We start from the raw sequence: 221,849 nt of genomic DNA on the forward strand, positions 1-221,849 counted from the left end.
TCACAGCCTTGGACCAGAACTACATGGAGATATTGCCTGTTGACAAATGCTTTAGGTGAGTGAATAAGAAAAATATGAACTTCAGATGGAGAAAAGTGTAGGCTAGCCTTACAGGAATTACAGCTGCAACTTAACTTTAGTAAAGGCAGTTGTACTTGTCTATGCCAGCAGTGAACTTTTCTATACTAGCAGCTTTAGATCAAGTTTTGGGTTAGAGAAAATACACTCACTTTATGAAATACTTCACTTGTTTCCATGGAGCTTAGTACAAATTTTGAGCTTAGTACAAGAATCAATATAGGGCTCAGTGGGATAGATGGCTATAAAACTATTAGAATAAACTCTAAAAGGTTGAGTATATCCAACAGTTTTATTAAAAAGGGAAGCAGGTTTTTGGAAAGAAAATAAATACAAGACAAACTTTTTTGCTATTTTTTATAGCAACAATGAAAACAAACTGGTACAGAGGAGTCCCTGTCCATTACCACCACAACAAAAGGCTTGAAGAGCAAAGTGTGTTCCCCAGGGAAGGCTTAAGATTTCAGTCTCTATTTGGAGTTAGTGTGCAGTCCTGGAACCGGATGCAAGTTTGGATAGCACAGTCTGTGCTCTAACCAGATTTGAAGAGGAGAATAGCAACTTGGCCAAGGTAGAAATAGATGAAGTGCTTAGTCTCATGAGTCACATAGCTGCCAAAGTTCCTTCCCACAATGCAGTGCCAAGTGGGGTTGTACTTCTTGTCAAACTCCTGGAAGAAAAAAACCCAAAATGCACATTACCACCATAGCAGAACTGCCTTTCTTAGACACACAAAAGTTGCAGATTTTTTGAACTGCTGTATTCTCACCTACATCTTTATATTAAGTGTTCAAACACTGAGGCGTGTGGCAGGGTAAGAACAGCATATCCTTTGCTCTGCACTAAGAGTGCAGCTTTGATAATAAGGGAGAGCTGGAATCGCTGACTTACCTTTATTATCCAATTGCTGGTTATTATATCATGAGACAGCAGAAGTCACTGTTTTACTAGGTAGCTGCAGGAGTACAGATAGTATTTTACTGCTGTGATAGTTTATACCCTTATATTCACCCCTTTCATAAGGCTATTAAGTTTTGTACAAAGCATACTACGTAAGGCAGGAGTCGACAACCTTTCAGAAGTGGTGTGCCAAGTCTTTATTTATTCACTCTAATTTAAGGTTTCATGTGCCAGTAATACATTTGAACTTTTTAGAAGGCCTCTTTCTATAAGTCTATAATATATAACTAAACTATTGTTGTAGGTAAAGTAAATAAGGTTTTTAAAATGTTTAAGATGCTTCATTTAAAATTAAAATGCAGAGTCCCCTGGACCTGGGCACTGAGTGCCACTGACAAAATCAGCTCACATGCCGCCTTCAGCACACATGCCATAGGTTGCCTACCCCGGATGTATAATTTGAAAACTCATGATTTCCTGATTGTCCTGGTAAAAGGTGTGGCAAGACTGTAAAAGAAAATTTCACCATACGATATTACCAAAGACATGTTCCGGAAGGCAGTCACAAACAAGTTCTCCAGAGATAAAAGGCTAGCCAATGCCACAGCTAGGTGTCAACTAGCTCAAATAGATCACCAACCTGATTAAGTGGCCACTCTTCTGTGTGCGAGGGGGGAAATATATTTTGATAAGGTAGTAGTAGGTGGCCAGAAACCTTACATCAGCTGGAGATGACACTTGCAGAAGAGAAAGGGCTGTAAGAAGAAGGCAGACATCCCAAATCATCACTCTCTACCCACAGCATCAACCCCTGAAGATGGAAGGAAGCACCACTGGACTGGGGGCTGGAAATCCTGACGAAGAGGTTCAGCCAGGAAGACTGCTGGAACTTGTGGTGAGAGACCCCTTTGCTTTGTATTCACTTAGCTTAAGTTAGGTGTAGTTGTGTTTTACCTTTTATTTCCATGTAACCAATCCTGACTTATACTTGTCACTTAATCTATTTTTCCTAAACCAGTGGGTTTGGATTGAAGTATTTGGGAAACTCCATTTGGGATAACAAGATTTGTGCATATTTTCTATTAATAAATGACAGACTTGATACATATTTTTTTCATCCAGGAGGGTGCTGGGCAGTACAACAAACATTTCTGGGCAGAAAGTCTGGGACTGGGAGTTGGCTGGTGTTGTCCTGCAGTGTAGTTCATCAGTGGCTGCCTATAGCACTCATACAGTATGGCTGGGAGTGATTTACATGCTGGAAGCTGACAGAGAGCAGATCAGGAGTGGTTGCTCTCACAGCGAAGCAGCGTTTACAAAAGGCACCCCAGGTTAGGGAACTGAGGGGACAGAACTGTCCATCAGTCCAGATTGTACTATGGTTAATGTTACAGCTGCCCAACTGCCACGTCTTGCAGAAATCAAGCCTGTTTACTAGGTGTAAGCATTCTCTCTTTGCATCCAAGAATCTAGCAAATCCTAATAGATCCTTAGCATAATAGCTTTCAAGCTATGGTTTCTCAACCAGCAATAGGGCAAAGCCCTTGCTAGTGATCTGCAAAAAGAATTTTGAAAGTCAAGCAGTAGAAGGAATGCATATGGAGGAGGAGTGACACAGGATCTCACAAACAGGCGCACACAATGAAAGTGCAGAGTGCTTAGGAGGCATTCCAGTGAATCCATTATGCTAGTTTGCATCATCCTAGTTCATAAGATCAGAAATGAAGATAGTGAGTTGATCCACAGAGGTAAAGATCAGACCATAAGCAGCCCTAATACTCTATTCTTAAAAGAAAACTAGCTTCATTTAATAGACCAAATTTATTCACAAATGAGTAGTATTTTACAGTTAGACACTTTAGTCTGACTCCAAGTTTTGCTAGCCAATGTGATGACCACAAAGAGTCAGACTTGTTAAGAAGTGCTTTATACAAATCTATGCCCAGCAGTCCTGAAATTTAGGGCTTTGGGACAAGCAAAGGTATCCAGCTGTTTTGTATTTGATTATTATATTAAGCCTCTTGGCTAATTGTTTCTATTTCCAATGTGTCTGTCATCACATCCCCTCCCTCTCCACGGCCATTGGGAAGTTGTACTGAAGTTTCACAATGAGATATAGAATTGTTTTGTAGTAAATTAAACTGATGTTTCTGCTTCAGTGATTTTTAAGTGGTGCATTCCCTATAGGAAAGAAAATCTATACTTGTTTCTACATCTCAAGCAGGAGTGGGTTTTTTTTTTTTAAATAAGTTTGCTATTCTCACTGGAAATTGCTAGCAATAAAACTCAAAAAACAGTTTAAGGAGAGCACTTGGCTGACTTAGGTTTTATACGTTGTCAATGACTGCTGTTTATATGTCTGTTCCACTCAATGTAGTCTCAATTCAATTTCAACCTTCCCACTCTTATGGCAGGCCAGTGTCTTCCATTAGCACTGCCAATTCAGCAAACTGCAGAAGTACGAAAAATGGTAAACTACAGTTTCCTCTCCGAACTGGGCTCAGTTGGCAACATCCATCTGCAGCTTCTCCCAACAGCTCCCCTGCTGTTAGAACAAGTATATAGCTAGGATATGAAAAAAACCCAAAGGAAAGAAAAAGAACAGTTACCAAACCCAGGAACAGTTATGTATGACAGATCTTCAGAAGAGTTATACAACATAAAATTACTTGGCAAATGAAGGCCTTTGTATACAACTTCAGTTGAGCTGAGCACTTAGTAAAGCTTTCTTTTCTTCTAGAGTTCCCTTCTGGCAGTACTCCTGTCATACTAGGTTCTAAAACATGCATATCCAGCAACAGAGGGAAAAGGCTATTACAACAGGGATTTACCTTCTTTATATGAGCTGCAATATCCTTCTCAATGTTGTATTTCTCCAGGGCCTGAGTGGCACACTCCACTGAATCTTGCTGCATCTCTTCAGACATATCCGCATTCTTGATCACAGCCTTTCGATCACACATGGTTACCTAGGGAGCACGCATGCGCGAACAAAATAATTTGACATGGCAGTAGGAGCATCCACCACCCAAAACTCCCACAGACAATCTGTTTAACAGGCTTGGTCTTGTACAATGCACGATTTTTATGATCACTATCTAGTAGCTTAAGAACACTGGCCCAGCCTTAATGCAAAACACATCTCAAAGCATGCGGACATCAGCTTTACAGCCAGTGACATAAGTTATACAGACAGTGAAGTAAACTGGATGTAATTTTTCAGCTGTAGTACTTTCCTCCCTCTGTTTCAGCTGAAGTAACTGGTTTGAAAGCATAGTTAAGAGCATATTCAGTTTCACTGATCATGATCTCTTTCCCAAGAGAGAATCTGTAGAATCACTTTTTGGCTTTTCAGCTAAACTAAAGCTTATCAGTTTAAACTGATAGTCTATATAGCCCAGTGGTTCTCAAACTTTTGTACTGGGGACCCCTTTTACACAGCAAGCCTCTGAACACAACCACCTGTATAAATTAAAAATACTTTTATATATTTAACACAATTATAAATACCGTAGGCAAAGCAGGGTTTGGGGTGGAAGCTGACAACTCGTGACTCCCTTGTAATAACCTCGTGACCCCCGAGGGGTCCCAACCTCGTGTTTGAGAACCCCTGGTATAGTCAGTACCCTCATGAGGTGGACGACTCCTAGTAGCCCTTAGTCATAATTTGAGTGCAAATAGAGACCCTGAGCAATTTAAAATACTATATACATTTTCAGGAAATTAAATTCAGAGCTTGGACTACTTTGTGAAGAAAGAGATGCTAGAAAATTCTATGTAATTTCCCTGGCACAGATAAGCTATCGAGTAGCATTCCCCGATATGCTGGCTCTTTGGGAGTGTCCATTGACAGTCCTGCCATGCGTCCTCGTTCTCATTTTGCCAGACAAATCTTAGTATCGGGGGGCGGGGGGTTAAAGCACTGAAGAAGCCACAATACTTCCATCGCACCCCCTCTTGCCCAATGGGTGGTCTTCTCCCCACGCCCCCCCAGCCCAGCCAGGGCGCCCTCCCCCCCATCACCTTCCCCACGCCCCCCCAGCCAGGGCGCCCTCCCCCCCCCATCACCTTCCCCACGCCCCCCCAGCCAGGGCGCCCTCCCCCCCCCCATCACCTTCCCCACGCCCCCCCAGCCAGGGCGCCCTCCCCCCCCCATCACCTTCCCCACGCCCCCCCAGCCAGGGCGCCCTCCCCCCGACGCCCCCCCAGCCAGGGCGCCCTCCCCCCCCCCATCACCTCCCCCACGCCCCCCCAGCCAGGGCGCCCTCCCCCCCCCATCACCTTCCCCCCCCCGCCCACCCAGCCAGGGCGCCCTCCCCCCCTCGCTGGTTCCCCCCCCCGTACCCTCGCTCAATTGGTACTTCCACCGCCCACCCCCTGATACACACAGACTCACAGCAGCCTCCCCCCGCCGGGGCTCACAAGAACCCACGCCCCCGGGGCGCCCTCCTCTTATCCGCTCCTTCTCCCTCCGCCCGCGGGATGAGCAGAGGCCTCTGACCGGCTCGAGGGTCCTGCCCCGGTCGGGAACTCACCGTGTGCTGGGCGGCTCCGAGCGCGGAGGGAAGGGATGGGGCGGGCAGGCAGCTTCTCAACCAGCGCTCGCTCAGCCAGCTCTCCGATGTGACTGAAAGCGCGCGGCGCCACCCCCGTAGCCTAATGCTTCTAGCCACGCCCCTCCGCCTGAGACGCGCCCGCGTGCACCAATCATTGGCCTGTGCAACAATCTCAGGCGCACGTCATTGGCCGACAGCTACCGCTTACCGCAGCTTCTTACTGTTGCGTTTTGTTTCAGCCCGGCATGCATCGCGCTGGCGTCCGTTCCCATAGCGACAGGATGCGTGCTGCTGGGGCCCCAGCTCGAGGCCTGCGCCCGGGAGTGAGGAGCTTGCGGAAGCACCAAGTTTCGAGGATCCCTCCCGTAGCGTCTCATCCGATAAAAGGGAGGGGGGATCCCCCCAGGAGCAGCGGTGAGGGCGGCTCCCATTGACGGGGCTATGGAGACCGTTGCTGAGGACAGGATCCCCACCCCACCCCGTTCTCAGAGGCATGGAGAGGCCTAGGCTCAAATCCCCGCAGGGATACAAGGGCCTGGGAATACAGAAGCCTCCTCTGGAGACTGGCATGTGACGCTCCATCTCCCCAGAAACAGGCATCCAAGGTTGTGGCCCCTTCCTTGGAGAAAAGGTGCCGCTGATCAAGAGCGGTATTTATATTTAGGAGCACCTAGAGACCCCATCTGAAATTGTGCACACGCAAAGTGAGAAAGAGTCCCTGGCCCAAAGAGCTTAGAGACTAAGTAGACAAGATATACAAAGAGCGGGAATGGAAACAGATGCTGCAGGGACTTCATCATCTTGTGCAATTGTGGGGGGAATCAGATCTCTCTCTTTTGGACAGACCCAACAGTGTTCAGGGACCAGTTACCTTCCTCCAGAAGTCACTAGAGAATGAGAACTGAATTTGCAGCAGGAATGAAGCTCAGTAGGTAGTAGACAAGCATAGACCATGGAATGCTTTTAAGCTTTAGCTCATTCTCTGATCTGAAGGTGGTTAATGGCATCTGCTGAAATCCCTATGGGAATTTAAAGAATGAGAAAATACCCAGAAACGAACGTGAGGAATTTCTGTAATATTGTTATGAAAAACTATGCGTGACTCAGTTTCTCTACTCACTTTGTATTGTTACCCACTGGATATGAGCCGATTAATTTATTTATTGGAACAGGAATCTGGGTGAGATTCATGTACAGTTGGCATATCTAGGTTGGTATGAATTCATTAGCATACCACATATGTATTAAGTTGCCTTGAAGATACAATAGAAGACCAAGGACCAAATATTAATTTCTAATACCTGTCAATCAAGTTCACTCAGAACATATGAAAACAGTGTGACTGCAGCTTGAAACAAATGCAGGAGATAAGAGCAGAAAGAGGCATTATGATTAGTTTGACCTTGGGCATAATATAGGCCAAAGAAACCCATCCAGTAATCTCTGCATCAAGACCATAACATCTGTTTGAACTATAGCATATCTTTTTAGAAAGATATCCAGTCCTGAGGTAAAGATTTCAAGCTATGGAGAATCCACCATATCCCTCAGTAAGTTGTTCCAATGGTTAATTACCCTCAGTGCTACCTATTTGCACCTTATTTCTAATCTCAATTTGTCTAATTTCATCTTCCAACCATTTAATCTCATGCATTTTTGTGATAAAGAGCCATCTACTATCAGAAATCTTTTTCCCCAAGTTGGTATTTGTAGCTTGTGACCAAGTCACCTCTTAACCTTCTCTTTGGTAAACAAAATAGATCAAGCTGAAGTTTATCACTATAAGGCATGTTTTCCAGACCACAAATAATTGCAGCTCTTTCCTCTACCCTTTCCAATTTTTCAACACTTTTTTTATAAATGTGGGCACCAGACTTGGACTCAGTATTCCAGTAATGGTCTCACTAAAGCTGTGTACAGATATAATACTATCTCCAAGGCCGTGGCTACACTTGCAGATTTAGAGCGCTTTGGGTTAAACCAGCCTTCAGAGAGCGCACCAGGGAAAGCGCTCCAGTCTGTCCACACTGACAGCTGCAAGCCCACTGGCGTGGCCACATTCACAGCACTTGAAGTGATATTTGGAGTGGTGCATTATGGGCAGCTATCCCACAGAGCACCTCTTCCCATTCTGGTGCTGTGGCTTGTGGGAAGGGGGCATGGGGTGTGGGGCATTCTGGATCCTGTCCCAATGCCCTATGATGCATCGCTTCACATCCCAGCAATCCCTATGTTTCTGTCTACATTTGGCATCATCTTTCAACGGTTTCTGTGCAGAGCACACTTTATCTTCCCTTTCAGTCTGCGAGTATGGAGCCCGAACTGCTGCGGAACATGCTGACGAGTCTCGCCAGCACGTCTTGTTTGGCAGTTGAGTTACTGCTTAAGATGCCAAAGTGACAGTCTTCTTTGCTTGTATGCGGCCTCTTCCTGAGTCTTCTCAGTCTATCAGACAGTAATAAGAATGACAGCTGAGCTCTCAAGGTTGCACCTATACAGGGAAAATGCAACACTTAACAGAGGCAGCATTGTACACACGAGACAGAGCAATGATTCCCCCGTACTTAAGGAGGGCAATCACAAAAAACATACTTTGCCTGTCCCAAAGTGAGTGCACATAATCCACGAGAGCCCCAGAAATGGTGAGTAAGCACAGGGTCCATGGGGACTGATTGTTTCATGGCTGTAGTGTCCTCTGGGTTTCTGTGCCTTGGGGAGAGCCAACAGCTGCAGGGGGCACCTACACTGAACAGTGTCCTAACACAGGGCCACCCAGAGGATTCCGGGGGCCCGGGGTCTTCGGCGGCGGGGGGGGCCCTTCCGTTCCGGGACCCGCCGCCGAAGTGCCCCGAAGACCCGCAGTGGGAGCCCCCCGCCGCCAAATTACCGCCGAAGCGGGACCCGCCGCTGAAGTGCAGCCCGGTCTTTGGCGGTAATTCGGCGGGGGGGGAGTCCCCACTCCGGGTCTTCGGGGCACTTCGGTGGCGGGTCCCGGAACGGAAGGGGCCCCCCGCCGCCGAAGACCGGGCTGCGCTTCGGCGGCGGGTCCCGCTTCCGCCCCGGCCCCAGCCTCTTACCCCCGGCTCCCTCCTCACCCGGAGCCTCAGCGCCTCGCCGGAACAGCCGCAGCGTGTGGCCGGCGGGGCCTGAGCTCCGTCCCGCTCAGAGCCGCATGGTGAGGGGGCGGGGCTGGGAGCTCCACGCCGAGCGGAGGCAGCTGAGCTCAGCCCAGAGCTCCCAGCCCCGCCCCCTCCCCACGCGGCTCTGAGCGGGGCGGGGCTCAGGGGCCCTGGCGGAGACTCGGCGCTTGATGCGCTAGGGCTCCAGGAGAGGGGCGGAGGCGGGAGCCTCCGCTGTTCTCTTGGGGGCCCCTGCGGAGCCCGGGGCAAATTGCCCCCTTTGCCCCCCCCTCTGGGCGGCCCTGTCCTAACATTCTCCACAGGAGTTCATCCTGGAAGATATCTCGCTGCTGAGGGTGACCAGGGAAGCAAGGGAGGGTCTTCTCCTACAATGCGGCTTCTGCCCTGGCCCATACGCAGCTTGCCTGTGTGCAGCAATGGTCCCCCATCCTCGCCCAAAGAGCCCGTACCTAAAAACTTCCTTCCTGAAAAGAAAGCCACTTACTAGAAACCTCCTCTGTTGTTTGTCCTTCCCGAAGCACCAGATGCCACGACTGGTTGCCTTCCTTCTGGCTTGAGAAGAGCTCCTGGCTGCATGCATCTGGGGATTCCAGGGTGTCTCCCCGCAACCTCAGCACCATTGCTCGTGCTTTCCTCCTCTTCCTCCCCCCCTTGCTGTGCTGGGCTCGGAAGTATCCATGGTGGTCATTGCAGTGGAGGTGGGATCATCCCCAAGTATTGCATCCAGCTCTTTATAGAATTTGCAGGTTGTGGGGGCAGCACCGGAGCAGCTATTAGCCTTGCGGGCTTTGCGTTAGGCATTCCGCAGCTCCTTTACTTTAACCCGACACTGCACCGCATCCCGGTCATGGCCCGTGTCCATCATGGCCCTTGATATGTGCCCTAAAGTATCGTAATTCCTACGGCTGGAGCGCAGCTGGGATTGCACAGATTCCTCCCAACAAACACTGATGAGGTCCAGCACCTCGCCATTGCTCCATACTGGGGATCACCTGGCGCTTGGAGTTATGGCCACCTGGAAAGATGCGCTGATAGCACTCCACGCCTGGCTGAGCAAACAGGAAGGGGATTTTCAAAATTCCCAGGGAATTTAAAGGGCGGGTCTGAGACTTGGTCACCTGAGGACAGGGCAGCAGAGTTCAAAAGTGATGACCAGAGTGGCTAGAACAGCATTGTAGGACACTTCTGGAGGCCAATCAGAGCGCATTAGGCATCCACACTGGCACCATGGTGCTCCAGCGAGAGTGCAACAAGCGTTATTCCTCTTGGGGAGGTGGAGTACCAGGAGCGCTCCAGCTGCGGAGTCAGAGCGCTCTAAGTGTCTTGCCAATGTGGACGGGGAGTGAGGTAGAGTGCTCTTGGCAGCTTTATTGCGCTATAACACACAAGTGTAGCCAAGGCCTGAGTCATATTTGATCTTCTCTTGATTATACATCCAAAGATACCATTCGCCCTCTGAGCCACAGCATCACACTGGGAGCTCATGTTCAGTTGGTTATCTACCATGACTCCTAAGCCCTTTCCATTGTCACTGCATTCTAGGATACACTTCTCCATTTTGCAATTGTGACCTCCATTTTTTGTTCCTAGATGTATGACCTTGTATTAGATTTTATTAAAATGCATGTTGTTCAAATGAACTCTCCTTACCAAGAAATTTAAATCAACCTATATAAGTGACCTGTCTCTATCATTATTTACCACTGCACCAATTTGTGTGTCATCCTCAACTTTCACCAGGAATTATTTTATGTATTCTTCTAAATTATTGATAAAGACATTGAATATCTTTGGGCATAGAACAAATTACTGCAGGACCCCACTAGAAATACTCACACTGGATTACAATTCTTAATTTACAATTGCTTTTTTGCAATCTTCATATTAATCAATTTTAACCCTTTTAATATGGGCTACCTTGATTTTGTATAATGCTATTTTTTTTATTAGAATGTCATACAGAACTAAGTCAAAGGCCTTACAGAAGTCTATTATGTGAGCAGTTATCTTTATCAACCAAATTTGTAATCTACATTAAACTTATAACAGGTTTGTTTGACAAAGGACTATTTTAAATAAAAATTCTATGTCCTTTAATTCTTTACTGATTGGGTCCCAAATCAGCCTTTCCATGATTTTGCCTGGGATTGATGTCAGCCTATTACCTGGGTCAATGTGTTAACCCCTGTTAAATACTGATATTACTTTAGCTTTTTTTCTAGTCCTTTGGAACTTCAGTGTCTCAAGATTTGTTAAAAATCAACAACAGTGTTTCAGAATGCTCCTTGGTCAATTCTTTTAATACTCTTGGGTGCAAGTTATCTGGTCAAGCAGACATAAAAATATTTAACTGTAATAGTTGCTGTTTAACATTCTCCCTATTTACTGATAGAATAGAAAGTATTTAACATTGGAAGATATTAGTACATCATCCTACTTTTTTCTAAATACAGAACAGAAATATTTATTGAATACTCATGTCTTTTCTATATCATAATTGACACTTTTACCATGTATCAGAGGGGTAGCCATGTTAGTCTGGATCTGTAAAAAGCGACCAAGAGTCCTGTGGCACCTTATAGACTACATCTACCAATACGTCTGTTAGTCTGTAAGGCGCCACAGGACTCTTTGCTGCTTTTTACTTTTACCATGCTTATCTATATGCTGTTGGATATATGGGGTTATTAGGATTTAATTTGTTCCTGATATGCTTAAATAATTTCTTCTTATTGGCCTTAATCCTAGTGGCCATTGGTTTTTCATTTACACCTTTAGTCTGCCTTATTAATTGTCTGCATTTCCTAACTGTTAATTTGTTGTCCTTACCATCAGCTTTCACATGTTTCCATTTGTTATATCTTGATTTTTGTTAATTATTGCTGCTTGTGACAATCAGGCTCCAGACACCCTCAGCAGAGAACAGTGGGTCTGAATCCCAAAGAATAACCAATTGAATCAACTTATTGTACACAGTGTTATTGTGTAGAAATATATATGCCCAGTAAAGTCTTTGTGAAAGCTTTAATTGTTCTGAACTTGATGGTCATTAGGAGACAGGGCCGGTGCAAGGATATTTTGAGCCCTAGGCGAAACTTCCACCTTGCCCTCCCCCTCCCTCCCACCCCCCAACCTCCGAAAACTAGTAAACGTAGCATTATAAACAGCCTTTAAGGGGTTTAAATTGTTTTCCATTGCCTCTAATTGAGTCTTCCATTGCATCACCAGCCAGGTTAGGCAGGGTGACAAATCCTCCTAGACCCAAAGGGCCATTATCCCCTGGTAACTAATTTCTACTCCAAGCCTATGAAGCAGACTTTTAAGGTAAATCCATTATTCCTTTAATATTACCCATGCACAAATCTCACAAAGATTCTCACTCTTGAAAGTTACCAGCCTTGTATAGATCCCTTCCACGTTCCTCTTTGTGGGTAAGTGCCCTGTAAGACACATGTGGGGTGCAGTGAGTTTGTCAGGCCTGCGGTGACAACTGTTTGTGAAGATCAGGGTGCCCTTTGCCAAGGGGTGCTGGTGTCACAGTGAGCTTGGGGTGGCTGACAGTGTGGGGCAGGGCGCTGAGGTTGGTGGGGCAGGTAATACTCACTGGGCTGGGGGGAGGCGGTGCCGGGATGGGGCAGAGGCAGGTACCTGTCAGTCTTCAGCGCTTGGTCCGCCCCAGCAGCCTCTTCACCTCAGAGTCTCCCCCGCTTGCCCAAGGGCCACTCCTCCTCTCAAGCTCCCTGGCTGCTGCCACTGCGGCCACTCGGGAGGAAGCGGATGGGAGGCGCCGCCGCGGAGGAGACACAAGGGGTTGGGCTCGGCTGGGGCCCGCACCTGCCGGCCGAGAGCAGCAGGAACCGGGCGCCACTTGGGAGGAGCTGGGCGGCCCGAACCCAGCATGGCAGCAGCCTCTGCAGCAGCAGGGACAGGCGGGGAGCATAGCCCGCCATGGGGTAGGAGAGGCTGCGGTGCTGCTGCTGTTTCCCACCTACACCCATCCTTCTCCTGGCTAGAATCTGACAACCTAGTGCTGATCCACAGGGGGTTAGGTTGGCTTAACTATGCTGCTCAGGGGGGTGGATTTTTCATACCCCTGAGTAAAGTCGTTAAGATGACTTAATTTTCTAGTGTAGACCAGGCCCCAGTCTTGGAAAACTAAGGCTTGGTCTACACTAGAAAATTGTCAGCTTAACTGCGCCGCTCAGGGGTGTGAAAAATCATAGCCCCCAAGAGGCATAGTTACGTCGGTCTAACCCCAGTGTGGACAGCACTAGGTTGATGGAAGTTCATTGACTTCGCTACCCCCCTCTCGGGGAGGTGAATTAACTACAGCAACAGGAGAACCCCTCCTATCAGCATAGGTAATGTCTACACTGAAACACAGAAGTGGGAGAAGGGGTTAATTTTTCAAAGTTATTTTTATTCAGGTCATCCATTCAGCAGATCAGCTGCAGATTAGAACATGTTTAATTCACACTAATGACAGAGAAATTAATTGAAAATTACTGAATGCTGTGAATTAGCAGGTACTTACATAAATAATAATAAAGGATGACATATCACAAAATGTGCTTAGTTAATTTATTTTGACAATGGCAGTTTGGTTTTAATTATGTACATCATAATGCTCTAGTAAATGTTCTGTTGTGTGGTTTGTAAAACAAGTTAAATCTTAGCAATGTGGCAGCTCATGACACTCTCTGCATTTAAATCTTTTCTGAGAGGTGGAGAAAAATGGACTGGTTTTTTTTTGGCAATTCAGCAAAGTGCAGATTAGTGAGATTCAACCATTGTTACATTTGTTATCTTTTGAATTGGCTGATACATGTGCATTTGGGAAAGAGCTACCGAACTGAACACAGGCAATGATTGCTGGTTGGAATGTTATCAGTTTACAACAGATACATCACAAGATTTAACAATGTCTTTCCTCCTGGAATCAGAAGTGCTGGGAGTCAGAGTTTTCCAGACCATATTTGCAGACTCAATGGGCCTGATTCTCCAATCACATTGTTTGTAGCTTTCTACACCCACCCACTTTGCGCACATTGTGCCAGATCCACACCTGGAGTAGCATGGAGCTACACTAGGGATGGATTTGTCCCAGTGAGTGCAAAGTGAATATAAAATGTTATCACTGGGATGAGTGGAGAATTCTGATTTGGTAGCATTTTACCCCTCTTTGCACACGTGTTCATGTAGTCAATATAGGATAAGGTTCCAGATAAGCCGCTGCACATTTGGAAGCTTATCTGACACAGGCCTGAAGTTCACCTATTTGTAGTGGGAGTTCATGCAAAGCTGCATAAGGGCTTCTCCTTCCTGTCTGATCTCTTGGCACATGTCTAGTCCCATCTTTGCTGTTGCAACATGAAGGAAGTATCTCTGCCAGGCCCAAGGCTTTCTGTGTTACCTTGTTCCACTCTCTGCTTAAGCGCCCAACAACAGCTAGTGTTGCTGGTGAGAGTCCCATGATTAGGAATCTCTTTGTTCCCAGATCTGAGCCCTTCCCTACCCCGGCTCCCCTGTGTCTGACCAAAATAGCAACTAGCATAGGGGGCAGCATGTGAGCGAGCCCTTCAAAAAGTTGTTTGATGGGAAGTTCTCTGCAGAAATTAAAAGCTACATAAAGAGTTTCAAGAGTATTGATCCACCTCACTCTGAAATACAAATATTTGTTCATGCTAATCAAATCCAGATATAGGCTCAGTGTCACCATAAGCAACATAACTGCTTACAACTCCATGCTCTTGTGAGCTGTAGGGTGAAGGTAACCTCAGCAAAGCATGGCTATTCTCATGACAGAAAAAGGAAAAGGATTGCAGAGGTTACTTTAGAGTCTCTCAAAAGCAACTTATAGCTTGATCTCCCTTCACTTCCACTAGCAGCTTGGGGCTCTGCAAATCATAAGGTCAACTAAGGAATTCTGCCTAACAAAGAATGTGATGTAATGGAACAGTTAAAGGGTCAAGAAAGACTTTTTTTGCTTGTAACTTTAAAAAGCAAAATATGCTTCCCAGACCCACAACAAACCCATTGAAACAGGAACTGACTCTCTCTCTATTCACTATTGCCCCATCCAGGGAGATAGTGCAACATGGGAGGGTTGTAGGTCAGTGAGGATCTTGTCTGGGTCCTATCTGCTCTTGATCAATTTTGAACCATGGCATGAATTCCTCAATGTATCATCACAATTCTTGGGCAGCTGGAGATTGCTTTGGACCCCAGTGCCAGTTAGGGCAGCTCTGAGGTGCCATGACCCTAGGGATATTGAAGCAGTGGGGGATAGCCAAGCATAGGGGATGCCTGGCCACATCCCCTAGCTCTGGGCTCTCACAGCAAGCGGGGGTTCTGTACCTACCAGGAAGAACCTCTCTTTGCTACGGATAGCCTTGGGGTGTGCACTGGGGAGGTGTGGCATCTGCAGTGTAGTCAGTGCCTCTTCCAACAGTAGACAGAATCCTGGAATTGTAGAAATAAACCATTCAGCATCCTGCAGTTTGATCAGCACATACTGCTATCTTTAGAAATGCCCATAAATAAGTGGTGACAGGGAGAGGTTGAACTTGCTGGCTGCAGCAAATTTCTAAGCATTCCTTAAACAATGGTGAGCTGGAAAAAAAGGGCTTTGATGATGACTGCGGGAAACACCAATGTATAGGAGATACAAGGGCTTTAAACAAAAACATGAAAGCATTGCTTGTTAATCAACAACATCAAAGTATACCTCACCCTCAGCAGAGAGCTGCAGGGAAAGGTGAATATGATAGCTAGAGTAAGGTAGGTGTCATCAAAGAAAATTGTGTAGTGAGGTGTCATGGGATTCAAACCATACATGGAATTTATTTAAATTGTAAGATCTTTGGGACAAAGGCTGATTTTTGCTATATGTCTGTCCTGTGCCACACACACTGGGGCCTGATCTGTGCTGGGTCCTTGTGGTGCTACTATTCATAGATTCTAAGGCCAGAAGAGACCATGGTGATCTAGTCCAGTGGTTCTCAACCTTTTTGGCCTCAGGACCCATTTGTAAATGTTTATGGCCTGTCACAACCCACAAATAGTCTGTGGGTGGAGGCCCTGGATTGGTTTCAGTCAGATTCTGCCCCCCTGGGGGATTGGGTCAGGGCCATCCCTAGACATTTTAGTGCCCTACTCAGCCCCCCGCACGGTCCCCAAGCCTCCGCAGCGGGGGGGGGGCATCCCCAGGCCTCTGCAGGGGGGCAGAAGCAGGCTTGGTGGGCAGAGGGGAAACCGCCCCCCAGCACGAGCCAGTGCAGTGGAGCAGGTTGGGGCCAGGTCGCTCCACTTCCTGCCACCCAGTGATTGCAGGGCAGGTCCAACCCCACACTCCCGGGGTGGCAGTGACCCGACCCCAGACCGCTCCTCTCTGTTCCCTTGGCTCCCAGCCTCGGGACTTGGGGGGGCAGAGGGGAACCGCCCCCCAGCACTCACTGGCGGTGCAGCTGGGAGCCGGCAGAGTGGAGCGGGCTGGGGACAGGTCACTCCGCTTCCTGCTGCCTGGTGAGTGCAATCCCCTGGGACGTAGCTCAGGGGAAGGGGTGGAATGGGGGTGGGGTTGGGGCGGAGCAGGGGTGGGGGTGTTGGGGAAAGGGTGGAGTGGGGGCGGGGCTGAGGCGGAGCAGGGGTGGGAAGAGGTGGGGCAGGGCTGGGGGCTTTGGGGAAGGGGTGGAGGAGGTGCAGGGGCAGCTTTCCTGGCTGGCTCAGCTGGCCGGAGGATCAGTTGGCCGCTGGAGCAGCATGCAGCTGTGTATGGCACCGGGAGATTTGGTGCCCTAAATTTCCTGGTGCCCTACACAGCTGCGTAGTTTGCATATGGGTAAGGACAGACCTGGTTTGGGTCATGTCTGGCACTCACCCCACAGTGATGGCTCCTGCAGCTCCTGTGGTCTGGGCTTGGCTCTCTGCTCTGGGGGTTGCAACCTCTGGGGTTGCATTGCCAACCACACCTCTGACTGGACCAAATTTGCGTGAGTGGAGTTGTCACCTGGCTCATGGGGTTGCAGTGCCACTCACTCAGATTTGGCCTACCTTGGACTCCCATCATCATGACAGCTGGGCCAAACCTGAGTGGTGCTGGGACCCCAGAGGTTGCAGTGTCTGGATCAGGAAAGCAAGCCCAGCCAGTCCCATGGGATAGGAGCTAACTGCCACACGACCCTTTGAAACATTCTGGCACTCCAATTTTGTGTCCTGAGTCCTGACCCATGTGTTGAGAAACCCTGATCTAGTCTGACCTCCTGTTTATCAAAGGCCATAGAACTTCTGCAAAATAATTAATAGAACATATCTTTAAACAAAATCCAATTTTGATTTAAAAATTGTCAGTGATGGAGAATCCACCCCAAGCCTTGGTAAATTGTTCCAGTGAGTAATTACTCTCACCATTAAAAATTTATGCCTTATTTCTAGTCTGAATTTGTCTAGCTTCAGCTTCCAGCCATTGAATTGTCTTATATCTTTCTCTGCTAGATTGAAGAGCCCATTGTTAAATAATTGTTCCCTAGGTAGTTACTTATAGATTGTAATAAAGACACCGCTTAGCTTTCTCTTTGTTACATTAAATAAATTGAGCTCCTTGAGTCTGTCACTATAAGGCATGTTTTCTAATTGTTTAATCATTCTCATGACTCTTCTCTGAACCCTCTCCCATTTATCAACATGCTTCTTGAATTATTGGCACCAGAACTAGACAGAGTATTCCAGCAGTTATTAATATAATCTATTGTTAGTATTAATCATTAGTATATTATAATAGTAAAGAATTATTACATAGAATTTAATGATCCCTTTTGAGAATTTGTAGGAAATCCAGGACATACACATTACAACTGCTAGGAAAATTTTGTGAGCCTACAACTTTTCTGCACAATTTGAGGAGATTCTCTGCTGGTTTAAATCAGTGTAGTTCCACTGACTTCTGTATAACTATGTCAATATATATCAGCTGAGACTATGACCCATAATCTTTAAGTAACAAGCCAACAAGCGTATTTTGCTTTTTTGTTGTGAGTGCTCACCACTGAAAAAAAGATCTTGCTTACTGTAACCATGTTTTTCTTCTGCTTAGTCATTCCACCGGCAAACACTGTGTTTGCTCTGATGAGCTTAACAAGAGTAAAAAAGCAGTAAAAAAACATTTTTGTCACTAAAGGAAGTAGATATGACTCTGAACATACAGAAGGTTGAAATCTGTGGAGAAAGACAGTACCATTTTACATATATTTTTTTTACAGATTAGAGATACACTTAGCCATCTGTCTAGGTTTTTATACTCTGCTTATCACTAGTATCTAAACACTTTAAGAGTCAGATTTTCAAGAGATTAGCACCCAACTTTTCCCATTTAGACTCCTAGACGAAGTATCAACATTTTAACAGGTTTCAGAGTAGCAGCTGTGTTAGTAATTTTAACAGGAGCTGCTGTGTGCTGCTGAGCACTTCTGAAAATTTTGCCACTTCAGACATGGGAACTGAGCTTTTATGAAGCTCTGGTCCCAGTTGTGGCTTCTGAATATTTTTGCAAATCTTTTCTGAAGAATGAGATGGTACCCTACCTCTACTACCCTTTTTAACCCATCCAGTTAGCCAAAAATTCAGGGTCTTGTGGGTTCTTCTAGATAGGAGGAAACATTGGTGATGGAGTCAGGTGTTTCTTTGATGCATTCCTGTTTATTTACAAACAGCAGGAATCAAGCAAGAGACAGTGTCTGCTCACAGTTCTAACCCCTTTTCCAGTCAGCACCAGTTAGTCTAAAAGCTCTCTCTCTTTGCTTTTCTCAGGGCTATGATCCCAGTCTTGGTCTGACTATGTGTGCTTGGCTTTTTTGCCCTTGCTCTCTGGTGTTTTCTCCTACTTCTCTCAAAAACACAGGCACACACAGCTCCATCAATCAATGCCCTAGCTCCTCCTGTGTTTGCTATATCATTCTCTGAATCCCCAGAAAACCCCTCAGCCTACATGGCGACGATTCTGCTCAGCCTTGCCATGGAGGTCTGTGGGGGTAGGGGTGTCTATTTTTATTACTAAACAAAGGGGAATTTAACTGCTCCCTCCTTTAGTCTGATGGGAGGGGCAGATCATGCTCACCAGTTTAAATGGGGGTTTAACCCAATCCATAACAATACAATGAAGTTGAGTAAATAGAGTGAAGATGGTATTGTGGCCCCGACTCTACCCTTTCCCTGCCCCCATTCCAATCCCTTCCCTAAAGTCCCCGCCCCAACTCCACCACCTCCCTGCCCCTATTGGACCTCTTCCCCAAATCCCCACCCTGGCCCTGACTCTTCCCTGAGCGCACTGCATTTCCCCTCCTCCCTGCTCCCTCCCAGCCGCACAAAACAGCTGTTTTGCAGCGCAGGTGCTGGGAGCTAGGGGGAAAAAGCAGGCATGCAGCGCGCTCAGGGGAGGAGGCGAAGGCAGAGCAGAGGCGGAGGTGAGCTGGGCGGGGAGCTGCCGGTTGGTGCACCCACCAATTTTTCCCTGTGGGTGCTCCAACCCCAGAGCATCCACGGAGTCGGTGCCAATGGTGCAGCTCACCACCGACCAGAAAACTGTCTTTTGGAAGTTTTAGCAATGCATGGTAGGGCCACAGAATGAGTTGCGCAGGAGTGACTGGGAGTATGGGGTCAATTTCCCAGTTTCTAACTGTCTCCATACCATAATGTTATCTGTGGCCCATAATTTTCATGCCTTTTAAAAAAATCTCATAAACCTATGTGTCCCTCCTTGCTGTCCCCCATATCTGAGAGAAGCATGGAGTCTGCACAGCTTAGCACTGTTGTCATGAGCATTGGAAGCACAGGGCACACAATCCTGAAGTATTTGCAGAGCCACAAGAAGAACCAAATGAGTGGGGAACCAGATGATGCCTTGGAGGACAGATTACTGTGGGACATAGCCAGAAACAATTCAAAGTTGCTGGTGGCATTCACGGAACAGTTGCGGATGGTGGAACACTGCTTTTGGGACTAAGAAATAAGCCTTGGCTGGTGAGATTGCATCATAATGCAGGTTTGGGATGAAGACCAGTGTCTGCAGAACTTTCAGATGTGCAAAGACACATTCTTCAATCTGTGGCTGAGCTTGCCTCAGCTTTCCAGTGCAGGGACACCAACATGAGAGCTGCACTGACAGTGGAGAAGCAAGTGGCGATCACACTGTGGAAACTTGCAAAGTCAGTTTTCTACCTGTCAGTCAGGAATAAATCTGGAGTCAGGAAACCCACTGTCGGGGACGTTGCAATGCAAGTGTGCAGGGCCATTAATTGCCTGGACTGTGACTCTCAGTAATGTGCAGGACATAGTGGATAGATTTCCAGTAATGGGATTTCCCGAACAGTGGTGGAGCAACAGATGGCATGCATATCCTTTCCAGGGAGGTGGATTACCTATGCTGACTGGAGAAACCCTCCCATGAGCATAAGTAATGTCTTCACTCTGCTGCAGCCTTTCAAGTGTAGATAAGCCCTGAGTATGCAGTAGAGCTGGGAGCTGGAAAAGAATTCAGGAGTACCGACGATCTCAAACTGTGAATTACAATTTTTGCAAAACTAATAGTTTTAAAATCACTTTCCTGTCTGATATTTGTTAAAATTGAAAGGTAACATTTTAAACTGAAAAAGGGAAATATTTGTTTTCACATAATGCACAAGACCTCGACCGGATTAAAAAAAGAAAAAAGATAGGACATTTATATAGATAATGAAAATATCCAAAGTCACAATCATAGGATTTTATTCAAAAAGTTTGGAATGGATGTAAACTCTAATTTTGTTAGGACAGAAAACAGCCTCTATGTGATGGGATTAGGAAGAAACTTTCCTTTTGTAAATGTTATTTAATAGCTAACTATACTAAGGTTTCTTGCACCTTGCTTCACTAAAGCATATGGTACTGGCCACTGCTGGAGACAGGGTACTAGTCTAGAGGGACCAATGATCTGATCTGCAATAGGATTTACATACATGCGGTAGAACCTTAGAGTTACAAACACCTTGGGAATGAAGGTTGTTCGTAACTCTGAAATGTTCGTAACTCTGAACAGGGCATTATGGTTGTTATTTCAAAAGTTTACAACTGAACATTGACTTAATACAGTTTTGAAATTTTACTATACAGAAGAAAAATACTGCTTTCCCTTTATGTTTTTAGTAGTTTAAATTTAACACAATACTGTACTGTATTTGCTTTTTTCCCCTCTCTCTCTGCTGTTGCCTGATTGTGTACTTCTGGTTCCAAATGAGGTGTAGGGTTGACTGGTTAGTTCATAACTCTGGTATCAGAGGGGTAGCCGTGTTAGTCTGGATCTTTGCTGCTTTCATAACTCTGGTGTTGCTAATTCTGAGGTTCTACTGTAAAATGTTATAAGCACATAAATACAGGATGAGGGCCTGGGATTATGGAAAAAGTGTATTTCTATTTTTGTTTGTTTGCTCCCTTAATTTGTTTGTCAGTATTTTGTGTTGAGTCAGTTTCCCTGTAGTCTTTCCCTTTTTTGTCTTTCATAGAACAGCAGGGGAGGGGAGAGAAAATACTTTTATTACATGGTATTGGAAAAATCACAAACATTTAAGCTTTGAATTGCTTCTATCACTTTAAGCAAAAAGGGAAATGAAATGAAAGGAGAAGGTTGCACGTGTGCAAGAGAAAGGCCTGCAACTATCACAGCCCAGGGTGACTGAAACTCGCGCCTGCGCCCTCAGGGCGAGTGGCTCTGTCCGCCTGAACTGGAAGCTTGCGCAATCGCAGTAAAATAGGCGAACTGCGAGCATGCGCAGTGCTGGGGCGCAGAGCACAACGCATGCGTAACGAAAGCTGTGTGCGGTTGCTGGCGCCTCCTCCCCTTTAAGCGCGTTGTTTAGTGTCCTCCGTCAGGAGGTAGGGACAGCTCGGCGGTTCCTAGCCGCTGTGTGCACGGGCGGTGCGGCGAGAATGTCTGGCTGGGACCGGGAGATGGGCTTCGGGCCCGGGGGCTCGGGTCGGGGCGGCGCGGGGGACGGGCGGATCTACGTGGGGAATCTGCCGGCGGACGTGCGGGAGAAGGACCTGGAGGAGCTTTTCTACAAGTACGGCCGCATCCGCGACATCGAGCTCAAGAGCAAGCGCGGCCTGGTGCCCTTCGCCTTCGTGCGCTTCGAGGACCCGCGGTGAGCGGGACGGGGGAGCGGGCCCCCGGGAGAGCCGGCCCGGCCCGGCCCGGCCCGGCCTGAGGCTGGTGGAATCCCTCCGCCGGGTCACGGAGCCCTGGAGACGGCCCGCCCGGGCCCTCGACGGGAAACTCCTCTGCACCAGAGCCCGGGCGCGCACCCCCGGTCCCCAGGGGAGGACCTGCTGCACCTCCCCACGCTCGGCCCCGGCTGGCCGGGCGCCCCTCCCCCGGAGAAGGAGCCTATCGGCCTGTTCTCTCCTAGCGGGCAAAGCCCTCACGCACCCTTCCTGCCCCCACGCATCACTCCGCGCCTGGTGTGACCCCCGCTCCCGGACAGCCTCCATCTGTATCAGGGGCATCGCCCACTTCCCCCCCCCAGCAATCTGCCCTAGGAATAACGGACAGTGACGCGCGCAGCAAATCTGTGAATGGGGACCTGCTCTCCCCCTTCCGAGCTGACGGGACTCTGCCTAAGTGACACCGGTACATCATCTCTTAAAAGAACACCCAGAAACGGCCCTATCAGTCTGTTCTGGTACTTCCCAAGTCGTTTAGTTTCCCCTTTTGTATGAATTAAAATGTGTAGATTTTCCACTTCTAAGCAGTGTATAATATCACAATTTTGTCTGCATGGGAGCAATTGTAATATTACAGGCACCAAGGTTTGAGCTTGCAGGAGAAATGAATTGATTCACTTTGGCCATGTAAATTATTGTGTGTGTGAGAACACAGATTGGGTTTGAAAACTTTAAACCCAGTATGGCTGTAGTCCTCAGCAAGGTAGATACTGCTTTGCATAACACAGCTAATAAATAATGGGCAAGTATGAGGGAGGAATACATGCTCATTGATTGTCCTCTTTAATGAGTTAAGCTGATTGCAGTGGTCTAGATAACTGTCTTCTGAATTCTCCATATTTTACCTTTTTCAGGTAGCATCAAAGGGGCTTTGGCAAGCCTGGGGAATGTTTTCACAAGGTTCTAGTACCAGCAGTTACAAACAATTCGTAATGTACACATAGTCCCAGACTCTGAATTTCTGTTCATCTGACTATAAACATAAAGGTGTTATCTTCTTTGTTTCTTAACTTTAAAAAAAAATAATTCTAGTTGATACTTAAGCACAACTCAGAAACTCAAACAGATGGTTTCCTGCAGCAATTGTAACTATTCACCTCCACCCCTATGTACCATGCAGGTATATGGTTTTGTCTCTAATATGAGCAGACTGTGGCTAAGTACAGTTATTACTGGTGAAATGCATCTGAATTTCCTAATATTGTGTTTAAAATATCATCCACGACAGTGAATAACATATCTGCATTCATTATTTTTGAATCAGGGTTTATGGACATATTGTAGATGCGTCCCCAGACATTACAGAGACCATTTTTGGCTTAGCAGAGACACTACATCACAGATTGCCCATGACAGGGAAAACAGCATCCCTTTGTCAGTTACAACATTTATTTTCGGGGAGAAGAAAACATTTAACTGAGAAAACAATGTGAGGTGGGTTTTTTTGGCTCCTTTAATGTAGATTAACATTTTTGGGGGTGGGACTGGCATAAGAGTCAGAACTATGTGACCAGCCATTTCTCCATGGACCATGAGCCCGTGTGTTAAGGACCACTGGTGGATCAGACCCAGTTTGGGAACCACACTTCTAAAGTAAGCCCATGCAACACTCAGGCAATCTAAGAGGAAGGGGTGTTCTTTATCTAGGTTATTGGGTAGATTGTTTTGTTCACAGATATTTTGTTGATGGTTCACAGGAGTTTAAATCTGTAGTCCCTCCTGCCTTTTTAAAAACAAACAAACACATAAATAACCCTCTCTCCCATCCCCTGTGACACTCTAAAGAGAAAGCCACACCTTGATAAGGGTGACGACAATGAGGTCCTGGTCCATGACTAGGGCTCTTAGGCCTATGGTAATACTAATAACAATAGATGCTAAACTTCTCAGGATTGGGATGCTCTGTTAATGCACTGTGTTCTCACTTATGATCTTCCAGTGTTATTTCTACCTTCCGCAATGCTTTTTGAAATTAATTTTAGAGAGAGTTTGCACACTTGTAAAGTTCAGCTTGCAAGGACTGAATTTTGAAAAGATTTATGTTTAAATGAACAGTTATTCTGTGGTTATATATAACTTTGCAACTACTTTCAATCTTTAGTTTTCAGTTCATGCCCTTCTGCATGCGTTAGCATAGACTTGCTGGGATGGAAAGTGAGATTAGGTCTAGGCTTTAATACAACATCAGAACGGTTTCAGGAAAACAAATATCCCTTGTATATAATTATGCAAGCCAAAACACCATAATGAGGCAGTTTCTAATAAGTGGCTTGTTAGTGAAGGTAAAGTATTCACCCTCACTGCCTGCCAGATTATGAAAGAGCTTTGTTCCATGCGGATCAGAGTTCAGTCAGAATGCAGCCTTTCTGAGAAATGGCCCCTGCTTCTAAGCATAGTGGATAGGCAGAACCTGTCGGTGAATGCAAGATAAATAATGTGATTCTCCTGTGTTCTTTGCAGTGGATGTGGCTGTAACCTGAAATAGATGGTGCACAGGAATGTAAGAGCTTGGAAAAAGCTTTTAACAATTTACAGATGTGATACACTGTTAGCTGATGAATCCATTTCAAACTCAGTCCAAAATATCCTCAAATATTTTTGCAGCTACTTTAAAACTGCAATATTTCTAACATGCTTGATGGCCCACTGAGATGTTGGGAATCACTGACTGAGCATCATTAATCACTGATTCATGTTATTTGTTTGCAGAGATGCAGAAGATGCAGTTTATGGGAGAAATGGTTATGATTATGGTCAATGCCGACTGCGTGTTGAGTTCCCCAGATCCTCCCGAGGTCGGGGTGGAGGTTTTGGTGGGGGGCTGCGTGGGAGGAATGGCCCTCCGTCACGACGTTCTGAATTTCGAGTCCTTGTTTCAGGTATGTTACCTTCCACACTTCAATTTGGCTAGGACTCATCCTAATGCTGTGCCTCATTGTATTGTGTCCTTGTCTCGCGAAAAAGGAGCTTTTCATATCACTGAAATAGTTTAAGGTTTTTTTTGTAACATGAAACCTCTTCCTGTAAAGGAGTATCCCGGTGCAGTTCCCTTTCCAGTTTGACTTGAGGAGGAGTCTTGTTGCTTTTTGGAGCACATCTTGATGAATGGTGAGCAGAAATGTCTTCATAGGGGCCAGATGTGAACTCAGCCGTGGATTCTGAAATGTACCAGCGTTGTGTGAGTGGGCAGATGCATAGAAGGAGGGAGAACTTGGGCACCATTCTTGCACGATGAAAACAGTTGGGCACTAGATGGAATGGTACCTAACATTTCATCATAATTAGAAAGGATTTGTTAGAGATCTCCTATGATGTAACATGCTCTGATAGGTGTTGACATTTTGTTCATTTAAAAAAAACAACCAAACACGTGATCTGTGCCTCAGCAACTCCACATGATCTACTCATAGCTGCATGATCTACTCACTATGGGAAAGAATGACTAAGGCACCATGGAAGGGAGCCCCCCTCAAGCAACCAGTGGATTCCTGAGGTGGGACTTCATACAAAAAAACAAAGAAACAAACTGAAAAGGCCATTCAAGTAGTGAGTTGACATTAGGAAATAGGGGTGGAGGGGGCCCTTTATGGGAGAGAAATGAAAGTATGTTTGGAAGTTCTGCAATGCATATGAAATCCCAGGAGGAGATTCATTACTCCCTGACAGCGGATGCTTGGGACAGTCCATAAAAAAACATACCTGTATGTCTCTCCCGAAAACATGTTTATCTCCATGCATCACCTTAAAATACCCACATCGCCATTTCTCTGCATGCTCTTGTGACTTTATGGCTAAAAAAAATAAAACGTTCCCTGTAAGGAAGCCACTCTACTGTAGCAATAAAATATCGTCAGCATTGCAGCAGGATCTGAACGCTATCCAGTGAAACCAGGAGTACATCTCCTCTTCAGGAGCCTGGGAGGGCTGGGGGAGAATAACTGAAAACCATCTGATTTTTTTTGACATGAGCACGAAAACCTACTTTGGTAAAGGGTATTGTGAAGCCTTCTTGAAAATTGCCAGGACCAGCAGTACATTAGAGTCTCCAGCGTGCTGTGGGCAGGGAAACTCAACTCTGTGCCTTCCTTTAGGTAAACATGCTGATAATTACCAGCTAAACGCATGTGGTTTTGCTCACTACCAGAGGATGAACTGCTGGAATCTCAGGACCCAAATTAATACAACTGATATGAATGGGACAAGCCAATCTTGGATGGGGAGCTGAGCTTGAGGAACCTTAAGGGAAAAAAAATGTCCTGCTTTGAGAGCAAAATCTTCATTACAGATGTACAGGGTTTGAGGGGTGGTTCTGAATTACTTTGCAACAGCACAAATAGCAGATTCCTCTGAAATCTCAGCACGTTGAATTCCAGAGAGACCCAGGGACTATCTTACAGGCAGGAGGCCCACATTTTGTACCTTCCACGGAGGGCTCAGCTGCTGGTTTTCTGGAATGGAACTTAGTGCTATTTTTTTGGATCCCTCCATTCTTATTGCAGTTCTGATCCTATGGAAAAGTCACAAGGCACATTGAAGTGATGAAGCCCTTGGCCTGGCAGAGTCAGCATCCCTGGGACAGCCTGAGTAGATGGCCTTTTTGTTTATATGGTGTCTTATGTTTTGTGTTCTCCATGCTCAGGGCTTCCTCCGTCAGGCAGCTGGCAGGACCTGAAGGATCATATGCGTGAAGCTGGTGATGTTTGTTATGCAGATGTACAGAAAGATGGAATGGGTGTAGTTGAGTTTCTTCGCAAGGAAGATATGGAATACGCATTGCGTAAACTGGATGACACCAAATTCCGCTCTCATGAGGTGGGTTCGTGCCTTCAGGGGAAGAACATGTGTGTGCAGTCATGGAGGAGCATACACTTTTTTTCCTTGTCATGCTGGTCTCAGGAGGCATAAGAACAGAACCTAGTGATAACGTTGGAGTTGGTGGTTAATAGTGACCTGTTACAATAATATAAAGGGTCCTTCCTATCTTTTGTGACACACATCCCATTGTGGCTTGGCATGTTAGGGTCTTGGCTCAGTGCGTGAAGTAACTAATATTGAATGTTTTAAAAATATAACATTTGGAAGGGGCGGGGCTCAGACAAGCCCGTTTGACATAGCTGAGAGCTGTACTGTTGGCTGCACCCTTCATTACCTGGAAGCCAAGAATTTGGACTGCTTGCCTCTGACTTCTACAGGGTAAGCTAGCTTGTTGTGGCATTCTCCCTTTGGCCACAGTAGCTCACAGCCTTCTCCTTTCAACTAAGCCAACTCATGTTGCCTCTGCCAGCTGGGTGCTTTGTCAGCAAACTACATTACTCTCCCAAAGAACAAGCTGGTGAACAGCTATGTTGGTTTCTATAGCTGTTTTTCCCATGCCCCAGCATGGAGCCTCTTCTTCTGGTGGTCTCCTGGTGTGTGAGCCAGTAAACCACTGCTTTTTCATTCTTGGAGCTGTGCTACTTCATTGCAACCACCTTCCAGTGGCTGAGCTGTTCTGCTCCAACCATCCTCTCAGCTGAAGGCTGAGTGTGCTTGCTGTGGAGATTTCCTTACAGAACTTGAGGTGCTTATAACATGATCATGACCTGAGAGTTCGGCCTTTCCTTACTGTGCTGAAGGACTGTACTAGTATCTATAGCTATTTCCCTCCAGCAGTTAAGGATGGAGTCAGACCATTGGGACCTTCACCCTCTGGCTGTACTGGTTGCCACAGCCTCTTCCTTTGTGGTTGGATGTGGGAGGCACTTGTCCATGGTCCTCTTCTGGCTGCTGAGCCTCTGCCCTTGCAGATGATGATGGCTAGCAAGGTATTTCTCACTAGTACATGCACAATACTGTTTTGTAACGAACCTCTTCGAGGCATCAGGTGCCAGCGCAGAGTTTGACCCAAGCAGCAGTAGATGGATTTATACTGCCCTCTTTGTGGAAACTCCAGTCTTTGGTTATTTATGCTTTGGTCTTAAACTCCATTTGGTGTTATTCATATTAGTGGAGGACTGTTAATCAGGATGCAATGTAAATGTTTGGGTTTTCTTCTTTGTTTAAATTTCAGGGTGAAACTTCCTATATCAGAGTCTGTCCCGAAAGAAGTACCAGCTATGGCTACTCGCGGTCCCGTTCTGGTTCAAGGGGTCGCGATTCTCCATACCAAAGCAGGGGATCACCACGCTACTCATCCCCCTTCAGGCCATACTGATTGCATCCAACAGGGACTTTTTAAAAATGTGAACTGAGCCTCTTTTTTTTGCTCGGAATTTACATTCCAAAACTGATGGATATAGTCTTTCGTAGGAGCTCTTTGTTTTTCCCTTTTATTAAATAAAAATCTTTTTTTTAATGACTTACAGTTTTTACTAGGGAAATGTTGGTAATGAAATATTTTGAATCTCTGCAGTTCAGTTTTGTTTTTGGTTTGAAAAATGTCAAGTGTACTTTTTTCCCTCCTAACTGAGGAAAAATAAGCTTGAGATTTAGCACAATAACTATTGGTGGCTTGTCTGCAGGACAGTGATAAAAAGCAATGGAGTGACTGTATGACTCAGCCTGTTGTGTAGAAATATATTTAAATGTTTTAGTAACTCACAAGCAGTGGTTGTCTTTTGTACAATTAGAGGAAGATCATTGCATTAAGAGGAGGTGGGAGCAGGTGCAAGCAACTCTGAGGTTGTGAGCTGCTAGGTACCTAAATATGTACGGCAAGTGGTTCTCCCTTGCAGCATCAGAACAGTGCACTCTAGAATGGCAGGTGGAGGAGGGCTGAACTGCCTGAGGGCATTTTCACATGGGATGGTATCACTGTTAATGAGCTGGCTTTCTCCCCTTTACAATAACCTAGTGAGCAAAAAAAGGGAAAATAAAATTGTGCTATAGCACCTTTTTCAGTTGGAGATCTCAAAGTGCTTTATGCATTTATCAAGCATCTCTATGCTTATGCAAAAGTACTGCTTGTTTTACAAATGCCTAAAATTACAATGCAGCCAGAATGATTTATATGAAGTCACGGAGTCAATGATAGGACAAATAATGAAGTCCAGGAGCGATGGCTGTTCTACTAAAATGTCCTCTAAATAATAATACTTAAGAGTACTTTTCATCCATAGATCTCAAAGTGCTTTACATAAGAGGCTGGTATCATTATCCCCATTTTACAGATAGCATATGTGAGGCACAGAAGTGAAGTGACTTGCTAAGGGTCATCCAGGAGGGTAGTAGTAGAGCTGGGAATAGAACCTAGGGCTAATAAATCCCAGTCCATGGCTCTAACCACAGAGCACACTGCTTCTAGTGGAGGCTCACAGTGTCTACCTGGGCTACAGAAGCTTGATAGACTGCTTAATTTTCTAAAATCTGCTCTGATGTGTGACCAAAAAAGTTGTTGTGCATCTTTATTTCACACCTGACTGCACGTGATGTCTAGCTTCCACGTAGTGGAGTTATTTAAAATAAATGACAGTTTTGCTGCCTCAGCCTGTGATAGGAAGGCTTAGCTATGTTGGAGAATTTCAACAGTGCAAGCAATTGCAATGCTTAACACCTTTTGTATCCCGTAGAAGTGCTTTTAGTGGTGGACAGACACTGGCAGCATTACTGCAATTACACTCGCTCTGAGCAAAGCCCACAATGGTTGCATCCTGCACCAGCTCACCACGCTATCAATGTGGACAGAAAATAGTGGGACTTCATTTCTAACAGGGCAACTGGTCTTTTGAATACACTTTCATAATGGCCCTAGAATCTTTTCAGTTTTCTGTCTGAGCAAGGCTCTCCAGCCCAAAGCCATTATTTCACTTAAGAAACAAGCACGTTTCCTATACAACCTAAATACAATTTTAGGTAACTAATTTACAAGCACAAAATTGGACAAAGCACTGGATAGAGTGCAGTGTATATAGATGTGGAACAAGATGCAGTGTTGACATGGAGGTACTTGGTAGAAGCAAAAAAGTTCATAAAAATTGCAGCATCTAATAAATCAAGTGCTTTCTTAGTCTACAGGGAAAAGTAAAGTAGGGGCAAAAAGCAGTTTTATGTAGCATTCTCCTATGTGGGACTTTGGGTAAGTATCAGATCACTGAGTGACAAGATGGGAGAAGCTCCAAATGAATCTAAGTACTGGAACATTCTACTCATTCTGCTTAAGTAATTTGACAGTAAAATAGTACCAGTTTCCCTCCCCCAATCAGCAGGGTTGATGTAGGCAGCTGTTGTGTCTAGAGTACTAACTGTGCATGATATTTTCAAGGTTGACATTTGGAAAGCTTCACCAAATACAGACTAATCAGAGGCACTGAGGCCAAATTTCTAGACTTGTAAATGGCCCATAGCCTTCCACCTTTGTATATACTGGAAAAATACACCAAACCTTTAATTTCAATGTAATCTTACAGAAGAAAGGAAGGAAGAAAAATCAAATAATTAGGTGAGGGTATTATTCTTGGGCTTAGACACTTGCATCAAGATACTCCACAGCCATGGTTGCATATATGCCAATTGTCACAGATGACTTAAAAGCCGAAGTGGCATTCCAGACCTTGACTTTCACTCGGAGACTTGCAGAAAAGTATCTCGCTCCTCTAGCTTTGGTAAAGGGATGTTACCTATTAGCAAACAAAACAAATGATAGCATGAGACAAACTGCTCGTTATTTAGTCATTCCTACTATGAAACATATACTTGCCCATGTGGCTCACTTTAAAAACTTACAGCTGACTAGCTTTTTCCCTGCAAAGAAGCTCCACTTTAATTTACAGACAGTTATCTCTTAGAATAGTTCCAAATGTGTGCAATAACATTAGGGTAGGATAAAACCCTTTACTTGCTACACGACTACTAGCCAAGTAAGAGAGCTAGACACCAGTGTTTCTCCATGGGTAGCCAAAGCTATCATTGCCCTATTTCAGTATCTTCCTGCTACTGGCCAGTGCATTCAACTGTGGCAGGTTACATCTCTCAGATCAGCTCAAGCCATCTACCTGGGCTTTATCAAGTCCAAATGAGTTGTATATCAAAAGATGGTACCTGGTGGGGCTACGAAATATTCCTCAACTGTTTCTCTGGCATTTTGCAGCAGCTCCTCAGTGCAGTTGCCTTCTGTGATGTTATCTTCTCTGAGATACAGACATCTGAGGAGCACAGGAGACTACTAGCAATTTCTGAGACTACTTTCTTTGCCAACTAAGTACAGGAGCATCTGGTACTGGATATAAAATCATGCCCCTAGAGCCAGGAGGAGATTGCCTGGCTCTAAAACAATTAACATTAATCTTCTAAACTTGTTCCAGTTCAAAATGCTATTAGCATATCTTACATAGTTCTTGCTTAGAGCCACTGGCAGGTGGGTGAGCAACCTCAACTTCCCTCCTGCCTGTCCTATAGCTCAGTTAGCTGGTCAGGCTCCACATACAACCATACAAAAGATCTATTGTAAACTACAGTGAAACCTTGGGAAATTTCCCAATGTCCTCAAATCAGCAGGACCTTCAGCACTGAGCTGTACATGGACACAAGCACAGAAGCGCTGCATTGGACTTACTGCTCAAGATTATTGGCACTATGTAAAAAGCTGAGTGAGACAAACCCTACATGAAAGTGTACAGTCAAGCTGACTTCTTGACCAACTAAAGCAGCAGAAGAAGTGACAGCAATACAAAGTAGGCAGCCTGTGTATCAAGAGCAGCAGGGATAAACACATTTTGAAGTGACTGAGGATCTTGTTCCAGGGCATTTGGGGGACAGCATTTTGTGACATGAAGAATCCGTGCAAGATACATTAAGGAATTGGAGTACATCTTTGTTATGCTTCTGTGCCTAGTTCAGGGACACTACACAGACACTTTTCCTACACAGAACCACATTGACGTAAAACACTAGATAAAGTTTTTGTGGAAAAGGGACCAGTTTCATAGCTAGGATGATTAGTGAAAACAGTTTTTCTGTTGAGACTATGGGTGTAAACAACTTGGTAAGTTAACAGATAAGCAGGTTACTAGCCATGATTTGTTACCTGTCCTCTAGTACTGAATCCATTGGTTCTACCCCTTCTGTGTTAACAGCATGAAGTTGATCAGCAAATTGGATTGCTTTCTCCAGCCGTTGTACACCCTCCCAGTTGCGGAAGTCAACTAGTGCCAGACGTTCCAGGTGATCAAGCACCTCCACAGTTACTTTTTTCTGCAAAAAGAAGGAAACAATCACAGATCTAGGTCCTAGAAGGAGACTGCCACATACTGATGAGTTGGTGTGGGCAGAGATGAGTAAACTATAAATATTGCTGCTAAAATTCTTTAGAGTAAAAGCATTTCTTGTTCAAGAAATAACTATTTTATTATACACCCCTACCTCGATATAACAGTGTCCTCGGGAGCCAAAAAATCTTACCGCATTACAGGTGAAACCGCGTTATATCGAACTTGCTTTGATCCACTGGAGTGTGACCCCCCCCCCCTCCGGAACCACTGCTTTACCGCGTTATATCCAAATTCGTGTTATATCGGGCCGCATTATATCGGGGTAGAGGTGTATTTGAGCATCTTGATATTTTGCTGTATTTTATATTTCCTCATCTTTTTAGTGAAACCAGATTAGAAGCTCCTAAAAAGAACACTGCCGAATGGATACAACAATGTAGCACAAGTGCCCAGCTGTTTGTATGAACCAGCATCCCCACTATCTTTCCCCTCCTCATTTGGTGTCTAGCAGAGGTAAGTCAAAAGAGCAGTTACTCTTATAACCAATACACACAACTCCACAAGGTAGCTGGCTAGAGCAGTGACTCTCAACCTTTCCAGACTACTGTACCCCTTTCAGGAGTCTGATTTGTCTTGAATCCCCCCAAAATTCACCTCACTTAAAAACTACTTGCCTACAAAATCAGTCGTAAAAATACAAAAGTGTCACACCACACTATTACTGAAAGATTGCTTACTTTCTCATTTTTACCTTATTATAAAATCGATTGGAATATAAATATTGTACTTACATTTTAGTGTATAGTATATAGAGCAATACAAACAAGTCATTGTCTGTGTGACATTTTAGTTTGTGCTAACTTTGACAGTGCTTTTTATGTAGCCTGTTGTAAAACTAGGCAAATAACTAGTTTTTTATTTGTTATTTGATGTACCCCCTGGAAGACCTCTACATACCCCTGGTTGAGAACCACTGGGCTAGAGGAGCCAAAGAATGCACTACCACAGCCATTGATCTTCTCTCCATAGATCTAGCAATGTGGGGCAGATCCTTAACTTGGGTAAACTGTCATTGTTCTGTTGCCCTCAGTGGAGCCTGACAATTTATAGCAGCTGAGATCTGCCTCTGTAAGTTTGAGTGACCTATGAACTTTAATGCTATCACAAGAACACTTGATTTAAACAAATGCTCCCCCAGAACACCAGAGGGTTAGTTTAATTATTTCAGTTTCATTTGAAAATTAATGACAACTTATTTTGTGTAGCTCTGTCTTCCAAGTTCTAGTCTGAACTAACATGGCAACACTGTTGGGTATAGGGTTTAGAAAACTGTCCTGAGTTTTGATTTGGAGGGATGTAATTAATTTTACCATTATTTCCTCTCAAATTTGCAGTTACTAGCTAACAGAGGAAAGTTATATTGACCAGGTCTGTTTAAATGTTTTGCTGAATTCACCATACCTCAGGGCGTGGTCTCTGTTCCACATGCTGCCATGTTGGATTCTGGTAGACCTAAAGTGGAAGAGGTGGGCAGTGATAAGTATGCAACAGCAGTTTGAATATTTAGGATGAATAATCTCAGATCATAGACACATTGTCTAAAATACTTGTAAATTGATTCTATTTTGTAGGGGAAATTAGCCCCAGAGAGGAGAATGAAACCAAACCCACATGTACTGAGAAATAAAGTTGAAAGATTGGCGGTAGTGATGAATCAGTTGATGCAAAACAAAATATACTTTGCACTTTTGCACCTCAGGGCATGTCAGAATGCTTAAAGGGCAGGGAAGCCTACTGAAATTGTGTTTTGCTAAAGGGACAAATAAGATTGTGGTACAGAATCCAGGAGTCTAACTCCTAGTCTTATACTTTAAACATTAAACAATATCTGCTGCCTGAAACTTGCTAGCTGATTTATTACTCATGTTCCTCTTACTCCTGATTAAATTAATGTAAAAAGTGGATTATATTTTGTAATCTATTGTTTTGCAGCTTTTAATTTGACTAATAAAAATTTTGAAAATCAGATGCATTATAAACTGTCTTCTAGCTACAGTCTCCTTGCTGTATTTGTATGTGACAGTACACTAAGTGTAGCCCGTTGAATGGACCCTGATTCCTGTATGTAGCTTTGGGATTTGCTCCGGTCCACAGACACATCCAATGTTATGTATTCTGCTGTCATAATGCGAGGCTCTGGCTTGTAACTGTCACCCATTGACCATTACTCTTCCAAGGCGTCTCTTTGCTACTGTCACCGGCTGGGTGGAGGTTGGATGGGGGCAGTCGATTAAACATCCCCTTCATGACAGGATCCCCGATTCTCCTTCCCTCCTGGGGCGAGTGGCTGATGTCCCCCCGTGTCTTGCTATAAATCCTGCACTGGATGCGCGACACCCATCGGATATCATGGGAGCGAACCGAGGCCGCTCCGCGGTCTCACCCGGCCCCTCCGCCGGGGGTCCCCCGCAGCTTCCTCCCGGCCGTCACTCCCTCCCGAAGCAGCCTGCGTGAAGCGGCTTCCTGGGGAAAGGCCGCCCCAGTACGAGGCTCCTCCCGAGGGAGCGCCCCTGAGGGAGCGGCCGCACCGCAGAATCCACATTCTCCCACCCCCGGACTTCCGCATCCGGGGACGCAGGCTCAGGCAGCTGAGCGGATGTGCGTCATCGCGCTGCGCTTACCAGCGTCCCAAGAACGGGAAACACGTCACTTAGGAACGCCGCCCTTAGCAGCAGCGGGGGTGGGGGTCTTCGTTCTGGGGCAGGGCGGCGCGAGGCCCGGTCGCTACCCTGGGCCCGCGGCTGCGCCATGAACAGCGTGGGGGAGGCCTGCACGGAGCTGAAGCGCGAGTATGACCAGTGCTTCAACCGCTGGTTCGCCGAGAAGTTCCTCAAGGGGGAGAACGCGGGGGACCCCTGCGGGCAGCTCTTCAAGCGCTACCAGCTCTGCGTGCAGGTGCGGGGCAGCGGGCCGGGCCCGGCGCGGCAGGGGGGAGAGGGCGAGCTGCCGAGGGGAGTGAGCGAGCGTGGGGAAGGTCCCGTCGAAGGGCAGCGCGGGGGTGGGGTGTCCGCGGGTTTCCTCTTCCATCGCTGGGGAAAGGCCTCCCCGCCCCCGCACAAACCCTGCCCCGTTAGTTGTCTTTTTTCCAAGCTGAAAAGTCCCAGTCTTATTGTCTCTTCTTACGGCAGCTGTTCCATACCCCTAATCATTTTTGTTGCCCTTTTCCAATTCAGTACATCTTTTTTGAGATGGGGCGATCACACCTGCATGCAGTATTCAAGACATGGGCGTACCATGGATTTATAGAGAGGCAATATGATATTTTCTTATTATCTATCCCTTTCTTAATGATTCCCAACGTTCTGTTTGCTTTTTTGACTGCCGCTGCCCACTGAGTGAATGTTTTCAGAGAACTATTCACAAAAACTCCAGGATCTTTTTCTTGAGTGGTAACAGCTAATTTAGACCCCATAATTTTATATGTGTAGTTGGGATTATGTTTTCCAATGTGCATTACTTTGCTTTTATCAACATTGACTTTCATCTGCCATTTTGTTGCCCAGTCACCCAGTTTTGAGAGATCCTTTTGTAGCTCTTTGCAGTCTGCCTAGGACTTAACTACACCTCTACCTCGATATAACAGGACCCAGTATAACACAAATTCAGATATAACGCAGTAAAGCACTACTTGGGGGCAGGGCTGTGCACTCTGCTGGATCAAAGCAAGTTCGATATAATGCGGTTTCACCTATAACGCGGTAAGATTTTTTGGCTCCCGAGGACAGTGTTATATCGAGGTAGAGGTGTATCTGGAGTAGTTTTGTATCATCTTCAAATTTTGCCACCTCACTGTTTCCCTTTTTTTTTCCAGATCATTTATGAATATGTTGAATAGGACTGGGCCCAGTACAGACCCTTGGGGGACACCACTATTTACCTCTCTCCATTCTGAAAACTGACCATTTATTCCTATGCTTTGTTTCCTATCTTTTAACCAGTTACCAATCCATGAGAGGACCTTCCCTCTTATCCCATGATTGCTTATTTTGCTTAATAGCCTTTGGTAAGTAAGGGACCTTGTCAAAGGCTTTCTGAAAATCTAAATACACTATAGCCACTGGATTCCCCCTTATCCACATGCTTGTTCACCCCCTCAAAGAATTCTAGTAGATTGGTGAGGCATGATTTCCCTTTACAAAAACCATGTTGACTATTCCCCAACAAATTATGTTAATCTGTGTTTCTGACAATTTCGTTCTTTACTATCGTTTCAACCAGTTTGCCCGGTACTGAAGTCAAGCTTACTGGCCTGTAATTGCCAGGGTCACTTCTGGAGCCCTCTTTAGAGGTCCCTTAGTATGCCATATTCTGTAGTCTCTGCATCATTTACTTGTCTTTCTCTGTATATTCTCCAGTGTTCTGTTTTTCATTAACAAGAAGAGGAAACATCCTAGTTTCACTGAGGTTTTTCTTCATAGAAATATAATGAGGATATCTTTACTGGAAGTGCAGTGATGTTGAAAAGCTGCTACAATTTGTGTGCCCTATGTAACTAAGTATAGTAGGTTATTTTGAGTGCTAGGTATGTCTAGGATTGTGGGGATGGTGTGGGGTTGAATGGCTGAAATTTCATAAAACAATGGACTTAGAAGGGCTGTCCAAAGAGGCATTATTACTTTATTTTTTCTTACTTTGCTCATCTCACTATTGGCTCATGTACAGGGCCTAGATCCTACATGCTGCTGCAAGTGGGTGAATCCCTGTGCTATGAGCCTCATTAATTTCATTGGGGCTCCATGCAGGCATAGAGGTCTGACCACATGATCAGGGCCTAATTTTGTTTCCCCCTGATTTGGGTTCAGGCCTAATTTGTTGCCCCCTAGATCTTCATTCTTGAAATTGAAGTCTAATTGGTTGATATATTTCAGGGTCTCCTTTGTTTAAATATTGTGACAATATTTGGCTTTTTTGTTCAGTTGAAAATTATTCCATCTGTATTCCAAATAATCAAAAATTACAGCTGATGGTACTTGCTGCTTCTGTTCATTTAAAATCTTTTGATGCCCTCTTTTGGCCTTGTTTTTTGAGACATTTACTATTACCAAACATTGATTCCAGTTGAGTTTTTGTTTTGCTGTCCTCTTACATTTGTTCATAATATGCATTCTTTTCTTCCTTATGGTTAAACACTGTATTGGTTGCTTTATATTTAATATTTCTGTTTTTCATCCTAACTGTGATTCATCCTTCAGATGTATGTGGACCAAGTATCTTACGTTCTTTTACTCTCCTGGTTAGCATGATCTTATGCTCTTTTTTTGTTTAAAGTTATCTTTTTTTCTTAAGGTGTGTACCTTAATTTGATTCATTCCTTTATTTTCTTCTCTAAACTCATTTAAGTTGTGGTCCCTTGCCTTTGCTTTTACATCTGTTAGCCTTTGAGTATTAGGAAAGGCAAGGCTATCTGTCACCTTGTTGCATTCACAGTGTTCTGAAACAAATGATCTTGAACAAAGTTGAAAGAAAGATACTCTTCTTCTTCTATTCTAAAATTGATTCTGTGTGTTTCACCAATAGGTATATCACTTGAGTAGCTAAAATTGCTGACTGGCTATTTTCTTGCTGCTCTTCTAGTTAAGAAATGCTTTTCCTACTTTCATTGACTTGCAGTATATGTATTACACACACGTGTTCTGAGGTCTAAAAGAAAATGGGAGTCAGATCACTTGAGAATCTCTGGGTAAAGAAAAAAGGTGTAAAAATAAATAAGTAAGGGAGATGACATGGTAGAGGTCTACTATAGTCCTCCAAATCAGGAAGAGCAGGTGGATAAGACATTTATAAATGAAGCAGACATCTCTGTATCCAAAAGACCTAGTAGTATCATGGGACTTTAACTATGTGGACATCTGTTGTAAAAGTAATATGGCAAAATACAAAACTTCCAGTTAGTTACTGGAAAGTATTGGGGACAACTTTTTTCCCAGAAAGTAGAGGAAGTAAGCAGGACAACAGCCATTTTAGATTTGATTCTGATTTAATGGGGAGGAATTGGTAGTGAAAGTGATCATGAAATGATAGATTTCATGATTCTAAGGCAAGGAAGGAGTGAGAGCAGCAGAATAAGGAAAAAGGACTTTTTTAAAAAAGCAGACTTTAACAAACTCAAAAAACTGGTAGGTAAGGTCCCATGGGAAGAAAATCTAAAGTGTGTGTGGTGGAGGGAATAGTTCAGGAGTGCTGGCAGTATCTCCAGGAGACAAACTATCCCCATGTGTAGGAAAGATAAGAATAGTAAGAGGCCAATATGGCTTCATCGGGAAGAGTGTAACAAAAATGATAAAATACTTAGAAAATCTGACCTATGAGGAAAGGTTAAAAAAACTGTACATGTGTCTTCTTGAGAGAGGACTTTTTCTGTCAGGGCAGTTAAACTGTGGAAGAGGCTTCAAAGGGCGATTATAGAATCCACATTACTGACGATTTTTTTAAGAACAGGTCAGACAAACACTTGTTAGGGATGTTGTAGGTTTACTTGGTCCTGGCGCAGCGCAACGCTCTGGACTTCACGACATCTCATAGTTCCTTCCAGTCGTACATTTCTGTGATATAAAACTATGTATGTTCTTTAATCTCGCCTATAAAGCTTAATTGCAGTCACCTTTACTTATGTTTTTTCTTCATATATACACATTTTTAACATGTAATAGTTCTTTCCTCCCTTTCTTCCATGTCCCTCCTACATGAAGCTTTATTATTGACGTTCCAGTTGGAAGAACAGGCAGTCAGTGCTTTTGTAACAGTCATCCTGTCAATTTCTTTCACGCTGCATTACTCCATGAAAACTTGATCTGTTGCCTTGGTGGTTCTGCTCAGAGCACTGAGACGTCATCTTTAGGTCCCATTAGCTTCTCTTTCACTCACCGCACCAGGTGTAATTCCTCCAATATATGGATGAGAAGTGTTTTGGTCTAGGGCTTGAATAAATTTATCTGATGGAGTCTTGGCTACAATTCATACTATGTTCGCAATATCTCTTTGAGCATGTCTGATGGTATGGTTTGATGGAAACCTTAACAGCAACCTTGATTGGCCTTAAATTATATCAGGCAGGGAACATGTCTTCATGTAGAACCACAAAACATTATTAAAACAAATTTGCCTTTTTTTTTTTTTCCCCCTTCCCTCCTAGAAAGCTATTAAGGAGAAAGACATACCCATTGAAGGGCTGGAATTCATGGGTCCCAGTAAAGGAAAAGCTGAAAATGCCTCCTGACCTTGTTTGGGCATATTGTGCCATTACAATGACATTTTGGACTTGGAAAAAGAACCTCACAAAGACTAGAAGATTGCCTTGGATTAGCTGCTGTTTCTGCCTGGCTTTTTAAGAAGCAAGAAGTCTTTTCTGCACTTTCTTTCAGCTAGGTTGTGTGGCAATTACTGCTTCATCTTAAATGAATGTTGTTGGTGGTCTGGCATCATGTGGTGTGTGAAAAGCCTTTTTATCAATCTATGATCATCAGTGAATGTACTCTCAACAGGGGAATATTTATTGAAAGGGGTTTAGATATTAGCTGGTTTATAATCAGTTGCTTTATTTATATTAGCATTTAAAATTGTCTAAAATTAATGTGAAAGGGGTTAATTTACTTTTAGGGGAGTGTGCTGCTGGATTTTTATTGGGATAGAGTTGGCTTCAGTTTTCCTGAAAACTGATGTGCTACAGCTTTGCTTCATATTGTGCAACTTTAGTGGTGTCATAGAAGTACTACTGCTAGAGTTGCAATTATTTTTGTTTGAACACACAAGGTGTTATTTTAATATAGAATACACATCTGTTAAGTAAAGTTATGCTTGACTAAATGAGACAACTGTCCAATTAAACCTGCGTGTGCCCTTTAAGATGGAAAGGGGACAGCCTGTCCCAGAAGTGAACAAGAGCAACTGCTTTCAGAAGGTACTTTCAACAGCCTCAGGCACTCTGTGCAGAGTTGAAAGGCACTGATGCAACCTTGAATTTAACTCTATGCTACTGAATGGCTGTTGCCCCATCAATAAAGCTTCAACAGCAATTCAATTACACTTCAGTTGTCCTCCTCCAACAGGCACCCCCTACGTGCCCAAAAACACTCCACAGATTAGCCTCAAAATCATGAAGTTAGATGTCAGCTTAAGTTAGATACTTGAATTAGACAAGGGATTCCTGCCTTATGACACCCTAAAACAGTACCCAGCTGCCAGTTGGAAATTTGTCTTCCTGCTTTGTAATAAGAAATCTGAAAGGAGAGGGAGAAATTCAACTTTATAATATATCTCTGCATGAAAACTAATGTCCTAAACCAAAATTTAGCTGGCTGAAATCTGATTTCAAGAGTTATTGAAATTTTGATTTAGTAATATCAGGAACTGTTGAATGGTGATCTTAGTGTAGCATGTAAAGGATTAGTCAAGAACTAAGCTTGTTTTCCAAATTTCTTTAGAGACTTTTGTTTAGCCCTCTTCCTTACAGCAATGCACCTTGCCCTCTAGCCTTCTTACTGAAAAAGACTTTTCCGTAGGGAGGCTCTGGATAGTGGGTTTTTTTTTAACTCAAGTCAACCTGAAGTCTATGAAAAACAAAGCTTCCTGCTCCTGCCCCAGCCCTTCCTCCCTAAATCCCTCTGGAGATCTTCAAGAATGGATTTTTTTTCTGCAGACCTTAATGTAACTGGAGAAAGCAAGAGGTGTGGGGGACTCAGAACAGCAATTAGTTTCCCCCTTCTCTGAGCCTAAGGTTTGCAAAAGGAGAAAGTCCCTCCGCCCCCAGAGCCTTATGAAAGAGTTGAGGGAGGGAGTTTCCTCCCCATTCACCCATCATGAGCACAGGGAGCAGCTGAAGGAGTGAGAAAAGGAGTCTCCTCTATTGATATTGCTTCTCCTCTCCACTGGATGTGTTAAAAACCATTGCCATTCTTTTGGACCATAGGAGGGTTTCAGTCCTTTGGAAATGAGTGAGTTAATAGGACAGGAGCTCTCTTCCTAGGCTCTAAACATGGGGGAAAAACATTTCTTAATGAGACTTTTTGTAAGAAGTGGAGCTGCTTTATTACAGACCAGAGGAGAACTGCAGCTACAGTACTCTGGTACAAAGGATGATTCATGAGACTTTTGACCAACCAATGAAAGCAGACTTATTTCTTGGACTTTCTGGAGGCTGCAGTGTGCCTACTGTTGTAGGTCACTAGAGTTTGCAGAAACTGAGTTTTTGTTTACTAGTCCTCATAACAATTTTTAAAAACTCATTAAAGAAATTTCCATAACTTCAGTAAGATGGAATTAATATTTCAGCTATTTAATTGCTGTAAGTACATACTACCATTAAAAAACCTCCAGAAAATACAGTTAAGGTTGTAGTTCTCAAACAAGGTCCCTGATCTATCTTAACTGCCCCTAGTGATGCTCTGATCATAGTGAACTGTAATATTATGGTCATTGAGCTAATGAAACTTCTGAATACATAACATTTAGAATACCTTAAGGGGCTGTATGGCCATATATAACACCCCAACAAAATTAAGAATAGCACATGGGAGCCAGTTGTTCCCACTGTCTTCAGGATGGGCCTGATTCTGGTAGCTGTTGAGGGCATTCAGCTTCCTACAGCAAAAACTTAGATGGAATCATTTTGATCCTGTAAGGGGCTAGCACCCTGTTCAAGTATTATTAGAAACAGCACTAGCTTATATTTCAGCTTCATACAGCCAGACAGAGCTAATATGAAAAAAACCAGTATGGTAAAAGTCACCAATAAATATCAGGCATTTATATATGAAACAAGCTATAAAGCGTTTTCTTTGGAGCATTCCATGCAGAGAAAGGGAGATGGTAGGATGGCATCATTTGAGGCAGAATTAATGTCAGTTGGGAATGCTGTTTGAGATACCTCTACCTCGATATAACGCTGTTCTTGGGAGCCAAAAAATCTTACCGCGTTATAGGTGAAAATGCATTATATTGAACTTGCTTTGATCCACTGGAGTGCGGAGCCCCAGTCCCCTCCGGAGCACTGCTTTACCGCATTGTATCTGAATTCGTGTTCTATCGGGTCACGTTCTATCAAGGTAGAGGTGTATAACTTTCCACATTCTTTAAGGATAACGTGCACTCTAGTCCCTGGCTGCAGCTTGCACTTCACCTCAGTGAAGTGTTTTGGGTAGGAGGAAAGAGGCAATCATGCTAGTGTTAGAGTATTACTATCCCAACTCTGGAAAACGTTTCATCAGGTAATTCAATTAAGCCAGAAAGTGCCTTACACTGAGCTTTAACATAGGGGGAAGCTTGCTTTAGCAACCACATGTATTCTGTGAAGATGCTGTAATAATGGGGATGAAATAAATATTGTGAAATGGGGGGAAATAGTGTCTTGTTCACTGTAGAATTTTTCTTGTATTGGCTGATCATTTGCAATTCTCCCTCCAGCTAGAAGATAGGTAGGAATAGAATAGCTGAAGCTCATTAGAGAAGGGGGTGATACTGATCCCTGAACAGTATAAATTATATTCCCCCAAATCAGTAAAGGGAAAAGCTATGCTTACTTCTATAACTTATTTTTATAAGGGTTAGTTTACTCATGATGAGGACAAAGTCTTCAGTCCCTGCAGAATTTAGGGGTTTCTGGCCTATATTATGTTCTATATGTAGTCAGACAGTTGTCTTTCAAATTCTGCAGCTAGAATACTCCTGAGCTGCTCTAGCTTTTAATGTTCTAAAGGAGCAGTAGTGGAATAAGACTCTACTAAAGTGACTGGTAAGTACAGAAATGTAGTAGAAAACAAGCTGTTGCTCCATTGCAGCATCTATGTAGTACCACCATTCATTTGTGAATTAAGCTTGTTTTGTTTTAAAGTTTGCCACAATGAATGGTTGCGACCTATTCATGGAAAGTGCAGGGCCAAGAAGGATTCAGCTTTGGCTAAACTGAATTGTCTGTGTTACAGCATAGATTTGTTAATTAGTACTATGAAGTCATAACTAAAGAGCTCACTCCTATTCAAAAAGTTCTAGCTTCTTAATTGCTGTAGGATAACACTTTGTATTTATGGTAGAATATGAAAATGCTGCTGCTTTAAAACAGACCAGTTACAATTAAAAGGAAGCTTCTTGCACAGGTGTGTTGCTTTGTTGTCCATGATGGACAGCTTAGTTTTTATAAATTTGCACAGCACCTCACTCCTAATTGCACACATTAGGCCCTAATTTATGTAGTAACATATGTATGAAGCCATATTAGATTATAAAGCCATTTGGCAAAATTGCACAGGGAAAACAAGGCATGAGAAGTACTGTCGGGTGTGGAACAGTGCAAATTCTTCAGGTTGCTACAATAGTAGAACTTTGCTCTGTCACAGTATAGGAGCACTCCAGCTGGGAAAGACAGTGATGTCTACTAGAGTATCTCTCTTATGGAGATGAGGTTTGCTTATGCATGCATTAGTGTTCTAGAGTTATCCAGTGTAGGATTTCTTGCATCTTCCTTTAAAAGCAGTAGTTAGTGGCAGACTACTGACTATATTAGACCACTGCTCTGATAGGGTATGACAGTTCCCATTAAACAACTTCAGTAGCTTTCAAGAATTTTATCTAGCACTTATGCTTCTTTCAACATGATTAATGGCTTAGGGAGAAAATCAATTACAGTTTAGATCCAATTCTGTTGCTTGCATAAGAGTTTGGTTTTCTAGTATGCATTCTTACCACTAGTCTGTTATAGGCCATAAAGCAGTAACCATTTCTACCTCTCATGGCTGCTTAGAGATAAGCAGAAATTAAATCTCACTACACTATTGCCTACAACACCCTTTCCAGCCACCCAAGAAGAGTTTGTTAGCCATAAAATTCTCTGTAAACAGTAATGGGAAAAGACTAGATCAAGGATTTCCAGTTCTTTACAAAGGTCAACACACAAATGGTAGGTTAAGATTTATTTATGTTAAATGACCTCCACTTCAAGTACAGGGCTAAAGGTCAGAACGCCATTTATAACTTGACAGTACAAGGAATGCAGAATATTGTTTAGATTGAGGGTCCCATACAGTGTTCTGGTCCAAATAGAGCAATGGTCCAAATTGCTGCTGTGGTCCAAGTGTTCAGTGATCCTCTTCATAGCCAGTTGGGAGAGGATTAGTATGAGGGTTGTGAAACAGAGTTTTGTTCCCATCTCCCCATGGGAAGGGCTGTTGAAAGAAGTAATTGATAAGATTGCTTGGTAACTACTTGACAAATATGCTAAGGCACAAGAAGTCAACTCCTATAACAATGTTTGAGTCTGTACATATTACAGAATTTGGAAGCCTGAAGTAAGTTGAAGCTGAGTTTACACCCACTAGGTAACACAGCAGAACTTTCTTGAATGCTTGGCTATCACATCTTTAGAATTGTAAGATTTAATCTAGTCAGTACTGCACCTCTTGCAATGTGTACAAGCAACTGTGGTAAAAAGACAGTTAAGTGTAGAAATGAATTTGATTTACCAGTATCCCAAGACAAAACCTAAACCATGGTACTTTGAATATTAGAGGCAGCTTATTATAAATTCATTCTACTTAAAAAAATAAGTAGCAGTAAATTCAAGAACCATAAAGAGCCTGCCACTACTTCCACCCCATTAGGGTTCTTTTATCAATAGCTTCGGCTAGGGATGCCAGTTATTTGACATTACTTCAAGGATTCTTAATAGTTTTCATAGCAAGTCCTCCTCTCCCAAATTGCAGTTAGCAATTTGGGAAAGACAGGGTGATCTCAACCTGACACCTGTGTGTGACCCCTTGACTGAGAACCCATGCTCCAGTCCCTTCTACCCTCTCATTCATGACAATGCCACCCTTTGATCTGCGTGAATGTAAGTTAAGGGAGAAAACTATTTATGACCAAAACCTTGATGTTTCTTATACATGCCTGAGTGTAAGAAACTTTAAGATGGAAGGAGAACTCAACATCTACATATAAACACCACAGCTGACAGCCTAAAAGCTCTCCCCCGCCTCAACAGAAATGAGCTCTTGATTCATTACATTACAAATGCAGATATTTTCCCATCAGTCAATTCTATTTCCCATCACTTATACCTGCTGCTGCAAAAAAAAACAAACAAGCTGTAGTAATCTTGGAATAAATAATTCAGTGATTGGAGAAGATAAGAACGTCTTTAAAAGCATTGTTGCATATACCTTGGTCCTGATGCGGAGGTGAGCATAAGGAACAAACTCTCCTCTTTCATGTTCATGCTGCATCTTTAAGTAGCAATTCAGCATGCATACACCAACACCAGGAAGAGCAACCACAAAAGACAGGATCTTCCATGTCCGAGCTAATTAAGGAAATAAAATACTGTGAAGATGATCAACAGTACAGCTAGTCAAACAATGAGAATTTCAATGTGGTCCTGCATTTCAAAATCTGTTTTGAATTAGAATGAAAACAAGTTTTCATAATCTCTCTAAATTCTGAAAATATTTTGGTTTTGGATAAATTGAGATTTGTTTGAACACAATTTTTCAAAATTATTTTCAATTTTTATATGAAAGCAGTAGGGACATGATATAGCATCTGGTATTACATACAAAATGACAAATTAAATACTATATTCAAAAATTCTATTTAAAAATTTTTCCAAAACAAATTATGTTGAAAACATTTTGAAGGGAAGTTTCAGTCTTCAGTTTTGTGAAAAAAAAAGTTTGTTTAGTCAACCATGTTTTGGCAGAAGACTTGTAATTAATATCTTCTGATCAGCTCTAGTTAACAGTAGTTTCTGAGACAATAGCAAGGTTCTTATACTGCACTAACTCCCTGAATATTTCCTACATCTGTGCTGCACTAATTCAGCAGACAAGCACCCTGGACAGACAGCTTCCAATGCAAGAGTTTTCAAACTGGACTACCCGTGTTCTAGAAACACTTTCCTCATCAGCAAATTGATGCACTTAGAGAACTATACAGACTGTGGCTAAGGAGGACTGGATTTGGTTGTATGGTGCATTGCATTCTCAGTGTCACTGCACAAAACAGTTACTCCATAAGGGTTAGGATCTCTTGTGAAGTAGCCCCTTGACTCCCTTTTTCTATCCCCACGAGTATACACAGCACCTTATAAACACATGCTACAACCCCAAAAGTGCACGTACAGTACGGCCTATCTGCGTAAGGATAATTACACCAGAGGGATTACACCAATCAGGGCAAACCCTTGCAGCAGGGAAGACTTCTCTGTGCATTAGGGCTTTGCAGCAATGTAAGCGCATCATTGCAGAGTCCCTAATGGCGGCGGGCCCTCGGACCAAGGAGGAATAATACCCTTGTGATTTCTTTACACAAGGGGCATTCAGAGACACCCACCCCCTCCAGCCCAGCGGGAGGGAGACGCACAGACTCGGGGCGGAGCAGGGAAGTCCACGGGGAAATGCCCCCGGCCCAAGGACGGGCTCGAACGGCGGCTCACGGCCTCAAGCCCGTTCCCGTCTCCCTTGGCCCGCGGGCGCTTCGCTCAGCGCAAGGTCAGCGGGTCATCGCCAGCCCCGCCCGGTCGCGGCTCCCCCGTTACCTGCCCCGGCCTCCCCGTGAGCCACTGCCGACATGAGCCGCCCCAACGGGGCCCGGGGAGCGCCGGCGAGAAGCAGCCGGGAGACTCTTGCGAGCGCCGCCATCTCTACCGCTCAGGCTCGTCTGTGGGTGGGGCAGCTTCACGAATTACCGGAACAGGCAATAACCAGGCAGGAAATGGGCGGGAAGACGGCGGCCTGCCTGGGACACACCAGCACACCATGCGCATGTGCCTCCAATCCGGGCGCCAATCTACTACATCCGGACCCACGTGAGGAGTGCCCCTAGACTCGTACTGAGCATGCGCCTGCTCCGAACGGGTTCTACCGCCAGGCTGACATTGAGAACTGCACTCTGCTGTGGTCAAAGGCCTCCTTACCGCGCATGCGCTAATGGAAGGTCTCTCAGTCACGTGGTTCCTTTGGCTCGTCTCCTTGCTGACAGACGTTTTGGACGTCGAGCTGTCCCCGGCACCGGCTGAGAGGGACGTGCGCTGCGCGGTGTACTCAGCTAGCCGGACAGCGCCCCCGCGGGGTAGAGCCGCCGAGCGCCAGGGCTGGAACCGGAGAGGATCGAGGAGCGCGGGGGCGGGGGCTCTAGGCAGCATTGGGGGGTGGGAGGTTCTAGAGCAGCAGGGCTTGGGGCGGAAGGTGCTGTGGGCAGTGAAAGGGGCTGCTAGGGACGGGACTGGGGGTGTTCTGGAGCAGCGTGGGGGAGAGCAGTCAGGCGGGTTTCTTGAGAGGCGGGAGATGGTTCCAGAAGAGCACTGCGGGGTTCTAGGGGAGCAGGAGCTGAGGGAGAACGTGACTCTTGGACCTACAGGTATCAGTAGGCGGTGACGGATGGAGCCAGGTCCCCTGACTAGATGCTGTGCAGGGCTGCTAGAAAGTCAGCATGAGCTCTCACCGAGAAGGGAGTGGGGTGGGGGGTGGCAATTCAAAACCTCTTCTCTGCTAGGTGTGGCCAGAAAGTGGGAACGTTTCCTTGAAAGCCCCAGTGACCAGAGAAACAGTGGTGTTACTTAGAGCAAGGCGTTGCACGCGGAGTGACATGATTTTCAGGAAACTGAATAGCTGCCTGGAAGTGAGGTAGAAAATGAAAGTATGATGAGCTGTTTCCCTTTGGGCTGCAGGGGAAACCTTGCAATCAAGGTGGACCTTTGGTCTGTTCAAGCACTCTGGAAGAGTAGAAGAAAATCCTGGTGCCCTGGTTCTAGCCCAGTAAAAGAGCTCACAATGTCCACAGCTCTGTGTGAGCCACTTCTGAGTGCAGAATAGCTGCTGCATTTGCCTCTGTAGCCGCTGCTCTGCTAGGCCCTAACTCATCACTTTGGGATGTGAAGACTGCTCTGACTATGGCAGTAAAAGTACATTTTCTTAACGAACATACTCTTACAGACCTCACTGATTTATTTCTAATATATCGGTTCATGTACTGGTTCTAAGGTATATTTTATTACATTAATAGAATAAATTTACAGTCTAAAAGAAGAACAGGAGTACTTGTGGCACTTTAAAGACTAACAAATTTATTTTAGCATGAGCTTTCGTGAGCTGCAGCTCACTTCTTCTTCTCACGAAAGCTCATGCTAAAATAAATTTGTTAGTCTTTAAGGTGCCACAAGTACTCCTGTTCTTTTTGCGGATACAGACTAACACGGCTGCTACTCTGAAACCAGTCTAAAAGAAGTATGCAATCTTTTGCCCCTTTTACAACTAGACAGAAGTAAATAAGTGATTCTCATCTTTGGAGTGGACATGGATCATGAAACTTTTCTGTTTTTTTGTTTTTGTTTTATTTTCTACATCCTGTGTTTTAATTTTAAAAAAATTCTAGGCCCTGTGGTTGCAAAGAAAACATACTGAATGCAAATAGCTGCAGAACTTTAAGTCTAATAAATATATAGGGCTGGGACATGTGTATTTGATGACATTTTCCTAAAGAATATATAATTTATACATTCTGATACTATTTGTACAATATGAAATCATCAGCTGTATATATTTTGGCCTAAAGACTGCATTCTGCGACATGGAGGTAAATCCTAAGGAATTGCATTGAAGTCAGTGGAGTTACTTCAGGCTTACACTGATGTAAACAAGAATAGAATTTGAACCATGGAATGTAAATGTCTACATAGGCCTTGTAACCTGTCCAGCCGTCTTCCCTGTGCCCCTTTGTGGTCTAGGATCATGCTAGAGGCAGTCCAACTCAGTTTCTCCTCTTGGACTATTCAAATAAACTTAACTTGAGGCTTTTTCTTGGTCAGAATACCCCTCCTTGGGGACTGGGTTTATTATTATCAAATAAACTGTAAATAAACCCCTTGAACAAAGTCCATTCATAAATCCACACAGCCCAATGTGTTTCTTCCTCCTCCCAGGCTTTCCTGTGTGGGACCTTTGCAGTCACTTTCCTACTTGGTCAGATTTTCTCCCAGCCCATCCTGCCTAGAGAGCTTTCTTCACTCTGTAGTTTCTACCACAACTTCCTGAGCACCTTCTATCCCCTTTCAACTCAAACATCATAGTTCTTGTATACTGGAATCACCAGATTCCTCTCAGGTGGGGCTCATCCTGTAATAAGGGTTTACTTAGCCCCAGGCTCTCCAGCCCATACATCAAGTCACCCTATTACAGGCCCTATATGGCACAATTTTTTTTAAGTATAGCATTTGGGGTTTGTTCATTTATTGACTGAAAATGCAAAAGATTTTGGGATAGAAGATCACAAGAGAAAAAAGTCACAAACACTGCCTTCTACCTTACTAGCTGCTATTTTAGAACTAAATTTAAAAGAGAAAACCCATTCTTCTCTGTCCACCGTTGAATGAATCACTAATCCATTGTACTAAATTTCAAGGGCCAAATTTAGCCCTGCTGTAAGTGAATTCAGCTTCCACTGAAGTCAAAGGCTGTTGTGCCTGCTTACCAGTGTCTGAATTTGGCCCCGACACAGTTTTATGTGCTTAACCAGCACAGTTCCTCAGTTCTCTTCTGGGAGTGCCATTTAGTGGAGTCTGATGCCCATGTGACCTCAGGGAGAAGCCATGTAAACAGAGCAGGTACAGTTTCAAAGACTCATCAACACTGCAGTAAATTGAGAGGATTCCTGTTCTTGGTAGTACAGGTAGCAACAGAGAATAGGGAAAGTAGAGAAGCTGGGGAGTTCAAACTAAGGATAGCTGCAAGGTTTGATCTGTGTGTGAATGATGGAGAAGGAACCAGATTTTCCATCCATCCTGACAGTTCAAATGGAAAAAAAGGGATGACCACTTCCTAAGAGAAAAAGAGGTGCTGGTGTCTGCTGAAAAAAAGTCTGAGAGAAGTGATGGGGCACAGAAAGAAAGAACAGTGAGGACCCAAATACACAGGTAAATTTTGTCAAGATTATTTTATTACACCGTAGTTCACTGGCTGTGTTGTAAGACCCTGTCCATTATGCTTCAAAGTACGTTGCATGCCCCTGATTAATACACATTTGTACACTGAGGACTCGGGCCCTGATTCAGCAAAGCATTTATACACATGCTTAAGTCTTTGCTGAATCGGGATAGGATTAATACTCTCTTAAACTCTTTGCGGATTTGGGGCCTGGATATTACAGCTCCTCCAAATACCATACAGAACTCCCATTTGATTTCATATGGAGTTCAGCATGTGTCAGGCTTGCAGGATCAGGTTCTAATAAGAGGTTTTGAAATTAATATTTTTATGAACAAAAGGTACATATTTTATAGTGTTTAAATGACTAGATCAAGATTAAGTGCTTTATTATAGTTATAAAACAAAATACCATTTGTGTAGCAAGTTCCATATAGACAATACATTCCTATATTTACAGCCAGAGAAGAGGAAGGTAAAGAAGTAACAGACATCTACCCTTTCAAACCAGACCTGGCTAACATCAGTGCTGGCCATACAAATGGAACCAGTCGAGAAAAGAAAAAGGAGAGAAACCAGAAAAGGTGAATTAGCTAAACCAACAGCAAGCTGCTCCACCATGATCAGAGGAGAAGCATAAAATGGGAGTATTCAAAGTAGCTATATGAGCCAAAGTTTGAAGATCTTAGTGCTCTGGGTAGAGTCCTAGGCCATTTCATCACAAATTCAAGGACAAATGTGCTCAGGTTTCAGTAATGTATGTTGAATCCTGATTAGATTGACATCTAGAGTGGATGTCATACCTCCCCACTTTTAAGAAACACTTGAATGCTTTTCTGTTTCAAAGCTGGGTTTTTTTGTGTGTATCATGGGCACTTTTGACCTTAGGGGTAGAACCTTCCTTTTTCCTTCCATCTCAGACCACTCCCAATGTTTGGTTTTAGGGGTTTTAGTTTAGAGAGTTTTTTAAATGTAATTATGCTTTCTAATTTCTTTATTGATGTACAGCAATCCCTGGCAAGGGGAGAGTGGCACTTTGTTAATAGAATGTAATTAGCCATTGTTCATTTTTACTGATATCTTCCTCCATTAATCACATTTTTTACCAGACTTTGGGGTTCACATTTTCTTTAGGTGGCAGTTTCAATCACTTGGCATTATCTGAGTTGAATAACTCAAATAATTGCTTGTGGAATAAGAACTCTTTCACTTCCACATCAGTGGTTCATACATGGCCCACATTTGTAATAACCACAAATTGTTACCATATGATAACTGTTGGGTGGCTTGCGTGACGTGTTTGATGGGTTTCAGTTAATTATCTAGTGAACAGGTATTGACACCACAAAAACTAACCTGCTCTTGGCACTGATAGTACTTGGCACCTTTATTAATCTAGCAGATTAAGAGTCTCAAGGGACAAGGAAACTGATCTCCTCTCTAATGCTGGAAGTAATCTATCCAGTCCAGAACATAAAATGGAAGGGTAGATGTGTGCTCCATCTAGTGGTTAGAGAACAGACGTAAGAGTTTGCGGTTCTAAAGTGGCTGCCTCTACCACTGATTCTGTGTTATTTTGGGCAGGTCATTCTGGGCCAAATTGGTATCAGCTCCCTTTTCTATTTGGGATTGTCATCTCTGATATAGGCTAGTATAGCCCTAGGATACCAAATATGAATCTCAAGTATCAGAGGGGTAGCCGTGTTAGTCTGGATCTGTAAAAGCAGCAAAGAGTCCTGTGGCACTTTATAGACTAATGAGCTCATGCTCCAATACGTCTGTTAGTCTATAAGGTGCCACAGGACTCTTTGCTGCTTTTACAAATATGAATCTGGCCTTCTGTGGCTTAGCTATCCTGAATCTGATTCACTACCATATGTTCCTCCGCATTGTGCTGGTTTGACTCCATTGAAATCTGTGTATTACATTGATTTAAAATTGAAGTACTGTAGAGGTGAATCATCACTCCTGTCTGTATAAATGAGGATGATAGTTCTTATCCATATTTGTTAGGGATGTTGGGAGACTTAAAGGCCTGATTCCTTTGTCACTTACGGTCAGTGGGATATATCACGAGAAACTTCACTGATTCATAGATTCCAAGGCCAGAAGAGACCAGTGTGATCATCTAGTCTGACCTCCTGCATAAAACTTCCCCGAAATAATTCCTTTTGAACTAGAGTGTATCTTTCAAAAAATCCAATCTTGATTTAAAAATTGCCAGGAATGGAGAATCCACCATGACCCCTGGTAGATTGTTCCAGTGGTTAACAGCCCTAACTATTAAAAATGTACACCTTATTTCTAGTCTGAATTTGTCTAATTTCAACTTCCAGCCCTTGAATCTTAGTATACATTTGTCTACTAGACTGAAGAGCCCATTATCAAATACTTGTTCCCAATGTAGGTACTTACAGATTGTGATCAGATGTGGTGGGGTATACAAATCCACAATCCCACACTGTAGAAGGAGAGTTATGAACCTGCTCTGGGCCCAGGCAGCCCCTCCCCACCATACCTGTAAAGCCTGCGCAAGGTAGGGGAAGAGCTTAAAAAGGGAAGCAGAGTAGCTTGCTGTAAGGGAGAGATGGGAGGTAAGATGACCTGTACTCCTGGGAAGGAGCACCATAGGAGCTCTTCTTGTTTGAGGTCTGGTAGTGGTGACTCAAACAAACCTGTAGCTGCAAAGGAGGTGACTTTTGAAGGTCAGAAACATTATTTTTGTGTTCAGTTTTTATTTTACTTTGTGGGAAGAGGGGCACTGGTAGGAAATGCTCCTGGGAGGCAGCTGCATAGCACCCTAAGGCTTAGCTGCCTATCATTGGGCCCTTGATCAGAACCTTGTGGAGAGAGTGGATCTGGACTCCCCTATCAACCTCTAAAGAGGGGACAATGACAGAAGTCTATACCTTGACAGGGAACCAAGTTGGGGAATACCCTGAAGGTGCAAGGGTCCAGGCCCCAAGATCCCGAACCAAGGGGAAAGCCCTGAATCCCTTGCTGACTTCTGAGGACTTCCACATTATTGAACTCTTTATGTGTATCCTGAAGGGTGGACTTGGATGTGTCACCTGGCCAGAGAATGAAGTCACTAAAATGACAGCCTACCACCGAGTGGAGTTACAGTGAGAAAGGGGAATGTCTGGGAGGAAGACAACTTGCCATAGCCCTGCCTGATCACTAGGCAGCACTGATGGTGAGTACAGTAACTCCTCACTTAAAGTCGTCCCGGTTAACGTTGTTTTGTTGCTGATCAATTAGGGAACATGCTTGTTAAAAGTTGTGTAATGCTCCCTTCTAATGTCGTTTGGCAGCTGCCTGCTTTGTCTACTGCTTGCAGGAAGAGCAGCCCCTTGCAGCTAGCTGGGGGGGGGCTTGGAACCAGGATGGACCGGCAGCCCCCTATCAGCTCCCCGCTCCCCTAAGTTCCCTGTGCAGCAGCTGCCTGCAGTTCAGCTGTGTCCCTCTCCCCACTGCCATGTTCTGCTCCTGCCCTCTGCCTTGGAGCTGCTCCCGAGACTCCTGCTTGCTGTGCCGGGGGGGGGGGGGGAGGGAAGGGAAGGAAGAGGGTGGCTAATGTCAGGGTGTCCCCCTCCCCCCTGCTCCTGCACCCCGCTTACCCCATCTTCCATAGCGGTCTCAGCAAGCTGATCTAATTAACAAGGCAGTGTACTTAAGGGAAATGCGCATATCTCTCTCCATTCCTGCTGCCTTGCAGAGTGAGAGAGTTAACCCTTGAGGGCTCAGCCAATTGCTAGTTCATCATTTAGCAGTAAAGGAAATATCCCACCCTCTGACTCTTCCACCTCAACCAAGCTTCACAATCATCATCACTGTATACCAGTATTAAATTGTTTGTTTAAAACTTATACTCTTGTATGTGTGTATATATATATATAATATAGTCTTTTGTCTGGTGAAAAACAATTCCCTGGAACCCAACCCCCTCCTTTACATTAATTCTTATGGGAAAATTGGATTCGCTTAACATCGTTTCGTTTAAAGTCGCATTTTTCAGGAACATAACTACAACGTTAACTGAGGAGTTACTGTATTCCCAGGTAATCATCTCCTTGCTAAGCTAAATTGAACTCTTGAGGCTATTACAGTACGGCATGTTTTCTGATTCTTTAATCATTCTTGTGGCTCTTTTCTGAAGTCACTGGAAACCTGTCAGTGTAAAACCCCCTGTAAGTGAGAGCTTAGAAAAGAGAGACAACTAAGTGAGTCTATAAAATCATGAATGGTGTGGAAAAAGTGAATAAGGAAGCATTATTTACCCTTTCACATAACAAAAGAACCAGAAGTCATATAATGAAATTAATAGGCAACGGGTTTAAAACTAACATAAGGAAGTACTTCTTCACACAACACACAGTCAATCTGTGGAACTTGTTGCCAGCGGATATTGTGAAAGTCAAAAGTATAATTGGATTTAAAAAAGAACTAGATAAATTGATGGAGGATACAGTAGGTCTATCAATGGCCATTAGCCAAGATAGTCAGGGACACAACCCCGTGATCTGGGTGTCCCTAAACCTAACGCTCTGTAATTGCCTTGTTCTGTTAATTCTCTCTGACGCATTTGGCACTTGCCACTGTTGGAAGACAGGATGCTGAGCTAGATGGACCATTGGTCTGACTCTGGCCGGCCATTCTTCTGTTATGTAGCATCTTTGGACCTAAATTCCTGAATTTGGAAAAGCATTTTGAGCATTGGATAAAAGGTGCTATAGTTGTGTAAGGTATTATTATTAGCATCATCATGACTGTGCCTCATATTGCATGAGTTCCTCAAAGGCACAGGGCAGAGAATCAATGGACAAGGGGTTCCAGCTCTGCCACTGACTCACTAGGCTCTTCTATCTTAGAGAAACGTGGCGTGTGAATCGCCATTTGGATTCCCTAGCACACTGCGTGACCTTGCAGAAGACACTTAGGCCAGTATTCTCAAAAGTGGACTGCTTTTGGGTGCTTCCATTTTTGGGCATCCATTTTTGGGCATCCAAAATGAGATCTTGGGTCTGATGTGGAAGCTACTGGTGAGCTTCTCATCACCTTTTCAGAAGGACCAACCTTTCCAGAAGGGCTCGCTACTCATAAATTGGGCTAGTGTTTCAAAAAATCCCACAATTCAGATGAATGTTGGGTACTGAGCTCTTAAAAGTCTGACCATAAGTATCACCATGGGAGGTTCTGGGTGCTGAGCATGCTTGAAAATTTGGTCCCAGTTGTGGATACTGAGTACTGGAAAATATGCCCATGAGCTCTTCCGATAATCTGGCTTCAAATGTCTTTAATTTGTCATCCAAACATTGAGTAACTCTGAATCAAAGAAAAACAACAAGGAGTCTGGTGGCTTATGCCCAAATAAATCTGTTAATCTATTAGTCTTTAAGGTGCCACTGAACTCCTTGTTTTTGTGGATATAGACTGATACAGCTACTCCCTGATACTATCCGAATCAAAGATCACCTTTTACAGTGTTGGCTTTGATCTTTCTGGGTCTTATTTTCCCTACCTGTAAGTGGGGATAATGATGCTCCCATACCTCACTGCTGTAATGTGAGAATAAATTAATATTCCAAAACCACTTTGAAAATCCTCAGATGGAAGGCACTATACATGTACAAAGTAGTATTATCAGGGTGTAGTACGTCTGTGTTCCACATGGTGGCAAGCTATGCATTCAGTGGGGATTTTGGAACTCCAAGGCCACTCACAAATGGCACAGTGGGATTTTCAAAGTGGCAAACTCAGTTTTGGAGAGAAATGATCAGACTTCCACAAAAGCAACCCTGTCAGCTATGGGAAGGGGTACTGACCTGACCAGTGCAGAGACCATACTACAATGATTGTGAAGTTTGACGTTTAGCCACAGAGTTTCAGGGAGCACTTCATCTCCCTACAGCTCAGAAAAATGACTAATCAGAAATAAATATTCAGTCATCCCCAAATTCTTTGTCTGTCTCATTACCAGACCATTGTCAGCTTTGTATGGTAAGGCAGGAGAGGAAAATGGGGAAGGCAGAAAGCCATTGTCCCTTCTCTCAGGAATGATCTGGAAGTACTATGCAAATCTTCATTTGAAGACCCTGGGAAGTGGGGGAGGAGTTTAGCTGCAAACTCTGGAGGAGGGAGAGCTCTGCATCTCTGGTCACACAACACACACTCCTGCCCAGTGCAAGTAGCTAAGAAGTGGGCTGTTGTTTTTCACTGGCTGAAGAAACATTTTATGCATTGTGCATGGATGGGAGGGTTTGTTCTCATTCCCATGTGTAACTGTCCTGTGTGTTTCTCTGCTTGCTGCCTGTTGTTCTTGCAAGAGAAACTGGGGGAGTCTAAGAGGCATATGTAAAAGTTGTTAAATCTGTACACTTCAGTGTCCCCTCCCCAGTCTCCCTTCTCTCACCTTGTCTATATTGAACTTTACCTGAAAATCTCCCACCATTTGTTAACAGTGGTGCAACTCCTCTGATGTGAGCAGCTGTGGGAGTGCTAGTGTAGACAGCTGTTGGCATTTCTGTACCACTTCATAGACAGTGTCAGTAAGCAAATGGTTAAGCTGTTCAGGAGCAATGGGGTAAAACAGTTCTATACTTCTCAAACTATCACTCTGTAGCCAGCTTCTTAAAAGCTCTCCCTTATCAGGGACAATGACAGAGTCCAATACCTGCTTTATGAATCCCTACAGTCTGCTCTGCCCTGGCTTGGCTCAGGGCTCTGTGTCACCTGTTTTGTATTAAGACAGGGTCACACTAGCTGCCAGTTTTCTGGAAACTGTGTTGGGTCCTTCTCAGGCTTCAAGTGAAGGGAAATATCCAAGACATGGAGACACATGGGTGAGCGGGGGTATCGGGGATGGAGAGTGGAGATTCAAATTGTGCATTTTCACACAAAGAAGTCCACATCAAGAGATCCATGGACACCCTTTTCTGCCTGACTTTCTGATGCTCATTTTCCCTTCTAGAAGTGGCAACAGCTGCGCTGTTTGTTTTGTGAACTTTTTTTTTATCAACAAACTGTAAAAATGGCCTTCAAACGAGGACAAATTAGTAAATCCCAGCACCATTTGCTCACTCCTGGATCTCAGGAGGAGATTGTGCTTTTTTTAAACGACACACATATTCACTTACTCTCACACATGACTAATCAGAAATAAATATTCAGTCATCCCCAAATTCTTTGTCTGTCTCATTACCAGAGCATTGTCAGCTTTGTATGGTAGACTCATAGACAAACCACTGGGTCTGATTCTCCACGGCCTTGCACTTTATGTAGCTATTTAAGCCTGTCTGATGCAAGTGTAAAATGTTGCCATTTCAACTGTGTTGCACAGGTATAAATGACTACATTGCAAGTGAGTGAATCAGGCCCTCTGTCTGTCTCTCACACACTCATACATGTGGGGCCAGATTCTGATCTCAGTTACACCCATGTAACTCCAGAGTGATTCCACTGACTTCAGTGGATACTCTCTCTCTCTCTCTCACACACACACACACACACACACATTCCCATACTTTCACACCTGCACACACACATGTAAACACATACTGTTTTGAGTACACTCTCACTGCACACCCAAGAATACACATTCTGCCCTCACACAAGCGCTCACTCTTCTTCACATACATTCTCATGCACACACACACACATTCTCTCTCTGTCACACACACATCCATTCTCTTTCCCACACACACAGACATTTTAAAAAGCTCTTGTTTTCAGAAAGGTTTTATTTATAGGCCCTGCCTCTTTGTGAATGTGAAAGGGAGAAAGCCCCTCAGAGGGCTCCTTTCATGTGTAAATCAGTCCAGGCTGGGAGCATTGGGGTCATCGAGAGGAGGATTTCACTCTTAATTACTCTGAGAGAAAGCAGGCAGGAGGCTTTCTCAAGCTAAGTGTTGTTCTCTACTAGGGAAAGCAGTTTGAGACACCCAAGTTTCTCTTGTATCAGAACCTTGGGAGAGTGTTTCTGCAGAGGCCCCTTCCTCCTCCTCCAGCTGAGATGCCGCATTTATGACACTGCCAACTGGGAGCAAACGAGATCAGCTTCCAGACTGGGTTTCTTCCCTTGAGGAAAGGTTATGCTTGTTCTCACAAACAGAGCAGGTGCTCCCCGGGGACCACAGGGTAAGCCAGCTGAGTTAGTGTTGTGTGTTTATTTAATACTAGTTTTGTTTTAAGTCAGGTTAACTCGTTCACTTATACCTGCTGGATTTACTGTGCACATTTACAGTCTTCCATTTGAGGGCCCAACATACTTCACATATATTAAGCTGCCAGGTTCCCCTGTGAGGCAGAGGAGTGTTATTGTACACATAGACAGGGTGGCCAGTAGACAGAGCACAGGGTTTGACCTCATGAGGCATGGGTTAGAGTCCCAGCTCAGGAACAAACCTTAGATAAGTGAATTAAATGACCTGGTGCCTCAGTTCCCTATCTGTAAAATGGGGATAATACTTCCTACCTGACAAAGGTGTTATGAGGGTAAAAATCCACTGAGCACTGTGAGATTTCTGGGTCCTGTGATGATAGGGCCCTGTAAGTACTGGGATGGATGCTGGTAAAGAGGAGATGTGGACTTAAATTTAATTCTCAGAATGCAGTGGAGGTACTTTGTTACCCCCTCTCCATTTTGCAGATTTAGAACCGAGGCACTGAGAGGCTACATGACTATCTCAAGGTAACAGAGCAAATCAGATCACAGAACAAAACCTTGTACATCCCATTGCTGGTATCTCCATAAAGACAAAGCCCCTCAGTAGTAGCACTTTGCCTTCCTGCAGTACTTTCCCTCAGAGCCTCTCAAAGTGTGTTACCGGAATTAATGAACTAAGGCTCATGACACTCCTGTGACACTCCTCTCCCTTTCACAGATAGGGAAGTGAGGCAGAAAACCTGTGGCGGAGCCAAGAGTAGAACCCAGATCTCCTGCCCCCCAGTCCCATCCCTGAACCACAAGATTTTCTTCTTCAACCACACATAGATTTGGGGGGAAACTGCAAACTTGCATCAGAGATTAGATGTGTTGTCCAGCACAAACCCCCTCAAACATATCGTTTCCTTCATCTGCCAGAGTCAAACTGCCTCCTCTCATCTGCCCCATCTGATCTGCCCCCTCTTGTTCAGGTTGCCTCCACCTTTCTAGATTAGAAATAAACAGTTCAGGGACTGAAAATCAGCCCCACTCAGAATATTCATGGACTTCTGAGTACCGGGGATTTGAAATGGCAGCAACTAAGGTGGAGGGGAAGGGTTGGGCTGTTTTGTCTGGCAGCACCTGTTTGAGGAAGCAGTCCCAGCAAGCAGTAGTTGTGGGAGCCATCCCAGATGAGGTCAGCAGTCTGAAGTGTTTGAAGAGGTCAGAGGGAAATGAATGGATCATTTCTCTTGCAAATGAAGAGCTGGAGCAGCCTTAGCAGAGACCAGCATGTGGGCACTGGCAGTTTCTTTTATGAGCTGATGGAAATGGGGACTGAAAGGACTTTCCTGATGGAGTTCTTTCACCGCTTTTGTTATCATATCCCTCCACTCCATGCACTGTGAATGTATATGGAGTGAGAGTTATCCTCCCTAGCAGAGCAGAGCCAAGGAAATGGAGTGTTTAGAACTACACAGAAAACATCTGGCTTCATGGTATTCTTAATTTGAATTCCACAAGGAGCATCTTGTCTTTATGTTGTAGAACACACTTCTGACTCTGTTTCAGAATTGCCTTTCCCGTAACCTGCATTCTAGTGTGAGAAAATTGAAGGGCTAGATGTAAAATAATGTACATAATCAAGGGAATTGGGATCAAGACACCTAACTTATTTTGACTCCATCAGTAATTTGCTGGGGCAAGTCAGGAACCTCTGTGGTTCCATTTCCTCATCAATAAAATGGGGATAATAATATTTGACTCGCTTTTTCTAAAGTCCTTTGAGATTCTTGCATGAACGATTCTGTGTAAACACAGAGTATTTTTATTAGTTAGACATTTAAGTAGGATAGACATGTCTGTTTGTGGCCAGTTATTTTTTTCTACTCTCCCACAAATTGCTTGTTTAGGACAAGGTTGTTTCGAACAGGCACTTTCACTTTAATCTCCCATTGCTTGCTCCTTCAGTTTCTCTTATAGATCATAGTGGAAGCATCTCTGATATGTGATGTTATACAGGCAGGTTATGAAGGCACAAAAAAGTTTGGCAACAGTGATTTCAACCCGGAGAATTTACTTTAAAAAGTGACACAGGCCCCAGTTCTGGGTTATGTGTGGTCTGTACGCCATCTCTCTTTGTGGGGGATGGAAATAGCTACTGAGGAATCCCCTGGTATGAGGGATCTTCCCTCTTGGAGTACAGCTGTGGAAACAGCTCTGCACTGCTCCTTTCCCCTTGCAGCTCCTGGCTTAAGAGCTTGCTAAAGCTGTGGTCAGGGAGTGTGTCAGGGGAGGGAGGGATGTGTCAGGGGAGGGAAGGCCAAGGTCAGAGTGAACTATACTCTGGCTGTTCCTGGATGCTGTAATGGCCTATATGGGGCCATGTTAGGCAGCCAAAAGTTAGAGAATTCCCTGGTCAACTCTAAGGCTATGTCTACACTACACAGCTTTTAATGACAAACAACTTCCACACCCAACGAGTGGTGTTAGCGTTGTCAGCAGGAGAGTGCTCCCGCCGACAGTGCGCTGTTAAAACTCGCGCTTGTCACAGCAAAACTTGTCTTTTAGGAGTTTTCTTTTTTTTTTAACACCTCTGAAAGACAAAAGTTTTGTCGTTCAATTGCCAGTGTAGACATAGCCTAATTTACACCAAGGATTGGAATGGTCCCCAGCTGCCTTCATAATCCTGGGGTCTGCAAAGGTGGCCTAAAGCAACTTTGGCCATCTCATCCTGATCTTGGCTGAATTCAGCCCAGAATGGGGGCAACAAAGACAGAGACCGATTCTCCACAATGTGATGTCTTGTGTCGTCATTAACACTTCTACAAAGTGGATATAAAGTGATACATAATGAGAATGGTAGCATTTTACACAGCCTTTGCAACTGTGCCAATGAGTATGGGGTGCAAGGCACTGGTCCAGGGAGAGTGAGATCAACAGACATGAGCTCAGAGAAATCATGTAGCAGTTTTAGGAAGGATATTAGAAAACAAGTGGAAAGGCAAATGGGCTTAAGTTTAGGTTTTATTTTTCAATCTTCACCACTTTTGAAAGATTGTTTTTAATGGCTTCTGTCTCCATTTTCTTTTAAATGCCTCAGGAGGGCTGTCCACACTTCAAAATCTGTTAGGAGATACTTGAACTGTGTGAGATGGAGCAGAGCCACAATCAGTAAGTTGCAGGAAAAAAAGACACATAATCACACTACTACTTCAGGGGAAAGCCTGTTCATTCTTTCCTAGAAACACCACCCAGGTTTCCCTTAGTATGTGTAACATGAGCCTAAAGAGAAGAAAACTGATGGTGGGATCATTCTGAAGACCGGTGGAGAGCTGCAAGTTAGGTTAAGACTGGTTTTGTCAGTGGGGGTGTGAGTCCAGGGCACCGGTTTGACAGCCAACATGGGTACACATGAAACTGTACATCTGTGCGCACATGAAACTGCCGGCCTGGCATTGTTAGGGCATAAAGGAGGCTGGCAAATCATAGAACACTGGAACATGCGGGGCAAGGGGAGAGAGAAAGAAAAGACACACAGCAGTTTTTAGTAGCTTTTTACTATAAAGACAAAAGGTTCAGACTTAGCTGTTGATTCTAGCATATAATCACACAGTAAAGTGAAACGTGGAATGTGGTGTATGGATTTAACCCAGAAGACAGGTAAAAATCTCCTGCAAAACATAGAATTCAATCCTATTTGGAATATGGTTACAGGAACTGTTAATAGGGAAAGCATGCTTACTTAGAGCCAAGATGTATATTTGTACATATACCATAATGCAAAAAACTTAGGATCAATTTGGGAAGGTAGTATGGATCATATCACAGGAGGGTGTGTGAGACATCGTTGATATTAGGGGAATATAATGGTCCCATAGATTGTGACTGATCGTATTGAAAGGCTCATGGATCATAGATCACTGGGAGGAGGTATGATAATAGAATAGACAGAATGTTGGATCCAGACAAGCCAGGAGACATATGGAGGAGAGTAGATCTTTAGTGAAACATGCAGGAGACAGTATTGTCTCTAAAGCTCCTATGGCACCAAAATTCTGAAACAAAGGGGGATAGGTTCTCATTTGACATAGACGAGAGATTAAACATCATCTAAAAGAGAGAAGATCACTCCTGGAGATGCAAGTCTCTGAAGATCATATTGTCTCTGAAATAGGCAGGAAAGAACTTCCCTAACATACATGATCCACAAATGCATCTCTGAAACACCCAGGATGTCTTTTACCTATGCAATTTCAAACAGAGGAGATCAAGGAGATTTAGAGAGTAGCCTGGGTTGGCCTAGGAGGTGATTGCATATGTTTGTCTTCCATGTGGCTTGCTAACATTCAGAAGGAAAAATACCTTTTCTGTCTCCTAAAAATAATAATAAAGGGCCAAATCCTGTTCCCAGTTGAGTTGATGAGCATTTTGCTATTGACTTAATTGTGAATAGGATCAGGCCTAAGCGAGGGAAGTATTTGTTAACAGTTATACAATGGAAAATTTGTTGTGGATAAATTCACATTGTTGAACAAGGATGTCAGGGTGGGATGAACTAGGTAGAGACTGAAAATGGACAGGACAGAGCAGCTGTTGCTTCAGAGAGTGCCCTTTAGCTCCCTTTCATTTAGGTTTGTTTTTGGTGTTACTGAAAATGAGCAAATCTGCTTTCTTCCCTGCAGAGATAACTGTGAATCAAAACATTTGGGGTTTCTTATGTGCTAGGGCTCGGACACAGGACATAGAAGGAGCCTGCATTTTATGTGAAGGGTGGGAACATCTTTTAGCTTCCCTTCCCCAGACTAGCCTGCAGCCCTGATAGACTTTTTCAGATCTCTTTCCAACTAGTTATACTGTTCTTCCCCCACCCATCCTATTTACCTTCCCATCCAAGATGGAGTGTTTCTTTGTCCCTGAAACCTGGCAATTCCTCCCAAGTGAAGCCACCTAGCTGATCCCAGAAATCCTGATTGGCACTTAGTGCCTCATTCTCAGGGGCTAGTGAGGATGGGTCCCGTCTTTACCGTCTCTACTCTGATGAGGGCTTGTCTTAATTTTAAAGTGATTTTGGATTATGATAGGGTGTGAATTTAACGCACAGAAGCTATTCTGGTTAAATTCTCTGGATAGGCTAGGATTGAACTAAAATGTGTGTCTTCTTTCTAAATCCTGCACCAGCAACAGTCAGCTTGTTGTTTATGCATGTTGTTCTGCTTCCTGTTTTTTTGATTCACTGTGAGATCCAGGCTTCCTGTGAGCTAGATCCCAAGGATCCTGGTATAATACAACTTTGATAGACACTTGGCTTGATCAGCTTCTGGACTGTAAATTATCTAGAACAGGTTGGTATCTTTTATAATTGGAAAGTGCTAACCCCACTGTGGGCTCTGTGATGGGGTATCTAATGCACACCAGGCCTGAACAGGTAAAATAGGCCAGTTAGTCTTATGGGCTGCACCTAGAGGAGAGCCAGGGCCTGATGAGGCCTAATGAGTAATGAATCCCAGATTTTGGTGGAGGGGACTGAGCTAGGCCTATAAACAGAGGAAGCTGATGGTAGGAGGAGGGCTGTAGGGAGGAGTGCTGTAGTCTTTCTAGGGAGAAGTCAAGATCTAAGTGATGAATAAGTTATGGGATCCTGCCTTGGACTGTAGACTCTGGCAAGAAGCAGGGAGGGGAGGAAGTGCTAGTGGTAACCCAGAGATGGACCAGAAAATAGGGAAGAAAGGAAAGAGCCCAGGGAAACAGCAACAGGGTTGGGGTTTGAGCAGACTGTGGTTGCTGGGTGTAAGGTCCCTGGACTGGAAACCAGAGTAGTGGGTTTCCTTATTGGCTACTGGGAAAGTGGTACAAACTTGGTGGTAGATCAGAAGACTGCCTGAGACTGCAGATACAGTCTGTCCAGTGATCCTTTGATACTCTAGAAGGAGAGAACTATAGTGCCCTGGCTGGAGGACTGAGTCATGAAGAGGGAGCATCCTGAATCCAGAGAGAGATGCTATGGGTGAGCAACCAAAGGCGAGGGGTAGTACCTGACTAGGCAAGAGCTAATCCCCAGATGAAGCCACAAGGGGGCCACAGTGGTGGGCAAACTCCGTTACAGGCACTACCAGAAACAAATAAAATACACCTTTGTGGTGAAAATAAGTAACCTAGAATTTTGTGTAAAGGAGGGTTTGGGCAAAGAGGAGATTGACATTTAATCCCAAGAAGCTTGCTTGTTCATGCTGTCCCTCTGGATACCATGTCTGTGTGTGAGCAAAAGCTGACTGAGAATCCTAGCTGCACCCAGAATATGAAGATTCAGGGCAGGTGGAGTATTATGCGGGGGTGAGACTCTCATTGGACACTTGAGTTGCTATGTCTAAATCCATAAGATGAGCCAAAACATTCAGACCCTATGTACATTAGGAAACTGAACCATTGATGACAAGGGGTTTCAGCAACAAGTGAACTTCCTAGTGTAGATGGGGCCTTAAATGAGAGCTCAGTGAAACCTCCACTTAGAGTGAAGTTCTTATCGAAGAAAGTGACTTCCTTATAAAGTCTTACAGGAGATATAAATGATCAAAGAAACTACCTCAGTGTTTGTATTAATGACAGTGTATCTAGCTACATGGCCTCATCATTATAATGTCTCAGCACCTCACAATCATCAATGGATTGTATCATCACAACATCCCTGGGGGTGGGGAAGAATATTGTCCCTATTTTACAGATGCAGGGATGGGGGGAACTGAGATACAGGGTAGATTTAATGACTTGCCCAGAAGCTTCTGGCTGAGCTGGGGAGTGACTCCAGCTTTCTCTGGACCATCTACTTTGCCGCTTTTCCTAGTGAAGCTGTGGGAAATAGATTAGGATAATTCTGACTTTTTTTTTTTAGATGCACCAGGGCTGAAAAGAGACAACTAATGAATCTCAGCAGGGGAAGAAAAATGATAAGACTGAGAACCCTCTTCCTCTGCATTTTGGAGATGTGCCTTTTCAAAAATGCTTCACATCTTGTTTGTCTCAAGAATTTAAATCCAGTCTCGTATTGATCCTCTGGTAGGGAGTTTTTTTTTCCTTCTCTACCCTCAGCTCCTTTTCACACCATAATGTTTGAACAAAAGAACCTTCAAGGGCTTGCGTGTCCTCCATGTATGGCACTCCCATTTTAGTGATCATGCTCAAAACCCAAGAATATGATATACATCTAAATGAGACCCTGAACCCACATGGGGAAACAGTTCTAGCAATAAGTGGGCCAAATTCTGATGTCGTTACTCAGTGTTTTCTCCATCCTTGCTCAGACAAAACTTCAGTTGCCTTCAATGAAAGTTTTGACTAATAACTTCAAGACTTAAGGACAGGTATTCTTTTTATTTGAGAACCACATTAAAACTGTTATAAAACTATGCTGTAGTCTCTGGGGCAGAGGGTAGTCCTGCCCAAGTTGTGCTATACGCTAAACTAATGGTTTTCAACCTCTTTTCATTTGCGGACCCCTAAAAATTTTTGAATGAATGGAGATAGGGACCCTTTTGGAAATCTTAGACATAGTCTGCGGACGCCAAGGTGTCCACGGACCACAAGTTGAAAACCACTGCACTAAACCCATAGCTCAATCTGTGTAGCACAGCTCTCAGAAAAGGAAAATTCTATCCACATTGGTCAGTGAAACTGTGCTAGAATTGTATTTAAACCCTGATGTTGCTAGTTTGGTTTGAATCATAACCTGGTCGGGTCCTAAGAGTTTGCTGAATGTCAAATGGTGGTGGCCTGGGAGTCATATCCGGCTTCTAATGCCAGATTTTTCAAAGACACAAAAATGGCAGTTGGGCACCTAACTCCCATTGACTTTAAAGTCAAGTTCCACTGACTTCCACTGCGTCCAGCCAGCTACCACGTGTGCCTTTGAAAATCTCTCCCTGTGTGATTTTGGGCAAGTAACTTAGTGTGGAATTTTCAAAATTGCCTCGAATCCCATTGAAAGTCGATGAGCCTTGTGCTCAGAAGTCATTTAGCCCTGGTCTACAGGGTGGGGATCGATCTAAGTTATGCAACTTCAGCTACGTGAATAATGTAGCTGATGTCGATGTACTTAGGTCGACTTACCGTGGTGTCTTCACTGCGGTGAGTCGACTGCTGCCGCTGCCCCATCGACTCTGCCTGCGCCTCTCACAGCACTGGAGTACAAGAGTCGACAGGAGAGCACTCGGGGGGGTGGGAGGAGGGGGTTGATTTATCGCGATCCGGCGGGTAGTGTAGACATATCCTTAGTCACTCTAGAAAATACCCCTTTAGCCTCTGTCTGCCCTATTTGTGATCATCTGCTGAAAAAGTGAAATACTGTTATTGTATGTACTTCCTCTGCTGAATAGTTCCATATCTGTATTTTATGTTTCTACCATGAGAACCTAACAGAGCCAAAGTTAAAACCAAAGCAGTTTTCCTGAGACTGTCTCTGACCTTCTTCTTCTTCTCTCCCACTCTGGTCTCCATGTCAGCATTAATTGTCCTGGCGACTGCTCCACCCACTCTCCTTTGGGAAATGTGACATCGTCCTGATCACTGGGAGTTGCTTTTGCGCTGCCCAGTACCCCTGTGTGTGTTCTCTTCAATGGGACAGAAAAATTGTCTTGTCCTGTCAGAGAAGCATATCCCTGTCAACCCAGCAGGGAGCATCTCTTGGGATACTCACCCTAGGTCATTTCCCTTCCCCTCTGTCTCTCTTTGACTTTTCCTGTTGTAACTCAATAAGATAATCACTCTTGCCCTCTCCCAAAGGGTTAATCTTTCCCTTGCTAATTTGACAAGTTCCTTTTTCTTTTCTTTTCTTTTCTTTTCTTTTTTTGAAGGATGGTTCACACCTGCTACCTGAGCCATGTAGCCTCAGGATGTCCCCCCCACCCCTAGGAGTTGGGGCTTGGACTGATCTGCATGTCTGAAAGCAAGGGAGGCGAGATCAGGCCAATAGTACTGCATTATAGTGAATCTCCCCAGTGCAGCCATGGTTAAGGATATGTTAGTGTGTCTGTTACCAGTTCTCTTCATTGGGCTGTAGGTTGGCCAATGCACCTATCTGGAGAAATGAGGTTTTTTTGATGTAAGACTGAATTTGGTTTAGATTCGTTTGTCTCTTTTGAGTTATAAAGATGCAAAAAAACAACAGGCTTTATAGTGGCAATCCTGTTGGAATTAGAAAATTACTCTGATTTTAAAATTGTATTTTGCAGACTGTTGGGGAAACTGAGAAGTAGATATAATGCCCTGCAAAGGTTCCCTCATAGAATCATAGAATATCAGGGTTAGAAGGGACCTCAGGAGGTCATCTAGTCCAACCCCCTGCTCAAAGCAGGACTAATCCCCAACTAAATCATCCCAGCCAGGGTTTTGTCAAGCCTGACCATAAAAAACTCTAAGGAAGGAGATTCCACCACCTCCCTAGGTAACCCATTCCAGTGCTTAACCACGCTCCTAGTGAAAAAGTTTTTCCTAATATCCAACCTAAACCTCCCCCACGGCAACTTGAGACCGTTACTCCTTGTTCTGTCATCAGGTACCACGGAGAACAATCTAGATCCATCCTCTTTGGAACCTCCTTTCAGGTAGTTGAAAGCAGCTATCAAATCCCGCCTCATTCTTCTCTTCTGCAGACTAAACAATCCCAGTTCCCTAAGCCTCTCCTCATAAGTCATGTGTTCCAGCCCCCTAAGAATTTTTGTTGCCCTCCGCTGGACTCTTCCAATTTTTCCACATCCTTCTTGTAGCGTGGGGCCCAAAACTGGACACAGTACTCCAGATGAGGCCTCACCAATGTCGACTAGAGGGGAATGATCGAGGGGAGGTCTCTCGATCTGCTGGCAGTGCCCCTACTTATACAGCCCAAAATGCCGTTAACCTTCTTGGCAACAAGGGCACAACTTCTCGTCCACTGTAACCCCTAGGTCCTTTTCTGCAGAACTGCTGCCTAGCCATTTGGTCCCTAGTCTGTAGCAGTGCATGGGATTCTTCCGTCCTAAGTGCAGGACTCTGCACTTGTCCTTGTTGAACCTCATCAGATTTCTTTTGGCCCAATCCTCTAATTTGTCTAGATCCCTCTGTATCCTATCCCTACCCTCCAGCGTATCTACCACTCCTCCCAGTTTAGTGTCATCTGCAAACTTGCTGAGGGTGCAATCCACGCCATCCTCCAGATCATTAATGAAGATATTAAACAAAAACGGCCCTAGGACCGACCCTTGGGGCACTCCACTTGATATCAGCTGCCAACTAGACATGGAGCCATTGATCACTACCCATTAAGCCCGATGATCTAGCCAGCTTTCTATCCACCTTATAGTCCATTCATCCAGCCCATACTTCTTTAACTTGCCGGCAAGAATACTGTGGGAGACTGTATCAAAAGCTTTGCTAAAGTAAAGGAATAACACGTCCACTGCTTTCCCCTCATCCACAGAGCCAGTTATCTCGTCATAGAAGGCAATTAGGTTAGTCAGGCATGACTTGCCCTTAGTGAATCCATGTTGACTGTTCCTGATCACTTTCCTCTCCTCTAAGTGCTTCAGAATTGATTCCTTGAGGACCTGCTCCATGATTTTTCCAGGGACTGAGGTGAGGCTGACTGGCCTCAGTGTTCTTGCCCAGGACTTTAGAACAACTGGAGCGTACAGCTTGTCCTCCTTTCTCCCTACCAACCCTTCGGTATTTTTGTATCCTTGTATTCGGTCATGTTTCTATTACTACAAAATGAAGGCTTCTATTTTGTTCTTAGCTCACACGGTAATGCAGCATGGATGTGCCCAGTCCTGATCAGTGGGAGCAGGATATGGCCCTAAGGGCGTATCAGCATACACTACTCTTATTCTCCTGCGCTCCTTCCTTGCTGTGCCACAGCATGGGGAAGGAAGGAAGTAACCCTGAGTGGGAATTTGATGGCTTTCATGGGTGTAATTTAGACTCTGAGGGCCTGATTCTGATCTCTCACCAGTGTAAATCAGGGGTAACTCTACTGAAGACACAACAGTTAAAATGGGTGATAGTTTAGAATCAGAGGTCAGCACTGTGGGTGTACATTGGGTGTTGAGCATCTTTGTAAATCTGGCCATTATTTAGGTGTTTCAATGGGAGCTGAACTCTTTGGAAAATTGCAGCAATTATTTTAAGCATTGATTAAGTAGAATGGGCTCGATTCTGCTCTTACACCAGAGTAAATAAAGTCAGTAGTAATACTCCAGAATTACACTGGTGTCACTGAGAATACACTATAGCCCAAGTTCCAATACATCAACTTCAACTAAACCAAGTTTGCAACTCACTGAGTATTCAGGGCTTAAAAAAGACTGACCTTGCAATAACCTCTTATGTGAATGTCTGCCTCCTTTCTGCCTCGCCCCTTATACTGTGTGACGCTAGAGATGTAGGTCTGAGCCTCGGACTTGAATGCAGGGGAACGGAAAGTGTAACTTGCAGGTCAAATGTGCCCCATAGAGCTATAAAATGTGCCCCCTGGCTGCCCTTATCTTTGAAGTGTGAACAGTGACTCTGTAGTTAAAAAAAACAACAAAAAAAGTCTAACTCAATAGATCAGTTCCCTGTGTGCATTCTGAGTCAAATCTGCTGACTTTATGGACAAAAATAAACATTTTACTACTATTTTACTCCTGTTAACGCAGGGATAGCTGTGCAACAAATGTAACTTGAGACAGTGAGCTGGATTCCAAATGCAGAGTTAAATTCTTCTCTCAAGTATTACTGTAAAACCAAGGGGAGAAGTTGGCCTGCCATGTCTTTATTACGGCTGGTGATGCACAAGCAGGAAAGACCCCAACTTGACTTTCAGATCTGAGGGTGTGTTTGCAAGCTGGTGGTTATGGGGGTGAGGGGGAGTATTTGTGCTTACAAACTGAATGCATTGTCTACAGTCATTGAGAGACAAATGTGGAACTCCTCATTGCTCATTTTTTTTTAGTTACTTTTTAGTGTAGTACTGCATTTTAATTTGGAGGTGCAGCTAGTGGAAACTACAAGTCCCAGCATGCCGTGTTTCTTCTTGTTCTAAGCAATGAGGCTTGCAAGTCTCATGGGATTTAATCAGAAAAACTCATACAAACTACCTTTATCACAAGACCACAGGAGTAGGTTCTAACCTTCAGTTAGTATTTAAAGGAATAATTTCACACCAAGGCTGGTAATCTCATTCTTCCAAATCAAGTTTAGTGTGATGAAAGTAAACTTTCCTTTTCCAAGTGGTAATATATTCTGCTAATGATTTAAAATAATCTCCAAGCACAGTTTATTTAAGAAGTTCATAAAACTTTTAACAGGGCATCCATAAAGTTCTTCCTGCTGCACTATCTAATCCAAAGTAGTTTAGCTCAGATTTATGTTCTGGCAGCTGTACAATAAACCTGGGCTTTACCACATAACAAACACAAAAGATTACTTTAAAAAATCTGTCCTGTTAAAAACATTAAGGATTCTTGTGATCTGAAGTCTCTCAGTTAGTTCCTTAAACCCCAAGGCATGCAGATATAGAGCCTGGGGGGGCAAAACCCTTCCACCAGGATTAGGGAAGAGTTCTGTTTCAGTAGAATGTCACATAATCTTTACACTGACTGAATTTACACCTTGTGCAGTCTTTTACTCCTGTATAAGACAGTGGAGAACATAAATGTGTGGATGTGAGGGCTCACAGAGCTGAGGCCTCAAGACACAAGTGGTCCAACCTGTGCCCTCACTCTCACCCATCAAAGCCAGTGATTTTGTTGTTGTTGTTGTACAGGTGTAACCAAAGGGAGGGTTATCGCAACATTTCTTAGGCTATGGCTACACTAGAGAGCTTACAGTGGTGCGGCTCTAGTATCGCTGCTCTAAGCTGATGGGAGAGAGGTGTCCTGTCAATTTAATGAATCCACTCTCAATGGGCAGCAGTAGCTATGTCGGTGGGAGACGCTCTCCCTCTGTCCACACCAGCTCTTAGGTCGGTGTAACTTATGTTGTTCAGGAGGGTGACTTATTTGCATCCCTGAGCGACATAAACTATACTTACATAAGTGGTAGTGTCAATGTAGCCTCAGACTTGAAATCCCCCAGAACTAAGGAACCTCAGTCTTTAGTGCCTAAGACCAGAAACCTCCATATCAGGGGCCAATAATTCTGCTGGTTGTCTCAAACAGTAACTGTTATCTCCTCTTTAATACTTCCCACAACCTCAACTCCTGCCGGGTCACAAAATCTTGCAAAAAATATGAATTCTTCTTGAAATAAAGCATCTTTGGAAAGGGTTATTCTCGTTACTTGCATGTCCTGAGGCAACCTGATCCTCATAGGATTACTTCAGTCATGAACATCAGCCTTTTCTAAGGGTTCAGGGTCTGGTCCTGTTGACATTAATGTAGGATGCTGCAAAGTTTTGAGTTTTTCTTCTGACTGTACAGGTCAAATACATGACCTCTTAATTCAAGGGAACTGGTGCAGAGTTATCCTCTACAGCACTCCAAAACCTGGCAGATATCTCTGCATACAGAAGAAGTGGTAGATTTTGGGTTCCAGCTGCAAAGGGACAGGTGGAGGACAAAGACAAACGCTGAGCTGGATTCTTGATTCTTTGAAAACAGAGGCTTCTTTACCCTGTTCCAGTCCCTGAGTTCTGTTCTGTTGTATTCTGCAGTGAGAATACAGATTCAGCTTCCTTTTTGGTGTTTAATGCTAGCAGATGGAAATCCATCTCAACTTTCAAAAACTCTGAATGACTGATTAAGAACAAAATTGTTGGTCTGAGAGCTGGTTCCCTCTCTTCTTCTTTTCTCTCTGCAGACTGCCTTTCAGGGGTAAAGTTTCTAATTACAGGTCAGGGAGGCAGGTTTAATCACACAGCAGAGCCCTTGATGCTGCACTAGAGATTGTTATTTATACACCTGAATTAATAGGATGCAGCATTTCACTTGAGAAGAATAAGGTGGTTTTCAATTTCTCACTTTTTTTTTTCATGTGAAATAAACCACATTAGATTCACCAGGCTTGTGACCTAAATTACTAGGGATTTTGAGTAACAAATAACAAGCAACTGCTACAGGGACAGGGTGAAAAGAGAAGCAGGAGTTAGAGGAAGGAGGGAGGTGAGGAACAACAGAGAAAGGGGGCAGAGAAAAACATGGTGCTTCAGAAAAACAGGAGAGGGTAGAAACAGCCAGACACTGGGAAAACTAGACAGGGTGAAAAGAAAAAGACGCTGCTCCCTACGCAGTAGGGCAGGATTGAGTAGAGCAGTAGGGTCTACAGAAATACCTGGAAAGTCTGCTGAGTTGGTCTGTGCGCGCACACAGCAAAATAATTGTTAACAAGGCTAAGAATAGGATAGCCAGCGGTGAAATGGGAGGCTGTGGCATATAGTTCAGTGTTCCTCTGTGCTACAGTAAATGGAATCCATGCCCCATCAGTAGAGTCACTGTTAGTACTTGCTGGAAGTGTTTGGGTTGAAGCGCTGGAAACAGCTGATTTCTGGCTTGGATCTTTCTTGTAGTGTCATGAACTCCAGGGCTGCTTATTTACAGTGGCACAGGGATTAATTTTCTCATTTATTCTGGGTACTGAATTCCTCTCACTCCCTGCCGACGTCTGTGCGTGTGTGCGTTTGTGTGTGCACGCGTGCACGCTGCTTGGGAAATAATGACACTTTCAAGGAGTCTCCTGGACACACTCTGGGTAAGAAATGGGTGATCCAGGCTCACGTGTCTGAGTCAGTAGGTTATGGAATTCAAAGCCCTCAGTAGCTCCTGAAAGCTGTGCCTTACTAGTATATATCAGACATGCCAAAACCACAAAAAAACCTGCAGAAATTGGGCTTGTTTTTGGCTTTGTGAGTTGCTTGTTGGCTAGCTTTTGGCTTCTAGCTTGTTGCTTCTTTGTTTTGCTCGGCTCCCGGGAAGGGGGGCAAGCAGCGGCAAGGGGGGAGAGAGTCGGGGCGCACAGCAGGCCCACCACAGTCCCAGACTGCACGCCAGGGAGGATCTAGTCACATAGAGTGTTGGGGTTCTTAGGGATTGGCTTGTTTTGGCCTTGTTTTGAAATGGGATTAGCTTGATTTTTAGCTTATTGTGAAAGTCGGGGTGCTTATTTACCATGTGAAGGTTGGCAGCTGTGGTATATATCTAACACTTGTATTTTCCACTGAATCTAATGCAAGCTAAAGGACTGGCAAGGGTGTTGCAATTAGCAGATGTGTTGCATTCTATTAAAAATAATCCTTATCCACTTTTGTAAAGTGATTTTTTTTTGGATACTTGGATGAAAAATGCTATACAGTTATATCTAGGTTATGTAGGTTGGAGACCTTGTCTTCATATGTGTCTGTAAAGTGCCTTGCACACTGCTAGAGCAATGCAAACAGTAAATAAGTGCATAGTGTTTTAATGACCTGGCTTGTGTGTGTGTGTCACTTCCCTCTACTGAATGGAATCAACAGCTCAACTCCGTGTCATAGGCCTTAAAGTGCTAACAGAGGTTCTCCTTTAGCTCACATGCTTTTAGATCAGAAGGATCTGAGTTCTGTCACCGTTAGGCGGCCACAGATTTGCTGTAGTGGTGTTGTTTGTTAGCTGAGTAGCACAGTGTGTTCAATAGCCATGTTACACATTATTTGTGTAAATAGGGAGATGGAGAGATTTAGGGGGAGCTGTTGCTGAACAGTATGTGTGGGAGGTTTTCTGCTCCAAAAATAGGAACTTGTCAGAGTGGGAAGATTTCAGAGGGGGAGGTGACTTGTTAGAGAAAAGATTAGTGGTGATGACACGGGATGGTCATATTTCAAGGCAAACACCTGTAAATCAGTCTAATCCTGTAAGTAGCAACCTACTAAACTGAGTTCACCCTAGCAGTACAGGCCTTGTGACTCCATTCAGCAAGGCCAGAATAATCTACTCATTTCTCTCTGAGTCCGACTGGACTGCAGACTCTTCCCTTTCTCACCATATGCTAACCAGCATGACCACCATGAGGTCCTGACTGTTATGTGCTACAACTTCTAGGGAATGAAGCCAACCACACATCTAGAGTTGTTGCTGCTGCTGCTGGGAAAGAAAGAAAAGACAGGGACACTGTTCTTCCAGATGGTGCCATCTTGTTGTATAATCAATATTATAACAGTTTTTCCCATGGGGAGGCACTTCCAGCCCCTTCTAGAGCCTCGAGATGGCCTTCCCCACTCCTCTATTTCATCCCTTTTCTACACCCCTCCTCCCCGTGACCCTGTATAGGGGTGAGCTTCCCTTGAACATAGGAGGCTTGAATGAACCTTTCGGTGCTGCCCTCAGCACGCCCAGCCCCTGCCGACCTGGGAGTGTGGAACCTGAGCTCAGGATTCGAGCTTGGCTCCCACTGATGGAAAACCCCATTTTGCTGCCAGCAGGGTGCTCCTTAGCACTGGTTTATTAGAATATCTGCACTGTGAGTTACAGTACATGTCCAGATAATACAGCCTGCAATTTCTGCAGTTTAAAGCACAGTTATGTCATCTGGAGATTCTGAGGGACTCCTCCAATATGAACTCCCCTGGGATTATTTGTAGTTTGCTTGTATCGCAAGTCATTGGGAAGGTCAATTTCTATAGATTTACAATAAGAATTCAAGTTTGACCTACTGCCTCAGTGTTACAAGGCATTAATGGTCTCTGTAACATTATGTGAACAAATGCATGATGGTTTTGAGTTTGTGGTGAGAATGTTGTGTGGTGATTGGAACATTGGACTAGCTGTTATCTAGCTCTTCCACTCACTGCTTGTGTGACTTTTGATGTGACTTAATATTTTCTGGCTTGGGATAGAATCATAGACTTTAAGGTCAGAAGGGATCATTATGATCATCTAGTCTGACCTCCTGCACAACGCAGGCCACAGAATCTCACCCACGCACTCCTGCATCAAACCTGTGTCTGAGCCATTGAAGTCCTCAAATCATGATTTAAAGACTTCAAGATGCAGAGAATCCCTGGGCAATGCTCTCCTTCTCCCCTGGGACAGGGACCTTCTCTGCACCTTTCCTCCGTTTCCCCTACCGTCAAAGGTTCTGCCGAAAATAAAAAGGGATGGAGCTCATGTCATTCTGATTGCTTCTACTTGGCTGAGACAGACCTGGTACCCTTACCTGTCGCAGCTCACAATGTGCCCACTAATCCCTCTCCTGGCCATTTTGTACCTCCTCTCACAGGACAGAGGATGTACCCTGCATCCCAACTTGGGGATTCTCTGCCTCAAGGCATGGCTTCTGCTTGGTTCCAACACCTAGCGAGCTTCTGCTCAAGGGAGGTTCAAGAGGTTATATTACACAGTAGAGTCATCAACACGATGTACTTACCTGCAAAAATGGTCAAGGTTTCAGATTAGGTTCACGTTCCAACAAATCTCCCCAACATCCACGACTCTTCCACATATCCTAGACTATGCATTGACCCTATAGAGACCGGGACTATCTCTAAGCTCTCTCAGGGTCCACTTAGAGGCTATAACAGCTTTCAAACAACCTGTAGAGAGGTACTCAGTGCTGTCACACCCAACTGCTAAAAGGTTCTTCAAGAATATAGTAAACCTCTTCCCACAGCCTTGACTCCTACGTGGAATCTAAACCTGGTACTGAAAGCATTGACTAGGCCTCCCTTCGAACTTATGGCCACCTGTTTGCTGATGTACCTTTCCATGAAAATGGCCTTCCCGATAGTGATTACCTTGGCCAGGAGAATAGGAGAGATAGCAGCTTTGATGGCATATCCCCTCTACACAATATTTTTTTCTGGACAAGGTTATGCTCAGGCCACATCCAAAATTCATCCCCTAAGGTAAATTCCCCATTTCACATGAATCAGTTGATTCACCTTCCGATCTTTACCTGAAGCCTCACCAAGAGAACAGGGAGACTATATTATATACCATAGATGTCAGGAGAACCCTGGCCTTCTACCTGGACAGGACAGAGGCCTTCAGGAAGTCCCCTCCATTGAGAAGAGATCCAAGGGCTCAGCAATATCAGCCCAAAGGCTCTCCAAGTGTGTCTCAAATTGCATCAGACAGTGTTATGAAGGTCGCATCATGACCGCTCCAGGCTCCACAAGATCTACCTCCTCATCTGTCGCCGCCTTCAAGAGCATCCCTATCTCAGATCTGTAGAGTGGCGACATGGGCGTCGGTCCACACTTTCGCAGAACACTATGCAATCACTGGGGACTCTGCTTCCATTGTCATTTTCAGGTCCACAGTGCTGTCATCTGTAACTGACACAACTTGCTGAACTTGACGTTCTAGGAGGGCATGAGTTATCACCAGGTTACATTAGTTCTGAGTTAATGAATTTTTTTGCTATTTCACTTCCTAGTTTGTTTTTTAACAGAAAGAGATGTTATTAGGAGGTCTAATTATAGTGTAGATCAGGGTAGGCAACCTATGGCACGCATGCCAAAGGCGGCACATGAGCTGATTTTCAGTGGCACTCACACGCCTGGGTCCTGGCCACTCTACATTTTAATTTAATTTTAAATGAAGCTTCTTAAACATTTTAAAAACCTTATTTACTTTACATACAACAATAGCTTAATTATATATTATAGACTTATAGAAAGAGACCTTCTAAAAACATTTAAATGTATTACTGGCACATGAAATCTTAAATCAGAGTGAATAAATGAAGACTCGGCACACCACTTCTGAAAGGTTGCCGATCCCTGTTGTAGATGTACAGTTCAGATGTTCTTGTGGGCAGGTAATAATAATTATAATTAATACCTAGTCCTTACATAATGCTTTTCGTCAGTAGATCTCAAGAAGAGACACATCATTATTCCTCTTGTACAGATGGGGAAAACTGAAGCAAAGTGACTTGGCCAAAGTCATCCAGCAGGCTAGTGGCAGAGTTGGAATACAACCCAGGTTTTCAGAATTCCAGTCTGCTGCTGTTTCGTCTAGGCCACATCATTGCTATGTAATTCCTAAATGCCCCCTCATCCTCTGTACACTTTGTTAAAATGGACTGGTGATGATGGTCATGTTTGAATGTGTGTAGTTCCTAACAGAACCCGTGAGAGAAATGTCAATTATCTATGTCCAAAGAACTGACAGTTTTATTACATGGTAGTTACAATAACTTTAAGCATGTGCAAGATGACTAGTCTCTTTCCTGACCCCTTCTTCCATAGCATGTAGCCCTCCCTCCCTTACCATCATTTACAGCTCATCCTCCTCTTCCTGTCCCATTAAGCCATTAGCGTGTTAGAAGCCAAGGGTACGTCTATACTTACCGTCCGGGTCGGCGGCTAGCATTCGACTTCTCGGAGTTCGATATATCGCGTCTAATCTAGACGCGATATATCGAACTCCAAACGCGCTCCCGTCGACTCCGGAACTCCACCACCGCGAACGGCGGTGGCGGAGTCGACGGGGGAGCCGCGGACTTCGATCCCACGGCGTCTGGACGGGTGAGTACTTCAAACTAAGGTAGTTCGAGTTCAGCTACGCTATTCGCGTAGCTGAACTTGCGTACCTTAGTTCGACCCCCCCCTTAGTGTAGACCAGGCCCAAGTGTGCACAAAAGAATTGGAATACTGAACTTTAAGACAAGCTGTTTTTTGTTTTTGTTTTTGTTTTTTTTCCAGGGAGCTCTCTCATAAACCTCCTGGTCAGTTACCCCAAATTCGGATAATTAACCCTACCCAACACCCAAGGCACAGCATTTTTCAAGACAATCTGGGTACACATGAGAATTTTAGAACACTTAGGGCTTGTCTACACTTAAAGTGCTGCAGTGAAGATGCTACCTACTCTGACAGGAGAGTTTCTCCCAGCAGTTTAGGTACTCCACCCCTCCAAGAGGCAGTAGCTAGATTGACGGGAGAATTCTCTCCTTGACCTAGTGCTGTCTATGCTGGGCATTAGGTTGGTTTAACTGTTGTATTGTTCAGACCACTGAGCAACATGGTTAGATTGACCTAATTTCCTAGTGTAGACTAGACCTTAGAAGAATCATCCTTTTACACAGAAAAATCTTCTCAACTTTAACTGCAGCAGAGCTGGTGCTCTCCCATATTTATTACATTAATCAGCATTAACTTCTTTGCTAATGCAGGTTCCAGGCACAGGATAATCCTGAAAGCATAGGAGACTCAGAGATGTGAAGTGTCCCATTCATCTCGATATGATGGTCTCCGTAAATGAGAACACTCCATGGAGATGGCTATAGCCTGAAACAATAGCTCTGAGATGCGTGAACTGCTCCATTCTTGGCAGTGGATGTTGCCATCTCCACTGCTGGAGAGCCTGTGATGTGCACCAAGGGGGACCAGTCTCAAGCCTTCATCCCAGCATTAGCAGTGTTTTCTTGGTGCATGCTCCTAGTATGCCTGTTCTCAGCTTCACACCCAGAGGGGCAGGATGTGCCTTACACATGTGGGGGGTGGGTAGAAGGAGAGGCTCAGACACCCCTCCTCCCCTTGAAAGAAAAGAAGAACTCCCAGTTCCCATGAGGGGGCCATGGATGGGGCGGAGGTCAGAACACCTTACAGGGATTGGGGGGCCCACAGATCCTGGCACATACACAAAGGTGTGGGGAGAGGCTCAGACATCCACCCCCCAAGATCATGGCACACACTCTGGAGTCAGAACATGACCCTGACAGGTGCCTCTGCCCTTACTCTCCCCCGGTCCCTTTGTCAGTCACTCCAGTGCCCTGCCCCATCCCCTCACCATCACCTGATTCCAACTCCTTTCCTGCCCATTCATCCCCATTTATCCCCCTCTCCTCCAACAAGCATTTGCATGTGTAATTTATTTTCTTTTAAAGAATAGTTTGTGTCTACTGAATATTCTGCTGCACTCAAATTAAATTTCCCCCAAATAAAAAAAACAACCACACCCCACAACCCTCTGACAGAGGCAGATTATAGCCCCCTCTTACCGCCATTTCAGATTTCTGCATAGGGGTTAACTTAAACTCATAGTGTCTGGGTAGAACACAGGTTCAATGGCCAGAACATTCACCCTTGAGCTATTTAGGTCCTGAGACTCATTGCTGGCTTTCATGGCCTCTTGGCATATGCACAGTGTAATTTGGCACATGAGCCTTAGGGATGCCGCAAGCAGTTCTAGAACTTCTAACTGGAGAACCAATCACTTTGGCTAATAACATAATCTGATTTCCTCCAAAGGGTTAGTGAGTGGCATGCACTCTGTTGGAGTAATTCTCAAACATTTGAGACCCTGGTGCGAGGATCTCGGCCATGGTTTGATCTGTATCTGTGTAAAAAAAAAAACATTGCCAGAACATGTCAACTTTAAGAAAAGCTGCTGTTGTGATTTGTCTCTGGAATGCCGTATTCTTGATTTTTAGGGTTCTCTTGACAGTAATTTTTCTTGCTGTACATGCTTTGTCTTAGTTTCTTAACTCCAGGAACTGTGGATATTAATTCCTTAAAAAGAGACTTCTTTTGTTTGTAATGTAGGCAATTTTGGTGGGGTATCAATCATACCAGACGGAAGATAGAGTTCTGCCTCTACAGTATGCTAAAAATCTATTTTAAATGTGATCCTACACTGGTTAAATGTGTGCCCAGATTCTCTAGGGTGCTTATGGGAAAGAGTACCACTTTGAGAAGCAAGATTGGCTTCGGTGAGATGCTGACATACAGCTGTCAGATAACAACTGAGTCTATGCCATTGCTATAGTAAAGAACATTTCATTTTCTAGTAGGCATAAAGACTTGCCAGTGTGATTTGCTACATTGAGATTGTGTATCTCTGAATAGATGATGCAAATTTCATCTGGGCAATATCCCCAATTGTGTTAGATATAATTACATTCAAAGTTCTTTTTAATCATTTATTTGGATCATGTCCCAAGATTCAGCTGTTTTGGATTGGGGTAGAAATTGAATTATTTATTATCAATTAGAGGCTGTCAGAGCCTTTGACACCACATCGAGCTGGCATTGTTTGGTATCTGTATTAATGATCTTACAGATAAAAGCATGAAATTATTGGTTAGGAAGCTTTTATTCTAGGCTGAGAAGGCTGGTTTGCATACTTGGCTGGATGCTTCCCCTACATCCCGTCTCATTATGGCTCTGTTTAATCAAGCCAGTATTGCATATGAAATACCTCACCCATAAATTGCTGAATTGATTGTAAGAGTAATTCCCCAATAGATGGAACCCAGTCGTGACTTCCCTTGACATCCCAGCTCAACACATTTTTACTCTTCTGCTTTGGCTGTGGTCTGTTGTGGACCTGGAACAAACTATTTTTTGACTGAGTGATTTATTTAACGCTACTGGTGCTGTGATAATTTTGGATGCTGAGTTTTTGTTTCCTCAGGTTAGGGGATAGACAAGATGACCTAACAGAGGTTTTCCATCTCTCATGCATGATTCTGTTTTGCACCTTCTCCTCAGTTTTGGGTTCTAAAAATATATTTTTTTATTTGTGCATTTTTGCATTCACAAGGAAAGCACATGACACATAAGAGCTGCAGAGACTAGTATTAATTCATGGAGGGAGTCAGTAGAGAACTCAGGATATAAGGACTAGGTTCTGCACGTCACCTCTCAGGATGCGCAGCACTAAGAGCATCCCAGGAGCGAGTGGGAGAGGGGAAATGGGACTAAGCACCTTTTGCACCTTGTGGATTCTACCTGCTTTCGGGGCCAGTATAGCCCAGAGTGGGGAGATGCTTCTGAGTGAAAGAGGAACAGTTAGAAAGCAGGGTTTGACCAGGATAAGTAGAGTCCTGAGACTCTAGTTTCAGGGGGAGAAATGGGACCTCTTCATGTCATAGTCCCAGACCAAACAGTCCTATTTGGGGTAGGAGGTGTGTTTTTTCCCTGGCAATTCAGCACCACACACTTCAGTTTGTTCCCCTCAAAAATGCCTGTTGCTCTGGATTCTTGCTTCATTCCTCCAACTTTCTCATGGCTGTTCTCAATTTTTAATGCTTTTCTGCTATTCACACCCCTTACAAAAGCAGGATCCTCTACCTGCCATCACAAACAAATTCTCATCAAAGCCCCTTTCTAATAATTATATCTAAGGAACCCTGAACTCATTCTCTTCAGCGCAATACTTCTCTGATAAGGTTTGAAAGGAAAGTACTTCTCCCAGCGAATAAACCTGGAAAACTCTGTTGTCCCGAGGTTACTAAAAGGTCATTTGGATCAAAACGACAGTATACTTTAATGTGGCTTGTGTAGTCGCAGCTCAGTGCAGCGCTCTAGAAAAACTACCTCCACGAGGGGTGTAGCTACCAGCTGGGGGTGTGGGCTCTGGGGTGGGGCTGGAGATGAGGGATTTGGGGTGCAGGAGGGGGCTCTGGGCTGGGATTGGGGGGTTCAGAGGGCAGATGGAGGATCAGGGCTGGGGCAGGGGGTTGGGTCCTGGGAGGGGGTCAGGGGTGCAGGCTCCACGCGATGCTTACCTGAAGCAGCTCCCGGAAGCAACGGCATGTCCCTGCTCTGGTTCCTATGCGGAGGCATGGCCAGGTGGCTCTGCACACTGCTCTGTCCGCAGGTACTGTCCCCACAGCTCCAATTGGCCATGGTTCCCAGCCAATGGGAGCTGTGAGGGTGGCGTTTGAAGCCCCCTAGGTGCCCTTATGTGTAGGAGCCAGAGGAGGGGACATGTTGGCTGCTTCCTGAGAGCTGCACGGCACAGAGGCTAGCAGGGAGCTTGCCAGCCCCTCTGTGCAGCAGTGCCAACCAGACAGTCAATGGCCCAGTCAGCGGTGCTGACTGGAACGCCAGGATCCAACACCCAGTCAAAAAATGGACACCTGGTCACCCTAGCCTTGTGCTGTGGCAGGACCAAATAAACCTAGACCATTCCTGACAAGTGTTTGTCTAGCCTATTTTTAAAAATCTCCAATGGTGGAGATTGCACAACCTTCCTTGGGAGCCTAATTCTAGAGCTGAACTACCCTTGTAGTTAATGTTTTTCCTAATATCTATCCTAAATCTCCCTTGCTGCAGATTAAGCCCATTACTTGTCCTACTTTCCAGGGCTTTGGAGCTGTGCTCCGGCTCCACTCCAGCTCCAGGCAAAAACCTGTAGGTCCACTGCTCCGGAGCTGCTCCACACTCCAGCTCCAGGCTCCGCTCCAAAGCCCTGCTACTTTCAGTGGACATGGGGAACAATTCATCTCCGTCCTTTATAACAGCCCTTAATATATTTGAAGACTTATCAGGTCCTCTTTTCTCAAGACTAAACATGATCCATTTTTTAGCCTTTCCTCATAGGTCAGGTTATCCTCTGGACTCCCTCCAGTTTGTCCAAATCTTTCCTAAAATGTGTTGTCCAGAATTGGACGTAGTATTCCGTCTGAGGCCTCGCCAGCGCAAAGTACAGTGGGACAACTACCTCCCATATCTTACATATGACACTCCTATTAATGCATCACAGAATATTAGCCTTTTTCACAATTGCAGCACAGTGCTGACTCATTCAATTTATGAGCCACTGTAACTACCACATCCTTTTTATCAGTATTACCACCTTGCCAGTTATTCCCCATTTTGTAGTTGTGCATTTTATTTTTTTTTCCTCTTAAGTGAAGTACTTTGCACTTATCTTTATTGAATTTCATCTTATTGAATTCAGACCAATTCTCTAATGTGTCAAGGTTGTTTTGAATTTTAATCCTGTCTTCCAAAGTGCTTGCAACCCCTCATAGTTTTGTGACATCTGCAGATTTTGTAAACATACTCTCCACTCCATTATCCAAGTCATTAACGAAAATATTGAATAGTATCAGACCCAGGATTGACTCCTGTGGGACTGTACTAAATACGTCCTCTCAGTTTGACAGAGAACCACTGATAACTGCTTTTTTAGTATGATCTTTAAACTAGTTGTGCACCCACCTTATAAGAATTTAATCTAGACCACATTTCTCTAATGTACCTATGAGAATGTCATGTAGGACTGTGTCTTACTAAAATTGATATATTACGTCTACATCTATTAAAATATTAAAGTTCACATTCATGGTCTTCTGGTTTCTTCCCTCTGCTCTGTACTGGTTAGAACCGCTTTCATGAATGGGACAGTGAAGTCCAAATGTTATCATGTCAGAACCTGCTTAGCAAACAGAGGATGGTTGCAACCGTGGTGAAGATCACATTTTACAATTCTGCCACCTAGTGTAACTATGCATTGAGCCCCAAACACTAGCAGTCACCAGGGCCCTGACTTGTGTGGAAAATATTTAACACGCTTACTTATGTTGCACCATTCCCTTTTGCAAGCCCACAGGAAGGGAGAGATGCATTGGGGAGAAGAAATAGTATTCAAACTGGAATCCATGGCCTCGATCATCAAAGAAGTTTTTATTTTAATGTTCATATGTGTGAAGAATTATGGAAAAATGCTATTGTAGAAGGAACTGGTAAGACCTCATATGGAATATTGTGTACAATTCTGGTCATCCAAGTTCAAGTGAGATGAATTCATGATGGAACAGATGCAGAGAAGGGCTACTAGGATCAGTGAGGAATGCTAGCCTATCCTCTAAGAGGAGACTAACAGAGCTTGGCTTACTTAAGCCTGGTCTACACTAGGCGTTTAAACTGGTTTTAGGAGCGTAAAATCGATTTAACGCCACACCCGTCCACACTAAGAGGCCCTTTATATCGGTATAAAGGGCTCTTTAAACCGGTTTCTGTACTCCTCCCTAATGAGAGGAGTAGCGCTAATATCGGTATTACCATATCGGATTGGGGTTAGTGTGGCCACAGATCGACGGTATTGGCCTCCGGGCGGTATCCCACAGTGCACCACTGACCGCTCTGGACAGCAATCTGAACTCGGATGCAGTGGCCAGGTAGACAGGAAAAGCCCCGCGAACTTTTGAATATTTCCTGTTTGCCCAGCGTGGAGCTCCGATCAGCATGTGTGGTGATGCAGTTAAAAATCAAAATAAAGAAAGAGCTCCCGCATGGACGATGTGGACGTGATCGCTGTAAGGGCAGGCAAATCTGTTCTATCAGCGCTCCGTTACAGAAGACGAAATTCAAAATCATTTTTAAAAAATCTCCAGACAGATGCCATAGCAGGGACTCAGCGCACTGCTGCGTGACAAGCGTAACGGAAAGCCAAAGAATCAAATGGATGCTCATGGACTGGAGGACTCAAGCTATCCCACAGTTCCTGCAGTCTCTGAAAAGCATTTGCAATCTTGGCTGAGCTCCAAATGCTTCTAGGGTCAAAAACAGTGTCCGCGGTGGGTCAGGGCATAGCTAGGCAATTTACGCACCCCCCCACCCACCCCCAGAAGTGAAAGGGAAAACAATCCTCTCTTGACTCTTTTACATGTCATCCTATCTTTACTGAATGCTGCAGATAGACGCGATGGTGCAGCACTCAACACCAACATCCTTGCTCCCCCCACGCTATGGATGGCTGATGGTGCAATATGGCTGGTATCCGTCCTCATTATCAGCCTATTGGCACATGGGGCAGTGCAAAAGGACTGGTAACCATGCTGACTAGCATCCGTCAGGTCGATCAAGGGCGCCTGGCCCTAATTTTTCCTGGTAGATGGTACAGTATGGCTGATAACCATCGTCATCATAGCAACAGGGGGCTAAGCTCCATCAGCCCCCACCCTTCATGTGTAAAGAAAAGATTCAATTGCCCCTGGACTAGCAGAGGGATGCTGGGCTCCTCTCCTACACACTCCTTACTGTCCTGTCTGGACTATCATAGCAGCTGGAGGCTGCCTTCCACTCATATCTCACTAACAAGTCACTGTGTCTTATTCCTGCATTCTTTATTACTTCATCACACAAGTGGGGGGACAATGCTACGGTAGCCCAGGAAGGCTGAGGGAAGAACGGAATCAACAGGTGGGGTTGTTGCAGGAGCACCCCCTGTGAATAGCATACAGCCCATAATTTCTGCAGGATCTGACACAGAGCAGCTGTGCTCTCTGGTTCTATGATACAGTGGTTCTCTAGTACACTTGCCCATATTCTAGGCAGGACTGATTCTATTTTTAGATACCAAAAAGGAGGGATTGACTCAGGGAGTCATTCCCAATTTTGGCTTTTGCGCCCCTGGCTAAGAGCAGCCAGGGGCACTTATGACAGCAACAGATGGAGCAGTGCAAAAGGACTGGTAGCCACAATCATCTTATTACCAATTTATGGCATGGTAGATGGTACAATATGGCTGGTAACCATCTCTGCTATCATGCAAAAGCAAAAGCATGCTGCTGTGTAGCGCTGCTGAATCGCCTCTGTGAGCGGCATCTAGTACACATACGGTGACAGTCACAAAAGGCTAAACAGGCTCCATGATTGCCATGCTATGGCATCTGCCAGGCCAATCCAGGGAAAAAAGGCATGAAATGCTTGTCTGCCGTTGCTTTCCCAGCGGAAGGAGTGACTGACGACATTTACCCAGAACCACCCGCGACAATGATTTTGCCGCATCAGGCACTGGGATCTCAACCCGGAAATTCCAAGGGGCGGGGGAGGCTGCGGGAACTATGGGATAGCTACGGAATAGCTACCCACAGTGCAATGCTCCAGAAATCGATGCTAGCCTCGGACCGTGGACGCACACCACCGATTTAATGTGTTTAGTGTGGCCGCGCACACTCGATTTTATACAATCTGTTTTGTTAAACCGGTTTATGTAAATTCGGAATAATCCCGTAGTGTAGACGTACCTTTAGACTTGCTCTCAGAAGGCTGAGGGGGGTGGTATGATTGCTCCCTGTAAATACATCTGAATGGGCAAACACCAGAAAAGGAGAAGTCAGAGGATAATGCTGGCACAAGAACAAATGGCTACAAACTGGCCATGAGTAAACTTAAGCTGGAAATGAGAAGGCTTCCAACCATTAGAGGAGTATGGTTCTGGAGCAATTTTCCAAACAGAGGCAGGAAACTTAACTAGTTTTAAGATGGAGCTTGGTAAATTTATGGAAGGGATGATGTGATGTAGTAATCTGTGATAGCAGAGAATTGGACTTAATGATCCAGGTGGTCTCTTCTGAGACTGTGTCCGATCTTGCAAACACATGTAGAGTATTTAGACTTGTATTGCATGGACATCATGAACGTTATTTGTATGTTTGTGGTACTACTCTCCTTTAGACATGGTTTATCAGTCTTGCTGGGCTAAGAGAATATTGTGAAACTTAGTGGAGAAGAGTTACTGGATCTCCTTCGCGAAACAAAAACAAAAGGGGGTGAGTAATAGGTACAATTCCTAGAACTCCAATTACATGTTAGTAACTTTTCTTTCTCCTTCAAATACTGATGGTAAAATTCCCTCCCCCCAGAAAAACAAAACCCAAAAACCTTGAGAGGTTGATAAACAGTAACAACTCCCAGCAAAGTTGGGTTTGAGAAAGACTAATTAAACAGTAATTGCAGGACTGCTCTCTTGAACTGACCATGAGACCTTGAGGTCAAATCAACAGAGTGATGCTTCATAAAGATATGGACATATTTTCACAATAGAAGCATTATGGAGACATGCCCTAAAGGCTGCCTGAAACTTCGTTGAATGTGTTCTGATACCATCAGAGAACGAAGTACCTGCTAGTTCAAAGCAAGTTTGAATGCAGGTTTTAATCCGCTTTGACAGTTGTTGAGCGGAAACAGCCTTTCCTCTGACCTTGTCATTGTAAGCCACAAATAGTCATCAGGTTTGTCCTGTTAATGGAATAACTAACAGTCTTCTGGATTCCTAAAGTATGTAACTTGACCTTCCCTGGTTATCAGCGTGGTTTGCTGGAAAAAGAGGCAAACTGACTCCCGTGGAAATCAGTGACCACTGTAGGGTGAACTGGCGAGAGGATGTAGTACTACCTTATGCTTCAGGAAAAGGACAAAGACAACATCCTGGAATTCCCTGACTCTTTTGGCTGAAGAGTTATTGCTACTAGAAAACCAGGCTTCAAGAATTGATAACAAAGGGAACAGTCCCCTACGGGCCCAAAGAAAGAGTCCATCTACTTGGTTAATACTAAACTGAGATCGCACAAAGGCACTGCCTCACGTACACGTGGAAAAACATTAGACAATCCCTTTAAAAAACTTTTGACTGTAGAATGTACAAATACAGAGGCTACTTGTGCTAGAACGAGATACTGAGCTGTGGCAGGCAGAAGAACTGTTATGGGAGTGTAATGGATGTCCTGATTTCTTGAGTATCAAAGTCATGCCAAATGTCTGAGGCCTGTGCTGACATGGGCAGTGTTTCTCTCTGTGCTGTCAGGAAAAAAAAAATCTCCCATTTTGCAGCATAGGACTTTTTAGTCAAAGACTTAGACTCTAACAGTATCTCTTGGACTTCCTGTGAAAAGATGTGCTCTCCCAAGATCCTTTTAGCTGCATGATCCATGCTGTTAGCTGTAGAGGCTTTGGATCTGGATGAAGGATTTGATCTTGCTATTGAAAGTCTGGAAAAGAAAGAAGCACTTGCAGTTCTGCTGCCAGGTCTAGGAACTCCGAGTTCCAAAACTGTCTAGTCTAATTTGGACCCAGCAATAGTATTTGTGCTCTGTCTCATCTGATTATTCTGGTCAGCCTGGGGATTGTTGGTATTGGAGAAAATACATACAGAGATCACACAAACCAGGATGAAGTATGTGAGAGCTGGGGACAAAATATTCTTGATTGAGGGGATCTAGATATGGAGCAAACTTCCAGAGGAAATTAGGTGAGTCCAGAGTGTGATCCCCTTTACAAAATGCTCTTTGAAAAGGCCTTTTCACCATAAGAATAATGTAACACTGACACCCCTTCTACTCAAAAAACTGCAACCAACTACCCCACCCTGCAAAACAACACCATCTTGAAACAAATAAACCAAAATTAAAATAAAAGTAAATCAAAGCTCAAAACCAAACAATTCTACCCTAAACAGATATTTTTTTACTTCAAAAAAGGAAGAGAAGCGCCAGGGACTCCCTTAAGTCCACTAGGGACTTCACTATTGCTATTAGTTTTACTTAGAAGATACTTAGGTACTAGGTGATGGGCAGCAATATTAACCCAAAATATAGCTTGAGAGATCACATGAAGCAGGGCTACAGGATTGTGTCCTTAGTGTGGCAAAGAAATCTAATTTCAGAACTCCCGGTCAGTGGAGAAGTAACCTTGATCATCAAGTCTTTATTGACCATTTCTGTGGATTGCGTGCTGCTTTTCTTACTCCGTTTGTATGCAAATGCATTGTCCTTGTCTGAAAGATGTGCTGCCAGAGGTGTGATGAGATGGTGAATGCATCATTTCTAAAGAGGGTCTACCTTGTAGCATGGGAGGCTAGACCAAGCTCCACAGTGGCAATCGAAATCACAAACTTCCATGGTGTTGTGTGGTCACACTTGAACCCCGCGCTCCATTGAATGTGTGGGAGCAAATCCTTGAATGCCTGACAAATTGTTTGCAGTTTTATGTAACCTCCTCTCTGAAGGGGTCCATAAACTGTGTGTTGTCATCTGGTCCAGATGTGCTCCCCACCCTGCCTTGGAAGCATCCATTACTAAGACCACCTGGGGGGGCTTAGGGATTCCAAAACATTCTTAAACACTGTGAGGGTTGGTCCACCACAGGAGGTTGTCTCTGACATTTTGAGAAATAGCCACAATCATTTCCAGATTTTGTCTCAAAAGAACATAAAGCTCCCTCAAGCAGGATGGAGAAGGTCTCATTCTCAATCTGGCATATGTTATGGTTAGGATACATGAGGACATCAACCCTAGTATGTCTCAGAAACACAAACTGGAATCTTTGGTTGAGGCTGCATCCACTGTATAAATGAGAATCTCTTGGGAGGCAAATTGAATCCTTGCAGTCACTGAATCTGCAGTTGCTCCAATAAAATAAATCCTTTTGACTGTGAAGGTGGATTTCTTCTGTCTTATTCGTAGAAGAAGGAGCAATGCACTGCTTGCGATGTCTGCACTTTCACTAAATGGCTAGGGATGGAAGACTCCTGGTCATTTTTTGTGAGCTGCCACCCCAGGCTAGACATTTGGTAAACATCCTGGGGACAGTCAAAAAGTTATGGTAGAATTTTAGGCTGGAAATGATTCTTTATGATGCAGCCATCAAGACACTTCATGAGCTGGTTTGATGGCTATTTGGAGGTGAGTGATCTAGTGGTTGAGAGCCATGGGGAGAGTAGAATCCCCTTCCCCAGTTCTTGTTCATTTATTTTATTTATAGGCTTTCTATGAGGCCCATTACCATAGAAAATGAGCATCTCAGAACATTAATTGATGTAACCTCACAACACTACTGCGAGGCAGGGAACCATTATTATTCCTATTTTATGGATTGGGGGAAATGATCCAGTCCCATTCTGATTTTGTAGGCTGCTGACCCCATGACTGTCCTATTCAGAAATACAGCAAGCAGGTGCCTGGGGCGGACCACAGAAAGGGGCGGCACGTCTGGCAATTCGGCAGCGGGTCCCTCAGTCCCTCCTGGAGGGTAGGACCTGCCGCCGAATTGCCGCCAAAGAATGAAGTGGTGGCGGTAGAGTGCCGATCGTGGCTTCCTTCCCTCCCCGGCCCTGGCTTGGGGCAGCAAAATGCTGGAGCCGGCCCTGATAGAAACATGGCCTGCTGAAACTCACTACTGTGACCTAAGCCCATAGATATTGCTGCCTCCTATTAATTATCGTTTTACACCTCTACCCCAATATAACGCTGTCCTCGGGAGCCAAAAAATCTTACTGTGTTATAGGTGAAACCGTGTTATATCGAACTTGCTTTGATCTGCCAGAGTGTGGACACCTCCCCCCCCGGAGCGCTGCTTTACCGCGTTACATCCGAATTCGTGTTATATTGGGTCACGTTATAGCGGGGTAGAGGTGTATTCGAGTGTGGGAGTTGGGGAAACCTGCACTTTTGAAAGTCAGGCCACATGTTTAGGTGCCTAAATGTGGATATAGAAGCCTAAACTTTAGGCACCTGTTTTTTAAAATCTTGACCAGAAATTTTCCTTCTCATTGTTAAAACAGTCTTACAGCAATGATTAGAATCAAGTTTCAGTCTCTCACTGGGATCTTACTCTGTCACTTGTTGCCAGGTCTTCCCTTTCTCAGTATTTAGGTCACAGTCTTGAGTCTAATTGTGACTCAAAGGGGCTATTGAGTCTCCAGATCTTCTGCTGTTTACAATTAAGTGTTGCCTCCTTACTCAAGGTGCAGGTAAGGTTACTAATCCTCTTCCTGGATGCATGATGTCAAGATGCTGGCGTCTGGGCTGTTGCAGCAATGGCCATCTGGAGAGGAAGCTGCTGCTGAGATGGATGCCTGCATGTTGTCCAGCAGACTGAAAAGGCTGAGGGGTTTCTGCTTCCTGATCCCCAGCAGCCAGAAGTTCTTTGTACATCCAAGTGCTATAGAAATCAACAGTTCTTTCTTTCCTTTTGAGAGATTTAATTCAAAACACCCACTCTTTTCGTCCCTCTTTCTATGACCACATCTACATCAGGGAAATTCACCCCCAAAATCCCGGGTCATTCAACTGAAGCTGACTTACAACCCTGAAGAAACTTCTAGTAAATTTATTGTGTAGACAGGGCCTGTTGCTATCAGCTCTTGCAGTGAGAAGAAAAATATCAAACTCCCACCACTGGTTACAAAACACTGCTGGAACCAGCTCCTAGTTATTACTGTGCAGCCTAACAAACGTAGCTCTTGCATTCCTCCAGAGAGAAACCTCTCCTTGGGAGCAGCTTCTAGAGGCTGCAGGGGGCAGCACACAGGAGTTGCTGTCCCATACACTGCAGCCTGTCCTAGGTTAAGTCCTGACTAGGATGAGTAATGGAACATTATACCCATGAGAAACTGTCCAGTCTCTTTAGGTAACAACTACCTTGTAATTCTCTGCTGAAGGCTGCCAATTTCCCATAGGGAGTTGCCCTCTGAAGGCTGTTAAAAGCATGTTTCTAACGGCTGCTGTTGCCACTTTTTTTTCTTCTTTTTTCTTTTGTGTGCCCTCTACTGTGAGTTCCTTATTCTTGAAAGCGAGTGGCTTGGAATGTCAGGATTTGTTCAGTATTTGCTTGTCAGACACTACCTGCCCCTGGGTCGTAGCCATGTTAGGAGAGGGAGTTGCTGTGGAGCATGGTTGCCATGTTAGGTTTAGAAGTTGCCTCAGCATACCCTTGCTTTGTTTGTGCAGGGAATTGCACTCAGGGAAACGCTGCCTTTCCAGGAAGGCAGAACCCTTCGGGGCTCACAGGAGCACACTAAGTTGGAGGCTTTAGCACAGATGGGGCTTTTACATTTTTGGTGAGCTGGAAGGTGACAAGTGAAGAAAAAGGACACAGCATTTTATTTAATTAGAAAAACCAAACTCCCTAAAACTAGCCTCCCAAGGGCCTCCGTTGTTATCAGCTTCACAAAGAGCTGTGATAAATGAAAGGAACTGAGCAGAGAAAAGGCTGCTTTCTCTTTGTGTCTCTTTCCCAGCTTCTGTTTGCTCTGCTGTCTCACTCGCTCCCATTGATCAGGCATGTGGAAACATTCCGCCTCCTGCACTCCCATTGTCACCGCCTGGTTGCCAGGCTGCGGTTGGCTTGAATAACTTCACTAAGCCAGGCCTCTCCAAAACCATGCCATCCGGTGCTCTGGATACAGAGCCAGACAGTGCCCTCCCACCCATCCCCCCCACTTTCAGGCAATGGAGGGGCACTGTGAAAAAATGTGTGAAAGAACAAGGGAGGCAGTGCAGAGATCCAGCTGGAGGAATGAGGGAAAGAAGTAATTTATCCCTTAGGAAGAGGCAACAGAGGAAGAAAAGAGGCTATTTCTGGCCTGATTCTCTGTGTTAAAAGGAGTGGATAGTAAAGGATGGAGGGATGGACTCCTAGCCTAAATTACCAGTGGTTAGAAGGGAGAGAGGTAGTGCATTTCCAGGCTGGCATGCCTGTGAGAACCAATAAAGTGGTGAGGTGAACTTCCAGCTTTGCTCCTCTGTGGAATGAGGAGACAGTGAACAAAACAAGAAAGAGTAAACAGCCAGTTTGTAGTTGGGAGCAATTTATAGCCAGCCTGAACATACCACCACTTCAGCAAACTAACAGCCACCCTGGCCAAATTCACCAGGGTTAACTGATACAACTCCACCCTCTTCAGTAGAATTGCACCAGTTTAGGATAGTGACAAATTTGGCCCTGTGTCAGAGGGGCCTCTCCAAACACTCTCATGGGCTGCATCTGACAATGGGAACAGCAGCAGGACTAGTAACCACTACAGTAAGAGTTCAGACATGCCACAGGATTCTCAGTCACTCACACACGCCGTGAGCACAGGGAATGAGGGCAGCAGTAGTTACCACCAGCTGACACGTAACAAGTGATGCTCATACTGAGAGCCAGCCTTTGTCTGACTTTTGCACATATGCATAAAGGTGAGAGGATGCAGACAGCCCTCTCCTACCTTCACCAGCCTTCCTTTCCCCCCTGTTGGACCCCTTGTGCAGCGGCAAGGCAGAATTGCAAACCTCTACTCTCTTGACTTGAGTGCAGAGATTTGCTAATTCCCACTAGGTGTTAGCAATCCAAAAGGGGCAGAGATGTATGAGGTGGGTCCATGCCCTCCTCCAAACCAGCTAGCAGAGCTGGCTAATTGTGGAGCACAACGTACGCCTCTTCTGGGGAGTTCGGGAGGGCACATTGTGTGTTCCAGTCCCACTGCAGGGCAGTGAAACTCCACACCACCTCGATGTGGATTGGTGCCTAGTAGGTACAAATTGTGTCTGAGATGGCTACTACATTGAGCCAGATTCCTCCCTGGTATAACTCCACTGACTTCAGTAGAATTAATCCAGAGATTAATCTAGCCTATTGCTCTTAACAACGTTTCATGTAAACAAAATAGCAGTTAACAAGCAATTCTTTGCATAATGCGTTTGGACTCACCATGTGCCATCTATATGGGCAAGATCCTCACCTGGTGTACATGGGCATAGATCCATTAGCTACAGTGTTATTCTGTAACCTTCTGCTGTTCTTTCCCTTCTGTTAACTGTTTCCCAGTACCTTGGATCAAAGGAACTGTATAAATAAATGTAATGTGTGGCCTGAGGGGTTAGAGCAGGAGGCTGAAATGGAGATTTCCTGAGTTCTGTTTCTGTTTGACCTTGGGCAACTTCTTAGTGCTTCAGTTTCCCCATCTGTAGAATGGGACATACTCATCTTCCAGGAGTAATGAGAAGATAAATGTTTGTCAAGTACTTTGATATCTTCAGGAGGAAGGTGCTATAGAAGTGCAGAAAAGTTACATTTTGCTTGTATGGTATCCTCCGCCTGTAACTACCTGGGAGTTTGAAGGACACTGGAACTGCTGATCTCAGATGATTAGCATAACAATCCTTGCAGATCCGGCTTCATCCTGGGGCTAAAGCCTGGCTTGTTCAATCCAATTTCCAGTCTCTGCTCTTTCTTTAGCAGGCTAATTATACCACCAGGACAGTGAAAATGACCTTCTTAAAGAGACACTGCACCTTTCCTACTTACCAGTCAAAACACATGGGAATAAAGGGTACACCATAAACAGAGTGACATTATTCAAACAAATGCACCTAGACAAAATGACAGAGACAAACCAATGGCAAAGCACTTCTCTGAAGTTCACAGTGGTAATTGTTGTACTGTTTGTCAACAATGAAATTAATCTGTAAAGATCTTCCAAGCCAAAGTCCAGTGACGAGTAATTGGGGGCCCTGCATCAGACCAAGTTTAGGGAAGAAATACACCAACAGATCTATAGAGAACTGCCTCACATAGAAACCCATAACTGAGAGCACTGGGCTGGAAAGCTTCTGCAGCATAGGTTTCTGTCATTAGTCATCCTAGCCTCATTCTGTCTATGTAGGATGAAGCCCCCTCCCTCTTCCAGTATTGCTAAGTCTGTCCTCATCTGGATGGGGCACTGTAGCTCAGGAGCAGACCAAAATGCAACTCCTAGAGTTCCCTGGTGTCATAGTTTAAGAGACAGGTAGCTGCATGGATTTTGACAGATTTTGTTTGCTGGAATCTGCCATTTTTGTGGCCTACAACTCTGTGTTAAAAGACACAGGAATCTGTAAACAGTTTAATTTTCTGCTAATTGCCCGTAGCCCAAGGGCTCCACGTAAGTTGCTGTTGTGGTCCTAAGAACAAGTATGATTGCTCCTGAAGATCTTGCAGGCCCTTTATTCACTCTAGCACAAATAAAATTATTTCCAGCAAGGTTGGTTTGATTGTATTATAGTAGAATCTCAGAGCTACAAACACCTCGGGAATGGAGGTTGTTCATAATTCTGAAATGTTCCTAACTCTGAACAAAATGTTACGGTGGTTCTTTCAAAAGTTTACAACTGAACATTGCCTTAATACAGCTTTGAAATTTTACTATGCAGAAGAAAAATGCTGCTTTTAACCATCTTAATTTAAACAAAACAAGCTCAGAGACAGTTTCCTTACCTCGTCAAATCGTTTTCTATTTTTTCCTTTATTTTTAGGTAGTTTAGGTACTGTACTGTATTTGCTTCTTTAATTTGTATTTTGTTTCTGCTGCTGCCTGATTGTGAACGTCCGGTTCCAAATGAGGAATGTAGTTGACCAGTCAGTTCATAACTCTGGTGTTTTGTAACTCTGAGGTTCTACTGTACACATTGGTGTTCTGATTGGCTGTGAAAAGAACTGCACAATAGTTTGAATTGTTAGAACTATGGCAGCAGACATCACACATCTTTTTCTCCATAGAAGAAAACACAATATAGTAAGATTTTGTTGCTGACTAGCAGTTTGGCCAAGGTCATCCCTGGTGGGTAACCAATTAATTCAGCAGAGTTATATTATTAAGGATGAATTTGACCTGAGGCAGCTTTTCCTTATGTGAGTGTCTATTCCTTAGTAGTGGCAAGGAAGATGCAATTTTGTAGCTTCAGGAGGATCTGGTAGGTGAAACCAGTTTAATTTTTTGGATTGTGTATGCTCTCCAAATCTCCTAGATCCTGGATTGAGAGAAAATAGCTTCCTGGAGGGAAAACCTCTCCATGTAGATGGGAAAGAAGTGTGGCCGTTATGAGCTGTAATTTAAAAAGAGGGGTGTGTGTGTGTGTGTGTGTGTGTTGTGGTGGGGAAAGGGGAAAGATACCTACTGAAAGAAGAAGGGAAAATTGTCAATAGCTGTTAGGGAGGAAACCCTGACTGGGTGCAGCTGAGCAGAGCCAGAGAGCGAAAAGGGATTGCTGACAGTGGGTAAGTGTTGCTGGGGCATCGCTGAAAACATTGCTTTGTATTTTTTTTTAAATCACCATAATGGGAGCTGCAAAGGGTCACTTCGGCGATTTTGGTTATAATGAGGTGCTGTTTCCTGTCCTGAACATGGGGAATATTTAGCAGCCAAAATTGCCCTATCTAATACCGGCTTGTACCCTCTCTCCAAAGGGTGATGGACGGTAAAACCGCTGCCTATTATATACTCTGGTGCAACCAGGCAGACCAGGAACAAAACTAAATGCACAGATTGTGCAGATGCGTCAGTCACACTTTGCTCCAAAGCCATTAATGATAATTCCTGTTCTCTAAGACACCATGAAAGAGGAGAATCAGTTTCCCAATTCATGTCAGCTCTAAAGAGGCCTTTTGAACACTGGTGAATCTGATGCTGTGATAAATGATATTCTTTGTGACCGGCAGGTCTGTGGTCTATGTAGCCAGGCAGTTCAGAAGTGCCTGTGGTAGGAGCCTGATCTCACATACCATGAGGCTGTGGAAATGGTGCTTTCTATGGAAACTGCTGTAAGAGGATCCCATGTGCTGAGTGCCTCTACAAAGGCCATAAGATAACAGCAACATTTTTCAAGCATAAGAGGAAGATTTTCAGAGGTACAAGTGGCAGTTAGGTGCCCATCTCCCATTGGATTTTACCAGATGCAGCAGGGAGGGTTATTCATAAGCAGTGTGTGAGGGCAAAGGTTGATATTCCAGCATTGTGCTAATAAAAAAGGACACATTGAACATGCCTGAAAGAGAAAAAAAAATGACTGCAGGAAAGACTAGTACTGGTAAATGAGGGGTGTAGGGTGGAGGTAGCAAGAAAAAGGGCTTGTACACCCTGCAACAGGACTAGGGAAATGATAGAGAATAACTTGGTAGAAAAATTTACTACTTATCCTCGCTGTGTTAGAGCCTCTTTGTGGACCCTGAGGAGTCTATTTTTGGAAAGATAATCATTTTAGGATGGAAGCTGCAGTATCTCTTGTCTCAGGTGCAGTGTATTGTAACAAACAGTCTGATTTTCCTTGCTGTCTACCAAAGTTGCTGTGGATATTCACAGGGAAACCACAATAAGGACTATGGACAAGCAGGATGAACTTCAGGGACAAGCTCCTAGCTTGCCCTGTTCATGGTGAATGTGTCTGTCCATTCCTGATGAACCAGTGTGGTTTGAAAAGACCCAGCTGAATTAGCCTGAAACTCACATGACAAAAGGTGAACTAGATTTTTCTACAGCGTGGCAGATACAAGCTCCTGTTTTAAAGGGAGAACTGAATAGCGTGAAAGACGACATCATAAGAAATCCTCTCCCTTGTCTAACCTTGGCCACTCAAGCTGTACACCACCTAGGATTCCTATGTCAGTATCTAACATCCCTCATTCGTTCCTCCAAAATGTGTTGAAATAATGGAAATAATTATAAGGATCAAGGCTGTCCTTTCGCATGTACCGGGTGTGTGGCTGCCCAGGGCCCAGTGCTTGTGACTCTATCAACAACCCCATCTACCTACAGTCTCCCTGACTTGCTAGTCCATGTTCTGCACCTCCATATTACATATCAGAGGGGTAGCCGTGTTAGTCTGGTTCTGTAAAAGCAGCAAAGAATCCTGTGGCACCTTATAGACTAACAGACGTTTTGCAGCATGAGCTTTTGTGGGTGAATACCCACTTCTTCGGATGCCTCACCCACGAAAGCTCATGCTGCAAAACATCTGTTAGTCTATAAGGTGCCACAGGATTCTTTGCTGCTTTTCCATATTACATGTTGAACTTAAACTTGGAGCTCAGCCTTTGCTGGCCACCCTCTTTCCCCCTTGCCACCACTGGCAAGCACTTTGATCTAACCTTTCCTCTTCCATTGACAAGTACCCAATCCCCTTCCCTGATGGTAGAACTTTTCCGTTGAAAATGTGCTATGCAACTACTGAAATCTTCCTGAAAAACCCATGTGTTGTTTCATACAGGGCCTGGCCAAACCTGGATTCAGCTCTTACTAGGTTATTCAGAACAAGAATTCTAGATTACATTCTGTTCTCTTCACGTCACCTCTCTCACATTATCCACCTTCCACCCTTGTCCCAGCAATTTCTTCCTCACACTGTGGCAGTGATTCATTATTTTGCTCTGGAGCACAGAATCGTCGATTGTGAGGAAGAGGATCTAGAAGTAAGGACATTTTAAAGCAGGAGTGGGCAAACTATGGCCCACGGCCCACATCAGGCCTGTTAGACCTTTTAATCCAGCCCTCGAGCTTGCATGGTCGTGGGCTTGCCCGGCTCTGGTGCTCCAGCAGGGGAGTGGGGTCGAGGGCTTGCCGGAAGTAGCGACATGTCCCCCCTCCAGCTCTTACGCATAGGGGCAGTCAGGCAGCTCTCCGCACACTGCCCCCGCCCCATGCACTGCCCCCACAGCTCCTATTGGCCATGAACTGCGGCCAATGGGAGCCACAGGGGTAGCTGTCTGGCTGCACCTCCATGTAGGAGCTGGAGGAGGGACATGCCGTTGCTTCCGGGACCTGCTTGAGGTAAGCGCTGCCTGGAGCCTGCACCTTTGAGCCCCGCACCCCTGCCCCAGCCCTGATCCCCCTCCCGCCCTCCAAATCCCTCAATCCCAGCCTGAAGCACCTTCCTGCACCCCATCCCCAGCCCCACCTCAGAGCCTGCACCCCCAGCTGGAGCCCTTACACCTCCTGCGCCGCAGCCCCCTGCCCCAGCCCCGATCCCCCTCCTGCCCTCTGAACCCCTTGGTCCCAGCCCGGAGCACCCTCCTGCATCCCAAGCCCCTCATCCAGCCCCATCCCAGATCCCATACTCCCAGCCGAAACCCTCACTCCCCTCTCCTTGGCCTGGAGCCTCCTCCCACACCCTGAACTCCTCATTTCTGGCCCCACCGCAGAGGCCGTACCCCCAGCTGGAGCCCTCACCGCCTTCCAACCCCCAATTTCATGAGCATTCATGGCCCGTCATACAATTTTTATACCCAGATGTGGCCCTCAGGCCAAAAAGTTTGCCCACTCCTATCTTAAAGCATTCAATAAAGGAGGAAATGTGACCAACGGGATCCTTCTGTGTCACAGTGGCAAGGAAGGGGAGCACTGCCCCAAACAGCATCATTCTCCTTTTCCCCCATTCCCTTTCACATTCTTCTGTGTTCCCTCTGTGTGTGACCTCCCTTCATTCTCCCTGGTCTCTCCCTTCCTCTCTTTCTTCTGCCCCTCACCCTCCTAACACTCAGATCTCTCTCCTCTCTCTCCATTACGGATCCCCCCCACTCCTCATTCTCAATTTTTCTGATCCTCTCATTTAACATAAAAAACAATGAGTTGGTCCAGACTCCTAAATCTTAGGGGTGAAGTTTTAATGATATTGTCTCTTTAAGGAATCCCTAATTCCTAACACCCATCTCCTCCCCCACCTGAGAACCAATTAAAACTCAATGAATTCAAGGAGAGGCTTTTGTGCATCACATGTGCTTGACTAACAAAGCCTTCTCCAGGCTGGAATAAAAGCTTCTATTCAGCAGCCAGTTTGTTCTAATTCAAATCACTTCCACTCCAGCATCCTCTCCTTCCTTGTTCCTCACTGAGTTCCCAGGCCAAGACTGCCTGCCTGAATGTAGCCCAGCACTGAGCTTTACTCTCCTCCTTTCACTATGCAAACTTGGTCCTGTGGCAACAATCTGAGGAGCAGAGGACAGGAAGACAACTCCATGTGTGTAAGCCCCAGAGGCCGTGATAACTGATACCTGCAGGCAAAAAAAAAAAAAAAAAAAAAAAGAGTCCTACTGCTACATGCTGCCATTCAGGAGACCCAGCTTCAGCTTCCATAGGCAGTGGGGAGACTAAGACTGTGTTTAGCTTAAGAATTAGCCCAGATTTCAACCAACTGCAGTTACATCCATGCAAAATCCCTTATGTAGCCCACCAGGATAAGTTCTACCAGTGTAAATCGGTTTTCCTTGCCTACACTAGGGGTTGCAGTGGTGCAGCAGTGTCAGTGTAACTACACCAATGGCTGCAGTAAGGGAGAATTCCCAATGAAGACAAGGTATAAGGGAGTTTAAATTTTATTCTGGTCTGTCCAGCATATAAATTACACTATCAGGGAAGCGGAGGATAACTCCTTTCCAATGCCACCCCGAACGCTCTAATGAGGTGATTTGCTTGTGATGTGAAGTATTTTTCATGTTATATTTAATTTATCTTATGTCACAGATTTTTAAATGTCACCACAACATTTGCAACCACAGATCTTTGGCCCATCTTATGTAGGAACATAATGCCCTGATCAGAGTTGGTAATTAGGCATTCTCCCCCTTGTGAAGCATTATCTATTCAATGTCTCTGTCCGTCCCTTACTGACCACTGTTATCTAAGCATCTTACAAAGTTCTACAAGTTAAGGTAACAAGGATCTCTATCTCCCACCTTCCAGCTCCCAATTGTCGGTTTTTCCCCCACTATTTTTTGCTATTGTGAGAAAGCTAAGTTGAAGTGACTTGTACATTTAATTATTAAGGTGTCAAAGTGCAGGCGCATTCTTATTGCTTGTGGGAGTGAGTTCCAGTGCTGGGGCCAGCAGCTAAGGAAGCCCTGTTTCCAATGCTCATGAGTCTCATCCCTGTAGTTGACACATTTATAGTATCTGAAGGACGTACCTCTCATCGGGCAAAATGACGGAGCAGTCTCTTTGGTAGCTTGAGCCATTCCCATGAAGAGCTTTGAAGATTAGGGTCCAAACTTTGAAGCGGTCTTGAGATTAATTGGGGAGCCAGTGTTCTGAGCAGAGCACTGGGGTGATGTGCTGTTAGGGACCTGTGTTGGTAGCTGGGCTGCTGTACCCTAAACCAATTAGAGCTTTTTCAGGGTTGGCATTTCTATTCCTAGGTACAACGCATTGCAGTTATCAAGCATGGAGGTGAACAACGGCTATATCCCTGTGACCAAATCTGAGTCAGACAGGATGGGGTGCAGTTTCCTAGCCCACCTTTCACAGAAGAATGTGTTTTAACAAACATCACTATTTGAGTGTCCACTAACAGTGAAGCATCCAGAAGGCCTCCCAGATGTATTGCATGCCAGGGATACCTTAGTTCTGAACTCAAATTTTCATTGTACTTCAGAATGGGATGAAAGCAGCTGCTACTGAACTTCATTAGGTGAGTTTTGAGTCTCCATGTGAAGAGAAATCAATCAGGGTTAAACAAAATTTAGGGATGAGCTCAGGGTGTGTAAAGATGCAGCCTGTGCTACCAGACAAATGCAATCTGTGTCCATGTATAGTTGAGTTACCATTGAGGTAGATACTAAGGAAATCAGTGTGGTTTTTAAGTTGTGTGTCCAACCTTGCTTCTCAGGGTACTAACTACTGGACATATTAGTGAAGCATAGGTGAAAGGTAGCAATATAAATCAGCTTTGTTACATCAGTAAAAACCTCAGCAGATTTGCATTTCACTTGTGAGTCACTCTGGATGTGAGAATTTATTTGGTAGGGCTAGATCATGGCCAGAAGCCAGTGGCCCTAGAATAAGTTAATTATGAATAAGCTAAACTGATTTAAGCCCACTTTAATTCTGAATACTCACGGGTTTCATGGGGTTTAAATAATCCACTTTCAATTTACACCTTCAGTTAATTTGGATATATTTTTCTGAGTGCCCTTGGACAGATAAGCCCTTAGGTGAGAAGGCAGAATTACTCATTCAGAAAGTCTAACTGGGGACTAAAATTATATATAGTTTAATAACTGGGATGTACTGTAGATTGGCATCCTTCCCCAGGTTGGGCAGCGCAGTTATACTCCCAGTGTGGCATGGCTTTGGAGTTGATATTTAATGACTGAAAAGCTTACTCACCACATCCCACTGATGAGGTCCTATGTTTGTCAAATTCAGCATGAACATGATCTGCTCCTGGCATTTTAGTACTTTGTACGGCATAAAGGGCTAAATCACTGGCTATTGTCATACCTGCTCTTTGGCACTTGCCTTCACTCAACTTCTGCTGCTTCAGATCCAGTGGTGTACATTTTGATGGAGTTATGACCTGCTATTCTATGAAACTGACTGGTGATTTGATGCATGGGGACATGGGGATGAACTTGGAAGGAGACCCACAGAAGGTGAGTGGTGGACTAGTAACCAAAAATACTAATGATTGTTAGATATTAGGTTCTGGAAACTCTCAAAATGTTTTAGCTACTTTCCAAACACGGAGGAAGACAGAATCCCTATTCTGTCTTGACGTGGTCAGGTTATTGAGTTCTTGGGAATTTCCTCTCTCTTTATATTGTTCTGGTACTCTAGTGCCGTGCTAATCGAGACAAGAGTTATACACTTATCTGCATCTATGGAACTGATTTTTATTGCCGTCTTCCTGAGGGTGTTATAGAAGCAATTATAAGCACCACCTATCAGCACTTGCATTGATGGCATGCACACAATGCTGCCTTCAATAGCTTCAGTGGAGACTGGCCACTGTGTGTCTCAATAATTTCACCTTGGTATCTAGAAGCTCTCTGGGCCTGATTCTTTATTTACTCTCTAGTGTAAATCAGGACTAACTCTGAAGTTAATGGAATTACTCTTGGGCAAAAGTGGTGTAAAGGATTACAGAATATGGCACTCTATTTCTGGGAACTACAATCCAATTTGCCTTAGTAAAGACCAATGTTGGCTTTGTGGGAGATCATTAAGAATTAGAGAAGACTCAGGCAGGGTCTGTTAAGCTCTCCAGCATGGAGCCAGCAAATACATTGCCACAAGGCACATCAAAACTTATCATGCCATTTGGCATCTTGTAAGAGAAAAAGATCTTGATGTAAAGCCCATTCTAAAAGGATTTTCAGTGCCATGACACCCATGAGGTGTGGTGACTCTGGAAGCTGATAACCCAAGATCTTGAGCAGACAGCTTTGGTTCCCACTACAAAGCCCCTATACTTATAAGGGACACAAGATGAACCAGCTGGCCCCAGATTTTGTGGGTTTGTATGCAGCGAAAGACATGTGAAATACCAGCTAGCTCCCTCTCTACCTTTGACCAGAGCAACTTCCACCTGAGCAAACCTATGACAACCCTGGCTGCCTCCTGCTTCTCTGTGACATCTCCTCCAGCCTCTGGCAGCACTCCTCCAACTGTCTGTGAGATACCGTTACTGCTGGTTACCCCTTCCATAAACTTTAAAAAAAAAAAAAGTATTTGTGGAAGAAGGCAGAGACAAAGGAAGAAAAGTAAGAATTTGAACTTGGAGAATGTGATGAGAGAACAACTAGAGAATGAGAGTGTTATTAGTTGCACTAAGATTGGTGGGTCCTATGTGTGCTTAGGTGAGCTGATGAGCCCTGTATCTGACCCTTCACATTTGAAAGGAGACTCTCTATTTTGGTCACAAATGTCTCACATCAGATAATCCTCATGCTATAAATTCATGCTGTTTGCATCATCACGTTCTGTTGGTACTGGAGAGATTATGACATTGCGACAGAAATGTGTCAATCCTCATAATATTCCTGCAACAATGGTGACCTGCAGGGACTGGCAAATTTGCTCCTCTTACTCATGTAAGAGTAGGGGGAAGATCTCACCTTCTTCTGAAGCAAGAGATAAATTGTAATAATCCCTTTATTCATATATACAACCATGGCATGGCATATGGCAATGCTAAGCCCAGCTGCTACCCCAGAGAGCAAGATGTTTTTGCTGGTAGAGATGTTACCAAATAGTATGTTTGGTTCTGTGCCTCTGTTTCTTTCCCCCACTCAAATGGAGTTGGGTACCCATTACTCTCACTGTCAAAATACTTCTGCATCCTAACCTCTGTTTGGATAAGCACAGCTTTGCATGACTTTCCATACAATGGCTTATGTACCCCAAAACACTTAATTCCCTCATGTATGGATAGGCAAATTCAATCCCATGTCGGCATGCAAATGGAAAAGAGGGGACAATAGAAATGTGCATAACATACCTGATTTTCAGGAACTAACATATTTGGTGTACAGGGTGATTTTTTAAGTGCTGGGTTAATTCTGGGCAACATTGTGACACTGAACGTTTCTGTTGCAATGTCATAATCTCTCCAATACCAACAGAACATGATGATGCAAACAGTATGAATTAGGTTGAGTTTTGATACCCAGCCCCCAAATTCTGGCCAGAGGACACCAGGCAAGCTGAGCTGTAGCCAGAGCATATTCTGCCAACTGATATGGACAGAAACCTGCAGGAGGATGGGAACTGGACTGATTGGATTAAAAACAATCTTCCAGTTGCTGGAAGGTAGTGAATGCTGGTGGTTCAGGGACAGTTGCAGAGAGCACTTTTCTTTCATAATTATGTTACTCTTCTATAGCACTTACTGTCTGAGGATCTCAAAGCACTTTATGCAGAACCTTGCTGTGAGGTTGGGAAGACTTTATCCATTTTACAGATGGAGTAACTGTGCCACAGAGAGGTGAAGTAGCTTACCCAGAGTCACACAGCAATTCAGTGGCAGGGCTAAGAACAGCACTCAGATCTAAGGACTCCCTGCCTTGTGCTTTACCACGTGACCATTCCCTCCTTTTTAAGCTTCCCACTGGCTAGTTACTAAATTGTAAGCTCTTCAGGGCCGGGACTGACTACCACTCTATTTGTAGAATGCCTAGCACAACGGGGCCCCTTTCGTGGTTGGTCCCTAGCCACTACTGTAGTAAACATGCATAATAACTGATGGAAACAGGAAATGCTAACTCTGACCTCATGCAGCCTGATGAGCAGAACAATCACCTCCTGGGTGACACAGCTGAATACTCTTCACTCTGATGAACACACTGAGCTTCACCTCTGGTTCTCTGCATTTGTGTCCCTGTTTCTCATCAGTAAAATGAGTTTGATGGTCTCAATCCATTTCAAACCGGAAAATGGTTTCCACTTCAAAACAAAGTGCAGTCAGTCTGGAAGGAGAGTCTCAAGTCTGACCTAAGACTAAATTACATCTGACCCTGAGACAGGGAGGCCCCTCCAGGTCAGAGACAAGGGCATTGTCAGGACACTGGGCTCTTGCACTGTAATTAGCCAGCAAAGATATCAAATACCTCTGTTTCCAGCATTCCTGTCCTTAAAGTGACATGAACACAAAAATAACACTGTCCAAAAGACTGAACAAACTTACTGATTTCCCTCTGTTCTGCAGCAAACTACGTCTGCACTCCTAAATCCACTGCCACGGCCCTTACTATCCCCAGCATCTGAGAATGGATTTGCCTGGCAGACTGCACAGTGTTCAGGACTCCATAATGATCAGCCATGCTGAATGCAGTTTGTAGAACTAATTGGAGTGTGTAAGGGAGATCTCCCATTTCAAGAATTCTCCTGACTTAAAAGCTCCTTTCCCCATTAACAACCCAAACACCCCCCCCACACACACACACACTCATTCTCTGCTTGCTTCAGGGACCAGAGGGGTTTTCTTGGATTCACGCTGCATACATATTTAAATTAATGGTGAATATCTGTGTTGTAAAAATATTTCTATTGACTTTTTGGGGAGGGAAACTGAGCAGGGATGAAGAGGGATGCTTTTGCAGCTAAAGCACAAGGTGGGAGACAGAATAGCTGGGCTCTATTTCTGTCTTCACTTCAGACTTGCTGTGTGATCATGGGCAAGTCACTGAAGCCAAAATTTTAAACAGTAACCACTGATTTTCCATACCCAATGTAAGACACCGTAGGCCTGACTTTCAGAGCTGTTGAGCACCTACAGTTCCCATTGGCTTCATGTGAAGCTGTGGGTGTTCAGTGCATCTGAAAATCAGGCCTATGATATCTCAAGTTGGGACTCCCAAATCAGTAGCAACTTTTGAAAAATGGGCCTTTACTGCTTCAGGTTCCCCATGTGTTAAAAGTGAGTAATAATAAAAACTCAGAGGGTGTTTTCGAGGCTTGGCTCCTATTTGGAAAGCACTTTGTGATCCTCAGATGGAAGGTGCTAAAGAAAGGCATAAAACATTAAATAACATGTCAAAAAAAAAAAAAGGAAAAGAAACCACCCTAAACTAGGGCGTTTCAACTATGTAGTCAGATTACAAGTCAAATGAGACAAGATGTTTCAAGCCCGAGCATGACTCCACTAACATCAGTATAATTCAGGAGCTACTCCCCTGAAGTCAGTGGAGCTGCTCCAGTGTTGAACAGTGGGAGATCAGAATCAAGCCCTTCATTGTTTAATATATTAGATGACAGATGTGTGACACCTTTGGGACTTTATTTTTCCCCAAAAGCTGAGGGATTTACCACAATCATCCCCTGTCTCTTACTATCCATCTGAAAAACTTTTAATTGTGGATTTTATATTGATTTTTCTTTCTTTTTCATATTTTAAAGAGAGAAGTAGATCATTAGGACATTTTACAGTGTCCCTTCATTCTAAGGGTATCTCCCTTGGCTCACCTGCATTCCTGGGGGCTTGGGGGAGCATGTCCCCATATACCTACTTATTTTCATAACAGCTTCACGCTGTGGGAAATGGCTTTGGACAGCTAATTTGGAAGACGGTGATGGTTGGCCTTGATAGTGCTGTGACTGCCAGCTAACTAGTGGCTTTGGGAAATATTTTGTGCCACAAGGGAATTATTGGAAAAGAAGCAGTGAATCTGCTAGTCCACTTCAGCAGCTATGGAAAGGATTGCATGGGAATGTCATAGATGGGAAGGCTGTATCCAGGACAAAAATTCAATAAGGACCCACATGTAGCAAAACCAGCTTAGAGGAAAGTCCCCAGCAAGCAAGAGAGCAGAGAGAGAAATATAAAAGGGTTGGGAAGAGTGAGCAAGGGCAAGAATAGACAAATAGGAGGAAAAGCAAAATATTCCAAACTGGATCATAAGCAGAACAGAATCCAACCTCTTCTTCAATGAGAGTTCAGATGGTTTGGCCTTGGGTCACAGATGAGCCAACATGGCTCAGGGTCCAAGATGATTTATTGATACCATGTTAGTTCCAAACTCAAAATATTATTATTTTTTAAATCAAGATTTTCCTATTAGGAAAAGGATAGATAATAAAACAGAAAACATCACAATGCCACTCTATAAATTCATAGTATGCCCACACTTTGAATACTGAATGAGTTCTGGTCACCTCATCTCAAAAAGGATATATTAGAATTGAAAAAGGTTCAGAAAAGGGCAACAAAAATGATTAAGGGTATGGAACAGCTCCCATATGAGGAGAGATTCAAAAGACTGGGATTTTTCAGCTCGGAAAAGAGATGACTAATGGGGGATATGATAGAGGTCTATAAAATCATGACTGGTGTGGAGAAAGTAAATAAGGAAGTGTTATTTACTACTCATAACACAAGAACTAGGAGCACCAAATGAAATGAATAGGGAGCTGGTTTACAATAAACAGAAGGAAGTACTTCTTCACAAAATCACAGTCAACTGTGTAACTCATTGCCAGGGGATGTTGTGAAGGCCAAAACTATAATGGGATTCAGAAAAGAATTAAATCAGTTCATGGAGGATAGGTACATCAGTGGCTATTAGCCAAAATGGTCAAGGGTGCAAGTCCATGCTCTGGGTGTCCTTAGCCTCTGATTGCCAGAAGCTGGGATGGATGACAAGGGATGAATCCCTGGTCTGTTCATTCCGTCTGAAGCATCTGGCAATGGCCACTGTCAGAAGACAGAATACTGGGCTCGATGAACCATCAGTCTGACCCCAGTATGGCTACTCTTATATTCTAAGGTTGTCCAAAACTGTGTGAAGCATTTAAAGAGACAGCAACAACCTGCCTATTTCACATTCCCTAGCCTGAAAGCATGAGGATCCACAAAAAAGTATGAGTGAATGATGTGTATAGTGTGCTGGACCCCTGGAAAAGGTCCTTCTTTAAGAGATGATATTCCTGGTCATAGACACCTGCTCCAGTTGCACAGCTGGAGAAGGATGACAGTTCTTTTTTCAGTACAATGTCCATTAGATGAACTTGGTCACTGTCACTTGCTTGATAAAATGATTAGGAAAATACTCTTCAACTTCTGACAAAAGAATTACAATAAGTGGTGTGGCAGACATGGGCGGGAGGAAAATTATACTGTTGCTCCCAGGCAGAGTGGAGAATACAGAATGGGTGCTATATGTCTATCTTCAGAACTTTCAGACTGCAGCTACAGAAACCTAAATCAACGCCATTTGAACCCAAAAATCACCTGGATCTTTGCACTCTGAATATTCTCATGGAACTTCTTTTTCCCTTCCCCCTACAAAGGGAAGGAAGCTCAGACAGTGAGTGATTGCACAGCCTGCAAAGCTGTTCCTACAGTCTGAAGATGGGGTTTTGCCTGGGAAGACACTGGTGTCTGTCTTGATTAGGATACGATACTTGATATAAGTCATGTAACAGATACAAAGAAAATACCTTGGCAAAGCCCTGAGGAACCAGGACAGTCTGAGCTGCTTAAGAAGATTTGTGAGATGTATTTATGTCCTGGGCACTGGATTTGGTTTTAACCTGCCCTGTTACAGGAGTTTCAGCAAACAAGAAGATGCTCTTTTTCTATTCACCCCTTCCTCAAATGGCCAACAGACTTTCCAAAATCTTATTACTTAAAATCTCAATGTGGCCTGGGTTGCTTTAACACCATCCTCAACATGGGAACGCTATAAAGGTGTCTAGGGTGGGATTTGTGGAGCAAACGTCCATTTATTGATGATTAGAAAGTGAGTGGAAGTGTTCAATCATAGATTGTGTTATAACACAGGTGGGGCATTGACTTATATCATAAGCAAGAGTGAATGCTTTTGAGAGGGACAGAAAAACAACTTCTGCTCACTCAGAGTATGCTTGAGCGCTGCGCCAGACGTACTCTAGTCCTGCAAGTAAGAACATAAGAATGGCCACGCTGGGTCAGACCAATGGTCCATCTAAGCTAGAATCCTGTCTTCCAACAGTGCTTGGTGCCAGATGCTTCAGAGGGAATTAACAGAACAGGGCAATTATTGAGTGATCCATTCCCTGTTGTCCAGTCCCAGCTTTTTGGCAGTCAGAGATTTAGGGACACCTGTAGCATGGAGTTGCATCCCTGACCATCTTAGCTAATAGCCATTGATAGATCTATCCTCCATGAACTTCTCTAATTGTACTTTTGGCCATGACAGCATCCGACGGCAATGAGTTCCACAGGTTGACTATGCATTGCTTGAAGAAGTACTTACGTTTGTTTTAAACCTGATGCCTATTAATTTCATTGGGTGACTCCTAGTTATTGTGTTATGTGAAGCGGTAAATAAGACTTCCCTATTCCCTTTCTCCATGCAATTCATGGTTTTATAGGCCTCTGTTTTATCCCCCCTTAATCATCCCTTTTCTAAGCAGAACAGTTCCAGTGTTTTTAATCTCTCTTCCTATGGAAGCTGTTCTATATCCCTAATCATTTTCATTGCCCTTCTCTGCACCTTTTCCAATTCTAATATATCGTTTTTGAACTGGGGTGACCAGAACTGCATGCAGTATTCAAGGTGTGGGTCTACCATGGATTTATACAGTGGATTATGACTGTTCTTGATTTGTCTGTCCCTGTGCATGATCACTCAGTGCTGCTGGGGAGAGGGTAGGGAACAGCTCATATGAATCTGAGCCCTCTGAACTGCTCTGCGAGGGATACATTCATGCTATTCCCAAGCACCATAATGGGACCCAGTTCCTGTGAGTGTCTGCTTCTGCTGAGCACTATGCAGAGACTATCCAAAGTACAGAAGAGTTATGCTCTTTGGGCCCAATTCTCCATTGCCCTTCACTTGGTATAGTCATGTACATCAGTGCAAAGTGAGTGTAAAATGCTGCCATTCGAATGTGATGGCACAATGCGCGGGGCAATAGAGAATTAAGCCCATATTGTATAGTCTACTAATTAGGAATAAGAGCCATGTCCCAAGTGCAACCAACTTCCTGTCTGATTGCACATTACGAATCCCCCTTCTGCCTCCAAATCTCTCTGTTTCCCCACCTCACCACATGCCTTCTCTTTTTACCCTTTCCCACATGCCTATCTCCAGTTCTATAGGTTCTTGTCTCTCAGACCCAAACTCCAGCCTCTCACTATTCCCTGCCCTGATGCGTTTCTCTTCCTCTTTTCTTTCCGTCCTTCTCTCTAGCCTTCCCATCTCTGTTACACACCCCAAACTCCCTTTCTCCCCAACCAAGCCCTCACTTTGACTCCTCTACTCCTCCCAAATCCCCTTCTGTCTCACTCAAATCCTTACTCCAAATACTTACTCATACTTGTGCTCCTAAAAAGGTGAAGGCCCGTAGCTACAGAAAACAGTGCAGAGTGAAAATGTGATCTGTGCAATTGCTTTGAGTGGTGATGGCAGGGACATCCGCAAGGAACATGAAAATGAGGTTCCCTCCCCCCATTGTGGCACCCGTACTATCTATTCTGTAATGCCTGGCTGGATGCAGGCAACAGTAGACAGATAGGGTAGCATCAGTTTTAAAAAGCCCCTCAGGCTATTGCAGAATTGCTACAAAGTAGCATGAGCTGAAGGTAGCAGAGGCTGAGAGAGAGAGAGAGAGAGAGACTCTCCAGCATAGGGATTGGGCAATGAAACTGTCAGTCTCTGATGTAACAAGTAGTATTCCAATTGTCACTTTTTAGAACTCTGAAGCTGATCCTGGAACTGGGGTTTGCTTATTGGCGGCAACCTTTCACTGACTGCCAAATTCAGCTAATCAGGCTTCAAAGTAGATGAGGAGAGGCCTGTAATGGGGGAAAATAGGACTGATTTCACCCCCCCCAGCACCATCTAGGAAGCAGTCCCCTACCCAAGGGCACTGAGCAATCTGGTGACGGGGAGAAGGACTGGAAGATATTCCCCCCTATACTGGGTGCTGGGCTGAGGGACTGGGTGAGAATTACCGGGATAGCAAGCTAGGAATAAAGGTAGTACAAGAACCATCAACTATGATAAAGGTCTGTGCCAGTGGCACTTAGAGGGGATAGAGCACAGACAGTGAGGATGAGTTCAGGTAGCTTTTTGAGAGGAGGAGCAAAGACTTATTTTAATTGTTTTCATTTGCTCTTACTGTAAATGCGTGCTTGGGGCAGCATGCTGCGGGGGGTGCTCTGCCGGTCGCCGGGAGGGCGGCAGGCAGCCAGCCTTCGGTGGCATGCCTGCGGAGGGTCTGCTGGTCCCGCGGCTCCGCTGAAGCCGTGGGACCAGTGGACCCTCCACAGGCACACCTGTGGGAGGTCCACCAGAGCCGTGGGACCGGCGACCGGCAGAGCGCCCCCCATGGCATGCCGCCGTGCTTGGGGCGGCAAAATGTCTAGAGCCGCCCCTGACTGTAAACATTTTAGTGTTTATCTTGTTTTACTAAAAATCTGGTGTAAGGAAAAGTGGAAAATATGGTGTCAGTGCAGAAAAATGTTCTCAGCTCGAAGGTAAGTACCTCTATCCTTATCTATGAAAAAGGGAATCCTGTGCACACTGCATTTTGGAAAAGAGAGAAGAACAAAGCCAGTATGGGTCTATGGCAGATGTTAAAGCACAATAACAACTTGGTAGCAACTGACCAGTCCTCAGACCTGTAAATACTCAGGGGTGTGAAACAAATCATTTAGCCTAGACCAGGGGTAAATGCGCCCGCGTCCTGGCCGCCGGTTGAGCATCCGCCGAAATGCCACCAAAATTCGGCAGCATTTTGGCAGATGCTCGACCGCCGCCATGATCCTTCGTCTGGCACCTGCCAGACGAAAAGGTTGGGGACCACTGGCCTAGGCTTTATATTTACTGTTTCCTCAATTTACATAATATATCAGTCTGAGCTACACTTGAATAGTTTTTCGTCATATAGGCTGGACGCCAGATAATAATTACATGAGTCTGTGAGTTGGGTGAATGATGGAAAGGTTTTTCTGAACTATTCTCTGTCCATCTTCCATTTCACCTCCAGGACAGCAGCTGGCGCACTGCACTCCCCTTACACAAAACTTCCTTTATGTCTTTCAAAATTCCCTTCCTCTTTGTTCTCTTACCTTGAACTCACTACTTCCTACTACCCTGCTCAGTACAAACTCCCCTTTTTGGTACCCAAATCATAAAGCTCTTGCTTTCCCTCCCACATCAGACCTTCGTTTCCTTGTGGTGCCAGGGCCCAGCCCTGTTCACTCTTGCTTTCTGGCATCATTTGGTGTATTCTCCCCCTTTGTACCCCTTTTCCTGTTGCCATGATTCTTTCATCTGCACTTTACTTACTTGTCATGGCCCCTTTAAGCTTTCATATCCCTTCTTTGTCCCATTCTTTCTTATTCATCATTGCATTTCCCCTCTCCCATTCTTTCAGTCTTCCATCCAAATCCCTCTTCCTTTTGTGCATTCTCTTCCTCTTTCCTCAAATGCTCTGCAGCATACAACCTATTTTATAATAATCTAACCCTATTTAATGGGTTGTGTTGCAACAGAGTAAAGTTTTAAGCTTTTTCAGCTGTTCTGTTTGACTGTTACTGATGCCCAAACATGAACCAGGTCCAAATTCTATTTATCTAGGTGCTTATATGATCCCCATAACTGTAGTGTTTGAGAGCCTAGGGCTCCTTTTCAGCCCTTCATTCTAGTTAATTAATCTTGCCTTTACATACCTAAACCGCTTGCCTCAAGTCAGTTTCCACCATGTAGGAGAATGGCCAGGCAGTTTCCTTTGAGCCAGACACCAGTATGCCTCATATACTGGCCAGCAGGGAGTGTTTACCATCATTCTCTCCGGAGAGCAAGCATTATTTCCAAAGCAGGCGTGAGCATAACTGGAAGCCACTGTCAGCAGACTGGCATTACCTCCAGGCTGGCTAAAAAGCCTCAGTTAATATTTTCCAGGTTTACATGTTCACTATCTTAAAACAAATATTACAGACGTTATTTGGATTCTCATTCAAGCTTTTTTATTAACTGGCCAAATTAAATTTAAAGCAAGGCTCTTCCCTTTACCCCTCTGCTGAAGTCTCCCACCTCCTGTGAAGAGATGGATCTCCAAAACACTGTCTCTCTTTGCCTCCTGCAATGATGGAGGAGGAAAAAGAGTCTCTGCTGCTCTATTCCTCCCTCATCCTTCAATTTTTGGGTCCTGCTGCCCTTTGTGAATAACTTGAGTATCTATCCGCCTCTGCTTTAAAGTTCATAGAGGAAATAATATATGGAGAGATACCTATCTCATAGAGCCAGAAGGGACCCTGAAAGGTCATTGAGTCCAGCCCCCTGCCTTCACTAGCAGGACCAAGTACTGATTTTGCCCCAGATCCCCTAAGTGGCCCCCTCAAGGATTGAAATCACAACCCTGGGTTTAGCAAACCACGGAGCTAGCCCTCCCCGCTAAAGGGAAAGGTCTATGAATGGCTATTAGCCAAGATGGGTAGGACTGCAACCCCCATACTCTGGGTGTCCCTAGCCCTTGCCAGAAGTTGGGAGTGGATCAAAGGGAATGGATCACTTGATGACTGCCTGTTCTGGTCATTTCCTCTGAAGCACCTGGTGTTGGCCACTGTCAGAAGACAGGATACTGGGCTAGATGGACCATTGGTCAAACCCATTATGGCCATTATGTTGTCCTAAACACCCTTCTTCTCTGAGGCCCACAGACATTAACCCACATTAATCAAATGCCCTCTTTCCCTTCTCCAACATTATTTTGATGGGGGAAAAGGGAGTAAAACATGAGTAACACAACAATAACACAATATAATATTTAATCCTCTCTGGGTCTTCCAGTGGAGCATCCTTTATCTAGCCATCTCTTAAATAAAAAGATTATAATGGATGGAAAAAATGGTAAATTGCAGACATACATTGATGACAAACCAGTAGATTTTGCTATTGGTGTGTGTGGAACACAGTATGGAATCATTGTGTTATTGTATAGAAGCAGCTCATCTCCCATTGACACCCAAGGGAGTTTAGGATACTTACCAGCTCGAGCTCATACAATGTAACTGATTTCCCAAGAAATGGTTACAAAGTCTTTTGCTTTTTAACATTACTATACATAATTATAAGGGCCAATGTGTAGCCAAAGAAACTGCTAGCAACTTCTGCTGAGATTTTTGCCCCAATTCTGCAAATGTTGAGGACATGTCTCCAGATTTGAGAGGATGGGCATTGATAGGCCTGGTCACTCTGCAGCAACCTGTACCAGGCCTAGCAGCACTATTAGCAGTTACACTGTTGTATTTGTATTGTGGTTGTACCCACAGGCCTCACTCAGGATCTGAGCCATGTTGTGCAAGGTGCTGTACAAACATGAGGTAAGAAATAGCACCTGCCCCAGTAATCTTACAGTGTGGGAAAAAAAAGTGCTTGGCTATTCTGGTTGGAGCTGAGCTACAGTATTAAAATTACTGCAGGGAATGGGAGTCTGGGAAATAAACCTGATAAAAGGTCAAGAATGAATGGGAGTTTCTTGATATCTATGTTACCATTCCTAACCAAGCAGTGTGGCATGATGGGGAATCAGAAGATGCTGGATAAATTGGAGAGAGGAATGAGTATAATAAATGTTTAACCTGCATATAGAATATCAGGGTTGGAAGGGACCTCAGGCAGTATCTAGTCCAACCCCCTGCTCAAAGCAGGGCCAATCCCCAGACAGATTTTTGCCCCAAACCCCTAACTGGCTTGCTCAAGGATTGAACCCACAACCCTGAGTTTAGCTGGCCAGTGCTCAAACCACTGAGCTATCCCTTCTCCCTCCCTATTGGTATGGTTTAGGGTTGAACTAGAGGGTGAACTCACTCAACTTCCCAAAGTATCTGTATATGGACACATGCAGGACAGACTAGTTTGGTAGTGAGGAAGATTTGGAAGATGGCATAAGTGTCAGGTTGGTAGCCTATAGTCTGATCAGTTAATTAATCCATGCCAATGTAAAATTGCACTGTGGTTTGGGCCAAGGCTCCAGTGCCTCTGAGAAAGGCAGCTGCAAAAGGAAAATATGGTTGTATTCTACCCTCAGTTTTTATACAATGCTCACTGCTATCAATGGAAGTTGAGCTGATGATCCATTGTAATACATACCCCTGCTGTTGTAGTCCTGGCCCACAGTACCTCAGTAAAAATATTATTCTGCGGTAATCACAGTCCCTTGGTAATGACAGGAGCTGGTAAAGGTGCTGTCTCTATTTTAAAGGGAGGTGCTGACTCACAGTCTGTTTGGTTAGTGATAACAGTTGAATAAAGTACCAGGAGACAAGTACTACAGTGATGGGCACAAGTACATGAATCTGGATAGAGAAAATATGTTGAGGGGGGAAAAGTTACACTAGTCTGTCTCCATTCTGGTGATTGAAAGGGGGATAGATCTCTAATCAATCATACTAAGGTGACGCTGTGGTCAAGGGACTGTGCAAAGGCCTCTGTGAGGACTTCCTGGGTTCATGCTCCAGCTCTGCCTGAGACTGACTGTGCGGCCTTGGTAAAGTCACTTCACATCTGTGCCTCATTCTCTTATCTGTAAAATGGGGATAATGCTGCCCATGGATTGTGAGGAGTAAATATCATTTATTGCGGAGGTTCTCAACCAGGGGTCCAGTACCCCCTGGGGAAACCACAAGCAGGTTTCAGAGGGTCCACCAAGCCAGGCCAGTATTACAGTTGCTGGGGCCCAGAGTAGAAAGCCAAACCCCCACCATATGGTGCTGAAGCCCAGGCCCCTGAGCCTGAAGCCAAAGCCTAAACAAATTAGCTTTGCAAACCCCTCTCCCCATGTGGGGCCCTGGACAATTACCCTGCTTGCTCCCCCTTAACACTTGCCCTGGCTTTTATATGCAGAAAAACCAGTTGTTGTGGAAGAGGTGGGCTATGGAGTTTTTAATTGCATGGGGGGGGGGGCTCCGAAAGAAAAAACATTGAGAACCCCTGGTGTCGTGAACACTTGTGCAATACTGTGGCTATATAAGAGTACCACAGAAGCATCAGCAGCAAGGAAGGGGTGTGTGTGTGTGTAGGGGGGTCAGCAGTCATGTTTAAATAAGGTACATGCCACAACATGCAGGTCCTGCTTCAGGCTTTGTTTGTGTCATGTGTTACTGTATGCAGTGTTGGTCCCATGATATTAAAGAGACAAGGTAGGTGAGGGAATATATTTGATTGGATCAGCTTCTGTAGGCCAGACACACCAGCTTTTGAGCTTACAGAGGGCTCTGCTGCAAGTCTGGGACCCCTCTTATTGTCCTCAATTTGATTTAACCCTCTCAGGCCAAGCTGCTCCCGTGTGCCCTGGTGGATCAGGCTGGAGGTGATGTCCCAGGTGTGCAAGGCAGCCCTGGAGAGGAGCATGGCTCACATTCCTGCCACACTCAGGCTCGCTGGGGCATTTGGCCTCCGTTCAGGGTAAGTGAAAGAAGCGCAAAGCCAAGTTTGAGGCGGACTAACAAAGCTAAACCCACACACGGCTCTGATCCAGCCAGGCTCCCGCCGCAGGGCTCCGCACAGAAGCCTCTCGGGGCTTTCACAGCCAAGCCCCCGGTTTCCTTTTGTGACGCTCGGTGCCATGTTTTCAAACGTGAGTGCCTAAAGTTAGGCCGCTCCAGCCCCGTTTTAAGCCCCCACGTTTGAACAGCCCCAACTGCAGGCAGCACTTTGGATCCTGCTACGCGGCTTCCTTGGCAGCAACGGCTCCGCTCTCGGACGCGCTGCCGGGTCCCCCAGAGCCGCGGAGACCCGCACGGTAGCTCGCCAAAGCCAGAAGCGGTTCAGCAGCCGCTTCCCCGGGGCCAGCTCCGGGCCCCCTTTGTTTCTAGCCGCGCGCACCACGCTGCCTGAGCCCCGGCAGCCGCGCCATGGCGAGCCAGGTGAGACGCCTCCGTGCGCCGCTACAGGCCGGCTAGAGAAGGGCCCAGGTGGGGAGCGCACGCGGGGTCCCGTCCCTGCGCCTCTCCCGGGCGGGACCAGCCGCAGACGGGTCCACTCCGCGGTACTTGCCCGGCCCGGGCGCGGCGCTCGGCGAGCCCCGCTCGCTGCCGTCCCCCCGGTGCAGGCGGCCCGGCAGGCAGCAGCCGGCCGGGTTTTATGCGCACGCCGGCTGCCCGCCCGCCGGGGGTGGGAGGAGCCGGGCAGGTTGTGCCCGCCGGGCCCTCCTCCCTCCCTCCCCGCCCGGCTGAGAGGGGTCGGGGGAGGGGGCAGCATGGCCTGTCCGTCCGGCCCCTTTCCCAGCGCTCATCTGCCCCGGGAGTGCGGCGCGGCGCCTCGCAGGGAGAAGCGGTCCGAATGGAGACAGACACCAGCCAGCCCGGCCTCGCCTCCCCGGACTCCCCGCACGACCCCTGGTACCGCTCGGCGCGGCGCGGCGGGGGGCGGGAGCCGGGGCCGGCAGCGCGCCGCTCCCAGCGCCCCCGGCTGCAGCCGGCCCCCCGCTCCCCGCCAGCTCGTGGCCCGGGCAGGCTCGGCGGCGGCGGCTGCCAACATGGCCGATCCCTGCGAGCTCACCCGGCCGCCGCCGCCGCCGGAGTCCGGACCCGAGCCCCCTCCCCCGGGCCGGGCATAAGGCCACGCGCTGACCCCGGGACCGGGCACCCCGCAGCGCCCCCCCCCGGGGCCCGCGCAGGCTCCCCCCGTGTCCGCTCCCGAGCCTGGGCAGCTCGTCCCGCATCCGCGGCGCGCCGGGTCCGGTCCCCCGCTGGAGCCGGGCAGCCCGCCCCGCCTGCTGCCCCCGCGCCGCTCCCCTCCCGCCGCCCGCTGGCCCGGCCCGGGGCCCCGGCTGCCCCCGGCCCGCCCCGCTCCACTCCGCTCACGGCTCTTTTTGTGTCTCCCGCAGCAAAATGTTCATCGGGGGACTGAGCTGGCAAACCACGCAAGGTGAGGCCCGCCGGGCAGGGGCCGCTCCCCGCGGGCCCCGGCCGAACTCCGGCCCGGGCACCTGCCACCCAAACTTTCCCAACTCCCCGGGGAGCGGGCTCGGGGCTCCGCTCCGCCCGGCCCGGGGCTGTTAATCCCCGGGCGGGGGGCGCGCTCTGTAGGGCTCCCTCGACGCCTCTTCCCGGCGGGGGGGGGGGCGGACAGCCGCGGCCGCCCCCGAACTCGTGTGTGTGTGGGCGGGGGGGTGGGGGGCGCGTCGCTGTTCGCCACCAGGGGTCGGCTCCGGGCCTGGGGCGCTTTCTCCGTGGGCCGGGCGGCGCGGTGGGGAGGGAGCCCCGGGGGGCCGGCGCTGGGCAGGGGCCCATGGCCTTGTGTTCTGGTTGCAGAGGGCTTGCGGGAATACTTCAGCCAGTTCGGGGAGGTGAAGGAGTGTCTGGTGATGCGGGACCCGCTGACAAAGAGATCCAGGTGAGAAGACCGGCCCCTGCTTCTCCTTTGCGCCTCGCCAGAGCTGGGCCCGACTTTAACCAACTTTCTCTCTTTTTTTCCTTCTTCCCCCCCATCTCCCGCCTGGGATTCGGGGTTCAGGGGCTTCGGGTTTGTCACATTCATGGACCAGGCCGGTGTGGACAAGGTTCTGGCCCAATCCAGACATGAACTGGACTCCAAGACGGTGAGGTTTCTTCTCCCATCTAAGGGGGTTCATTTGTCAACTGAGCCTCAGTGCTGAGAGCACTGATTGATTGTGGTGGTTGATTCCCGATGAGGGGTGTAAAGTATTGATTACTGATAAAGAATTATCCCACCCTTCTGCATCCTGGTGATGGTTTGTTAACTGGCTGCTCTTCTGAGCTATGGATGACCAGGTATGGATTGGTTTGTGAATGTTGGAGTATTGATTATGAATCCCAGGTTATGATTTTCCATTCTGCCTACTGATTGCAAGATCCCTTTTGAGAAACTGATTGTGGCACTTTGTGAGTTGAAAAGACTGAATAGATTCAGGACTGCGCAAGAAAAAGTGTGGCCATGTGAAACTAACTGTGTCTATGGGGGCAGCTGCCTCCTAAGTGGAGAGGACATAAAGAGCCTCACACTCTCATGTGGTGCCCTCTCTTAGTCCCTTATGGAAATACAGCACCCACAGCCTTTGGTAGGCTTTTCTTGTCTCTTGCGTGCACCAGTCACCTATTTTGCCATAGGTGTAATCCCTCCATGATGGGCGGTTGACCCTTACAAACAGGGCTTTGGAGTGGAGCCCGGAGCGCAGAGCAGTGGAGCTACAGGTTTTTGCCTGGAGCTGGAGCGGAGTCGGAGCACAGCTCTAAAGCCCTGCTTACAAACAGCTAGGCCTGTTCTCTCTGGTGATGCTATGGAGCAGTGGTTCTCAAACTTCTGTACTGGTGACCCCTTTCACACAGCAAGTCTCTGAGTGCGCCCCCCTTTATAAGTCAAAAATGCTTTTTTTTTTTTTAAATTTTTATATTTAATACTATTATAAATGCTGGAGGTAAAGCAGGGTTTTGGGGTGGAGGCTGACAGCTTGCAACCCACCATGTAATAACCTTGCAACTCCCTGAGGGGTCATGACCCCCAGTTTGAGAACCCCTGTTATAGACCCATATCTCTTTGTGTTGAGGAGTTGTTGCCTCATGCTCTCCTATGGCTTCCCCAGGATACAAATTTGCAATGACCACTTATTCCTGAAGTTTATTGTCTCCTAGTGTGCTCAGAAGTGGCCTTTGTGGGCCATCTTCTGCTTTTTGAGATATCAGTGGTGCCTCCATCCCCCAGGATGGTGCATCAGTTCTTGCAATTACAGGCTGGTTTAGCCACTTTGTGAACTTGTAGATAGTAGGGTTTTGTGTGTGTGTGTGTGTGTGTGTGTGTGCAGAGTCATTGAGTCTCTTAGCATAGACTGTCAGTTCCTGCATTGCAAGCCCTTGGCATCAGAGAGATATGTAGGATCTGTGTTTGGGGAGTGGGTGTTGGAGATCTTTTGTCTGAGTAGTTTTAGTGACTTTTGTGCTGTCAAATTCCTCTTAATACTGCCCCAGGGGTGGGGATACAAGTGGTGGGGGCACATGGAGGGGAAAAAAAGAAGTTCCAGTTCCAGCCATAAACTAATGAAAAGTCCACATGTGTAACTTGAAGTCTAGTAAGGCAGTTCAGGCATCAAATTCTTTATCTGAGTTGAATAGAGAGAGCGGGAGAGAGACCCCTTTCTTGAGGCTTACAGCATGAGCTGCGGTGAGATTTATGTCTGTTCCTGTTTAACTGCATGGATCGTTCCCTTTGATGTATACAGGACCTTCCTCCCCATGGGAGCTCCTGGTTAAACCTATTCCAGCCGCCTTTGCAGCGTGCAGATTGCCAGGAGTCTTAAAAACCTCGTCCTCTCATGAGAGTGGTGCAAAGTTAGTTTTGCTTTGGGGGGAGGATAATGATGAAATGTTTTGGGGTGGGAGCAGGCTTGTTTTATTTTATAGTCCATGCAAACATGGGGTCTGATGGTGAATCTGTGGGACTAGCCTAGCTCACTCCTGAAAAGGCGAGTATGGATGTTGATGGTAGCAGCAGTCCCTAGAGTATTTCTGGGACAGAAGTGAGATGCAATCGATGGTCTCCATTCTTACCTGTTTAACCCAATGCTGCTTCTGGTCTTAAAGCAATTCTGCAATCCTCTGGCTGGGCCCAGGAAGGGGAGGGGATGGGGAATGGGTAAGGTGCTGGAGGAGAAGAGAAGGGACTTGTGGTGTAAAGAACATGTGGGGCTGGCCAGCCATTGAAATTCTCTGATGGATCTGGCTTGCTGATTGTATGTTGAGGAAGCAAGAAGAATGGTGGCAGTTTCTCTAGAGTCCTTTCTTTGTCAGGAACTTTGATTTTTTTTATTATTATTATTATTTTTAAAGTTTAAATCTGGGCTGAATGTTTTGGGGTATGTTGCCTGGTAATTGCTGGATTAGGATCTAAGCCTGATCTATATGTGCAGTTCAGTGGCTCTCAATTCCCCTAAAACGTGCTGATTTTGTAGCCCTGTGTGGAGCCTTAGATGTGTGGGGTTTTTTGTTTTTGTTTTTAACCCCTCTTTAGTTGAAAGTTTCTGCTGTTAGTCATGGACTAAATGTCACCAACTCATCTGAATCCTAACTTAGGCTTTTATAAAACTTTGTGGGAAAAGCCCAGTGTCCTGAAACTACACCCCATTCTCTGTGCTTGGTGTCTCCTGGTAAACAGCACTTGGTAGATAACGTCTGCCCAACTTGTTGCTTCATTGTTTTCTGATTCTTCCTATTGTAATTAATGTTGTTGGCCTGATTCTCTGGAGGAAACCTTGTGCCTTTCAGACTTCTCTTTGTTTGTAAGCTAGCTAGCAGCCTACAGGGGTTATTTATGGAAATGCTTGATATGAGAGTTGGCTTTGCCGTCTCAAGGTAAAAGATTTGCGTGAAGCTGCAGCCGGCTGCTGCCTTCAGTTTCTTTATGTGCCCTAGAAACAGTGATGTGTTTGAGGTTTTCTTGCTTTTGCTTTTGCTGTTTTTATTTGTGTGTGTGAAAGGGGTGCTGTAGGCATTTTCAGATTCACTATTAACAAATGTAACTAAGCTGGCACTAGAGATATGACAATTGTGCTTTTTTGAATCACTTCGGATCCCAGCTAATGGATATAGATAACATGGATAATGATGTCAGCAAGTTAAATGTAGTTATATGAGCTTCCATGGGAATTAAACAGTGTTACGTGGCCTGAAAAGTGGTAATGAAGGGCCCAGTTGTGCCCTCGTTTACACTTGTGAGGTCAGTGGGATTCCATGGATATAACCATGGGCACAATTTGTCCCTAAAGGTTAGTAAATTGAAATGAAATGACAAGTACTTAAATAACACCCCTAACCACTATCTGATACTGGTTAAATTTTTTAGGACATTATCTGAGGAACTCTGAATTCCTTGTGTACAAATCTTTATCACATCCATAACTGACACTGAAGTAAAACTCTACCAGATTATTGGCTTTAGTACCAGGGATACAGGAAGAGATTACCACCACTTCTCCTTTAATTATGAAAATTCCTGCACTTGAGGAATAGCCCCCTTTTAGTACCTTGAGTCTTGTATTGAACATTCTCTTCTTTGTGCACCTTCCATTACGCGTCTGCAGTTGGTTGGTCAGGCCTCGGTTTACCAGCAACAATAGCTAGTTGTGCAGAAGAATTTGCGAAATTACTGCCTACCCCCTCTAGCCAGGTGGATATGTTATCTCTACCCAGTTTATCACGCTCAGGGTAATGAAAAAATGAGGCCTGGGCTTAACTTTGCTGTGTATGAAAGCATCTTCTTGGCAGGAGCTGAATGACACTGGCTGAGAACTAAAAGACAGTAGATTATTGTTTTTGCTTATTATCTGCCATCAGCCTCTTGGTCTCCTGCCGTCCTCTGTCCTCAGAATTCACTGTGGATTTCTGCACTAGCCAGGAAGCCAGAGGATTGGCGTGGGAGGAAGGGGGAGGAGAAGGGAAAGGTGCTCAGATGTCCCTCTGAGGCACCAAGAGGGTATGTTGCTCTCTGTGTTTGGCGGTCGTAAGGGGAGGTTTATTTATGTTCTTCACTTTTGCCTCCATTTACTTACACGCTGAGTTTATTTATGTTCTAGGTTGTGGATCAGGATGGAGGTGGGAAGGCAGAGGGGAGTGATCTGAAGAGGTACTGAGCTTTGGGTTCTGTATGATAAATGAAAGGATGAACGAAGGGAGAAAAGCCAGGCTGGAAAGTAGAACAATAGCAGTGAGAGGAGCTGGAGAGATGCAGTTTCCTTGTGGGCTGTTTGAGCTGCTGGACTAATGGGACAAACTTCTCAGCTCCTCTCCCAGCTACAGCCTTTCCCCCTGTGGGCCGAACAGACCCTCCTTTAGCACAGGGCTCTCTGAGCTGATTTGTAGATTTGGATCATTTCTGATGTAAAGGTGACATCACGAGTTGGTGTGTGTGTGTGTGTGTGTGTGTTTGGTTTTCAGTGCATTAGTATTTTCCTAGTTTAAGTTGTGGTAGTGTTAATAGTGCAGCCGTGTGTTCATCCATTGCTGACCTCAGCAGAATGTGCACCACTTGGATATTGGTGCCGAGATACAGGCACTCCAGTGGACAGCAGGTTTATTAATAAACCAAACAGATAGGTGCATCTAGCACAGTAGGATGATTGTAACGGATTGTTTTTATTGTAAAGCATAAATCCTGCAGACGGGGCAGTAGTATACTGTGTGATTTGATGACAGGAGTCTGTATCAGTCTGTATTGCAACTTTCTGTCCTTGGGACTCTTCTGTTTAGTTCACATCATCCCTTCTCATGTGAATCCATCCTTTTGGGGATGAAGTTCTTAGCTTTTTATGTGCTGGCCGTTTCCTGCTCCACTATTAACCACGTGAGCTCTGTACACTTAGCCAGAGCGAAGGGGAGAATATAGAGCACTTTAATGTGAAATTGCTGGTGCAGGGTGGCCAAGGTAGAGTGTGAATGCAGAGGACTGGCTAACAGAGGCTGCTAATCCCAGCCTGTGGTGTTCCATCTTGTGCTGAACTGCTGCTGCTCACATTCAGATGGAACATTGCATGCTGGGAACTGTAGTCTCCAGGGATCACAGTTCTATTAGAAGATAAAGTTGTCTGCCGTCTACTTTATGCTCATTAGGTGTCTTTCTTGGATCTGGCAAGCTATCAGTTGGGCAAAGTTTGTAGAGAGCTTACATGAAAAAACAAAATGTAGGCAATTAAAGTGTGTTCACCTGCTCTCTCTCTCTCCCATGTCTCTTTCAGATCGACCCAAAAGTAGCATTCCCCCGCCGAGCACAGCCCAAGGTAGGTAGCATGTGCAACTTTTACAAATTGAAAAGGTGCAACTCAATGAACTTAAATCCTCTTTGTGCTTTTGTCCAGAGGATGCTGGAAGGGCATCTTGGTGCACCTGCCAGCACTGGTCCTTAAGGCTCTGATGATTGATACTCAGGCTTAGTTCCTACTTTAATGATGACCTTTGGTGCTCCACCTCTAGACTAGCATTCCGTTGTGCCTGATCTAGCTCACTATGGAGCTTTGTGATGCTCTTGTGATTGCCAGTGTGGGGTTGGAACAGCCCAATCTCCACTCCATTGTGTTTAGATCATGCTTAGTGAGTGGAGCTGATGAAATGCAGAACTCTGCTCAAGCACATAGCACCTTCTGCTCTTTGGTAGCCTGTATCCGGAATCTGTAGGATGACCTGGGCAGAGGTGTGGGAGAAAGAACTTCATTTTGTGGACTGGCAAGGTGCACACCAGCATTGTAAGGCCAGAGACAGAAGGACGTTGGGCTTGACATGCACCAGGAAGGTGGGCGCTTGGTGGAAGCGAGCAGCTGGGGGGTTCTATCAGATGCTTAATGGGAAACTTTTAACTACAGAGTGAAGAGCAAATTGGCAACTTGCCTTCAAAGTGCAATACAGATTTGGGGGTCTCACGTAACTGGGCGGGGGGACGAGAGCCTACAGTCTCACCCCAAGTACTGCAGCGGGAGAAAGGGCTGCTGAGGAAGAGGAGGAGAGGAGAGAATTGCAGAGTGGAAGAAGAGACTGATGTGGGGAGGAAAGCACTGGGGATCAGGAGCTGAGAACAATTAGTGAGCAGGTATCCTGAGTAACAAGCCAGAAAGCACATGGTAGGAATTGGGTTAATTCCATTAAGCAGTTTGGTGACAGAAGGTGCTTTAGTGTTAGAACAGGCTGCTCTCCAAGCCATGGAATTGCTGCGGATTAGCCCTGTGCTCCTTGGGGTTATTAGGACCATGTGTTCCTGCTAGAGCAGGGGTGTGGCCAAGAGGCTGAGGGGAGAATGCAGCTGGAGCGTCAGTTCAAAGGACACCAGTGTGCCTCATCCTAGCAGCCATTGCCCCCCTCGGTTATTCCTCCTCAATCTCCCGTGGCTGGGGGGAGAGAAAGGGCAGGGTTTCTTCCTTTGCCTCCTCCCAAATGCACAAGAAGGCTTAACGGGGAGTTTCCTCTGGCTCCTTAAACCTGATGGCTTGGGAATGGGAGTGGAGCGGCGCTTGTTCCCTGTAGGACTGGACACTGCACAATTTGCAGACCTGTGGGCCATGGAGATCTCCACCTTGTATCACAGCCATGCTCTGCTTTCCCATTTCACTGCAGGGATTGGCAGGGTGACAGCAGTGCCCTGTGTGAGTGACGGGAGGGTGGGGAAGGAGATGGCAGCACTCTGTGTGTCTGCAAGGAGGTTTGTGAAAGTGGGTGACTGAACGATTAGTGGGGAAAGACTTTAACATGCTGTACCCGTCCCCAGGGGGTAGATGAGAGATTAGTGGCAGTGGCCTGGCAAGTCTCACGGGCAGTTGGTGAGCTTGTGCATGCTGGGGGTTAGGGAGGAAAGGGGTAGGAGACAGCAATGTGTGGTGACCAGACAGCAAATGTGAAAAATCGCGACGGGGGTGGGGGGTAATAGGCACCTGTATAAGAAAAAGACCCCAAAATCGGGACTGTCCCTATAAAATTAGGACATCTGGTCTCCCTACAGCAATATGGTGCATGTTTGGGCAGATCTGAGATTGCACTTAAGTGATGGAGTTTCACAATATGAAATATCTGGGGCCTGAAATGTCCTCCGTTAGATACAGTGTTACCTTAGGGGACTCTCTGCTCCATTGCTGCGGGCAATCTTCCAGTGGAATACAGTGCACAGCATGTTCTTCAGCTTACAAAAGAGGAGGTTTTGGAGACAGATCTTGTTCTCTGCTAACTCTGTTTCTCCCATGAATCCCTGTCCTCCCCTTTCCCAGATGGTAACGCGGACGAAGAAGATATTTGTGGGGGGTCTCTCTGTGAACACTACCATGGAGGATGTGAAACAGTATTTTGAGCAGTTTGGGAAGGTAAGTTTGATGGGTGAAGTTGGATCAGGGCTGTCTCTCTGCTGGGCAGGAAGGGGTGCTTCCTGGTGATCAGGTAAACCATAGGTCAGCAAAAGGTTTGGGTGGCTGGAATTTTCATGCAAAGGGTTGTGGCCAGATGTGCCTGCCCTGTAATGATTTTGAACAGAAGACCCTTGCTTGCTCATGGAGTAGATGGAACCTGAGAGATGGGAGGCTGCGTGCTCTTCCCCCTCCCCTGAATCTCTCCGGAGATGCCTCTGAGGCTTTGGAGTCCCATAGACTCATAGTTAAGGTGTTTGAAAGCTGGCGTCCATTCGAACCCTAGATCTGAACTAAGAAGATCATCTGATCCAGAACCAAACTGTGTAGCTTTGGCCATTTCTGATTCTCAGCCTTATGGTTGACCCCTTTGTAACTTTCTGTTAAAACGAAATCCTTTGGACTGAAACTTCTTTTGCTGAGTCTTGGGCCAGAAGTGACAGTTTTAGGAAGCTGGAAGAAAGTCTGGCAAGCAAGCTCCCCAAAGCTCCAGGTGGTTCTGCATTTTACTATAGCTGTTTTATGTCAGCTGATCATTCAAAACCAGATGGGCTCCTCTAACTCCAATTCAGTTAGTCCTCAATGAGCACACGTGCCTGTCACATGCTGGAAAACAAGTGTGGTAGAATTTGAAGTGATAAAGATCTTCCATCTTAGCCTGTTATGCACTGGGAAGAGTGAGCATTCTGTGGTGTAATAGGTGCTGTGTAATGTTACTACTGTCACCCTGAAGGGTCCTTAAAGCACTTTATACACTTAAGAAATAATGCAAGTTATTACAGATAGGGATTGTTTTGCTCTACCGCTTCTGGGGTGGAGCACAGTAACTGTTTAATTATCAGTGCACAGAACTGTTGCACAGTTGTTTAGGACAGGAAGTGAAGGATACCATAGCCAGTTAGAACTTCTTGGGGATTTTAGGGAGGCAGAATGTAATTATCTATGTTGGAATCTTGCCAGGACACAGGGATTAGCACCCTAACTTTGGCAGAAAATGCCATGAAATGTTGAATGACCATGACAGATGAGACTTTAGTATCTGTGCCTCTTTTGAAAGAGGGCGCCAGCAGCAGCCCAGAGGAGGGCACAAGATGGTTTTATGGTGTGTGAGTGCCTTAATGTTTGGAGAGAAGAAAATGAGTTGGAAGAGAGTATCATCACCAATCGGCTGTGTCATCAGTGTAGCTTTCAAGAATTCTTTATCACCTATAAAGTTAGATTCTTCTACTTGGAGTGGTGCTGTCCAGTACCTTTGCTTTGTCTTGTAGAATGAATGATACATGCATCCTGGGATGAACAAAACATACATCACAGTAACTTGCAGCAGCTTAATGCTTCCAGTCAGTCTTGGGAGAAAGGGGAAGTGTTCAGTGCTCTGGGAATCAGTATCCACGTTAGTCACTTCTTTACATTTTTTCTGTATTCTAATACAGAAAGTAAATGTTTTGTATCTATATGTCCTGTTCCGTGGTGATGTGTCCAGAGCACCACTGCAGGAGTCATGAGTCTGCTCAATGGTCACAGAACCTTTTTGATCAGTAGTTGAAAGTCAGAGGCACACTCCTCTCTTAGCCTTAAGTTCCATAGAGCACAAATACCCTGCATCTGGTAACTGTCCCTCTGCCTTCCAAACAGTGTCACAGAACCAACCTCTCCCTTCAGTCATGTAAGACACACAGCATTTGTACATAGCTTTAATGTACTTTTATAATTAATTTTAGGAATGCACACTTCTCCTTTCTAATGTCGTGACTGTTTTGTCAGGGTTTGCCCAAGAGAGAGAACGCTACCAAAAAGACTGGCTTTAAATAATGCTCCTCTTGTCCTATGTTTCCTACTCCATAAACGCAGGAAAAGTGCCTTTCGTGCCTGGGGAAAATGCTGTGATGGCTTGTAAGGGCCCCTTCTAAAAGGGCCCAAAAAGAAAACAGCAGAATTTCTTGCTGCCATAAGCTTTGGAGGCGCAGTATTCTAGGAGACCTTCTGTGGAGGAGTGTCTAGGGCTGTGTAATGTGCCTTTGAAACCTCCCTTAGTGTGCAAGCCAAGAGAGAGAACACGCACGGAGAAAGGGAATGTCCACAATTAAAAGATGCCCCACAAGGAACTGCTCAGATTGGTTCCCCGAGCTAAGGCTCCAGGTTCCTTGGACAGGGCTGGAAGGAGAGCTTCATGCAGTTCAGTAATCCTCATGGCAAAAAGGAGGAGTGCTCCAGAAAACATCCTGCAGTTAGAGCTAGGTTAACTCTGATGTAATTGGCCTGCTCGGATCATAGGAGTTTCCCACAAGGAAGGGCCTCTTAGATCTGGGTCGACTGGATTGATCCTCTGCTTCGGAGCATCCTTCTGATTCACCTGGCCACTCCAACAGAAATGCACACCCTCAGAGCTCTGGTGCGAAGGGTGTCCCCATTCTCCGTGCCAAGCCCCAGCTTCTTCTCCCAGTGGGATCATTTCCAGAGAGGCTCTCACCAAAATTGTCTTCCTTTGGCCATGTGTGGATGACTCCTTGGTGTTGTGGTTCCGAGGCAAGCTTGTGCCACCCTTCAGTCTTGGGGGCTCTCAGCTCCCATGAGATCTGAGTTCAGGATGGTATGATATCCAGGTCTATGAAAAGAGTGTTCCGTACCAGTCAGCTATGGTTCTTCCTCATGGGGAGCCTTATTTTAATACATCATCATCTTTGGAATCTTGTCATCTTGGAGAGCCTCGTTGAAGAGTTACCCAAGATCTCTTCCTTAGAGGTACTCTACCCCTTGTTGTGTCTGGCCCTGTGGTCCTCCCGCATCTGCGATATCTTTAGTGTAAGAAATTGAGGAGACCTCGATCTCCTCTGCCAGGAAGTCTCCTCCAAAGAAGGCAGTCTGCTTTGGACTACCTGACCTCTGTCTGACCCCACATCCAGTAGCACAGGACATTGGTACTCTGAGAGGCAGGAACTGGTGAGGACTATCTTCTAAGGTGCCCTAATGAGACTGCCATGACTACTATTTCCCCTCCTCTGTATGACACCAGAGCCTCCCAGGATTTGGCAGGCAGCATCTGGCCTTTGCACCTTGATTTGTCAGACTCCTAGATCTTTCTGCCAGTTCCCAGGGAAAGATTTGGATTGTTCTTCCAGAATCCTACCCCGAGCTCAATTGTGATCTCAGCTGCAAGTGAAATATTTAAAGCCGGGAAGTTGTCATCTACTTCTGGGGACAAGGGGCTCAAACAACTTAATGTGTTAAGGTGGAAGGTTAACTGCTAGGCAAGCCTGACACAACAAGCCTAGGAATGTGGAAGATTCTCCATCACTTTAAATCTTCAAATCAAGATTGGGTGTCTGTCTAAAAGATATGCTCTAACTCAGCCAGAAGGCATGGGCATGATGCAGGAATTACTAGGTGAAATCCTGTGGCCTGTGTTATGCAGGAAGTCAGGCTAGATTATCACAGTGGTTTCCCTGGTGTTAAAATGTATGAACTCTCCAGCTGTCAAGGCTGCCAAGGTAGCTATTGCCAGACATAATTTTTCTGCCTAATCAAAGGCAGGATCTTGAGCTCAGCACATACATGAGCAGAAAAATAGAAAAACAATTTAATGAGCAAATTTGAAATTTGTGTTGCTGGGTTTGAAATGGAACCACTTTCCATTTTGATCACAATTTTTTTTTTAAATTTCAAATCTTTGGAAAAAAAATGTGTTGCCACTGAGAACAAGTATATGAATGATTTTTTTTAAACTTCTCTGACCTTTGGCAAAAGAAGTGCATGTAGGGAAAATACGAGCCATTGCTCAATAATTAAGGGGAAAATCGGAGGGAGAGGGTAAAAACAACCTGCCAAAACTTCAAGTGTTTGGTGTCTTGTTTGTTTGTTTTACAAGAAACTGGAAAATTAAAAAAATCAATATAAAAAGGCTTTTCCTTTCAAAGAAAGGCCATTTTTGTTTTTTTATTTTTAAAATGCTGTGAATGAAAACCATTGATCAGCTCCCTTTATGAGGAGAAGATACAGGGATGTGTGGAATTGTTTGTTTGAGGAAGGCCAGGTGTCTAAGCATACTCCCAAAGCTTCCATTGATGTCTCAGACTGCACTATACTAGGACTTTGAACATGCTTGAGTCCCTTAAGAAACACTCTTGGCTCCAAAACTCTCATCTCCACCAAGCCAAGGTCATGGACCTGCCTTTTAAAGAAACCAACCTTATCCCCTCTGGGACAGAGGCTCTGGAAAGGATTAAGGTCACAAAATCCATGGAGAGGTGTCTGGACTTGAATCAGCTTTTATTTGCAGGAAATAGTTTAGATTTCACAAGGGACAATTTCAACAGTCCTTCCTGGAATCAGGCTACCAGCAATAGGACTAGACAGCCTTTTTTTAAAGTGAAATTTAAAAAAAAAACCATCAGAGGAGGAAAATACCTTCCACCTCAGCCAGAGCTGGTGCTGCATCTAGTTCAGCAAGTGAGAATATGCCCCAGAGGACCTCAAAGCAATTTTGGAGGACCCAAATCCTCAACTTCTTCCTCTTTTACCTCACCCCTTGGGAACAACTCCCTTTTTTATTTTTAAAGGCATCTGAGTAATTTCTTTGGACTGCTGGGTCCTAGAGCTCACTGCATGGGGCTACTTCTTCCCATTCTTGACAATGAGAGAGCTCAAGCCCCCTTCCCTTTTCAGGGAGCCTTCTCATGAGGAACTTCGTGAAGAGCTCTTGGCCCAGTTAAACTAGAATCGTAGACGTGTTGCTTCCTTGTCTCAAGAAGGAATGGTGGACTGCACCCAATTCTAGACATTGGAACAACTGAGCAACTACATAAAGAAAATCCAATTCTGCAAGGTTTTCCCTGGAGAGATTAATCCTGACTCCTAACCCTCCAGGCTGGTTTGAGGCCCTTGACCTTCACAATGATTACGTTCACATTTTGAAAAGGAAAAAGCACAGGAAGTACCTCAGAGGTTTGTGGTAGACAATTACCAATCAGTACAAGGTACTCAACCCTTCAGGCCGGTTACAGCCCCCAGAGTGTTCACCAAATCCATGGAGGTGGCTGTGACTTGTCTATGTTGCCTGGGCCTGCAGGGGTATCCCTAGCTAGATGACTTGCTTATGAGAGCTCAGTCTTTCAGTGATGTGACCCATATCCTGTGCTCCCTCTATATATCTCCCAGTCTGAGGGTAAACAAGGAAAAATCTACCTTTGTCCAGCCTGAGTTCTCACCTTCATAGTGGCCACCTTAAATTCTTCAAGGGTTCTAGGTTGCCCATCACAGGCCAGGTTTTGAGATCTCATCCAGGCAGTGAACCTAGCTAGGTCCAGGCTAGAAGGCCCTGTGAGATTTTATCTTTAGGTGTTGGGCCAGATAGCCGCCCGCACCTTTGCGTTACACGCACATCCATTAGAAGGCCAGGGATGTGACCCTTGCAAGGGTAGTTAAATCATGTACAGACTAGTATTTCACAGCTGGGAAATGAGTGTTTCCCCACTCTCCTAATCAAAAATTCTTGTGGACACTGCTGGAGAATGTCTTAAAAATAATGTCCTTCTCCCCTGCTCACGGTTGGGAGAGCATAATTAGGATCCTTAATTGTCCACAGTCCACTTCAGGGATCAAAGCTCTACGTAAACTTGCTACAGCAGAGGCTTTCAAATCCTTTCTTCCACAGATCAAAGGGCAACTGATGCAAATTTTTATTCACAACATGGTTGCAATTTACATCCCGAACAGATGGGGGGAATTTGATCACCTCCATTGTGTCAGCAGGCAACTTGTCTTGTGGCAGTTCTACATCTGGAACAAAGGGATTCCCTTTACTCTGCATCTGGCAGGCACGGAGCCAAAGATGCTGCAGCCAATGACCTGAGTCAGAGAAGCGCAGATCAAGAGTCTGAATGACCACTCATGCTGGTGGTTCATCTGATATTTGCCAGGTGTCCAAGGATCTGCTCAAGAGCAAGCAGGCACAGGCATGCCTATCAGGCCCCTTTTATATTCACTGGGGGAAAGGGGCTCCTGTCCTCACTTTACTGTCATCCCCAGAGCAGTGAGAAGGTTTCAGCAGGACAGAGCCAGCATGGTCGTCTTAGCACTGGCATGGGCTCAGCACATCTACTTTTTGGAGTTTCTGTCCCTGTGCATGGATCAAGTAACCATTTACTCCTCCCCTAAATCAAGCTGTGTTTCCCAGTAGTTTGGTTAGTACACCAGGACTTCATGTCATTTCACCTGGTAGCATGGCTGTTAGTTTCCAGTTCATCATGATTTACTACATCCTGTTCCGTCCAGAGCTTTGGAGCTGTCCGGCTCCGCTCCAGCTCCAGGCAAAAACCTGCAGCTCCACTGCTCCAGAGCTGCGCCGCACTACAGCTCCATGCTCCGCTCCAAAGCCCTGGTTCAGTCTCTTTCTGAAGGTCTCATTCTTTGCAGCCATGGGGAAGCCTCCACTTCTGCCTTCAAAGTTCTTATTTGAATATTTGCAACTTTCACCAAGATGTCCACCTGCAGACGCTCACTCCAAAACTTTACTGGATTTTCATCTGAATCCGTCTCTGCTCATCCCTCCCCAAAGCCCCATGACTGTATTAGTGAGCTGTTAGCTGATGGGACTAGGCCATTGAAAAGGTTAAACTGTTTGTGGCCTTTTGAGGAAAAACCTGGAGGCTAAGGCATATCTGCTGAAAGGCTATCTGCGTGGATAATACTGTATGTTCAGTCTGGTGAACTGGTTAACATCCTTCTCCCTGAACATCTCAGGGCCTACTCACCGAGGGGGGCAGCTTCAATGCCATGTGCCTATCTGTGAAATCTGTAGGGCTGCTCTCAGCACTGCAGCAAGATCAAAGGCTGACTCTGGGAGGGAAGAGCTTCAATTCCTGATCAGCTACCAGAGCTCCTTAGCCCATTTCCTCAGGGAGGACACTGCTAGCAGAGCTCCCTAGAGTAGGGCTCAGCAGTAGCAATGCCATGAAGGACTAGAAGAGGGGGCTCCTTACACCAGGTAACACTGTCTCTGAACAGGGCCATCCTTAAGATTATTAAACAGGTGCCCCTATGCCAGCACAGCTGGTGCCCCTACGCTGGTGCATTTGGCTCTGTGAATATGGCCCCCGCCTTCTGCCTAGTAAGGAGACTGCAGCACGTGCTGGATGTGTGGGAGCCGACCTGCTCTTACCTGCTGTCCTGATCATAGGCGTGGACTCGGGGGCTGGAAAACTTAGTGGGTGCAGAGGACCCACCAGCGCCAAGCTCCTCCCCTCTGCCCCCCTTCTCCTGCGCGCCGGTGGCCCCACGCTTACCAACTCCTCCCCCTCCCTCCCAGCGCTCCCGGAGCGCTGCAAACAGCTGATTTGTGGCGTTCAAGCTCCAGGAGGGAAGGGGAGGAGATGGGGAAGAGGTGGGGTGGGGGTGAAGTAGGGGTGGGGGCTTGGGAGAAGGGTTGGAGTTGGGGCGGGACCTGAAGCGGAGGAAGCGGGTCTAGCACCTCCCAGCAAGATGAGAAGTCGCACCTGTGGTGCCGGTGGTGCCCCAGATTGTGGCTGCCCTATGCAGCTGTGTATGCCTAAGGACGACTCTGTCCCTGAATGTATTTCCTCCACAAAGCCACATTATTCCTCCCTCCTCCCCATGGATTTGGTGCACAACTCCAGAGAAGGTTTCTGAAGGAGCTGGGGGGCTGCTAATGAGGGGGGGGTCATTATACCCTCTGTCTATAGAACGTGGGACTTAGGGGACGTACGCATGTCCCCCAACTACCAAACAGTGCTCAAAAAGTCCCATTGCCCTGTGAGTCCTGTGGCCGAGCTCTGTGGAGGCAGTTCATTTGGAGTTGATATTTTAACCTTTTCCTTCCCCCCCGTCACGGCTGAGCCTAGTAGTTGAACAAGGAGAAAGACATTATCTAATAGCTATAGAAGAAACTTAAGCCTTGAACTTCTAATGTCAGATGTTGATCACTCCAGCCTTGACCACTAAGCTAAACGCTCATCTGCTGTGTTTCAACAATTAAAACAAATATTTATTTAAGAGGGAGCCACAAGACAATTCACCCAGCAAAACTTTTGTTAATGCCCAGTTACAGTTGTATGGAATGTCCACACCCCATTGCAACCGTATTGTTGGAACTGTAAATGCGATTTTAAAAAATCAGACAATTCTGAAGTTAATTTTAATCCTTTCCCAGTATCTCTGCCCACCTTCCCGACGTGGGCTGGAGATCACACCCTGCATTCCTGATCCCATTGGGCAACCCCTTTTCTCAGTACAAGCTCTCAGTGCATGGACCAAAGAACCCCACACACCCATTGCAAACCACTTTTAACTCTGTCCCTTTCTTCATGGCCAGCGTATTCGGAGCCATCCCCCAGCACCAGCCTGTCCCCAGACCTCTCTCCACATCCCTACCTATCCTCGGCATGCAGCGTGGAGATCCTTTCTACTCCCCCACGCGTACACTGAAACACCCCCCCCCTCCAACTCTTTCTCACATCTCCTCAGCAGAGAGTTGAGACCCCCTCCTGAGATGGGCCAGAATCTCCTCACCCAGCCTTGTGGTCCCTGGGCAGGATTACAGAATAAAATAACTTATCCTAATGCATATGCACGAGAGGGCGGGCAGAGCTGATATGGCAATAGGATGGTGGGGGTGTGGTCTCTGGCTTGTGTATGGAGTGGGGGCAGGGACAGGATTCAAGTTGGTGTGGGAGCCTTAACTGAGAATTTGCCGCCAGACTCGAAATTCTTAACTATAACATTTTTATAATGGGTAGTTTTTGTGAAGGGTGTGTGTGAGCAGAATACATTCCCAACCTCATGTGTGCACTGCAATGCCCTTTTGTTGGGTGTGTGGTTGAATTTCAACAGGATTTTGTTTTACAGAGACTAAGGCAGCAAAGCCCTCTCTGGGCTGTGCTTGTTAGTTTTAGTTTTGCTGGTTGTGTGCATGAGCGAAGGAAATCTGGGGTAACTCTGCTCCTGTTCAGCCCAACGCTGTATCTGTGAAATTGGAAGAAATCAGAGGGTGGCTCTGTCCTCTAGATGACCCCCTTGGAGGGAGCTCTGGGGAGGTTGGGTGCTCCCCTTCTTCCTCCTCCACTTAGTTTTGTGAAATGGGAGATTTGTGCATCCCTCCCCTTTGATGAGAAGAGTGGGTGGTGGCTCATTGCTCCTTACCTCTTTGGGCAAGCTTATGTTGAAATATGGGTGGGTGGAATCTGGGGACAGAGAGGGGATGTTTGGAGGCTGGGCGTGGGGTATGGGCATAGACCTGAGCTGCTGTGCTGGGTATGCCGTGGTATGAGGTGTAGCGTTGCTCCAGCGCTGTGTGCACAGGGGGAGCGAGGTGGCCTTGAAAGGCCGTTTTGTGTGTGTCTGAGGCGGGGGGTGCAGGCTGCCCTCTCTCACACAGGCCTGTGAGGCCGGCTCCTGGTGAGACTGGCCGCAGCAGGGTGTCTTTGTGTCTGTGCTGAGCGCTTTGCAGAAGAGCATTAGAGCTCACACTAATCTGATCCAGCAGCTGGGATTGGAGGGGCCAGGGTTACCATGGTAATCAGGCCCCAAGAGAAGCTGTCCCCAGCAGCCTCTTTTGTTCAGGCCTAACTCGGCGTTGGCAAAGCTAGCGCGGCCTGGAGAAGAAAGGCTCAGGAGAATGGGCCGGGGAGTGGCAGGGATCCCAGCGGGGGCTCTGCCCAGAGAGGCACCCAACAGCCAGCCACAACAATAGCCGCCCGCCAAGGACTGCCACTCACACTTAGCGCTTGGCCACATGAACTTGGCTGCTGGGGCCAGCCGGCCCCGCTAATCCCGCCTCCCCTGCCCTGGGTTTCCATGGACACAGAAGCCTATTAAGGACACACATTAGCAGTTTGCGAGTTGAATGTGCGCCCGGTGCGGGGCTCGGAATGGCCTGTGCCGCTGGGAATGTGCTGAGGGCTGAAGGGGAGCCTGGCCTTCTGCTTTCCAGGAGCTGCGAGCTCAGCATCCTCTGGCTTCCATTCCTGGCACTGATCTTGGACAAGCCACTTTGCTGCTCTGTGCCTCGGTTTCACCATCTGTGAAATGGGACAAATAATCTTGACACACACAGCCCCGCACAGGGAGGCTGTGGGATTTATTGGTTCATGTCTGTAAAGCACCCATGCTTGGCGTTCCTAGGTGCATCTCCCTGGCAGAGTGTGAGCCTCCTGTCTGATCCCCCGGTCTTCCCTACTGACAGCAGGCGCTGGCAGCTGAGCGCACAGTTAGGCACTTCCCAGGTTTCCCTGCACTTCTGCCATATTGTCTGGATTGCTTAGTTTTTTGCTCTATGGTTGAATTCTTGCTGTTTCTTTGTTCTTGCTTATCTTCCATAATCTACCATGCTCTCCACAGGGTGGCGCTGTTTGAGTCCTGTGTTGTGTAGTTTGAGAAACCCTGTCAGGGTGTTGTTTGAGATGCAAAGTCCCTCCCTGCTCTGAGCTGCTGGAGTGAAGGGTATCCCGCAATGAGTTCCACTTGCGTTTTGTTGTGTGGGTTTTGGATTGTTTTAGTGTATGTTGTCCCCAGGACACCAGAGCCAGCCCAGGGCCAGCAAAGCTTATTGAAGTGTCCTGGGAGTTACCATGGCAATGCTAGCCTGATAACTCTTTGTGGTACTGTTGTGTGACACAGCAGGGCGATTACAAGGGAGTTTGACTGATGGGATGGGGAATTGCAAGTGGCCACCCCATGCTGGGACAGTCCTGGGCTACTCACGCTGCTCTGACAGTGCACCTCAATCCTGACGATTTGTAATGCTGGCTGAGCCAGTCCTGAGCCCCTCAGGCTGCTGATGCTCCTCAATTCTAACCCACTGGTGTTCTAGTTTGGGCCTCTCCTAAAAGAAATTCACCAGTTGTGCTGAACTGTGGGTCAATTTCCAAACTAGTCTGAGCCCATCAAACTTATTTAGCCTGTTACGTTGGAAAGATGTGACTCAGGGTCTCTAGAGGTGACAGTCTGAGGAATCCATTTTGCTGTGTTTTGAACCGTTATTTATCTGTGAATGCTTCTGTTGATACTCTAAAAGTGCATTTGTGCTGGTGTATAAAATGGTCCTGGCCCTAACGGGATTTTGTTTGATCCTAGAGCTCCTGGATGGGAGGCTCAGGATATTGAGAGAGTGCAGGAGTTGGCTGAGTTTTGTGGCATGGCTATAGCGTTCATGTAGGGGACAGTTGTTTTCAGACTGTAAATGTAAATAGGCTGCGTGGGGGCTTGTTTAGAGTACAGAGTAGGCAGTCTGACTGTGAAGGACTAGATTTCAGAGGGGATTGGCAGATTTTTAGGGGACTACTGCTAGCTCCGTCAGGACATGAGGCTTAGTTCGGGATGGTAGCTACTGTGATTGGGGTTCAAGCACTGCAAGGAGGCAGCTGCTGATTTTAGGGTGTTGCCGAGAGGGCCATGGTATTGTGCTCCATCCCACTCAGGCCCACATAACCTTAATTAACCCATGGGATCCACCAGTCATGAAAGCTCCCTCCCCTTCCAAGCTCTGCAGGTAACAAAGACCATTGTAAAAAGTGGGTCTGGCTGACGAGAGTGACAGCAAGCAGCTGGAGCATATTTCCACCCATTAGGCAACTCCCCCTCCCACCTGCCTCAGCGGAGAGAAGCAGGTAGCATGGAGTGTCAGACAAAGTGTTGGTTGTCATATCTTCCATATACACTGTTCGGATCCCTTCCGCTCAACTTGGATCACTAGTGAGTTTCTCGGGTCTTGGCCCCACTGACCTGATGGATCTTGGGCCTAGCTGGGAAAGTTCAAGTCCCACGTCCCTGGCTGCAGAGTGGCGTGGGATGGTAGCTGAGTCCTCTGTATGTCGCTCTGCTCTTTGGAGCTGGCAGATGTGGGTGGTGACACCTGTTCTTGCGGGGGGACCCAAGTGACCACATGACCCTTTTCCATGTGACATTGTGGAGGGTATTTAGTAATGGCCTCTTTCCATTCTCACCTATGGGAGAAAGGTGCCCCTTTATCTCACTGGCAGCTGAGGCTGATGGAGCCCCCTCTCCGGGGGGGGCGGGGGGATGTTGGTAAGCCCCCTCCCCATCCCATTCCAGCTGTGCAAGCTCTCTTTTGAATGAAGCCTGGGGCTTGGCCATCTGACAGTGCCGGTTGGTAGAGATGGACTCAGCCCCTTGTGCTTCAGGCCACGGACTGCAGGGCCTTTCTGTGGAGGCAACATCTCAAGGCTGGGAAGGAGGAAAACGGGGAATTGTAAGTGGGGGAGGGAGAAATAGCTGATCCCAAGCAATGTAGGCTGCTTTGGTCCCTCCTGGCTGTTGTTGTTTGAGGCGGAGGAAGGTCCTGGCTAGCTGCTGGGTAGATACTGTTGCCCCTCCCTTGAGCACTTGCACATCCAGTTTCATAATCAGATTAAGGCAGTGGTATTAGCGAGGAGCACGGGTCAGTGGGACAGGTTTACATGGTGGTTTACGCAGAGGGGATTGGAGTGCGTTTTTAACTCTGCTTGGCCTGACTTGTAGCTGCACAGATTTGCTTCTCTACAAGGAAATACCCAGCAGAGCACAGGCAGGGGAAAGAAAGTTGCACCAGGCACTGGTGGGGGCAGGGGGTGGAGAGGGGCCCCAGGGTGGGGGGAGGGGGATGGTTGGTGTCTGCCTCCACTTCCCCCATTCAGTAGGCAGCACTAGCTCAATCCTTGCAGTAAATTTTCTCTAATTACACCCTCCAGCAGTGGGGAAACCTCACTTAGAGGAAAGCTCCTCTGGGGTGGAGGTGGCTTCCCAGAGTCCCCAAGCAGAGTGTCTGTTGTGTCTGAGGCCTCCATTTTCCATCTCTGTGAGGCTCTTGTTCCTTCTCCCCTCTCAGGCTTTGGTTTGTGCACACGGAAACCGAGACAGTCAGTCTCTCTCTCTCTGTCTCTGTGGAGCTGCAGGCAAATTGTCCAGGGCTGCGTCCTGGCTCAGTGGGAAGGAAAGTGCCTGCCCTCCCCAGAAGATGGCTAGGTGGGAACCTGTTCCAGCACCCTAAAAGTTGGATGGAGATGGGCCTGTTGGTTCAGGCTGGGAGTCCCTGCCCTCAGTACAGTGGGGAAGCTTTAATGTGGGGGGAAATCCTGTCCTATTGTTGGGTCAGGGCCCTGGCACTCCCACGGGTAAGTGAATGGTTGATTTGTGTGTGTGTGTGTGTGTGTGTGTGTGTGTGTGATGTTCCGCTTTGGGGGCCGGTGGGTGTCTCGTTTCTCTCTGGCATGGGGCCAGCCGGAAGGAGGGAGAGAGCTCTTTCTCAGTAATAACTTGATCTGAGCCCTTTCCTCCTTTGTGCCCCTTGCAGGTGGATGATGCTATGCTGATGTTTGACAAGACAACCAACCGACACCGAGGTGAGGGCAGCACCCTGGCAGCGTGTGTGTGTGTGGAGAGCTGGCAGGGGATTGCGTAATGACAGGAGCAGCATGTGTGTTTGTGGTGATGGGGGTGGAGGGGAAGCTAGTGTCCCGTGGCCAGCAGCAGGGCATGCAGGTCACAGCTGCTCTTTATCTCACCTCCCATCACCCCATCCCTTAGCATCCGCATCCTTTAGCAGAGTCCCTCGCAGCACAGAGAGCTTTTGTCCAGCCCGTTTCCTGTGCTGTAAACTTGCCGAGTGGCTGATATGTGAGAGGAGGCAGCCTCCTCCCCTCCCCAGCTACCTACGTGGCTCCAGTTGTCTGTGTGTGTCTTACCTTGTCCTGAGTAATCCGAACCCTGGGGAAGCTGACGCAAGACCCAGAAGAGTGCCTGCCTCTGACCCCTTCCTCAGCCTGGGGCTCCCAAGTCACCTTTTCGTCAAATCCCATTTGTGGAATCTGGTTACAGAGTGGGAGCCTGGCTTTGGTATTCAGGCTCTTGGGATCAGACAGGAGACCACTGAATTTGAGCCTTAGTTTTGGAGGTGCCTGATTCTCTTGTACATGTGCCCTCTAACTGGCTACCACTCTTAAGAGGACACCACAATGGTGTGCACCATCCTGAGGACACAACTACACTGTGATGGTGGCAGCCCTTTGCTGGGCCACTGCCATGTTCACATACGTCACTAAGCACTTACACAGTGTGTTTGTTTATCTGCCTCAGACTCACACAGGAAGCACTTTCTGCTTTTGGCTCTCTCTCCCAGCCATACTTAGTATTCACACTTGCTGTCCAGGGTGCCCTTCAGTGCATCCCATTTTCTTACCGTTTAGGTGATTCTGGTTGCCTGATTTTATAGATTATACCACTCCAGCCCCACCCTGATGGGGGAGAAAAATGGCTAGCCCATAATAAATCATCAGATCCTGCACTTCTGCCCTCTACAGGAATTGGCTAGAGCAAAGTAAGCAATCATGAGAAAAGAGGGAGGGTCCTCGCATGGACCAGTAACTGATTAAAAGATAGGAAACAAAGGGTAGTTATAGATGGTCAGTTTTCACAATGGAGAGGGGTAAATAGCAGGGTCCCCCAAGGATCTATACCAGGACCAGTGCTGTTCTGCATATTCATAAATGATCTAGAAAAGAGGTAAACAGTGAAGTGCCAAAGTTTGTGGGCGATACAGAATTACTCAATGTAGAGACCTCGAAAACTGACTGCAAAGAGTTATAAAGGGTTCTCACAAAACTCGGTAACAAAACGGCAGATGAAATTCAGTGTCGACAAATGCAAAGTAATGCACATTGGAAAGCATAATCCCAACTCTACATACAAAATGATGGGGTCTAAATTAGCTGTTACGTCTCAACTAACCACAATGACTCCAAGATCTCTTTCTTATCTCAAAACATCTCCGTGTGCAGCGGCAGTCAAAAAAGCAAACCAAATGTTAGGAACTGTTAGGAAAAGGATAAATAATAAGACGAAAAAAATATCATCATGCCACTATATAAATCCATGGTATGCTCACACCTTGAGTACTGCGTGCCCCATTTTAAAAAGATGGATTAGAATTGGAAAAGATACAATGAAGGGCAACAAAGACAGACTAGGAGAGATTAAAAAGACGGGGGCTGTTCAGCCTGGAGAAGAGATGACTAAGGGGGGATATGATAGAGGTCTATAAAATCATGAATGGTTTGGAGAAAGTGAATAAGGAAGTGTTATTTAACCCTTCACATAATGCAAGAAGCAGGGGTCACCCACTGAAATTAATAGGCAGCAGGTTTAAAATAAACATAAAGAAATAATTCACAATATGCACAGTCAACCTGTGGAACTCATTACCAGGGGAAGTCGTGAAAGCCAAAAATATAACAGGATTCAAAAAAGAATTAGATATGTTCATAAAGAATAGGTCGATCAATGACTATTAGCCAATATGGTCAGGGACGCAACCCCATGTTCTGCATGTCCCTAAACCTCCAACTGCCAAAAGCTGGGATGTAATGACCGGGGACGGATCACTCGGTAATTGCCCTGTGCTGTTCATTCCCTATGAAGCACCTGCCACTGGCCATTGTTGGAAGACAGGATACTGGGCTTGATGGACCACTGGTCTGACTTAGTATGGCCATTCTTATGTAGAGCATTACAGAAGGGGTAGGGAGGACTGCCTTCCTCTGAGCCATCAGGTATTGGTCCCTGCCTGAGACAGGATATTAGACTAGATGGACCAATCATCTGGTCTGGTGTTGGTAACTTCATGGCTTCACTGTAGGGTACTTCTCTTGAGTTTCCAAGGCACCCAGATACCAGACCATGATTGGGGCAATATAAATTCCTACCTGGAGAGAAAGGAGAAGCTCATGGAAAGAGTCCAGTCCATCTTGGAAAATACTGAAAAATAGAAAAGTGTGTGTTTAAGTGATTTTTTAGCACTGGTGAAGTTGACTCAGCAGCTCTGGAGGCTGAAAGCTCCATTTAGCCACAGCTGCAATGCAAGCTCACTCAAAGTCCCTCTCTGCCATGCCTCTGCTCTTCCCCAAAAGGGCCACCCCTGGCTGCGAAAAGGAAGTTTGGACTCCAGAGCCCAGTCAGTCCTTTGCCAAGACAGGCAGCAAAGGGGTCGGTTAGAGATGTGCTCTGAGCATAGGGCTGGGAGGCAAGAACTCCCAAATTCTATTCCCACCTCAGATACTGATGGATGGTGTGAATGTGAGCAAATCACTTAACCTTTCCATGCCTTGGTTTTGCTCCAGAAATAGTGATTCTGATACTTGCCTGTCACACACAGGGCTGTAAGGACCAATTAATGTACAGTTAGGGCTTTGAAATGTGCTGAATTTCACTATTTGGGCTGGTGATGTTTGTGATGTGGGTGCCTGTCTATTGGGGACTGGACTGGGACCCACCAAACTCATTTCACATTGTGAACAGGCATTGGTAGGACACAATTTTGTTCATATGGACCTCTGCTGGATTGGAACTCTCTATTGTGGTATCAGTCATTAAGCCATCTAGTTTGTCTTGGAAAAATGGCAACGTTTAATAGAATAAATCCATCAGCAACGAGTGCCAGTGGCTTTAATGAAGGTGGGAGGTGCAGAAATGGAGCTGGGAGGAGAGAGGGAAATCTGGGAGAGGACAGTGATTTCCCTGCTCCTCATATGAGTGCTGCATGCATGCAGGACTTACTGGAGACCAGAGGGGAGTGGAAGTATTGCCATGACCCAACTGGTCCACCCCACGAACCTCTGGGTTGCCTTCTCTCCTGGGCATGTGGACAGGCAGGTGGCAGGTACTGATCACACAGAGTTGTGCCCTGACCAGGAAGTGTTGCCCTTTCTTCAGGGTTTGGATTCGTCACATTTGAGAGTGAAGATATTGTGGAGAAGGTGTGTGAGATCCACTTCCATGAGATCAATAACAAAATGGTAAGTGTGAAGAACAAAGCTGGCGGTGGAGGGATGGGGTAAAGCACTGGGGCTCTGGGACTGCAGGTCAGAAGCAGATGAGACCCCTGAAATCACTGCCCCAGATCTAGGGAGGAGGTACTCAACAAGGAGGGGAGCCACTGCTGGTATTTGGAGCCCAAAAGACAATGCAATCTAACCATAATTGGGAATTGTAACTGACCCCTGAGTGCTGTACAAGTATTAACTAAACTTCTCCCCACCCCTGTGAGGCAGGTATCCTCGTTTAACAAATGAGGACACTGAGGCTCCAAGGTTGTCTTGCCGAAAGTCCCAGAGAGTCAAGGACAGAACCACGGGTAGAACTTTTAGTCACCTGTTTTAACTACTCAACAATGGTGCTTCTCTAGCAGAGTAACAGGGTGGGGGAGGCTGCAGGATGGGAGGCAGGCTTGGGGAGTGGTGCATGGGACAGCAAGCGCAGTGGTTCCAGTGCACTAAGGCAGCCCTCCTGTGCGGTACTGTATGTGCTCCGAGCAAACATGCTGTGCAAGTCAAGGCCAAGGTCCGACACTTTTTTTTTTTTCCTTGTGGCAGGTGGAATGTAAAAAAGCTCAGCCAAAGGAAGTGATGTCCCCCACTGGCTCCGCGAGAGGGCGGTCCCGAGTGATGCCTTATGGGATGGATGCCTTCATGCTTGGGATTGGCATGCTGGGTAAGCGCTTCAAAAATCCCTTCTCTCTACCCCCCATGTCATACTTGGCAGCAGCAGTACGGGACTCTGCTCCGGGGGCAGAAGGCTTTATTCTAGGGCTACCTTTCTAGGGATAATACAGTGGGGGAGGTGGCTCAGGCTGTTCAAGAAGAGATTGGATCTATGACATCAGACCCCATTTTGAAAAGCAATGCTGAAGCTGGGAGGAGGGCTGGGATCAATTTATGATCACAAATCGCCCTCTGGTGGCAGCGTGGAAGAACTGTAGATGTGCTGCGTATGCACGGTTGTAGAGGTGGAGTCACAAAAAGAACAGGAATGCAGCTGGGTTGGGAGAAATTTTAACACGTAGTTGGAATTCCTGTCCAATATAATACCTATAGAACAGGATATACACTGTGACTCGACACAAATAAAAGGCTGTATATGCCCTGGTAACACAATTGGGCCAAAAGCAGAGTTTTCCACGTCCACGTATATTACTACTGTCCTAGGCCAGACTGTACAATTAATGTTTGCTTCAACAGCCCCAAATACTATTAGTCACCCTTCTTCAGCGGGGCGAAGGGGAGAGTGTAATCCCTTCAAATACACAGGCAGAGCGTGTTCTCTGTGTATTATCCTAATAAACAGTCTCATTGTTTTCAAGAGGGATAAAAATGTCCTTGAGAATCCAGTGGAGCCTGTATACCACTGACTTCCCTCCTTTAGGGAACCCATTCTGGGTCACAAATCAAACTGGCCACTCTGACAAGGAAGTGTCTGTGTGGCATTGTGGGGACCTTTTTTCTGTGTTCAGGTTACAAAGGAAAAGGTGTGGGGTTCCCCCCACACCCCTGACTTCCAGCCCAATTAGCTCCTTTTAGGGTCTGTGAGTCAAACTTGGTTCGTTCTTGCTTGATCGTCACCAGCACCCTGAGCCCATCCAACCTGTATTATAGGTGTGGTTAAGGTGAACAGACACACGTGTCCTTTGGGTCAGGGCCCTGGGGGGGGTAGTGCTGGAGGAGGAACGCTCAACCTGGCACTTGAATCCCAGCTTGGGTTGGCAGGGCTGGCAGGCAGAGGAAAAACACCTCTTTTTTGCATTTGCACTCGGCACTTGCTCACTGGAGTTGCTGAGATAAAATAGATCTGGAACCCCACAAAGCCACTTCAGATTTTAGTTTTGGGGTTTTTTGAGTAGAACTGTATTTTAAACCAGCAGACTCAAATGAGTCAGTGGGAAATCCACATACGCTTGTCATGGGAGATCTCAAATTGAACATTCAGTTCTTAGTCAGCTGCTGGCTTTCTCATGGGACTGTTTAAAGTTGGTGATTAGCTATGACAGCGTCTCAGGAAATGGGAAGACTTGTCCTAGTGATCTGTGCCAGGAACAGGCTATCTGCCTGCACGTTTTCAGCCATCTGTTCTTTCTGTAACTACTTCAGAGTGTTAGCCAGCAGCTCTATTACTAAAGTAGATGATTGACTGGCACTAAATCACGCATCATCCATATGCTCCCACTGTCTCTCAGAGCCCCCTTTCAGAAAACCAGCTAGTACTTTAGTTTGTGGGGCCTTGAGCTTTCTGACAGGGAAATCTACATGTCTTTGCAGGGGAACTATGTCTGGAACGACAAAGGGGCAATGTATTAAAATTCTTCCCCAGATTCCTGCACGGTGTGCACTGTGTGGGGTAACTGCTATGTTACTTGGTCCTTTCGCAGTGTGTGTTCAGGCTATGGGGAGGCAGGCAGAGCTGGAACTGGAAAGTGGCATTGTGTGCATTCGTGTAACCATCCCCTCTTCTCTGCTGGCAGGTTATCCAGGTTTCCAAGCTGCCACTTATGCCAGTCGGAGTTACACGGGCCTTGCGCCTGGCTACACTTATCAGTTTCCTGGTAAGTGCCTCTTCCTGCCTATTCGTCCAGTTTGTCCTCACACTAAGGGAAGCCCGTGGCATGTGACCCAATCTCTGCCTGTTTTACCCTTGCCCTAGTTTGGACTTCCTTTAAATCTGTGAAGGTGGGAGGTGACGGAGGCCTGGAATAGGTGGGAACAGCCTACTGGCTAGTTAGGAAGGAGGCTGTAGCCATGTGAGTGTCTGCTGTTGCTATCCCCTCACTCCAGTGACAGGAAAAGTCCTAGGTTCATGCACCCCCCCTTTCTGCTAGGTTCCTCCGTGGGGGCTGCTGTTACACAGAAGGGACCTTGCAGCTCTGCCTGTCTTGCTGCCTCTGTGTGTGTGTGTCTCTCCACCAGAGTCGCCACCTTTCTGAAAACAGAGTGCAGGACTTGAACCCTGCTAGCATTAAATGGGCCTGAAGTTTCCTAGGCTTCCTAAATGTGAGAGTCTTAAGATGCAGTGAGTTGTATCCTGGATCTCTTAAAGGCCCAGTAAACCCCTCTTCACAACACTGCATATTTGTACATTCCCCAACCAGCCCCATTCCTCGTCTTGAAGCCCATATGTGACCATCGCTGCCTGGTCCCTGATGAATGCCCTGCAGCCGCTCTGAGCTTTCTGCTGGCCTCCTCTCCCTCCCCTTCCCGCACAAGCAAAGAGCGGGCTGCAAGGCCACCCTATAAAAGACTGCCCTGCTGTTCTCAGGACGAGTGGCAACTCTGAGTGTCCCCTGTCCTCCTCTGCCCTCCCGCCCCCAATGCATTGTGTAGAAAGGCCTGACATTAGGCAATTGGCAACGGGCTCTGGCAGCTTTCATCTCTAAGCTGCTAGTCAGAACCCAGCCTACGTTGGCGGCAACTGAAAGTAGCTGTCTGGTAGTCTGTGTGAATCCAGTTGCTGGGTCTCAGTCCTAGCGAACCGGGTGTTCATGTCACACAGCCACCTCCAGCTCAACTGGCATTTGTTGGCAGTCCTAGCTGCGAGGCCAAGGATTGGCTGGGCCAAAGAGACTCAATTCCCCTTTCAACCCTAGAGATGGTCCCTCCAGGGCAGAGTTGAGGCACATGGTCTGGGCTGTGCCTGTTCTGGGGGTAAGCAGCGGCTTTCAGTCTCCAGTGCTGTCAATCCAACTCGCAGTTCATTTAAAATAAAGAGTCGAAGGCCGGGTGCTGCAGTGACTTCCTCCATCTCTGTCTGGCCTTGTGTTCTAGCCAGAAAGGCCCAATGCTGCTTTCTCTCTGCCAGATCCCCCTCGGGGGTGTTTTACAAGTTCCTAAGTTGTCTTACATTTCGTTTTTAGAATTCCGTGTAGAGCGGACCCCTCTCCCGAGTGCCCCCGTCCTCCCCGAGCTCACAGGTCAGTCCCACTGATTTCCTAAAACTCACAAGCTGGAAGGGGAGAAGGGGCTTTGGGTTATTCCAGTGATGTCGCTGCCCCATAGCTTGGCGCAGTGAGACTGGAAACATTCCTCATTTCCTCTTCCATCTGCACTAGCTACATCAAGGACAGGGGCTGGGGGCGAGGGGTGGAGAGGGGAACAGAACCATGCATATCACATTGGAGGAGATGAGATGCAGATCATACATGATGAGGGCAAGTGGGCTTGAATCCCCAAATTCTCTAGCTTCTGATCTGCTGCTGTTCCCTGCCCTGTTTTCGCTCCTTATCCAGGGGTTAGTCTCTAAATCATTGATGAGAACTTGTTGCTAGCAATGTGAATTCTAAGAAATCCACTACTGTAGTCCCAGCCTGAGCTGGTGTAGTGCAGGGCACTGGACCTGGGGGAGCTTAGCGCTACCTAAGCCCCGGGCTCTCTAGGTAGAGGAACATTGAGTGTGGTGGAGCTCCCAGCTGTACTCATCAGTAGTGGTGGTTGAGCCTGATGTAATAGAAGGGGGGATGATGAAGTTTTGCAAGGACTAGTCAGGAGTCTGAGTATTTTCCCAAATACCTGCTTCTTCCCCCAGCTCCTCAGGCCTCTGAGTTTGTGCAGCATGTATTCTTGATGCTGCTTTTTCCATAGGCTCTTCCTTCCATGGCCACGTTTTCCCAAGCTCTGTAGCATGCCTGGTATTTGTCTTAGAAAAGCAGCTACGTCTAGCAGTGGGCTGGCCTCCTCTTCCCTATCCACCGACCCATCTTCCATAACATCCTTTCACTCTGACACTTCCTTGACAGCGTCTGTTTCTTCAAGGACTGGATTTGTCTGTAGTGAGGATGCAGACTTCTGCAGGGAGCTTATTATTTGGAAGCTTTGCTAGCTGCAGGGGGTTTGGGGAGGATTGGAAGGGGAGTTTTCCAATGGCGCAGAATAGTGCTGATCCTCGTAGAGTGTGCACGTCGAAGAACGCTGAGGTTGGTAAAACAAATTACTCAAAGGGAAGTGGAGTGTGTTAAGTTAATAAAGCCATCCCCTGGAGCCACATATATACACCTCTACCTCGATATAACGCTGTCCTCGGGAGCCAAAAAGTCTTACCGCGTTATAGGTGAAACTGTGTTATATTGAACTTGCTTTGATCCGCCAGAGCACACAGTCCTGTCCTCCTGCCCCCCTTCCCCGGAGCGCTGCTTTACCAAGTTATATCCAAATTTGTGTTCTATCGGGTCGCGTTATATCGGAGTAGAGGTGTAGTTGAATAAGCCTCTGAAATTCCACCTGTGGCTGTGATTCTGTCAGCTCTCAAACGGAGTAGGGTTGGACTGGGTCTACATTAGAATAGAAAAAAAAATGGTGTTGCAAGAGTTGCATTGATAACTCACTCAAAGGTCCTCTTCCCTCTAAGTCCACATGGGACTAGTGCCCCTGCAGCGTGCGGAGGCACCTCGCTGCTGGAGGAGCATAAAACACAAGTCCCGCTCATTGGAGCTCATTAGAGAGACACTGGTACTTTTGCCAGCAGTGAACTATTAATGTTGGTGTCCTGGCTACCTGCCATGTTGGGTAATTACAACCTCTGTCCCTAGATTCCCTCCAGAATTTCAGCTGGAGATGGTGGCATTCCTCTCTTCTCTGCTGGGGGCTGTTAAACAGTCACTGGGCAGCTTGTTGTCAGTGGTGGGTGCTGATTCATGTGCACACCTGGCTTGCTCCCAGGACATTTGTGCTCCCGCAGCTCCTGCTGAGACATCTGTGGGAACTGAGGGCATTCAGCACCCTGCAGCACCAGGCCACTAGGTTGTGAAGTGCTTCAAGAACCTTCTGGCTGAACATGGCTCTATAAATGTCAACCATCAGCAGGGGGTGTATTGAGTAGCATTGAAACAAGAAGGGTGGTACTCTGAGAGTATCAGATGCTGCTCCTGTGTGCAGCAGCTAATGAGAGGGGAGCTCCCTAGGCAAGGCAGAAGTCTGGTTTCTAACTAGATAAACTACGAGGCAAAAATATTTTTCCTACAGAGGGAATTGGATTCTTTCTCAGCAAAACTGGCCCTTTACTCACCACAACAGCATCTTTGAGGGAAAAATATTGCCACTCCGTGCTTACGTTTGCTGTAGACGTATGATAAGCCACTAACCCAGATATAAGCCCCCAATGTGATGTACGCCTGAAACCAGACAAAGCCTGCAATGAAACATTCCCTCCCGAGCTAGTCTGGGTTTCAGCCCTTTAACTCAATCGATTTTGTTCTGACCTCTTTTTACATTTCTCTAAACAGAATCACGGTGGATTTCGCAGTTGAGCATGAAATGCTAACCCAGGCATGTTAGGGGCAATGAGAACAGTAGTGGGTAGGTGCCTTGTGGCCTCAGGGCTGGGTGCCCATGGCAGTAGAAATATGGACGACATTTGCTACATATAAGTTAAAGCTTCCAGTGTTTAATTGTGCCTCTTCTGGCTTCTGCACCCCCAGGCGCACGCTCCACACTCTGCTAGCATGGACAGCGGGGGGGTTGCAGTTGGCAGGAGAACTGGAAAAGTAGGGAGTGTCTGCAGCAGTGGGAGAGCTGGGGGGGAGGAGGTTGCGTGAGTATTGAACCATTGCTGTTGAAAGATGCTAGAGAACAGGGCTGTGCCCCAGCATGGCTAGAGGATGCTGAGCATTGAAGCTGTCTTCTGGATGAGATGTCAAACCAAGCTATTGACCCTCTGTGCCCACCACAAATCCCCAGAGTTGGGGTGTTAGCCTTTAGGGTTGGAGCCAAATGCCAATAGCCATCCTAAATTCCCCATGCCGGTTCACCTGGCTATGGGATTCTTAGTCACTTCCTGCCCTAAGATGGCATGTGGTACTGTGGTTTAACAGTGTCACCCAGATATCGCTGTGTTTCAGTCCTGAACAGAAAGTTTCCTATGTCTGGAATTGGTCAGCTCAGTTGCTTGAGGGCTTTTCTAAATGAAAACTGTCCTGTAAATGCAGGGCTGTGTGCTCCTCCTGCTTATCCATCCTGGGTGTAGTAGGTAACATGCCAAGCTAATGCACCTTTTTGGCAGCTGTTTCTAGAGGGAAGTGAAGATGCCTGCTCAGGAGCTTCCTCTGGTGCCACTATGAGATGCCTGTTCCTTCTCTTTCAGCAATTCCCCTTACTGCATATGGACCGATGGCGGCAGCAGCGGCGGCAGCAGCTGTAGTGCGAGGGACAGGTAACTGCCACTTTCCTACCCTGTGAAGCAACCTGGCTGAGGTTTGCACTGGGCTATGGGAGGGGGGTGGGACGGGGTTGCATTTTGGGATCTTCACCATGTAGTTTTGCTTCCTCCCTTAGGTTCTACTCCGAGCCGCACTGGTGGGTTTCTGGGCACTACCAGTCCTGGGCCAATGGCAGAGCTTTACGGAGCAGCCAATCAGGATTCAGGGGTCAGCAGTTACATCAGTGCTGCGAGTCCAGCTCCAAGTACTGGCTTTGGTCACAGCCTAGGGGTGAGTGTTTCACACCCAGCTATTGAAGTTGGGAGGTAGAAGGAGGTAGGGTGTGTATAAATCATTAAACCTTTTGGGAGGGTGATTTCTACAACTATGAATACCCAAATGATGACAGCTGCAGGCAACCTCAAGGCTTGGTTACTGCAATATACAGTTCCTAGGCATAAAAACACTCCGCTTAAGGCCCCAATTGGTTCCTAATGCAGCAGCCTACTTAGCTTACAGAGCAGGCTGCTGAGTGCATATCACCCCAGAGCTCTGCTCTCTACACTGATTCCCCATCGAATACCAGGTCAAGTGCTAGGGCTTGGTCCTACTCTTCAGAGCCCTCCATGGAACTGGCCCAAGCTACCCAAGGGCCTATTACCTCACTCTGATCATAGCGTGCCATGACAGCTACGTTCCTCTGGGCCGATGGAACTGGCACCTCAAGGGTGAGACTCATGAGCAGTGGAAACTGCTTTCCCAGCAGCTGGGCCGTAGCTGAACTCACCGCTGTAAATGTTAAGAAAGACCACAACCATTCTTCACCATCAGAATGAAACACAGAACTCCCTTCCAAGGGTGGAACGCACAGGGGTCCCCAGGAATAACACAAGGCTGGACAGGGATGGGGAGAGTGCAGAGCAAATATCTGCTAGCTGCATGTTCCCCTGTGGAATGTGGGGCTACAGCTGGGAGAGGACTGGGGATTCCATAGGACTCTGCAGGGGGATATTAGGTGGCTCTGAAGAGACGGACTAGTGACGGCATGTTTCCTGAGTGGGACTGTATCACTCCATGTAAATCTCAGGGTGCTGGGAGGCCTCCTCATAGTGGATTGGGGGGCTAAATGATTCCAGTGGATCTCTAAAGGGGGTAGGGCTGTCCTTAGGAATAGTACATTTAGGGACATTGACATCCCAGTAAATTCCTACAAGGGGGAGGGACGGATGGACAAATCACACTCATGGACTCAACCTCTTTCCTGTGGTTTGTGTAATCAGGGGATTTGAATTCTTCCTCTGTAGGGTCCCTTGATTGCAACGGCTTTTACCAATGGGTACCACTGAAGCTAGCGACCAAGGAGGCAGGAGGTAAGATGTTTGAACAGGAGGGGGCGGGAAGGGTGTGAGAAAAGTGAAGGTAGGCTCAGGAGGAGATTTTATTATTAGGAAACTCTCATTGTAACTTGTTGGTTGGGCCATCATTCAGGGGCTTCATCTGAAGATGGGAGGAAGGAGGCCAGGCGAGGGGCGGCCTTTTTGTCCTGTCCACCCAGTGACCCAGGTTCTAATTCCTTCTCCCAGACTCTGGTCCCCATGCTTGAAGTCCTGCAGAGGCATTCCATTGAGTGTGGGCAGGAAGGGAAAGGAAATGGTGTTTTGCTTGAGTAACCTCTTTGGCCAGTTAGAGAGTGTCACTGTTAGGCTCTAAAGGGAAGCTCCTCCAGGTCTCTGAGGCCAGAAGAATAAGTGACTGTGCCCCAGTGGTGGCAGGGAGAAGGGGGAGTGCTCAGTTGGAAAGGTGTGGAGTGAGGGAAATGGAGACCTGGTAGAAATTGGGGAGTTGATGGAGACAGACTGGCACAGTTGGCCAAAACCCTAAGGCAATGTGAGCTCTCGCACTGGCACTCTGAAAGAGAAGCCCCTGCCACCCTTTTACTTTGCAGTACCCTGCATGCAGCTAACTCAACAAATCTCACTGCTGCTGAGAGCACTGCATCTCTGGAGTGGTGTTTCCTCTCCATAGAGGTGGTCTATGGAGAGAAGAGGCTTCCACATCCAGATGGGAGAGGGGAAAATCCTACATGCAGTTCCAGCTGTGTCCCTTAGAAGGGGGTGAGGGGGAGCTATTGGAGGATCTCAGTGCACACCTCAAAAGTGGCAGAAGTTTGGTAGTTTAAAAAGAGAAATGTGGCTGAAATGAGTCGGGCAGATGTTTCCAGGGAAAGGGAGTGACTGGGCTGCTTCTCTTCAGCCAGGGATAACTTGAGTTCAGTTTGCAGCATATAACTAGCCTCATCTTTAATACAGAAGTTTGAGCCAGGGAGCCTGCAGATCTTAGCATTCAATACTCCTTGATCCAAGAAGTCAGGCTGCATTGCATGCTGGGGCATGTCCCTTTGGCCCATGCCTTCATGTTAAAGATAGGGGCAGTTGCATTCTGCCCCACTTCTTTGCCAGTCAGGTGTGATCTTCATGCCACTGCCAAGGTGCCAGCACAATCCTGCATTAGGGGAAGCTTGGACACCCCCTGTTGCTGTGTTAGACAAGACAAAAAATGAAAAGTTGTTAGTTTTTTTTGTTTCTGTTTCTGTCTCCTCTACCCCCACCATACTCTCCACCTCTGCTGGTCTCCTGCAGATTCCCCAGTGACCTAACCAAGGACAGCGGGCTGGAGGATCTGGTGAGCCTTGGGGGATGAGCCAAGGTTTCCTTTTTATTGAATAAAACTGCACACTGCCGGCTGGTTGCCAGGCTCCTGCTGACCTGCCCTGATCTCTCCCATTGAACAGACCACACTGGACTGAACCCAAGGAGATCATCTCGCTTTCTTACTAACCACCGATGGTTTACGCTTCTCCCTTCCCCAACCCACCGATTCTTCTTTATTTATTTTATTAGCTGGTAGTTTTATTTTTTATTTTATTTTTTTATCTTTATTTTTTTGTGGGGGGTGACCCTCTTTTTCATTGTTTGCTCTTTCCTGAGCTAGTAGACATATTTTATGAATTGGCTTTGTGATCGTGTTAGGTAGTTTTTAATGAGGAGTATTTTTATTTGGCTTTGAAATTGTTTTGAATCTTTTCAACTGTTATTGTCAACATTTTTAAAGGACAGTATGTGATGTGAATGCAGTTCTGAAGGGAAGAGAGACGCAGAGAGAGAGAGAGAGAACACTGAGCAGAACTGACGCATTTCTATTTTTTTTTAAAGAAACTGTTTTTAATTGTTTCTGTTTTGTAAATGTGAGGTTTTGAAATGTGTGAAGCTCCAAGGATCTGAAAAGGTGGGACATCGCTACGGAACAAAACAAAATGTATATTTTGCTAAGTAAAAACACTATCCTTACAGCTGAAAGTATTTTTGTTTTCCTAGATTTAGTTTTACGTGGGGTTTTCTTTTTCCTAGTGTATAATATGTAAATATCGCGAGGTGAACCTGGCTGCAGCCTGACTCAAGGAGCAGCTCCAGGTTCCTGAACCTGGCACCTCAGTGTGAGCAATATTCTCCAGCAGAATCCTGACAGGACTCCTTTCTTTTTTGTACACCTTTTACTGTAAGATTTTAAGACCTCTGAGATGAAGGAGGGGGGAGAGGGGAATGAAACTTACCGGCCATCGGCTATTTTGCTGAGCGGGTTAAAGCTGCTTCTAGTCGCTTGATGTACAGACTCCACCACTGGGCTCCCTAAGTGCCAGCATCTGGTTTGGCTAGGCAAAGGGCTTTACTGCCTCTGCTTGTCTTCATTATTTTGAAAGGAATTGACTCTCCAAACAGTATCGCTTGTGTCAAGATAGTCTGGGGAAGGGCATCATCTTCTAGGGGGCAGGGTACTGGGAAGGGCTCGTTGTGAGGGGTGGGATGAGGAGGTGGTCATTCTCTGAAGGGCAGGGCATTGGGTGGGGGAAGTCATTAACGGTGGGGGGACTGGGGGTGGTACTGTATGGGGGAAGGGTGAGTAAAGGGCTTCTCAGGGATCATATGAATTCTAGAATCACAGCTTCCCATTTGCTTTCCTCTGTGTCCTGAAATCTAGGGGAGTTTGTCCTCTGTCCTGTAATTTGATTATATGGTCCCTTCTCCTGAGGCTGCCCGAGCCCTTGTTAACAAGTGGCCTCTGCTGTGGGGTTGCCTCAAGCAGGAATTTAAGGGGCAGGATTGGGTCTGGATTTGTTTTAAATGAACCAAAGACCTTGTTAAGGGGGGTGATTAAGCCTTTTATTAAGATGCAGCCCAACACTTTTCCCAGGGAAATAATGTAGCTTCATCTTAAGTTTTAAAAATCATTCCCCCTCTTCTCCCAAAATGAGCCCCAGCAAGTGAGAGGATTGGAAGGGGGGGGGGCACGGTGCCCAAATGGACCCCTTCTTCCCTTCCACTTCCCGGTTCCCTAGCTGCATTGTGGCTAGTTTTGAGACCCAGCAGTGTGGGCCGTGCCTGACCAAGCAATACATTTGGAGAGCTCTGTTTAGTCAGAGGTACTTAATGGGTTAGTACTGAAAACACAAAGCAATAATTTTTGTTACTGAGACAAGAGTCTGTATGTCTGGGTTTTTTTAATATTTCCTAATTAAAGAAGAGTTGCATTGTATTGGGTTTATTTTTATTCTGTATACTTCAAATTTGGGTCTGCAGACGGCGCTTTCTTCCCTCTTGGTACATGCGCTGAGCTGCTTCTGTGCCCCCTACCTCCCAGCCCCACTGTATTGCCACTGGGCTGTGATTCGCTCTCCAGCCAGTGCTGCTGCTGCCCAGAGGCTGGGGCTCCGGTTTGAGGGTGGGCATTTTTTAAAAGAAATAAAGCTATGTTTTGAAAGCCAGTAAGTTATTACACTCCAATGTTTGTTCTCTCCACACCTGTAACCCTTTTTCCAGATTTCAGTTTTAAATTCCTAATAAATTATTTGAAAATGGTCCTTCTCGGTTGTGGTATGTGTATGAGTGGCTCTGAATTGGGGAACGCTTCACTCAGGTTTGGGGATGTTGGGAATCTTGCCCTGTGGTTAGCACACAAGCCTGGGAGCCACAGACCTGGCATTCAACTCCCAGCTCTGGTACATCCCTTAACTCTCTTTTGAGCATCTGTTTCCCATCCGTAAAACAGAGATGATAATTCTTCTCCACCTCACAGGGGTCATGCATGGATGTCTCTGGATTCCGGAAAGGGAGAAACACACCAGGAAATCAGAAAGCCTGGAAGTATTCTTTGGATTTGCTGAACACAGCAGAACAAGGGATTTAGATTGCAAGAAAGCAAATTGTGGAGAATAAAGAAATCTAGTGAATAAAGAGCACTGGGAGGAAATATTAAAATCTGCTAGTGTACAAGAAAGTTGGAGATTCCTAAAAAGCACTCAAATTAATATACAACAGGTCACAATGCTACTGAGAGAAGAATGCAAATAATAAGCAGCAACTAGTATAGTTTCATGAAACACTGTTCAAAGATCTGCTGGTGAAAGTAACCCCAAGAGTCCTGATGGAGTCTGCATTTAATAATGGAAATTCTGCTGTGTTGTCACAGCTATCAAGGTGGGAGGCTTTGGGATAAACTGATCCATGAAGACCAGAGCTTTCATCTAGTATCCTTCAGTGATAGAATGAAATGTATCCTGTTTCTCCTTGTTTGGTGTCTGGGTGGTCCTCACTAACTCGCTTTCCCACACTTTATGATTGGTTGTCTGGAAATCACCAGACACAAATGCTCAGATTTTAATTGTACCTGCCACATGTGGGCCTTGTGTATTTTTGTGTGTCCCATGTACATAACACACAACCATCAAGTTGTTCTTTGGGAGCACACACGCTAAAAGTGGAGAGGAAAGGAACCCCAGAAAGTGAAGGTTTACAGGCAAAAGGAAAGGGCAATAAAAGGAATATGTTAAGAGTAGCGAAGTGGAGAACACGAAGGCTTACAAGTATATGAAAAGTGAAAATAGCAGGAAAGACAATGGGGAAAAGGTGAAATTGTGATTCTAAAGCAACTGAGATACTGAATTGTTTTAAATCTGGCTTTAATAAGAGGTTTGGACAATTTAGTCATGAGAATCTTGAACTTCTTGGAAAATGAACACGTACTTAAGCAAATGTTTTGAATAATCTATCTCGATGTAAAGGGAATTAATTAACTTTCTGAACCAATGAATGGGAGTCTTAGAGAAATGGGGAGGAAACCAAGAGTTTAAAAAACAACAAACAGCACATGGGACACACAAAAGGAGGAAAAAAGTAATCCTGGTAGTTGCAACCAGTAAAACTAGCTACAGGCCCTTAATACAATTATAGTAAGAATCTGAGCAGAGGCCTAGTCTACACTGAGAATTTAAGGCAGGTCTCCCACCCTTTTTCTAGCCCTTGTGCAGCTCCACCAGTGTTTTGAAATGGTAGGAGCACTAGTGTAGTCTGATCACCCAGTGGTTTTGACACCATGTTAACTAGACCTACGTTGAGCAGGCTTAGAAGACAGGTTGGTAAGAATGTAAGTGGTCAGTCTCCCACTTCTGCTAGTTTTGGTGAGGTGGTACAGGTACTAGACATAGTGGGAGAATTGGCTAAAAGTCTAAGTGTAGTTGCATCTCTAGAAGATAATGGAACCATGAGTAATAAATATGGCACGTTTTTATTTATAAAAATAGTTCTGGAGAGACCTGATCACACAAAATGAGGAGCTAAAGGAAACATAATAGCTGGAATATCTGGATATTAGCAAAGCACGTGAATGAAACTTGTCTGTAAAAATTGAGACACTGAAAAGTGTCAGAAGGACCACAGATTAAGGGGAATAACAGATAAAGTATTGGGTGTTTGTACTTGTAGTGAGGTGGCTAGTGGGGAGCTGCTTGTGTTTAAACCCATTTTAATATCATTTATGGTCTGGAAAGTAGCCAAAACTCCGTGAGAGACGTGACTGGGTGCTCCCATCACAATTCAGAAGCCAGCACTGGAAAATCAGTATCTCTCAGATAAATGATAACCAGGTGGGTGAGTTAAAAATAGTGGGTCCAATTCACCCCTGGAGTAATTCTGCTGAAGTTGGAGTTACATTAGAGATAAATTTGTCTCTCTCTAAATTAGATGGTTTGTCTTTCCAGGCGTGTGAGTACCATGCCACCTGCTTATTTCTGGAATCAATTAATCAACAGTTCTTTCCATTAGCAACTCTGTCTTCAATCTGATGACATCTGACTGAAGAGAAGTGGATGCAGGTGTTCCCAGAGCAGTCATGGGTTAGCAGGATCATAACCAGGGAAAGATCTGGTGGTGCAGTGCTAATTAGAGGTGCACTTAGTTAAGTCTGTAGTGCTAGGATTGCTCTTAATGTGGGACATTAGGTCATCATTCCTGGTATACACAGTGTATTCAAGTGAAATATTTGTGTTTCCAGGATGGTTTTGATGCATGGGAGAAGGGAAACTTTAAGGTGCTGGTAATTCTCCAATGCCCTCTGGAAAGGGGTTTGCAAAGTGGGTTCCATTGGCCAAATACAGGCCAGGTATCTCTACAACACTGTCCCATGCATCTTTAGTTTTAATGCTGCTTGTGGAGATGGCAGGTCCCAAGATGCAAAGTGCCATCTTGATCCTAGCAGCCTGGGGAGCACAGCATGCCATTTAAAAATTAGGTTGGCTGCAATCTTTTCCATTTCAAACAAACTAATTGTGGCTAATGTAGCCACAATTTTGTCCAGTCAAGGGCTACCCCTGCACAAGAATGAGCTCAAATTTCTGTTGGCGCTGTGATACAGCATGGCCAGAGGGCAGCAGGAGAGTGTTAGAAGGGAGCCTTATTCCCTGTAAGGGGAAGAAACTTTGCTATAGATTAACTAGAGCACCTGAAGCCAATTAGAGCACCTGCAGTCAGTCACATGATAAAACCCCCTGCTTCAATCAGACAGTGTGGGAGTTGGAGCAGAAAGGATTGGTGTTGGAGCAGAGAACAGTTTGGAGGAGTTGGAGCAGAAAGGATTGGTATTGGAGCAGAGAACAGTTTGGAGGAGTTGGAGCAGAAAGGATTGGTATTGGAGCAGAGAACAGTTTGAAGAGAAGTAGAGGAAAGTTTGGAGGAGTGCTGCGGTGGGCTAAGAAGTCCAAGACCCTAGGTAAGGGGCACTTGGCTTTTGCAGAGGGAGGGCAGGAAGCCCCCCCCCTCAAGCTGAAGGGCAGGAGAGGGAAGTAGCCCAGGGGAAGGAACCGCCAGTTCAAGTGGTTCACCACTATCCTCAGGGCCCCTGGGCTGGGACCTGGAGTAGAGGGCGGGTCCAGGTCCCTCCCTCTCCACTCCCCTCCTCAAGGACACTAGTGGGGCAATTAATAGTCCAATTCCGGGGCAAGAAATGGCGCCCCGAGCCCCCCCCCCCGCGAAGAGAAAGCACGAGACCCATCATCATAATGCCAGCAATTTGCAAATGTGGTGTCAGAGGTGGGATTTGCGCGCTGGGGACTTAAACCAGGGTTAGGCAAAACCCTCCTGTCCTTAAGATGGACGACGTGGTCAAGGCCCTAATACAAGCCACCGTGGCCCAGCAGGAGGCTACCAGGGTCCAAGCAACTGCCCAACAGGAGGCGACTCGGATGCAGCAGGAGACTAATCATCTGTTGATGAATCAGGCTCCCCAGGACCGAGCCCTGCTGAAAGACCTGGTGAACCAGATGAAGGCCCTTATGGAACTGAACCGCAACTGTGAAGGGACCCGGACCATACGGGCCAGCCATTGCCTACAGAAAATGACACGGGAGGATGATGTGGAGGCATACCTCCTGGCTTTTGAAAGAGCAGCCCTGCGGTCTGGTATCCTTGCCCGATTCCTGTGTGGGGAGGCCCAGAAGGTCTACTACGATGTGGCTGCAGAGACTGCAGCAGATTACTCCCAGCTGAAGGCAGAGATCCTGGCCAGATCCGGAGTAACGACAGCATTGTGAGCCCAGAGGTTCCATGAGTGGCAGTATACGGAGGACAAGACACCCCGATCACAATTGTTTGACCTGATCCACCTGACCCAGAAATGGCTGCACCCTGAGGACCTCAGCTCTGAGAAGATGATGGAGGTCCTGGTACTGGACTGGTATATGAGGGGGCTACCACCAGGTCTCCGGGCTTGGGTTGGCCAGAATGACCCCTCCACCTATGATGAGTTGGTCTCCCTCGTGGAAAGACAGCTGGCAGCCCGCGAACTGTTCCAGACCCCAGGCGGGGAGACATGGCAATCCAGGAAGCCAACCCCAAACCCAAGGCCCCAGACTGTCAAGAACTATAGAACTGTAACAGGGAGGAAAGACACCAAGGAATGGCCCGAGGCCAAGAAGGGACCTGGGGGTTTGGGAAGAGAGATGGGGGGCCGGCCAAATAACCCCAGGCAGAGGGTGACAACTGGAATAAGGAGGCGGTGTTTGAGTGTGGGGAATTGGGGTATATAGCAGCCCAATGCCCCAACAGGGAAGAACCTATGCAGTGTAATCTGGGGGATTACGGGGAGCAATGTGGCCTAATCGGCCTGGTAGGGGTCACAATGACCTCACATAGGTATACAAGATCAGTAAAAATGAATGGTATTAAGACCATAGCATTAATAGATTCTGGGAGTGCTGTCATGCTGGTCTCGGAGAAGTTGGTGGGGCGAGACCAACTAACCCGGGCCAAAAACACAGGGGTAACGTGCGTTCATGGCATTGTGAATTTTTACCCCACAATCCCAGTGCGGATTGAGATCCAGGGGAATACTACCAGGGTGACTGCAGGGGTGGTCCCCAAGCTCCCCTACCCTGTCTTAATTGGTAGGGACTTCCCCAGGTTTGAGAGCTTACTTACTCCAACAGAGCCAGGGGAGGGTAGCAACCCCCAGGCTGAGACGGAGGCACCTACAGATAGCCTCACCCCAATGTTTGCCGAATTTGCTCCAGAGTTATTCTCATCCCCTGGGAAACCCCGAAAGTCTAGGCGAGAAAGGAGGGCAGATAAGATTAGGGACCAGGATTCTAGCAGAGAATCGAAAAAACTTCCCTTGTGGGTAGGCGAACCCGCTCAGGAGGCCAGGAGATAATTCAGGCCAGGGAGGACTCGGAGGCGGTTCCTAGCCCAAGTGGGAGCAACCCAGGGGGAAGAGTAGAAATAGGTCCCCTAGAATTAGGTCAGATCGGTACTGCACGTGAGAATTTTGGGCAGGACCAGGCCAATGATCCGCTATATGCGAATGTGAGGGAGGAGGTAGAAGTAAATGGTGCACCTGTGGAAGGAAAGATCAAAGGCCCAAGGCCATATTATGTGCTCAAAAGCGATCTCTTGTACAGGATAGAGCAAATACGAGGGGAAGAAGTAGAACAACTCTTAGTCCCACGGAAACACACAAGGGCAGTACTAGAGTTAGCTCACAGTCATCTATTTGGGGGACATCTAGGAGTAGACAAGACACTGGATAGAGTCCTAAGAAGGTTTTATTGGCCAGGGATATGCGCAGAAGTCCAGCGCTATTGTGCCTCCTGCCCTGAATGCCAGTTGCATAGCCCCCGATCTTACTTGCGGGCCCCATTAGTACCTTTGCCTATTATTGAAGTCCCTTTCGAGAGGATAGCCATGGACATAGTGGGCCCACTGGAAAGATCGGCACGGGGCCACCAAAACGTACTAGTCATCCTTGACTACGCCATGCAGTATCCAGAGGCCATTCCTTTAAGAAACCCCACATCCAAGGCAATAGCAAAAAAACTACTACAGGTTTTTGCCAGAGTGGGCATCCCTAAGGAGATCCTGACAGACCAAGGAACCCCATTCATGTCAAAATTAATGAAGGACTTATGTGCCCTATTCTGCATCCAGGCCATACGGACCTCAGTCTACCATCCACAAACAGATGGACTGGTTGAGCGGTTTAATCGTACCCTTAAAAGTATGTTCTGGAAGGTGATAGCACAGGATGGAAAAGACTGGGATACCCTTCTACCGTATCTAATGTTTGCTATACGGGAAGTCCCCCAGGCGTCCACTGGTTTCTCTCCCTTTGAACTACTATATGGACGCCACCCATGCGGGATATTAGATATCGCCAAGGAAGATTGGGAAGAACAACCCAACCCAGGAAAGAATGTCATTGAGCATGTGACACAAATGAGACAGCGAATAACTCGAGTAACCCCTATAGTACGAGAACATTTGGAAAAAGCACAAGAGGCCCAGCGGACATATTACAACCATCGGGCGAAAGTACGGAGATTTCAGCCAGGGGAATGGGTGATGGTGCTAGTGCCGACAGCAGAAAGCAAACTCCTAGCCAGCTGGCACGGACCATATGAGATAGTGGAAGCCATTGGGGAGGTGGACTATAAGGTCAGACAACCAGACCTCCAAAAGCCAGAGCAAATCTACCACCACAACTTACTGAAGCCCTGGCGTGACCGAGAGACGTGTCTGGTCATTTGAGGAGCTCCACCCCAGACAGACGACCCACCGGGGCAGGTAAAGATATCTCCTGAATTAACCCCAGAACAATGAACAGAGGTCATTGAGATGATCCACCGGAACCAGGACGTGTTCTCTACACAACCGAGCCGTATGACACTGGTCCAACATCATATTGTCACCAGCCCCGGAGTAAGGGTGACGATAAAACTGTACCGAATACCAGAAGCTAAAAGGGAAGAAATTAGGATGGAAGTGAAGAAGATGCTGGAACTCGGGGTTATTGACAAATCCCAGAGTCAGTGGTCCAGCCCGATCATCCTAGTCCCCAAGCCTGATAGCACCCTGAGGTTTTGCAACGACTTCCGGAAACTGAATGAAGTATCCCAATTCGATGCCTATCCAATACCACGCATTGACAAGCTAGTCGATCAGTTAGGCAAGGCTCGATACCTAACCACTCTGGATCTGACCAAAGGATATTGGCAAATTCCCCTGGCCAAGAATGCCAAGGAAAAGACTGCCTTCTCTACACCCGTTGGCCTGTTTCAATACACTGTCCTCCCTTTCGGACTCCATGGGGCCCCTGCAACATTCCAGCGACTTATGGATAAATTACTGCGACCCCATGCCAAGTATGCCACCGCCTATCTAGACGACATAGTCATCCATAGCCCTGACTGGGAAACGCACCTAGGAAAAGTAGCAGCAGTGCTAGATGCCCTGCGGAAGGCTGGCCTCACTGCTAACCCTCTCAAGTGCGTGATAGGACTAGCTGAAGCCAGATACCTCGGGTATGTAGTAGGGAGAAGTTTGGTGAAACCCCAATGGAACAAAGTGGAGGCAATACAAGGTTGGCCTCGACCAGTCTGCAAAAAGCAGGTCAGAGCATTTCTAGGGATAGTAGGATCCTATCGGAGATTCATCCCTCATTTCGCCACAAGAGCAGGGCCATTGACGGATCTGATAAAAGCTCGGGGCCCCAAGATAGTAAAGTGGACTGATACGACAGAAGAAGCATTTAAGGCCAGCCCTATGCTGCCATCCAGTACTCATAGCCCCAGACTTCGAGAAAGCATTCATCCTACAAACAGATGCCTCAGAGGTAGGGCTAGGAGCCATCCTTACACAGATGGTAGGGGAGGAGGAACACCCAATCTTGTACCTCAGCTGGAAACTCCTCCCAGGGAACAAAAGTACGCTGTTGTTGAAAAGGAATGGTGGTAAAATGCGCTATGGAGACTCTCCGCTACTATCTACTGGGGCGGCAGTTTACCCTCGTTGACAGACATGCCCCGCTCCAGTGGATGCACAGGAACAAGGAGAAGAACGCAAGAATGACTAGGTGGTTCCTATCCCTGCAGCCCTTCCATTTCCGGGTACAGCATAGGGCTGGAAGCCAACATGGCAACGCTGATGGCCTATCGCGACAACACTGCCTCTCGTCCCAAGTAGCCCAATCCCATGGTGTTGAGTGGGGGGGGGGGCCGGGAGGGCAGCAGGAGAGTGTTAGAAGGGAACCTTATTCCCTGAAAGGGGAAGAAACTTTGCTATAGATTAACTAGAGCACCTGAAACCAATTAGAGCACCTGCAGTCAGTCACATGATAAAACCCCCTGCTTCAATCAGACAGTGTGGGAGTTGGAGCAGAAAGGATTGGTATTGGAGCAGAGAACAGTTTGAAGGGAAGCAGAGGAAAGTTTGGAGGAGTGCAGTGGTGGGCTAAGAAGTCCAAGACCCTAGGTAAGGGGCACTTGGCTTTTGCAGAGGGAGGGCAGGAAGCCCCTCACAAGCTGAAGGGCAGGAGAGGGAAGTAGCCCAGGGGAAGGAACCGCCAGTTCAAGTGGTTCACCACTATCCTCAGGGCCCCTGGGCTGGGACCTGGAGTAGAGGGCGGGTCCAGGTCCCTCCCTCTCCACTCCCCTCCTCAAGGACACTAGTGGGGCAATTAATATTCCAATTCAGGGGCAAGAAATGATGCCCTGAAACCCTACCCCAAGAAGAGAAAGCGCGAGACCCATCATAATAGTGCCGGCAATTTGCCACAGCACCCACTCAGTTTCCATCTCAGTGAAAGCCCTGCTGGATCTTTTCTGAATTCTGATCTGGAACTGCAGCCACAGTAACTGATGTTAATTCTTCAGACAATTCCTTTCTACATTTCTCTTCTCCTTTGTTTACATCCTACCACCAATATTTTCCCATGTTATGGCTGTTCCTTGCTTCTGCACCCTGAGAAGCTGAGAGACTGGTTCCTACCACTTGCCAGTGATCTAGATCTCTGAGATGTTTGTCTAACCTGCTCTTAAAAATCTCCAATAATGGAGACTCCACAACCTCCCTAGGCAATTTATTCCAGTGCTTAACCACCTTGACCGTTAGGAAGTTTTTCCTAATGTCCAACCTAACCCTCCCTTGCTGCAATTTAAATTAATTGCTTCCTATCCTCAGAGGTTAACCATTTTTCTTCCTCCTTCTTGTAACAACATTTTACATACCTGAAAACTGTTATAGTGTCCCCTCTGTCTTCTCTTTTCCAGACTAAACAAACCCAATTTTTTCAGTCTTCCCTCATAGGTCATGTTTTCTAGACCTTTAATCATTTTTGTTGCTCTCCTCTGGACTCTCTCCAATTTGTCCACACCCTTCCTGAAATATGGTGCCCAGAACTGGACACAATACTCCAGTTGAGGCCTAATCAGCACGGTGTAGAGGGGAAGAATTACTTCTCATGTCTTGCTTACAACACTCCTGCTAATACACCCCAGAATAATGTTTGGTTTTTTGCAACAGCGTTACACTGTTAACTCATATTTAGCTTGTGGACCACTATGATCCCCAGATCCTATTCCGCAGTACTCCTTCCTAGGCATTCATTTCCCATTTTGTATGTGTGCAACTGTTTGTTCCTTCCTAAGTGGAGTACTTTGCATTTGTCATTATTGAATTTCATCCTCTTTACTTCAGACCATTTCTCCAGTTTGTCCAGATCATTTTGAATTATAATTCTATCCTCCAAAGCACTTGCAACCCCTCCCAGCTTAGTATTATCCGCAAACTTTATAAGTGTACTCTTTATACCATTATCTAAATCACTGATGAAGATATTGAACACAACCAGACCCAGAAGTGATCCCTGTGGGACCCCGCTCATTATACCCTTCCAGCATGAATGTGATCCACTGATGATTACTCTCTGAGAACAATTTTCCAGCCAGTTTTGCACCCACCTGATAGTAGCTCCATCTAGGTTGCATTTCCCTAGTTTTTTTTAATGAGGCCATGCAAGACAGTATCAAAAGCTTTACTAAAGTCAAGATATACCATGTCTGCTTCTTCCCCACATCCATAAGGCTTGTTACCCTGTCAAATGAAGCTATCAGTTTGGTTTGACACAATTTGTTTTTGACAAATCCATGCTGTTACTTATCACCTTATTATCTTCTAGATGTTTGCAAACTGATTGCTTAATTATTTGCTCCATTATCTTTCTGGGTACAGAAGTTAAGCTGACTGGTCTGTAACTCCATGGGTTGTCCTTATTTCCCTTTTTATAGATTGGCACTATATTTGCCCTTTTCCGGTCTTCTGGAATCTCTTCCTATCTTCCATGACTTTTAAAAAATAATCACTAGTGGCTCAGATAGCTCCTCCGTCAGCTCCTTGAGTATTCTAGGACAGGGGTCCCCAACCCCCGGTCCGCGGCCCGGTACCGGTCCGCGGCCTCTTAGAAACCGGGCCGCGAACCGACCCAGTGGAGCTTCCGCAGGCATGCCTGCGGGAGGTCCAGCTGAGCCGCGGGACGAGCGCTCCCTCCGCAGTCGTGCCTGCGGGAGGTCCGCTGCTCCCGCGGCTCAGCTGGAGCTTCCGCAGGCACGCCTGCGGAAGCTCCACTGGAGCCGGTGGACCTCCCGCAGGCATGCCTGCGGAAGCTCCAGCTGAGCCCCGGGAGCAGCGGACCTCCCGCAGGCACGACTGCGGAGGGAGCGCTCGTCCCGCGGCTCAGCTGGACCTCCCGCAGGCACGCCTGCGGAGGGTCCGGCAAACGAAACCGGTCCCTGGACCCAAAAAGGTTGGGGACCCCTGTTCTAGGATGCATTTCATCAGGCCCTCGTGACTTGAAGACATCTAATTTGTCCAAGTAATTTTTAACTTGTTCTTTCCCTATTTTAGCTTCTTCTGATCTTACCTCATTTTCACTGGCATTCACCATGTTAGACATCCAATCACCACCAACCTTCTTGGTGAAAACCGAAACAAAGAAGTCATTAAGCACCTCTGCCATTTCCACATTTTCTGTTATTTGCCCCCTCTCCCCCCGCCACCTTGCGTAACGGCCTACCCCGTCCTTGGTCTTCCTTTTGCTTCTAATGTATTTGTAGAATTTTTTCTTGTTACCCTTTGTCTCTAGATAGTTTGATCTAATTTTGTGCCTTGGTCTTTCTAGTTTTTCCATACATACTTGTGTTGTTTATACTCATCCTTTGTAATTTGACTGAGTTTCCACTTTTTGTAGGATTTTTTTTTTATTTTTAGATCATTGAAGATCTCCATCCTCTCCCTCCTTCATGATTTCAAAATAACAGCCTGCTTATCCATTAGCAACACACAGCGCCTCCACCTGGCCACCCACCTCATGACAGAAGACCATTCAGAATGGGGTGAACTGCTTTCACCCTATTACCTGGACCAGGCCAGGAGAACACAGGTGCACCTTCTGGACTGGGGATAAAATAGGGTGCCATGAAAATGTCAGGCTAGTTCCTCGGAGGATAGATATTTGTGTAAGAAGAGTCACCAGCACAACTGCCACCATTAGTGCTATTCTCAGCAGAGAGGCCCCACTGTCTGGGCTTGGAAATAGTTCTTCAAGGTTTGTGGTTGGGGAGCTTGCCCATGTTATACTATATCTGTTTTATGGATGTAAAGAATTTATTTCCGGGACTTTAAATTTAGCTTGTTTCACAAGTATTATCTTAATTTTAAAATAAAAGAAAAACCCTAAAGTATGCAGCTGGCCTGTTGGCTCCTGGAAAGGTAACTGCTGACCTTCAGCCAACCTTGCTATACTCTGTGATCCCACATCCACTGACAGAAGTCTTCATTCAACAATGTAAACACTGCCCTGTTATCACACCTGTGTCAAGGTAAGGCTGCAATATAAAGAGACTGATGCAGACCACAAAGACATATTTTTCATACCCTGCTGAAGGAATGAAATTCATCCTGCTCATTCTGCTGTTTTCAGGTATGGCTACCTCATTTACTCACTCTCACACCCTAAGTCCGTCTATCTTGCACATGCATCACAGACTAGAGGTCTTGGTGGGTACGAACTCAACTTGCCACAAATATGGGAGCAGGCACAGGTAATCTTTGGAAAGTTAGTTGGACAATGAGATCATCCACCTTCAGAAGCTGCCTCTGCGGCACCCCATTTTTGATAGGCAGGAGCCTTATCGTTGTAACTTAAAAAACTCAAAGAAGAAAGCTATTTTCCCACCCTCCCCCATACCCCAGTCTTTAGGATCTGTGATTAACATCAGTTTGGTTGCAGCTACAAGGGAACCAGATTGGGCACATCTGGGACATGAATATGTATTGTCTGCAATGTCAGGTATAGCTCCAACCTGAGTGTTTGTGTTTTTTCTCAGTGGGTGCGGCCAATGCCGATACCACCTCCCGGGCTCTGTGGCAGTTCCGTGCGATGATCAAATGCACTATCCCAAGCAGCAACCCATTACAGGATTACAATAACTACGGCTGCTACTGTGGCCTCGGAGGCAGTGGAACACCAGTGGATGCCCTTGACAGGTTGGTGAGACTTTGCCTTCTCAAAATCCTTCCCTCTCCTTGCAGCTGTATCTGCTGTTTTTGCTGACAGCCCCTTCTACCACATAGTGCAACATAGTGCAGCCCTTGTAAGACAAAATTATTCTGCACTCTGGTAGATGATGACAGAACAAGGAGTAATGGTCTCAAGTTGCAGAGGGGGAGGTTTAGGTTGGATATTAGGAAAAACTTTTTCACTAGTAGGGTGGTGAAGAACTGGAATGGGTTACCTAGGGAGGTGGTGGAATCTCCTTCCTTAGAGGTTTTTAAGGTCAGGCTTGACAAAGCCCTGGCTGGGATGATTTAGTTGGGTTTGGTCCTGCTTTGAGCAGGGGGTTGGACTAGATGACCTCCTGATGTCCCTTCCAACCCTGAGATTCTATGATTCAAGCAGCTCCTCTTGTTCCACTCTTCTGGTGGTGGTTGCTATATTGAAGAGCTGAAGTGAATGTGTAGTAGCAACTCTTGTAGTGGTGCTAAGTAGCACCCAAGAGAGAAACAAATTGGGGTAATCTGATTTAAGCATACATCATAGGGCTTTGTACCCAAGTGATGCCACTACAATGCTACTGATGTAAGTGCATGTACAACAATAAGACTGAGAATTTGGCCCTCTATCTAGCAGATTACTTTCTCTTCAGAGATGCCCTACATTTGCTGTCTGATCATTGTGCCCTTTTGTTTAGAGCATTGTCTAGACAATCCACCCTAGTTAGTTAACTTAAACAAGCCAGCTGAGCTCAAGCCTGAGTACGTGGTTTTGAATGTATTCCCTATTATTTCACAGGTGCTGTCAGGTGCATGATAACTGCTATTCTGAGGCCAAGAAGCTTTCAGCATGTAAAGGACTTCTGGACAACCCTTACACAGAGCTGTATACCTACAGCTGCTCAGGCACCACCATTACCTGTAGCAGTATGTCTAACTCTCTCTCTTATTTCATGTCAGCCACTGGTTTCTTTTTTATGGGGGTTTGATCTAAGCTGCATCTCCTTCAGCAGGAAGGTGCTTCCTAAAAGCAGGCTCCCCACCATACCATCACCTACTTCAGCAGAGATGGTGTTTGTTAGGAATGGGTATACATCCCCGTAGAGACTCTATAGCAGGGGTGGCTAACCTGAGCCTGAGAAGGAGCCAGAGTTGCCAAAGAGCCACAGTAATACATCAGCCCCCTATCAGCTCCCCCACCCCACTCCCAATGCCTCCAGCCCACCAGCTGCCCTGCTGATCAGTGCCTCCCCCTCCCTCCCTGCACTCCTGATCAGCTGTTTCTTGGCATGCAGGAGGCTCTGAGGGGCAAGAGCAAAGGCACTGAAGGTTCAGGGGAGAGGGTGGGACCTGTGGAAGAGCCAGTGGTTGATCAATGAGCACCTCCCAGCACATTGGAAAGTTGGTGCCTGTAGCTCCAGCCCCGGAGTCGGTGCCTATACATGGAGCTGCATGTTGACTTCTGAAGAGCCACAGGTTGGCCACCCCTGCTCTATAACAATCACATTCTACACAGCACAGCACATAGCTCTGGTTTGAAAGGCCTTAACTCCCTGGGATCACAGGTTCATATCTGGAACACACACAGAAGGATAAAGCCTTTTGTCCTGCTAAACTAAGTTCCACACCGTGTCCAGTGCACAGAGCTTCCATCTCTTCTTGCTAGCTATTAAGTTTCATGTCAATTCTTTTGAGAGGGGGTTTGCGCAAGTATCTTGCCCATAGTTTCCTCTCCTCCCACTATTGAGGGCTACTTGACTGTGGCTCTTTATCCTTGGGGTGGCTGCATTTCAGTAGTAGTGTGTTTGAAGTATTCTGTAAAGAACCTTGAGAGTGTTTCAAATTAAAGGGAGTAGGTATGAGAGTGAAGGGAAGGAGTATAACTATTTTAGTTTATCAGCTTCACTTGCCAGCAGAGAGAATCATTTTGGCTGCAAATTCACCTGCCTGCCACCTAGGAAGATTTAAAGCTTCCCATCACTGTAGTTTGAAACTGCCTCTCTTAACACAGTTATTGTTCAAACATTTGAAAACGGAAAGTATATAACGTTTCCATGACAGCCACAGGGATTCCCTCAGAGGCTAGTGACACCTAAAAGGGGATAGGTACAATTGACACATGAAGGGTCAGGACCAGAGCAGTGGGCAAAAGAAAATACTGGATTCAAAACAGCAGAGGTTGTCTTCCCCAAAATGCTGCCATTGCTTGGAATAGGAGAAGCTATCATGTTACCAGGGACCTTCTGAGTTTTCACCTTCCTCTGCAGGATGGGCCATGCACTGGTTAGGACTATCCTACTAAATCATTTCCCTGCCATTGCAAGGGTGTTGGTGCAGCAGGTCCCTCCTGTTCTCTGCCTGGGGCACATCATAATTTTGTCTCGCAAGAGCTGCACTATGTTGCTCTAATTCTGGTGGTTGGCTTGGCGGGGTTTGGTGTCCTGTGGTTGATGAAGGACTTTGCAGTGCCGGTCCCAGACCTGTGGACACGAGGGGGATGAGGCAACAGCTTTTACCGGCCCAGCTCCTGCTAGGGCAAGAGCCGAGCTTTGGAGCGGCGCAGAGCCTTCAGCTCAGTCCTCGCCCTCAAAGGTAACGGGCCCAAGGCCCTGGAGAGGGGCGCCGCCGCCCGGGGCCCTGCCGGAGCGCTCCGTACCGGCTCTGCCCCCGCAGCCCGGGGGTGCCAGACGCGCCCTGCGGCCCCCCTCTGGCTCCAGGGCCCTGCGGGGCGCCCCGCGCTGGGCTCGCTGCACGCGGCCCCCGGAGCGGGGCGGGCCCGGCCCGGCTCGTGGCCGGACGCTCGCTAGCCGCTCTGCCCTCGCTGACGCCGCCTCCCTTCCCCCAGCAGCCAAGAACGACCCGTGCGAGATGTTCATCTGCGAGTGCGACCGCAAGGCGGCCATCTGCTTCGCGGGGGCGCCCTACAACCCGGAGTACAAGAACCTGGACTCCGCCCTGTGCAGCTGACCGCCCGAGGGACGCGGCCGGCCCCGGCCCCGCGCAATAAACCCTGACACCGGCCCCGCGCCTCCCGCCTCTGCCTTCCCGCGCCTCAGGGGAGGGGACCCGCCCGCTGGCTCCACCTACCGGCCGGTTCGGGGCAGGGGGCGGGGCGGGAGGGGCGACGCGCGCGAGCTTCCCCGGAGTGACGTAGTAACCCCGCGCTCCCAACCGTCACACGAACGCATTGTCACGTGTGCGGCCCACGCGCCCACCTCCCCGATTGGGCCGCTAGGGACACGTGTTCCGAGAGCCGCCGACCCTGCGAGAACTGCCGCTACACAGGGGACAGGGAGTTCGTGAGCCCCGCCCACTCCCGGGGTAGGGGACAAGGAGCCACGCCCACTTTCCCTCCCCCATAGGAGACCTAGACCCTTCTCTCACGCCCCGCCCACTGATCCTGTCGAAGATTGAGCCACGCCCACCGCCATTCCCTCTCCCTCCCCGCACCCCCATAGGGTGATTGGGGCTGCAGAAACTGACCCAGTCCCTCTTCCCGTCAGTGGTACAAGGGGTGGGCGGGTTCACCTGCGCTGCCTTTCCCAGTGTAAGAAGGGGGGAGGGGGGCAGGTCTTTGCTTGAGGTGTAATGGGGCCGGGCTGTTCCCCTCTGTATTTTCCAAGTTGCTGGATGTCCCCTCCTAACCTGTTAGTGAATGAGGGGAGTGAGTGGGGTCATCATGGGCCAGTCCAGCCCCACCAGTGCCTGTGGGTCATGCTCCTGTTACACAGGGCCTGTCACTCTGTGTCACCCCCGTGCCCCATGGGGACACTGGCTGCACAGGCAGGTGGGGACGGAAGTGGAGGTTGTGGTAGTGTTGTCACCCTCTGGGCAGGAGAGTCTGAGGGGGCCTGCTCTGCTGCTGCCTCTGTCTCTTGGGAGAGGGGTTTGGCTCCTCAATGGCATTGAGCCAGCTCCTCTCCACAGCTGGAAGTCACCTTCCTCAAACAGGATGCAGGTCATGGTCCCAGCACTGCCCTTGGGGAAAATGCTTCTGTGTGCAGAGAAGGAGCCTTAGGGAAGAGCACTTAGGGAGCCCAAGAGGATCACTTATCACCTTATTTACCTGTGGGAGGATGTTCTGTCCTAAAGTTTTCAGCAGTTTCAGCAACTCAGTTATTCCCTACACAGATCCTTGCCAGGAGAGGTTGGCACTAGGGTAGCTATGAGCTCAATCTACCCTCTTGTGTGTCAGTGTCAGGGCCTCAGAATGGGAAAGGAGGGAAGCCTCTACTTGTCAGTAGGAAGTAACACTGCTGGCTCGCTTTGCCAGGCAGGGTAGCTTTACTACCTGTTTTTCTCTAGCGAAGCGTAGGATGGAGACCTTGGATGAGTTTGACAATGAGTACCCCCTCAGTATGTCATTCTGCAAGCTGATTTCCCTTGAGGACTTCGAAGTACAGTCTTTATCCTACACTGAGCAGTGCCTGCAAGAACTGTATACAAACATGGAGCGGAGCCCAGGGATCTGTGAGAGGGTCATGCGAAAGCGGAAGCAGATGGAGAAAGAGGCAGCTGGCCTAGCATCATTCTTAAAGGTACCTGCAGTGCCTTCCTGGCTAACAGCTCCTCCTCCCCCCAACATATCTGAGATTATTGCGGGGAGATTTTATCAGGAATAACAGCGAGAGAGTGTGTCCCTCAGAGCCAGGAACTCTGACTACTCTAGTAATGAGACAAATCACCATGTAGGTTTGCACCACCACTCCTTTCCCTGTTTCTCCTTAGGCTGCTGGTGTCTGTGCCACAAGAAGAGGAAAAAGTCTGTTTTCCAAATTGTATCTGAGCTTTCCTGAAACCTGCAGCCCTCTCAGGGTTCCCCCCTGCCTCCAGCATGGAAAAGCCTAGCTGTAGCCTCATCACATGACCTGGATCAATCTTTTCTGGCACTGGGGAATTAAGTGCTAGCTTGAGACCACCACTGTAGTCTCCGCCTGTGTGTTGACTCTGATTCTCAGATCGCTATTTGCAGAGCGGCCCAAGTGTTATGGGGAGTAAAATGTTACTGAAATCACAGGTTGTGGTGATATACGTTCAGTCTGCTCAATATGAATCCAGTCATGTGATTGCCACTAGTGGGAAATTATGGGAGCAAATTCCCCTCACCCCCATGGAAAAATTACTCTGTTTTTTAGGATTTTTTTATGTTCGTTTGCTGGGGGAGTGTGCAGGGAATAGAGGCTGGAATTGACAGACGAAGTGATACTGAAGCTATTGTACTTCCTCCTTTTCCCTGTAGTAAGGGCTCCTTAGGTTGACTCGGATACACTCTCCAGCTCTCTATCTGCTCTGTGACATTAACTTTCCCCTGATTCCAACCCACGTGAATCTAATGGAAGGCTGAAGGTACCTGACGATTCTGTATGTCACTGCTCTGGCAGTGTAAAGGGGCCTTAAAGTGAGTGTAAATGTCCCTCTGAGACTGCACCTTGTGCAGGGACCTGCCTGACCAGTGTAAAAGCTCTACCCCAGTCCTTCTCCTAGTCCATAGCATAGGGGTGCGTTGAGGGGATGGCCAGATTGCACAGCACTACAGCTGTTCTCGGCTTAACAGGGTTCACAGGGAGCCAGGGGCGGCTCTAGCCATTTCGCCGCCCCAAGCACGGCGACACGCTGCGGGGGGGGGCTCTGCCGGTCGCCGGTCCCGTGGCTCCAGTGGACCTCCCGCAGACGTGCCTGCAGAGGGTCCGCTGGTCCCACGGCTCCGGTGGACTTCCCACAGGCGTGCCTGCGGATGCTCCACCAAAGCCGCAGGACCAGTGGACCCTCCGCAGGCACGTCTGCGGGAGGTCCACCGGAGCCACCTGCCGTCCTCCCGGCGACCGGCAGAGCGCCCCCCGTGGCGTGCCGCCCCAAGCATGTGCTTGGCGTGCTGGGGCCTGGAGCCGCCCCTGCAGGGAGCGATGGGAAGCAGAAAGTTAGAGCAGCCCAGAGGCTGCTGCAATTTACACTGGGAGCAGGCACAGCCCTACTAACCAACAGAAGAGGGGGGAGTTAAAAAGGTAGCTTAAAGCTACCTTTGTAATTTCAAATCACTAACGCTCCCATTGCACACAGGACCTGGTTTTCAGTTACTCTGTTCCTGTACTTGGGGCAGGGATGGAAGCTGTGGGAGGGACAAACAGAACATCAAAGCCATAACTGCTGGTATGTGCAATACTGGAGAGATGGTGAGTTAAACTTGTGAACCAACAGTCCACTTTGGCTATTAGACAGCAGTACTCACTGCAGAGGCGAATAGCAGTGCCTTACCCTCCCTTTCCCCTTCCCCCCATGTTATTTTTCTAGGCCAAGTTTTTCTGGACCCTTCAGGGAGAGATGAATTACTGTAACTATGTGGGGATTGCGGAGATGCAAGAGAAGGTGGTGCAGCTGAAACGAGACATGCAGAAAGTGAACAACTATGCTCAGGGTAATCCCTGTGCTTCAGTCTCCCTTTAGGCCTGTGGCACAACTCTAGGAAGTTTCCCTTCTTGGCTCTTCCTCTCAGTCTTAGGCTCCCCTCTTTCCATCCTGTGGCTTGTGATGCAGAAGAGAAAATGCAGCAATGTTATAACAGTGCCTTTCCCTATTGGGAAGGGATAACTCAGGGGTCTAAGCACAAGCTCGAAATAGCTAAGCTCCCCGAAACAGTTTCTTTTCGCTAGCAGCTCTCTAGTGATTTTTATCCATAGATCTGAATGCTTTACAAAGGGAGATAAGCAGTATTATCTCTGTTACCTATGAAGAAATAGCCATGGGGAGATGAAGTGACTTTGTGACAGTCACACAGTGAGTTGGTGGCAAGGCTGTGAATTGTTCTGTTTCCAAGTCTAGTGCCTGGACAACACAGCCTCCCCAGTTTGCCTCATTGTCCTGGGCCAAAATTTCCCTTTCATTGTGCACCAGTGGTGTGCCTATTTGCCGCTCTCCCACCCCCGACATGGCTATGTTTTAGTGGTGGTTTATGTATAAAGGTTTGTGAACCACTTTGGGATGTCTGGGATGAAAGATGTTATAGAAATATTAGATGTAATTGTTTGTTAATTAGCTGTTTGGATTCTGATGGCCATTTTCACCCCTGTCTATGATATAGCTCTGATGTATCCTTCTCCCTTCTCGGCTTGCTGGTTATATTAGCAGCTGGTATAGAGAGGGGGGAGTGTGTGTGTATCAACCTACAACACTTCAGCATACCGCACACTTAACTGTGTAGACCCTCCTGATGCACACTAAAAGTTCCCTAGTATGTACTGACATACCACAGTTTGAAACAGAGAGACTGGGGACTGTCCCTTATCATTCTGCTCTAATTGGCGGACAGCAGCTCTGAGGTCTGCCCAGAAGCCTATACAACTGCATAGTTTTGAACTACTTAGAAGAGCCGGGAAAGGACAGCCCTTGACAGGGAAGTGCTCTCTCTGTATCCCCACTCTGGGGTCTAATTCCATGCATTATTAGGTAGTCTGTGGTAGCTGCACGTGCACCTCAGGCCAGGCTGGGGGTTACCATTGTCTGACTAGAGGAGGCTGTAAGCTACACATGTCAACGTGTCCAGATGCTAGAGATGAGTGAAGGATGGAGCTGTGTCTCATGGCCCTGTTCAGCTCTGAGGTGTGTATTTTGGGGCTCATCGGGGAAATCTTAGCTCAACATAAGATCATAAAAACGGCCAGACTGGGTCAGACCAAAGGTCCATCTAGCCCAGTATCCTGTCTTCTGAGAGTGGCCTATGCCAGGTGCATCAGAGGGAATGAACAGAACAGGTAATCGTCAAGTGGTCCATCTCCTGTCATCCATTCCCAGCTTCTGGCAAACAGAGGTTAGGGACACCATCTCTGCCCATCCTGTTTAATAGCCATTGATGGACCTATCCTCCATTAATTTATCTAGGTTTTTTTTTAACCCTGTTATAGTCTTGGCCTTCACAACATCCTCTGGCAAGGATTGATTGTGCGTTGTGTGAAAAAATACTTCCTTTTGTTTGGTTTAAACTTGCTGCCTCTTAATTTCATTTGGTGGCCCCTAGTTCTTGTGTTATGAGAAGGAGTAAATAACACTTCCTTATTTACTTTCTCCACATCAGTCATGATTTTATAGACCTCTATCATACCCCCCCTTAGTCGTCTCTTTTTCAAGCTGAAAAGTCCCAGTCTTATAAATCTCTCTTCTTACAGCAGCCATTCCATACCCCTAATCATTGTTGTTGCCCTTTTCTGAACCTTTTCCAATTCCAATATCTCTTTTTTGAGATGGGGCAACCACATCTGCACACAGTATTCAAGATGTGGGCATACCATGGATTTATATAGAGGCAATGATATTTTCTATTTCATTATCTATCCCTTCCTTAATGATTCCCAACATCCGGTTCACTTTTTTCACTGCTGTTGCACATTGAGTGGATGTTTTCAGAGAACTAGCCACAATGACTCCAAGATCTCTTTCTTGAGTGGTAACAGCTAATTTAGACCCCATCATTTTATATGTATAGTTGGGATTATGTTTTCCAATGTGCATTACTTTGCATTTATCAACATTGAATTTAATCTGCCATTTAATTGCCCAGTCACCCAGTTTTGAGAGATCCTTTTGTAGCTCTTCGCAGTCTGCCTGGGACTTAACTATCTTGAGTTCTTTTGTATCATCTGCAAATTTTGCTGCCTCACTGTTTACCCCCTTTTCCAGATCATTTATGAATATGTTGAATAGGACTGGGCCCAGTACAGACCCCTGGGGGACACCACTATTTACCCCTCTCCATTCTGAAAACTGACCATTTATTCCTACCCTTTGTTTCCTATCTTTTAATCCATCTCTCTATGCACTTTGGAAAGATTATGCCCAGCACAAACATGAGTCCGGCATCTCAGTTGCCCCCTCTGCTTGAGCAGGGTTTTCCTTTTATTGTGCTTCAATGTGAAACTGAACTGCCCTGAGGCTCAGAGGATATTTTCCAGGACCAAGAATTTGTCCAGCATCCTTTCCATCAGGCCTGGCATCCATTCCTTTAGCAGCAGCAGAGGCTTTAGGCTCCAGTAAGGATATATGACCTCTCGATGTCGCAGCACACCAGCCCGCACCACTTCCCGTGCACACTCCTCTTTGGGATTTGCCTGCATGGTGATTTTATCACCAATGATTTTCAAAGCATTGTCTGGGATAAAGAGAACAATTATCACACAGAGGATCTCCTTCCCTCTCTTCTTCCAGATTAAACAGAGTGTATGTGGGTGCATTGGGGAGCATGAACTCTCTGAACTACAGGAGCCAACTCCCAAACCTTTTCTATAGTTCTAAAGATCATCATCATATAATACATCTCCTGACCTCCCCTTATTCCCCTGAGATTGTCTCTCAACATCTGGATGATATTTATCCCCTTCTGCACTATGTGTTGCAGCCTCATGATTGGGTCTGCTCAGTAGAGAGTAGCATTTTTGTTTTACCTGTGTCAATATATCCCAGCACAGCAACTGTGACTGAGAGACTGATCTCCCGAAGGCGCAGCTCCCTGCGTAGCGAGCTGTAGAATCCTTCCAGAGCAAACTTGGCTGCACTGTATGAGAGGGTGAATGGGGCTCCTATCCGACCTGAAGAGAATCAAAGCAACAGGAATAGCTGAGAACTTCCCCCAAGGAAACGATTCGCTGAGGGAAATGGTTTTAGGCAAGTGGAGCTATCACAGGACAAGCTGGAGTCTCTCACATAGATCCAAGTCTAAATTACTGTTCAGATCATTTTTCTGTTGCACAGCTGCCAACTTCAGTAACCAGACATGTCTTCTATTAGATAGGGCAGCCTTACCAGCTCTTGCTGGGATCCCATCAAATCTCACAAGCTAAACAGGGGCAGGGCATGTCAGTACTTGGGAGGAGGCCTCTAGGCAGGGGTGGTTCTAGCTGTTTTGCCACCCCAAGCACGGCAGGCAGGCTGCCTTCGACGGCTTGTCTGCGGGAGGTCCCCAGTCCCGCGGCTTCGGCGTACCCGCTGCTGAATTGCTGCCAAATCCGCGGGACCGGCGAACCTCCCGCAGGCAAGCTGCTGAAGGCTGCCTGACTGCCGCCCTCCCAGGGACCGGCAGGGCGCCCCCCGCAGCTTGCCGCCCCAGGGACGCGCTTGGAGCGCTGGTGCCTGGAGCCGCCGCTGCCTCTAGGGGCACTTGTAATGTTGATGGTTTCGTAGGTGGCCCTCTTTACTCTGCTTTGAGTTACTACTCAGACTAAACCACCAGGGTAGCTGCATTTCAGTGGTGGGTGAGTGATCCCAGTGAGCAGTTTGTACAGAGCGTTTTGAAAGACAGATTCGGAGGAGAGTTGTAATTACTCATTCTCTGCCACCAAAGAGTTAACAGAACTTCTCTGGAACTAAAAGCCTTTGTAACAGGCAAGAAGAGACTGGCTGGGGTTGTAACTAATGGCTTTTCCTGTGAAGGAGGCGAGATGAGACAGTGATTCCACCAGTATTGTTAGTTGTGAGATTGGTTTGACTGAGTAGGGCAGCTTGGATACGTTCACTGGTAACTGAAAGGAGCAGCCTTCCTTACCACTCAGGGATGATACGACAATGATGCCGCCCTGAGACTCCTGCAGCATGGTCATTGCAGAAACTGTCAGCTGGACGTAGCTCAAGAAGTTGACAGTCATGGAGCTAGTCACTGCTGCCATGTCTCCTTGGAATGGGCCAAACCGGCCACTTCCCCCAACGTGGTTCAAAACCAGGTAGTCGAGACCCCCTGAAAGAGAAGGGGAAACACCGATTCAGATGAAGTGTGTGCATCTGTTCTTGGATCAGGATGGATGTGGTACACTATCTGCTCTCCCTGCTCCAAGATAGCAGCCGTTCTGAATCAGAGTCCTACCAGAATCAGGGGATCCGCACTGGGATGCACTCACATTTCATCACAAATATTTCTTAGGTGGAGCTGGACTAGGGTGACCAGATAGCAAGTGTGAAAAATCGGGACAGTGGGTGGGGAGTAATAGGAGCCTATATAAGAAAAACACCCAAAAAATGGGACTGTCCCTATAAAATCAGGATATCTGGTCACCCTAAGTTGGAATAACAGCCACTGAAGTCAATACAGCGCTACCCTGACATAAAGCAGTCGTGGGGAGTCAAAAATCCCTACCGAGTTCTAAGTGAAACGCCATTATATAGGGGAAGCGGTGGCAGGACTGCAGCGGTGATTTAAAGAGCCCGGGGCTCCAGCCGCGGGAGCTCCAGGCCCTTTAAATCGCCAGTGGAGCCCCGCTGCCACAGCCCCGGGGTAGTGGCAGCAGGGATCCAGGGGTGATTTAAAGGGCCTGGGGCTCCCTGCAGCAGCCCTGGGCCCTTTAAATCACCGGCGAGTCCCGCGGCCACAGCCCTGGGGTAGCAGCGGCAGGAGTCTGGCGGTGACTTATAGGGCCCAGGGCTCCAGCCACTGCAGGGAGCCCAGACCCTTTAAAGCGCTGCCCCGCTGCTGGAGCCCCGGGCTAGCAGCGGCAGGGCTTCCTGCAGCAGCCTGATCCCTGGACCCTTTAAAGCGCCGCCGGAGCCCTGCTGCTACCACGCGATATGCGAACCTGTGTTATATCGGGTTGCGTTATAGCGGGGTAGCGGTGTATTTAAACTCCCACAGGTTTAAAAGGGAATAGAACTGGACTCTGATATTGTTGGCCTTGGTCCCAAGCTAATTCCCACTTTCTGTTCCCCAGAGTCAGGATGCAGATCAACTATTCCCATATACCCTCCTGCTGATGCTCTTGATGGCTGATGGCTTTGGAGTCAGGATCCTAGCAGAGAAACCACTCACAACTCCATCCTGCTCATATGCCAGTGGAGCCATCTCAGGCATATACAGTCAGACTCTGCTTTTCCTTCCTCTGTGCAGACTGCTGGAGACCTACCCCACTCCCACTGCAGCCTTCCCGCCTCCCTGACAAATCCGACCCATCACCCGCTGTATGTCTGGCTTGCCTGCAGCTACTCAGTGCACACTCGAGTGCTCCATTGTGAGAGACGGTGTTTATTCCATCTGACACTGAGCACAGGCAGCTTGGGATGAAGCAGCAGCTGTTGATTAAAGCAAGCACCCTTTTCCATGGAGGGCCCCGACATCTGTGATGGAATAACGTTAATGGCTGTTCAACTTCCCGGGGAAGCTGCCCTGCTACCACTGAGGTTTAGTGCAGGGATTTCCCAGCTGGAGCATGGGGAAGTCCCCGTTTGGAAGCCCACCTAAGCCTGTCATTCTGGAATTCTCTGCATGCCTGCTGCCAGTTGAAGTAATTAGTTATTAAAAAGAGAGCACCACTAAGCCTACAGGGAATCAGTGTTTGGGAATCTGTGTGGCTGGGCCAATCCCTGTTAGCAGAAAAATGGAGCATCCTGTTTCTGGGAAAGGCAGCATGGGTGATTGGAGTAGGTGACCCAAGAGAGGTCTGTGTCCTTCCCTGTCCCAGGAGGACAAGGAAAAGGAGGGAAGAGATGCAAGTTTTACCCAGTTTGTTTCTGGCTTCTTCAATGACATTCTGGGCTGAAGTCAAGTTGTTCATGTCGGACACCACGTGCCTGGCAGAACTTGCCCCCAGTTCCAGACACTTCTGTGCCACCTGAAGAGAAAAGAGCAGCTGTCAGCAAAGAACTTGACACTGCAGCAGGCTGTGCAGCCTTCCACATTGCAGCTGTTTCATAGCACAGAGTAGAGCATGCAGCCGTCTGCTTCAGTTCGCCCCAGGTTAATGGATGGGGCAGGAGCTTGGTCTAGCATGAAATAGAAGGGACTGAATGCAGCTGAAGAATCACATTGGGCAGAGGAGCAAAGAAGTGATGATATGCAGCAGCACGCTCAAGGCCACATCCTGGCCTTGGGTGTGAACACAATTTCTGTTGAGAGAAGGGGGTTGTAATGTGGGTGAGTGGCCAATGTGTCCTGGTGTTTGGCCACCCCTGCACCCTGCTGTGTGGGATTGGAGAGTGGGGTATAATAGAAGCCAAAATGTTCCATTTCTCCACCCTCCTTGGGTTGCTTCTTTTGGGGTCTTACCTCCTTCAGCTGCTTCTCCCTCCTGGCAGTGAGGAGCAGGTGCGCTCCCATTCGTGCAAACTCATAGGCTATTTGTTCCCCAATCCCAGTGCTCGAACCAGTGACCAGCACACGCTTCCCTCGCACCATTTCTGGAGGTTTAAAAGGCTGTTAGCAGGAATTTGCCCCACTGCTTCCCTAAGATCCTGGGCATTGGGGAGCCCCAGGACTCCAACATTGATTCTCTCAATCTCAACAATATGTGCCATCGAAGAGGGTCTATCTCTTCATCTGTAAATGGAGATAGTGATACTCCAGGAGTACTGAGAGTATTCGTTTGTAAAGTGCTGAGTACTGGCACTAAATTATACCACTGGGGAGTGATTACAACTTTGATCAGCCTGACCTGTTGGAGCAGAGACCACTTGTGATGTGGGTTTATGTGTAATTAGACAAGTTAGTGAGGGAAAGGACCTATTAGGTCACCCCATCCCTCTCCCTGCCACTACAGGATATGGTACGTCCAGGCTCGCTTTAAATGTCCCAAGCGATGGGACTTACACTATTTCCCTTGGAAGGCTATTCCACAGGGTAATGCATCTCTCAGCAAACGTGGTCTTGCCTGCTATTACAGAAAGCATGTTCCACAAACACATCGCTCCTGTGATAGTTCCCAGTCCCCTGAGGGAGCTCATGGCAAGCACCAGAAAGTTGGTTCTCTCAGTGGCTCCTTTTAAAAAGAGGTATTTTCTCCCTTTCCTGATATTCAGGTTCCGCAGCCTCTGAAACAAGGTTCTCCCAAGTCCTGGTCTTTCCTTGCTACTCAGAACCAGCGTTCCTCCTTTGTCACCACCTGGAGGAAATCTTCTGCTGCAGCCACAAGCTTCCATTGTGATAACACGTCTGTAGTGAAGTATCTGGCTTCTCTTAGGGCATCGTTGGGGCTCATTTCCTGTCACCATTTTGCATTTGCTAAACTCATTGGAGTGGTTCCCCTTACAGTGGAGACTGAGCCACACGCTCCCTGCTTTATTACCCCCTTTTACACTGGCCCTTCTCTTTGTTCACCTCTTGTTTTTCAGCTCCAACTTTTTATATGCCTGTTAAATAGATCATTGTCACAGATCTAGCTTAGTTTTAGAAAGGATTTTTCAATTGCTTTGGATGCTGACAGTAGTCACCAAATGGGGATCATCTTTTCCCTTTGCATTGAGCTGTGAGAGTGCCACAAAAGGGGACTAACCTCGGTCCTGATTTCAGCTCAATCAGTGAAGGATCTGATCTGTAACAGGGCATCAGCCCTAGCCCTCTTTTGTGCCTGGGGTGTGAATTCCCTGGGGGCCCGTCCTGCTTTGCTTACCTGCAGATAGGGTTTCCTGGCTGTAGAAATAATAAGGACATAGGCCAACAAGGAGTGAGAGGAGAAGCCTGATTGCAGCCATTGTATCAGCTCTGTGATAGACACGAGTGAATCATTAAACCCAGCAGGCTCTTTCATGTCCAAGTGCTAAACCAGTGAAGGTCACAGTCTGATTGCAGCCTATGCCACTGTCTGATTTCTCTCACCAGCCTCACACTGGAGCATTGCATCACCTCCCTCCTGCCAGCAGTTTGTACTAGACTAGGTATGTGCTGGGGCAGCGATTTACCGTTTAACCCAGATTCCCTTTTGCACAGTGCACCGCATATGGTGCCATCTCTTCTGAGCTGCATCCAACTGTTCTGGCTTGAACTACACGGAAGATGTTAATTGGCTGCTGTTTAGGGAGACAGTTACTCACCTTTGTTGTGAGAGAGCAGACTCTGGAAGCTGCTGCAGACCATTAGCAGCCATTTGAATGTCCTCTTACTGTCCCTTGTCAATATGAGCATTTTGAGGGATGGTGGGTTAGGGTGAGACCCAAAGAACATTGGAGACAGCTTCTCCATCCTGACTGGCTGGTAGGGAGCATCACTAAACAGTACTATATACGTTCTTGTACCGTGCTCATCAGCATAGTATGAGTGCCCTCCAATAGTGCATTAAGCAACATGATTAACGTCTGCCATATGTTGTTTCGTCTCTCATCCTCTCTCCACAGGGAGAAGTGTATGCATTGGTGTCTTGTTTTAGCCGGGTTTTTTTTAAATAACTATACATGTTGTTATACATTTGTTAGAGAAGGCAGGTGAAAGAAATGCACCTTGCAGTTGGAGTGGAAGGTGGTGTGACTTGTTATGGATCTTAGTTCCTGAGGGAGTTAATTTCATAGTCTTGGACCAGCGCCTGAGAAAGTTCTGTCTCCTGCACAGTTAAGCTTTTACCCTTATGGCAGAGAGATCCATTGAGCCAGAGGAACATGGAGAACATTGTCAGTGGAAAGCCATTGCCTCCCTCAGAGACCAGGGTGGGTCTAAATCTTCCCTCATGTATGGCACTTTGCAGGATTTTTCTCTCACTGGTTCCCCACCATAATGGAGTGATAGAAGGGTCCGGAAATGCTCTCCTGCTTGGCAGTGATGGCTGGCTATAAGAAAGGGAGGCTAGAAAGTTTGGCTCCCAAGTCAGACAGAATTCACTGTGAATGCTAATTATAACAGAGCCTTGATGCTAAAGTGATGAGCACATCAGAACCACCTGGACTGCAGTTGCAGCCTTTCTGTTGCTGGTCTGCTGTAAAGGAGAGATTAAGAAATATGGCAAATGCTGGTCTAGTCCATCCTGAGATGGTTCAGTTGTGTGAGCAAGGAAAGTTGGCTGAGTTGTTTGGATTGCCATGCTTGAGAGATGCAGAGAAGCAAGTCTGAAGCCTGTACACAGCACCCTGTGCTTGCCACTACAGAGGGATGCTCAAGCTTGTGGGACATAAATGCCAGCAGACAAGAATGGACCAATAGCCCATCTAGTCTGGTATCCTGTCTCTAACCATAGGAGGTGTAAAACCCTATTGGCCATAATGTACCTAACATCTGATACTGTATCGTTGCCGGGGAGAATTCAGGTGCTCAGGTAATGCCTTGAAGTGTGACAACTGTTGGCCCTTATAACTATTCCCCTCGCTGGTGCCTCTGCAGATGCCATTCCTACTCATATAAAGTGTGACATTTTAAAATGCAAGTGGGTCTAATTTGCAAAGCTATTAGCAAAAATGCATAGGTAGTTACTGAGGTTTCACTTGCACTTTGGGTATCTGCACATGCCAAGCACTAGCTATGAGTCTTACTAGCTGTCACACGCACAAATAGTAAATATGTATATTTGCCTCCAGCTTTTTGAAAATCATGCTCTCTAGACTATACTAAGCTATAATGATGCACTAATATATTGTGGCTGTGTTTCACTTTTTTATGTGTTGTTGTAGCCATGTTGGTCCCAGGAGAGACAAGGTGTGTGAGGTAATATATTTTATTGGATCAATTTATCTTGGTGAGAGGGAGATGCTTTTGAGTTTACACAGATCTCTTCTTCTAATATCCTTGGACCGACACTGCTACAAAAATGCTTTTTTATACCAGTCATTATTTCCTATATTGAGACAAATTCAAGATACATAGGTTACAGAAAATGTGTGTGTGCACGTGCAGATCTTGGGATTTTTGCCAAAGAAAAAGGACCCAGCCACAGCTGAGCTACAGGCAGGATGGGTGGATGAACAAGATCAATGGGTCCCTTCTGGATTTTAATGACTAAGAGGAATGTCACTGCATTAGGCTGAAACTCAACAAATCAAATCTGTTTTAACTATGGGCGTTCACTGGGCATGTGTCCAGCACACCAAGATTTTGCTCTCTCTCAGAAGGAGAGTGTCTTAAGCAGGGAGCAATCAGGTGCTTTAAGGAAAATGTCCTCTCTGAATTTATTACCGGTGAAAGGTGCTAGATTGACAGGCCTGGAGGGCAAAGTCCTCTGTCCAGACATTCACTGTCCTACCAGAATTTCTCCTCTCTAGCCTGGAAGGACAACTGCCCAGGGTGGGAGAGTTCAGTCTCCATGACCTCTGTGTTGAGATGGCCAACAGGTGGCCAGTTGTGCTGATGTGGACACTCACCCACTAGGAATGTGACTGAGCCCCTCCACATTTATGTCCTGTAGGCCACAAGCAGCCACCAAGGGCTGGTAACTTTGTCACAACTGACTTGAACTGCATTAGGACACCCTGATCTAGGCTCCATTGACTATTACCAAACCCTGAGCCATCCAGTTCCCCTCTGGGCTTGATTTTTAAATAGATGGTATCACAAGAACTGAAGAACTACATTGCACCCTGCCTGCCTCTCGGGGCAGTGAAACACACCCAAAGGCCTTACAGTTGCTGGTTTGAAGTGCTTTGGGGGTGTGCTTTTGTCTTATTTTCTTGTAGCTGCAAAGGCTGTGAAAGTGCGACGTCCAAGGCCAGTGATTGGGAAGAAGCAAGGTCTGGAGGGAGGATTCTGTCCCTCCTGGGCCAGGACTTCTGGCTCCACGGCTCCTCCCAAGTTCACCATGCCCAGGGTCTTCGGACCTTTTCCCGAACTGATGAGCAAACAGGTTTGTACTTGGATCTTCCACTAATATTCCTAGGGACCCCAGTCCTGACATATTGTCAAGCCATGCAAGTCGTCCGGGCTGCCTGGGGTCTCTGTGCTACCCTCACTGCAGTACAGTACACATGGCACCTGTCCCAGGCTGCAGGCCTTTCTAGTGTGGAGTTAACTTTGACTGTGGGCATTCATACAGGAGCAGGAAGCAAGGCTCTCCCAATAGGAGGAAGCCCTCTCTCAGTAGCTACTCCAGCCCCAGGCTCTCCCAGCAGAGATTCTGTAGGAAAGGGGCAGGAGCACTGGCTGTGGGGGAGCTCACAGCTACTCCAAGTCTAGCCTCCTCAGCAGAGGTCCTGTAGAGAGTAGGGTAGGCATGCTCATTGTGTGGAGGCTCCATCCCAGCTTTAGCCTTTCCTAGCAGGAGCACTGATTGGTGGGTTAGCTAACTTGCTTGTCAAGAAACAGTGCTTGTGCCATTGTCTAATGAGAACTTTTATTTCCAATAGATGGACAGAGCAACAGCTTCAAACACTGATCTGAAGCACCACTGGGCTGGGGTGTCGACAATGAACCAAAAGAGGTTTGAGGCATTGGGGAGGGTCAGTATTGGCTAGGAGAGGGTGAGAAAGCACAGAGGAGAGGAAGCACGTCCCCACTGCCTTATAAGTGATGGGGTGAGGGGGAAAGTGAACATGTGATGGAGTTGGAGGGAAGCAGGCACTTGTCGGTTGTGGGCTGAACACACATTTGATGCCCTTAAGCCCCTGTAATGCTGCTCCTCCTGCAGCCTGGTCAGTGTGATGCAGGGATCTCTTCCCTCTTGTCTGTTCCTATAGGACTACTACATCTCCCCCTTCAGGTTCCCCTTGTCTTCAGAGAACCAGGGTGAACAACTGGGTATTGCATAGTTTGGCTGCGGTGAGTGTTAGCTCTTCCTGAATGCCTTGTCTTCCAACAGCATGATTGATCTGCATCCTATAGTGCTGAACCCTGGTGGCTTCCAGGCCTCCCTCCAGGCTGGTAACCACATCAATAAGCTGAGGTACACCAGTCTCTCAAGGTAGGTCTCATTAGTTACCCGCTATCTCAGGGCCGGATTCTGATCTCCTTGGTCTTTCTGAGTAGAGCTGTACTATACAAACAGTCCCAGGGAAGAAATGGCAGAAGGTGCTGCTTCCTGTGAGAAGGGATTAGAATATGGCCCTTGGGGAGGGGCCTTTTGGCTCACTGTGGGATCTCCTTTTTGGGGAAGGAAAGGGGAATTTGATTACACATGAAGGGCTCTGATCCTGTTCTCACTGAAGTCAATGATGGCCAAGCTTCCACTCAGCAGTGCTGGATCAGCTTCAGCAGAAAGGGAATCCCATCATCTCAGCCTTATGCTGGTCAAAAACCTCCATAGGAGAGAAAAGGTTAAAGTCCATTGCACAAGAGTGCTAACAAATGAAGCAATGCAGTTTAGAGGATTGACTGCAATGATCAGATCCTGGATTGGGAGTGGGAGAAGAGGCAGTGAAGTGGTAGTGAAGAGGCTGTAGTGCATTTGTATGCCATAATACTCTATGCAAGTAGGTTCGGACCACTGGGAAATCACTCCATACCCTGCTGTTCCTGGGTATTTATCTGTACTTCATGTAAAGCATTAGAGGAATGTGGCTTAGCCTAATTTATCAGTAATGCCTGAAGGGTGCTGTGACTCCTTTCACCGGTGCTCAGCTGCTTGTACTGAACAAATAGGGATAGGTGAAAGAGGTTAGCTACCCATCACATTACTTCTCCCTGGCGATCCTCACTGGAAATGTTTTCTTGTTCTAGGCCTCCTGGGAACAGTCCCAACCCTTCTCCCCAAAAGGCAGGCCCTTCTGACATGAAATCCACACCTTCTGTTTTTGAAACTCCCATGCTGTCCAGGTTTCAAGGTGGCTCAGAAGATGACATGGATAATGAGAAACCTGGCCCCAGTTCCCCTCCAAAGGGGGCATAATTGTCTCTTCCTGTATGGAAAGTTGCTACATGAATAAAAGTTCCATGCAAGCTCCTTGATTGTGGGTGAGAACTCTGCTGTGTAGGAGCAATGATGATAGTCCAAAGAGAATAGCTGATTGGTTGCTTGGGAAGCTTTGGCAGGTGGGGCAATTCTAACAGGCCAGAGCTGGCATGATACTTGTGAGCATCAGCAAACAGACCTATGATTCACTGCAAAGGTGTCCCCCTTTAGGTAGAACTGGTGGTCTGTGGGCAGGGGGACATTAAGCTACCTCACTTCAGATGGCATGTGTAGCAGGGTCTCCCCTAACTTATTAGTTACGGCTGTCCTGGTCTGGATGTCAACAAGTGCATGAGCAGGGAAAAACACTGTGTCACATAAGCAGCCCTCCTCACTTTGCTACTTGAAGGGGCAGTGTCCTTTCAGCAAGTGACCATAGCAATCCTGGCCCTGTGCAATTATTATTATTCTCTTTGGAAGGTTACTGTAGGAAACTGCACTTGAAGATGGCACTGCAACATTTTAATCTGCATCCTAAATGGAATCTTAAGGACTCACCACAACACTGAAACCCACTCATAGCGAGCAGGTCAGCTCAAAGACCCAATGTTCGCCCAGCGCACACTTCTGCCTCTCAATCTGTATACAGCGAATATGTCTTAAGGGACCAACAGAAATTGGGAGCTTAACAGAGGTGGATCTTCTCTTAGTGGTGGGGCAAAATGAGGGATGGGGATATTTTGGGGTGGTCTCTTTAGACACACAGTTCCCTAATCAGGGTGGTCTCTTGTGCAGGTGTCGTATTACTCTTTTGCTTAATCTAGTGCTAATAATTTCAGCTTGAATTTCTGAACTGGAAAAATGAATCTGACCCAGACATGAACTTGACCAATTCATAGGAGGGAAAAAAATTCCAAAGCAGCAGCATAAATCTTGTAAGCAATTTTTTAATTTAATTACACACTGAAAATCTACTCCCAACTGTGCATTCCCGAGAAGGTAATAGTTTAGTTAGAAGCAGCTCTGGTCAGACTGATTCAGTGAAACTCCAGCAATATCCCAGTAAATTTTGTTTCTAAAGGTTCAAATAGAATCCAGGCGTAGCTGCAAAATTGAACAGTACCTCCCTCTGGCCCAGTAATGTTCAGCCTTCTCCCTGCTAGAAGAAGAGGACTTGTTCAGCTGATAACCCACCCCTCAAAGAAGTCTCTCTCTGGAAAGCAGCTGCATTTAGCAGGTGCCCTTGTTCAACTTCTCTGCTGAAAACTTTTTTCTAGTACAGGTTCGTCCCAGCTCTGGGAGAGCAGAGTTCCAGCTTCACGGGGCCTGTCTTATGCCGTCCCCTCTCACCTGTTTGTGACATTAGATTCCCCCAGCGGTTAAAACCCTCTTCAACTCTGTGCTCTCCCTGCCCCCCATTCCAATTTGTCTAATCCCTCCTCCAAGCTCCCCTTCCCCAACCCTCCTCCTGGTGCCAATTGTAAGAAAAGTGTCTTGGTTTGGAGATACAAAAGTCTGATCACCCTGTCCCAGCACGTTGCAGTGAAGGCAAAGCAGAGGCACGGTAGACTGTAGGGACAGGTAGGGCTGAGAGAATCTCATACCAGATGCTTCCCACCCTCCTGCTTCCAAGTAAATGGAGACCATGGTTCAGTGCAGGAAGCTGATCTGACTGGAACGGATGATGGTTTGCTGCCCTCTGCTGGTCCCATCAAAAGATGCACCTTTAGATCTCACCTCTGTTTGCCTCCTGGGTTGAAATAGCCCCTCTTAAGAGATTGTGATGGGTCAATAAGCACCTGACAATATGAGGAAAAGAAATTGCTTTATGCTGATTATTATTTGTATTGCCATAGGACCCAGATGGAACTTGATACTTTAAAAATCAGTGCCCGATTAGCTGTGTGTAATCCTACGAGGCAGTGTTTTTGTATTACCACATCCTGTAAACTTTGCACTAAAAATCACAATGCACAATGAGCCTTGGTGAGTCACTTTTTTTTTTAATGTCCTGACACCAAGTTTCAACAATGTGCTGATCAGCCACTTTGTGACCCTGTAGCTACTCCCTGGGGGCTTTCTGCTAACTGCCTTATTAAAGTAACCATCTGATTGGAACCCAAAGAAACCAGAAAACTCAAGAATCGAGTCTGAAAATTCCTCTCACCCCATTCTCTGGGAGGATTAGCATCCTTGGAGCCATTCTCAAACCCAAAGAAGTCAATGGGAATTAAAGGTGCTCAGCACCTTTATTTAAATTAATTAATTTGTAGGCAGTCAGCCTTCCCGATCAGGACTGCATCAGTCAGAGCTGAAACTACACAACCAAGTGTTGGCACCTGTTACTGGGATGGCTTTTTGGTCGGCTGATCTCAGTCCCTACCCTGCCAGAAGTGCTCAGCATTTGATGGGTGTACAAGGACCTCCTGCTGCTCAGTGGGTGTGACTGACAATCCCACATCAGCTTGTCACAGGTAAGGCTGGGGAGTTTACTCACCACGAAGAGGGTACTTACCTTGAGTGGGTGCAGGTCCCTAGCTCACTAACACTAGAAGCTGGGTCACAGTGGGACAATCAAAGGCAGCAACTCCCCACACCGGGAATTCAGTTTCATGGATGCAAAGTGATCTGACCTTGTGGGTCCAATATTAATTATCACAATTGGCAGTTTCTTCTCATGGGCAGCAAGTGCAAACCTGTAACCAGAGTACACCTGCAGAGATACAAAGGAACAAAGTGATGAGGAGCCTGGGCAGAGGAAGAGCTATAGAAAGTACCAGTCCGCATAGGCCATTGCCCAATGGTGGGACATGTTTGTTCCCTCTGGTGTATTTGCAGATACAGACTACACAGAAGAATGCTACATAAACTACTCTTCATTCAAGCACTAGATTCTTTCTTCAAACCTGCACAGGATGGGAGCAGCTGCTACTTAACTCCTAACAGGGGAAAGATTTTCAATATTGTGGAAAATATTCCCCCTTCAATGGGTGTTTGTGACTTTCTTTGCCACCCTTAGCTAGTTATGGTAGGGCCTTGCTTATATGCTTCCACCGTCGTGGCCTCTCTCCTCTGCCCATTTGGTCCTGTTGGTGAAGTCCGGGGATAAACGGGAGACCTTGATTGCTTCCAGGGACAGGATTATGACTTCACTTCAGGCTCAAGCAGCAGTTTGGCCCCAAGTATCCTGAAGAGGTGAGGATTGGAACTCAACAGCCTGGGTCTTACCCACTCACAGCAGCCCTTGAGACGTGTGTGTGCATTTTACACGCAAATTCTGTCCCAGACTCTTTCCCAGGTTAAGTGGTGGACTCAGAGTCAGGCTACATAACAGCAAAGGCAAGAAGTAGCTCAGGGAGAAAAAAAGATGGCAAAGCAAAGAAGGGGAGCTGTCCAGCAGGGCTGTTCCAGAAAGCAGGTGAAGGCTCTCTGCTCCCTCGTCTGCTTCAACCTTTTTCAGCAGTCTAATGAGGAATTCACTTGCAACTCTCTCTCCAGGCAGAGAACGCTCTATGTCAGTCTGCCTCCTGCAGGTCTCCAGCCTGGGTAATGTATAAGCCTTCCCACACTGGAGACAAAGTTATTTCAGGTTGCCATTCCCATAACGCTAGGGCCTGAGAGGAATATGTTAGAAAATTCGAAGGAAAACTTGAAGTGGGGGTGAAGAGGGATTTTGCAGCACTTAGGGGTCCCATAACTTCCTGATATTTCACATCGGGCTTAATAGGGTGCTAAAGACAAAAGGTTTGGGCAAGAAAAGTTGAGACCGTGATCTTTGCAGGGCTAATCTGTATCTAAAGTCAGGCAGATAACAGGGCTACCTGGGCAACTGTGGAGATTAAGAAAGTATAGCTGGGATAGCAGAGGCACATCAGAGCAGTATCAGGGAAATGGCTAAATCAGACTGGCACTGAAGTGAAAAGCACATTATAGGTTCCCCAAGGGATGGCTGTGAAGCCAGATTATAAAGACAGTAGAACAAAATACTAGGAAACTCTGGAAACTAGATTGAGATAAGAGGGATGGTGGTCCCAGATTATGGGACCAGGGACAATTGCAGAGACGGTAGCCCTGAAAAATAGGAATACAGACAGGAGAGATGAGCAGTTACCTGCAAAGAGGATCCTGCCACCAACATGGAATCTGATTCAGCCAGGCGCTTGTGCACAAAGTCCACTTTTTCCCGGCTAACTGTGTCCCCGAAGAACGTTACATCTGGCTTCAGGATCCCACCACATCTGCTGCAGGCCGGGACGCGGAAGTTATGCACCTGCTCCTCCGTGAGGAAGACATCCCCATCAGGGGCTACGCCATGTGCTTCAGCTGTCCAGGTGGGATTCAGCGCTTCAAAGCGCTTCTGAAGCTCAGAGCGGGGAGTTTGCTCTCCGCAGCCAAGGCAGAGAACCCTGAAACACAATTCATGGTCTTTCAAAGAGCCCCATCTCCACTGGGCTGCAGCGATTCACTGAGCCAAAGATTTTAAGGCCATCTAATCTAATCATCATCTGACCTCCTGCATAATACAGACCTGAGAATGTTACCCAGTCATTCCTGCATGAAGTCTGGAAGGCACAATATGGCCCTCACAACTGTGTTTAACTATGACCCTGAAGGAAACTGCCCTATGGGAGCAGGTGGGTTCTAAAGAATATGTGATCTAAATCAGTGCTTTTCAACCCATGGGGGTCCACACACTATATCTAAGATTTCCAAAGGGGTCTGCACCTCCATTCAAAATGTTTGAGTCCACAAATGAAAAAGGTTGAAAACCACTGCTCTAGAAAGTCAGAACGACTCAAGACGAGATCTAAGGGTATGTCTTCACTAGCAACGTGGCTGTGTACTTGTGGCACCAGCGCTGGAAGAGAGCTCTCGCAGTGCTCTAAAAAGAGCACCCCCACGAGGGGAGTAGCTATCAGCACTGAAACTTGCCTCTCTTGGGGGGCGGGGGTGTTTCTTCACACCTCAGAGTGAGAAAGTTTCAGCACTGTAAAGTGGCAGTGCAGGCAAGGCCTAAGTCCTCTACCTACGTCCCACCTCCACCCTCGCTGGGCAGGTTCATGGTTTTAGCACTGCTCTGAAATATCACCACAGGTTCAACTTCCAACAGCGTCAACTCAGCCCAGCATCCTTCCAAGGCAGATAAACTAGCTGCCATGCTGTTTACTGTGTGTGCAGATCTTTCCTACAGAGCCTTCGAACTTTGTGGTCCCATCTGCTCTGTGTAGACATTAAAGTACCTTGGGATCTTTTGGTAAGTGGCCTTGGCTAAAATTCCCCCTCCATTTCTGTGGTGCAGAGTGCTGCTCTCCCTCCCAAGAAGTGGCTGCACAGCAGTGGTGCTGTGTACATACAGTATGCAATGTCTGTGGCATGTACTATCCTTGCTGCACTTGTTGTCTCCAAACAGGTCCACCTTCTGTGCTTCCAGCACAACACGCTGATTTCAGCCCCGTTTAACTTTCCCTGCACACTCATGGTTCCTGTTCCCCTTCTTACCCTCACTGAGAGGACTCTAGATATGACAAAGAAGGAGAAGCTCCTAATTGTAACAGACTAAAGGGGAAACGAGTCAAACAGTGATGCACAAAAGGTGTGTGAAATGTGGGAGCATCTGGGCATAAGATGTTCTGCCCCTTGAACAGCATCTGTGGATTAGCCACCCTCCCACCATAGCATAGCAACTCTGTGCTCATCTCCCCCACAGCCAAGCAGCACCTTTTATGTTGTCTCACCTGTACAGTAACATGACATCTTTACATAATTCCTTGTGCCCCCCACCCAACACCACACCCATTTGTAAGCTACCCTCCCACCCATAAGATGGTACCTGTGCATTAACCATCTTTTCCCTAACCCTGTAGAGTACCTGTGTGTGCAGCCATGCAATTCCATCACCCGCTGACTCCCGGCCTTGGTATGCAGGGCATCCACGTTCTGAGTCACCAGCCAGTGCAGCTTTCCTAGCTTCTCCCAGTTTCTTAAAGCCAGGTGCGCTGCGTTAGGCTGGTGAGAGGAGAACTGGGGCCAGCCCACAAAGTTCCTTGCCCAGTACCTCTGGCGGGCACTGGCACTGCGAACAAACTCAGCATGCTGGATGGGTCGCCTGTCTGTCCTGGCATAAAGCCCCACCCCTTCTGAGCGGTAGTCTGGGATCCCTGATTCGGTGGAAATTCCAGCGCCGGTCATTACCAACAGCCTCTGGGAATGAGAAACAAAGCGCTGCAGTGCCTCCACTTCCACAGCATCTGGAGGAGGGCTGGCTGGCACAAAAGCCAGGTTTGGAGAGGCCTTGGCCACGGAGTGAGATCTGTAATGGTGGAGCCCGAGGGCTCTGCAACCTTCCGGCACCTTCAAAGCACAGTATATGCTCATCTAGGATCCAAGGTGAATATATGGCAGTTAAACCTTAGAACACAGAGCTCTTCCTTAAGTACAAGGTTACTTTTTCTTTGGCTATTGTGAGGAATTCACGATGCTGATAATGATACTTTGTCCTTCTCTTCTGCCTTCTAGTAAACAATCCCAAATCACTTTGGAAACGTTAATGAATTAAACAGCACCTGCGAGGAAAGCATTATTAGCCTCCTTTTCCAGCTAGAGAAACTGAGGCATAGAGAGGAGAAGTAACTTTCCCATGGTCATGCACTGAGTCAGTGGTAGAGCTGGGAGACACCAGAACTCCTGACTCCCAGCCCTGTTCCCTACTCACAGGTCTCACCTTTTCTACTGAGTTGACAGGCAGCTCCCCCCTGCAAGTGGGCAAACTTGGAAGAGATGGGGCCAGTTCCTCACATTTTATGACTTTTTTTAAAGGGACACCAAGGCAGGGGAAAGCCAGAATCTACCTAACGCATGGCTTTACACTGGGTTGCAGTTGGACAGCGTCCCTTTCAGGCACATGTGTTGGGAATCAAGACTGGCAGTGGAGAGATAGGGTAAGAGAAACCCAGGGATGTCAAGCCCATCTCCACTGGCCTTGCCTGGTTTGGGAGCCAAGTTTCTCCTCAGGTGGGACCTTTGCTCTGCTGCTCTCAGTGCAGAGTTTTCTCCAAATTGGATGGGGAGCAGCGCACACAGAAGCAGCATCACACGGAGCAAAGCCCTCACCACAGCAGCAACCCCTATCTTCAGAACCCCTCCCCACAGATGATGCCCCTCCTCACCACTGGCCTCTGATGAGGGGAAGGTAGAGATGACTTGCCTTGTTGTCGATAGAGGCCCTACTGGAAAAGATTCCTTCAGCATCTCACCCTTTTGGGCATGAGAGTATGGAGCTTCTGGCTGTTACAGAGCCTGGCAAAACAGGCCTTGAATTGGTGGGGGAGTTTGCAACCTAAGCTGCCTACCAAGCCAGTCGCCATGTTGGGCACCATCCCCCTCAGTATGAGCAAGAGGGGAGGCAGGTATGGGGCCTCTCTCTGCTGCTTCTCTAACAGCAGGGAGGTTCAGGGTGTCTCTGAGCTGCTGCTCCCTTACAGGGGTCTGGAGGGAACCTGGAACAGAGGGGCCCAGTGTAGGAGGAGCAGCTGGGCGATGGAGGCCGACAAAGGGGCCGCAGAGTGGCCCACAAACAGTAGGGGACAGCATTAAATGACTGAGGGGAGAATGGATTTTGGAGAGCCAGCAATGTAAATTGGCTGGGGGAAGGAGAATTGATCTGGGGACAGGAGAGGCATTGATTGCTTTGGCGATAGGGTTGAGAAAGAGTCAAAGAGCGTAGAGGAGGAATGGTACAAGGAGAGACATTTGTTCACCCTATTTTCAGGAGATTTTTGTCCACTCTGTAATTTCCCTGTGTACAAAGAGCATTTAAAAAAATAAAACAATGGAAGGGATGAACTCTCTGGAGACAAGAGGATAGACAACAGGGAGAGAATTTGTAATTCACACTAAACACCAAATATATCAGCTTAGGCCAGCATGGGATCCTAAAATGAAGAGCCTGATTTGCAAAGGTAGGTGCTGCGTGCCAGTTACAGGCAATGGATGTTGCAGCTGCCCAGCATCACTGAAAGTTTGACCACTTTCTTAGGTACCTAAGTATGGATTTAGGTACCTAATTTTAGGCACCCACAGCTGAAAAGTTTGGCCTGGATTTTTCAAGGTATTAGGCCTTTCCCCACTCAGCATTGCAAGGCCTCAGGCCCAGCCCCTCAGAGGTTTTGGGTGCCTAACTCCCATTGAGTTCACATCTACCCAACTGGGCCCCGCAAGCAATATAGGTGAAGAAATAACTAATTTGTGAATCCTGAAGGGGCCTAGGTGTGAATTAGGTGCTAAGCTGCTGGACAGGGTCAGGACTGAGGCAGCTGAGCCCAGGCCCAGCTACCGAAATGTAGGTGCATCAGAAACATAGGCACCTAGAGAGATTAGGCACCCACAGGCTTAAGCAGCAGCTGAGCAGGGATTTTGTGAGTGCTAGTGGCACCTAAATATTGGTTGTAGGTGCCTGAATTGGCAATTAGGCACTTAATGTCTACGCTATAGCCACTACTGTGGCACAGCTGTGGCCCTGCTGCTGTGATGATGTAGCGTAGACACTTCTTACATCGACGGAAGGGGTTTTACTGATGATGTAGGTAATCCATCTCTCTGAGAGGAAGTAGCTCAGTCTACCTAGCCATGTCCGCACTGGGTGTTAGGTGAACCTAACTACGGCGCTCAGGGCGCAAAAATGTTCACAACACAGCTAGGTCGGCCTAAGTTTTAGGCATAGACCAGGCCTCAGTCTGATTTGTAAATCCCTCCCCTAAATGTGTTTACAAATCTGGGAGCTACAGCTGAATTTTTTAAAGAAATTTAGGCGGTTAAACAAGCAGATAGGCACACGGGCCCAGAGCCCCGAAGGTATTTACGGATTTCAATGGGAGTTAGATGCCTGAATACCTCAGAGCACATTTTCAAAGATTCGGCCCTGGTGCCACCTAACCCATCTAGGTGCATAAATTCCCACCAGTCAACGTTTCCAAAGGCGCCTAAGGGCTGCTACCATTTTGCAGCTAAAGAGCTGCTCTGAGCCCTAGCACAAGCTGACGCCCCAGAGGCTCTGCCCCAGAACTGGGATTTTTTAATGAATTGGAGGAATGTCTATCTTGCCAACAGGGCCTGATCCTGTAGGTGTACTCTGAGCATGCCTGAGTCCTGTCAGACCCTGCAGCAGGAGGGCCGGATGGTGGCCACCAATAGGTGGAGGGGTGGCCAGTACAGCACCTGCACAAAAGAGAGCGAGAGACCCAGGGAAATGTAGGGTGAGGCGAGGTAAGAGAGGGATGAAGTATGAATGGGGTGGAAAGCAGGGGGTTAGGTGCTAGGGCACAGGCTTCCTAAGCAGATGACCTGGTTTAGATGCCTAACTCCAGGAGAAGGTTCGTGGCAGCGGATCCTAAGTGGACAGAGGCATTTTTCTCTGGCCCATCAGCTGATCGGCCCGAGTCAGACCGTTAGATTCTTAAGCCCCTCTCCTCTGCCTGCCCCACTCCCTGGCATTTTACTCCTGGATAGCTTAGGTGGTTCCTGCTCAGTTCTGAAAATTTTACTTCCTGGTCAGCGTCTGAAAATCCCTTTCTCAGGTGCTTAACTATCTCCATGCTCTAGTCTAGGGAGCGTAGGCAGCATAGCGCTGCCCAACTCAGGGCTGAAGATTCCACTAGACATTGGGCCACCTAGGGGGTTAGTCATTCCTCTGCTCAGCTGAGCAATACAAACATCCCTTTAAAAATCTGGTCCTAACTAGAGAAGCCACTTTTGAAAATGGATGTAGCTGTTTAAGGGCACGTCTACACTTAAAACGCTGCGTCGGCACAGCTGCAGTGCTTTAATGATGATGCTCTAAGCTGAAGGGAGAAAGCGCTTCCTTCAGCATAGTTAATCCATCTCCCTGAGAAGCGGTAGACGCTCTCCTGCCAACATAATACTGTCTACACTAGGGGTTAGGTTGGTATAAGTGGATTTTTCACACTCCGAATAATGTAGTTATACCAATATAGGTCTGTAGCGAAGACCAGACCTAAGTCACTTAGGCCCAGATTCTCAAAGATTTTAGGTGCCTAAAATCAATAGAGCTGAAGAGAAGCCAGTGACACAATCTTTAATAAGGGACTGACATGATGAGAGCAGTGGGAACGGACACTTGTTTATGCATCAGCATATTGGTCAGACTGGAAGGGCGCAAGATGAGAGGTAGAGAGTCTGCAGTGGTATAGGTGGGAGATGACGGTAAGTAGCAAAAACCAAGGGGAAGGGATGTACAGTATTGGAGAAACGTGGTGAAAGATGAAAGAGAAACATTTTGTGACAAGCAATACTGGGGGGTGAGGGAGGCTAAATGTAAAGAAGGAAATATTTAATGAAGAAAAGAAATACACTTGAAAAACAGGACTTTTTACTTTTAAAATATGACTCTTAACATCAATGCTTTCTAGTCCACAAAATAATTAAAAATCATTTTCCATTTCACTCTCCTGACAAGTCCCACATTTACAGTTCTTCGTTTCCCCTGCTACAGTTGCAAAAAATACTAACATTTCACACACGATCTATAAACTACTACGGAGACAGATCAGATCAGCATTACAGCAGGAAAGAGGCAGCATCTGAAGATAACCCCTGACTCCAAAGATCTCTACAGCACCCAGCTTAGCCATACCTCCATTTCTATAAAACATGCATATTAACGAGAAAAATAAAACAGAAAAAATAAAGCCCTTGTTAAACCAGCAAAAAATTCTATAAGCATTTGCAATTTCACCTCTCATGTTATCGTAGTGCCTGACCTTCAGAGAAGACAAAAAGGCTGCTGAAACAGAGAACTCTGGGAAATGTAGTTCACAAAAAAAAAACTAAAAAGGAAAACTACAAATCCCACAATTCAAAGAGCACAGGTGTTGAAAAACTGAGCAAAGGAAAAAAGCAAGATTTCAAAACACCAGATAAACCAATCATAAAGTCCTTTCTCTCACAGTCTAGGGGGAGAAATTCACATGAGTACTAGAGACAGAGTCTAGCAGTACTTAGCTTATTACACTTAATTTAGGAGATCTATACTGGCATTATACCGTATTTTAATTCCTGGATGCCTCAGTTGCATGGGAGTTGTGCTCCCCTCTGGCCTGCTGTGCCCTTCTTCTCAGTCTCTCCCCAGGTATTCAGTGGCCTTACTGAGCTGCAAGGAGCTTTGGGCTGCCTTCCCATCCTCCAAGCTGTCTGGAAGGTCTAAGGGGGTGTTTCTTAGCATTGGTTGCTGTGATGCTGATGGTATTGGCAGTGGAGGAAAAATGGATGAGCTTCCCCATGAACATGCCTGAGCTCTGGGAGAGGCTGCTGCACATGTGGATTTTTTGGGAGACAGGAAGGGGACAGGAAGCTGGGGTTGCCAAGAGGGTGACAGGCTAATTAGTATAATCAGGCCCATGATGTCCTGTGACTAGACTGGGGGAAAAGACTGACATGGGGCAGCCTTGTGGGTTTTTTTCAGGGGGTCAGCTCCTGCAGCAAGAGCGGCTCCCAGTGGAATAGTTGTACCATCCAGTGTGAGCTAAGCAAGTGGTTCACCCCATGCTCTAAAGCAGGTAGCCAGCGAGTGAGCAAGGGTCACATGGTCTATAGTTTCAGCTTTGTGCAGTGGTCATTTGTAGCCTCTGAGGTTTAGCTGAGGCATGGTTATTGCTATTTGAAAACTTTTCCCAACATCCCATCTTGAGAGCTTGAATTACAGCTGTAATGGGTAATTTTTGGCAGCCTTTGTAGAAGCTGACTTCTTACCTAAGTGAAAAAAAAGATGAGGTGAAAGTTCTTGGGAAGGTTCCTTCTTTGTTTTATCTCCTTTTGTCTGAGTTCTCTACATTTCTTACTGGGGTTCTTTGTGGTGTTTCTGGTTTGTTGAGGTGGGAATAAACATTGGTCTTGTCTTAGATCTGTGGTGGTTTATTCTGTGTTCCTGAGGCGATTGTTTTCCTTTTTTGGTGCTCTTTCTAATGAAAGAATGAAAGTTGTATGAGATAGATCAAACTGTAAATGATCCAGTATGATGTTAATTTGATAATTTACATTCGGGTCCTTTTCTAATATAGTAGTCTAATCTTTTTTCCTCGGTATTATACAGGGTCAATACAATTAGCTAATTAGCATAAAATATCCCAGAATGCTTCAGTATCTCTTCTTGTCTTTAAATTGTTACTAACATTAGGGAAAGTCAAAGTCTGTGTAAATATCTTATTGCTTAATTATAACAGAGGTGGGTTTACATTGACCTGATGAAGGAAAGTTTTCAGGGCATTTTGAGGTCTAGTGAAAACTCCCTGTAATCTGAAGAGTGATCAGATTTTAGTGGCATGAAAGAGTGGTGTACTTTTTTTACCTTTGCGCAGTGGCAGTATCATAACCAATGAAGTTAATCTGAGGTGTGATTATTGCTAATTGAAAACTTTTCCCAATACCCTGCTGTGTTGATTTGAAATATAGTTGGCACTAGCAATTTTTGACAGTCTCCTGTGAGACTGATATGGTTGTTTTAAAAAATCAGATTTTAATTGTGGGTGTTTATTATTGATGAACATTTTCATAGCTTTTTGAAGTGTATGTTAGTTTTGAGTGGATCTAGCTGTGGCTGATGCTACTGCTTGTTGTTTTAATTGACAGGTGTTTTTCTCTTATTTTGTTTCTACCTTTCCTATTGGGGGAAATCATTGCCTGTTACTAGTAAGTACTGCTGAATAACCATGTGTAGGGAATGTTCTGTTTATTTAATCAGGAAATGTTTCTTGATAATTCAGTTTTTGGCCCCTCTCATAAGGAGCCCTGTAATGAGTGGGGTTATGGAATAGCTTCCCAGTGTAGTACCCACAGGGCATTGTGGCAGGGGCAGTGAACTCTGGGTATGAATGTCTTCGGTCTGAGTGACCCTGAGTATTAATAGATACTCACTGTAGAGTGGAGGATATTACTCCGAGTCCTCAGATCTTCTGCTGCAGAGATTAGTGTTTCATAGCAATGGAGCAAAGCTACAACTATGTATTAATGTCCCTGAGCACTCGGTGCATGGGGCTCTTCACCCTTCAGACCCCACTTCGCATACTCAGAGAAAGGCATCAGCCAAATCCCCCCGGCTCCCAGCCTTGTATCTCAGGAATATACCATCCTGCTCTTCTCAGGACCCTTTCTTGAGCAATGCAAGTTTATTAATTGCTTCTCCACTTTGTCAATGGAAAGTAGATATACACCAGCCTTTGTAACCTGAGAAGATTTACCTAGTACTTCAGTCAAACTCACCAGTAAGCATAAACATTAAAATACATTAATTGATTACAAAAGATAGATGTTAAGTGATTATAAGTGATAGGCAAAAATTGGAGTAGTTACCAAAGGAAAATAAAAGATAAACACACAGTCTAAATTCTCAACCTTATTAGACTAGGCAATATCTAGACTAAGCAGTTTTTCTCATCCCACTGGATATTGCAGGTTGGATACAGTCCTTCATATGCAGGCTCTCCCTGTTAGCCTGGAGGCCAATCTCCTCAGCTCCAGCATTCGCATTGCCTTCAGTGTAGGTGGAAGAAGAGACAGGACAAACCAAGTGGTCTCTGTCCCCTATTTTATATCCTCAGTCCATATGCTTGGAGAACACAAGTCCAGGCATGTCTGGTGGGCATTGCTGAGTCACCAGCAATGTTGAGCAATTCTCCTGGGGTGGCCTTGTGCATGTGAGTCCTTGCATTGTAGCTCCCTTGCTGGAAAATGTTGCTGTTCATGGTTGGTCAACACCCGCCTGGGCATTGGTTACCTCCCTTGTCCTTGTCTCTGGGGATCTAATATCTGGGCAATTCCCCAACTCACAACATATTTTAGTGACAGCCATACAACACAATCTCATAACTTCATATACACTAATGCAGGGGTTCTCAACCTTCATTGCACCACAACCCCCTTCTGACATCAAAAATTACTACATGACCCCAGGAGGGGGGACCAACCAAAGTCAAAGCCTGAGCCCTGCTACCTTGGGCAGGGGAGCAAAGCTGAACCCCAAAGGCTTCAGCCCCAACTGGGGGCCTGTAACCTGCACCCCGCCACCCAGGGATGAAGCCCTTAGGCTTTGGCCCCAGGCGGTGAGGCTTTGGCTTTGGCCCCAGCATACTTAACACCAACCTTGGCGACCCCATTAAAATGGGTTTGCGACCTACTTTGGGATCTCAACCCACAGTTTGAGAACCACTGCGCTAATTACATATATCTATTTAGCTAGAACAATGGCATTCAGCAGATCATAGCCTTTCCCACGATACCTTACATGCTATGCTTTATATGAAATACCACAATTCTATATAAATGATGACTATGGGGTTTACAGGGCGCTCCCCCGAGGTGTAGAGTGTCAAACCAGGGTTAAGCAAAAGTGCTGTGGGGTTCTTCCCATGATAGGCAAGCTGCTCCTGGAGGCCTGATGTATATGGAAGTTCTGCTCAACTCTTTGTACCATAGCCTATCTTCTCAGCCTCTCCACAAGTGGTCACTGGCCTTACTAAGGCTTCAAGAAGCCTTTGTCTTCTCCAAGCTGTCTGGAAGAATCTAATGGGATGTTTCTTGGCATTGGTCCTGTAAGAGAACAGGACAGTTGCTGCGGTGCTGATGATATGGGCAGGGGAGGAGAAATGGGTAAGATCTCCTCCTGAGGATGCCTGAGTCCTGGGAGAGGCTGCCACACATATGGAACTTTTTGTAGAAAGGAAGAGGACAGGAGGATAGGGCTGCAAAGAGGGTGATTGGCTAATTAGCATAATAAGGCCCATGATGCCCTGCGACCAGATTGGGGAAAAAGGCTGACATGAGGCAGACTTGTGGTTTTTTCCCCCGCAGGATTAGGTCCTGCAGCAAGAGAGGCTCATGGTCGAATAGCTGCTGGCAGCTTCATCCAGAGTGAGCTAGGCAGGCAGTTAGTTCACTGAGGTGTGATTATTGCTAATTGAAAACTTTTCCTAATGCCATGCCTTGATAGTTTGAAATATAGTTGCTGATGGCAATTTTTGGCAATCTCTGTGGAGGCTGACTTTTTACCTGAGTGAAAAACAGGTAAGATGAGGAAGTTTCTCTGAGAGGCTATGTTCTTTCTTAGTTTTCTTTTATTTTCTCTGGGATTCTTGAATTTGTCACCAGGCTTCTATGGTGTATTTATGATATATTGGAGCAGGAATAAATACTGATCTTGTCTTAAAACTGTGGTGGTTTAATCTGTGTGCCTGAGGAGCTCTGCTATTTTCCTTTTCTGATGGTTTGGGGAGGCTTGGTCTCCAGAGCTGGGAAGCACAGACTCCCTGAATTCTTAAAGTGAGTCCTGTGCTCACTTGCTTCAAAAAGCATGACTGGACCCTGCAGGTGAAAGGGCACCATATAAGGTGCCCCTCAACAAGGCAGACAAGATCATTCGGCAGCTGGTGAAGAATCGGCTGTTCCTTCCCCAGAGAGCCAGCAACAAGCTGGTCTACATCACCCCCAGGCATGGCAGTGCCAACATCCCCCACATGGGAGACCTGTGCGACGTTGTGGTGATCACCCACGCCTTCCGCCTGCTGACATGTCCTGACGCCATGGTAAGGAACATCGCAGCAAACACCCTGCATGATGTGATAAAGAAGCGGATCGTCAGAGCACTCTCCAATCAAGACATTGCCACCTTCCTGAGCAGCGAATTCAGATGGGACGGGTGTGACATTGCTTCACTGTGGTCCCGCACTCGCAACGCCACGCAACACCCGGGGAAGCACGTCAGCTGCTGCTGGGTGTGGTGCAAGGAGTGCCAGGAGCTGGGAGTCCTGGTGCCGCAGATCAGGTCCCACAACACAATCATTACCCCGAGCACCAGGGCCATGCTGGAGAGGAACCTGAAGACCGCCATCCACTTACTGTACGTGGAAACCCTGAAGCGTAAACCGGACCAGGGTAAAGCCTTCGAGTTGACCAGCAAGTGGGCATCAGCAACCACTTCCTCGCCAGGGGCAGCTTCACCCGTTTCGCTGACCATGCCCAGCTCAACTGCATCCAGCTCAGCAGAGCCGTCTGCCACGAAAACCGAGACAAGCGTTGCAGGAAGTGCGGCTACTCCAACGAGACCCTGCCCCACGTCCTGTGCAGCTGCAAACCCCACTCCAGAGCCTGGCAGATGCACCACAACACCATCCAGAACTGCCTGGTGAAAGCAATCGCACCACGCCTGAGGAAGGTCGCCATGAACTGCACCATCCCCAGTACCGACAGCGAGCTGCAACCTGACATCAACCCCTGCAAGGAGTGTGTGCTGCGGACCTGCGGGATTGGTCGATGCTACACTCGGCTCATGAGGTGCCTCATGGTCTCAGACACCATCCGATGGTCCAGGGACATCTACACCGAACACATCACTGGCCACCGACAGAACCAGGAGTCATGAGCCAGAGCAGCATTGTGCATCGACTACTAGAAAGGTACCAAGAGACTTTGTCCGTTGGACCATATGAACTGGAACCATAAACTCACTGAATGTTAAATCTCACCAAATGAGGGTCAATCCATCCTCATCATCGTATCCACTCATTATACTCCACACCTAAACATAGCCATCATATGAACAACATACCCTCATATCTCAATGTCTGTACTTTGACCTGTTAACCTTTTCTCCCAATTGGGGATATTTCAGATTATGTATTCCTTATAAGCAGCAAAGAATCCTGTGGCACCTTATAGACTAACAGACGTTTTGCAGCATGAGCTTTCGTGGGTGAATACCCACTTCTTCGGATTCCTTATGCTATTTTATCTTAAACAAAACTTCACACCCCTTGATAATCTGTACGTTATTCCCTGATAACCAGAAACTTCTATGCTTAAACTCTGTACTGTTCACTTTTTCTTTTTTTAAACATCACCTTCATAAATGTTTCTTCCCTTCTTTCCAGTGCGAGCGAGACAGAGGAATGGGAGGAGAATCAAGCCACACGGCTAAACCAGAAGCCCTGGCAACTGTAGTTGCGAAGACCAAAAGTTGACTGAGTTCAAAAAAGAATTAGCTAAATTCCTGGAGGAGAGGTCCATCAATGGCTATTAGCTCAGATGGTCAGGGATGCACCCCTTTAGGCTTAGGGTTTAGGCTTGGTGCTACTCATGGTGTCTGGATTAGGTGGCTCTGTGAACACACATTAGTAGATAATTTAGGGTGGTTTATCAATGGAAACAGGCACGTTGGGACTTCAGATGCTTATAGGATTTGGCAGCAGCTGAGCATGGGGTCAGAGGATCTTTTTACTTAGGTGCTTAAAGTAGAAGTCAGAAGCCTAAGTCCCTTTGTGGATCTAGCCCTAAATGTATCTTTGGGCACCTAAATACCTTTAATAAAGAGGGTCCCATTATCAATCCCCTATTTTTCATCCCGAGCATTAAATTTGTGTATAATGCCTGGGAAATTAACCTGTAAATCACTTCCAAATTAAAAGTTATAAATGTTTCAGATAAATAAAATTATTTATTGTTTCCAATTAGCATTATCAAGATTAATTAATCGATCCAATTCTATTAAAATTTAATCTTTTGAAAGGGGTGGCTTGAAAATAGAATTTGGCCCAGTGGTCACTAAACTTTAAAAATGAAAGTCCATTTATATGTTATGTAACAGTAATAAGTAATATTGATGCTTTCATTACAGTAATATTAATATCAAAATGCAGCTTCTTAACATGAAATATAGAAATTGTCTACCCATGGAGTTTTACACAGATCCTAGAGGACTCACTCGCTGTGTTACATGTCGGTGTTGTGTGATATACTTGTTGCGGATGGTGCGTGCATATGAAACAAATGTGAACAAATGTGTAGCCAGCAATTACTGTTTTCTTCTGCTTCCACAACTTTTAAATGTTGAAGTTGGTACAATAACAAACCATATTGTTTGCATCTAAATGGGGCTATTCCCCAATAGAAGATTAGCAATGAAAAAATAAAGTGTATGAGAAAGATCAAACAGCTGCATTGCAGCAAATTTATTGTTCCCACATTTACAGAGGTTGGATACAATTGGTTATTGCTAATAGGTCTAGAGAGCATTTCTTATGGCCTTTTGCAGTTTCTCGAGCCAATTAGCATGAGATCCCAGGATCTTTTGTTATAAAGGTAATAGAGTTTAGAACATTTAAAAGTCTCTATAAAGGTTTCAGTACATCATTCTACCTGAATATAAACAAGGTTTTCCTTCCTACTCTGGCTATGTTAGAAACTCACTCTAGCCACTTTCTGAGGATGGTAAAGTTGAAAGACTTTAAAAGGTTATTTTTGTGTAGTGGTGCTATAGCCTGAGAGGTTAGGGGAAGGTGTGATTATTGTTATTTGGAGACCCTTCCTGTATTGATTTGAAATATAGTGTGTACTAGTAATTTTGGAAGGTCTTTTTTAGACAGTGGGTGCAGTTTAGTGGTAGTTTTAGAACTGAAGCAATGTATTTTCTTTTAAAGTGCATGACTCTGAAGACGGAATTGTAAGAAAGTGTCTGAAGATTTGCATTAGAATGTTTATTAATATGTGAAGGTGTTAGTCTGGGTAACTAAGCTTTTTTTTCTGTTTTAATTGGTGGTTTCCGTAAATAGGCTGTGATGGGGGGGATTGGAACGAGGAGATATTCAGCGCAATTTTCTTTGTTCTCATCTCACTATTTGTATGAAGGCAGGAGTGGGAGTTAACTCGATGGGCATGTCTACACTTACCTCCGGAGTGATCGATCCAGCGGGGTCGATTTATCTTGTCTAGTGAAGATGCAGTAAATTGACCGCCAAGTGCTCTCCTGTGGACTCCAGTACTCCACTGGAGTGAGAAGTGTAGGCAGAGTCGATGGGGAAGCAGTAGCAGTCGACCTGCCGTAGTGAAGACACTTCGCTAAGTAGTTCTAAGTTCGTCGACTTCAGCTATGCTATTTTCATAGCTGAAGTTGCGTAACTTAGACTGACTTAGCTCGCCCTGCCCCCCCTAGTGTAGACCAGGCCTAAGTTTCCTGGTTTGAGAAGTGGGAGTGGAGGAGATGGGAGTTAATGATATATTTTGTGAGAGAGGGAATGGAAATCATTTGTATTTTTGTTTTAAAAGGGAGGCCATGGCTTCCCATTATTTTAATTTTTCCTGGCAAGGAGAATTTAATCCTGATTGTCATAGGTGCTGAAAATAGAAGTGGTTGAGGTGGTTTCCATTATATACAGGGTTTACAGTTTTGTTCAATGTCCTTCAGAACCCCTACTATAAAAATTGCTCCAGCACCCTTGCTGGTTATTGATGTTTGCTGGGTGGAAAGAGTAATATGGGGAAAATGTACTAAATTATCACTTCCAGTTGAGCCAGGTGTTTTGCTATTGCTAATAAAGTTTACAATTTATTTTTTTGGTTAATCGGTTGAGAATCTGAACCGAGATATACGTGTGTGTTTTAAGCAGTTAATGAAGCAACTTTAAAGTATTTTTCATTTAAGACTGATATTCTCCCAGACTTCCTTGGAGTCTAAATTAAAATTTCTCCCAATAACAAATTGGCTGTAACCTGAATGAGAAAAATATTTTCAAATGAAAGAGTGAAAAATTGTATCAGATAGATCAAACTGTAAATGATACAGAATTACATTAACTTAATAATTGACATTGGGGTCTTTTTCTAATACGGTAGTCCAAGCTTTTTTCCTCGGCATTTTATAGAGGCAATACAATTAGCTAATTAGCATAAAATAGCCCAGAATGCTTCAGTATCTCTTCTTGTGTTTAAACTGGTAATAAAATTAGGGAAAGTCAAAGTCTGTGTAAATATCTTATTGCTTAATTATAATAGAGCTGGGTTTACATTGACCTGATGGAGGAAAGTTTTCAGGGCATTTTGAGGTCTAGTGAAAACTCCCTTTAAACTGAAAGAATGATCAGATTTTAGTGGCTTGTAAAATTGGAAGGTTTTCTTTACCTTTGCGCAGTGGCAGTATCATAACCAATGAAGTTAACCTGAGGTGTGATTATTGCTAGTTGAAAACTTTTCCCAATACCTTGCTGTGTTGATTTGAAATATAGTTAACACTAGCAATTTTTGACAGTCTTCTGTGAGACTGATATGGTTGTTGTAAAATCAGACTTTAATTGTGGGTGTTTGTTATTGATGAGCATATTCAGAACTTTTGAAGTGTATGAGTTGAGAGAATCTAGGTGCTAATGATACTACTGTTCATTGTTTTAACTGACAGGCTTTCTTCTCTTATTTTTTTTCCTACCATTTCTATTGGAGTAAATCATTGCCTGTTACTAGTGAGTGGTGCTGAATAACTGCATGTAGGGAATGTTCTATTTAATCAATAAATATTTCTTGATAATTCAGCTTTTGGCCCCTTTTGCTGGTATGCCAGGCTCCTAAAGAGCCCTGTACTGAGAAGACTTAAGGTATGGCTTCCCAGTGCTTTGTGGCGGGGGCAGTGAAGATAAGCACAGTCTAAATTCTTAACCTTCTTAGACTAGGCAATATCCGGACTAAGCAGTTTTTTCTCATCCCACTGAATATTGCAGGTTGTGTACAGTCTTTCATATGCAGACTCTCCCTGTTAGCCTGGGGACCAGTCTCTTCAGCTCTGGTGTTCTCATTGCCTTTAGCGTAGATGGGAGAAGAGACAGGACAACCCATGTGGCCTCTGTTCCCTATTTTATATCCTCGTAGCATGTGCTTGGAGAACACAAGTCCAGGTATGTCTAGTGGGCATTGCTGAGGCACCAGGCAAGGTTGAGCAATTCCCCAGGACTGGCCTTATGCAAGTGAGTCCTTTCATTGTAACTCCCTTGCCGGACAATGGTTGTTCAACACCCACCCGGGCGTTGGTTACCTCCCTTGTCCTGGTCTCTGGGGATCTAATATCTGGGCGATTCCCCAACTCACAACATATTTTAGTCTCCTTGACCTCATAACTTCATATGTACTAATGATATATATATTTAGATACAACAATGGCGTTCTGCAGATTGTAGCCTTTCCCATGATACCTTATGTGGCATGCTTTATATGAAATACCACAATTATACATTAAAGATGAATATGGGGTTTACAGGGCGCCCCCCCCCGAGGTTTAGAGTGTCAAACCAGGGTTGAGCAAAAGTGCTGTGTGGGAGAAGAAACAGTGGCAGTATGTAATGCTCTGTACCCTGGGGGGGGGACACCCTACACCCCCATGTTCATCTTTATAAAATGTTATGATATCCAATGCAAAGTTTGTCATGTTGGGTGTCTTTGGAAGGCTCATGATGCACTAAGCATGGTTGTGACAGTGATGTTATAGTAATTCTTATAGTAATGTTATAGTAAGCGTATAGGTTATAATTTCATGTACATAGTTATGAGGCTGAAAATGTATCCTCATGACTTAAAGCAAGCCCATGCAAAAACTTGCCAAGAACAGAGAGGCAGTTCACACCTCGTCAGGGCATTGATGGGACAAGCCCAGCCCAGACTCACAGGAACAATGGACACGGGTTTAGGCAGCAATAAAATAATCGGTTAAGCTGTTGAGGGAATCATCCCCTTCCTTTAGGCAGTTTGGGACTGCAATGAGGTGATGCTCACCTGACTCTGAAGGTGAGAGGGCAAAGCCAGGAGGGAAGAAAGGACACAATAAAAGGGAGAGACATTTTATGATGTGCTTTCTCCCACCTACATCTACAGATACCACTGTCACCAAGTGACTGAACCACTGGTCAAAGGGGAGAGCCTGGCTGAAGAGCTAGCCTGTGGTGAGAAGTATCTAAGTTTGTAAGAACACTGAAAGTGTTAAAATCATCTTAGAATGCACTTTTGCTTTTATTTAGTTTGACCAAATCTGACTTGTTATGCTTTGACTTATAATCACTTAAATCTACCTTTATAGTTAATAAATCTGTTTGTTTATTCTACCTGAAGCAGTGCATTTGGTTTGCAGTGTGTCAGAGACTCTGCTTGGGAAAACAAGCATGGTACATATCAATTTCTTTGTTAAATTGACAAACTTATATAAGTTTGCAGCTTCCAGTGGGCATAACTGGACACTGCAAGATGGAGGTTCCTAGTGTTGTTTCTGGGACCGGAGATATTGGCTAGTGTCATTTGCTTGCAAGTAGCTAAGAGCAGCTTACATGCCAGAGGCTGTGCGTGAACAGCCCAGGAGTGGGGGTTCTAATAGCAGAGCAGGGTAGGGTTGGCTCACAGAGTCAAGGATTGGCCTGGCCTAGCAGAACACTGGTCCAGACAACACCGGGGGGAATGTCACACAGTGTTATAGTCTGTGAGGTTCAATTGACTCATAACTTTTCTGAAAGCCCTGCCTTGATAGCTTGAAATATAGCTGTTGTTGCAATTTTTGGTAGTCTCTGTGGCAGCTGACTTTTTGCCTGAGTGAAAAACAGATAAGGTGAAGAAGGTTTTCTGGAAGTCTAGGTTCTTTCTTTCTTTCTTTCCTTTCCTCTGGGCTTTCTGAATTTCTTACTGGGTTTCTGTGGGGGTATTTCTGATATATTGGAGCAGGAATAAACATTGGTCTTGTCTTAAAGCTGTGGTGGTTTAGTCTGTGTTCCTGAGGAGCTTGTTTTCCTTTTCTGGTGCTCTTTCTAATGAAATAATGAAAGTTGTATGAAATAGGTCAAATTGTAAATGATCCAGTATGATGTTAATACAATAATTTACATTGGGGTATTTTTCCAATAGTCTCAACTTTTTTCCTTGCCTTCGTATTTTATAGGGTCAATACAATTAGCTAATTAGCATAAAATACCCCAGAATGTTTCAGTATCTCTTCTTGTCTTTAAATTGGTAATAAAATTATGGAAAGTCAAAATCTGTGTAGATATCTTATTGCTTAATTATAACAGAGGTACATTTACATTGACCTGATGGAGGAAAGTTTTCAGGGCATTTTGAGTTCTAGTGTAAACTCCCTTTAATCTGAAGAGTGATCAGATTTTAGTGGCATGAAAGATTGGTGTACTTTCTTTAACTTTGCGCAGTGGCAGTATCATAGCCAATGAAGTTAATCTGAGGTGTGATTATTGTTAGTTGAAAACTTTTCCCAATACCCTGCTGTGTTGATTTGAAATATAGTTAACACTAGCAATTTTTGACAGTCTCCTGTGAGACTGATATGGTGGTTGTAAAATCAGATTTTAATTGTGGGTGTTTGTTATTGATGAACATCTTCATAGCTTTTGAAGTATATGTGAGTTTTGAGTGGATCTAGCTGTGGCTGATGCTACTGTTTGTTGTTTTAATTGACAGGTGTTATTTCTCTTTTTTTTTTCTACCCTTCCTATTGGGGGAAATCATTGCCTGTTACTAGTAAGTACTGCTGAATAACTGTGTGTAGGGAATGTTCTGTTTATTTAATCAGTAAATGTTTCTTGATAATTCAGTTTTTGGCCCCTCTCATAAGGAGCCCTGTAGTAAGTGGGGTTATGGAATAGCTTCCCAGTGCAGTACCCACAGGGTATTGTGGCAGGGGCAGTGAACTCTGGGTATGAATGTCTCCAGGCTGGGTGACCCTGAGTATTAATAGTATCAGAGAGGTAGCCGTGTTAATTATTAATTATTATTATTATTAATAGATACTCACTGCGGAGTGGAGGCTATTACTCCGAGTCCTCAGATCTTCTGCCAGGGAGATTAGTGTTTCATAGCAGTGGAGCAGAGCTACAACTCCATAGTAATGTCCCTGAGCACTCGGTTGGTGCATGGGGCTCTCCACTCTTCAGGCCTCTCTGCACATACTCCAGGAGGTGGGAGTAGCCTTACCGTCCACCTCTCGGGTTTTCCTTGAGCAGGTCCTGCGAGAGGTGCTCCCCGACCACCCCTGACCCCAAGCCCTCTGGATCTTTTCATCTAGCCCCTGTCCTGGGAGCCTCCCTGGTTCCCTCCCCTCCATAATCCAAGCCAGCTTCGCGCCCTGCAGTTTGCTTCCAAACTGCACCAAGGGAACAACTTTACGTGCTTGTGCTCCACACGTTTCACTTCCTCACCCTCGTGTCCTGCTCCAATACCAAGTGATGGGAGTTTCTACTACCTATAGAGGCTGAGGAACCTCAGTGTGCCAGCCTCTATTTCACCCTGGTCCCACGCTCCGTCAGGGATATCAGTTGGTGGCTCCTTCATGGAGCCGGGAGCACGGGCCTGTACCTAACATGATTCACCCCCATCCCCAACCACTGTCCCTTTTGTGGCATGAGGGAGAAGCTGGCGCATATCTATCTAGAATGTGCCAGGTTGCAGCTCCTATTCTGGCTCCTCTGGAACCTCCTGTTGAGGTTATGGCTGCACTTTTCCCCACACCTTTTCATATTTGCACACTGTTTCCATGTTGCCACAAAGTCGCGAGACCTCCTCATCAACCTCCTCCTGGCACTGGCCAAAGTGGCCATCTACAACACAGGGAGGACGATGCTGGATGAGGGGGTGATCTGTGACTGTGGGGCCTATTTCCGTTCCTCCCTTGTTTCACACATCCGGGCAGAGTTCCTCTGGGTGGCATCCACTGGCTCCCTAGACAGCTTTGAGGAACAGTGGACTCTGTCAAGGGTTCTGTGCTCAGTGTTCCCCTCTGGATCCCTACTTCAGAATCTATGACCTTGAACTTGAGATACAGCCATCATTATCAATCTTTGGTAGTCTCTCTGGAGGCTGGCTTTCTTGCCTGATTAAAAAAACTGATGAGGTGAAGATTCTTGTGTAGGTTTCTACTTAGATTTGTCTCCTTTTCTCTTGGCTCTCTAAATTTCTCACTGGGGTTCTCCGTAGTGTTTCTGGTTTGTTGCGGGAGGAATAAATGCTGGCCCTTGTCTCAAATCTGTAGTGGTTTAGTCTGAGGAGCTCTGCTGCCTTCCTTTTCTGGTGCTCTGTGTGATTTGGAGGGGCATTTTCACGAGAGCTGGGGAGTGCAGACTCTGTGAATTCTTAAAGCGAGTCCTGTGCTCACTCACTTGAAAGAGCATAACTGGCCCCTGAAGGTGAAAGGGCAGCCATATAATATTCCCTTCTTTCAGGTGACAGAGAGACAGAGGAATGGGAGGTGAATCAGGCCACATGGTTAAAGCAGAGGCCCCGTCTGCCTGAGTTGTGAAGACCAAAAGTATAACTGAGTTACAAAAATAATTAGTAAATTTCCTGGAGGAAAAGTCCATCAATGGCTATTAGCCAAGATGGTCAAGGATGCACCCCATGCTGTGGGTGTCATTAAACCTTTGACTGCCAGAAGCTGGGACTGGACGGGATGGATCACAATAAATTGCCCTGTTCTGTTCATTCCTTCTGAAGCATTTAGCACCAGCCTGTCATAAGACAGGATCCTAAGCTAGAGGACCATTTGTCTGACCCAGTATGGCCATTCTTATGAGCTATTCCTTTTAACTGGAAGCAAGTAGACGGTGGTATGTCACTGGGAATAGCCAGGAGTGGCCAGATGTGACAGGTGTAACCTGGGACTGACTGTTGTGTCCCCTTAACTCTGGGTTGTCTCTCACAATGCCTTATTGGTGACAAGCAGGAACCCCCAGTGCTTTACCCAGGGCCGGCTCCAGAGCCCAGCGGGGCAAGCTCCTGCCTGGGGCGGCCCTTTCCCGGGGGGGCGGCAGGCTGGGCCGGCGGACCTGCCGCAGTCATGCCTGCGGGAGGTCCACCGGAGCCCCGGGAGCAGCGGACCCTCCGCAGTCATGCCCGCGGGAGGTCTGCTGCTCCCGCGGCTCCGGGGCGCCTCCCGGGCATGACTGCTTGGGGCGGCCAAAAACCTAGAGCCGCCCCTGGCTTTACCACTGAGTATGACTGCATGTGGATCCCCATACCCATCTAGATTGCTTGAATGCTCCCAGAGCCACTCATGAATCATACAGAGAAAGGAATTAGACTAATCCCCCTGACTCCCAGCTTTGTATCTCAGGAATATACCATCCTGCACTGCTCAAGACCTTTCTTGAGCAATCCAAGTTTAATTGCTTCTCCACTTTGTCAATGGAAAGTAGATATACACCAGCCTTTGTAACCTGAGCAGATTTACTTAGCACTTCAGTCAAAACTCACCAGTAAGTGTTATAGAGGGCGAACAATTCATGAGTCCACCCTGCATAAGCTTTATACAGGCTAAAATTGATTTGGGGTTTGGACCCCATTGGGATTTGGGCATCTGAGTGTTAAAGACAGGAACACTTCTCAAGCTGCTTTCAATTAAGCCTACAGCTGTTGGGGGACATGGTTCAGACCTGGGTCTGGGTTTGCAGCAGGCTAGTGGGTCTGTCTCAAACCAGGCAGGGCACTGAAGTCCCAAGCTGCCAGGGCAGGAAAGCAGGGGCAGAAGTAGTCTTGCCACATTAGGCAGCAGTTCCCAAGGAGGTTTCTGTGATCCAATCAGTCACAGGTGCCTACCTGTTTCAGCACTGCGCTGTGCCCCAGAAGTGGCCAGCAGCGGGTTTGGCTTCTTGGCAGGGGGGCCCTGCCCCAATTACTGGCGCTACACTCCCATTGGCTGGGAACTGATGGGGGCGGTGCTTGTGGGTGAGGACCACACTCGGCCACTTGCGCACCTCCGCCTACAAGCCGGACCTGCTGCTGGCTGCTTCCAGGGCACAGCATGCTCTGTGGTGCCAGGACAGGCAGGAAGCCTGCCTCTGCACCCTGGCTGTGCTGCTGACTGGGAGCCGCCAGATGTAAATCTGTGCCCCAACCCCATGCTCCAGCCCTGAGCCCCTCCAACCCAGAACCCCTTTCTGCACCCCAAACTGTTCACGCAAGAGCTTGGATCCCCTCCTGCACCCCAACACCCTGCCCCAGCCCTAAGCCCCCCCCAAACCCAGAACCCCTTCCTGAGCCCCAAATCCCTCATCTTCAGCCATGCCCCTAAGCCTGTGCCCCAGGCAAGAGCCCTGACCCCCTCCTGCATCCCAGCCCCCTGTCCCAGACCAGAGCCCCCTCCTACACCCTGAACCCCTCATTCCTAGCCCCACCTTGCAGCCCTCACCCGAGCCAGTACCACACCCCAAACCCCTCATCCTCAGCTCCTTTGGCTCATGAGCATCAACAATTTTCTTCAAAATTGAAAACCACTGGTTTAGTCCATGTTCCTGAGGTGCTTGTTTTTCCTTTTCTTGTGTGAAAATAAAAGTTGTGTGAAAGAGATCAAGCTGTGAACGATCCAGTATGACGTTAATTTGATAATTTACATTTTTTCCCCTCACCACGGCATTTTATAGGGTCAATACAATTGGCTAATTAGCATAAAATATCCCAGAATGCTTCAGTATCTCTTCTTGTCTTGAATTTGGGAATAAAATTAGTGACAGTCAAAGTCTGTGTAAATTTCTTATTGCTTAATTATAATAGAGATAGGTTTACATTAACCTGCTGGAGGAAAGTTTCCGGGGCATATTGAGGGCTGGTGAAAACTCCCTTTAACCTTAAGGAGTGATCAGATTTTAGTGGTTTGTAAAATCAGAAAGTTTTCTTTAGCTTTGCGCAGTGGCAGTATCGTAGCCAATGAGGTTAATCCGAGGCGCGATTATTGCTAGTTGAAAACTTTTCCCAATACCCCGCCGTGACGACTTGAAATATAGTCGGCATTGGCAATTTTTGACAGTCTCCTGTGAGACTGATATTGTTGTTATAAAATCAGAATTTATTGGTTTTTATTGTAATAGGCTTTTAAATATATTTGGGCTTTGTGTATCGCTAATGGCAGGCGACGTTATTTTAACTAGCAAAGTGTTCAGTGCTTTTTTGCTGTTTTCTCTAGGGTGAATCATGATCTGTACTGCGTGAAGGGAATGCTTTGTTTGTTTAACCAGTAAACATCTCTTAGTAATTCAGTTTTTAGCTCCCTTCGCAGATACAGCTGTCTCATAGGAGTCCCTGTACGGTATGGCTTCCCAGGGCACCGTGGCGGGGGCAGTGAACTCCGGGTATCAATCTCTTCGGGCCGGGTGACCCGAGTATTAACCCCCTACTCGTGGCGGAGCGGAGGATATTACTCTGAGTACTCGGGTCTTCCGCCGCGCCGCGGGGATTAGTGTTGTGTACAAATAGAGCAGAGCTACAACTTGTGATGCTCCCCGCGCAGAAGGGTTGAAGGACCCAGGGGAAAGGATGGGGGCCCTCAGCCGGTTGTCCCCCGCCCCGGGTAACGGATGGGGGGCGGTTCTCAGCGGCTTTTCCCCCGCCCCAGGAAACGGACGCGGGGGACGCTCCGCAGCGGCTTGTCTCCCGGTCGGACGGAAGTGAGGCTGTTCCCTCAGGCTGGCACAGGCGCGCCGCCCTTGCCCCCGCTCCGCTGTCCCGCAGGCTGACAAGCCAGGAAGCGGCGGCTCCCATTTCCCGGCCGCCGCCATTTTCCTCGCCCCATTCCCCAGTGCCTTCCTCACTCGTTTCCCGCCTTCTCCCTCCTCGGGAGCGAGAGTACAGCGGTTGACTCCGTCTCAGGCAGGCTCCAGCTTGGTGACGTAAACGTCTAATTTGCATAGAGACTCCCAGGGTTCTCTGCGGCGATCTGATCGTTTTGAGTGGCATGAAGGCGCTGAACCCCGCAACCCTGCTGCATTTGGCTGTCACTGCTGGGTGCCTGAGAGAGTGTTCCTCAGGGCGGCTCGTACCCGACTTGCCGCCACCTTATACTAGCGGTCCCCCTAACCCATCCGATTATGGCCCATCGAGGGGCGGCGTCGCCGAGGAGTTTATCGTTAGCTTTGCGCAGTGGCAGTATCGTAGCCAATGAGGTTAATCCGAGGCGCGATTATTGCTAATTGAAAACTTTTCCCAATACCCCGCCATGACGACTTGAAATATAGTCGGCATTGGCAATTTTTGACAGTCTCTACGGAGACTGAATGTGACTGTTGAACAACAGATTTAAATACGCTATTTTTTTCTGTGATTGGTGTAATAATTATGTTATGTAGTTCGTTGTATACTTTTCGGTTATTTAAATATAGCTACTTTGCTTGTTTGTTCTATCAGTATTTCTATTCGAGTGGCTTCTGCAAGTCTTTGTATGGTCTTCCTGTACTGCTTGCATTAAATCTTGTAATTTTTAAGGTATATAAAGTTCGTTGCATCTATAGGTGATAGGCTATGTATGTTTTATTCCCTTTATTTTTTGCTGCTGTCTATTCCTGTTAATGAAATATTTTAATAAATTGAGAGCAACTCTTAACAATTTTAAATAAATCTCATTTTGTTTTTCCCCCATTGAAAGGGGAATGTGGCCTGAAAATTAAAGGTGAGAAAGCAAAAAGATATAAAGTAAAAATAAAGACATTATATATGAAATAACAAGAAGTCCAGTGGCACTTTAAAGACTAACATATGTTGAAGGCCAATTTAGTCAGGATGGATGTAGTCCACTCCCAATAATTGATGAGATGTCAATATCAAGAGAGTTAAAATTGCTTTTGTAGTGAGCCAGCCTAGGGGGGCGCTAGGGGACGAGAGCTGAGGAAATGTTCTAAGGGTATGTCCAGACTACCCGCCCTATCGGCGGGTAGTGATCGATTTATCGATCCCCGAACGCACTCCCCGTCGACTCCGGAACCCCACCGGAGCGAGCGGGGGTAGCAGAGTCGATGGGGGAGCCACAGACATTGATCCCGCGCCGTGAGGACGGGAGGTAAGTCGGAATAAGATACTTCAACCTCAGCTACGGTATTCCCATAGCTGAAGTTGCGTATCTTACATCGACACCCCCTCCTAGTGTAGACCAGGCCTAAGTCAGCCATAAAAATGTTGGCATACTGTGAGGCCATGTGGGTACCCATAGCATTGCCACTGACTTGAAGGTATAGGTTGTCCCCAAATATGAAATGATTGTGGGTGAAGACAAAGTCACAAAGCTCAGGAACAAATCTACACAGAAACACACCTAGAGCCCTGAGCAGGGGTATTCTATGTGCTACCCAAGATCCATAAACCTGGAAATCCTTGATACCCCATCATCTCAGGCATTAGCACTCTTACAGCAGGATTATCTGGCTATTTGGACTCTCTCCTCAAACCCTATGCTACCAGTACTCCTAGTGATCTTCGAGACACCACTGACTTCCTGAGGAAACTACAATGCATTGGTGATCTTCCTGAAAACACCATCCTGGTGGTCACCATGGATGTAGGAGCTCTTTACACCAATATTCCACACGAGGATGGACTATGAGTTGTCACAAACAGTATCCCTGATGTAGCCACGGCACACCTGGTGACAGCTTTGTGACTTGTCCTCACCCACAACCATGTCAGATTTCCCTCTCTTTGTATTCACACCTCCTCATAAATTATTGGGAGTGGACTACATCCATCCTGACTAAATTGGCCTTCAGCATTGGCTCTCCACTTATAAGGCAACTCCCTTCTCCTCATGTGCCAATATATATTTATGCCTGTATCTGTAATTTTCACTCTATGCATCTGAAGAAGTGGGTTTTTTACCTTTTGCCCAAATAAATGTGTTAGTCTCTAAGGTGCCACTGGACTCCTCATTGTTTTTGTGGATACAGACTAACACAGCTACCTCTCTGATATATATGAAATAAAATCAGGCAGAGGCTAATACAGCCAGCAGGGAGAAGACTGGGATTTCTTTTACCAGAGGATTGAGAATGAAGAATTGGGGGTGACACACAAGACCCTTCTGGAGAGTTCAGAGATATTTCAATAGTTTCTAAAACCTGCTTTGAATATACCCATACTACGCCATATGATATCAAGCAATGTAATTAATTAGAAATATTAATTAGAATTTACTCACTTATAAAAGTGATCTTAGATTTTTACCATGAAAGAATGAAAGTTGTATGATAGATCAAACTGTAAATGATCCAGTATGACATCAATTTGATAATTTACATTGGAAGTCTTTTTCTAATTCAGTAGTCTAAGCTTTTTTCCTCGGCATTTTATAGGGTCAATACAATCAGCTAATTAGCATAAAATATCCCAGAATGCTTCAGTATCTTATCTTGTCTTTAAATTGGTAATAAAATTAGGGAAAGTCAAAGTCTGTGTAAATATCTTATTGCTTAATTATAACAGAGGTGGGTTTACACTGACCTGATGGAGGAAAGTTTTCAGGGCATTTTGAATGCTAGTGAAAACTCCCTTTAACCGAAAGGAGTGATCAGATTTTAGTGGTTTGTAAGATCAGAAAATTTTCTTTAGCTTTGCGCAGTGGCAGTATCGTAGCCAATGAGGTTAATCCGAGGCGCGATTATTGCTAGTTGAAAACTTTTCCCAATACCCCGCCGTGACGACTTGAAATATAGTCGGCATTGGCAATTTTTGACAGTCTCGTGTGAGACTGATATTGTTGTTATAAAATCAGAGTTTAAGTTTGGGCATTTACTACAGTTTGTGTAGTAGGTTTTTTAGGTGTTATCTGGGTTTTGAATACAGTTGATAGTAGATGATATATTGTTTTAACCAACAAGCATTAGGTGTTTTCTTTTATCTTCAATCATTACTTGTTACCAGTAAGTGCTGCTAAATATGGAAATGTAGGGAATGTTTTGTTTAACCAGTAAATGTCTCTCACTTATAAAAGTGATCTTAGACGTTTACCATGAAGAAACCACATCCTTTTATCTTAGAAAAAGCAGTTGCTGAGTAAGTGGTTAGTTGAAACATCCTAATGGGCTAAATTCTGTGTTGTGGCTGCCACTGTTTTGAATGCATAGCTATTATGCAGACAGTACCCATCTCACATCTTTCACATCATGATAGATTATCAGGTACTTACATCACATCACAGCCTTAGTTGCCATGGGTTGAATCCCTGTATTGAAGAGGGCATCTCCAATCCTTCATTTTGTGCAAATTTAGTGCAGCTTTTGAACTGTTGACTCATTGCCTATCTGACTCCCCTATCTCAAAGCTCAATTAACAAATTTATTCCTTATTTGCATGGCTAGGGACCCAGCACATTTGAGAGAAACAAATGGATGGTGTAAGTGGTTTGAGTAGAGAAGGGGGAGCCTGGAGCCTCTGACTGCCAGATACGGGGATTGAATGACAGGGGATGGATCACTTAATAAATTGCCTTGTTAGTAGGGCCAGGGTGGGGTAAAGAATCCTGCCTCTGTGCTGTACCTGCTCTAAGGAGAAACTGATGACTTTATGTCCCAGTGTTGCCCATCTGGCATCTTTCACCAGCAATGCAGTCACTTTCTTTAAGGTATGGCTCCACTGCTTACTCCTCCTGAGCTACAAAAACCTTCATAAATAACAGGAGTATTTGTGGCACCTTAGAGACTAACACATTTATTTGAGTGTAAGCTTCATCGGACGCATAGAATGGAACATATAGCGAGGAGATATATATATATACATACAGAGAACAGGAAACGGTGGGAGTTGCCCAACCAACGCTAAGAGGCTAATTAATTAAGATGAATTGTTGTCAGCAGGAGAAAAAAACTTTTGTAGTGATAATCAAGATGGCCCATTTAAGACAGTTTGACAAGATACTTAACATGGGGGAAATAGATTCAATGTTTGTAATGGCTCAGCCATTCACAGTCTCTATTTTGTAGTGATTAACATTACAAAAGTTTTTTTCTCCTGCTGACAACAGTTCATCTTAATTAGCCTCTTAGAGTTGGTTGGGCTACTCCCACTTTTTCCTGTTCTCTGTATGTATATATATCTCCTCACTATATGTTCCATTCTATGTGTCTGATGAAGGGGGGGGGGTAGCCCACGAAAGCTTACGCTCAAATAAATTTGTTCGTCTCTAAGGTGCCACAAGTACTCCTGTTATATTTGTGGATACAGACTAACACGGCTGGTACTCAAAAACCTTCATGTCTGCCTCCAGCCAGATAGTAACACATTGGGAGGGTGTTCTCTGGCTTGCCATTCCAGTCAGACAAAGTTCTCTACCGGAGCTGGAGAACTGCATTTGTTAGCACTAGATACCACACATGAGTGTGGGGTTTGAATGACAAACTAGCACATATGAAGTGGGAATTGATGTCTGTTCCTGAACCAAAGAAGTAGTTGGCAAGAATATTCATCTGAGGAGACATTGTGAAAAGGCATTGGAGGACTAAGAGCACCTAAATTAAGCTAGAGTGGCCTACATTACCGATTGGCCATGCTAATAGCTGGTATCTTGTGTGCGCTCATGTTTTAGCCTCTTCCAGTTAACTCAGGTTAAAAGTGCCAAAGCACTCAAGTGAGACAGTTTTGTGTATGGGTGGGACTTGAATTAAGGAGACCACTTGAATCTATAACTTGAGCTAACTTGCCATGAAGACAAGTCTTTAGAGTTTTGATTTAAAAGCTGTTTTACTGGAAAACCATATCACCAGTGGTGATGCCCCTGCCATTTCTACTTCACCAGGCATTTCACAGGGAGTTCAGTTCAGCAGCTAGAGCAAAGTCTGTTTCTTAAGGGCCCAATTCTGAGAGGTATTGAGGCCCATTAATTTCAATGGGAGCTGCAAGCAATCAATAACACCTAGGATTGAGCCAATTCTGCATTTGCCTTTCATGTCTTGACACATACTTGTTCAGAATCAATGAGGCCCTGGACTGTTGGTTTAATGTTGTGCTAATTTGCACGCTGAGATTTTAATAGGATGGCACTGGATGTAAATCAGCACAGAAATGGCCTTTAAAGCTAGTCCCTGGTGTCGCCTTCTTCTTGACTGTAACCTATCTGAATCTCTAAATCCATGATGTAGTCTTTCCAGCACACATGGCCTAATTCTCCATGAGGTGGTTAGTGATACACCTCTACCCCAATATAGCATGACCCAGTATAACACACCTTCAGATATAATGCTGTAAAGCAGTGCTCCAGGGGGTGGGGCTGCATGCTCCGGTGGATCAAAGCAGGTTTGATATAATGCAGATTCACCTATAATGTGGTAAGATTTTTTGGCTCCCGAGGACAGCATTATATCAGGGTAGAGGTGTATAACCTTTATCAACAGCTGTCATTATTGTTGTACTATTAATTTGTACATGGAATCAATGCTCATTGCTTCCAACCGAGAACTTAACAGGTTAGTTCAGCCTAGCCTACCTTAATGTGGATGATGCAGGAAAGATGCAGCTCCCTTTACCATATATGGCTATTTTCACTAATTGCTTGACTACTGTATGTCCCTGGATTACTTTAGAAATTAAAAAAATGCAGACAAGGCATCAATACAAATGCACTGCAGTTTATTTTTTTATTTACAGTAAGATACAGAACACATCATATACCAAGAAAGATGCCTGTCACTTGTTCCTGGGAAGCAAGATGTAGATTCCAAGGAACCTGTGTGGCAGTGCTGGGAGAGAAAGACATAATTCCTGTGAATTTAGGACTTCCAAATTACCAACCGCAACAATCCACGGTTGTGTGTATCTATGCCTGAGAACCACAGATCCCCAAGTCATCTCGCTATGTAATACTGACATACACCAACAGTAACAACCTAGAGACGATAATAGACAGGGAGTCAGACTTGAGATAATAGCAACATGGCCAGACTACATGCACATGGTGTTTAAAATGTCTGTTTTGTCACAGGTTGCTGGGAGTTTCTTAACTCATGCCCATGAGACTTCATAGCAAAGCACACATGTATAAGTTTTATATATTAATCATATTGACATCACAATAGCCATGCAGCACTCTCTACGCTCCCTATGTCCTTTCCCAGCATATATGGGATGCAGCATAAACCTGGGATGAATTTCTGGAGGCTGCTGATTATTCTAAAGTCTCAGCCAGGAACAGGGAAAGGATAGTGCAGTGTCCCTTGACCTAATGACGATACTTCTTAGTAGGGGAAATAATGATGTCTACTGGACTGTGTTAGCCAGGAAACTGGGTGTGCCTGTGTTTGGAGAGTGAAAAAATAAAGCACAGGGGATTGTTCGTAGTTGATTGCAAGGTCTCTATGTTTTCTTTACAACAAACTGCAATCTCGCATGTGCACGCTACACTACAGGACATGCAGTGAGGCTTTAAAAACATACCCTAACTCATTAGGTTTCATTTTTAGGAAAAATGGTGCACAAGTGGTGTTGTCTGAGTTCCCTAGCACTTTGACCTTGTCTACACTGCCAATTTTCAGGAAATCTCTCGTCAGAGCCCGTGACTGTTTTTAACCATCCTGTCATCTGGAGTACAATAAGATAAGAGGACAGAGTGGTACAAATACTAGCTGTGACAGAAGTGGGGCTGCTTTGTAATCATTTGTGATCACTGTATAGTTGATTTGGTTCGGACGTTTACTGTATGGATGTACTAGCTTAATTTAATAGGCGGTTGTAAGGAAAAGCAGTCAGGACGGAAACAATGGCTGAGGGTGAGCCACCCCACAGTAAATACTTGGTGGCCTTTATGGGACAATGGCAGAGCCATTGGTTCTGAGGCATCTGGCTCTATCTCCAGCTGAGGCTACTGAACTGGTTTGGACAAACAAGGCCCAGGCCTGGTAACCAACAAGAACAAAGGAGCTTCTAGCTGGATCATCAGGGACTCCCTCCCTCTCTCAAGAGGGTAGTAGTTGGGGAGCTATTTGGGGAAACCAGACTGACACAGCTTCCTGCTAGGGTGTCTGAAGAAGTTAGGCAGGCTACCATAAGGGGATGGTACATCATTAGGTAGGCTAGACATACATGTAGATTGTTAAAACAACGAGGAGTCCTTGTGGCACCTTAGAGACTCACAAATTTATTTGGGCATGAACTTTCGTTTATAATCCCTTCAGGCTGGGAGCTGGAGTTCCCAGGACCACCACCAGGTGGCAGTGCGTTAGTGCAGTCTCAGCTGCCTCAGTAGTCAGGTACCTCTAACAAGCCATGCGCTGCCCAGCACTACAGAGGGGCATTGCATAATTCATGGGTCCACCTGGCGCATGACGCAGCACGCCCCTGGCACCACCCCACAGTTGTGTCCACCTTGCTCCACACTGCAGCACAGCAACCCCCATCACACCCCCGGCATGTGATGAAGCATCCA

At 46.2% G+C, this 221,849-nt stretch overlaps 10 protein-coding genes, 1 long non-coding RNA gene and 7 other non-coding genes across 35 annotated transcripts; 12 read left to right on the plus strand and 6 right to left on the minus strand.

The window, feature by feature from the left end:
- Positions 1-356: 356 nt before the first annotated feature.
- On the minus strand, positions 357-5,668 carry DYNLL1 (dynein light chain LC8-type 1). Its single transcript, XM_044990104.1, has 3 exons — positions 5,514-5,668; positions 3,810-3,947; positions 357-748 (listed from the first exon to the last, which is right to left on the minus strand). Exons 2-3 carry the CDS (start codon positions 3,939-3,941, stop codon positions 611-613), a joined length of 270 nt encoding a protein of 89 aa, XP_044846039.1. The 5' UTR covers positions 3,942-3,947; positions 5,514-5,668; the 3' UTR covers positions 357-610.
- Positions 5,669-21,483: 15,815 nt separating this feature from the next.
- On the plus strand, positions 21,484-28,501 carry SRSF9 (serine and arginine rich splicing factor 9). Its single transcript, XM_044989645.1, has 4 exons — positions 21,484-21,843; positions 24,632-24,801; positions 26,562-26,734; positions 27,972-28,501. Exons 1-4 carry the CDS (start codon positions 21,629-21,631, stop codon positions 28,113-28,115), a joined length of 702 nt encoding a protein of 233 aa, XP_044845580.1. The 5' UTR covers positions 21,484-21,628; the 3' UTR covers positions 28,116-28,501.
- A 1,759-nt stretch (positions 28,502-30,260) lies between these two features.
- GATC (glutamyl-tRNA amidotransferase subunit C) lies at positions 30,261-34,746 on the minus strand. Its single transcript, XM_044989646.1, has 5 exons — positions 34,550-34,746; positions 33,568-33,618; positions 31,923-32,089; positions 30,938-31,041; positions 30,261-30,516 (listed from the first exon to the last, which is right to left on the minus strand). Exons 1-5 carry the CDS (start codon positions 34,730-34,732, stop codon positions 30,458-30,460), a joined length of 564 nt encoding a protein of 187 aa, XP_044845581.1. The 5' UTR covers positions 34,733-34,746; the 3' UTR covers positions 30,261-30,457.
- Positions 34,747-34,807: 61 nt separating this feature from the next.
- Positions 34,808-41,653, plus strand: TRIAP1 (TP53 regulated inhibitor of apoptosis 1). Its single transcript, XM_044989653.1, has 2 exons — positions 34,808-35,061; positions 39,299-41,653. The coding sequence occupies exons 1-2, from the start codon at positions 34,915-34,917 to the stop codon at positions 39,380-39,382; spliced, it is 231 nt and encodes a 76-aa protein (XP_044845588.1). The 5' UTR covers positions 34,808-34,914; the 3' UTR covers positions 39,383-41,653.
- A 2,398-nt stretch (positions 41,654-44,051) lies between these two features.
- LOC123350854 (cytochrome c oxidase subunit 6A1, mitochondrial) lies at positions 44,052-46,964 on the minus strand. The gene is made up of 3 exons (XM_044989652.1): positions 46,685-46,964; positions 45,312-45,451; positions 44,052-44,318 (listed from the first exon to the last, which is right to left on the minus strand). Exons 1-3 carry the CDS (start codon positions 46,785-46,787, stop codon positions 44,232-44,234), a joined length of 330 nt encoding a protein of 109 aa, XP_044845587.1. The 5' UTR covers positions 46,788-46,964; the 3' UTR covers positions 44,052-44,231.
- Positions 46,965-47,109: 145 nt separating this feature from the next.
- On the plus strand, positions 47,110-154,111 carry MSI1 (musashi RNA binding protein 1). Of its 15 annotated transcripts, XM_044989636.1 has the most exons (20): positions 47,110-47,217; positions 49,932-50,056; positions 50,527-50,650; positions 53,118-53,262; positions 113,689-113,739; positions 115,688-115,822; positions 117,246-117,286; positions 117,673-117,754; positions 117,875-117,959; positions 123,102-123,143; positions 125,112-125,204; positions 138,544-138,592; positions 141,957-142,039; positions 142,616-142,733; positions 144,538-144,618; positions 145,924-145,980; positions 149,142-149,210; positions 149,315-149,487; positions 150,501-150,566; positions 151,836-154,111. In XM_044989636.1, exons 5-19 carry the CDS (start codon positions 113,735-113,737, stop codon positions 150,540-150,542), a joined length of 1,155 nt encoding a protein of 384 aa, XP_044845571.1. In that variant the 5' UTR covers positions 47,110-47,217; positions 49,932-50,056; positions 50,527-50,650; positions 53,118-53,262; positions 113,689-113,734; the 3' UTR covers positions 150,543-150,566; positions 151,836-154,111. The 15 variants fall into 15 exon arrangements, with proteins under 15 accessions (XP_044845571.1, XP_044845573.1, XP_044845574.1 ...); XM_044989638.1 differs by lacking the exon at positions 113,689-113,739; XM_044989631.1 differs by lacking the exons at positions 47,110-47,217; positions 49,932-50,056; positions 50,527-50,650; positions 53,118-53,262 and adding an exon at positions 103,654-103,739.
- On the minus strand, positions 98,868-103,481 carry LOC123350856. The gene is made up of 3 exons (XR_006573857.1): positions 103,429-103,481; positions 100,117-100,300; positions 98,868-99,205 (listed from the first exon to the last, which is right to left on the minus strand). It is a non-coding gene; the product is annotated as an uncharacterized LOC123350856 (long non-coding RNA).
- An 8,164-nt stretch (positions 154,112-162,275) lies between the features above and the next one.
- PLA2G1B (phospholipase A2 group IB) lies at positions 162,276-169,418 on the plus strand. 2 transcript variants are annotated; one of them, XM_044989650.1, is made up of 4 exons: positions 162,276-162,326; positions 166,238-166,397; positions 167,203-167,330; positions 169,249-169,418. In XM_044989650.1, the coding sequence occupies exons 2-4, from the start codon at positions 166,291-166,293 to the stop codon at positions 169,368-169,370; spliced, it is 357 nt and encodes a 118-aa protein (XP_044845585.1). In that variant the 5' UTR covers positions 162,276-162,326; positions 166,238-166,290; the 3' UTR covers positions 169,371-169,418. The 2 variants fall into 2 exon arrangements, with proteins under 2 accessions (XP_044845585.1, XP_044845586.1); XM_044989651.1 differs by having other exon boundaries at positions 169,252-169,418.
- Positions 169,419-169,561: 143 nt separating this feature from the next.
- LOC123350852 lies at positions 169,562-185,933 on the plus strand. The gene is made up of 7 exons (XM_044989647.1): positions 169,562-169,724; positions 170,709-170,941; positions 172,692-172,815; positions 183,732-183,898; positions 184,398-184,471; positions 184,850-184,951; positions 185,707-185,933. The coding sequence occupies exons 2-7, from the start codon at positions 170,720-170,722 to the stop codon at positions 185,873-185,875; spliced, it is 858 nt and encodes a 285-aa protein (XP_044845582.1). The 5' UTR covers positions 169,562-169,724; positions 170,709-170,719; the 3' UTR covers positions 185,876-185,933.
- LOC123350848 (hydroxysteroid 11-beta-dehydrogenase 1-like protein B) lies at positions 175,252-180,881 on the minus strand. The gene is made up of 6 exons (XM_044989644.1): positions 180,752-180,881; positions 179,413-179,543; positions 178,867-178,978; positions 176,929-177,117; positions 175,832-175,975; positions 175,252-175,539 (listed from the first exon to the last, which is right to left on the minus strand). Exons 1-6 carry the CDS (start codon positions 180,831-180,833, stop codon positions 175,325-175,327), a joined length of 873 nt encoding a protein of 290 aa, XP_044845579.1. The 5' UTR covers positions 180,834-180,881; the 3' UTR covers positions 175,252-175,324.
- Positions 185,934-186,809: 876 nt separating the features above from the next.
- Positions 186,810-196,735, minus strand: SIRT4 (sirtuin 4). Of its 3 annotated transcripts, none has more exons than XM_044989387.1 (5): positions 196,629-196,735; positions 191,748-192,253; positions 189,990-190,284; positions 188,394-188,591; positions 186,810-187,677 (listed from the first exon to the last, which is right to left on the minus strand). In XM_044989387.1, exons 2-4 carry the CDS (start codon positions 192,251-192,253, stop codon positions 188,439-188,441), a joined length of 954 nt encoding a protein of 317 aa, XP_044845322.1. In that variant the 5' UTR covers positions 196,629-196,735; the 3' UTR covers positions 186,810-187,677; positions 188,394-188,438. The 3 variants fall into 3 exon arrangements, with proteins under 3 accessions (XP_044845322.1, XP_044845320.1, XP_044845321.1); XM_044989385.1 differs by having other exon boundaries at positions 191,748-192,441; positions 196,629-196,676; XM_044989386.1 differs by having other exon boundaries at positions 191,748-192,441; positions 196,527-196,657.
- Positions 196,736-197,489: 754 nt separating this feature from the next.
- Positions 197,490-197,629, plus strand: LOC123351307. The gene has a single exon (XR_006573996.1). It is a non-coding gene; the product is annotated as a U4 spliceosomal RNA (small nuclear RNA).
- Positions 197,630-198,234: 605 nt separating this feature from the next.
- LOC123351304 lies at positions 198,235-198,375 on the plus strand. The gene has a single exon (XR_006573993.1). It is a non-coding gene; the product is annotated as a U4 spliceosomal RNA (small nuclear RNA).
- A 7,454-nt stretch (positions 198,376-205,829) lies between these two features.
- LOC123351305 lies at positions 205,830-205,970 on the plus strand. The gene has a single exon (XR_006573994.1). It is a non-coding gene; the product is annotated as a U4 spliceosomal RNA (small nuclear RNA).
- A 2,896-nt stretch (positions 205,971-208,866) lies between these two features.
- LOC123351306 lies at positions 208,867-209,007 on the plus strand. Its single transcript, XR_006573995.1, has one exon. It is a non-coding gene; the product is annotated as a U4 spliceosomal RNA (small nuclear RNA).
- Positions 209,008-213,353: 4,346 nt separating this feature from the next.
- On the plus strand, positions 213,354-213,494 carry LOC123351302. The gene has a single exon (XR_006573991.1). It is a non-coding gene; the product is annotated as a U4 spliceosomal RNA (small nuclear RNA).
- Positions 213,495-214,580: 1,086 nt separating this feature from the next.
- LOC123351301 lies at positions 214,581-214,721 on the plus strand. The gene has a single exon (XR_006573990.1). It is a non-coding gene; the product is annotated as a U4 spliceosomal RNA (small nuclear RNA).
- Positions 214,722-217,043: 2,322 nt separating this feature from the next.
- LOC123351303 lies at positions 217,044-217,184 on the plus strand. The gene has a single exon (XR_006573992.1). It is a non-coding gene; the product is annotated as a U4 spliceosomal RNA (small nuclear RNA).
- The last annotated feature ends 4,665 nt before the right edge of the window (positions 217,185-221,849 follow it).

This window comes from Mauremys mutica, chromosome 16, assembly GCF_020497125.1.
Source record: "Mauremys mutica isolate MM-2020 ecotype Southern chromosome 16, ASM2049712v1, whole genome shotgun sequence".
Lineage (NCBI taxonomy): Eukaryota > Metazoa > Chordata > Testudines > Geoemydidae > Mauremys > Mauremys mutica.

Coding starts and splice junctions, on each gene's coding strand:
- DYNLL1 (XM_044990104.1), bottom strand. CDS start 3,941: ATGTGTGATCGAAAGGCTGTGATCAAGAATGCGGATATGTCTGAAGAG. Junction 749..3,809: donor TTGCAGCTCATATAAAGAAG/GTAAATCCCTGT, acceptor TTTTTCTTCCAG/GAGTTTGACAAGAAGTACAA.
- SRSF9 (XM_044989645.1), top strand. CDS start 21,629: ATGTCTGGCTGGGACCGGGAGATGGGCTTCGGGCCCGGGGGCTCGGGT. Junction 21,844..24,631: donor GTGCGCTTCGAGGACCCGCG/GTGAGCGGGACG, acceptor ATTTGTTTGCAG/AGATGCAGAAGATGCAGTTT. Junction 24,802..26,561: donor ATTTCGAGTCCTTGTTTCAG/GTATGTTACCTT, acceptor CTCCATGCTCAG/GGCTTCCTCCGTCAGGCAGC.
- GATC (XM_044989646.1), bottom strand. CDS start 34,732: ATGCGGAAGTCCGGGGGTGGGAGAATGTGGATTCTGCGGTGCGGCCGC. Junction 33,619..34,549: donor ACCCCCGGCGGAGGGGCCGG/GTGAGACCGCGG, acceptor CTTCCACTTTAG/GTCTACCAGAATCCAACATG. Junction 30,517..30,937: donor ATATTTCGTAGCCCCACCAG/GTACCATCTTTT, acceptor GTTTGCTAATAG/GTAACATCCCTTTACCAAAG.
- TRIAP1 (XM_044989653.1), top strand. CDS start 34,915: ATGAACAGCGTGGGGGAGGCCTGCACGGAGCTGAAGCGCGAGTATGAC. Junction 35,062..39,298: donor GCTACCAGCTCTGCGTGCAG/GTGCGGGGCAGC, acceptor CTTCCCTCCTAG/AAAGCTATTAAGGAGAAAGA.
- LOC123350854 (XM_044989652.1), bottom strand. CDS start 46,787: ATGGCGGCGCTCGCAAGAGTCTCCCGGCTGCTTCTCGCCGGCGCTCCC. Junction 45,452..46,684: donor TCACGGGGAGGCCGGGGCAG/GTAACGGGGGAG, acceptor TTCCTTAATTAG/CTCGGACATGGAAGATCCTG. Junction 44,319..45,311: donor ACCTCCGCATCAGGACCAAG/GTATATGCAACA, acceptor TTCTTTCAACAG/CCCTTCCCATGGGGAGATGG.
- MSI1 (XM_044989628.1), top strand. CDS start 113,567: ATGTCTCCAGATTTGAGAGGATGGGCATTGATAGGCCTGGTCACTCTG. Junction 142,040..142,615: donor ATGAGATCAATAACAAAATG/GTAAGTGTGAAG, acceptor TCCTTGTGGCAG/GTGGAATGTAAAAAAGCTCA. Junction 144,619..145,923: donor CTACACTTATCAGTTTCCTG/GTAAGTGCCTCT, acceptor TTTCGTTTTTAG/AATTCCGTGTAGAGCGGACC.
- PLA2G1B (XM_044989650.1), top strand. CDS start 166,291: ATGATCAAATGCACTATCCCAAGCAGCAACCCATTACAGGATTACAAT. Junction 166,398..167,202: donor CCAGTGGATGCCCTTGACAG/GTTGGTGAGACT, acceptor ATTATTTCACAG/GTGCTGTCAGGTGCATGATA. Junction 167,331..169,248: donor CACCACCATTACCTGTAGCA/GTATGTCTAACT, acceptor CCCTTCCCCCAG/CAGCCAAGAACGACCCGTGC.
- LOC123350852 (XM_044989647.1), top strand. CDS start 170,720: ATGGAGACCTTGGATGAGTTTGACAATGAGTACCCCCTCAGTATGTCA. Junction 184,472..184,849: donor TCGACAATGAACCAAAAGAG/GTTTGAGGCATT, acceptor GTCTTCCAACAG/CATGATTGATCTGCATCCTA. Junction 184,952..185,706: donor AGGTACACCAGTCTCTCAAG/GTAGGTCTCATT, acceptor TTCTTGTTCTAG/GCCTCCTGGGAACAGTCCCA.
- LOC123350848 (XM_044989644.1), bottom strand. CDS start 180,833: ATGGCTGCAATCAGGCTTCTCCTCTCACTCCTTGTTGGCCTATGTCCT. Junction 179,544..180,751: donor CCAGGAAACCCTATCTGCAG/GTAAGCAAAGCA, acceptor TTAAACCTCCAG/AAATGGTGCGAGGGAAGCGT. Junction 175,976..176,928: donor TGTCGTATCATCCCTGAGTG/GTAAGGAAGGCT, acceptor GATTCTCTTCAG/GTCGGATAGGAGCCCCATTC.
- SIRT4 (XM_044989387.1), bottom strand. CDS start 192,253: ATGAGCATATACTGTGCTTTGAAGGTGCCGGAAGGTTGCAGAGCCCTC. Junction 190,285..191,747: donor TTGCATGGCTGCACACACAG/GTACTCTACAGG, acceptor ATTGTGTTTCAG/GGTTCTCTGCCTTGGCTGCG. Junction 188,592..189,989: donor TGGCAGGATCCTCTTTGCAG/GTAACTGCTCAT, acceptor GTATCTCTGCAG/GTGTACTCTGGTTACAGGTT.